Source organism: Polypterus senegalus, chromosome 12 (assembly GCF_016835505.1).
Source record: "Polypterus senegalus isolate Bchr_013 chromosome 12, ASM1683550v1, whole genome shotgun sequence".
Classification (NCBI taxonomy): Eukaryota; Metazoa; Chordata; class Cladistia; order Polypteriformes; family Polypteridae; genus Polypterus; species Polypterus senegalus.
The window spans coordinates 105,809,837-106,053,629 of NC_053165.1; the positions used below are offsets into that span (position 1 = coordinate 105,809,837).

A 243,793-nucleotide genomic window follows, 5' to 3' on the forward strand; every position below is an offset into this window, starting at 1 on the left:
AGTCATGTCACATAAGTGTTAAAAAATTTATTTTTGAGTGGCACTAAAACCAAAATAAGTCTCCTCCTCAGTACCTCTGTAGTTCACTCTCCAGTCTGCCAGGCAGCTCACAGTGCTGACTGCCCTAATATAATAACAAAATTCTATGAAACAGTAATGTAATGATTATCCCTACCCACTATTTCAGTTTTCAGTATCAAGTGATGCAGTGTGTCAGTTTTTAAGCAACATACTGAAGCAGCTACAGAGATCTTTTTTAGCGTGCCAGGAGCAAAGGTGTAGATAGTGGCACACTTTTTGTAATCCAAAAAATCCCAAGGCATGATTCTACCAACCACAAAAGCATTAAATCTATAAACGAGCTAAACTGTCTGCAAAACGGTGATCACAAAGCTGCTTTTATATTGGCTTCTCCAGGTAGTCCCTCCCTCCTCAGGAAGGCCTCGACCACTTAAGGAGTGTGTCTCTCTCAGGTGTGGACCCAGGGGTACTACACTGTTATTTCCATGGCCCACCAGTTGACAAAACACTTGTTTAGGATATAATCATCAAGTCGTTGATGGTAATGAACAGTCAAGGACAATATTTATGGAGTTTTAACACATTTATGAGATGCTTATTCTTTCAGTTAAATCAGTTTTCAGCAGTGCATTCAAAGTCAACAGTCATTTCTTTTTTATGTTTACACACTGTCAGAAGTGGCTGGGGTGGCAACCCGGCCGGGACGCCCAGGAGGACCGGAGGAGGGCTTGCGCCTTCCCCAGACCATCTGGGGGCGACTGCCCTGGTTCCTTTGGGGGCCATGAGTACAGAGCTTTGAAGGGGGACGCCCCCATGCCTTTGGAGCCCTGGACCTCAGCACTTCCGCCACACCAGTAAGTGCTGGGGGGAAGAGGAGCAGGGAGTGTTTCCGGGGATACAGCCAGCACTTCCGCCACACGGGGGCGTGTCGGTGGGAGATTGCCGGGAAGCACCTGGAGCACATCCAGGTGTGAATAAAAAGGGTTGCCTCCCTTCATTCGAGGCTAGAGTCGGGTGGAAGGGGACTGAGCTTGCTGGAGGAGGCAAGGAGGTGGCCTGAAGAGGAGAGAGAAGGCATTGTGTGGCCAGGACTTTGGGGACTTGTGGGGTTTGTGTGGCACTTAAGGACTTGTATATAATAGTGTAAATAAACATGTGTTGGGTGAAATGTACTGTCTGCCTGTCTGTGTCCGAGCCAGCCTCCACAACATCTGTGTCTCATATGCTATGCCAATTTGATAATGAATACATTGGCCTCTTTTCTTATTGCTTTCTTTTCAACTTGCCTTTTAGGAAGGCATTCAAATTAAGATTGTAATTGCTCAAGCAGTATTTTGTTAAAAGTTCAGGTTTAAGGTCATTGTTTAACTTTAAACTATGTCAATTTTTTAAATTCATTTGTGTTGATTCTACACTAAATGATTCAGTGTGCATTTACTTCATAATTTATGTATTAACTTTATAATCACGTTTTAATGATAGATGCGATTACATACATTTATTCAAACCCAATGTATAATATCACCATATTGATTTTAGACTTTGACACCAATGTACAGTTGAGATTTTTAGAAGATTTTAGATTTCAATGAATGAACTTTAAGTCATCTTTCCTAAATTTGCTATTGGTGATGTCCTGTACTATGGAGTTTTGCTGCAATTTCTTCTACACCAGCACCAATAACTGTAGATGCTTCATGTGGTTCATGCTGTATGTAGTTCACCATATTATTCTTTTCATCCATCCATCCATTATCCAACGCTCTATATCCTAACTACAGGGTCATGGGGGTCTGCTGGAGCCAATCCCAGCCAACACAGGGCGCAGGGCAGGAAACAAACCCCGGGCAGGGCGCCAGCCCACCGCAGTATATTTAAAATGTTCAATTAATTGCATCATGTAATCACATTTACTTTTTGATATAAATTAAAGTAAAACACTATTCAGTCATAAAGCCATATAAATAAAATTAACAAAATAATAATAATGGTAATAAATTCTATAATACTGCATTTGCCTTACACCATTAACATACAACTAGTGGTAAACTCAAAAACAAATTATTGAGTGAATAAAGTAAAAACCCACATCTTGCTATCGTTGTTATGATGCATATGAAGTTCTAAATGTAAGGTCAAGGTTTGTTGTTTGATCTACTTTTTATTCCACTTTCTATTGTTTTCCATTTGTTCTCATTTGTTCCAGTTTTTAATTCTCAGTTTCTCTGAGTTAAACTGCTGTTTCTGTACACTAGGCATGTGACAATTTGTGTGTTGCTTCTGCTATAAACCCTCAAAAACTTTGAAACGGTACTAGATTAAAGATTAAAGCATTACATTCAAAGCTGATTGAAGCTACCAGTTTTACAGGATCTGCTGCAGGATGAAATTATTTTTATACTAAGCGTTCCTATTATTCAATTAATTATCTGTTTGAATTCAAAATAATACGGTTTTCCTGTAAAATTGTGTTTCCAAAGACCATCAACAAAAGCCAAGGTCAGTCAATAGGAAAAGCAGGAATTGATCTACGGCAGGAATGTTAACACATGGGCAATTGTATGTAGCACATTCCAAGAGTACGGAGTTCCAGTGAACTAATAACATTAGCTCCAGTACACAAAAAAAAGTACTCAGTTAATCACATAGTACTTCTGATACATCTGATTAACTGAAGGCACTATAACTAGATCTGAAACTATTATTTATGCTTTGGCATTTCTGTGTACAAGTATGTATATACAGCAGGCATACCAATGTTCTATCCTAACAATTGGCAAGAACAAAGGATTCAAACCACAACAAAATAATGCACAAACTGTTTCATCTATTGAAAGCAGAGCTGATATATAGTTTTTATTATTTTTGGCAAAACAGTATAGCTACTCTGGTTACAGTAATGGAGTCAAAAGACATTCAAGAATGCACCTGTTATAGTTAGAGTTTGCTTTTTTACTTTGTCAACACTGCACTAAACTGGAAGATGTGACATTGTAGTGTTGCAGCAATGAGCAAAGCTGACAAAATAAATACTTCAATTCAAGAGCTGTCGGATTCGTGTTGACACACAAATGGCAGAAGTTTAACAAAATCATACTTTTGAATGCTATGCTTTGTGAATGACTAAACATATAAAAGCATGTTGAACAGTTAGTGGTTGAGGTGTTTGACTTTACATGTCCATCAAATCACAATAAACAGTGATTGTTTAACCATAAATTACATAATCTGTCTTCACACCTATTCAAAAAAACAAATGAAAGACTCATGCATCTACTGATGGCATCCTTGATAACTTATTTTTGCTTCATTAGGAGTGTGATTAAAAAATTTTCAGTAAGTTGCTCCATGGGCCTGGGTTTGATTCTCATCATGGTCACTATTTGTTAGAATTTGCATGTCCTCCACATGTCATCATGGCCTCTCTCCAGGAATTGCTGCTTATTCCTATATCCCAAGTCTTGTACATGCATGATACGTTAATCCTCAAATCTACCCTAAAATTAGCATTAGGTTAGTGATTCTACCTCAAGACAGTCTGTTATTGTATGTAGGGTTCATAGCTGCCAACATGTGTTTATCAGCACCCTGGGCACTGATGCCACTGATCATTCTCAATAGTTTTCAGGCACATACATGCAAACAGTATACAAAGATTTCCTCTTTAAAAATATAAATATCATTTACTAAATCTGTCTGTGAACTGGGGCAAACTCCAACTGTAAGTTACTCAGTAGAGTGTATTGACTATCTCCACATGCACCTGACCTTGGTGTGGATGTGGGGAATGTGTGCCTTAATAAACCTTAGAACTATGTGTTCTTGGTAGACAAAGGGCTATTCAAAACTATGACTCACATGAAGGTCTTCCACCAATCTGATTGAACACCTCTCTGAGCACAGATAATATGAGCAGCTCTTGGAGGCATGTTTGAGAGTAATGTTACAAGTAAGTACCTTGGTGGCTTGGGGCAACAGGTGGCTTAATTATGCTCAACCACAAGAAACTTAATGGAGCTGCAATGATAGCCTTCCATTTGCAAAGATGGGGATTAGGTGCAATGGATTCCACCTTACACATTTTTAATGTTAATATATAATTTAAGCCTGTTTAAATGTATACAATCCACATACTATATACTTTTAGTTATTGACTAATCTGATATGAACACACAGTAGTCCTCTCATTAGGTACACCTGCTTTTCCTCCGCCTATTTAAAGTAAGTAGGCTGACAGCAATGGTCAAGAGGTATAAATGGCAACAGTAAATATTCAAGTGACTTTGAAAGTGGCCTGGAAGTGAGGATCAAAAGTGAAACATCCAAGTGGCTTTCTTGCGTGACACTGTCACAGATGTATCAAGGATATCAGGTAATGTGGGAACTTCTGTATTATCACAAGTCCACAGATGATGCCATATTGTTAGCGCTTCATGAGAACTTCTACTCCAGATTATAGATTATAGATTACAGCTTGCATTTAACATTGTTGTACAATCAAAGGGGATAACCAATCTCCAAGCCTTGGCAGTTATTGCCACAGTCTATGAATGGATTTTGGACTTCCTAATTGGTAGACTCTAGCATGAGTGGACTAACAGCATCCTTTCCTCCACTCTGATCCTCAACTCAAGTACCCCATAGGATAGTATGCTGAGTCCCCTACTGTATTCCCTGTTTACCTCTGACTTTGTGGCCAAACACAGCACATTAGCCACTCTCAATGTATTTTATATAAAAAAACAATAATAAATCACTGGACCAAACAAGCAGATGTGAACATGGCTTACTACTTACTATAAACACATTTACAAAACATCAAGCCTTAATTGAGGGAAAGCATGATTCCTTGAAATATACTGAGAGACCTGAATTTTCACCCTAAGACAAATAAAGTTTGTTAAACTCAAGAGAAATAAACATGTGAAGTGTGGTGAAAATGTATCAGCTGATTATCTGATTGTTTGCATTATCGTACCATATTCATAGTGAATGAGGACAGCAGATCTTTTTGGGTATTATAATAGTGCAGACAAGAGAGTCTCAAAGGAAAAACATGTGGCAAATTATGATGCTGCGTCCTTAGTTGGGTGTACAAAGTAATCTAACATCCAGTTTTCAGGTGTCAGACCATTGATCCTTGAGATAATGCAGCAGCTCAGCTGAGTCATGCAACCTGACAATTTTCCAAAAAACACAAGTAACTTTACTATTAAAAAATAAAAACAACAAAAAAATACTTAACAGTTTTTGAAATGGCTTAGCCAAAGCTAAGACCTAAATCCACAAATATCACTAAGCTAAAGCACTTCTACAAGAAGGAATTACATAAAATTGCTCCACAGTTCTGAAAGGGACTAATCAATAACCACAGGAAACATCTGATTTCAGTTATTACTGCTGAAGGTGGTGTAAGTAATTATTGAGTCCAAGGTGGCAATTACCTTTTCACATGGGACACTGGTTATAACATATCTTTCTTAAATAAGTATTACAATTTTAAGCTAAGGTGTTTGTTCTCATTTTGTTCCCTTTAATTAATATTTAATTTTGGTTGGAGATCTATTGCTATTCACTGTGACAAATACAAAATATTGCAAATAACCTGACAGGGCCAAACAGTTTTTCATTGCATTATACATCACAGTACTACATATTGCATATGTCCAAATTTGATGCAAACACCTCAAACAGTCCAAAGATATGCAGGTTGGGTGAACTGGCCCTAGTGTGTGTCAAGTGAAACATAATTATATATTTTCTGCAATACTTCTTCACAAAGTAATTGATCACGGTTAACATAAAGTTTCTGTATTTGGTAAATTGTGATGCTAAGTTAGGCATTTGGTCATAATGCAGTGTCCTCCTGATTTGAATTTTGTACAATTTCAGAAGCTGTTTTTTTGGAATAATTCATTAACAATATTAGTATTGTTCAATTAAATGTACTTACATTGCCTACATGCTTATCCACATCATCAGGTTTTAGATCTTCAAATTCATCTTCACTGTACAATATTTAAGACATAAGGTGCAACAACATTGAACACTCACCACAACTCTGAATGTTCCAGATCATTAGAATGTTAATATGTAACTGGAAAAGTACTACACAGCAGCAGTCCTTACTATCACCAACCTGACACATAATCTTTCTAAATCAGTGGCAGTAACACATCTATTCATTTTCTTAATCCACTTGTCCAGGGAAAGGTCACTGAGCAGCTGGAGCCTACCCCAGCAATCATCAGTCACAAGGCAGGAGAAACACCGGGACAGGGCAATGAAGAATACACACACCCAGAGCAGCACCCGTTTAGTAATAACAATTCATCCAGCCTGCATGTCTTTGGATAGAAACCAGAGCACCTGGACAAAACTCATGTGGATATCGGGGGCACATGAAAACTCCACACAGGGAGAAGCCAGGACATGAACCCTGGTCTCCTTCTTGCATGGCAAGAGTGCTACCATTGTACAACTTGTGCAGTAATATTTTTGACTTATTTTTATAAAACTACATCAATACCACAAATACATCTGTACTCCTACACAACTATCTGGACAAGTGTGATCAGATAGCCAAAAGACAATGTTTGGTTTCAGTCAGTTGTCCCAACCCCAGCTGGGGTTCAAATGTCTCTCTTATATCTATTTTGTATATTTTTATCATTAGCATTGTTAATTATTTAATTTCTATATGTTTACATTATTTTTTTATGTGCCATGTATTTTGTGGGTGGACCCACAAGAGGTAGGGACACTTGCCCATCACTGTCAAGAGACTGTCCCCAGGTTTATAAAGTCCAAAGAAAATGCACAGTCTCTTGCAGTTCATTAAATATTTTAGAAGGGTGATGAGTTCTCCATGCTATTTTGATTTTCTGGCTTTTTGTGATGTTTTCTTTTCTTTTTAGAGTTTGCTTCTTCGATTTTGTATTGGGACTGTTAATGCTATTTGGATCACCTATTTTAAAGGTATTATCTTCTATGTCTTTGGTGTGCATTAGACCCCCTTGTTTTAGAGCGTTTTTATAATAAATCTTTGATTTATACAGATTCTAGGTTGGCTCTGTTTATAACAAGCTGTGGTTAACCCCCCTTGCTTCCTTCACAGTCCTGCTGGATACCATGGGGACTGCAAGGGGACGCTGCAGGGAGGCTCACAGACTTGTATTTGCCCTATAACCTGGATGCACATCCTGGTCACAGGGACAGAGGGAATGATGTACTTCCAGGATGAAAAGAAGAGCTTTTGATCTGACCTGGAAGTCCTAGGAAGTCACATGGACTGAGGGTTCAGCAGCACTTCCAGGTCAAGGACTATAAAGGACTCTGGGGAATCCCAGGCAAACGAGCTGAGTTGGGTGGCAGGGTGGCAACGCGTCTGGGAGAGTGGAGGAATTGTATTATTGATTATTGTGGTGATTTATATAAGTATTGTGGAGAGGAGGGTGCTTTGTGCACGGTTTTGTTCAAATAAATATCTGGTGTCTGACGTATTGTCTGAGGGTTCAAGGGAGTGATAGCGGCCCCCCAATATGTCACAAGGTATATTTTTGAACTGTGTTTGTTAGGCAACCTCTAGTACACAACAGTTAGCCAGAAGGGGGTAGAGGTCAAAACCAGGAAGACAAAAATGTATTGAAAGAACAAAGATGAAAATGTTAAACAAAAATTTAAATCCAAATGCATGCACAGAATACAGTTTTTCTATAGTCTTTCAAAAGGATTTAAGCACCATAAGAGTTTCTTTTAGTAAAATCCAAAATCTTCAATGCCAGGAGGAGTGTGTCATCATCTTAATTAGTCCTCAGAAGGTGACACCATGATACTAAACCTTCAGTTGTAATGTGTTATCAGTGGAGACATGCTGCTATGTACAAAAAAGCTGCCAGACTTGAGAGAACCACAAAATGGTGGCCAAAAATAAATAAATAAAACAACTAATAACATGAAGAAAAATAATCAGAATGTACTCTGAACAGCACAAAAATGACAATAACACATTCTAAAAAGTACCGCATATTCTTTTCTAGTTTTAAATGTACATTGTGTCATTTTTTCCCTTGGTGTTTCAACATTGTGTTTAGTTACATATTAATGTTGCATTATATTTTAAGTTAATGGAATTTTCCCAAAGCCCCAAAGATGTGCTTGTTAAGGTGACTGTTGATTCTAATTTGGCTCTGTGTGAGTGTGGGTATGTGTAATAGTGGGCCCTGCAACACACCATTAAATTGTTCAGGAAAGCTTCCAGAACTGCAAAATGTTGTGTTATGTTATGTTTTTGTAACTAGAACACAACCTGCTTGACTAATATGTGAAAAGGCATATTGGAAAACAAACTAAATTGGATTAAATTAACATTTTTAAGTGTTAAAGTTTATTCCTTGCCAATTCTCTGAACTTCAAATTTCTATGTGGAGATTAGAATAATCAATTAAATCAATCAACCAATCATGGTCGGCTCCTTTCTGCAGCCACATTTTCAATTGCAAAGTACTTTGTTAATTTAAAATAAAGCAAAGACAGTAGCCTAGGCAGATTTCTCAAATTCCAGACACTGATTATTTTGGTTATGCCCATAATGTCAACTTTAAAGACCAACAACTCTAACTATCAACTCCTGAACATGTCTATTAGATGAATATGTAAAATCCATTCCAAAACTTCCATTATGCTCAGAATGGATGCATATAATTTCAAAATAGTATTCATTGTTTAGGAAAATGCATTTAGATTCCTTGTAGCATCTGCAGTTAACGAAATTCCGTTAAGTCATTTTTTCCCATTGGGCTAAAAAATACTGTCAAGAGTTGCAGTTAAAGGGTGTCCTAATATAAACAATAGTACACTTCCAAAACTAATTAAAAAATGAAAACTAATACAAACCTGTCATAAAAACTAAAATGACTACTATTTAAAAAACTGTAATAAAAGCAGCAAAGATTTTTTCTGTCTATGCTTAATCAAAAATTTCTCCAGAACATCAGATTTCAAAGATATTAAATAATACAAATTGTCACACACACTTGGGGCAGAATTTATATTGTTTCATTTCTGACTAATTTACATACAGCTTAAACTTAATAGAACAAACCATACAAAAGTAATTCTAAAGCAGAAATAGTCCACTACATTTCTGCATGACACTCTAATATGGAAGTCTTGTACATTCTTGTGACATTCACCTTCATATGATACGCTGTTCTCAAATAAATCAAATCCCTGGCCTCCTTTCAAATTTTGGTATTCCACAAACTTTCTTCCTTAAATGTGCTTCAATTTGTGCAGAGCATAAAATTGTATTACTTGGATAAACATCAATAATTAGTCTTCTTATACCATTTAGTTTACCGATTATACCATTAAATACAATGCACAAAGTATTATATGCATCCCTTTTCTCTTGTACATTTTTAATTAGACATTCTGTACTCCACAAAATCAAGAATACCAACAGATCATTATACTCAATAGTATTAGATACATTTATCACAGATGGTATACCATATATCATTTCAATACTCCAGCTGCTTTCTGATAAAACATATAAGATGTTACAAATGATCTCTACAATGGGTTACTAGGTTGTTTTCAACACTGGCAATGCGAAGCAGTCATGAGTGATGATATAGCCAACATCTGTCATCTCTCTACCACAAAGGTACCATTTGGAAGTGTCAAATGTAGGGGAATCAAATGAACAGCAGTTCTTCATGGGGCAGTAGTTTATGGCAGAGTACACTCTTCCTCACTTGCACCATACTAATTTTTAGGCCCCATCCAACCAAAAATCATGTAATGGGGCATACCTGTAGAAAGGAAGGGAAGACTCCACACAAGCATAGGAACAATGTGCAGACTGCACAGAGATGTTCTCTACCTAGATATAGTAACATTACTCATTGTGCATTTAGTACATTCTGGAAAAACAATTTTAAACTGGCAGCACCATTTATGGCATAAACGTTACTGCACTATTTTTTTTAAGATGCAGAGCAATATAATGTTTAGTGAGACACATTTTATACAATTGCAGCAGAGACAGTAAGCAGAGAACAATGAGTCACTCAGAGAGTTACGGAAGGGGAATTTGAACAGAAGAAAACCTTTACTTCTTAGTACACTGCCTGTGTGAAAACATAAAAAGTGAATATAGTGTATGTTACTGGTAAATAATGGAGCCAGAAGAAGAAATCATCCAAACATTTGTTTGGATATTCAAGAAAATCAAGCCATAATAGGACCTAAGGAAATGTTTTAGCAAAAATAAGCATGTGTTGAGATACATTATGACAACAGAAGCACTTTAGACACCAAGTGTTGTGAGTGTTGGATCTTTTCGATGAGAGTTAAGTGCCCGATTACTTTAGTATCCCACCTAATCAAATACAGGGTATTGGATGTGCCCGGGCCTGTGGTGCCCTCAGACAGGTAGTCACCAGTATGGCAGAAACAGCAGCCAATCACAGGACTCTCTCATAAACAGGTCAGTTTATAGACAGCAACCAAAGTAACCCTCATGTCTATGAAATGTGGGAAGAAACCTACAGAAAACTCTTCTGGATCAAGAGGTATACCAAGTACAGTTAACTATGCCAGGATATGAGCCCAGGATTTTAAAGATGTTTGGCAGGAGAAGTGAAGCCAAAATAGATTTGAACCCTCAATTATGTTCAGAAAAGAATAACTTGTGATAACACATTAAACACTGCACCTCCTGCTGGTGGAGTGTTGCACCTTCCTCATTCCAGATGATGTCCACATAAAGGACATCATCAAATGTTACTGTGGCTAAATACACCAGTGTTTCAAATGTTTGGGATCACCAGTTTTAATAGAAAGTGCTACTTTTTTCATCAAGGGTATTATTAAATTAATTTCAAAATATAGCTGAGACATTAGTAATGTTGCAAATGGCTATTATTGCTTGAAATGATTGATTAATAAGTTATTATTCATATATGACTGACTGCAAACTCTCATTTTCAGCAGCCATTCCTTCAGTGTCCTAATGGTAAACTCTCTTAGCTCATCATTAATTAACTGTTTTAAATGCTATTTGATTATTACAGAAACCTTTGTAATCGTGTTAGAACCACTGAAACTTGTTATTTTATTTAATACAATATCATTTTCTGAGCCCATTTAATCCTGAGCAGGGGCACGGGGGGCAGGAGCCTAATCTACACATCTTTGGAATGTGGAAGGAAACTCCCACAGACACTGGGAAGACCAGCAAACTCCCACAGGGAGGACCCAGGATGTGATCTCTAGTCTCCTCACAGCAAGGCAGCAGCACTACCACTGCATCATTGTGCCACCCAGTCTGTTTAATGATGCAAGTAATTGTCTTTCTTTGGTTTGCAAGGTATGGGTATTCCTGGAGTTCAGATCTGGGTACAAAAATGGCAAAAATAAAACAGCTTTCTGTAGAAACAACTCAGCCTATTGTTGTTTTGTGAAATGAAGGTTGTTCTATGTGACAGATTGCTAACAAACTGAAGATGTCATACAAAAGTGTTCACTGCTATCTTGATAGAAGAGAGCAAACTGAATCTAACTTGGACAGAAGAAGAAGCGGAAGGCTCACATGCACAACTGCATGAGAAGGTGTGTACACTAGTCTGTAGTCTGGGAAACAGATGGCCGTTCAAGTCCTTGGATAGCCTCGGAATAACCTTCATTTCACAAAACAGTTGATCAAGATGTTTACTGAGACAGCTGTTTTGGAAGTTATTGAACTTAAGGAATGTCAATACCATGACAGGTTTCAGCTTTGCTAACACAATTCTAAAGGTTTCTCTAATAACTAATTAACATTTGCATGAATGTCATTTACAAAAGCCCCAAGAATCACCTTTAGCTTTATCACTCCTGTTAGAAAATGGATGGATGAATGGAGGAATAAAATTACTTAAAGTGATTCCATAATGAGTGCAAATGGCTGTTTACTGCTAGATTGGTTGCAAAAAAAAAACATGTAGCCACTGAGGCATTGCTCACTATGGTCTTAAACACATTCTAACTTGTATCACATGAGATGAATTAAATATATTCCAACAGTGGCATCAAGGATAAAATCCAACTTATTTAAGAGTCAAATACACTTGCGTTTGCTGATTTTAGGACCTCATCTGAATACTTAGCATAATATCCACAATGTTAAAGAAAGGAAATACAATTTTTTGCAAGATTAATACTGGATTCTTGCAACAGAGCATACATTAATAAGCTATCACCAACTCTATCAGATTCTATGTGGTGTTTCAAAAGTCCCCTTCCTAAATAATGAAACTGTTACACAGTAAACGCGGTGTTGCATTGTAAACAAGCACAGCAAAAAACCTGCTAGGACAAATGTGCCTGAGATAGAAGAAAGAAATGGCCTCTAGGACTGCTGCTGTTTCTATAAATAAAAATATTTGTAGCAGAGATACATTTAAGCACTCTTGTTTTATTTCCTGAACCCACAATTTCTAGTTGCAGAGTTGACAGGAGCCAAGGCCAATCCCAGCAGCAATGGGAAGAAGGAACTATTCAATCACAGTATAAAGTATGAGACCCTTTTGAAAATGACTCTTTTATTAACAGCATGAATGGAAAATGAAATGTATTGTTTTAGGCACAAAGGTACATGAAACATAACTGTATATGCCAGAGAGTCTCAAATGCACACCTATCAGGTCCAGGTCGCTGCAAAACTATTTTTGCAAGCAATTTCTTAATCAGTGGCTATTTTATTTAATATTTACTCTGCACTGTACTGGAGTAATTGAGTGTTAGTGGGTTTGTCCTGCAATGAACTGGCCCCATATCCCAGGTTGGTTTTTGTGTTAAACTGTACCTGAAGCTACCACAATAGGTTCCAACAGCATAAAAATGAACCATTCATCAGTTGATCTCCTCTGCCATGTTTAAAGAGGTGAATTCTTTACAAGGACTTTGTCTCCCCAAATAATGTAAGGGCTTTACTAATAAACAGTTGCACAGATTCAGCATGCCATCCTTAAAGGAGTTTGCCCCATTCTTCCTGTCTTTACTAAAGAGTACCAAAGTCTCATTGTGTGATTAGAATATGATGTTAACATGTCTTTTCAACATATATTTGTTTTAAGAGTGCAAGCTAACTTGCTACACTTACACAGTAGTTGTATACTGCTTCTTAATTTGGCTGTCTATCCACGAAACACAAAAATTAAGCAAACTTTATTTTATACAATGTTCTTCGCCATGGTGCCAACATATATTCACAAATATTGGAGTGGCTACAAAAAAGTTAATATTATTCCACTTTGGCTGCATTCAACAGCCTACCATTGACAACACTTACTGATTGATTCATTAGTATAGAATGATTTAACAGCAGAGGACTGCAGTAATCAAAGCAATAAGAGCTCTGACACATTTGAGGAGCCTGGTCTTTGATATGCAGTGGAGTACTGGTTTTGAATACTTATTGAAAAGCATTGTAGGCTACTTTGGAGTTTTTTTAATTTTCAGTTTACAAGAAATATTTTACTATATGCAATAACATAAATTACATTTTTTGAAATTTACATTTGTAGAGCTTAATTTTTCATAAAACAAAACTACAATAAAAACAACAATAATAATAATAATCAACTGGAGTATCATAGAAAACAGACATGGAAAAATAAAACTAAATTATCAACCACTTCAAAATGACTAACATTAGGCTTTGAATGCATTGCCTTACACTGATTTAATTCAGTCAAAAATAAAAAAGTCTCCCAAATATGTTTAAGTTAAGTTTTACAATAAAATCTGGCAAATGTCATCTTTCATTGTCCACTGCCATCTTTGAAGTGAGTGATGAGCCTCCTCTCAATCGCTCCTGGCTTGCTAAAAAGTTCTTTATTGTCAGTTTCTTATTTGAAAAACTCTCGGATATTGTGCATTGGGCAAAACATGGTATTGACTTCTCTGTATAAGCTAGTATGGGAAATAATCACAAGTCAATGTTTAAAGATTATTTTATTTTGATTGTATTATATTAAATGTTGTGATTATATTGGAATAGTCTATCTGTTCGAGGAACTTAAATTACATTTATATGCTTCTGGTTTATGCTGCTGTTCTGGTAAGATTATGATTTTGCTGTCACCGGCATCATACACTATTGGTTAGCCTGACAGACCAAATACAGATCTGTCATTAGAACTCGTAGCAATGTATGAACTCAGACAGATTTATCATGGACTTCTCAACTCAATTTCACCAGCACAACTTTTGTGTAGCACCACTTCAGGATAGGATTGGGAGTCAGTAGACTCAATTTCCCACAGACAGAACACCTGTGCTCTTTGCAGAATACGTCTTTGGAAGAAACTTTGCAAAACATAGTTTAAAACAACTCAACACAAGAAAATCTAGTGTCCCGTAACAGGCATTGTTACTTTAAACAACATGGCCACATCCATGAAAAACAACCACAAAATGGTGTCAATATGAAATCAAAGTTAAAAGAAACAAAACAGTGATATTGAATATTGTAAGTAATAAATGTACTGTAGTATGATAGTAACTGTAAGAGAATAATTTAAAAACATGTTTAGAACAATTAGGCACTGAAGTAACATTCTGACTTATGCCAGAGAAGAGCAAATCCATATCTATCTATACAGTATATATATATATATATATATATACACACATACATACATATATATATATATATATACTAGCCAAATACCCACGCTTCGCAGTGCAGAAGTAGTGTGTTAAAGAAGTTATGAAAAAGAAAAGGAAAACATTTTAAAAATAACGTAACATGACTGTCAATGTAATTGTTTTGTCACTGTTATGAGTGTTGCTGTCATATATATACACACACACACACACACATAAACATATATACATATAAACATTTCTACATATACACATATCTACACATACACATATCTATATATATATATATATACACATATACACATCTACATATATATACACATATCAACATATATAAACACATACATATGCATACATATACTCAGCAAAAAAAGAAACGTCCTCTGGCTTTCAACTGTTTTTACTTTCAGTAAACTTAATGTGTAAATATTTGTATGAACACTAAAAGAGTCAACACCATAAGACATAAACTAAAAATGTTTCACAATGTGTCCCTGAATGAAAGGAGGCTCAAAATCAAAAGCACCAGTCAGTCAGTATCTGGTGTGGCCACCAGCTGCTTGAAGTACTGCAGTGCATCTCCTCCTCATGGATTGGACCAGATTTGTGAGTTCTTGCTGTGAGATGTTACCCCACTATTCCACCAAGGCACCTGCAAGTTTCTGGACATTTCTGGGGGGAATTACCCTAGCCATCGATCCAAATCGATCCCGCTCCATGGTACAGGCCTCGGTGTAGCGCTCATTCCTTCGACGATAAACACGAATCTGTCCATTACCCCTGGTGAGACAAAACCGTGACTCATCAGTGAAGAGCACTTTTGCCACTCCTGTCTGGTCCAGCGAAGGTGGGTTTGTGCCCATAGGCGGCGTTGTTGCTGGTGATGTCTGGTAAGGACCTGCCTTACAACAGGCCTACAAGCCCTCAGTCCAGCCTCTCTCAGCCTATTGCGGACAGTCTGAGCACTGATGGAGGGATTGTGTGTTCCTGGTGTGACTCGGGCAGTTGTTGTGGCCATCCTGTACCTGTCACGCAGGTGTGATATTCGGATGTACCGATCCTGTGCAGGTGTTGTTACACGTGGTCTTCCACTGCGAGGATGATCAGCTGTCCTTCCTGTCTCCCTGTAGCGCTGTCTTAGGCGTCTCACAGTGCGGACATGGCAATTTATTGCCCTAGCCACATCAGCAGTCCTCATGCCTCCCTGCAGCATGCCTAATGCACGTTCACGCAGATGAGCAGGGACCCTGGGCATCTTTCTTTGGGTGTTTTTCACAGTCGGTAGACAAGTCTCTTTAGTGTCCTGCATTTTTAGAACTGTGACCTTAAATGCCTACTTTCTGTAAGCTGTTAAGTTCTTAATGACCATTCCACAGGTGCATGTTAATTAATTGATTATGGTTAATTGAACATGCATGGAAAACATTGTTTAAACACTTTACAATGAAGATCTGTAAAGTTATTTGGATTTTTAAAACATTATTGTTGAAATACACAGTCCTGAAAAAGGGACGTTTCTTTTTTTGCTGAGTACACATACACACACACACATATACATATATACATACATACAGATAAATATACATATATATACACACATACACATACATATATATATATACACATTCATACATACATACACACACACACAGACATATATATATATATATACACACAGACACATATATACATATATATACATATCGACATATATATATATACACATACATACATACATATATATCTACATATATATGTCGTATACTGTATATAGCAAAATCCCAGCGCTTCGCAGCAACGAATTAAATTTAAATTTTTATTAAGAAGAAAAGAAATCCTTTTTAAACTGAGGGAAAATATACCAATAACTATCTGTTAAGGATCTCTTTGTATACCACGTTGTCAGTTCAGCAGTCCGGTTGTAATATGACCAAGCAGTGCACTGAGATTACTTTTGAGAATGCAACGTATAGTTTTGTCCAGGAGGAAAGCAATGTTGCCTCAAATCAATGGCAACCTTTTATAGGGTGTGTCCCTGAGACTTATTAATTGTCATCGCGAAGCAGAGCCTTGCTGGAAATTTGAGGCATTTAATTGAAATGGGAGATCAGAGGGTATAATGGGGATGCGAGGAATACATTCAGAGTGTGGCGCTCTGCTGTTTTTTTGTGTAGCTGCCTTCACACAGCTTCTCCGCCACTTTATAAACAAACGCCATATAAGGCCTTTATTTCTCCTTGCTTCGCGGTTCTGTACTGTTTTATTGTTCGTTTATTACGATTCGTATAGTTATTGTGTAGCTATTCGAGACTTACTTTACTGTTCAGGTACCCATTTCCTTTATTTAATCCGTGGCTTGTACGCTATTTTTTGTTTGTTTATTACGATTATAGATATTTATTGATTCCCTTCTTTAATTAGCTGACTGCCTGCTCATATAAGACGCTCCGCTGTTTTTTTGTGAAGCAGCATTTACACAGCTTCTCTGCTGTTTTATAAACGAACGACATATAAAGCCATCCTTTTTCCTTGCTTTGCCAAGGAAGCTGCCTTTTTATTTAATCCACGGGTTCTCCGCTGTTTTATTGTTCGTTTATTACGATTATTATAGTTCTCTTTATATATCACATTGTCAGTTCAGCATTCTGGTTGTAATATGACAAAGCTGCGCGAGCTCACTCTTGAGAATGCAACGTATAGTTGTCCAGGAGAAAAGCAATCTTGCCTGAAATCAATGGCAACCTTTTGTTGGGTCTGTCCCTGAGACTTCTTACTTCTCATCGCGAAGCAGAGCCTTACTGGAAATTGGAGGCATCTGAATTGAAATGGGAGATCAGAGGGTGTAACGGGGATGCGAGGAATACATTGAGTGTGGAGAAACTTTAGAGACAGCGTGTGTATTAACTTGTGGATTTTTCTGTATTTGGTGGCAGCGTGACAAAGTTGCTTCCGCAAGACCGTTAGCTGTGGAGCTCAGCTCGGAGCATATTGTTTTCCCACCTTGTCAATTGTGTAATGTGTTTTTTGAACAGGTTTGATGCACGGAAGTGATCACTCGTACTGCGTTCAGTCAGTTCACGTGAGCTGCTCTCTTGTGTGATGTTGCGATGTCCACGGCTTTATTTAATGTTATCTAAGACCTGGCACTTAAAAGTTTCTGGCTGCACTCCGGTTGTAATATGACGAAGCTGCGCTAGCTCACTCTTGAGAATGCAACGTATAGTTGTCCAGGAGAAAAGCAATCTTGCCTGAAATCAATGGCATCCTTTTGTAGGGTCTGTCCCTGAGACTTATTACTTGTCATCACACAGCAGAGCCTTACTGGAATTTGGAGGCATCTGAATTGAAATGGGAGATCAGAGGGTATAAAGGGGATGCGAGGAATACATTGAGTGTAGAGAAACTCTAGAGACAGCGGGTGTATTAACTTGTGGATTTTTCTGTATTTGGTGGCAGCGTGACGAAGTTGCTTCCGTAAGACCGCGTTAGCTGTGGAGCTCAACTCGGAGCATATTCTTTTCCTACCTTGTCAATTGTGTAATGCGTTTTTTGAACAGGTTTGATGCATGGAAGTGATCACTCGTACTGCGTTCAGTCAGTTCACGTGAGTTGTTCTCGTGTGATGTTGCGATGTCCACGGCTTTATTTAATGTTAGCTAAGACCCGGCACTTAAAAGTTTCTCGCTACAGCAATTTGAACTCCATTACAAAGTGATCCAAAGCCTTGTTTATACCTCGTGTCTTCTCATTAAACTTGTATCTCACGAATAAAGTATTCGGCGTTTTTCTTCGGTGCTCTTTGGGAGCTCTTCCTTCTTTTCTACGTACTGCGGTCACAGTCAGTTCACGTGATTACGTGGGAGGCGTGATGATGTCACACGCAGCTCTGCCCCCCACGGCCATCGAGCTAACGTCCATTACAGTATATGGAGAAAAATAGGTTCCATTTATGACCATTACGCATAGAATTTCGAAATGAAACCTACCAAACTTTTGTAAGTAAGCTGTAAGGAATGAGCCTGCCACATTTCAGCCTTCTACCTACACGGGAAGTTGGAGAATTAGTGATGAGTGAGTGAGTGAGTGAGTCAGTGAGGGCTTTGCCTTTTATTAGTATAGATATATATATATATTGTGGACGCGGCCCGGACACAGACAGGGGGACATGTTGTTCATCACCACCACACGTTTATTATCTACAATATTTACAAGTTTTTCGTCACTTAGACTCTGTCCCGTGCACCACAAACCCCAACAAACAGTCCTAGCCACACAAATTCCTTTTCTTTGGGCCGTCTCTACACTCCTCTCGTGCCTTGTCCTTCTTCTACCCGACTCCAGCCCTGAATGAAGGGAGACGGCTCCTTTTATCCATATCCCGGATGAGCTCCAGGTGTTCCCGACACTCCCCCGTTGGCCACGCCCCAGCGTGGCGGAAGTGCTGGCTGTTCTCCCGGCAGCTCACCGGGTGTCCTCTTAAATCTTCCCCCCAGCACTTCTGGGTGTGGCGGAAGTGCTGAGTTAACAGGTCCCCAAGGCATTGGGACGCCTCCTGGCGGTGACCACGGGCCCCTATAGGGTGGGGCTTCCATGCCCTCAACCCGTGACCCCCAAAGCAACCAGGGCAGCGGCCCCCACGTGATCCAGAGTGGGCGCAGACCCACATCCAGTCCTTCACGGCATCCCGTCCGGGTCGTTGCCCCTGGCATCCCTGACAGTGCCCCACAGCCAGCGAAGACCACTCGGGAAGAGCGACACGTCCCACGAGGGCAGCATACCCCCGAAGCGGGTCCTACTCCAGGACAGCCGTGGTCTGGTCCTGCTCTCCAAACAGGAATAGGGGCGGAGACGCGGCCTGAGCACCACCACTTGGTGCCCTCCTGTGCCTCGCACAGGTTGCTCCCCCCTCTTACCGGCACCCCCTCGTTCTGCACCCCCCTTTGTTCGGTGCCACTCGCTCCCTTGCAGCCTCCTCCAGCCGTGGTGGCACCCGCACACCAGCGGAGAGATCTTTTGACAGACGGTCCGACTCCTGGGGGCAGGTCCCCGACGAAGTGGGTCCTACTGCTTATCCGGGGTCCGTCCCTGTAACGAAGATAAACACAGGGGCAGAACCGCTGTGCCACGCACTGGCAGCGTTCTCCCCTCCATTCGGCACCCTCTCCGCGGATTCCATGTCCCTCCTGGTGTTGAAACCGCCGGAACCGCCTGCATTCTTTTCCTCTCCCCCGGCCTCAGGGATTCCGTCTGCCCCTGCAGAGGGCGGCCAGCACCCGGACGCGTGCACCCAGCATTCTTTAACTGACTTCTCGAACTTATGCAGCCTGCCCTCTCTCTTGCTTGCTCGCTTTCTTGCTTGCTCTCTCTGTCTCTCTCGTTCTCTCACTGCTCAAGGAATGCACAGGAAGAGACTGAACACGTGCGGAAATCATTGGCGCGTACAAACCGGAAGGGAAACTGGCTTGTTCGTCACCCAAGTGTGTGATCGTGAACAGATGCAAAAGTTTGGCGAACTTTTTGGTCATAACCTGATTTGTACATGTTCAGAGACCTTCGTGAACCGAGGTTCCATTGTATATATATATATATGGGACAAGACAAGACTTTTTGGCCTGGGACAAGACGTGACTTTTTCAGAGAGATACTTTCACAGCCCGTGAGACGAGATTTTGTGCCAAGAGATTTAACCACGCCAGGGGCCAGAAATAAAAGACAAAGAGTCGATGACAAAGTAGAATGTCGTAAAGAATTATAAAATGTTGGCATAATACACATGCAGATTCGGATATGAGATAATGAAAGTACTAATATTCAAAAGTCTCAAAAAAATGATAGCAAAGATCGCATTAGCACAAACAAATGGAAATAATTACTTGTTTAAATAACAGAACAGCAAAAAGAGATTGAATATATTATTCAGATTTAAACTCTGAGACTTGTAGATCGTCTAATTCGTGTTGCTATTAGGGAAAAGTAGTGTTTTTTCCCAATGAACTGGCGTATCCACAAGAGTTAAAAGATTTGTTGTTTGGTTAAAGTGAAATCCACATAAGCGAGTGGCAGAGACATGACATGAGCCAGGGGAGTTGGTGAGCAAAGCGAGCAGGGGAGAAGTCCCCTAGTATATATAAAGTTTGTCCATCTGCTATTAATGCATTTGGTGGCCGTAATGTTGTCCGGCATCCGCAACAGGGCAGGAATGTCCGATGAACAAAGGCAAAGTAGCTGGTGTGGGATAGTTAACCATGTGGCATACGTCACAGCAAGTCTAGAATATCCAACAAAAAAGGCAATAAAAAGCACAAAGAAAAAGGGATGTAAAGGTGGGCATATCTGGTGAAAAGAGGTTCATAAACGCAGCACATGATCGAAAACTGACAGACTTACCACTGTACCATTAAGCCCATTTCAGTAAACAGGCTTTTCGCTATGCTAGTCTGCATGATTATATGGGGTAAGAGTCAAGGAAAGCAAAATGCTACAAGCCGATGTTTATTATGTTTCATGTAATGATTGTGCATTACACTAACTTAATCTGCTCAGTTAGGGTACATTCATGTAATGCTGTTTCACCTCAATGTCACCAACTTCCAGTTGTCCTTTGACAGTGTCACACACGCGTGTCGCAGGACTCCTCCGCTGGCTCAATTCAGGTATGCAATATCCTACTGAGACTAGAGGGAGGGCTACCATTAACTTTGTTCTTCTTCCATCACAGCGCAGAGAAACTGTCCAGTACGGGCACCTAGCCCTGCCCCTTCCATTCAGACAACCATAAAACCTGGGCATCCCAGAAAAAGGAGTCTTTTTGAGAAGACCAGACCTAGCTACAGGACACTTACGTTAATAAAAGAGGATAACCTTTTTGTTGTTTATGAGAAATCCCAGTTTGGGGAGCAGTGCTAAGCCACACATTTTCTTTTAATTTTTTTGTACTTTTAGTTTTGTCTGGAGACGAATAAAAGGGGTGACCTGGTTGACATCCCAAAAATTCGTTAGACCTTAACATATAACAACAAATCTACTGCAAAGATTACGTAAATTCACACATACACACACTCATATTGGAGTGAGGACCTCCCAACAGGCTTGGCTGAGGTATGTAATAACCCACTGAGGTGAGACAGGGTGCTGCCGCTCACACTGTCTTCTCCTTCTTTCCCCACAATGCAGAGAGGCTGCCCAGTGAAGGCATTTTGCCCCGCCCCTTCCAGTCCACCGGTCCAATGCCATAACATCCCGGTCGTCCCAGGAGGAAGTATCACTTTCAGCCAGAGCAACCTGTGAGATAGAGCTCAGCTAAAGCAGATAAAATGGCTAACAATCCTCTTGTTGAATCCCCATAAGTGGGATGCGTGACATCTTTTTAATTCTTTCTTTTGTTTTGCGTCTCCTGATCAGTATAAGGTACGACCCAGTTGGTGACCCAAAATTTCTTGCTGCAATTCTGATCTGTCATTATTGCACCCTGCCACAGGTGGAGAGGCTTGCAGGATCACGGCAGGTACAATGGCAGATCCAGCCAAGCAGCTCATCAATCAAGTGACACAGCTACAGCTTTAACATGCCGAGTTGCTGGATGCTGAAGTGCAGTGAGAGGCCTTCGAGGTACACCAAGGCAATTGGGAGCAAGGGCCTACACAGCTGCTTGTTCCCATGAGGCTGTGAGACGACGTGGAGGCATACCTCCTTATACTCGAGTGCATGATCACCCGACAAGAGAGAGTGGGGACATCTTCTGGCCCCATTCCTAACCGGGGAGGTGCAGGGGCCTACTATAACCTAGAACTAGGGTAGGCAGACTCAGTCCTGGAGGGCCGCAGTGGATGCAGGTTTTCTTTCCAACCCAATTGCTTAATTAGCAACCAATGATTGCCAATCTCAGACCTTATTTAAATTTATGGCATGTTAGTTAGTACAATGTAATATTCTTATATCATAGATTTTTTTTAAACATCCAAATGATTTGAAGCCTAAAACAGATATTTTTCAGTCTGTCACATTTATCTCTTAAGTCTTTTATTAAACCAGATAGTGCATGATGAATCCACACAGGTGTAACTGCATCATTTACATAGAGGCCAGTCATAGTCTGTGCTCAAGCCTAATTGTACCAGTTCAAAACCCGATGGTAGTTGGTGCTCCTTCAATGACTTCTGTCTGCCTCCCGGTTCAATGCCAACTCCAATGCCAAGGGTGAATGACCTCCTAGAACAACTGGGGAATGCTTGGCACCTGTCTTCACTCGGCATGATGAAAAGCTGACTGACAGAATCCCCAGATGGACGTTGTGAAGGAAAAGACAGCGTTTAGCACTCTTACTGGCCACTAGTAGTATTACATCCTACCCTTTGGGATGCACAGGGCTCCAGTGACCATTGTCTGGTGGACTGACTGCTTCAGACCCATAACGCTTATAGTGCTACCTAGATCAATGATATCGTCATCTATTCTAGCACCTGGGAGAAACTTACTACACATCAAGACTGTCCTCCACACATTCTGCAATGCCAGCCTTCTAATCAACCCCCAAAAGTGTTATTGTGGGTATGTGGTGGGTGAGTGATGGATCAAGCCATGGTGGTGCAATGTTACTGCCATTTGACACTGGCCCCAGCTTCAAACCAAGAAGTAGGTACAGGCTTTCCAAGGCTTAGAGAGTTACTACTGCAGGTTCCTGGTCTGCTTCTCCAAATAAGCCACACCTGGCTTGGATTCCATCAACAAAGGCTGCGTTCTGTGACCTGAAAATAGCTCTAATATCTGCTCCGGTTTTGTTATCTCCTGACTTTTCTCTACCTTTTTCCCTCTAGACCAACAGCTCAGTGTTGAGCCAAGTCATTAATGGGGGTGAAACAACCCATCATGGACCTCAGACAGAAACTACTGTACTAGGAAACGAGGTACACAGCAATTGAGCAGGAGGCCCTCATCATCAAATGGGCTGTTACACAGCTCCAATACTATCTGCTGGACCGGGAGTTCACCCTCTTGATAGACCATCCTCCCCAGCAGTGGGTCTGTTGTTGAATCCCAATGAGAGGAACATAGGCTAACAAGCACTATTTTTTTTAATTCTTCCTTTTATTTTGTGAAACCAATAGAAGCGACGACCTAGTTGATGCCCCAAAATGAATTGCTGCAGTCCTGGGCCAAGCATTTAAGCGTAGGAGTAAGTTTTCCTTAGCTACTATGGCTTTGCTCCCACACCTCAAAAACATCCATGTCAGGGTAACCTGCAACTCTAAAATTGGCACTGTATTGGTGAGTGTCTGTGCCCTACAAAGTATTAGCTTCCTGTTCATATTTGGTTGAACTGTACATAATTCTTTTGGGATTAAGTGGATTAGAAATAGTGATGGGAATCTCGATTCACTTTACTGATCATTCTTTCAAATTACCTTTTTAAGTGAATTGATTCATTTGATTCATCAGTAAAAAAACATTCAGGGAGGCCCCTTCATCACAAATATATAATTAAATACAGTAGATCACATACAATAAATTATATATTAAAAATACTAATTTATATCATGTGAAATGATCCTGTTTAAAGGCCTGACAACATAGTTAAAATTCATAAATAAAATAAGATGATACATTTGCAGGTAATGACTAAGTTGAAGCTCAAAAAAAATCACTGAATGATACATGCCTCATGCAGTCAATGAAGCATAAAATGTAAAGTTGAAAGCAAGTAGCTGTTAGAAATGAGAATAATATTTTTATAAAGTTCAATTTTGTGTGACTAATGTGTTGAATGTACAAAGGAATGTAAATGTATTAGTTTTATAACCTGTTTATTTCTTCTCTTAAAACAATTCTAATAATAAATTATACAAAACAATTAATACAGTCTGATATAAATGTGTTGCTACTGTACTGTACGGTAATGATTCAGTTCAAACTTGAAAGAATCATAAGTGAAGTGAATGAGAATCATAAATCAAAGTAAATACTACACAGTATAATATGGATAACAGCACAAGGTTATCCCACTGGGCCTAGCTATGTAATTGTTTAGACCCAATCTGGCCTGTTCATTTCTGATAAATCCTAACACAGAACAAAAATTCCCTTTTCATTTTCTTGCTCAAAATATTTGTTGATACTTAATCTTCAGCCATTTTACACACCAGTAAATGGTTCACTTTTCGGCATAGTCATTCCCAACATTAGCTTAGTCAACATCTTAGTGGAATGACAACCCCAGGTTATACTGTTCTGTACTCCTGAGCTCTATCTTGTTCAGGTTGCTTTGTCTTTTACAAGTAAAGGAGTGACTCACTGTTACTCCATTGAGACTCCTCATCACCATCCTGTAGTGGTGGTACCCAAAATTATTATTTGTAAGCCCTATAAAACACAGAGTCCAAGTTTCTTTTCACTGATACTGGCACTCACCATCTACTAACTGGGAGCATAAACTGCCACCTTGAAATATTCTTGAGCTACCTAAATCAGAGCCCATGTTATATCTTTTCTTAGTTCCTCAATCATTACCTAGGGGTTTTCATTATTGGGACTGGCACCGAGAACTGTTCCTTCACATAAAACCTAGTCCAAGCATCTCCTAAGCTACTGTGAGCTGAGCTGGCAATTTAGGGTTGTCACTATGCCAAACATCACACTTATCTTAGCCTGTTGTTTTTATGGAGTTATAGCTCTGTATATGATAGGTTACTGCCCTCTTCAAGTATCTCATTGTCCGTACTGGTTTCTGAATAGGTTCTGCTCTCATCAATATGAGTCATCTTTCCACACAACCCATACTCAAACAATCCTTTCTCTAATGTCCTATTCATGGCTACTTTACCTGTAAGAAAATGTTCCTGGCTAGATAGCTAGATAGATAAATACAAAAATGTTCCAAAATGATACAAACTCACCTGTGTAATAGAAACACAGTACAGTTCTCATGTGGGTTAAAAGGAAATATATTTTGTCTACAAAAGAAATAATTAGATGTAAAACAATGAACATCTCACACAAAAAAGATGATACTTGTGACTGTTTAGTACCAATTAACATGGAATGTGAAATATACTGTATGTAGGGTGTAAACCACTAGGGCGCATACAGCTGGCCTAACCCAATACATACAGGCAGAGACACGAATTGCCACACAACACATCTTTATTTACAGCTGGGGAAGTATCCCCCTTCCCCCCCGCAAAGTACAGCATAGTCCACACAGCACCACAACACAGTCCGTCTTTCAACTGCCAATTCCCAGTTCTTCCACCTCCACTCCTCCCTTGCAATTTTCTGTCCTTCTTCCTCCTGACTCTGGCTCCTCGAATAGAGTGAGGTGGCTCCTTTTATTCTACTCCTGGGAGTGCTCCAGGTGGCTCGTTAGTATTACCTGGAATCACTCCCAGGTTTGATGGAAGTCCACTATAAGGCTCTGCAGCTCCCCCTGGCAGCCCCCACAGAACCCAACAGTGCTGTACCTAACCCCAAATCCCGGCATACCCTGCGGGAATCCGTGGTGCCACAGCCATCCAGGAGGGCTGCCCTCTAGTGCCTCAGGGGAGGTAGTGCCTCGAAGATGCTCTCTCTCCCCAGGTCCTTCCATCCCACTGGCATCCCAACCAGGTAATGGCCGAAGCCGCCCATCCCAAGTGTTACTGTTTTTTGCTCTTTTCAGTTAGAGGTACTTTTAATAGTTTATTTTGCTTTTTTATATAAAAAGTTCTCCCCAATTCTTCCAATTAGTCTTAATTTGATTTCTTTCAGGAAAAAAGGAGAATATTTTTCACACTGGCAGTATATTGTTTGTTCAGGTTGGGGTAGTGGTGGGGACAGTGGGCAGGATCCACTTTCATTTACAGCACAGGCCAAGAAAATCTCTGTTATCAAGTCAACCAGAAAGTACCGGTCATCTTAAATTAGCTGGCACCTCTCATTCCATCTACAGCATTCATTTCTGAATATTACTTGGACTGACTTTATCTGCTTGGTGCAGACTTTGCCAGACAGTACTCCAGGCTGTGTGAAATGCATTTGTTACCAATATGTTTTACTCGAACTTCAAAGCAGGGTATAGTTCCTTTACTTGATGTGAACAAATGCATTTATTTATATGTCAAGGTTTAAATAAGAAAAGAAAAAACAAGGAGACAGTGAATCAAAAATCTATAAAATTAAAACAGATCTTCCAGGCCTTAATCTAACCACCATTTCATCACTGTGGAAGGATTATAAGATTTAGGTTTGTGCGACAGCTTTAGGTTTCTGAAGTTGATTCTTTAGGCCATTTTGGCATAATAATGCAGAACCTTCCCTGATTCCTTTTTTAAACTGCACATCACATGTTTAGGAATTACAGAGTGTTGTGTAGTGGCTATGCCACTGGAGATAGACATCAAGACTGACGGCTCAGTTCTCATCTCATCAACTGACTCTGTGTGACCCTGAGTGAAGCACTTAACCTGGCCGTGCTACAACTACACCCTGCATGTATCAGACCAGCCACGGGTTATATTTTCCCCACAGACTTCAATTGGGTTGCAGGGACAACAAGATCCATTAGGTGGAGCTTTGACGTGGTATTGCTCATCAAGCAACAGGATAGACCATGGATTGGCAGGGCTTCTGAGGAGACCAGCACAGATCCAAAAACATACTTAGGGGTTCAGGCTTAAAAATGACTCTTTGGGCAGAAGGCCACTGACCTTCAGTTCTAAAGACAATCACACAAGAGTTCAACTGGCAGGAGATATAGAAGACAGATACATTTAAGAAAATGTGTTGGAAGGGAGCAAAGGGAGTATTTAGTTTTGGTCTGAGGTGGTTAAGTGCTGTTGGCACCCCACCTGTTAGAAAAGGCCTATGTGTTAGTCAGGGCCTGGAGGCCAAAGAATTTATTATACTGTCTTTTTACTTTGCTATTTTGAGCTCTTCCTTGTATTATCTCTCCTTGAGTTTATTATTTGTTTAAAATGCCATCTTTTTTTTATGTTATTCATCAGTTTGGAGAGGGTGGTGCAGTGGTAATGCTGCTGCCTTGCAGTAAGGAGACTGGGGCTCATGTCCTTGATCACCCCTGCATGGAATTTGCAAATACTCCCTGTGTCTGCATGGGTTTCTTTTGGGTGCTCAATTGAGTCAACAAACATTCAGATTAGGCGTATTTGTGCTGCCAAATTAGTCCCAGTGTGTGTGAAGTAGGGTTGTCAGAGCTGGAAAAGTAGTGAATAACCCACATTTTAAAATGGTATAATGCCAATGTTTCAGGATTTTAGTTACCAGAAGTAAATGTCAGCTTTCCTCTCAATTATCCCTTCCCCTCTCAGATACTCGCTATCGCAGATGTGAAAAAGATGTCAGTTTCATAGACTTCACAAAACAAAACTACATGCTTGGTTGTGATTAAGATTGCATTGGCAATCAACAGATCAAAAGGGAAGTACTGCAAAGTGTGTAGATTGGGGCAAGATGGACGTTTTTGGAGTTATCCATTATTTGCTTCAGAACCGTTTTGGCACCAGTACTGAGCTCTGAAAGGTAGCATTGATACCAAAGTCAAAGTTTTTGTTCACCATATGCTGGACTGTTAAGGGCCTTACTCAAGGGCCCAACAGAGCAGAGTCCCTTACGGGATTCGAACCGGCAACCTTCTGATAGCCAGTGCAGATCCCTAGCCCCAGAGCCACCACTCCGCCTGTGCAGAGGCACGGTATGCAGCACATATATACTCCTTCTGCCTTAGAGTTCTCCATTTTAATATTTATCATGCATCCATTTTCTAAACATCATTTTTGCTGTTAAAAGGCCATTAGAAGCCTGAACCTTTTAGACAAAAAGCAGACAGAAAATGAAGCATTCACATAAAACACAAATGGTCAAAAAAAGACAAAAGGCCAAAAATCTGTTCAAGTGAACACCCACACTACTGATTATTGGTAGCAGGTTGAGCCCACCATGTTATAATACTTATAACCAACTTTTGTCCTTATACTTCTGACATGGATCAGACTGAGGAATGTTTCTACCAATAATATTTAAAGGCAGAGGATTAATAACAAAACAAACAATAAAAAGCAATCAGTCATTGTCCAACCCACTATATCCTAACTCAGGGTCATGGGGGTCTGCTGGAGCCAATCCCAGCCAACACAGGGTGCAAGGCAGGAACAAACCCCGGGCAGGGCACCAGCCCACCGCAGGGCACACACATACACACCAAGCACACACTAGAGACAATTTAGGATCTCCAATGCACCTAACCTGCATGTCTTTGGACTGTGGGAGGAAACCCACACTGACACGGGCAAGAAGCGAACCCAGGTCTCCTTACTGCTACCACTGCGCCACTGTGCTACCCCAATAAAAGACAAACAAGAACAACTTATATTTAGAAATTTTAGTTAAAAGTAATAATGGAATTTTTAAAAGCCAAAAACAATCAGTGCCAAAAAATAAGTAAGGGAAACATTGGCTTTAGTCAAAGCACTTACAGAAGGTGATGCAATACATTTCACTTGGGCAGCAACATTAGAGGAAGGCCATTGGTTGATGCTATAGACAGTAAGAGAATTGAAACTGAGCAACGGAAAAGCGATGTTAAGCTGAAAACATCTATCTGTTGTCTGAATGTGTCTAATCCAATTTCTCAGCAGAAAAACAACTCAAAAGGTGCAGCCTGTCACTAAGCCTCCAGAAAATGCCCCTGTTGTGGAAAATATCCTGTATTGTTCCATTTTCACATAATGACCACAGACCAGTGGTCCTTCATGTCCTACATCATGAAGAAATTTGAGAGGCTGGTCCTGGACCATAAGAGTCCTCCTGTGAAAGACCACCTGGGCCCACTGCACTTTGCCTATCGGACAAAAACTGAAGTGGAAGATGCAATTATCTGTTTGCTCCACAAGGCTTATTCTCACCTGGACAATTCTGGCAAAACTGGAGGATTATGTTTTTTCATTTCTCCAGTGCCTTCAACACCATTCAGTCATTCCCGCTAAAGAGTAAGCTCAGAGATATTCAGGTGGATGAGCCTTTTGTGTCCTGGATAATGGACTATGTGTCAGGTAGACTGCAGTTTGTGATGCTCGACGACTGTGTCCATGAAATGGATGTGAGCGACATTGGAGCACGATAAGGAACAGTCCTGTCTCCTTTTCTGTTCACCCTATACACCTCAGCCTATAAATAGAATACCAGGTCATGTCACTTGCAGAAATTTTCAAGTGATTCTAAACTATCCATCCATCCATTATCTAACCTGCTATATCCTAACTACAGGGTTACGGGAGTCTGCTGGAGCCAATCCCAGCCAACACAGGGCACAAGGCAGGAAACAAACCCCAGGTAGGGTGCCAGCCCACTGCAGTGATTCTAAACTAATATGGTGTATTTATAAGCGGGATGAGAATTTTGTTTCTTGATGTAGAAAGCATTGTCTGCAACTTGGCATAAAAATCAAGAAACTGGTTATTGACTTTTGCTGCACCAAACAGCCTCTGCACCTGGTCACTTAGTCAGGGGGTGGATGAGGAAGTGGTGCTGCTATACGCACTTGAGGGGTTTCACATTAATGACAGGCTGGACATTGCTAGTAACACAAAGAAGCCTTGTAAGAAAGGAGAGAGCAGACTTTTCTGTTATAGACTGTGTTCTTTCAATCTGCATAGTGACATCCTTTATATCTTCAATAAATCTTTGATAGCCAGTGCTATTTTCCCTACTGTGGTATGCTGGGCCGGTAACATTACTTAAAGAGAGGCCCACTGATTAAGAGGGCAGGCTAAGTTATGGAATGCCCTCCCAAAACCCTGGAGGTAGTAACAAAGGAGAGAATGAAGACAAAACGGATGGCCATTTGGAACAATGCTGCACATCCTTTCTGTGACACACTAACATTGAGTACTTTTGGCAATATGCCTCTACAATACTTCAATGTGACAGCTTCCTTCTCTTTACCCAAGCCAGAAATCTACCTATTTCTCTCTTTCTCTCTATATTTACAGAGAGAGAAAATGCAGAATCCACACAGGCAATTTCCAAATGCCTGGAGCAGTAAGGCAAGGGCATTAACCACAGTGTCACAATGTGACCTGAGCCATGAGACAGCAGTGCTAGCTACTACGCCACCCTGCTACAAACAAGAAAAGATGCGGACAGAACCATAACCACAAACAACAATTGACAAATGGCCACAAACCAACAATAAGTAAAAAGTATATATATATATATATATATATACACACTAGCAAATTGTGCTTGTGAAAATTTCGCAAGAATAAAAGCGTTAATGAAATGATGATGAGGGAAAGAAGAACCTCACATGTTACAGTAAGAAAGGAGATTATTTTAACAAGTAGTGACTTTTGAGAGGACTCAATAATAGAACAGTCACATGATTAGTATGGGATGTTATTATAGTCACAGCATGAATATTTACAATACAAAGTGTAACATGAACAGGTTAACAGAATATATTGGATAAGAAGGGAAATGCAGGGCACATGTAAGTCAGTACGTGTGAAGTGTGGCCATCAGGTAATGTAGTATACCAACATCTATAATAATTGTCGAAAAACGCAATTTGTTGCATAAACGTTATTGTCAGCAAGAATATTTCCCTGTGTGTAACCCGCAATTACCTGTACATTAAACATGGGTTTCGATGTAACTCTGGAAAATGTTGTGTACAACTGGCCATGAGTAAAAACAGGGCCTGGCAAATAAACTCCAACGTTATTAAACATTTGTCGTTGTGACTTGGTGATAGTCATACAATATGGTAAACGAATGGGGAATTGCCTATCCCTGTAGTTTTTCTGTCGTAATGTTTCTTGTTGTCTGGCAGTTTGCCGCTCCTCTTCAGAAAGGTTGTGTGTGTAATTTGTTTTTCATACACTGTCTAGGTGCAAGACTTGCTGCTGCTGATCTTCGGATAATGTCATTCTGTGGTTTGTCATACATTGTCTTTGTTGTTCTAAGACACGCCTTTTCATTTTATCGGGAGGCTTACACTGAAGTGAAGGAAAAAGGAGGTGTAAAATGGTAGTGTCATAATATAGTTTTGGTGAGTAACAAAGTATGCACTGAATAAACAGTCAAATACCACAGTTAATATTTGGTCACATTGAAGATAAGCCTAAGACCAAAACTCTGCCAGGAACATGGATTCCTCACTATTGTTGTGGAAGGATATAGTATTTGTGGCATACTAGCAAAATACCCGCGCTTCGCAGCGGAGAAGTAGTGTGTTAAAGAAGCAATGAAAAGAAAAGGAAACATTTTGAAAATAATGTAACCTGATTGTCAATGTAATTGTTTTGTCACTGTTGTGAGTGATGAGTGTTGCTGTCATATATATATATATATTTACACACACACACATAAACATATATATATACATATCTATACATATACACATATATACATACATATATATCTACATATATACACACACATATATACACACAAATACATATATATATATATACATACATACACACATACATATATAAACATATATATACATATACATACATATCTACATATATACACACACAGCTATTTCGTATCAGTGCAATACGCTGTTTGTTAAAACGGTTGACTCCCGCTCTTACGTGCAATAACAAATCAAATCATTCAGTTGTCTTTGCTCATATGTCATTTTAGAGCTGGACGCCTGGCATCTTTTTTTGGCCACAAGTTCGTTTCTGTTTGGTGTGAGGTTCTGTGTTGTGGAGATTCTCAGGATGGATTGCAGGTGCTCATCAGTGAGGTGACTCCTGTGTGCTGTTTTGTTAGTCTTTATCACTGAGAAGAGCTTCTCACACAGATATGTGGTACCAAACATGCACAAGGTTCGAGCCGCATGTAGACGGACTTTTTTTGTTCTTCAAAGTCACCAAAGCGTCGTGCAAACTCAGTGCGCAATAACTCTAGCTTCGCAATAACTTGCAGCATCATAAGGTAGACTTGATTAACGCGGTAAGTGTTCGGCAAGGCAGCTGAAGCGCTGCATTATGGGATCTGTAGTTTATTGTGTTACCAGCGCTTCATATCCCCGGGCCATTAATAACAATAATAAAGTATATAAAATGATCTCGCGGGCTGGATATAATTACACGCCGGGCCGGATGTGGCCCGCGGCCCTTGAGTTTGACACATATGGACTAAATAGAACTTGAAAAGATATATTTTTTCAAATGTGATCGTGCAATTCAGATAGAGTTGACGCGCACTACAGCCTGCATGCTTCAATGAGTCATCCCCTTGTTCTTACTTTTTTACCGTTCATCTAATGAATACACTGAGTATGGCTTTACCAAAACAATCATTGATGGCGAATAAAGTATCCATTATTCGAGTATGTAGAGCGGGATATATATATATATATATAAAAAAGGGAACATTTTAAAAATAACGTAACATGACTGTCAATATACAGTATTTGTTTTGTGAGTGTTACTGAGTGTTGCTGCCATCAAGGATTTGATTATCATTATTTCTTTCAATCAGGTTCGTATTTGTAGGATGTGTTGTGTTCAACTTACATTCCGTGTTTGTCAATCGTTGTAAAGATGACAGGTTTCATTCATCGATTCGTTTCTTACTGCATCAATAAACAGCTCGTCTTCTTCTTTATCTGAGACCTGACACACTGCATGCACGGGTTTTTTTTACACTGTCTTCCTTTAGCGGGACATTGACTTTTCCAACGTGTGCTTTGTTTTGGATTTATGAATATGCTTGTATGTATCAAACGCTTCATATTTTTTGCTGCCTTTTCAATTGTGTAATTCGGTTTTTGTTCAACGCTCTTTGGAACTGTTGCTTTTATCTGTGCACTCGCCAGTTCACGTGAGCCACTCGGTGTACTTGCATCGAAGGTTCCCAGCTGTGCTGGTGCCATCTCGTGCTATGTCCATAGCTTTATTTAATGTTACCTTAGTCCAGGCACTTAAAACTTTCTCTCGCAGTTTCGCTGAGTTTGTGTCAAACACCACCCTGACCATCTCATCTTCCTCTCCATAAGCACAGTCCTTCACCCGTGAATATTTACCCGTGGCAGTTTGCTATTGGATTGCCGCTGACGGACGGCCTTATATGGGCAGGCACTAAATTACAAACGCCAGCGGCAGCCTGTCTATGAACTTAATTTAAAGTGTAGGTTTACATCGTGCTTTGTTTCCGAAGTAGCAGAACTCATGAATATGGTTGTATATGTCACTCGCTCGCTTCTTATTGTTTCGCTGCCTTCTCAATTATATAATGCATGTTTTCTTGAGCGCTTTTTTGAGGTCTTCCTGGTTTTCTATGTACTGCGTGATTACGTGGGAGGCGTGATGATGTCACACGAAACTCCGCCCCACGGCGTTGAAGCTCATCTCCATTACAGTAAATGGAGAAAAACTGCTTCCAGTTATGACCATTACGCGTAGAATTTCGATATAAAACCTGCCCAACTTTTGTAAGGAAGCTGTAAGGAATGAACCTGCCAAATTTCAGCCTTCCACCCACACGGGAAGTTGGAGAATTAGTGATGAGTCAGTGAGTGAGTGAGTCAGTGAGCTTTGCCTTTTATTAGTATAGATATATTGTGGTGAGCAGCTGGGGGCGATACCCAGCCAGGATGTTTGGAAGGACCGGAAGAGGGATTATGCCTCCTCCAGACCACGAGGGGGCAGCTGCCCAGGTTGGTATGGGAACCATGGGAACAGAGTATGGAAGCTCAATCTTATAGGGGACTGTGGTCACCGCCAGGGGATGTCTGGATGTCTGAAAATCCCTGGACGTCAGCACTACCAGCACATCCGGAGGTGCTGGGGAAAGGATTACCAGGGACACCTGGAGTGCTTCCGGGTACTCAGCCGGCACTTCCACCACACCAGTTCATTGGGAGGCACCTAGAGCACGTCCGGGTGAACATAAAAGGGGCCCTCCCTCCATTCGATTGCTGGAATCGGGTGGAAGAGGACGAAGCCTGGAGGAGAGGAGTGGAGGCGGCCAGGGAGAGAAAAAGGCATTGTAATAAGGCCTGGACTTATCAAGGGAGATTGGTGCAGGGGCACTGGGCTTTGTGCGGGACACTGCCACACAGTGGGTAGTTCCAGTAGATAATATATGCACATCGTTGTGCAATTAAACACCCAGAGGGCCTGTGATGCAAGGGGATCAGTGTTATATACCCAGCGGCCTGTTTTTGTCACTCACTACATAAATTACGCTACACAGAGATGCTCACTATACTTAATCCAGCAGTGATGTTGCAATGTATAATACGTCAATGCTGAGCCATTAAGTCTTTTCATAACCTTCTCATTCTGGTCAGGTAATGGATCTGTTAAATTAAAATACAGGTTTTTTTTAACACATGTAGTGGTGCAAATCTAGCTGAAATAGTGGCATTATACACATGCAAAGCAGATTGGGTAGAGATGTAAAATGTAAAAACTTACAGTACCGAATGTCTGCTATAGCTCTATCATGTCACACTGACTTTGCAATGTACTATGGGGCACTGGGAAAATAAAGGATTGTTTAAGCTGGCCACATGATGAATTTCTAGGAAAATATGTGACAAAAAAGGTCACTGGCAAACACAGCATATTCACTGTGAAAAACGCTTTGGCAAATTACATTGATCAATGCTACACATAAACTAAAGCTTTAAAATGTTAGCAGATATTAAGATATATTTTGCCCCTAAAGCTGAAAGATTGTTACTTTAGCATCAATGGGTAAACTGTTGGTTTTATGGAATACGCATCAGAGTTCCTGTGCTTAAGACCACACCTGCACCGGGACTGTTACAGTTCCTTATGGGTTATGATGGTAAAGTGTCATCTTACTGAGCTGCAAATGTGTTACAAACTATTCTAACATGGACAGTTTTGATTTCTCCCAGTTCAAACTGTCAAACTGATTGCTGAAGACAAATTGATATAGTGTGAAAGAGTGAGAAGCGTAGATATGAAGTTCACCCAAGCACTGTATAGACCTGAAGCTGATGGTGAGCTCTGGCTCACATATTGTACCTCAGATAAAGTAAGTGCATAAAAAGGATGGAATCTTGGGGCACCTCAGTGGGAACAACAGTAATAACAATCACTGAAAGAGAAACTACAAGTACAAATAATATGAGTTACATCCTTAACATTTAAAGGAAAATTCAATCACTTACAAACGACACATACTTTCTAACAAATTGCACTGCAAAATTTGTTTAAATAGTCTCTTGCAGAAATCTTTCCACAGCATAAACTTGGATGCACACGCCAGTACTATCGCTAAATGGGAGTAGCTTGCAGAATCAATCTCCGTAATTGGCTGTATTAGTGCACCCAACTGGATGAATAGCAAATGTTCCTTTGAAGGGACATAAATCTTTTACCACATCAGCAAGCTACCTCCATAGCTTTTGGAGTGTGACCCAAACAATTTGTCTCTGCTTCCTTTTCCAATAGCCCTGTTTTGCAGCTTCTAGGCTTGGCCAACCCACTCGAATTCACAGAAGACACAGGGCCTTCCAGAAATAAAAGAAGTAAAGATCACAAACAACAGGAGTTTACCGGGTTAGCTAGCAGCAAACCCATCAATTTGGGCTACTGGAGAACACTGCACTGGAGTGGAATTGTATTTTTGGCTTATGGCCAAAGAGTTTAATTTCTTTTCAAAGATCTACTACATTCTTTGCTCGCTGCTTTGATTCTCATTACTGTTCTGATGCATGTGTCTTTCTGAGAGATTGTGTAATATTTCAGTTGTTTGATATTGAGCACTTGATGTTCTTGTGGTCCAGAACAGCATTTTAATAGACACATTTGGATAAACTGCAACTAATAATTAACAAAAGTCCAGAATGCTTTCTTTGGCAATGTCAATGTATGTCTGCCTTGTTTAATTCCTACTGAAAGGACAGGCAAATTTTAACTCATGAGAATTGAGGAAAAAATTCCTTATTCATGCAACAGGGAATATTTCAGTAAAATCAGGACCTCGCCCCGCCTGTCTCAAAAAGTTATATAGTATGTCTAGTATGTCTTACTGAGAATCTGAAACCATATGGGTCATGGGGCTTCTAGTTTTTGTTTCAGCTGCTTACTTAATCTGAGGTTAGTCTGTGCTAATATATTGAGTTATGTATAAGCACAACTTTCTGCCTGTAATCTGTACCAACACTGTAGCTTTTACTTCTCTCTGGAGTTCAAACCCATACTTACTGGTGCCACAGTGAAATCATTCACTTTTCTTACCAAATCACCGTTTAACCCAGAAGTGTATTTTTTTTTGCTATTTGTATGAAACTAAAAAAAAAATTCCATGCAGTGCTGTTATATTCAATGCAGTCACAATTGGGGTAGCCATACTGTTAACATTTATATCATGTGTCCTTAAAATAAAGTATCAGACAAAGACATAAAAGTAGATGTTTTAGAGACTGGGGGTACGTATTTAGTCTATCACTTTCTTAGCAATGCAAAATCAAGAACTGTGAAAATGTGTGCCATGGCAGAATAAGGGCAACAAAAATATTTTTCTAAATGATATGTACATATTGTGAGATGTTTTGTTAAGCAACTGGCTAAACCAGCAGTTACAATTATGATTTATGGCTAAGAGATAGATAGATAGATAGATAGATAGATAGATAGATAGATAGATAGATAGATAGATAGATAGATAGATAGATAGATATGTTTTACTGTATAGACATTTTACTTGTGTAAGTGATAAACATGAATGTAGGACATAGGAAGCCATTTGCCCATGCTTACTCACCCGTGTAGCCTGTTATCTATTGAAGCATTGTTTTTGATGTGGCGCCACCAAACCTCAAGTATAAAAATGGCATTCCATGACATTATATGACTGCTTCTTTTGGTTGGGTACAAATAAAACTAGTCTCTTCTTAAAACACAAGCATGTTCCCACACATGATGTGATAGTATGGCAACCTCTGTAGATTAAAACATGAATACTGTATGTGTTACTGAAAATAAAACAATTATATGGTGAAAAATACCAAGAGCAGCACTTTTTCTCAAGAATTCCTTGAACATAGGGAGGACATTCTCTGTTTTCAGTATGCACTTCTTATATAAATATATTTTTATCTTTCATTATCCAATGCCTTTCTTACATACACTTTAAGACAGCTGTATTGTGTCCATTGTTTCATAAGCTTATTTTTAGACTTTTTCTATTCCTGTATTTTTAGTTGAGTACAAGCTGCTGATTTGCTTTTTGTTCTGTTTGTAACACAGATATTAAGGCTTGAATTTGTTTATTTTTATTTTGCTGAAATACAGTTGGAGTGTAGTGTGAGGTTGTCCTCAGGTGCTCTATGACTCGAGAGCAGTGCTAAAGTTCTGTACGTTTGTGAGTGTGCAAACACACTAGTAGTGCAAGGAGCAAGCTGAGGTACTTCAAATATGTAATATATCTCTCATCATATCACAGAAAAGGCTCATTTTTTTAAACCCAATCTAGTTTGCAGGGTGTCAATATTTTAATAAAGAATACATATGACAGTGCCTCCACCAAGTTGTTTTGACCAATATTCTATAAAAAGGCACTGAAAACAACATAACAATTTTATTACCATTTCTACTACTTAACACAAATTACTCAGTACTTCTGACATAAAGAACAACTATTACACTACTGCTACAGACAGAGCTACATATCCCAGTTTAAGTACAGTAAACCTGAACTTCAGGATGTCCTTCATGCTTAGTAAGAAATTCAGAAAGACACACTAGTGTTAAAAATTCGGCCAGGACCAAAATAAGGCTCTACGGTGCCCCTAGGCATCAGTATCTCTTTGCCCCTGTACCCATGCACATGGAGACAAGTCAAGTGCAATGTACTATACACCAAAAACAATTTAATAAGCTGGTGTTAAAGGCAAACTTTCAAAAGACAACATCTGGGACCTGTATCCGTTTTCTTAAATTCCACACAAGGCCCATAGGATTGAGTTGCTATTTGATTCTGTGTAATCAATAATAATTATTAATAATTTTTGTGTTAAACTTCTGCTGTTCTTCCCAATATACACAAAATCTAGAACATGTGTAAACTGCAGCACAAGTTTACATCTCTCTATTATAAAAAAAAAATCCTGGGAGAGAAAGACGGGAGACAAGACGTGATCTTCATGTTAAGATCATGGAAGACACCTAAAAGATCTGCAAGATGAAAGAGAATGGCCACGGAGTGTCTCGCTGGGACCTTAAACATGAGACTTTGTGCCAAGAGATTGACCAAGGACCATCTCGCGGTGACGTAGAACATGAGATTCTTGCAAGACACGCCCTACTTACAACCAATATCAAATAAGACCATGGGCAAAAAAACACTCAGTCGTGTGAGTGTAAGGATTTGAGCACACATAGATCCAGGGCTCTCAGCGCATATAAAGTGTATAAGGACAATATGTTATAAATAAAACGACAACAACTAAGCGAAGAAGAAAGCAGCTCAGAGAGAAGAGACACAAAAGCGTTGGAGAGAAAAATGAGCAAAAAAGAAAAAGAATAATCTTTTTCTGAATAATAAATTCAGAAATTAAGGAAAGTAAATTATCAACCCGGAACAAGTGTAATTGAAAAAAAGCATGTCCAATTGGGCTCAGAATTAAAAGACAGAATAAAAAACAAAGTAGAACTTCATAAAGACGTTCACAAACGTTGGCGCTATACACATGCAGAGCAGGTTAGGGATTATGAAAGCAGTGGAATTCGAAAGGCTAAAAAAAAAAACATTGGCGCGATACACATGTGGGGAAAGTTAAAGAATATGAAAGTAGGAAAATTAGAAAGTATAAAAAAAAGAAAGTAAAGATCACAGTAGCGCAAACAAACGAAAATTATTACTTGAAAAAGGGAATATAATCACCACGGACCAGGTGTCATTGAAAAAAGAGCAGGACAAAGTGCAGTCAGAAATAAAAGACAGAGTAGAAAACAAAGCAAAACGTTATAAAGAGGTTAAAAAACAAGGGGGCCAAACACATGCTGAGCAGGTTAGAGATAATGAAAACTGGAATTCAGTTACAAATTATGAAAGCAGAAAAAAATGACAGTGTCAAAACAAAGAAAGTAAATATCACATTAGCACAAAAAAGATAAATTATTACTCGGAGAAATAACAAAAAAGCAAATAGAGATCGAATATATGGACACAGGTGATATGTCAGAAGTATGTAAATATTGTAAGGCTTTAAAGTTTAAGTCAGAGAATTTCAAAAACATGGTTTACCTCACATGCATTTATTGCTTACTTTGCAAAAAAAATTATTAACTGCTGATGATGTGGATCGATTTGTCTGCTCTAAAATTCCAAACAGAGAAAACTATCCTGAATTATGGTAGGCCTACATTAAACACATGTCTCACTGAACTCAATTAAAAGATTCAGCATATTGGAACTCTAAAGATTCCAAATATTGTTTTTACAGAAGTTCTGAAATAAAAGTGAAACTAATGAAATAGCAACAATTCAAAGAAAAAAAAATCTTAAAAGTGTGTATCCGGAAAACCAAACACGGGGGTTGGTGAGCTCTTTTTGCTCAAAAATTGAAACAAATAAATAAAAAGACCTATGATTATCTCTTTCAATTGTATGTGCTAAAGCAGGGTCATCAAATGTGAATAAAATGTACAAGAAATATGGGTATTCAATAAAAAAGTAAAATTACTACAAGGTTCAATTAAAAAATGCAGTAAACCAACAGAACAAGGCAAAACAGAATACATGTACTTATTAGCTATCTGTTGTGACCACAAGGGAGCACCACTGAGTCTCAAACCTCAGACACAATGCTACTCAACACAATTCTGGGTTCAAATAAAAATTTGTTTTATTTTTTACCAACAGTTTTACACACAAATGTCAACCAAAACACACCAAAATAAGTAAATTCCTCCCTCCTTCCACCTTCAGTTGAGTGTCACCCACTACATCCTGACTCTGAATCAACTGGAGAAGGCTGAACAGCTTCCTTTTATACTGGACCTAGGAGTACTGCTGGGGCCACAATACTGAATGGTGGAAACACTTACAAGTCATGTGGAAGCCCTACGAAACAGGTTATCCTTCTCTCAGCAGCACCTTCCAGCAGCACCTAAAGATCCTGTCAGGTCTGTCCTTCAGGACTAGAATTCCCATGCATCCATGCCGGATGTTAACCTCCCAAACAAATCTGACCAATTTAATATTATCTACCTCCTTACTAACGACAAATCTTGATGGCTGCTGGACTTCATCCTTTCTAAGAAAAAAAAAAACTAGTGATTTTAGAAAAATGTCATAATGTAGACTTTTTATTTTTCTTCTAGTGTGCTCACTAAGCCAGGGGGTTCTAAACTTTTATTTTTTTCCCTTTCATTGAATTTATTAAAAACATATAAAATTCCATACAATCAAGTCAAACTTGACAAAACTAAATTCAATGCAATCCCCACTCATGAGAAAGAAAGGAAGGCCAACAGCTAGATTAAAACTGTCAAGAGTAGTAAAGAGAGAAAGGAGTCTTTCTCCTCAATATAAATGCTTATTCTAAAATGTTATTGATTAGATCCTGCCAGGTTTTAAAAAAGTTTTGAACATATCCTCTTAAAACAGAATTAGATGTTCTCCAATTTCAAATAGTATGTAACATCAGTTACCCACTGGCTTAAAAAAGGTGGGTTAGAATTCTTCTAGTTGAGCAAGGCAAGTCTATGTGCTAGTAGTGAAGTAAAGGCAATTACAGTTTGTTTGTCCTTCTCCACTTTAAGCCCATGTGGGAGTACACCAAACACAGATGTTAATGGATTAGGAGGGATTGTGACACCAAGGCTGTCTGATAAACATTTAAAAAAATTTGTCCAGAATGATGTTAATTTGGTACACCCCAAAACATGTGACCCAGTGAGGCCAGAGCTTGATTGCAACGTTCACAGGTTGGATCTTGCCCTGGAAACATTTTGGACAATTTTAAATGAGATAGATGTGCTTGATAAAAACTTTCAAGTTGAATAATGGAATGCTTTGTGCATATGGAGCTCAAGTGAATTCTGTGCACGGCTACCTTCCACTCCTTTTCTGAAATGTTGAGTAAGAGATCCTTTTCAAACTGTACTCTGGGATTTTTAAAAGGAAGGGACTTAAAAATGGTTTAATATATTATAGAAATGCTGCCTGAGTCTTCAAGACTGATCAATATCTCTTCTGGAGCAGAAATAGGTGGGGGGGTTGAGTAAAATTTGGAAGATTCAGTTTAGGAAGGTTTCTAATTTGGAGATAGTGGAAAAAATGTATTGATGGGAAACTAAATTTAGAGTGCAATTGTTCATAGGATGCAAATAACATTATTTATATACAAATCTCTAAATGATTTAATCCTATACGTTTCCAAACATTAAAAACTGTGTACGTTTGAAAGGGTGGACAAAGGTGGTTATCATGAAGAGTTACCACAGATAACATATTCTGTAACTTGAAGTTCTTCCTACATTGGTTCCATATTCTGAGTGAATGAAGGACAATTGGGTTGTTAGCATATTGACAATACCTTGTATTTACTGGTGTACAAAGCAATGAATATAAGGAAGTACTGCAGGATTTCATTTCTATTGCAGACCAAGATAGTGTGTGTTCATCTACTTGTGTCAGCATCCGGGTTTTATATAGCTTGCATGTTTGCCGCTCAGTAATAAAACTGAAAATTAGGAAGAGCCATGCCACCTTCAGATTTAGGTCACTGTAGGGTCGCCCTTTAGATGTGTCGATATTTAGAATTCCAAATAAATTAGGTTATGATTTAATCTAATTTCTTAAAAAAATATTTGTTAATGTATATGGGGATGTTTTGAAATAGAAACAGAAGCTTAGGGAGGATATTCACCTTGATAGTTTTAATTCTCCCTGTTAAATTAAGATGTTGATGAAAAAGAGCTTTATAATTACTTGTGATGTTTACTCCTAGCTATTTAAACTGATCTGCAACGATAAAAGGAAAGCTGTCCAATTTAATGCTGTTTGTTAGGGAATTCACTGGAAAAAACACTTTGTTGTTCAAAATAATTTGAGTCCAGATATCTTTTGAAATTCTGCTAGTACAATTAGGGTGCAGGCACTGTATTTTATGGGTCTGACATATACAGTACCATATCATTTGCATATAGTGATATTTTCTGTTCAAGTCCTTCTCTGAAAACCCCCTTTACCTCTGATGCATTTTGAAAGTGAACAACCAATGGCTCAATGGCGACTGCAAATAGCAGTGGTGACAAGGGGCGTCCTTGTCTAGTACCGTGTTCTAGTTTGAAATAGTCTGAAATAATGTTGTGAATACAAACTGAATCTTCTGGACTGGTATACAGTAGTTTGATCCATGCAAATATGTTAGGGCCAACCCAAATTATTATAAAGTGGTGAATAGGCAATCCCATTCAACCATATCAAATGATTTATGTGCATCCAAAGATAATAAGATATCTGGAGTGTTGGACTTTATGGGTGAATATATTACATTAAATAGATATTGAAGACTGGAAGCCAAATGTCTACCTTTAATAAATCCAGTTTGGGCTTGTGATATTACTGAAGGGAGCACTTTCTCAATTCTTCTGGCTAGGATTTTGGAGAGCATGTCAACATCATTCAGAAGTGAGATTGGTCTGTAAAATACACATTGTAATAAGTCCTTTTCTTTCTTAGGAAAAATTTATATATATAATTCACTAAGGCAAGACAACCATGGAAAGCACGCCAGAAGGGGTGTGGATTCACTGAGCCGCCGACAAGTAAGACACCTATGGTGCACGCAGGAGGGAGCCACGTCCACCAACTCCAAGACCATTGGATACGACGACAACTTGCAGAGCCAAGCCCACCAACTTGGACGCGACGACACAGAAGAAACGGCATCATTTATATTCGTCTGTCGTAGAGGCCACATGCACCTGCACGTTGACTTTTCATAGAGGCATGTTTCTCGCGGAGGTGAATCGCCATATGCAGCGTGTAAAACGGTTTGCGAGGGGTATCCCATGGGATCTTTAAAACAATCCATTACAACTGAGATTAAAACACAATGAAGTAAGCAGTCTTTAAAAACGGAGTTTTCGGTTACGATGCACGACCCCGTGCACCATAGCAAACTGTTTTACACGCTACATACAGCAATTCGCATCCACGACAAACATGCGTCTTCTTAGATGCTCCTGCAGAAATACGGAAGACGTTTCCCTGCCCACCAACTCTCCTTTTTCACTGGTCCGCGTCTACCCTCACTCTCTAGGCATTCACACTGCCTGCCCATGTGCCCGGATGCAAAAACTCACCAACCACCCAGTTAGCCCCTTTCGTCTGTGCTAGGAGTCCACATGCACGTCTAAGCTACGTTGACTTTTCATTATTCTTTTCGGTTTCGACACCCAACCGCGTCCACCATGAAAAACCATGCGAAAGGAACAACGAAGCCCCGCCCTGAAACTCTACCCCTCCTCCCACGTGCTCAGGAACACACCTCAGACCACTGCCCGCCAAATCAAACAGCTCATCAAACACATACTCCCTTTGGTCTGTGCTGCGGTCCAAACCCAGCTGTGAGCCACGTTGACCAATCTTTTGCCCTCCATGGCTACCGCTTCAAATGTATTTCATGGAAACAACACTTCTTTCAATGTTATAGAATTTCCTGCTTCAGGTAACTGTTTGTTTCTGTCAGTCGTGTTTTTTTGGAGAAATGTCATTGACGAAACTGTTGCTCTCAAGCTTCGTAAGATGGCTGTTAGCTTTGTTTGCCAACATTGGGATAACTTTGGTGACGTGCTGTCCGTTGTTCTTAGTCACATAGGCATTGTTATACAGTCTGCCCAACAATACGCTGATTACATGAATACGTTCGGAGTCTATGGTGACGAGGCAGAAATTGTGGCAATGTCCCAAATCCTTCCAGCTACTATTAGCATTTACTTCCAAGAACGTCCTCATGCCTTTCCTCGAGTTTCCAATCCGGCCCAGCGTCTCTTCATATCCCTGTTCTTTAGCGGACCTTTGGATCATGGGCATTACAAGGTTCTCATGCCTCTCAAATACCCACGTGATAACCTTCTGGTGACATCTTTTGACTCTGTCGGTAAGGGCACACAGGGTGCACACCCACTTGCTTGCCACACTAATGTGATGTCACCTGCCCACTCTCCTCTTCCTGAAAAACATTTAAAGACACCCTCCCCTGAACTCACGCATTCCACACAGGACTTTCAATGCACCTTTTGTTCCAAAAGCTTCAGAGTGCACAGATATCTGAACGCACATTTGAAAAAACACAACACTAACCGAATGATGCAATGTGAACATTGCCAACAATGCTTCGAGACAACTCACGCTCTCAAAAAACACTTACGAACTCATTCCACTCTCACCTTCAATTGCACATTTTGTAACGAGAACTTCACAGGTGAGATGGATCTCCACAACCATATGCAGATCCATTCAACACAAAGATTTGTATGCAAAATTTGCGACAAACACTTTCATGCACGCAGATACCTTACTAACCATCTCAAAACACATTCCCTGATGAATTATTTTCAGTGTCAACACTGCTCCAAAACCTTCACACGCCAGAAATATCTCAAAGCACATTTAAACACCCACTCCACTGAGCAAACGCATTCCAAACAGATCTTTGAATGCACGATTTGTTCAAAAACGTTCCGAGTGCAGAGATTTCTCAACATGCATTTAAAAACACACTCCACTGAAAGAATTATGCAATGTGAACATTGCCAGCAATGCTTCGACACAACTCATTCCAATTCCCTTCAGTGTCAACACAGCACTAAATCGTTCATGCACAAACATCGCATTCACTTTTCTGCAGCTTTTCAAGAAGATACCGCCATTCACATCCAAGAACATAACATTGGCCTTCCTACCGCACTATGTGCTTCTTGCAATGCTCTTCATTGGCCAGCAGAGGTCAACAAATCCGGACATTACACTAGGTGTCTTTGCCACCGCTATCCAAACTCCCTCTTTTATTAGAAGACCTCTTGACTGGCAAGAACCCGCTGTTCCGAAATTACTGTGATCATATCAGGGAATACAACTCTGCTTTAGCTTTCGCGTCAATGGGCGCACACATCGCTCAACCATCTGGACAAGGACCGTACGCTTTCAGAATCCATGGTCAAATTTATCACCAGGTCTCTCCTTTATATAACAATCCTGACACGTCACCACAATATGGTTAGCTATATATCTTCGATTCTGCTGAGGCTACCAGTCACCGTTTGCAAAAGGAATGTAATAGCGCTTTCAGTGACATTTTGTTGCTTCAACTAGATAACATGATACAACAGGTTAATCCCTCCGCAGAGTCTTACATGCAAATGCATGACATTATCACTCACGGTAACCCTGTTACTGCTGTACGAATGGTGTTCATGGAAAATCCTGGTCTGGATATGAGAAGGTATAACGCCCCGTCCTGTCAAACTGATGTTGCTGCTATCTTTGTAGGTGAAGACGGGGAACCTCCTGCACATTTGCATATATCCAAGGGGAGATGCTTGCAAGCGGTATCTCTGTTCTCAATATGAACTGTGACCCCATGGTTTATCCACTGCTATTCCCTTACAGAGATCCAGGCTGGCACATACAATTAACGCATGTTGAGGAAAAGCAAAGCACGAAAAGAACGCGAGTCACACAGCTCCAATAAGAACGCGAGTCACACAGCTCCAATTTTATGCTTTCAGGCGTGCCATGAGATCTTCATTTAGTGTTTGCATTCCAGTGGCAAACTCTTCTAGCAATACATCGTTGACGCATATGTCAGAACAGAAGGAGCGCATCTACATTACCTTCACTCACATCAACAAGATTTGCGTGTAGAGCAATACAGGGGACTTATGGATGCTGTCACTGCGAAAGCACATCACCATGACCTCCACCCTGGACAATTAATCATTCTTCCGATTGCGGTCCACCAGTTTTCAGTCACGGACGATTGTGTGTTGGTTCGTTCCGTGCATTTTTACAATGTTGCTTTTCTTGCTGATTTATTACATTACCGATTTTTCAAATATTAATTTTCTCCCAGAGCTTAAAAATTATTAAAAAACCGGCCTGATTATGCGGCGTATGGTACGCCGCGGGTTGGCTAGTGGTAATTAACACTTGACAAAACGTTTCAGGTAGAATTGTATTGTCTCTAGCTTCTATAAATGTTGCTATTAAAAGGGGTGCTAAGGTAACAATTTTTTATAAAATTCAGCAGGGTAGCCATCAGGACCTGGTGCTATCCCACTCTGAAGTGGGTTTATAGTGTTGAATAATTCTGATAGTACAAGAGGTTTATCCAGTTAATCTACACTGTGAGAATTTAGCTTGGTATCTATAATGTATCAAAAAAAAAACCTTTGATTGTGTCTTGTACTCTTTAAACTGAGAAGAATACTGTATAAGGACGTATAATAGTCTCTAAATGTGTGCATTGTATTTTTTATCCAATGATTCTATCTCTGTCTGTGTTGGTGATTACCGATATTGCACTGCGAACTTCCTGCTTGTGGATTTGATGAACTAAGACCTTATTAGCCCTCTCTCTGTGTTCATAGTAATGATGCCACAATTTAAAAATGAGTTATTGTATTTCTTTTGTTGTCAAAAGGTTGACTTCTGATTGTAAAGCCTATCTTTTCCTAAAAAGTGACTCATTTGGAGACCTGGCATGTTCTTGATCTATTCTGGTAATTTCACTGATTAACTCTGAGGCCTTCTTGGTTTCCGATTTATTTTTGTGGGAGAGATATGAGATAATCTGTCCTTTTAAAAATGCCTTCAGAGTTTCCATGAGTATTCCTGCAGAAACCTCTGAGGATGCATTTGTCTCTAAAAAAAATCAATTGCTTCAATATAAATTCTGTACAGTTCTCGTCAGCTAATAGCAGGGGGTTAAGACGCCAGCTGCAAGATGAGTATGTGGGGCAAAGTGATGTGAGCTCCACGATCAGAGGGGCATGGTCGGAGATAACAATAGTGTTGTATTTGCAAGATTTGATCGTGAGTAAGAAATTGTTATCTATAAAGAAATAATCAATTCTTGAGTAACAATGATGTACTGGTGAGAAGAATGAATATGTTCTTAAGTATGGATTCAGACATCTCCATTGGTCTGATAAGTTATGATCAATTAAAAACTGTGTGCAATGTTAGATCTTACCACTCCTGTAATTGAAGACATATCCAGGTCTGGATTTAAAACACAATTAAAGTCTCCGGCCATTATAATTTTGTGAGTGTTCAAGTTAGGAATGGATGCAAATATGTTTTGGATTAAGACTCTATCATCCAAATTGGGTGCATATATATTTATCAAAATCATTTTACAATTAAATAAATTAAACATCACCATCACATATCGCCCTTCAGGATTAGACACTACGTCTGATATTGCAAATGAAATTGTTCTTGAATTAAGAATAGCTGTAGTGGAATATTTAGCTAGTACAATCTCTTTGCAACCGAAACTGATTCTTGCTCATTAAGTGAGGCTCCTGTAGAAAAACTATCTTGGCATTTAGACCTGTTAGGTGAGAGAATACTTTTTTCCTCTTTAATTTGTGATTAAGACCTTTGACATTCCATCTTACAAAGTTCACTGTTTATTGTCATTTTATAATCTTAAATTAAGTTTGTACATTATCAATATAATAGCTTTAACCATAATTTCCATTATTGCCAGGAGTTATGGCTATGAAGCCTATTGTTGTGTTGTCAATTACAATTGTGGGGATAAAAAGGACAGATCAGAAATAGTCGGCTCTCTTTCTCTCCTACCCCAGATCCCCTGACCCCCCATTTTGCCTCCCCAAGTAAGGCTAGACCACACTTCACGAAGTCCCAGTCCTCTGACATGCCTCGAGACAGACCACTTTCCAATAACAAAACAAACCCCCAAGCAGAGGTGTAGAAGGAATAGAGTAGGGATATCTATTGGCAATACAGTCCAAATACTGTAAGCCTAGAATATAATCTTGAACAGGCTTGAAATTATATACAGGGGGGGCCATTTATATGGATACACCTTAATAAAATGGGAATGGTTGGTGATATTAACTTCCTGTTTGTGGCACATTAGTATATGTGAGGGGGGAAACTTTTCAAGATGGGTGGTGACCATGGTGGCCATTTGGAAGTCGGCCATTTTGGATCCAACTTTTGTTTTTTCAATAGGAAGAGGGTCATGTGACACATCAAACTTATTGGGGATTTCACAAGAAAAACAATGGTGTGCTTGGTTTTAATGTAACTTTATTCTTTCATGAGTTATTTACAAGTTTCTCTTTGTTTACAGCCATTGACATGTCACAGAGGTTAACACGTGAGGAGCGGATAGAAATTGTGTTGATGTCTGGTGAACGCAATAACCGGGTCATTGCAGCAGATTTCAATGCAAGACACCCTACGAGACCACCCATCTCCCATGCTACAGTTAGCAAACTGCTTGCTAAGTTTCGTGAAACTGGTTCAGTGTTGGATTTGCCAAAATGTGGACGCATGAAAACTGTCACTAATGAAGAAACATCAGTGGCTGTCCTAGCTTCATTCAGCAAGAGCCCACAGCGTAGCACTCGCCGCATGTCACTGGAGAGTGGCATTAGTCGAACATCCCTTTGGCGGATATTAGCTACTCACAAATGGCACCCTTACAAACTCCAGCTACTGCAGCATCTCAACGAGGATGACCCAGATTGGTGCACTGAATTTGCAGAATGGGCAAAACAAAAATTGGAACAGGACCCTCAGTTTACGCAGAAGATTTTGTTCAGTGATGAGGCAAACTTTTATGTGAATGGTGAAGTTAACAAACAAAACCACCGCTATTGGTCTGACACTAACCCACATTGGATAGATCCCTCCAAGACTGTTGGAACAAAAAATTGATGGTATGGTGTGGTATATGGGGTACAAAGATAGTGGGGCCATTCTTCATCAATGGAAACCTCAAGGCCACTGGATATGAGAAATTACTACATGATGATGTGTTTCCCTCTTTATGCACTGAAGCTGGCACGTTCCTGAGTTTTTCCAGCAAGATGGTGCACCACCACATTATGGGTGTCAGGTCCAAGCATTCCTAGATGAACAGTTTCCTGGAAAGTGGATTGGTCGTGGGCCAGTTGAATGGCCCCAAGGTCTCCGATCTGACCCCTTAGACTTTTATCTTTGGGGTCATCTGAAGGCAATTGTCTATGCTGTGAAGATACGAGATGTGCAGCACCTGAAACTACGGATACTGGAAGCCTGTGCTAGCATTTCTCCTGCTGTGTTGCTATCAGTGTGTGAAGAGTGGGAGAAGAGGGTTGCATTGACAATCCAACACAATGGGCAGCACATTGAACACATTTTATAAGTGGTCAGAAACTTGTAAATAACTCATGAAAGAATAAAGTTATGTTAAAACCAAGCACACCATTGTTTTTCTTGTGAAATTCCCAATAAGTTTGATGTGTCACATGACCCTCTTCCTATTGAAAAACAAAAGTTGGATTTAAAATGGCCGACTTCCAAATGGCCACCATGGTCACCACCCATCTTGAAAAGTTTCCCCCTCACATATACTAATGTGCCTCAAACAGGAAGTTAATATAACCAACCATTCCCATTTTATTAAGGTGTATCCATATAAATGGCCCACCCTGTATATACAGTATATATATATATATATATATATATATATATATATATATATATATATATATATATATATATATACAGTGGTGTGAAAAACTATTTCCCCCCTTCCTGATTTCTTATTCTTTTGCATGTTTGTCACACAAAATGTTTCTGATAATCAAACACATTTAACCATTAGTCAAATATAACACAAGTAAACACAAATTGCAGTTTTTAAATGATGTTTTTTATTATTTAGGGAGAAAAAAAATCCAAACCTGGCCCTGTGTGAAAAAGTAATTGCCCCTTGTTAAAAATAACCTAACTGTGGTGTATCACACCTGAGTTCAATTTCCGTAGCCACCCCCAGGCCTGATTACTGCCACACATGTTTCAATCAAGAAATCACTTAAATAGGAGCTTCCTGACACAGAGAAGTAGACCAAAAGCACCTCAAAAGCTAGACATCATGCCAAGATCCAAAGAAATTCAGGAACAAATGAGAACAGAAGTAATTGAGATCTATCAGTCTGGTAAAGGTTATAAAGCCATTTCTAAAGCTTTGGGACTCCAGCGAACCACAGTGAGAGCCATTATCCACAAATGGCAAAAACATGGAACAGTAGTGAACCTTCCCAGGAGTGGCCGGCCGACCAAAATTACCCCAAGAGCGCAGAGACGACTCATCCAAGAGGTCACAAAAGACCCAAGGACAATGTCTAAAGAACTGCAGGCCTCACTTGCCTCAATTAAGGTCAGTGTTCACGACTCCACCATAAGAAAGAGACTGGGCAAAAACGGCCTGCATGGCAGATTTCCAAGACGCTGTTAAGCAAAAAGAACATTAGGGCTCGTCTCAATTTTGCTAAGAAACATCTCAATGATTGCCAAGACTTTTGGGAAAATACCTTGTGGACTGATGAGACAAAAGTTGAACTTTTTGGAAGGCAAATGTCCCGTTACATCTGGCGTAAAAGGAACACAGCATTTCAGAAAAAGAACATCATACCAACAATAAAATATGGTGGTGGTAGTGTGATGGTCTGGGTTGTTTTGCTGCTTCATGACCTGGAAGGCTTGCTGTGATAGACGGAACCATGAATTCTACTGTCTACCAAAAAATCCTGAAGGAGTATGTCCGGCCATCTGTTCGTCAACTCAAGCTGAAGCGATCTTGGGTGCTGCAACAGGACAATGACCCAAAACACACCAGCAAATCCACCTCTGAATGGCTGAAGAAAAACAAAATGAAGACTTTGGAGTGGCCTAGTCAAAGTCCTGACCTGAATCCAATTGAGATGCTATGGCATGACCTTAAAAAGGTGGTTCATGCTAGAAAACCCTCAAATAAAGCTGAATTACAACAATTCTGCAAAGATGAGTGGGCCAAAATTCCTCCAGAGTGCTGTAAAAGACTCATTGCAAGTTATCGCAAACACTTGATTGCAGTTATTGCTGCTAAGGGTGGCCCAACCAGTTATTAGGTTCAGGGGGCAATTACTTTTTCACACAGGGCCATGTAGGTTTGGATTTTTTTTTCTCCCTAAATAATAAAAAACATCATTTAAAAACTGCATTTTGTGTTTACTTGTGTTATATTTGACTAATGGTTAAATGCGTTTGATGATCAGAAACATTTTGTGTGACAAACATGCAAAAGAATAAGAAATCAGGAAGGGGGCAAATAGTTTTTCACACCACTGTATATACCCACACACACACATATATGTATATACAGTGGGTACGGAAAGTAGACCCCCTTCAATTTTTCACTCTTTGTTATATTGCAGCCTTTTGCTAAAATCATTTAAATTAATTTTTTTCCTCATTAATGTACACACAGCACCCCATATTGACAGACAAAAAAAAGAATTTTTGAAATTGTTGCAGATTTATTAAAAAAGTAAAGTATTCAGACCCTTTGCTGTGACAACGCAAGTGCTTTCCATTTCTTCTGATCATCCTTGAGATCACCTTCATTTGAGTCCAGCTGTGTTTGATTATACTGATTGGACTTGATTAGGAAAGCCACACGCCTGTCTATATAAGACCTTACAGCTCACAATGCATGTCAGAGCAAATGAGAATCATGACGTCAAAGGAACTGCCTGAATAGCTCAGGGACAGAATTGTGGCAAGGCACAGATCTGGCCAAGGTTACAAAAAAATTTCTGCTGCACTTGAGGTTCCCAAGAGCACAGTGGCCTCCATAATCCTTAAATGGAAGATGTTTGGGACGACCAGAACCCTTCCTAGAGCTGGCCGTCCGGACAAGCTGAGCTACCGGGGGAGAAGAGCCTTGGTGAGAGAGGTAAAGAAGAACCCAAAGATCACTTTGGCTGAGCTCCAGAGATGCAGTCAGGAGATGGGAGAAAGTTGTAGAAAGTCAACCATCACTGCAGCCCTCCACCAGTCAGGACTTTATGGCAGAGTGGCCTGTCGGAAGCCTCTCCTCAGTGCAAGATACATGACAGCCCACATGGAGTTTGCTAAAAGACACCTGAAGGACTCTGAGATGGTGAGAAATAAGATTCTCTGGTCTGATGAGACCAAGATAGAACTTTTGTGTGGAGACAACCAGGCACTGCTCATCACTTGTCCAATACAGTCCCCACAGTGAAGCATGGCGGTGGCAGCATCATGCTGTGGGGGTGTTTTTCAGCTGCAGGGACAGGACGACTGGTTGCAATCGAGGGAAAGATGAATGCGGCCAAGTACAGGGATATCCTGGACAAAAACCTTCTCCAGAGTGCTAAGAACCTCAGACTGGGCCGAAGGTTTACCTTTCAACAAGACAGTGACCCTAAGCACACAGCTAAAATAACGAAGGAGTGGCTTCACAACAACTCTGTGACTGTTCTTGAATGGCCCAGGCACAGCCCTGACTTAAACTCAATTGAGCATCTCTGGAGAGACCTAAAAATGGCTGTCCACCAACGTTTACCATCCAACCTGACAGAACTGGAGAGGATCTGCAAGGAGGAATGGCAGAGGATCCCCAAATCCAGGTGTGAAAAACTTGCATCTTTCCCAAGAATACTCATGGCTGTATTAGCTCAAAAGGGTGCTTCTACTAAATACTGAGAAAAGGGTCTGAATACTTAGGACCATTAGATATTGCAGTTTTTCTTTGTTAATAAATCTGCAACAATTTCAAAAATAATTTTTTTGGCTGTCAATATGGGGTGCTGTGTGTACATTAATGAGGGAAAAAATTAATTTAAATGATTTTAGCAAATGGCTGCAATATAACAAAGAGTGAAAAATTGAAGGGGGTCTGAATACTTTCCATACCCACTGTATATATATACTAGCAAAATACCCGCGCTTCGCAGCGGCAAAGTACTGCCTTAAAATTTTTATTAAGAAGAAAATTAAACCTTTTTAAACTGAGGGATAATATACCAATAATTATTTGTTAAGGATCTCTTTGTATACCACATTGTGAGTTCGGCCCTCCAGTTGTAATATGACCAAGCTGTGCGCTGAGCTTACTCTTGAGCATGAGTTTCATGGTTTGTTTCATTTACGACAGTATTTGTAGGGCTTGTGTTGAAAAGACATTCGGCATCTGTCAAGCGTTGTAAGTATACAACTGGTTTCAAAACATCAAAGTGTCCACTACTGAAATCGTCACCTGTCAATCTAAGATGTTTAAGAGGCATTGGCGGTTGTCAAAAGGTGTAAAATATTTGGCCATTTCGGTATACTTGAAAGCGATAACCGAACAATTCAGTGGCAGCCATCAACTCACATGCAGAACCATAGGTGAAGGGCTTAAGCATTTCACTCTTATAGTGCTCCTGTGTAGTATAATTATCTCCTGTACCGTCATCAGTCCACACCTTGAACCTGTCCCAGTCATTCAATACATAAGACACAATGTTCCTCCGGATATCAAGAGTGAGCCTGATATGGCCTTGCAATATGTAACAAAGAGAATGGAAAAGGTAGGTGCCATCTCCGGGCATGGAAACCACTCGGTAAGTGACAGTTCTTTGATCAATGGTGATTACCTCGATAGACATGATAATGAGGGTACGGTCGGAATGATAAAGGAAATGGGTACCTGAACAATGTAAAGTAAGTCTAAAATACCTACACAATAACTAAAAACAGCAGAGAAGCCGTGGATTAAATAAAAAGGCTGTAGTTATCAGCAGGGAAACGTGAATCCCGTAGCGAAGCAAGGAAGGGAATTTGAGACCGGAGCGACGGACGGCCTTATATAAGCAGGCAGCCAACAACATGGGAGGCGTTGGGATGGGGGACCCAACGCCGCCTCACACGGTGACCGAGCTTCAGGCTAAGGATGTATATATGTACGTAAGTAGGATTCAGTTAGCGTTGGGAACCCGCGTACCAAATTTCTTGAAGTTGGGCCCATAAGTAACAAAGACCGTTGAAAAGTTCCATATAGCAGCATCATACCACCGAAATAAGTACGTACATTGGTTTCGGTTAGCACAGGGAAGCCGCCTACCAAATTTCGTGAAGATGGGGCCATAAATAAGAAAGTTCAACATGGCGGACGTTGTCGACCGTTATGTCCGTTACACGTAGAATTTCGAAATGAAACCTGCTTAACTTTTGTAAGTAATCTGTAAGGAATGAGCCTGCCAAATTTCAGCCTTCTACCTACACGGGAAGTTGGAGAATTAGTGACATTGGAAACTTCAATATGGCGGCCGACAGTGGCATCATACCACTGAAATAAGTACGTACATTGGTTTTGGTTAGCGCAGGGAAGCCACCTACCAAATTCGTGATGATGGGGCCATAAATAAGAAAGTTCAACATGGCGAATGTTGTCAACCGTTATGACCATTACGCGTAAAATTTCGAAATGAAACCTGCTTAACTTTTGTAAGTAAGCTATAAGGAATGAGCCTGCCAAATTTCAGCCTTCTACCTACACAGGAAGTTGGAGAATTAGTGACGTTGGAAAGTTCAATATGGGAGCTGACAGTGGCGTTATACCACTGAAATAAGTACGTACATCGGTTTTGGTTAGCGCAGGGAAACCACCTACCAAATTTCGTGATGATGGGGTCAGCCTTCTACCTATACATGAAATTGGAAAATTAGTGACGTTGGAAAGTTCCATATGGTGGCCGACAGTGGTGTCATACCATCGAAATAAGTACGTACTTCCCGTGTAGGTAGAAGGCTGACATTTGGCAGGCTTATTCCTTACAGCTTACTTACAAAAATTAAGCAGGTTTCATCTCGAAATTCTACACGTAACGGTCATAACGGTCGACAACATCCGGTCTCTACATTCCCTTCCTTGCTTCGCCACGGGATTCACGTCACCCTGCTGATAACTACAGCTTTTTTTATTTAATCCACGGCTTCTTTGCTGTTTTATTGTTCGTTTATTACGATTATAGTTATTGTGTAGGTATTTTAGACTTACTTTACATTGATCAGGTACCCATTTCCATTATCGTTCCAACCATGTTGAACTTTCTTATTTATGGCCCCATCTTCACGAAATTTGGTAGGCGGCTTCCCTGCGCTAACCGAAACCAATGTACATACTTATTTCGGTGGTATGATGCCGCTATATGGAACTTTTCAACGGTCTTTGTTACTTATGGGCCCAACTTCAAGAAATTTGGTACACGGGTTCCCAACGCTAACTGAATCCTACTTACGTACATATATACGTCCATAGCCTGCACCTCGGTCACGTGTGAGGCGGCGTTGGGTCCCCATCCCAACGCCTCCCATGTTGTTGGCTGCCTGCCTATATAAGGCCGTCCGTCGCTCCGGTCTCAAATTCCCTTCCTTGCTTTGCCACGGGATTCACGTCTCCCTGCTGATAACTACAGCCTTTTTATTTAATCCACGGCTTCTCTGCTGTTTTTTAGTTATTGTGTAGGTATTTTAGACTTACTTTACATTGTTCAGGTACCCATTTCCTTTATCATTCCGACCGTACCCTCATTATCATGTCTATTGAGGTAATTACCATTGATCAAAGAACTGTCACTTACCGAGTGGTTTCCATGCCCGGAGATGGCACCTACCTTTTCCATTCTCTTTGTTACATATTGCACGGCCATATCAGGCTCACTCTTGATATCCGGAGGAACATTGTGTCTTATGTATTGAATGACTGGGACAGGTTCAAGGTGTGGACTGATGACGGTACAGGAGATAATTATACTACACAGGAGCACTATAAGAGTGAAATGCTTAAGCCCTTCACCTATGGTTCTGCATGTGAGTTGATGGCTGCCACTGAATTGTTCGGTTGTCGCTTTCAAGTGTACCGAAATGGCCAAATATTTTACACCTTTTGACAACCGCCAATGCCTCTTAAACATCTTAGATTCACAGGTGACGAATTCAGTAGTGGACACTTTGATGTTTATGAATGTTTAAACTCTCAAAAGCTGGATGCGAAGTTATCGATAAAACCGGTTGTATGCTTACAACGCTTGACAGATGCCGAATGTCACTTCAACACAAGTCCTGCAAATACTGTCGTGATTGAAACAAACCATGAAACTCAAACCGATTATGACAGCAGCAATCCAAGCTGTGAGATTTGAGACAAGATTACTTTTCACATGGCCAACTATACGTTGCATGCTCAAGAGTAAGCTCAGCGCACAGCTTGGTCATAATTACAACTGGAGGGCCGATCTGACAATGTGGTATACAAAGAGATCTTTAGCAAATAATTATTGGTATATTTTCCCTCAGTTTAAAAAGGTTTAATTTTCTTCTTCATAAAAATTTTAAGGCAGTACTTCGCTGCTGCGAAGCGTGGGTATTTTGCTAGTAATTACAATAAAAGTCTCATCGCAAATAGGCCAAATTGCAGGTAAAGTTTTCTTTGCCTTGCCAGTGCATGATGTGAATCACAATCGTATTTCAAAAAGTGTCGGAATCAATTTTTTTTATTAAAAATGTAGAACTTGCCTTGAATATCCACTGTTAATTTAGGAGGATACAAGAGGCTGTATCTAAATTCGGCCTTGCATAAGTGCTGTTTAATGCTGAAAAATGTGGCATGTTTAATAGCTGTTGAAAATGCAAATGCAGCTATTTTCAAATATAATCTCTTGTTTTAATCTGAGAAGCAACATTAGATTCGTTTTAGATTGTAATTCATTGAAAAATACAATGAGGCCTCTAGGTTTTGAGGTGTTCAATTCATGTATGTAGTAAGCTGCTGATATCCCGGTGTCTGAATTGATGTTCTCTCCAATTATTTGAGAGAGTAGTTCAGCAATGAATTTCACTGGGTTTGGGCTTTCACAGTTTTCAGAAAGACCTTCAATTCTGATATCATTTCTTCTATATCCATCTTCCAGCACAGTTAGTCTGTCTCCAAGCACTTTGCATTCATATTTAGTAGCCGTTGCTTTTTTTGTCAGCAGTGGAAGCCAGTTGTTTGACTATTTCAATACGAATCATGAAGATTTGCTTAAAGTTTTCAAACTGAGCATCTAGTGCTCTACATTTATTTTCAAAATTTCGTGTATTTTCCTGTTTTTTTTCCTCAGTTTTTTCTAGCACACATTTAAAGGTTGCCTCAGAGCAATTAGTTAAATGTTTCTCCAAGTCTTTAATATCCTGAAACTGCTTCACATTTGTCATGTTTATGTCATTTGTATCTTTTCATAGATCATTTGTGATATTCTTTATACTGCTCTTTATCTCATTTATGTCCTCATTTATGTAGTTATTGTGGTGATCATTGCGGTGAATGTTACCTTCGGCTCAGACTGTTCATTTTGGTCTACTCCGAGGGTGGAATAGCAAGCCCATTCAAGTTGGTGCTGCTGGCCTATGGTGACAGTTGACAGCTTGGAAAGTAAGGCCATTTTCAATTTCAATGAACCTTCTAGAATCGACAAGGTCTCCTGGCAGGACTCACTTCCACTTTCGCTCTCAGCTACAGGAGATGCTATGGCATCAGGTCCCAGAAGATCCGTTTCGCCTATCTGCTCCAGGTCAGTTTCTGCCAGGCTTTATCTTGAACTTGAGGCCTGTTTAGACTTAGATGAAGCTTTAGCTGTCTTTTCCATTTCTTTCTGTGCCTTTTATCTGCCAGTCATATATAAATATACTTGCATATTCGCAACAAAAGCAAGCTGTACACTCTTGAGTGCAAAATACAGTCATATGCTCCAATAGGGCATAACATTGGGATCAACACACTCAGTGGAGTGATCTGGGCTGATGTGTTTCATTAGAAGAACATGAATCTTGTTTCTTCAAGGACCAGAGGTGCAAGTGTACCCTAGTTCTATCATGTATACAATTTGATATGATTATAAAAATGTATCATATGTATCAAATGTATAAATTGCATCATTGTCCTAGCAGTGGTTGATGACACATGTGACCGCATTAAAATGTTGCATTCCATGATGTCAGATGGCAAATATTTGATTATCACTTAAAAGTCACATTGTGCAAACATTGCCTGATGAAGGGTCAGAAGACATGGTGGTAACATCAATAGATTATCCTTCCCCTTCTGAAACCTGAAGCTCATTTCTAGAGGTATACTTATGTCATGGTTTTGCTGGGGCTCCGCTCTTAATTTCTTTTCATTTGTTTATTATGTTACTGTTTGTAAAGTATTTTATTGATTAATAAATGTTTCTTAATTTATTTATGTAATTGTTTTTTCATCGGTTTTTCTGGTCTTTTTATTATTCAGCAATTGTCTTTTCTTTATTTTATCATTTATATATTGAGCCCACAGGGTAGAGGGTTGCTGATGGAGCAGTTGAGTGGGCTGATAAGATAGGCCATTTTAAAGGCCTTCAATGTCTCAGCTAGTGCTGACACACTAGCCCCTGTTTACATTGTTTCATTACCTTTTCTGGATTCTCTTTATTAAGCAATTTATGTTTCATTTTTATTATTTGTTTCTGGATGACCTTGTTTTCATTTTGGTTTTGATCTTTACTTTTCAGTTTTTTGGGTTTTATATTGGTTTCTTGGATGTTTTTGTTAAAAACCTTCAAACAAATTACTGGGCAATGATAATATTGATTATTACTGGGTAATAATCAATATTAGTGTAATATTTTTAAAATTCAAATTTTCATAAAAAATACCAATGAAAAGGAGCATTGAAACTCCCTCATGCCTGTTTGATTAATAATACAGTAATCAAAAATAACCTAATCCATTTGGTTTAAGAGCTTTCTAAATAAAATTGTTAACTTTTTCTGAATGATAAATGCTTCTATTGGTGTGCATTCTGACGCTGTCTAAAGAAGATTAATTCTTTTGGTCTGGAAACAAGTAAGTGACGGTACAGCAAATCTGTGATTGCTTGTTACTGGCTGTGAGACGCGCCCATATTGATTTGCCATGTTTCTGTTTCCCAAATAGTAAACACTGAATCAGTCAATACATGTGTACTGTACTTACAGACTGGACAGAGCATATACTGTCTGTAGATTTAGATGGAGTCTGACAAAAAAAGGGATAAAACAAAAGAGTGTTTGAGATTCCAGTTTTTTCAAGACATTTTCAAGCTCTTTTAAACTAGAAAAATAGCACACGTGAGTGAACAAGCAAAGATTAATGGAAGACAGGGTGAGACAGCAATTTATAATTAGTGGAGTAACTGCTACTCACTCTGTGCAAGTGACTCGCAGTCGCAGTGATTTTAAATAAGTTGTATCTATAGCATTTGACGTGAAAAGCACTTGTAAAATGAAGTAATTTGACAAACACACAAATTACTGTATGATTATGTGCCTTTATCAATAATGCACTGTTAAAAATCCACTAAACATTAATGTGCTGAGGAATGATGACCAATGTAAATAATTTGTGATTTATATGTCAGGAACATCCAAGGGCTTGTGCGGGCCGCATGATTAGCCGATGCAGTACGTAGGTTGAGAACCACTGAAATGAGATGATTTTTGTTAATTTAATTTTCTTAAATCTTGCCGCCAGATGCTGTACAGAAACTGGTTGCCTAGCAAGTTAGCACCCATGTGAGAACTGAGAGCTTTTCTTATATTTTTAATTATTTTTTACTATCCCACCAACAAATTAAGATTAGAAAATGCAGAAATACTTGTGAAATGTGAATATAGTGTTTTGTGTTAAGGGTTATAGTGTGTGTGCCCACAACCCCCCTGCTCTCACAACTTGCCCAATTCTTGCTATAGTTAATACAGCCCTGAATTTAGCACAGAAATTTTATCTCTCGTCTGAGAAACGTGTACCGTTTTTTCCAGACAAACTATGCAAAAGAATTGCTGCAGTTCACATAGGAGGAAGAAGGTTCTAAATTTTCCTGAAACAAACATTTCTGGAGGGAATCTGCAGAAATATAAAGGGAGCATTAGCAACGCCCAACTGTAACTATCATTACAGTTAAAAGATTCAATACGGGATCTGCAGAAATCTGAAGGAACCTGTAGCAATGGCCATCTGTAACAATCATAACAGCTAAAAGATTCAAGAGGGGATCAACAGAAATGTAAAGACTTTTCAAACAGAAAAAAAAGAGACAAAGGAACTGTATACTAGAAAAGATTGTCCTTCCTGTCAAATAATTTTTAAAGGTGGCATGAAAGGAAAAGAAAGACAGATGTAAGAAGACAATGCAACAAAAAGACCACCATATACCAAATGAAATCGCACCTGCAGTAATTGTTTCCTTGACCAAACATTTACACAATCCGGAGAGAAAACCTTTTCATGCCAAAGAATTAATTCAAAATCCTACAAAGGCATTAAAATGTTTCTATACAGACTGGATGAAGGGCTCTCCCATTTAACGATAGAGGAAGTTATTGCACCCTTCTATCAATCTAGTAGGCTAGGAGGCATGTGTTACATCAGTTGAATGGCATCTGAATTCAGCTATTGCCATTTGTGACTAGAACATGAACTTATGGCAGCATACTCTAAAAGCTTTCCAGGCCACCAGCAAACACAGGAGCCAAAAGACTGGCCTCCCTACAGTTTTGTATTATTTTCCCTGTAGATTTCTAGACATAATTAATAAAACAACTGAGGTATACTGTTTAATTTTTTAACATAATACAGTTTTAAACTTCTAATATTTACAGAAATTCCAGATATATGAGTATATGTGTCCTCAATTTTTAATTTCATATTACAATTGGAAAGTGTGCACACATGGAGTCTAATCTCTGCCCAGCCACATTTTTTCATGGCTGTTATTGAGCCAATAAATAATTGTATTACATTGACATATATGACTATGAATGAAGCTTTAACAACGAAATGTGATTTTCTAATCAAATGAAAATGAGAGGCAGTCAGATCTTTGCAATACTTTCTCATTCAAGCACAAACCTGGAGTAATTACACTGGTCTACAAAAAATATTTTTTATTTGCTACTGGGAACTTCAGAGCAGCTCTTTATTAAGTTTTTTACACTGATTTCATATATGAAATCAGAATTAAGCTAGCACGTCAGGTGTTTGAAATACACATCATTGACGTTTTGACACTTTTGAATATCAATGTAATATATCAACACAATATCTGGAGTTTGGACTCTGTCCCACCAAAATTGTTTATTCTGAAAACAAACCAGTTTATGTCGATTTACCTCAATATAAAAGTGAGGTCAGTATGTTCCAAAATGTTGGAGGCACTCACTTTTGTGCTTGTACTGTACATCTGTCTCTCTTTGCAATTACCAACAGTAGTCACCCATCATGCTTGTAGTGAATTTTCCCCATTTTCCATCACCTTTATATCTTGATGAAATCATTTGCCATGCTAATTGCTGACATCGCCCAGATTTGGTGGAAGAAAGTCGAGATGAGAATGTAAAAAATACGTCTTCAGTGACATTCTGGCTCCCATAAGCTAAAACATTTTCAGCAGGTTCTCCACAAGCTCAGTGTTATTCTCTGCTCTGTGACTGCCAAGAAAATTCTGGACAACCTGCATGAATGAGGGTGCTGATTCAGTGGGCTTCAGTTTCCTTTTGAACTCATCGTCAAGCATCAGTCCATGGATTTCAGGGCCAACAAAAACACCTTCCTTAACTTTGGCTTCACTTTTCTCGAGACCAAACTTATTTCTTAAATGCTGAAAAGCATCGCCATTTCTGTCCATCGCCTTGACAAAATTTTCAAAGTAATGATGAATCTAACAAACGAAATGTCCTGAAATCCAATGTTATGTTTAAGAGTAAAACCTGTACCTACTGCACCGTCATGTCTGAGCTGTGTCATTATGCTTTAGAGTGATATAAGACCTGGTAATCAGTAACAAATATTTTTCTCCTGATTAAAAATTAATCATTTTTAAATAAAATTAATAATGACAAGGTAAACAATTCACAGCTGTTAGTAACGTGTGGCAAAATTATTTATCTCAATGACATCCCTAGTGGAATTACCGGTATTTATCAAAATGGTTATCCCCCTTTACTGTACAGTAACCCTAGTTGTCCAAGACCTGGAACATCATAACTAAAAAATGGAACGTGCTGGACAAAAACGGTTTTCAGATCTGGAGTCAGCAAGTGAAACCTGTTAAAGTAAAGGTGAAAGACTCCCAGTAGCAAAAAGCTTGTTAACCAGTGTTATTAGAGGACATGTATCTAAAGCAGATGGAATTGAATCGGGACTGTTAATTTCTTTATCCATTTTTCCATTCAGTTTCATAAATACCTCTTTCCAAGGGATTTTAAAATAAAGACTTCAAACTTTATAATATAATTAAATCAAACAAACTACAAACTATAACTATTGTATTTTAAATTAGTATGTCAATTGTTTCATCTACTATGTGCTGCAAATCCTTCATAGTACAGCATTGTACAACATTCTCAAGCCAGTTCAAGCCAAAACAGGGTCAGTGAGTGCTTAGGCCTGTCCCATAATTATTTATTATTTTGTATTTTGCATCTTGTACAATTATAAGATGTTAATAAAATAGGCATGTTTAATATTTCTATTTCAATAAACTATAATTCAGTGCTTGAATTTTAATATGAATTTTGACTTTTAGCTGTCAGTTTACATTTTTTGCATGATTTCATACAAATGATAATAAACATCCAATATGTATGAGTGATGCTGTGCAGTGCTAACCATTGTGCCTTTTTTGCCAGCCACAATATAATTCAACAAGCTAATGGCGATGTTGGAATGTTTGAGCTTATCTTCTATTTTATGTATCTTTACATATATATAAAATGCTAAGGGTTGTCTTTCTGTCAAGCAAAAACCAAACCTTGATCTTGATCTTAATCAAGAGCTTATGATGTGACATGTGAGAAATGGAGGTGCAGGCTACCATGACCACATAATTGTGTTTTGGGTCCTTCTCATGGCTAGTGGTGGTGTGACCATGCGCCATTGTGAGCTATAATCTTCATACGTTTGCACTCCTTTTCATATCTGTAACCTCATGCAATAAGACAAAGTGCTAAAGCAGTCGGGGAGAAAATGTTTATACTTTTATTAATGCATACATTAACTTAAGGTTTCCAATTGCACCCAAAATATAAGCGAAGTAAAATAAGTGTTGACAAAATAATACAACCTTGTTAATAAGCAGCTTATCTTGCTGGGCGTCTAAGACAGCGCCTTAAGCATAGTAATTAGGCGCCATATAAATATAATGTATTATTAGTATATGTTTGGACTACCAGGTGGCTCTCTGTCTTAGTGGTTTCTAATCTGGTGTGGACTCTTGGTCCAGCATGATCTCAGGAAGGATAGAGAGACAGCATGGCATCTCTGTAGATGGGAAAGCAGTGACACAACATAACCTATTAGTCTTGCATTTAACACTAGAATCCCTAAAGGTTATGAAAAAAACTTGTAATGCTGGGCCACCTTAAATTCTTTCACACCTCCTCATCAGAGTCTTTTGTTTTGCAAATGTGTCAATCATCACCGGCAGAAGGCAGCCTGCTATCTCATCCCCCACTAATAGCCGCAGCTTCTCTCATCAGTTCTCCCAGCTCAAGTCTGTTTGTCTGGGTGTGAGGTGCCTAGAGTGGTATAGGGTAAATAATATATTATTTTTTTGAACACATACATTTCATGTGTGTTCAATGTCTACAACGATGTTTGTAAATGTAGGGTGACAGGAAATGAGTGGCAAGAAATTTTGAACACATAAGTAAAACAGAAACCTTTTTCATTTTCTACTAATAACTGGCAAAATGCTGACGTGAAGTGTATAATGTGTGAAGACTGAAGTCCAAATATCAAATAAACACTTTCACAAAAAACACAGATATAACAAAACAAGTGTGCTTTTTACAAGAATTTAACCAAAGTAAAAGAAATTAGGAAAGGGTATGATACACACACATATACATATATATATGTGTTCTTGGCTAGTGCAGAGGTAGGAACTGTTGTCTCCAAGTTGAGTGGTTGCGGGTTCGATCCCGGGTCCTTCATGTATTAACTGTTTTGAGTAGTGAGTGGGGGCTATTATTATTACTTTTATAGAATAAAAAAATACATTTGATATATTTGAGTCTCTAACAGCCAGTGTAAATGTATGGTAATTGTAAAAGTTAGTGTTTTGTTTTACTATTCACTTTTATTCTCTCAGTCACATTAACGCTTCCAGATCTGACACTGTTAGTTTTTAAATAAAGATGTACTATAACAAAGGTGAACTCAGATGATGATGAGGGTTCTACATCGGAGAAAGAGAACAGAAGCCCTCCCTGCAAGAAACATCCACTCACAATTAAGCGCAACGCAGCTGCACCAGGTGTAAAGACGAAAGATGGCACCATTTGGATGCAGGAAGAGTCTGGTCATCATCCTGCCAGTGAATCTGTCACACGCATGTCCTTAAATGAAACAGCAGGGCCTTCTGGGCTGGCGAAGGTATCATGCAAATTTCTCTTTGTGATTATGTTTTGTAATGGTCTTTATACAAAAAGATCATTTATATGTTACTTCTCTCTATTATAAAAAAAAATCTTGGGACGAGACAAGACTTTTTTTCCTGCAACGAGACACTTTCACGTCACGTGAGATAGTCAAGTCACATCATACTTACAAACTTTGAAAGCAAGTCCCATGAGACAGTGACTTTTGCAAGTCACGCCCTACTTACAACCATTTTCAAACAAGACCACGGTCATCTAATCTCTCAATTTTTGGAATGCTTTTGGCAGACACACTTCCTGTGCTACCAGCTCTTAAAAATTTTAGACGTTCTAGATGACAAGTCAATGACTAAATGAAGAAGAAAGAGCAGCGCATCGAAAAGAGACCCAAAAGCGTTGAAGAGAAAAGAATGCATAGACTTTGTGCCAAGAGATTTAACCACACCCGGGACCGGAAAAAGACAAAGTAGAACACTGTAAAGAATTCAAAAACACTGGCGTGATACACATGCAGAGCAGGTTAGAGATAACTGAAGTAGGAAAATTCGAAAGTCTCAAAAAATGTAAGTAAAGATTGCATTAGCGCAAACAAACAAAAAATATTACTCTGTGAAATAACGGAACAGCGAAAAGAGATCAAATAGTGTTTGAAGATGTTTGGGGGGAGAAGAGAGACAAGGCAGTGAGACAGAAGGACAGCTGCTGTACAGGCTTTTAAACATTCGAAGCACCACGTGAAATGCAGATCACGCGGTAAGGCAGCAGTAGCAAACTAGCAGCTGATCGAGCAAAGAGGAGGTAAAAAAAACTGCATTTGTTTCCCATTGGATCATCGTTTAAGAGGGGTTTCAGAGGAGCAACCGCATCTCCTCATGGTGCATTCAGCCCCGCTTTTCACAACGGTGTGTAGCGCTGGCAGAGAGGGGGGTTGTCAAGTGAAGTGAGCATGGGGTGAAGCCCCCTAGTATATAAAAGCCAGATCAAATGTTATTTACCTATTTACCTTGAATTATTTATTATCTTTCTACAGCGTAAAGTCACAAGTACACTGCAGAACTTCCTGTGTTTGATTGACATGGTCATGCTGAAGGATCATCCTCCAGGTTTACCATTGGTAAGTAATACCACCCCAGGACAAGAGGTGGCACAGTTGCTAACATCTTTCTCTCTTATCTCATCCTTAGCAGAGAGAGGATGCCATCAAAGAACAGGTGCCCAAGAGAATGTTGTCTCAGATCAAACACGTTACGATCAACCCAGAGCGACAACCTGTTTGACTTCTGTCACAAGAAGATGTGGAGGACTGCCGGCTTCTCATTACTGGTCATCACCCCCAGGCCGCCAGGAGGAGCTCTCCAGACAGCAGGATAGTACCCCGAGGTCCAGCAGGGCCTCATGGACTTTGTAGTATTTATACACAGCCCTGTTGGATACCTTGGGGGCCACCAGGAGTCGCTGTGGGGGGGTTTATGGGCTCTTTTGTGCCTTATGACCGGGAGTATGTCACGGTCACGTGACGGGAAGGAATGATGTGCTCCCGGGTTGAAGTAAAGGACTGATTGCCCCGACCCGGAAGGAATAAGGAACTGTGGACTGTCGGGACAGGAACACCTCTGGGTCAGGGGCTATAAAAGGACGATGCCTCAGTCCAGACGCTAAGCTGAACTGGGAGGTAGAGGAGCAAGTGTCTGGGCGAGGAGGAGAGAGATTACTGTGTTTATTGTGATAATTTATGAGTAGTGTGGAAGGTGCTTGGTGCACTGAGGAACAGATAAATAAAAAGTCTGGGACTTTTATCCAGTGTCTTGCGTGGTACCTAAGGGTTCAAGGGAGCACTAGTGCCCCCTACTGCCACAAAGACTAAAAGCTTAATATAAATTCAGACCTTTTTAATGCCATGAAGCAATCTTTTTGTTAAAAGTTACTGGATTAAAATGGGTGATCTGGCTGGCACCACGACACTTTCTAGATGTGATGAGTGTTCTTTCATATCAACCATAACAGTCATTGTCTCATACGTGCAATTAGGAGGCAGCTAAAGGGCCTGAATAATAGTAATTCCATGCCATACCAGGGGGCAGCAAGGTGCACTGACTTATTTTCTTAATCCCTTGCAGACCATCCATGGGAAATCCCGCATTCTGGCGCCTCTGATGACATCACTTCCGGTACCAGCACATTTAATGATGTCACTACCAGTTCCAGGGCCTAATGACATCACTTCCTGTCTCGGTAAATAACGCTGAAATCTTTGACAACCTGCCTCAGCCTTGTTTTGCACTTAGACCTGTAAACAACTCCTAAGAATTACCCATTTGAAGCCACAAAATAATATACAGGTGGCTACCCCAAACCTTTTTTTGATGTCTTTTGCGCGTTCTTGTGACAGCATCTATAACTTTCATTCTGAAGGCCTCAAAGAGCTCTTTTGATCTAGGCATGGAGGCATGGTGACAACTCACAATTCAATAACAAAGACCAATCCAAACTAAATACCTGAGGTTTAAATAAGAGGTCCTCTCTAATGGTGCTCTAATCATTTTTGCTTAATCTTCTAATTTTAGAGGCTTTTATGCATTAAAAACAAAATTTGGCATGACATTTGTATATTAGATCACCTTTATCTATAGAAAATATTTAAACAAAGATCAAATTTTGATACAGCCTCATACTGTATGTGAAAAAAGGGGTGTACTTATTTTTTTCACATGACAGTAAGTTGATTTATCTTAACAACTCACTTAGCCTGACTATCTCAAAAAGAATGTATGATTACTTGTCTGGTACTGTTCATCTAAAATGCTTTGACATAATGTTCAATATGAAAGTTCTTCTATAAATGAAGAACTGATTGACTAAGAGCACTATGATCAGCTTAAATCAAGAAAAGATCTGCCCTCTATGCACAGTTGGCAGCAGATTTTTTTCATAAAATGCTAGAGCAGCTCTCCTGCCTTTTCAAATTTGCATCCTCTTTACAACTATACAGAATTTTGCTCACACAATGCAACATATCAGCTTTACCAAGCAAGATTGGATGTGAGGCATAAAATATTTATGGCATATGACAACACTGTGAGAAAACAAAGCACAGACTTGAGAATGTCACAGAATGCTGACATATCTAGCTTCCAAGCACAACGACTGGAAGCCACAAGGCTGACATGGACCTACCTCTCCAGTGCAAAATGCCAGATAGGAACAGGCAATCCAATGATGGTTAGGTTCAGGCTAAGCCTGGAGGAGAGGGTTAAACCCAATTAAATGTGAAACCTCTAGCTTCATCAAGCCCCCTAAGGCTCCCTGGCAGCTCCTCACATAATCACTCTGCAGGTACGTGTGTAGTCCTGATTTACAACATCACAGCTTTGCAACGACAACATCCGAAGACTGCTCTTTTAATCCAGTGTAAATGAAATGATCGCAGGAAGCAGAACCTCAAAAAATACAGAAAATCAATAGGATCAAAACAAACACATCACCACCTCAAACTCCAGGCGGGCACAAGACACAGCAGACAAACAAAATAATAACCAAAAGATACTCTATCATTCAACTTTGAAAACTTTCATTTTTTTTATATTAAATATGATTTCAGTCATACAGTTTCCATTTGTAAAAAAATAATGCCTCAAGATAATTACTTGCTTTTCTTTTCTTCCATCCAACTCAATGTAAGCACTCTTCTCTCTTTTTAGCTTGCCTTCCATTTGGTTTCTGAACAGCTTAAGACATTATATGGTCACAGGGAACCATAGCTTACCCCAGCATGTCTGGAAAGAAGGCAGGAACCAACCACAAACAGAATGCTATTCCATTATTGGGTACACTAATGCACACATCCCCACTCACTCATAGCAAACTAATATCTTGTCAATTAGTCTAACACTGATGATTTTTGATTACAGTTGAAAATCAACACTTGGAGGAAGCCCACATTGACCTGAGCAGAATATGCAAAAAAATCGAAGGGTAGAAAATCTAACCAGATCACAAAGAACTGTGAGACTGGAGTGCTAACTACTGTGCAGCCCTCTAATAATATGATAAGTGACATCTTCATTAGAGATACTTAAATTCGAACTTAAAAGAATATACATTTTTTTAAACTTCATTTTGTAGAATGGGATATATAAATAAGCAGTATGAGCAATTGCATGCTAAGTAAAATGTGACCACATTATGCACCGATCAGCCACAATATTACAACCATCTGCCTTGTGCCAGCAGTGAAGGTATGGACTTCACAAGACCTCTAAAGGTGTCCTGTGGTATCTGCACCTAGACCTTAGTAAAGAGGCTATAAGCCCTATAAATTGCGAGGTGGGTCCCCCCCTGGATTACAACTGAATTTGGAGGCCATGTTAACACCCTGAACTTATCACATTATCCTGCTGAAAGAGGCCATTGCCATCAGGGAATACCATTGCCATGATGTGTGTATGTGGTCTCCAACAATTCGTAGGTAGGTGGTATGTGTCAAAGTAACATCAACATGAATGCAGAACCCAAGGCTTACCAACAGAACATTGCCCAGGGCATTACGCTGCCTCAGCCATCCTCCCCTCTTCATCCTGTTGCCATCTCTTCCTCAGGTAAATGATGCACATGCACCCAACCGTTCATAAGATCTAAAAGAAAAGGTAATTCATCAGACCAGGACACTTTTTTCTATTGCTCCATGGTCCAAGTCTGATGCTCACATGCCTATTGTAGGTGTTGTCAGCAATGCACTGTGTGTTCTGACACCTTTCTCTCATGGCCTGCATTATGTTTTCATCAATTTGTGATACTGCAGCTTTTCTATTCATGTATCAGTAAGCCTTGGGCACCCATGACACTGTCCCAGGGTTAGTGGTTGTATTTCCTTAAACTGCTTTTGGTAAGCACTAACCATTACATACTAAGAACAACCCACAAAACCTGCCATTTTGGAGATGCTTTGACCCAGTCGTCTAGTCATCAAAACTTGGCCCTTGTTAAAGTCACTCAGATGCTTACGCTTGCACATTTATCCTGCTTCCACAACATCACATTCAAGAAATGACAGTTCACTTGCTTCCCATTATATACCACCCAGTGTAACGAGATAATCAATGTTATTCATGTCACCTGCCAGTGGTTTTAATGTTGTGGCCGATTGCTATATGAAATGCAATTGCTACTCATCTCCAAGAATTCCACAGCTATGGTATGCAGTCTGCTGTCTACACACTACCTTCAGTTTAGTCCTGCGAATACAAACAAAGAAAGTTATGAAGTACCATGAAATAAAAATTCCTTGCTCTGTAAACCTTCAAAGATTTCTGAATGATGTGAATGCAGATATTAGTTAAAGCTTGGCAGATGCCTCCTTAATTGATGTAAGGGTAAGGCAAGCAAATCCCCCCCCACCCCATACATTTTCAGACACCATTAAGCTGATGTACAAACCTATAAATGTGAGGCTTTCTGCAAACGTTTTCCACCATTTAATCCAATAGCAGGGTTACACAAAAGCAAAATGCACGCAAGACAGTTATACAGTACATAGCTATGAAATTACACTGAAAAAAAATGTGATGATTCACACTTAATATTTTCAATCTGAACCAATATAATTCTTTTTAGCTTATTGAACCCACAATTTTTAAGTTGAGGCAAATCATTTAGAGTGATTGGGTGCAATTCACTTGGCTTTTTTACTGAAGTAAATCTATTTTTTGTTGTCCTTCTTTTTTGGCAGTCGGAAAGCCATCAAACTGGATAGTTCGACCGAAAGAATATACAAACAGTCCCTCAAACACAGCACATGAACAACCTAAAATATTAAGTTAAATGAAATAGGATTTTTACGTTTATTCCCTCCACCATAACTTAATTTGGTACAAATAAACTTTTTTACTTTGATTGAGATCTGAAACCAAATATTTCAAGCTGCAACACTAAATGACTAATCTTAAGTTACTTGAAAGAGAAAATTTACATTGAATGAACAACATCAATGTTATACTTTTTTCAGTGTACTAGAACTGGATTCTGGCACTAAACAAACAAGAAAAAAGAAGTACACATTCATTATTACCACCAGAGGGATAATCTTTCCAATACCCATCTTTAAACACAAGAGGTACAAATGTCTCATAGATTAAGAGACATAAGTGTCCTTCCCTAAAGTAAAATCAAGCAGTGAAAAACCTTATTTAAAAAACTGGATCAACAACATTTTTAAAGAGTAATTGTTCCTAAAATGTGTAGACGTGTGTTGAAACTTCAAACATACTTTCATATTTTGCTTGGAATTTTAATTTGCATTTCTCAAAGTAATATTAAACACACTAAATAGCTCATTAACTTAATATTCCATATTATTGTACTGAATGTTGATGATGCACTTCCAAAAAAAATAATCTGTAAATTCACCTAATTAATCTGATCAATCAAATCCAGAGCAATGGAAGGTAAAGCCTATCCCAGTACCACTGGGCACAAATTAGGAATCAGAAGACTTTCTGAGGGCAGCTATTTTTAGGTTTCTCCAGAGATGATTAATTGGGTTCAAGTCTCAATCTTTGCCTGGGCAACTCAAGGACATATCCAGAGTTGATCCTGAGCCATTCCTGTGTTGTCTTTACCTTGTGGTTAGGGTCATTGTCCTGCTGAAAGGTGAACCTTTGGCCAAGAAAGAACTCCAGAGCACACTGGCCCAGGTTTTCATTAAGGACATCTCTGTACTTTGTTCCATTTGGCTTTTCCTAAACCCTGGCTAGTTTCCTAGTTCCTGTCAATGAAAAACAAGCCCACATCATGATGCTGCCACCAACATGCTTCAATGCTGGAACAGAATTGCAAAAGTGATGAGAAATACCTAGTTTCCTCCAGACATGATGCTAAACTCGGTTTCATCAGAGCGGAGAACCTTGTTTCTCACGGTCTCAGAGTTCTTCAGGTGCCTTTTTTGCAAACTCCAAGTGGCTTCCAGGGAGTCTATTACTGAGGAGCAGATTCTGTCTGGCCACTCTGTCATACAGCCAAGATTGGTGGAGTGTTGCAATGGTAGCAGTCCTTCTGGAAGTTTCTCCCATCTCCATAAAGGTTCACTGGATGTCAGCTACTGTAAACATTGGGCTCTTAACCACAGTTCTCTTCCCACAATTGTTCAGCTTGACTGAGCGGCTAGCTCTAGTAAGAGTTGTTGTTGTTCTAAATTACTTACATTTAAGAATTACGGAGGCCTCAATCATCTTGGGAACTGTCAAATCTACAGGAATGTTTTTGTGGCCTTCCTCAGAGCAGGCTCAAACCACCTACTCCTTAACACCAGCAAAACCAAGGAGCTGGTGGTGGATTTTAGGAGGCCCAGGCCCCTCCCAGAACCTGTGATTATCACAGGTGACTGTGTGCAGAGGGTACAGACCTATAAATACCTGGGAGTGCAGCTGGATGATAAATTGGACTGGACTGCCAATACTGATGCTCTGTGCAAGAGAGGACAAATCTGACTATACGTCCTTAGAATGCTGCAGATGTTCTATCAGACGGTTGTGGCAAGCGCTCTCTTCTATGCGGTGGTGTGCTGGGGAGGCAGCATAAAGAAGAGGGACACCTCACACCTGGACAAACTGATGAGGAAGCTAGGCTCTATTGAAGGCATGGAGCTGGACAGTTTGTCATCTGTAACATAGCGACGGGCACTGAGCAGGCTCCTGTCAATCATGAAGAATCCAATGCATTCACTGAACTGGATCATCACTAGACAGAGGAGCAGCTTCAGCAACAGATTGCTGTCACTGTTCTGCTCCACTGACAAACTGGGGATCGTTCCTCCCCCACACTATGCGACTCCTCAACACTACACAAGATTATAGACTGTTATACCTGCCTCACACTCTCCACCTTGCAACTTGCACTGAGCTTTTATTGCTCTTTAAATAATAATGTTTTTATCAGTATGCTGCTGCTGGAGTATGTGAATTTCCCCTTGGGGATTAATAAAGTATCTATCTATCTATCTATCTATCTATCTATCTATCTATCTATCTATCTATCTATCTATCTATCGACACAATCCTGTCTCTAAGCTCTTCAGGCAACTCCTTTACTCTCATGTTTTGATTTTTGCTCAACGGTGGAACCTTCTGTATACAGGTGTGTGCCTTTCCTAATCATGTTCAATCAATCTAACTAACCACAGATGGACTATAAACAAGGTGTAGAACCATCTTAAAGATGATAAATAGAATGGGATGCACCAGAGGCAAATTTCAAGTGTCATAGCAAAGGCATTGAATATTTATGTCAATGTGATATATTTTTGTTTTATTTTGAAAAAAAAATTATCAAAAATTTCTAAAATCATGTTTTTGCTTTGTCATTCTATGTATTTTATTGAGTGTTGTTTGATGTGGAAAAAAATTAATGTAAAAAAATTTAGCATAAGGCTGCAACAGAACAAAATGTGTGTGTGTGTGTATAAGTTGGTATACTGTACATAAATAAAAATCATGCTGGCAACCAATTTACAATAATAACTGCAGTTCAAAGGGAATCAGAAGGGCATTTGTAAGTATGTAACAAATATTTTGATGTTGAACCATAGTAAAGATTTTTTTATACCAGAAACAACTACACTAGACAGTAAAATCAACACAACCTTTAATACTTAATAAAATTACCACACGTGAAAAAGAATAAACTTTGCCTTAAAGTGTATTTATCCTTTCATTTACATATTAGCTCCAACAAACACAAGTGTCTGTGGAAATAGGCAACATTTTGACACAACCAAAGAGCTATACTTTGCATCAAAAATAGAAGCTGAGCCTCCATGAGTGTCTGGATCAAAGAGGCCAGTTGATATAATTAAGAGTTATTCCATAACCGAATATAGAACATTTCAAGGAACATAGGATTACAATTTCATTGCTAGATCTAAATTTACATTCATTCTTAACAAATCTTTCCATAAGCAAAACCAAAGGGCAAAACAAACTCACATCTTAAAAAAATTGTCTTCATTCAATTAATGCAGAAAATATGTTATAGCTAAATTCAAGTATTTTTGACACCTTTTCCCAGTGGCATATGATATTTTTACACAGCAACTGTGTTTGCATTAGGGTAGTTTAGCACACAGTGCTTGGGTGGGTGTATTACAATGAATGGGGATCAAGAACAGAAAGGTACAAACACACTATAGTAGACAGAATCTGTACATGGGCAACTCAATGATAATGTAAACAGAGCTGTTGTGGACTAGATGGCGTGAGTGGCTTGGTATGTCAGACTGCAACTGAAAATCACTGGAAAAGTCATCAAATGTGACATTGCCTTTAGGTATGAAATGATCACAGTCTTAATGACAATATGACAGAAGAAATGAACAGGAGTTAACTTTTTGAAGTTTAAATGTCTATTACAATACTACCTTTTCACAAATGTGGCAAGCTGTCATTTGCATCAGACAATTGCTTTGTTACATTAAAGTGAATATTTAGTAGGTTAAATAAGTCTCCACTAATGGTGGTGTATCATTATGGCGGCAATCTGATTGACAAACAGAACACTTAAACTTACCAAACACATACAATTTGAAGCAGGTAACGGTCTAATCTATTGATTCACACCTTGAGATTGCAAAGATAAAAAGAAGTATATGCAAGGTATTTTCACAAAGATATATTCCATTTATGTGATATTTTTCTGTTACTGTTAGAATCTGAGTGTCCTCTTCCCTGTGCAATTTCCCTTTCACCCCAAGGGTTTTTGGGAGCTAGACAAAACTAATTATTTATGCCAAGGATATATCAGACTGTGAAAGTGATGATGACAAAAGGGTTAGCCACACAACAGTGTTTTAGCTATATGTAACTGTAGTGTGTTCTTGTATGAGGAATGTAACACTAGCAATAAGGCCATTTATGTGCTGTTTTCACAATAAATTATTCATGTTAGTAAACGTCTTATAGATGGAGTACTGTTTGGTCTTCAATAAAAGTAAAGGTCCCATGTTGAATTACCAGTGGAAAAAGGGCATTCTAGTTATTTCACTGTTTTCATATGTCAATGACCACAACTCAGACTGGACTTCCGCTTCACCTTTAAAAAAAAGCACTAAAAGTTGATACACTCTTGCTTGAATGATGCATGTGAACTCTGCAGCTCTCAGAAAAATGTGACAAATAGCTCTTAAAGACACATCTCTTCACAAAGCACTACTCTCTGCTCCTCTACTGGATATGTACCCCTGAACTCACCCTATTAGCTGTCAATCAACTGTCATTTTATTAGAGTACAAATTTTTATCTTGTGTTAGAAGTAACTGCAGAAGTAGGCCTCTTGTGATATACTTTTAAATGCAGTGATCTGCCATTGTTTACTTTGTACCTTCATAATAATCACTGAAATATATTTTACGCATATTGATTTTTACAGCTCTCCTTGGACAAATGCATCTGTGTTTAATAATAATGTTAACCCATTCACTGTACTAAAATGACACATTCAGCTAAAAAACTGAACCTTTGTGAAGGGCGAAGGCTGAGAGCCCGAGTTCAGTGTTTAAAATGTTAGTGGGTTGTGGTGGTTCCAGGAGAGATCAAAACCACTCCGCTCAGGCAATTGTGTTTGATTCATTGTGGGGGACTCAAAGATGATTGTGCTCTATATATCGGGGGGGACTCAAAGATGATTGTGCTTTATATATCGGGGGGACCCTGTCATTCTTTGTGCAGCACTTGGCACCTGCAAAGTTCAATTAGATTGCGTAGACACAGTAAGGAATGATGGACAGCATGTGACACTGTTCTGGCTTCTGGCAGTGCCTAGTAAGAAGTAACTGTGTAAAACACAGTTGGAAAATCACAAGCAATTTGCAGGCTGTTTACTTTTTTATTCATCTTCTCTGTTCAAATTATGTGTTTCTATGCTTTTCTCTTTGAAGACATCAGATTTTATATATGTAGAAATGCACCTCAGCAAAAAAGATAAAACAGCCTTCAGGCACACCTCTCACCATAACCACAGACATTGAGCTGTTCTTCTTTCTGGATGGGAGGCTCTACAGACCAATATACATTAAAAAAAGAAAAGGGCAATCTTTCTCTTCGGGTGGAAGGATTTTCTTTACATAATGGCCATAGTAAACATACCCACAAAAATAGGCAGGCAGTGTGGTGTAGTGGTTTAGGCTTTGGACTTTATGCGCTAAGATTGTGGGTTCAAATCCTGCTATTGACACTGTGTGAACATGAACATCTCACTTGACCTGCCTGTGTTCCAACTGCAAAACCAACAAGAAATGTAACCAATTGGATCATAAAACTTGTAAGTTACCCAGGATAAAGGCATCAGCCAAATAAATAAATGTAAATAAAGAGAGGCTATTCTTGGATATAATGTATAAATAGAAGATGACAATCTCAAAAAACAGAAATATTACATCGTGATGTTAAAAAACACAGCCCTTATCACAGATTTTTGAAATGTTCACTTCTCCTTATATGTAATAAACATTCAAACAGATTTGAGGTTTGGCCATGAATATGATAGATCCATTACACTGAGATCAAATGCCTATGCTATAGGGTGGGGACTTACAACTTTCTCTGTTGAAATACATGAACATTTCAGTTCGCAAAACAATAACAGAATGAGTTTAAGTAATCTCTTTTCGCAAGATATTTTCCATATTCTTATGAGAAACCGAAAGGAGCAACTGAAAGTAAAAGGGTAAAATGGACATCTTTAATTAGATTTAGTTTCATTTTCAATTCCGTTACAATACAGCCTGACCAGAGATTGCATTGGTTTCACAATACATATTCTTAAAACTCTTCTGTCATGATAGACAACTTAAACAAGTATTAAAATGCCTACTACGCATAATATTCAATTAACAGCATTAATGAAACAATGCTGATATGAAGTATTTACACACCATATTTTAATTGTCCCTTCCCATCCAGAATGCATACATTTAAACACCATTTCGACTATTATTGCTATTTCGAGATAAAGTAAATGCTTGATTGACATTAAGATTTTTATTTTGGAAAAGCTTGAATAATTAAGAAATTGATGCAAACCTACAACACAAGGATGAAACTAATGATTATTCCCCAACAGACAAAAATACAATTGGACATATAACATTAGGATGTTATGTTCATGCATGTCTTAAACTTGGGGGATAAGCACTGTTATGAAAAGTTATTGTTGTGGTCCTGACTGGCTTGAGCCATTTGCCAGGTAGACAGGGTGGCCAGGACCTAACAGGTCATTGCAGATCTTAAATTCTGGATTATTTCTGTGTCCAGCTGGCTTTATTAGCATTGAAAACACCACTACGCTAGTGGTTGTGAATGGAATGACTATAACTATATTTATGTCTGAAAACTGTGTCAAAACATGTGGTATTTGCTTCTGTCATCATAAACATATTTGGGGAAATTCAGCATTTAACTACAAATAGAGGATTTTACACACTAGGGGGTCATGAAACATGTATTCATACCAAATTTATTCACTGATATTTTCTGGGTATTAGCTGAAAATAAATATACTACTTAAAATCAAAAATAAGAAAGTATTATTATAACAGGGCCACATGAATTAGTAAATACTGTTCCTATTCAAGATGTTTTCATTTAGAGCATCTGACTTACAAAAACCTCTTTAAACCTACTTTATTAACAATACATTTTTAAATCAGATTTGTTAACATGTTTCTTTGTCAAGGGTTATTACATTTGATATCACAATGTTCATGTTTTCAATCAGCACATGCAGGGAAACATTAGTTGAGTAACAACAATACAACCACAGGAACAAATTGTTTAATCACCACACTTAGAGGATGATCACTCAATTTTTTACTTAGTAACAAATAAACAACAACTGCAACACAAAACAATTCTTGTTTATTAGCTGAACATTCTGGCTTTGTGAAACACACCTCAAACAAATTAAATTGTTTTAATTAATGACATTTTTTTCCAGATCAAGTACAGTAAAAAATTATGGAAACACTCAGTGTTGTGGAAAAAAACATGGAATCACCTTGTAATTTTCATTTCTACAATAAATACTGACACAGACTGAAAAAAGCAAATTAGTCACTAGTTTAGAGAGTGTTTACAGATCTTATGAAGCTGATAAACATGGCTAATTGAAAGGAAACGTGACCCCAACAAAAGATAAAATTCCTTCAAGAAGGAAGTCCAACATGGAGTGTAGCAAAAGATGCTAGCTGTCAGTCAGCTGTGTCTGAAATGTGGTGCAGGTATAAACAAAATGGGAAGGTTACAAAAAGAAAACATATGGGGATACCAAGAAAGATGGCAAAGCCCCTGGACAGAAAACTCAAAGCAATATGCCTTGAAAATAGAAAATACACAACAAAATAAATAAGAAACAAAGGGGCAAAGAAACAGGAGCCAATGTTTGTGAGAGAACTGTAAAAAATCGGCCGCATGAAATGATATTTACATACAGAAAAGCTAAACGAAAACCAGCACCAACACCCAAAGTTACAGTAGGCTAAACAGAAGCAATCATGAAGTGTGGACTATTGGTGGAAAATGATGCATCAGTGATGAATCCCGAATCTGCATTGGCCAATGAGAAGATGTTGAAACTTATGTTTGGTGCCATTTTATTGAAGCATATAAAGAAGACCTCCTGAAGAGAACACAAATTTCCCCACTTATTTATGACTAGCAAAATACCTGCGCTTCGCAGCGGCAAAGTACTGCCTTAAAATTTTTATTAAGAAGAAAAGTAAACCTTTTTAAACTGAGGGAAAATATATCAATAATTATTTGTTAAGGATCTCTTTGTATGCCACGTTGTCAGTTTGGCCCTCTTTGACCAGCTTACTCTTGAGCATGCAACATATAGTTGGGCCATGTGAAAAGCAATCTTGCCTCAAATCTCACAGCTTGCATTGCTGCTGTCATAATCGGTTTGAGTTTCATGGTTTGTTTCAATTACGACAGTATTTGCAGGACTTGTGTTGAAGTGACATTCGGCATCTGTCAAGCGTTGTAAGCATACAACCAGTTTCATCGATAACTTTGCATGCAGCTTTTGAGAGTTGAAACATTCATAAACATCAAAGTGTTCACTACTCAAATTGTCACCTGTGAATCTAAGATGTTTAAGAGGCATTGGTGGTTGTCAAAAGGTGTAAAATATTTTGCCATTTCGGTACACTTGAAAGCGACAACCAAACAATTCAGTGGCAGCCATTAACTCACATGCATAAAGATAGGGGAAGGGCTTAAGCATTTCACTCTTATAGTGCTCCTGTGTAGTATAAGTATCTCCTGTACCATCATCAGTCCACACCTTGAACCTGTCCCAGTCATTCAATACATAAGACACAATGTTCCTCCGGATATCAAGAGTGAGCCTGATATGGTTGTGCAATATGTAACACAGAGAATGGAAAAGGCAGGCGCAATCTCCGGGCAAGGTAACCACTCGGTGGCAGTTCTTTGATCGATTGTGATCACCTCAATAGACATGTTAATGGGGGTACAGTTGGAACGATAAAGGAAAACAATGTAAACTAAGTCTAAAATACCTATACAATAACTATAATTGTAATAAACGAACAATAAAACAGCAGACAAGCCGTGGATTAAATAAAAAGGCTGCAATTATCAGCACGGAGACGTGAATACCATGGCGAAGCAAGGAAGGGAATGAAGAGACTGGAGCGACGGACGGCCTTATATAGGCTGGCAGCCAACAATGTGGGAGGCGTGGGGATGGGGGACCCAACGCCGCCTCACACGGCGACCAAGCTGCAGGCTATGGACGTATATATGTGCGTAAGTAGGATTCAGTTAGAGTTGGGAACCCACGTACCAAATTTCTTGAAGATGGCCCCATAGGTAACTAAGACTGATGGAAAGTTCAATATGGCGGCCGACAGTGGCGTCATACCACCGAAATAAGTACGTACATCGGTTTCGGTAAGCGCAGGGAATCCGCCAACCAAATTTCGTGAAGATGGGGCCATAAATAGGAAAGTTTAACATGGCGGACGTTGTCGACCGTTATGACCGTTTTGCGTAGAATTTCTAAATGAAACCTGCTTAACTTTTGTAAGTAAGCTGTAAGGAATGAGCCTGCCAAGTTTCAGCCTTCTACCTACACGGGAAGTTGGAGAATTAGTGATGAGTGAGTCAGTGAGGGCAACAAAGACCGTTGGAAAGTTCAATATGGCGGCCGACAGTGGCGTCATACCACCGAAATAAGTATGTACATCGGTTTTGGTTAGCGCAGGGAAGCCGCCTACCAAATTTCGTTATGATAGAGTCATAAATAAGAAAGTTTAACATGGCGGACTTTGTTGACCGTTATAATCGTTACGCGTATAATTTCGAAATAAAACCTGCTTAACTTTTGTAAGAAACCTGTAAGGAATGAGCCTGCCAAATTTCAGCCTTCTACCTACACGGGTAGTTGGAGAATTAGTGATGAGTGAGTCAGTCAGTGAGGGCTTTGCGTTTTATTAGTATAGATATGGGGTTGCATGTCAGGTTAAGGACCAGGGAATATAGCAATCATTACCTAAACATTCAATGCACAAGTATACATTGAAATTTTGGACACTTTTCTCATTCCACTGAGAGTTAACAGGTTTCGTGAGGACAAAGTCATTTTTCAGGTTGATAATGCATCTTGCCACAGAGCAAAGACTATCAACGGTTTTCTTCAGAAGAGGCATATCATTTTAATCACATGGCCAGTGAACAGTTTGGATCTCAATCTGATTGAAAATTTAAAGGAGAAATTAAAAACACTGGTCCATGACTAGGCTCCATCCTGCGATGCTGATCTGTCAACTACTATTCGAGAAAGTTGGAACCAGCTTGATTTAGAATATTGATTTTCATTAGTGAAATCCATGGCTCAAAGAAAAATCCAGAGGAGGGGCAACAAAGTACTAATTATGAGTTTGTTTAGTTGATGATTCCATAATTTTTACACAACATTGACTGATTTCATATTTTCTCCTCTACTTGATTATGTAAAACATATGCCATTCATTATAATGATTTAATTTGTTTGTGGTACGTTTCACAAATTCAGAATGTTCAGCTATTAAACAAAAATTGTCTTGGTTATATCTATGATTTGTTTAATTGCTCCAAAGTTAAAAAACAGTGGAGTAATATCCTCTAAGTGTGGTGATTCCATAATTTTTGCTAGTGTTAGCTTTCAAAAGACAGGTAAAAATTTATTGAAGTTTCTAATGTCATAAATGGACGACTATTTACAGTAATTTTCCAAATCATTTTTTACATTTTTTTTTTCTGTGTTTAGGCTGCTTTTGTGAAATCAAACTTCTAAACTGAAGGTCAATCTATTATTTCAAAATTCTTGTAAAATCAGTCTTTGTTGTGTTGTTTCCAAGGTACCACACATAAGAAGTCACATATTTGCTATTATGCTTGCTTGTTGGTTCATCAAGAATTATTTAATCACATAATGTGACTTTCCTTAGCTGTAAAAATGATCTAGTAACTAAACTGCATTACAGTTGCTCTTGTACCATTCGAATATATGCTGTATGTACCTGTACCTGTATCACAAAGCTCTTCCCATGACAGCTGTTATACAAAGCTGTATTTCAGTCAGTCAGTCATTTTCCAACCCGCCACATCCTAACACAGGGTTACGGGGAGCTTTATTTCAATGGCTTCAAAAACCTAATGCATACCACACATTTAGAGTTTGCTAATTCACTTTTAGCAACAAGATATTCTGTTTTCGCAGCCCCTCTACATGCACAGTTCTATAATTCTGTGATGCTACTAATTGACTGGATATTTTGTATCATTAGAGCAGTCTGCCTAGTACATCAAAGCAGCAATGTGAGTGTCACATGAATGTCTGGTCCATGCATAAGTTTTGTAACATTAGCTCATGACAGCAATTTATTTTGCGTCCAGGTTACAGGTACAGAGACAGTGACCTGGCTTGAAATGTGTCTCAGATTTTTATTTGCTAAAGCATGTCTTCCATCTGTCTGTGGAGGTTTTTCTCCCATGTCCGAAAAATGTATGTTAGGTTAACTGATGACTCTAAATTGTCCCTGTATGCAAATAGGAGTGCTCCACATGAGCCTGAAATTAACAAGGGAGTTATGACAGAGGATGAAAATGAAGATCCTGTTTCCTTATTTAGCCTACGTATGCTGTTCTTATTAGCCAAAGATCCAGCTTGCTATCACTGCAACAGCATCAGCAACTCACAACTGTTCAGTAACTTCATCATATTTTTAAAGCTGGTACAAAGTCTGTAATAGTTTTATTTCTGAACTCATATCATGTAGGGTAAACATGTCAACAACGAAAACATTTTATTTACTCTCTACATTTTATTTACTCATGTCAGGATTCGGAAGTTAATCTGCAGGGAGAACTACTGAAAAAAGTGGATAATTTTACATATTTAGGATCAGTGGTAGCCCAAGATGGACAAGTAAATACAGAGGTAACCTATCAAGTGCAGTGTGAAAGGAACAATTGGAAAAAGGTATCAGTGCTGTGTGATCGAAGAATTAAGGCAAAGGTTAAAGGTAAGGTTTTAAACAGTCATAAGACCATTAATACTGTATGGAGGAGAGGCATGGAGAGTGCAGGACAAGATGTTAGATGTCACAGAAATTAGAATGTTGAGATGGATGTGAGGAGTTACACAAAAAGGACAGAATAAGAAATGAGACAATCAGAGGTGCAACAAAAGTGAGAGAGATATCTGAGAAGTACAAGAAAGCAGTTTGAAGTTGTAAGAACTTGTGATGAGGAGAGACAATAAATATGTGTGTGAAAGAGTGATGAATATGGAAGTACAGTGGAACTTCAGTTCACGAACATCTCTGAACATGTACAAATCGGGTTACGACCAAAAAACTTTTGCATCTGTTCACGACCACACACTCGGTTGACGAACAAGCCAGTTTCCCTTCCGGTTCATATGCGCCGATGATTTCTGCACGTGTTCAGTCTCTCCCTGTACTGTACATTGTTCTCTGTGCATCACGCAGAGGGACTCTCCCTCAAAACTGTAACCTTCTCTCAACCCAGCTTCCTCCTGTGGTATAGTGGGCCCACAGCTCCTGTCAAAAAGGCCAGTTTTAACAAATAATCATCGTACTCGTGGCTTAGCGAGGGGGCGTGGTGGTGTGTGGCCAAAGCAGTTCCTGAGGAGTTTGTGATGTGGGCGTTTCTCACCTAAGTGCACAGGTGAGAAGCGGTCCGCATCCGTTATTGTTCCCAGGAGCTGCTGATTGCCACTACTACCACGCCTCTTCATAAATAGAAGCGCAAGTCAGCTAAAGCGAAAAAGAATAGAACATGAAAGAACAGGAGGTTGCAGGAGAAGGCAGGAAGCAGGAGGAGAAAGTCGGTGTGAGAGAGTGAGAGAGACAGAGAAACAGAGAAAGAGAGAACAAACGAAAGAAAACGAGAGAGGGCGGGAGAGCAAGCGAGTGAGAGAGAGAGAGCAAGAGCGAACGAGAAAGAGCAGGGGAGCGAGAGCGAATGAGAGAGAACAAACGAGAGAGCGAGAACGAACGAGCGGGAGAGTGAGAGGTCGGGCGAGAGAGAGAGAGAGAGAGAAGGGAGAGAGAGCGAGTGCAGGCTCGCATGCAGCTGAGAGCGAGCGAGCTGCTGAACAGGGAGCCTGGATGTTTGTCTCAGTGTTACTCAATGTTTTTACATTTAGTTTACTATTGCACTGTGCATTCTATGGTATAATTAACTATTTTTGTGCTTAAAAATCTTTAAAGAAAATATATTTAGATACAGTTTGTACGGTCTGGAACGGATTAATTGTATTTACACATAATCCTATGGAGGAAATTACCTCGGGTCGCGACCAAATTGGGTTGCAACCAGAGTTTTGGAACGAGTTATAGTCGTGACCCGAGGTTCCATTGTACAGAGGAAAAGAAAGCGTGGGAGGCTACAGTGAAAGGTGGATGGATACAGTCAAAGAAGAAGGAAGGAAAAGTTCTTGATGAGGAGGATGTGCAACCACATGACACCACACAGAACAGGGAAAAGATGAAGAGGAAGAAGAAATCTTGAGCATTCTCGCCACCACGGAATTAAGTGTGATGTTACCATTCATTGGCCAGTTACCTCTAATTTTTTTTCTAAGAAGTTTGACTATGCAACAATACGCTTAATGATATTTTCTGGCACATCTGACTGGAGTTATTTTTCAACAGGACAAAGACTGACCACACATGGCTGACATCTCCCCAATCTTTTTCTGAACCTTTTCTTCTCACTGACTGAGTATATATAGGGCATATTAGGATGCCAGCTACAGTCTACTTCACATCCTACATAGCCCAGTACATCCTACACAGCCCAGTGTTTTGTTTGGCTGGATGTGCTTTAGAACATCATTCACCACCTGATGAACTCAAAAATGCAATGAATAGATGACAATCAAATTATTTTACCCAATGCTGACTATCACACATAAACAAAATCTGGAAAAATATTATATTGGTTTGCTCTGATTTTGAAATAATATCTTATGAACATTTCACAAATTCTGGCTTTCATGCATATATACCTAGTGCTTCTATATGCTACTGTTTTTCTGTTACATACATTCTTCATACATTTTCTTACATTCTGTTTCATACAAATATCAGGTAGTCATTGTAACAATAATAACACAGTGAAAGTACACCTCACAAAAGGCACTATAAAGATAAGCAGACATTGACTGATAGAAAATCAATACCAAATTCATGCACCATCACATTTATAGCTTGAAAGCAATCACTCCATATGGCTGTTTCTTCCCTTCCTCCAGTGCTATCTTTTCAGCAGCATTAGCACTAAAATTAATTGAACATTTAAAATAAAGTGAGGCAAAGCAGAATTTTAAATTAAGTGAAGCCTGATTATGTTTCTTTATTACAACACAGTGTGCATAATCCCTACTGGGAATTCTGAGCTGTAGAGCATAGGAAATCATTTAACTTACACCTTCTATCAAATTAAGGCTTTTTACCTAATTAAATGCTTGTGTGAAAATACAGACATGCTTCAGGAACAAAAAAGCAGACACAGCGATCTGCCGGCTCAGAGCCAGCTGCGAAGAGAGGCACAGGGTAATGTCTGGTGCTGGAAATGATTTGCACACTTCTGGCTTGAAAATGTGAAGCACGCCTCTTACTGTGCAGAACCGGTGGGAATTGCAGACTAAATCTCAGCAATTTGCTCGATTACACTACCGACAACATTTCAACGAGGTCCCAAAATAACCCTGTCATCTGAAGCTCTATAATATTCTGAATTTGTCCCCAAGACGCACTGCACCTTACCTTTATTCAATATTTTAGTTCTTTATTAAACACCCTGTTTGACTGTGTATTGCTATAAAGAAGTGAAAAATAGTCTAATTCAGCACTAAGATAACAACATATTAAGTATCTAAGATGCCGAGTGTTCAAGACCCACTCCTTGGGTTTGATGATGTCTTGTTCAGTATGGAATAGGGTGGGTTTATTAATGGTTTCAGGATATTGGACACCACCACACTCGGGCTCCATTATTTTGTGTGCTTGGGGCTACGAAAGGGTTGTATCTGGATTGAAAGGCATAAACCTATTATGGGTGGGAGGTCTCTGTTAAACTCCACATCTAAATTTAACATTACATTTAACTATTTAACATGCCACATATTCCCCTAGTGACAAATAAAGTTCTATCTGTCTAAGTTCATTTGTATTTGCATCATTGAAATGGCACTGTCCTTTCATCCCACACCATGAAAACCCGAAATCAACTGTTGCACAGGGCCACGGCAAAAGCAGATAAACTTGAAGCAGCAAAAGAAGCAGTAAACATATTGGGGCAAATTATGTGACCTTGAATTTAACCAGAACCTTTAGGGTCTTTCCATGTCAAATCAACCAATGGCCCACATAATTCAGACTCAAAAAGGTCTGGAAAAATTTCCAAGTGTACCCATGTTAGTCACGAAACACCATGTAAATATGTTTCGATATAAGATCAAAACTTTCCAAGATACAGCCAGTTTACTGAGGGGAGGGGGGGTGTCGATTTTATCTGGCCTAATTTTTTCATCAAATTTCACAAGTCCAAAGCTCTAGAACTAAACCACCGAGCAGGCTCAGACTTTGCACATTGGTACATTAATTGGTATAGTATGTGACAAAATGAAAACATTTTGTCTAGATGATCCTGCAGGGTCAAAGCAGCACCTTGAAACTGACAAAAGTTTAATTTGAGTTTTTGGCTTATATGTTCAGGCCTCAGAAACACATATTTGTAACCAACACAGACTTTTGATTTTTTTTTCCTTATTCAGATAACTATATAGGCTTTCTGAAAAAGCATTAAACATAAAAGTAACTGCATCAGGGTTAGAACAGCAGACCTCACTATTCCAAAAAATCATTTTGGATTTCATTTTCAGGGCACCCTAACAGTATGTGGGAATGTGCAAATAATTTTTTTTTATATTTTTCATTTATTCTACATTGTCCCTTATTTCTCAAAACACAAACCTTACTTTTCTTATGCAAATCTTTCAAGTTTTCCATCCTAAACATAGGCTAAATGAGCCATGTGTCAAACAGTAAGTTATCAAAGATGTCAAAGTTTTTATCATATTAAATGATGATGTTCTATCTCATGTTGCTGAACAGAGAATGCAGTTCTCCATGGCCAAAGGAGTACCTGGTACTCGAGAAAACCACTGTTACATCCCTATAGAACACTGCAAACTCAAAGTCAGCTGGGTGTCTGTTGAAGACAGTCAATTGGTTGTCTGGATATTCACCACTAAAGCAGCAGCTGAGATCCTGTCCTGTCACGATCACACTCCTGATGGATTATATGCAACCCTTACATTAGACAAGTGTCCTATTGGAGGCTATGCTGGGTGCATGAATGATGAAAAATGTTGGATTGGTATGATTCCTGACAAAAGTAAAGTGGAATCAGTCATCCTGATATGTTTCATGCATCCAAACTGTCCTGCACAGTCTTTCCTTTGGTGACTTAGAGACGATATTTGTTGGGTCCCATTATAGTCTGTCATTGCACTGCTTAGCACTCCTACAATGGTCAGTGGGATGGAAGTATCATTTTGATCTCAAAGACAAAGATGCCCTACACTATGCTCTTCAATTGAAACAGAAAAGAAATAGGTCACATTCCTTCTGCTGCAATACCAAGATGTTAACATTTCATTATAACTTGTATTGTATTTAATCATAAATCAAGGAACTGTTGTTGATGTGTTGTGCTTTATGTGCCTTTGATGATTTATATTTTTCCATTAATCAAATATCCAAGTTACAGATGAAGAACTTGACGATTATTACTGGCAAATGGTGAACCCATGTCTAGACTCCAGGTCTAGAGTGGAAAATAAAAATGAAAGATTTACATAAGAAAAGTAAGATTTGTTTTTGAGAAAGAAGGGACCATGTAGGATACAGGAAAAATAATTGTGAAACTGGTCCTTTCCACAGTGCATTAAGCTGGTTTGAAAATTAGACTCAAAGTGATTTTTCACATTAGATAGGTCTGCTGGTTAAACCCTGATGCAGTTTCTTGTTTGCTTATAACCTTTTGAAAAGCCTTTTCTATGTATCTAAACATGGAAAAAAAATAGCAGGCTGTATCAGTTAGAAGTATGCATTCTGAAAGCCTAAACATGGCAAAGCCAAAGATGCAAAATGTTTTTTCCATTTTTGAAGGTCTGCTCTTTGAAGGTCTGTGATGTCATCTGGACCAAACATTTTCATTTTGTCATGTCCTATACCTATAAAGGTACCAGTATGCAAAAGGTGAGCCTGCTAGGTGGTTTAGTTCTCAAGGTACGGTCTGGTGAAATTGACGAAAATAATAAAGCCATGTCAAATTTGACACCCCACTCCCCTCACAAAACTCACTGTATCTTGGAAAGCATTGATCTGACATCAAAATAATTTTACAAGGTGTCTCCTAGATAACATGGGTACACCTAAGAGTTTTCTGAGACCATAGTGCGTGGGATTTCTGACAAATTGATTGTCTGACATGAAATTACCCTTTATTTTAATTTGCATGAAGAGGTCTGACTTTCATGGCTACACTTGGATCTAAGTGATGCAAGTTTTCATATTTTCCTGTTACAAGATGAGTTGATTTCATACTTTCATATCTCTCTTTTTCACCCATCATCTTCACACCAGAAAACCAACAACTTCAACAAAACTTCATAACTGTAACATGAATTATTCTCAAGCCTGCTAAATGTTATGACCTGTGAACTTTTGAAATGCATTTCTCTTTAGATACATTTTCTTTGAGTTTGTTAAAGTATTTGTTTTTTGCTGTTACATGGAGAATTGAAATCTAATTTCGTCTCATTTCTAGATTGGGTCATTTACACAAACATTTTTATTTTAGCTATATTTTGGTTACTACAATGCCATTGTCATTAGGACACTTCTGATTTATTAGTTTGTTGTCTAGACTCAATAGTCGGATGCTAGGACTTGGAAGCTGAGCAAAAACTAGTCATTCATGCTACAGTATAACATCAAAGACTGGGGATATCCTTAACACAAATACTTTTCATAGAAATCTTCTTACTGCATAGTTTTTGACTTCAAATCTTGCCTGGCGTTTTGGTTTAGTTGCTTGTATTTTCCAGTATCAACCCTTGCAATTTCCATGTTGCCATTGTTTTTCTCCTAGTTCTCTCTAAAAGTAGCACCTTCATGGCCTGCCATGTACCTGTCATCATGGCACTTATGAACTGCATTTTCTTGGTTAATATTAAATCTTTAATAATTTATGTAAATAACATGACTGCTCATAATACTATTTCATCTTGTGACAAAAGGTCATATTTATGTAAGTTTTTTATATAAGTTGAAAGAGAAATAAAAAGGTCACTAAAAGATACCCTGAAATATTTTTACATCAAGGGGAGAAACTGTAGATTATCCTATGCTTTAGTGTGAAAATAGGTCCTCCTGCTAAATTAGCCTCAGGGCCACAATTCAATGCAAAAGAGCATGAACCTTTAATAGCTCCACTACAAATTGGGTAGGATATCAGAATAAGAATAAGAATCAAAATAAGAAAAACAGCATATTAGATGGGGTGTAAGGAATTTGGAAACACTAAATGAGAGTAGTTCCAAATGTTTATCTTTTATGCAGTACTACCAAGTACATGTTTGATAGCACAAGAGATCATTTTGCAAAAGCAAATGTGAAGTTACAGCCTAATTCTAAAGGCCATGCTCAAGTCCTGACAAACATAAAATATTAGTCACAGGCCTTGAACCCCATGACACAGTTCTCATCGACCTTATGGAAAAAGTGACAAGTGCCTGAACAAGAGTCTGAGACCTCGAAATGAACTGTTTTGCCACGAGTTTGATAAAGTCTCAGCCGTCTCAAAGAAAAACTGTGAAAGGACCAGAGAGAACTGAAGGGTGAAAATAAGCCTCTGGGGCTCTTTGTTGGAATGTGTTTTCTTGTGCCCCCATCCTGTCCATTTGTTAAAAAAATAAATAAATAAAACTCTGTTTCTCTGTAGAGAAACTGTGAAGAGTCAAAATGGCTGTGAGCCTGGCACCCTCTGGTCAATAAGCTATTAAAATGTAATTGTTAGGAGGTGGCTGCTGGCTTCAGCGTTTCTTGCTTTTGCTCCCCTTGGATCTGCCGTTTTGAGCCTCCTAGCGTACTGCACACCAGCCACCAGCCAAGTCCCACTGTTTGGTCTTTTTTTTTCGGAAAGCAATAGCTGAGTGTCATCAGAGCCTAGCAAAGTCTTGTTTCGCAGAGATTTAAGGCCGGGATCAATAAGAAACTTAAAAATCAATGCAGTTAGCACCAGGAAATCAATGAAGCCTAATCGCCTTGCCAATCGTGGCAGTCAAAACAATTAGAGAGGGGAGGAATGTTAGCATCCCCTGCTACACGCTTACACACACATACGCTTATGCACATACAGAGTTCACATCAATATTTAGTGTTTAGCGATGGGATCTACCTCTCTGGAGAGCCGGGGAATCCCAAAATGTGCGTGGGAATGTAAGCGTGCGCTATGTACAAGCGCGGGAGAGTTTAACTGAATCTCAGAAACAAAATATAACAGCCCTTTCTCTTCAAATAGGATCAGTTGGTTTATTTTATTTATGTATTTGTTTATATATTATTGTGTTTTATTTGCCTCTTTTGAGACAGAGAACCTCTTTTTTTGGCCAATGCATTTTAGGTTTATTTTCTAAACTGGAAACAAAAAGGAAAGGGTGGTAGACACCAGGGGGTAATGTACCTGCCCTGTTAAATAGTTCTGTCTCTAGGCCTTCAGTTGGAGATACATGCCACTATTTGATGGAAGGACAGAAAGATAAATTTGGACACTAGGCCCATAAACAGTTGTTTTTACATTTATGTGGAAAGAAAGTTGACACCTATTATGCGCTGTGTCTTGATGGCCACTTGAAATTGTGAATTCAGGAGTGAAATAGAAAAAGTGATTAAAAGCAACATTCACTTTCGGGTGGGACGAAGGGGAGGAGATTAGGATTAGTGTTTGTCTAAAATTCCCTACATTTCTTTGTTTTTACATGTTTCATTAATAGGTATTATTGAAACAGAGGGTTTGGAAAATGGATGGCGATATGTATGGATTTGCTTCCAGGTCATCCCACCAGGGCATGTTTTAGTGTGTACTTGTAGCTGACACACATAAACTTTAAAATACTAAGCTACTCCAGGTAATGGTTTCTTATATACAAAAAATTAAAAGCCAAATTAACAGACATTTAGAAAATGCAATGAAACCTCCAATCATGGGTGAGTACAACTTTTGATTCTGGCCAATAGCGCTGCAGTTGCTGCCGGCCTGTGCGGGGTCAAGCGTGGGGTCAGTCAATACAGAGAAACACCTTTTAGTAGAGAAAATCAATGGCGGGGAGTTGATATTTCCTGAGCCGAGGGAGGGAGATTAAGTCTGAATTTCACTGACACCGTCCTAATCAGCCAGTCAATAATTGTGACACAGCAGCTATTAACCTATTGATAAACTATCAAATCTGCCGAGCCAAGCAAGAGAGAGAAAGCCTGCCATTGACAAAAAGAGAAAAGGAAATAAACACAACAACATCCACATGAGTAACACACGTGGCTACTAAGGCACCACAACAAAGCAAAATTAGAAGGTCAGCTCAATGATTTTTGCATGCAAGTCACATTCATGGGCTTCTGAACAGTACGGCAGCTTACTTAAGGCTCTGGAAGCTCCTTGGTGTGATTTAGTCATATGGCTGAGCACCTTCCCATCAAACTCAGTCATCACTGTGCCAACAAGTGCACAGAAATGCACACTTAATTGGGATCAGTTATGATTGGTCATTTAGAAATATGGCACTAAGACGGGAAAGACCACTCAGGTTTTAAAAAGATTACAGCTAAAAAGCACTATGGTTATTGAAAGAGATGTCATTCTCTTCTCTTGAAGGAAAAACTGTGAAAAAAATAACTTGACAACTTCCAAGAAACTGGTGTGATGCCAAGCACTAAGATAAAAATGGAAGGTACTCTCACAATAGGCTGTATAATGAACTACCATAAAACAACATGCTACAGGAGGTATTAGCAGGAATGACACACACATATCTGTACAGTATCACTGCTGTCTACCAACCTTCGCCTAACATGTACTGCTGACGCAGAACTGGAAAAGTACTTACTAGATCACATCCAATGCCCAATGTAAAAGTCACACCCCTATCCATGAATTTGTTAGCCTAAAGTACTTACTGGATCACATCCAATGCCCAATGTAAAAAGTCAGACCCCTATCTATGGATTTGTTAGCCTCATAAAAGTTCCCTAAGCCACTAGAGGACATTGTGGGAGGGACTCCCAAGATGAGAATGACAGCCAGTTTGGTGCTTCCAAGTCATACTCTGTAGTATGGGGAGCCTGCAGAGAAAACTGGTGCCACTAGGGGGAGTTCCTCATGAGGAAGAGCAGGTCTTTGAATGGTAACCCAAATGTACTTATGAATGTTACCTGGAATGCTCCTGGGACTGTAAGCTGAACAGAGCAAAGGGAGAATGGGAAAGTGCACCAGCTACTCCACATGTGTGTCAATATTAGAATACAATCAAGCATGGAGACTGCACAAAAAGGTAAATTAACAGATAAACAACAAAACAGAATTAAACAATTAAAGTTAGGGCAAGCACAAAAACATTTTGGAATTCATTATAAATGTAAAAATCACACTACCATGCTGGTTTGAATGAAGAATAAGGGAAGAAAAAAGTGACCATCTAATTAAATAAGATAATTAGAGGTAAAATGGCCTGTTAGTTATGAAACTGGTTGGAACAAAAACCTGCAGGTACAGGGAATCCTAAGGACTGGGTCTGAGAACTACTATGAGCTACCTAAACATAGAGTTTCACACTGTTTAGGGCCATAAGGTAATGAAAGTCATCATGCAATAGTGATCAGCCAAGCAATGTGCACATGCCCACATACTTCTTTGTTCTTTGTGTTTCAACAAATATGCATTTATATTTTACCAGTTCTGCATTTAGTAATTAGTATAATCTATACTTGTATTTTAACTGAGAATTGTTTGCAAAGCCTGCGGTGGGCTGGTGCCCTACCTGGGGTTTGTTTCCCGCCTTGTGCCCTGTGTTGGCTGGGATTGGCTCCAGCAGACCCTCCATGACCCTGTAGTTAGGATATAGCAGGTTGGATAATGGATGGATGAATGTTTGTAGACTCTGTGCCTGCACTCAATAAAGAGCGCTATACAAAAAAATAAGTTGTATTGTATAGTTGAAGTCCTCTCATTATGGTGTTTTCTTAGAGCATATGGACTACGTCAGCAAGAAGACCACCAAGACTACCAGTAGCCACACAGACACTTCGGTGCTAAGCATGGAAAAAGCAGGCTGGAAGCAACTGCCAGGCCACTAGATGGGAGAATGGCAACTAAAAACAAAAAGATTTCTAGTACTATTCTATACTGAAAGAAAAATGGCTCAGACAAATTCTAAGTGGGGAAAGTGTGGTGAGAGAAGTATTCTTGAACAATTTAGAAAGAAAAGAGGCCAAGACAACAACCAAAAGCAATGCTGTTAAATGGTACAAAAGAAAAAATATACTGTATATATTTGACATCAAGTGACCATTAAGAAAGATACCTGGGGAAAGTTGATATCTTAAACCTGCCTCAAATCAGAAAACTGATGGTAATGATGATCTATAATCTATAACTGCCAGACACAAAACTAAAAAACCTCCGAACACCATCCCAGACGATAATTCTTTATTACTTACTATTATCTAAATGCTAGCAGACACAGGAACAATGACACAAGTGATTTCTTCTATTGGGCCATAAGCAGTGTGACTAAGACATTTTGCAGATTTGTAGGGGACTGATGCAATACCTGTATATAACTGGCCATATTAAAAATATTACATTTGTCCATTGTGCCTATGATATGTTTATCACCTGGACTAAATAAAATGCCCCTATTTACAAAATTAGGCTTCCAACTCTCTAAAAACAATCGAGGTGTTATAATGTTTGGAGAACTGAGATCAAAACTAACAATATTACTCTGGTGATCTATGAGAATACACAGTAGCTTTTGATTAAATGATAATGGACCCTACATTTGGCCTGTGAATGATAGCTATTAGAGTGAAATTTAAACAAAAGTGATTTCACCTTCTTGCGGTGAGCTGGCGCCCTGCCCGGGGTTTGTTTCCTGCCTTGCGCCCTGTGTTGGCTGGGATTGGCTCCAGCAGACCCCCGTGACCCTGTAGTTGGGATATAGCGGGTTGGATAATGTATGGATGGATGGATTTCACCTTCCAAGATTTACAATGCTATGTACATAGTGAATTGTTCCTGAATGTCTATCCACCAGGTCTTCTGCACCTTCCTACGAAATTGCCCAAAATACTAGGACTGGTGAAAAACACACCTTTTAAGATGAGAAAAAATGCACTCTAAATTGGCATAAACATGTTGGGTGACCTAAATCCAAAAGCAGTTATTTTCTTCTATTGATGTGTGGGGCTATGCAGCAACCATCTATGAGTAACAATGCACTCCTTCTCTGACCTACTAATAACAGGCCCTACTCTTTCTTACAAAGGTGGCAATGTCCCTCTTAACCTACATCTATGCATGATGCTTCCATCTTTGTTTGCCTTAATGGTACCTGGTGACCTGCAATTGAATGAAAATTCACCTACATCTAAGTCATCATTGATAAACAATGCATCTTTGTATGGATGTATTAGCATGGTCAGTGACCTGTAACTAAAGGCAACTAAGTGCAATAATGGTTTGTATTTAGCCATTTCCAAATCTCACTATACACATGGGCATCATTTAGCCTTTGATTGATCAGCAGTGCAGTCTACATTGGAGATATTCAGATACTGTGCGACTGATATGGACTTTACTGCTCTACTTGGCTGTGAGGTTATACTATGATTAAAATTAGACTGGCACTGCCCCCTTTCACATTGTGTATAAAAGTCACCCTATTTACAGGCTATTAACTTAGACTTTTATAAAACAGTACAACTGGAGAATTAATAATCTTTTCATTTCACAATATTACCTTTGAAATAAAACAATTCAAACAATGTAGTCTCCATGTGGCAGCTTGCTTTAGAAGAACTGCAGTATAGCTGAGCGTGCCCAGTATGAATACATTCAAAGCTTAAGACGTGACATTCAGCCAGCCATTTTCCAGTTCCCCAGTTGTTACTGTACAGAACTGGTGAACATTCATTAATCTGGCAGGATTGGTTCTGCTGTGATTTGTGGAATATCTGGTTAAAGTCATGACCTGCAATGTGTATAACACTGCAGCTCACTTGATCCTATCCTGCAGTCTTGAGAAGAAAAATACTTTGGCATTTGATGGAGATGTTATAAACTTCAGTGACCTGTAACTAAAAGCAGTTGTCAGACTCCAGTAGGTCATTCACCTACTTGTGTATAAGTGACCACATTTCCCTGTTTCTCATAATTTAGCTGACATAATATTTAGTGAGCCTTAACTTGAAAAGGCCCACATCACTATTCGGTGACAGTTTCTTGAAAGATGTGTCTGAAGAGTATCAAGCTGCTTAGTAACTCACAATGGAATATCCCTGCAGCCCCCTTGCTTCCATGCTGCATGACAATGAAACACAGTTTCTTCCATGAAGCATCCAAACTGTCTGGTATGTTGCTGCAGCACTGCAGAACTAGCCCAGCAAACTATGCCAATAAGAAACCTACATCCATTTGCCACTGCCATTATAAAGCTGACTGAATCACATTAAAACATTGCAAAGACAACTGTCGGTCTGCCTTTTGATTTATGTTATTGTCCTTTCGGGCCTCTGAGTGCAAGTATCTACCGTCAATAAAAAAAAAATTAACTCTTTTTAATAAGGAATGCCCATTCAGTTTCACTCATTTTACAAGGACTCCTCGCTGCCTGCAAGGTTGGAATTTACGGACCAAATCTTACCAAAATCCATTTTTTCAGTTACTAAAAATGATAAAAGACAAGGAGAGGGAGAGAAGAGGAAATGTCATTTCAACCAAGCCGTCGTCCAAGGCAGAATATTTTGTATTTTAAAAAATATATTTTTTCACTAAAATGACAAAAACAGACAATCCCCTCTCCAGTCAATTCTCCAAGATATATAAAAATGAACTGTTAAATTATCTCAAGCATTTTCAATTGCGGCTTTAGGGGGACATGACAGATTAGCAGCAAACACAGTCAGACACTTTACTGGATGCAGGCTCAGCCTCTCACAGACTCTCTTTGCTTCCACCTAATGGAAGCCATGCTGACTGCAGGCTACTGCTAACAGTAATTAAAATTTTTAATTTTAACATTGCTCCTCTGCTGACATACCTATTGTACAGAAGGCAAAGGTTATTTGAATCTCACTGCAGTAAATATTTGTACAATATTTAATAGCTTTCAAAATTATGCAACTAATTATAATTACAATTTCTGCACGCACAATAAAAAGTCAAAGAAACCATTTGTATCTGTGCCTGCAGAGTTAGACCAGATTAGATATTTATACAAGATAATCAAACAAGCTAGATTTCACTAGTTAGTATTAAAAATAAGTTGTTTACAAAGGAATCTCTAACTGCAAACAACACAAACAGAGAATATTATTAAAAACTGAATCTTAATGTGACAAGAAGGAATGTTTCCTTAAAGGATTCATACTAAATATTCAGATCAATATGTACACTTTTATCATTTTATCAGCAATATTCATAAGGAAGGATAAACCTCACACACTCTCCATATAGTATTTGCTTGGGTCCAAAAGATGTGCTTGTTGAATTAATTTTCAATTCCAAATCATCCCTGTTTTAGTATTGATGGACCTTGTGATGGGTTGGTGTCCTGATTCCTGCCTAGGAACCCAATACTGCTGAGATAGGCGTGCCATGACCATGAAATGAATAACACTGGTATGAGAAAATTATATTATGTTAAATACTGCAGCCCCTAGGACAAAGGGTGACATTAAACAGGTTTATCCTATTGCCATGATCAATGTGCTTTATTCTATTACATTAACTGATTATATTTTTTGCATGACTACTAACTTAAGACAAAATGTTGCTGTCAATCCCTCATGAAATATCTCCAGATGAGAGGTAGATATACCAAAGCAAACTGGACATAACAAAGATGAAATGGCCAACACCTGATAATTCATACTAAGACAGGCAGCTGAAGGATGTGGAGGATGTTGTACAGAGAGCAAATATAAGTAATCCATTCAAACAAGCACAAGAATATAAGTAGCAAGCAAAAGTCAAAATACTAATCAACCAAAGGCAAAAACTGAACTTGGACAAAAAATACTTGGTGAGGATCCAAAAGCACATGAATTAACAAGGTCAGAAAAAGTGCAATGAACTTAAAACTGTGTCTTTTGATTAGATGATTGAGTGACATCTAACTAAAAAGGCTGCTTAAATACAATGATACTTCCTGGCTAACAAATGAATAATTGCTGTTACAAGTGGGAGACATGGCTCAGAGTGGGCTTGGACACAAGTGATGGCAACTTTCACTTTAAATCAGATATATATAACTTCAAACTGCCTGGCCTAAATTAATGTTCTTTTTCTTTCTCATTTCAAACTGCATACTTGCACTCAGGCCAAAAGGTTGTCTTGCATCCTAATCAGTCTGCCTCAAGAGTATTTCTTTAAGCACATTCTCACCCAGTCGTTCATTGTTAATGTGTTTATTCATTTACTCCTTCAAAGAATGTCTAAAGTGTTAGAACTAAAGAAATAAAAGACTTGGGAGGCCATTCAGTGCATAGAAGCTCACCTAGTACTCACTAGCCAATCTGCTAGATGATGACAGTGTACTTTACCAAACAGTGCAGTCAAGAGCTCATAATTCTAGGAGTTCACAAACCAGTTTGTCTTCTTCAGCTATTGTTGAATAGCTTGAGAGCAGCAGCTTCCACAGCATGTCTCCACAATGTTAATTCTGTAAAATCTTATAAAAGTTCAAGAGGATGGGGTGCCTTGTAAAAAACATTAGCCTTGACGATTTAACCCTGCCTAAGTCTTTCCACATCTAGTTACAATTCACAAATCTGCTTTGCTGCTTTCATTGCCAGTCACTTCTGCTGGTGTTGGAAAGGAGTATAGCACTAAATGCCAGGATGCATTTACTGCTATTTCAGACATTCGATCCCTTAATTAATATTGGTGTTATCCAAAACAATGAAATACCCCATACAAGAAAGCTTCTTGAGGAAAGTTAACCTTTCAAAGAGCTTAGGATTTATTATTTAACCGTGATGGAGCTTCTACCCAAATTCTGAACTTATCTCCCGTTCCTCCAATAACTGTGTCTTGTAATAGCACAAATAACAAGAGGGGAGAACATTACCAAGCTTTGTCTGGCCAAGACAACATGATGTCAAACACATGGACAGACTAATAATTCATTGTTAATTTGTTTACTCTCTCCTAATCAATATAAGAGCTGTCTCCACTATAAAAATGCTCCTTTTAAAGGGAGTTTCAAAAGGAAGACCAATCCCCTATTGATCCTCCTCTCTTTTAGCGAGGCAAATCTTTTCTTATACCAATCCCTTTACATGCTTTGCCCGTGGCACACAGTGGAGTCTCACAAACTCCTCCACCAGCTAAACTGTACACCTCCCACCAAAATAGTGTTTTGCCAAATCAGTTAATTTCCCTAAATATCCAGTGTATTCAGACATCATTTTTCATTAAATGATGTAAATTATCTGATCGCAAACATCACTTTGGAGTGATACACCTTTCTCAGTCTGGACTAAATATTAACACAGGACTATTTAAAGGATATTTAATATGATCTCTGCTCTTGGGGTAATTAAATGCTGTGGACACTGTGACTCTGCGACTCTGCAGAAATCAGAACACAGCTATCACAAGTTTGGCTTCTTTTTGCCTCCTACGGTCATTCTTCCTTCCCCCTCACCCCGTGTATAATTCATAAAGCCTGACCCCAAGAAACACTGCCTCCCCCCAGCTCTCAACGCTCTGGGTGCTTCTCTCTTCCTCTCTTTCACTTTTAATAGGATTACACCCTGCAGCACTCAGCCAAATTAAACCTGTGTTCTTGCGCTACAAAATAAATTAACAATATAGACATCAAGCTAATTAGCAAAAGTCTGTTCTGTGGGCTTTGTTGGCAATAATGCCCATGTGAATATACTATACACAAAGTGCTTTATTTATTAACAGTGTCATTGTTTAAGAAAAGAAAAAGAAAAACTCCTTATTCCTATACTCATGGCTCAGACATGCTGACCAAGCTGTTAAAAAAATCATAATTCCCTTTCCTGCAATGGAGAAATACACCTGTGAGCTACTGTCTTTCAGAGACAATCTGGACTGCCGGGAGAGCCAGAGGTTAATTCGGCGGACCTCAGGGGGTCGAATTTACTCTCGTGTCTAGCAATGGCAGAAAAAAGCAGTTAGATAATGCCAAAAAAGAAGATGCTGTCCCCATTGCAACAGCTCCACTTCTTGCATTTTGCCAAGACAAATATTGAAAGATGGCAAATGCTCAGGATGAAAAATCAAACCAAGTTGTTTTAGTGAATAAAAAATGAATCTGGGAAGAGAAATCCAAAACATAAGAAACCGGATGCGAGAAATAGGGTAGCAGTTTGCACAATTCCGAGCGTGAAAGCAGGATTTAACTGACATCCCCCACCTGCCCCGCCTGCTCACTCTGCATTGCTGTCACCGCTGGCAGGGGTCACGGCAGAGGTCGCAGTGTGAAATGAGGTTGGCTCTCTGTGATGAAGATGACCTTTGCAACCAGCACTTAAACACAGCCCTGCAACACACTGCTGCTACTGCTGCTGCTGCTCTAAAACCTGTGAGCAGTGAGGCAGTGCAGCCGGTGCAGTAGGAAAACAGACCAGCCGGCCATGCAAAAAAAAATATACTGTATACAAATTCTGGAGTGTCCACTATATTTGCCTTTTTGTGGTTTGCAAAGCCCTATAGTTCTAACCATTTCATCCTCGTTTCATGTCTCCACACTACAGGAAAAAGTGAGCATAATGTCTGCTGTTTAAGGTTGCTGAGAATTTCATCAGCATCAAGATACACTATTAAATAATTCAACCCCACTTGGATGAACTATTCCTATTTTGTTAACTGCACACAGTTTAACAGCCTGAAACAACTTAAACTGATTTGTAACATGTGTCTCCCACCATCATCTTCAAAATAGTTGCAGAATCAGCTTGAAGGAAACTAGCTTTTTGCCTGAAAAAAACTAGTGGACAAGTCTTATAGCAGATGTCAGGAAAACAGGACATTGGCATTGACACACTCAAGAAAATTTGAGTCCATCTTTTTTTTCATTTTTCCCAGCCAGCTCAGTCCTGATTAGGAATATAAGTGGTTCTCTTCGGCTTGCACACTTTTGTGGCTTTTAAGTGTGCACTATAAATTAATCAATAATGGTGTAATGTGAGGGGGTGAATGTAAAACTGGGGCTAAGAGTCAGTTGATGTGTGCTCTTGAAAAGGGGATGTAATATAAAAAAACAGACTTCAGCAAGTGAGAAAATTAGTGAAAAAGAAGCAGAGGAATAGCCGATCTCCAAGAAAATGACAGTCTGCAGAGTCCCTGAAATCTTTCATGTGTTCTGCAATCTGGCTATGCAAGAATATGTGGTCTCTGTCATAATGTGACAACAGACAGTTTCATATATCTCTGTGATGTATTGTCAGGAACTCTAAATAAAAACACTGCCTTTACTTTACTCCATAGATCGAACACAATCACTGCATCTCAGGAAAAACATTTCTTGATTGTTGCAGTAGAAACTTCCATTTTTGCTGTACTAGGAACAGTGCACAAAGACAAAAACAGAGGAGGCAGGGAGTCAAGGTCTAATTCTGACTTCTTGCCTTGGCTTTTCAGAAGCACAAAAATGAAAACTGAACTTAATTACCTTTACTAGAATAGCAAAAGATATAAGATGCTAAATGAAGTAGCAAAGGCAAGATTATCATGAAAACATAACAGGTGAAAGACATAAGAATTCAATAATTACAACTCAGTCTTTATTTTAAAAAACACACCTGGGAAAAGTGGCAAGGACACTGCAGTGGCATCATCCACCCCTCACTGATAAAAGGATTCCAGGAACAAAGTGTGAAGAGGATACCATGTTATCTTTCAAGAAACAAGAAAAAGAATTAGGTTTAAGCAATTGGCTATTGGATGTGCCATCTTAAATGGTAGTGTTTTCAAAATTAAAACAAAGGAGATCTCAGTTTGGGTAATTTTGCTTAATACACTGAACTGTGTGTAGTGTTCTGTGAAAAGTGCAATTGAAAACCTAAGGTGCTAACCTGAAAAAGTGCTTGCACTTCTGCAGACTTCATTAAAAGATTTGAACAAGTAAATGGTTTTAGCGATTGTAGCTCAGCTACTAGTTTTTGTGTGTTCACCGTGAGAAAAAAAGTGCAACATTCAATTATGCATGATAGGACATATTCACAGACACTTTCACTGAGAAATTCAGTAAGAGAGGAAAGCAAGCAAGCTTGTGAATTGTTGCTGGGATATAAAGACATCCCTTCACTTTTACTAGAACATAATCATATCAATCACCATGCTACATAACTGATAGGAGAACCTGGGATGCAGGAATCCACTCATACTATGAAAGGACCAATGTGTCAAAAAGCAGGGACTAGTCAACCTGAACAAGCTGCCACCTCTTTTTGGTGTTATGCTATGAACATCAAGTATTATTGGACATTGATTTAGTTTATATCCACATAACAAGCCTGCATATTACAGAAATATTATTCCTTCCACAATACACTGAATATCAGCATCTTCAAGGCCAAAAGGAAAGACTATTCATATAGTGAAGTGGTCTGTTTCCAAGCAGAAAACCACTAGCTTCTATCAGAACTCTACAAAAATATGTTTTTTTTTTTGTTTCAGTTTTCTTAAATTCTTTATCTCTTAGATTCAATTTTTTTACAGAATCTAGATATTTAAATGACCAGCAGTCCCAAGTTTGATATACATGTAAAGCCTATAATGTTTTATTCCCTTTCATGGTCACTGAAACAGCCCAAAACTACTTAATTCAAGGTGAGGCTCCAGGCCACTAATAACCCAGGGGGCAACTCAACACGGCCAATTAACCTAGCCTGTACTTCTGTGACAGAGGGGGAAAATAGAAGCATCTGGAGAAAATCCACCATGGACTGAATGAATACACAAAGGGACAGTGAACCAACTCCACACAGGCACACACCCAAGGTCCAAATCAATCTCTGCTCCCTGGAGATCTGAGGCTGCGGTGCTAACTGCCATGCCATTCCAATAGCACTGTGCAGAAGAAGAAAAATTAATATCAAATTAAAGAAATTGACTGCATTTTCTATGCTTTTACAAAATGCTTCCGCAAGCAAAACTGCAGCATGACTGAAAATTCTGCTACAGTGCACAGTTGTCGACTGCAGGTAACTGTAACACGATTGATTTATAACAGACTAGCTTTAAACAGGAAGGTTTAATTTTAATTTATTTAACATTCTTAAATCAACATACAAATGTCATATGCAAAATGTTCTGTTCTGAACTCTTGGTTGAAGTCACAGTCTGCATAGCAAACAAGTATTTCATCCCACTGTATGAAATCTGCAATACCAAGGTCCCAAACTATCGGGGCTTATTTCTGCTGCAATACTGTGCAAAGCTATTGATCCAAGAATTCATTTTTAAACAAATGTTCCAATGAATTCTGAAGCACGGCAAGGTCACAAGAGAGAAATGAGGTCACAGCCTGAGTTCCAGTGTGATGGCCATGCACCTGTGCACTTCTGAATTCTCAATATTGCAATACCAACCCCCCACTCTCTGAACTGCAGTGCATCTCTGTATTCGGAGTTCTACTGCTACAAAATAAAGGACGTGCCACCCACTTCTGAGCTATTCTGTGCACTAATGTGAAGAGCACTTTCTCGGTGTGAGATTGACATAATAAGCATCCTCATTCTGTGCTGTACCATTTTAAAATAGTGTGGGGCAACTTCTTAGCCTGAACTAGCTGACTGACAACTGTTTGCCCATCTTCTCAGGGTTTTACTCCTGCTGGAATTTCAGAACACATAATACTGCAAAACTTGCACTCCATTTGTTTTTTCATGAAAAACCACCTATTTCCAGTGCATGCATATTTGATTCCAATACAACTAAGTGTACTTTAATGAGCTCTCCCACTTTTGAGCTTTTGTCCTGAGCTGCTTGACATTATGTAAAACAAGTAATTTAGGTCTCATAAAATGTTAGTGGATACTAAAAGAGTTCACATTAAAATTTACAGATATGTTCAAAATGTTCAATATGCAGTACCCTTCCTTGTTCCTTGTAACTTCTCTTTATGAGTTATCTTTGTTCACATTTTACATAATAATGTGCAGTCAACTCCTCAGCCTAAAATATTCCACCTACTTTTACGTAGTAGGCCTCTTCTGCATGCTTCTCTTCACTACTACACAGTGAATGTCCCTAGTGAGATACAGTATGTTCTTCATACTCTTCACTACATTTCACTTACTGTTGGGCAAATCACCCCCTCAGTTAGGTGTAATATATTGATTACTGCGCAATACAATTCCTCTGATCAAGTTGCTTCAACATTTGTTACAGTATAGCAAACAATTCTCAATTACTTTATGTTGTTCAAAGCGTCCACTGTGAACATTCTGACACAATCTCTTCAGAATACATTGTGGGACACTAAAAGCAAAATCATCATATACTGTAACCTTTCTTATTAACATAAATTACTAATTAATTTGCTTCTGTGTCCAGAGACACACATTTTCTATTCTTTAAGAGAGTTTATTTCTGCCATACAGAAGTGTACTGTACACATGCAAGCGATGTACACTCTAATATGATAAATATACATTTCCATATTCTGTTTGTCTGTTAATGGCAAATACATTCTGACATTTTTCAGGTTAAAATCATATACATGTTGAAGTAATGTAGCTAGTCTCATTAAACATGGCGCTGGAGAGTTGCAATATGTTGCATGTTGATAATTTCAATCAATCAATCAACATTTATTTATATAGCACATATTCATACAAAAAAATGTAGCTCAAAGTGCTTTACAAAATGAATAGAGAAATAGAAGACACAATAAAAGATAAACATAAGTCAACATTAATTAACATAGAATAAGAGTAAGGTCCGATGGCCAGGGTGGACAGAAAAAACAAAAAAAAAAACTCCAAAGGCTGGAGAAAAAAATAAAATCTGTAGGGGTTCCAGACCAAGAGACCGCCCAGTCCCCTCTGGGTCAATAAAGGCCCTATAAATATAAAATGTGTGCACTGTGCCTCCTCAGTGAGAATTAGCCTATTTACTGAGGTGCCCTGCACCTTATCACTCTAGTCCTCCTTATTTTAGCAATGCAAGATACCATACCGTACCAATTATTTTATTCACCACTCCATATTGTTGTGCTAAAACAACTCCAGTGCAGTTGAGTTCACATCCTCACTTACAATTAACACACTTCAAAGTAAACACACTAATTGCTGTACAGTGCACCTTGGCAGACAGAGTTAAACTTCTAACTGTTACGCAGTACAATGCCTGAATACACTACTCCTCAAGCTCAGATAATCTACCAAGAGCACTGCACCTTCTCAGGCAGAGTTAATCTGTTAACTACTGTGAAGTGCACTTCCTAGGTGCAAGGTAATGGGCTAAATGTGATGCTTTGCACCTCCTCAGTTTCTCATTATTATGCATTGCACTACCCTGTGCTTAGAAAAGTTATGAAGTACATGACAATTTTGCAGTCTGTTGTAATGAACTACTGTGTAATGTACCTTCTCATGTTCAGTTAATCCACTAAATGCACCGTATGAAACACTAAATGCATTGCATCTCCTCTGCTTGAGCACAACTATAGTGCAACACAACCTCCTCAGTCCTATAAAATGTTCAAACTGCTTAACATCTCTGTAATTTGAATGAATGTAGTACTACTGTGTGCTATGCGTCTCCTCAGTGCACTTCTACTCATTATTGTGCAAATGCACCTTCCCAGGTTCAGCTAATCTGCCAGCTGCAGTGTATCTGCAGTGCTTTCCCTCTCAGCCTGAGTTAATGCTGTACCTGCTGTGCAGTGGATTTCTGCAGCCATAGTTAAAACCAACACATTTGCAGTGCATATTTATACTCTGAGTTAATGGACTAATCGTTAGACACTGCAAATCACTTCTACTCATTAGCTTACAACGCACCTTACTGAGCTCAGCAGAACTACCAGGTGTCGTGCATTTGCAATATATATGTCTGTTTATACAGTAACTACTTTTAAAGTGTCCCTTCTCTTAGTCTGTGTTAATGCACCAAGTTCTATATAATACATCCACGGGATGCTTTGTGAGTTGATGAACTAACTGCTTTGCGGTCTACCTCTGCAATATTGCTAAATACGGCACTACATCACTGCAGGTTTACTTGATAAACTTAGTAAATGTACAAACTGCTCTACAGCACATCTCTTCAGTTTGAATTAATGCAATAACTTATAAGCACCGATTCTTTATTGTTTCAACTCTTTCTGCACACTTTGGAGCCAGATTCAATGTGGCCAATGCTATGGAGTGCACCTCTGCAAGTAAGGTTAAAATTAATGTTATTTTAATAATGTATGTTCTGTGTGTCTCCTCAGTCTGATATTATGTGCCAAGTGCAATGCAGTGTATCACTGCAGCTTGAGTTAATGTACTAATTGAATGCACTAACTTTTAATTCAGTTTAATTAGGTTTCTTATTGTGCAGTGATCTTCACTGAGTGCCGACTTGGAGTACTCTATAACAAGTTCACAGGTAAAGTATAATGACAACTTTAAAAATCACTGATTACTAAACGCCTGTGCACTGCACCTCTGTAGTCTGAGCGAATATGTTAATTGCTGTATGTTCATTTACGCAGTTTGTGTTGATGTAATAACTTCTGAGGAACCTTTGTTTTTTTATTATGTGTTGTACACATCATGCTTCTGAATTAATGTACTAAATGCCATGGAATGCATCACTGCACTTTGTGCTGATGTTATAGCTTCCGTTAAGTTTATAAATGAGCTATCCAACATGATGGTCCCTTTATTAGTCCAAGTTCATGTGCCATGTGTTATACAGCAACATTTTTAACTAAAACAACAAAAAAACATTTAATTAAAATTATAGAAATAAAAATAAAGGCTGAGCGAAAAAGAAAAACTAAACTGAAATTAAAAGTTCATAATTGAAAATGAACTGAAATAAAATTGAAAAAAAAATTCCAAACAATATTCATGCACAGTTCCATGGCTATTTGTTTTGAGGCAACTTTGGTTTGTGAAACAACGAGAAGCAAAGTTGATCTGAGCTCAAGCCTAGACTCATAGAAGAGCACTACACTTGTCCATTTAGGAAGAAATTAGATCTAGCTAAGTTGACAAAATCTGTAAAAAAAAATCATCAGGTTTTCATTCTTTGCATTGATAAGCGATGGGCAACTAATTTGAAGATGGCATAGAAGAAAAAACTGCTTTGTGTAGTGTATTATTTTGTAAACATAAATATGGGAAAGCATGGAATGCAAAGCATGTTAAACAACATGAACTGTGGAGCTTGTTGTATTACGATACGGAGATGAACTCCGTGTTTAACACTGAGCCCTGCTCATCAGACCTCATTTACAGTAAGCTTTTACATTTTCTTATCCGTTCTCTCTGTCACTAGTGTTTTTGAGGTGGTATATACTTTTGATGTTGATAAAGCATTTTTCTTCTAAATTTCTTATACTATTTTTGTCTTTTTTGACAACTACATTTTTTGTGTCTTCTTTTGATTTTTCCTTTGTACCTCAAGCTGTCAATTTAGATTTTGATTATGAATAAATGGATGGATGGAAAACATTATTTATTAGCATAACTTTGTAAATCCAGAATATGACCCTGCTTTAGACTTTTATACAAATACAGAGTTGTAATTTGCAGTAATTTTTAAATCAAGTTTGAATAATGTTGCTGTATGTAATATGCAACTTAAAAAGGAATGAGGTTAAATGGACTGCACAGTTATTTTTAACTTTCAGTCATAAGCAACCTATAACACATCTATTCAGCTTGATGAATGAGTTAATAAACTGTGTCCATATTGTTTAAAGAAACATGCAGCTTTAAAAAATACATCTTCAAGTGTGTTCTGGAGTGAATAAACATTTCAGATTATTATGGACAGATAATTACAGTGCAGTGTAGTAAATCATGCTCATAGAGTAACGTAAGAAAATGTTTGCTCATGCCAACCTGGTTCTTAATGAGAAGAGATATTGCAGTTGCCTTCCTAAGGTAACTTAAGTGGGCTTTGAAAACAGAAATGTAAGCGGGCTTTGAAATGGTACGGTATGGTACTATAAATGTAAAGTAAAGTACCATACCATACCATATTCAAAGCCTGCTTAATCCTGTGCAGGGGTGTGGGAGGCTGCTGCCAAACCTAGCAAGCATTTGACACAAGGCAAGAACAACCCCTAGAAAGGATGCTAGTCCATTGCAGGGTTAACACAGTCAAACATCACACACTCACTAGGGCTAGTTAAATATCTCCAATTCACATCTGCATTTCTTTGGGCTAGTAGTACTTGATCAAAAATGTAAAATGCCCAGCCAGCACTGCCAAAATAAACAACTTTCTCCTTGACACTGCAACAATGTTAATGTGGCACATTTTATAAAAATGTTCATAAGATAACTCTCTACATGGATGATCGGTGCAAAAACCACTTACTGAGAATTTTGTGAGTATATTTGCATGTTTCTCGTAGCCTCTGATATGCAGTCACTTAATTTTCATCAAATGGTCATTTTAAACTAAAATTGTCTTCTCATAAAGTTAGGCAAGCCACCAAAAACAAAATCTAAAATTGAAATGGTCAAATATTCATAAGCTAAGAAAAAAATAAACTGAAAATGAAATGATGTGAAAGCAGTATTGAAATAAATGTACAGTGCATGTGTGTAGTATGGCTTAATGTGGTTGCGAGTGACATGCATCTTTGTAGTTGACTAAGCTAACGTACTAACTTGTGTGCTTTGGTAGTAGTAGTGTGCATCACCTCTGACATCTTGTACTAAGTGCTACGCTGTGGGCTCTTGCAGCCTGCCATGATTCTCTCTGTCGCCTTCCTACTTTCTTAATAATAAATGAAGCACACCTCGTCCAGTCTCTGGTAATAACACCAGTTGTTATGAAGGTTGTATGGGTAAATCCTCACATAGGTATAATAAACTTAATAAATGCAAACTAAAACTGCACGGATAAAGCAAACGTTGTAAATAGATATGATTCTATTGAACACGGATCCCGGCATTTTATAAGCAGACACAGAATCTGGAACTTAATGACCGGTTTGGCTCGTCAGTGTACCTTCCACTCGCGCGCTCTACCTACACTGCAGCAACTATCCATATTTTCCGTTTTATTGTTACCATATGTGTTTCGTTTTTAAAAATTGTCATCAATCTATGAATAACAATCTTACCGATGAATTTAACACACCAATGCCTCACACGAAATTCACTGAACAGACTATAAAGGTCGGTATTCAGCCAATCCGATCACAAACCGGTAACACACATGTGATTTTGCACACAATGAAGTAACGCCACTTCATTAAATACGCAACAGCACGAACTGCGGTAAGCGCCTTTAAGGCCTAAACTGTACACAGAACAACATATGCCTTATTCACTCAAAATAACCCGGTAAAGTACAATGTAATTAGCCTACCTGTTGGGCGACCCGATACCACTTGCATTATTTGAGAATTAATAGCGACCGTCTACGCTGTTCTTGTGTAATATTCTACATTATTTTGTGCAATTCGGGTAGTTCAGCAGTTTGTAAAAATACATTTCTTGTGGGTCACGATGCAGTGTATGTTTAATGTTTTATAAAATGTTAGATAGACCTGGCCTATTACGCTACATTTAATTAGATTCAAATCACGTAAAACTATTTTTGGACATCTGCAAAGCATATCGGTATTTATGCATGTCAAATTATGCAAATATGGAAATTAGTCACCTAAATTAGTTTTCCAAAAACAAAAAATTAACGGGCACTGTGGGTGGGTTCTGTAAATGAATGAATGAATGGGTGTCATCGCTGGAAATGTAGCTTATCCTGCGGAAATGACTCTATCCTGTAAATGAAACGAACAGATTAAATGCAAAATGCAGCTAAATAGAAGTTATTTTGGAGACCTAAGTGATCAAAGTTTTAAAATGCGCTTGAATAAAACAAAACGTTTTAAAAACGATAGTATACTTTCAAAATAAACTGTGTGTATATGTATAAAATTAAATATATATAATTTAAAAATGGAACAATTAAATCTGGAGTATTTACTTAATCTGAAACAGTTTACAGATTACGTTTTGTTCAAAATACCTTCTGCTTTTTTCTTGATTTACGAATATCTTGTAGCCGCAGATTTGGTTTTGTAGTTTTTTCGGATGCTGACCGAACTGATTACTATTGCTGGAAGCAGCATGGACCACTCCCACCTAGAGTTAGCCAGCTGACCAGTGTCCATTATACAAGTGCAATGGTCTGCACGCCTCTCGTGAAGTCAGCAGAATCGGGCGCCTCAATGAATAAAGCCCTAACCTTGCGAATTAACCGGTTCTAACACCTGCAAAACTCTAAACGTCATCTTAATTCTGGGGTGTAAATACGAGACAATATAATTGATGGAACACTGCTCCTCAGAATGTCAGTTAGAAATGTTTCAATTACAGCCCGGTCACGATCTGTGTGTAGGTTGACCCACATTTTCTTGCCTTTCTCCTAAATTATAAGAATGCACGTACGAAATTGACTTTGTCCAATATGACTGATTGTCAGTGTGGGCGCTAGAGCTTCCTGTGTGGACTGGCGTCCCGTCCGAAATTGTTCCTTTGCGACCCTGAAAATAGTTTCGATTACTGATGCATACATATAACCGAGTGAAGCACAATCCGAAAGACCAATAGGTCATCAAGTGTGATCGTTTTCACAAGACCGGCTTCAAAAACACATTACGCGCTTCGACTTCATTGACAATCCCCGGCTGATGCTCTGTGTGGAGTTGTTACATTCACGTCGTTTTCCTCTTTATAGTCCGGTTTCATCTCCAGCTTCTTGAACGGCAGCTATGATTTACTAAATAGGATGAGCTGATAACCCATCCGAGGAAGGTTCCCAAACTGCACCCTTTGACTCCTGCTTTTTACCATTTGTTGAGTTTTCCCCGAAAACCTGAGAGTAGCTCGCCAGTGAGAGCGACAGCAGGCAGACAGACATCTTATGGGCTCAGCATCTAACATAACCAAAATCGATGACAAGTTTAGCTTTCCTTTATTAACTTTTCAGAATGAAACACATTATTTTACACGTGTTGATGGAAAAAGAAAGGGAAATACACATTTAAAAAATGAACTAAAGAATAACTATTGGGTTTATATTAAATATTTAAAATTATCCGAAGAGACCACTCTTTGAAAAGCTAATATAGGTAAAGCACATTTCGTTTTCTTGCACTTAAAGTCTGCAATTAATCGTATCCAAATGTTTACAGTTACACATATTTGAAATCATCTGCAGAAGATACAGTTTCCTTACTGAAATATAATCGTTTTGCATACGACAATGAAACGAGTAAACAGTGGATACGAGTTACACCGGGTGAAAACATATATTCGATTGTTAGTTAACTTGACCGTAAAATAAGATCATGTTGCTTCTCAAAACGAAACATTAGAATGATTTCCCATTCATCAATGTTTCCCAAACTCTAGTTTGTTGGAAACCGGTCATCATTGGGGCAGCGTATGAGTTGACATTAGAACACTGAAATGAAAGAAAAACAGCCCGAGGGTTGTAGTCGGATGCCCTTCATAACGACCGCTTCTCACTCAGTTCATGATCAAATTAAATTCAATTTAAACGCAACCAGTGTGTAAATTAAACTACATTTGTATATTAGTGATTTCTGGTTTAAAATTAAACAATTATAGCGGTACACCAGAGATCAGTTTTAAAACATTATCAAGCCGTCTTGACTGTCCGATTTAATTCTCTTTCAAAGATAACTCCTGGTCGCTTTAAAATGATTAGAGAAACAGGAAAATCCGTACAGGATTAATAGAAAATAATGTATTGGATGGGTGACTTCTGGTTTGATTAAAATATGGACGGATGGCAAGGGGACGCCGGGTTTAGTGTTGCTGCCTTGCAGAACCTTGGTTAGACTCCGAGGACGTTCTCTCTGTTTCCTTACCTTTACGTCCACATCTTTAAATATGAAAGTTAAGACTAATCAGCAGCAACTCAAAATTGTGCCAATGTGTCTCAAGATATGGACTTGCGTCTCCTCCACGAGGAGATATGTCCAACGATGAACTGCTGTCTCCTCCATGAAATCTTCCCTCTTACAAAAAAACGACAAACTGGTAAAACAGATGTGTGTTCGACAAAATTTTGTCCAAAAAGTAATACGCAGACGGTGTATTATTAACTCGTCATAAATTTAAAAGATTGCATCACTACAGGTGCACTTAATTTAAAGATTCAGTAAAAAAAAAATAGAATAAAAGTTTGTAATGATGTGATTGGGAACAAACTTTTTTTCGAGTGTAAATTATAATTTGTTTTTGTTTAACTCCGACGGCTAGCATTTATGATAACGCACAATTCTGTGATGTTGTGGTCTGCTGGTGTACAAAGTCGTCCTTGAACCTAAACGTCAGTGTCAAATGTCCTACGCTTTCAATTAAACGGGGCCTCATTCAGTCCGATCCAGGCGGGCTACCGGTGTGTCGTCCAGGTGTACTTTCGGATAGATGCGTGTGGGAAGCCAGTGTTTTTATATGGGTTATCAGAGGCTCCAGTGCCTATAAATTAAGTTAAAGTGAACTACCCCTCAGTGACATTGACAATGGCCGTTCATGTTCTTTATCCCAACAGTTCGCCTTGACAAGGTTTACGAGGAAAAACAAACTAATGAATACATCCATCACCCTGAAGATTACACGATGAAAATGCCTTGTCCGAAAATAAATGTATAATACATGGTTGGGTTTATGCGGTTCATTAAATGGCACCATATGTGCAGGTACATTTAGATCTGCATGAGACCAATAAGAAAGCCCAAAAACTGTAAATAGAGGATAGTTAAAATATACCGATTTTGGTAAGCAAGGCGTAATTCAGTAAATGATGCGAAAACCTTAAAAAACAGTAACGTACATCACACCGAAAAATGGGTTCCGTGTCCATCAAAACATCACGTTAAGTCTTTCAATCGAGAAGTTCCGTCCGTCTGTACTGCCGCACTTTTATTACTCAAAAACAAGGCTTTGTCCTGTGGACTCCAGCCCGCAAATCACAACGTCCACATCCTCATTTATTGCATAATTTCCTCACATCTGCCTTCACGAACTGATCACTTTTACATCTGATGAGAGTGTTTGATAAATCATAAATATAAAAAGTAAACATACTAAAAATACATCTAAAAATACTCATTTTAAATAAGCACCATTTTGTCTAACTGCTGTTTGCCATTCATGAGTGGCGCACTGTCATTTTATATTTTTGACGCCTTTCCTGTCAGACCCAGAAAATGGATGGATGCGGACAATCCTTCCTAAATGGATTTTATATTGAAGTCCTCCCTTTTTCTATGTAATACCTAAACAGAAAATTGCTTTAATAAAAGATGATCGCTTCACGAATAATTCAATAAAACCTAAATCTCTCTCGGGTGTTGTCTTTCACGTTGAAAAGCTTTAAATGAATATTCGGGCACAGCACGCCCACGAAAAAAGACGCACTTTCTTCTTGTTCGAGTCCTGTTTAGCTTTTGTTATCATTTTATTTTTCCGGCTCTAATTTAAAGGAAATATTCTCTCGCCACTGGGCTTTAAAATTTAACATAGACAGTAGCCCTTTCGACCACGGTTCTTGCGCCGTCTAAATCTATTGATTTATTTCAATTCAATTCAATGACACTTGTTTTTGCGTGTTTTTATTACTATAGATCAGAGTGACGTAGCCGGCATTCGATTGCCAAGATGTGTCGATGCGTGTTGCCAATATTGATACCCGAAAAATCGTGATAAACTGGCCCCTTCCCTTACTTCACGGATAGAGCCGCGTGCACAAAATACCAAAGGAACGGATTAAGCGGTATGAAAACACTACAAGCCGAAACTAAACATTTTTTTTAGCAAAACAAACGAATGATTCACTAAACTACAGTGCCTTTGAGAAATAAACCTGACATAACGTAACATTCCCAAATCCGTTTCATCCAATTCATGTGCGACATTCGAAACAGGCACAGAAACGCTGCAGTGATTAGCAGCTTTCGTTATCAATAGATTTTGCAGAGGAGGAGGAGGGATGGTGACAGTAGCTGTCACCCCTGACCCCACAGAATCCCCCGGTGGACAGCTGCAAACCCACGGCCGATTCCCAATCTAACCTCTGCACTCGATTAAAAAAAAATCCCAAAACAATGTATATCTATAATAAACACAAAACAATCTGTTCTGATTCGAACTTTTTTTTAAATAAAAACAGAAGTGAAAATATTTTAATATTAAAAGAGAACGTGCACATATATTTTAGCAATAATGCGGCCTCTGTTTAAAATGAAAACAGGGAATTTCAAACAATCGTTTCGCTTGATAGATGGAAAGTGTGTGCGTAGTTACAGTACAATGTTCAGTTCCCAAAGAAGGACACTTTTTTGTGCATATTAAAATATAGCGCCTTGTACTGCAGCAAACCATGACACTTGAATGTCAAAAACATAAAATAAAGGAAGCAGAAAATGTGGAAACAAAGAGTAAATGGAAAGGAAAACGATACGATCATTTGCAGTTTATACATCATTAATGCGAGTCTATGAATATATCTCCAAGTAAAGGGAGCATGTAATACTTTTAAACGCAATATCCAAAAAGAGAATATAATGACATGTGTTCACCACACCTATAAATAAGGCAATTCTGTTACAGAAAATACATATGAAAAATGGCATTTAGCCTGTAATTACTGCTTTAGAATAAATAAAAATGCAACTTGGTGACCATCGGAAGATCGAAAATAAGTCTGTCGGCTGCATGCAGTAGCTGCTGTATGTACACTGTACAATGACCAGAGCAGAGAGTCACTGTATTAAATGAAAAGGACAAAGGAGCACCGAGAAGGTTCTCTTTAGAAGGCGACCTGCTGATAGTCCATAGCGCATGCAATTCCACCAACAACCAAAGACAGCAAAAATAATAACAATAATAGTGCCTTTGTCTATAAATACAATAAAAGCACTGCTGTAATTTCTACACAATACAAAGCGCAGATTTCCTGCCTGACCCAAGTCTGTTCGTTCTGCCTTCAACATTTGGACAACTGAACGACCCTGTATCCCCATCATAATAATCATTTTAATAGTACGCTGCTAAATGAGCTCGCTGGCATTTTAAGGGATGATAGCAGAAAACCGTAGGCACGAAGTGTGACCCCTGAATTGCCTGCTCCATGGGACGCATTTCCCAACTTCAGCAGTTGAACCCTCGAAAGGTTTGTTGCAGTCAACCCAATACGAAGTGGCGTACTGACCAGACAAGATTGCAATCAGACTGGAATTTTGTGAGGGGATTACTTTACGAAACGTTGACACCGAGCCATACTAGCGAACGGGCACACACGTGCTTACTGCTCAGTACATCAAGGAAGGTGTGTAACAGAGGAGAGCGTGTGCGTTTTGAAGCACATGTCCATGTTATGTGGAAGGCTTAGAAGTGCCGCATTTTATAGTAATCCAAAATATTTGTATTTACAGTGTAAGAAAATATATATAAGAGGATGGATGGAATTAATATAAGAACAGTATCTCCACTTTAACAGCTACGTTTAATTTTATTGTTTTTTTTATTTTGCTGTCGTTTTATGCCCATTCATTGGTTTTACCACTAAGACACCAGGGATATTAAAAGTAACAAAAAGTGGAAACTGAGCGGCATCTGTTCGTTTCTTTCGGTGCCTTCTATAGCTCAGCTCTATCACCGGTCTCAGGTAGCCGAGCGAGCGACACGGCTTCAACGGCGCCTCGCTCTCTCTGGCTCCAATAAAACCCCTAATCCACTCCTTCTAATTGATTTTCATAAAATTAATTCCGTTTTTTCATCGATTTGCCATCGTCAGCGTATCAGAGAGAATGAAAAGGAACACACCCTCAGTTGTCGACGGCCAATTATCCGATTAGCGTTTTAAAATATTTTAGCGTCTTCTTCGTGCTGCAAAACACTGCCAAGGAAAGAACCGCACCGCAGTAAGAGACAGCTGTCCGGCAGACGGCATTTTAGGAGTAACAAAAAAGAAAACACGCAAGAAAGAAAATTCGAGTTTCATTGTTTTCGGAAGCCAAATGAACAGGTATGCACTTAACCGCTGAAATGTACGTTGTAAATATATATTCAATTGTCACGAGCGAGACTGACGACTGCATATATGACAGGTCACGTTAGCGTATATAATATTCAAACGTATTATTCTTTCTACTGTTGTTCAATAGGTTAGACGCATTGTGTACCGTTCCGTTACTGCTAAAAACTGGGCATTTTTCTGTAGGTTTGCTGGGTCGCCGGACTGTCGAGCACATCAACGAGAGCATGTCTACCTAATCCGCTAAACACGAGTAAATAGATGCATTTCTTTTTCCAAATCAAATATTCCCGCGGTGTGTCAGCTTTATGCCGAACGCTAAAGTATATCAATCTCCTGTTTCTAGAATGAGAGACTCTTTTTTAAGTAACTAACCCGTTTTCGATAACGAGCCCATAAAGCTCAAATATGTTTTGCTAACATACATGTTATATTCCTTGCTATCGTTCCGGCTTTTTTTTTTCTTTTTTTATTTGATATATAAGACAGAAATCTTCAGCTTGACAGAGCGAGGCACGCGCCCATTCGGTGCCTGCGAAGAGGCAGGAGCTGCAGTTAGCATTTTGCAATCAATAAAGCGCGGGAGAGATTATGCAAAGCGCCGACATTAATATGCAAAGTTTTAAAGATTTTTTTTTCTAAAAGGAAAAAAAAGCTGCACATTACCCGCGCATCCATCGGTGGGCGCCGCGGTCTCAGCCATTGCGCGCGAGCCGATCCGTCTGCGGGTACGCGCACCTCCTGTTCAATTCCTAAGTTTCCAAGGCGACCGCCACTGTTCACAAAGTCGACGCGAGCTGCGTGAAGAGCACGCAGCGCCACTCGGTGTCTATGCTCACTCATTGCATGCACTTGCGAATGGAAGGATAACCAACAGTTTCGAGTACTTCCCCTCCCAACGATCGCAAAAAACCTTTTAAATTCAACAGAACCCGTTCGCTCCATGCGCGAAATTCACAACAAAAGTGTATATTCTTGTCTTACAACAGCAGGATTAGGCCTGCTTTATCCCTTTTTGGACTCTTGAAGCACAAGAAGCCGGCAGGCAAATCGTCGTTCAAACGCTAAAGCAGCAGGTCTTCATCACGTTTTTCTTGACGATGTGAACAAATAATGTTACCCCAAGGAGAAGCATGTAAAGACACTTGTAAAGTACAGCAGAGTCCATCAGCACTTTGATAAAGAAAGGCTTAGGGGTCAAAACAGTTCCAAGGGAAGGTTTCTGCTGAATATCTATTGAACGGTGGTTCAAAATATAAAATATATTAAAAAAAAAAATTATATATATATACCGTCCCTAGAATGCTATTAAAACAAGTTATGACAAGTCGTAAATTATAACAAATACTACTTAAAAGCAAACGATTTGCGTAACATTACTAAAATTTGCCTGGAGCGGTCAGGCAACATCCTCCCGATTTAACTTCAAAAAAGCTGCCCAAAAATATGGTGACGCTACCAAGTATTCGTAATAAACCTGCCCATTTATATTTTCTAAAATATATTCAAAAGAATTCGAACTGTTCTATGCGAACACAACGTTGACATAATGAATTGTTGCTTGGTATCTCGTATTCTGCCTACACCCTGGTAGCTCCAAGTCCATTAGCCAGAGCGTTCATTTACCGTATTACGTTTTGATGTCCAGTTTGGGCCTTGCGATCCGGGCAAATTCAAACTTCAGGGTCACAAATCTTTACTTCGTTACGTTCATATTTGGCGACAGATGGATAAGCATGCAATATTGAGTGGTCTCCAATGCGTAGCAACCAAGCACCCCAAGTTTTAGAACATGGAATCTCTCTTATACTCTGATCTGTATTGGGAAACTCCATTCATTTCAAAGTGTGAACTGATGACAGTTGCTCCAACAAAGAAAAATGTTAGTAGCGTCTAATGATAAGAAAATAATTAAATGGAAAGTACGTTCAAACCCATCGTCCAAATCCCTGACAAACATGGAAACCACTGTTAGTAAAAGTTTTAAATGGAAGTCAAAAACGTAACACAAGAGTGGTTTTCAAAATCAAAATGAAAGCTGCCGCGTTCAGGTTGGCATGTAATGCAGTGGTACAATAAAACCAACAAGCTTCTTTCACTTCTTTTAATGCGTTCTATGAAATGGAGGGAATGATATAAAACTGTTAAGATTTTGACGACTACATAGTTTACAATGCAGAAAAATGCAGACTTGGTTTATTTAATGAATATAGTTTTTATTTTTCATACAAATATATTAAGCCATAATAGTCAAAACAAATTTATCAGAAATGATCTGTACAGAAAACGCTATCATCCAACTTAATAGAAACGCTACTTCAATTTACATTAGGAAAACAAAAAAAAACTGCTCTTCTTAAAACCAGGATATACATATTTTTTCAGTCCTACACCGTTTACACGTCAGACTGAACAAAACAAGAATTTTTTTTTTCTCTCCAATTCTGGAATTAATCTAATCAGAGAAACGCTACAATGAATCAATTCATCTCTGTGGATTAATTTTTTGAGGTCTGGGAACAATCTCCACATGTTCCAACTGCTGCCATACTAAACATATCACATCTAGGTAGGGCACAGTCTTGGCCAATTCAAAAGGTACTTAAGCCAAGCAGGTGACGTGGGAGGTAGAAACCAAACACAGCCTATACAGACAGGATTAAGGGTTTCCACCAAGGGTAATTTGTCATATTCTTTACCCTGCTTGGTTGTGAGGCACAAAATTCAAGTAAGTCAATTCATGTTTCAAAACTATTGGCAGCCTTTAAATACTTGATGTTCAGCAGTACACCTGGCTTCACAGATGCCCATCTACTAAAACTTGATCTACAATTCACTTGCAATGACACAAACTTAATTCCCTTTTAAGTTAAAATCCCAGGTTTCTCATAGACCAATCCACTGCATGTCAACACAGGAACCGATTGGTAGAAGTTTAGAGAACTGAGATGCCTTAGATGTTGCAAAGTTAAACCGAGGTATAGGTCACTTGCCATCCCCATCTGTTCTTACAGATCACGGCAAGTGACTTCTCTAGTTCCTTTTTAAGCAACACAGGGTTACTTCATGGAAGGCCCTGAGAATTACAGCACCACTATTATAAAAAGGTAACATTTTGCAAGTCTGAACAACTTATTCCATCTGCCTTCCATAATAAATGGACCAGGCTCAGTCATTGCTTCCCCTCCTCTCCCAAATCATCGAACACTTAACAGATCAACAAGACTGCAACATGCAACCTTATTAATCATATTACCTTCGTGACAGAGAAACGTTGCACCTTGACAGTACTACAAGGTGAAACCAAGATAGAAAAAAAAAAAAAAACCTGTCCGCACCCCTCTAAAGACTTTACCAGATTTTGAACAGGATGTTTGTGGGAATAACCTGTGTACACCAAAATGAACCAGTACTCTTTAAGATAAATCTTCAAAAGTCAAGGTTAATGGCAGCCACAGGGGAGGGGAAAATGAACAGTAATTCCACAAGGTCCTTATTTTGATAGTTGCAATCAATTGCACTTCCTTCCCTTCAAATCATCTTGAAATTAAAGGTGCAAGCCTGAAATCAGGAAAAAAAAATATTAATTTTCAATTAAATATTAAAAAGTTGGGTTTATGTTAAACATCCGATTAATCATCTGCATTTATAACTTTTGAATTTCTACCAGATATTTTACTTAGAAATTAGTATTTTATATCATATTCAGATAAAATAAGCAGAGATATGGTGAACATGCTAATATAAGGAAAACAGTTGGTCATTTCAAAAGCACAGCAGCTTTAAATACCATATAAACAGATAAGACAAACATAAAATCTTAATACATTTGCTTTACACTGTCCACCTCAGGCAAAAACTATGGTACTTGTGTAGAGCTGGAGTTTTCTAGTTTCAGCATCTAAGTCTGGTTGATTTTCTCTCACATCCCACAAGATACTGTATTTTGGCAAGGCCGACTGGTAATTACAAAATAACCCTGTGTGAGTGGGCCTTATGGTAGACGGCTGCCCTGGCAGGGCTAGTTCTGCCTTGCACCTACTGTTGGGAAAGACTGGCACATCCACAACCCTTAAAAGAAGCAAGTGAGCTATCATTCGCCATACACAAACACATCTAAGAAACATTTTCTTAACCATTCCAATCACAAACATATCCAGTGGTTTAGCAGTTACTTAATCTGCAGCTGGAAAACGTGAACATGTACCTAGCATTAGCACTGTGATGCAGGAGTTTGGAGAATGCTCTGTGATGGTGACTATAAAGACAAAAAGCATCTACCTATAATAGTGAAGCCTACAAAGTCATAAAAACAAAAAATGTAACACTTAGACCTGCATGGCCTTTTCTACTATTTAAAATGAATATCAGTTTCCATCCATAAAACCTCAGGTTTACATACTGGCCAAATAACTACTCTGCAAATTATTCCTTGTACAGATATATCCAGCTGCAGAAATTAAAAGAATAAAGATTTAAAAAATACACATCAACAAAATTTGAGAAAAGTCTACAGTAAATATCCATCTATTCATGCATTTTTCTGAATCCATTTTCTAACATCAAGGTCATGTTAAGCTAAAGCTTATTGGTAAATTCAGACAGAAGGCAAGAATTAATCTGGGGCAGAATACCACTCTACCGTAGGAGGACTAGGATTGTCAAGTGTATCTGAGAGAAAACACCATATTTCTTTAATGTGTGCCTGAACAAAGTGTCTGTGTAAACCAGTACAATCATAATACAAATACAAATTTGATTCATCCAATATACAAAACCTTCGGAATGCAAGAGGAAATCCGGAATAGTAAGACAACTGACAGAACTTGCAGACTTTGGATTGACAACAGTGACAACAGAGTGGGGCTGGGATCTACTCCCAGTCTTGTAGGGCCATGACTCAACAGCATCAATTTACTGGGACTAAAAAATTAAAAAAAAAAAATCAAATGTCACAATGGACTTAACTATCACAAAATGTAGCAGAACAATTATATTTTCTACTGTATTGTTTTACAGAAGCTCAACACTGTGAAATATCTATCAAGAACAAAAAAACAAAATAATGCCCATGCCATTCAGAGTACTAGTTAACCGAACAGAAACAAAATCTTCACTTTAGGTAGATAAAACACATTCTACAATCAAAAGCAATTACTATGCAACATTCACATACTCTGCCCTCTTGTGGAAACCTGAGTCACTGCAGAGGATGGTTTTCTAAAAGCAGGCGTCGACCCTCTTCGTAATCATCCTCGTCAACGTTGACCAATAACCGAATTGCTTCCTGTCCTACTGCTTGTTTTAAAGAGTCTGTAATGAAGACACCTTTCAAAGCTTCAAGTAGAGATCCATTAAGGTAATCATTCCAGAAGGCATCAAGGTAGGAGAGTTCTGAAAATTTGATGTCACAAATGATGGACCCCAGGTCACGGGACTTCAGGATAGTGTTGGATTGGTTGAAGAGCTCAAATTGGCGCTCCAGTGCATGTTGCTTATTAGAAACAACATTTCCATTGAGGATGCTGTCATGCTCACAATACTCTGCACGAACACGGAGCCTTATGTCTGTTTAAAATGAAAATGTGTAATACGGGACCCAAGATCCCAGGGAGGGGTGGGAGAAAAGAAAAAGAAAGGAGGAAATTAGTTAACATACACATATATACGTACATACATATAAGCACACTTTAATATTAAACATAAATCAATGCAAGTAAAGTTAAATACAGTATGAAATCACTGCTTTCCCAAAATGAAAAATGGGGAACATGTTTAATGCTTAAAATAATTTAAGGAATAGGCAGAAAAAAAATGTTTACAAAATTTTTCATTCATTGCCGGGGCTCACGATTATATGACTGAAAGAAATCCAAGCAGTGAGTTCATACATAAAGACCAGTATGACAACATAGCATTCTCTGAGCCCAGATTTGGCCATGTTAGCCTTTATAAAAGTTGAAGAAATATTCACTGCAAAATATATATAAAAAAAACTTACTATATATGAAGTACAACACATATTACTACTTAAGTATACAGAAAGCCATTGGTTGTGCTTGGCTAGTAAATTACAAAAAAGTACTGAATGAGCCCCAAAAACAGAGCCACAGACACTGATATAAAGTAGTCAGCAAGTTATGCGCTCTTTCAAAAAACAATTCACATCATTATCACAGGATGTGCAAAGCACCCAACATGGTCCAAGGCTCTAAATAAAAATCAACCCTTGTGGGCGTTTTAGAGTACTAAATTCAGCACTATGCATGTATGTATGCTGAAAAGTACTGGATATGAGATTTTAATTAGATACAGGAAGTGAAAGATTGTAATTTACACTCACACTATGTCGAGCTTTTCCTCATACTGTTTGTTCAGATTTTGTGGCTTGATGGTACATCTCCTGCGGAATCATTAACTTGTACAGCAGAGCAATAGTCATCTATTATCCCTTCCAATCCCCCCACCCTCCACCCAAACTTAATCGGAGGGTATATATATATATATATATATATATATATATATATATATATATATATATATATATATATATATATATATATATATAAAAAAAAGAAAAAAGTCAGTGCTCTCAGACTCCTGAATCTGTTCAAAGCAGGATTCTAAGACCCAACCAAAAATGCTCCATAGGTAGACATCTTTAAAAGTAGTTCACCGTTTTTAAAAATTACAGCAGCAACTATAGATAAAATATAGAATAAAATTAGCCACTATGAAAGGTTTTGACAAATACCTGGGATATATGTAGGGAGATGAAAATGCAATACCCAAGGAATGCACTTTCTTAAGCAATACTGGGTCAGTAACAGTGGCAGCAACAAGTAACAGTGGCAGCAACAAGTATGAGAAATATCTATCTATGTTACTGCAGTAAGAGCCATCTGAAGTCAAAATGTTTAGGAGCAGTTCAGAAGACAGTTACAATCTTATCTTGTAAACAGCAATAAAAATGTGGAAAATTAAAGGAAAATATTAAGGCCCAGACTGTTATATGGTTTGTTTAAAAAAATATATAAAGTAAGATTCTGACCAGTAAAAAGGATCACACATTTGGATTCCAACTGCTATAACGCTGAATCATAAATGTTGTTGCAAAAAGATGCAAGGCAGCTCCTCAGTAATGACATGTCCAAGGGCTGCAAGGAAGAACATAACAGAAAGCGGACCCAAAAGATCCACCCTAATGCTAACAGCAAAATGATAATTTGTATTTTAAAACTACAAGTTAAAATGTGAATAAATGTTGCCATATTTAAATCAACTTCCAGTCAATCAAAAATAAATATGAAGAACAAATATTTTATTGCTAAAAACAACTCTCTTGAAACAAACTTGTTGTGGATTTTTTTCCATGACTATGTAGGGTTCAAAAACAATTCTCCTCTAAAGAATATAATCAATCAAAAATCAGTAAAAATTATTTCATAGTAACTATTAATTATAGCTGTTGAACCTCTATGAAGTTCATGGATCCCTGTAAAGTCAACTGGTATAGAGAAAGCATCAAAGAGTGCATTTGACAACACAAACGATCACAACAATCAATCCACAACAAGGGGTTTCAGCTCCAGATCAATGAGCATTTCTACTAAATCTGTAAATATTAAACATGACACAAATCTTGTAGCTTGCATCTGAAATTTTAATGAGCGCATGAGAATACAACATCTCTAAAATCAAGTTTTTTATTTAATAAAAAAGTATGTGCATGATTAGCTTTACTCCAAGAGATTATACACCACATTTACTTCTGTCCTGGTGCCAATCCCCCACACCCCCCATGTCTGCTGGTTTTCACTGTAATTAAGTTCTTAAATCACAGAATGTCACATTTTCAGAATTAAAAGTTTAAACAGAGTTTGTAAATTAGCTATAGACCTTTGTGGGTGGAGTATGGGGGTTGTAACACAAGTACAACTTTTGAAATCTAAACATAGGCTCCCTAAAATTGTATTCTGAATGAAAACAGGTCAAAAAAGTAAGTAAATAACTGCATTTCTCACTTTGTAAAAAAAAAACAAACTAGTTTGTCAATAATTTGTACCAAGTCACTGTTAATTCAGCTCTGCCAGAAAAATGAGGTTCTTCTAAAATCACTGGCAAAACTAGTCTTGTGAATGAAATGTATTTACTTTTAACAGACGTCATAGAAAGCATTAAATAATTTTCTCACTTCTTAATATGACATTTTTTCTCAAATGTCAGAAGACTCAAATAAAGCTTTGAAGGTGTTAAAAACTGATCTCTATACAAAATAAGTAGCAGAAACAATTACATTCTTCCAATTATTTTTATAATGATTACAAAATATCTTTAGCCTAAAGGTATAATACAAATAAACACTGCATCTATTAATGTATTATAACAACCAACCATATAGAGCACTAGCAGTGTATGAAATGTGCCTACAGTCAAGTGAAGAACCAGGGTCAAAGACTAAGAAGACTGGTTCAAATGTATACTCCAACTTTATCTTCTTATTAAAAGTATGTACTTCTGAAAGTTGCCAAGTAAGTTTAATGGAAATTGAAGCTTTTTTTTAAACTGGTAACTGTTTACAATATACTAGTGTGTAATTCTGCAATTTTATTTTCAGGCTTAGGAACGTTTATGTAAATTTGAAAGCCTTGGCATCAAAAGGATGGGCCTTCTCTATGCTGATTATTTCAATCATGGAACACAAATGCAACACTACAGACAATTTAATTTTAAATTTGTACAAACATGGCACTGATGTCCAACAGAAAAAAAGTTTTTATTTTTAGTTAAAGCAGTAGTGGACATTGTGGTAACAAACCATTAAAGGATAACTTTGGTATTTCTCCAGTCAAAGTTATCTCTTCACAATCATATATATTAGTTGGCCACAAGAAACTGCACTCTAAAGTGAAGCATATGTTAGAAGCATGTTATGCATTAAAAAAAAAAAAAAAAACAAAACACTACCATCATGCTCTTGCATTATTATGGATGCTGGGGTCCCATTACAAAGAAAAGATATAAAACTTACCAAATGTTAAGAGTTCTGATCCACATAGAGATCGCAAACATTTTGCAAAACAACGGTCTTATTTCAAGACGACAACAAATGCAAATCATTCTTCTAAAGAGAATGGCCGTGTGCTTCACATCGTCATCTACCCCATTATTTGTCCTCTGCAGCAACCCTTTAACACCAGGGATTTGGAATAACTTCAAAGTTATTGCCATTTTTTACTAACATTATTAAATTGTAATGCCCAGATGTGAATTGCTGGGTTTTTTAAGAAACAGACAATAACTGAAAAAGTCACACTTATGACCGCTTCCATTTTGAAAATATACTGCCTGCTACCCTAGACCGATAATGCACAGTATGTTAGTGACAGAGAATATTAAGCGGGTGAGTAGCTTGTAATCAAGTGACAAGAACTAAATAAATGTTACATGTAAACATGCATCCATCCTCCTAACTCACTTGTCCAGGGCAAGTTTGCAGGTCAGCTGTAGCCTATCCCAGAAAGCATCAGATGCAATGCAGGCACAACTGCTGTCCATTCCAAGGGGAACGAACAGACACACGTGCTTGGGCCACTTTAGCAAAACCAATTCACAGAAGTTTAATCAGGCTCAAGTTCAGCACATATGTTTTTAACATAGGCAGAGTGGTACCACAGAGCTGTCATTCCTGCCTCAGAGCACCAGGTTCGATATAGAGGCTGCATGCTTTTTCTATGCATTTAAAGATTCACTGATATCGGTGTCAGTGAATTTACACACTCAAAACATTATCCTCAGCTCTTTTATTACCAGCAAAAAAGGCAATTGGTTTGTGATGCTTCGATATGCTATAAAGTACACTTTATTATTTTATTTTTGTCCATGTGAAATACACACCATAGTAAAGGTCACTTGGCTCAAAAAACTCCAAGGCTTTAATTAAAAAGGCAGTGGAATCAATGCAGTTCAGGTTTATTGTTATGTGTGCAAAGTATAATTAAACACTTATGCGTGGATTTAACTAAACTGTCACTTCTTGTACATGTTGTTTCATGGGTTTTGTAAAATAACACAGAATGCCAAGGGCTGGGGGTGGCTCTGTTTGGTGTTGTAAAATAAATCCATCCCGACAGCCAGTCCGCAAACAAATGAGAAAGAAACATAACATGCCTTAACAGGGAAGGCACATTTTCTTTCAAACGTGGCACATTTTCTCAAATCAAAACCTTTGCTACTTATATTGATTAGCAGATGCATTTTTACATTTTAAGAGATATATATATATATAGTACCCATTGCAGAACACAATAATGGACTTTTTTTTTTTTAAATAATAATAAAATATGCTCCACTTTAGAATGCAATTTTATGTTGCAAATAAATACATTGTAAAGAAACAACTTTAAGTATACCAAACTTAAAAGACTTTAAAAAGTGAATGAAAACCAGAAAACTAGGGGGATAAACCATGGACAGGACTGAATTAAAAGGTTTTACCTAGTTTCCAAAAAAAAAAAAAACAAAAAAAAAAACCTGTGTTTTAGATTTAAACATTTTACAAAGGCGTAACAATGAAACAGACCAGAAATAGTATTTCTTCACATCACTAAATGCAGAATTACACTCGGGAAAGTAGAAGGCTAATTTGAGTAGTTTGAGAAGTTTCATAAATAGAACTTGCAAACTAAGGGGCAGAACTTGGGGCATAATAAAACCCTGATACAATAAACTCAAAGTAATTAAAGAGATGTATTACAATCTTCAACTATATTTAACCCAGAAGTAACCAAGGAAAGAAATGCAGTTCATGTAGATAGAAATTCCTAAGAATTTCTTTGGAAGACCAAGCATTGAGGTTACAACAGTGAGATGCAACAACGCACATTATTCAAAACAATAACCCCCAGTAAGCTGAAGTAGTGTGTTCACCGCACATTATTCAAAACAATAACCTCCAATAAACTGAAGTAGTTTGTGTCATTTGTATGTATCAGGTATAAACCAAGGAATTTTTACAAGGCAAATTACACTGTGAAGAAAACTCTAAAGACACCATTCACAGAATGCAACCTTTTTTTTTTAACTGAAGTTCTAAATCAATTTAGAAAAAAAAAAACAAAAAAAAAACCAGGTAAGAACTAAAATATGGAAGCATTATTTTGTTTTAGAAAGAATTCCACATCAGCTATGGAATACAAAGGCCACAAAATAAGCCTACAGCAACAGTTGCTGCATTACAGAACATGAACGCTGGGCCACATGACATCACATCCAATGACTGTATACCTAGAAAAGCCTAGGCAGCTGCCAAAGGTAGTCAGTCATGCTTTGGCTGGAATCTACATTTTCATGAAATTATAACAGTTTTATAATTACATCTTTTAGGTTGAACATTTTTCTTCCAGGATGAATCTGGTACAAAAACAGCCAACTGGTTATCTTCACTGATTTGTCAAAAGGTCAGTTCTCCAAGAGGTCTTCCAACATTTTTATTAATCCAGTGTTGCATTAACCTGACAGAGACTGCTGAATGCCTTGCATGCTCTTATCAGTAAGGGTAGCTTTTTCACTCTTACTGATCAACAGAGCATCTTAGTGAGCAATACACTCTTTAGTAACTATCATTTCCCCAAATCATTTTCTTTTTAAAATATTGTTTCACTGAGGAGCTGAACTTGATCAGATGGGGGGAAATGGAAAATGCACGTGTTAAATGTAAACCTGAGCAGCACAGCCAACAGCGGGGAAAGAAAACTGGTGTCTTTTTTCCTAAATGAACGTGTTTTCTCACTGAGTAGACGCAATCTTTCTCTTTGTGCTGGTCTTTTAAACTGCAAACAGCAAGGAAAAAAACAAGGTTGGGTTTATAGCACAGATGAAAAAATAACATTGAAATCATGAAAGCTAACTGCTTTAACTATTCAGAATAAAAGGTATCTATCTACAAGCTTGCTTGAAGAATTAACCAAAAAATGCAACAAGACATTTAGCAACTCTGACAGACTTCTGAAGGATGCATGCAAACTATAAACTGGAGACGTTGACATCTCCCTGCAAAAGAAAAAAAAAAGCACTCAAGTTTATTTAAAAAAAAAAAAAAAAATTCCTGGGCATTTCCGTTTAAGAACACTAGCGGTGGAGGATTGTTTTAGCCAGTAAAAATAAGAATTAATTTCTAAAGGGGAATATTAGATGATATGAATTATTTTCTTGGACAGAATATAAATGAAACCAGTTCATCTCTTGTTGCTCAATATTTAAGTCTAACATAGCATGTTTAAATCATTATCTGTCACTGCCAAATAGTTAAATTAAAAAAGGCACGGGAAACAAATTATCCAGTACCACATGGTGTTCTTAAAACAATTCACTGTGAACTTCAAAAATAAGAGTTATAGTAACTGGTTTTAACCAAGGAAGAAATGTACATATATTTTTAAAGGAGATGTACATGCATCCATTGTACTGTAGTCAGCTCAAGAAGCAGGGTAATTGAAACCACTGTGAGCTTTCATACAGCTGCTTCTACTCATCCTAAAAAAGCTCAAAATCTTGTGCATTACAGCATCATAGCATTAAAGTTACATTATTTATTCACATGTCTGTATACATATTATAAAAAAAGGAGGTGGCCTGAGCAGTATTAATTATCAGGTAGGGGGATCCAGGCAGTCCAAATATAACTATGGAATATAGAATTGTAGAGCAAGTAGTCCTTTTGCCTTGCCTATATTCCCTCCTTCGATAAGGTCACAAGAAATTGTTTAGGTTAAAACCACAAAAAAACAAAAAATCCAAATGTTTTCAACTAAAGTTTTGAGAGATAATGTGTGTAACTTCAGTGAATTCTCTCAAGTCCACAGTTTCAAAAGCCAGATCTGCTAAAAACCCATGAATGATATAATCAACTGCATAGGCTTTAAAATAAGCAGAAGTAGCAAGGCCTGGAGGAGTAGTGGAAAATAATGTGAGGAACATTCTGAAGCACAGGTCAAAAAAACGCACCAAACGACTCAAAAGATAGCAATCTGTTCCAGCTACAAATAAATGTTATGCATCCACTGTAAAGGTTGTTTTATTGAGGTGCTTTCACAGGATTTAGAATGTAAGATTACCTTGGTGAATGCTTGTATCAGAGCACATACTTTATTGTTGAGCGCCACTTTGAGTCTGTTTTAGAGATTGTCTCTCTGACCATCAATTTTTCATTGCACACCTGCTGGAATTAAACGTGGGATCAAACAAAAATTGCATCGGAAGAACATTTCAGGCAACATCTTATTTCCCCATCCCCCTCCCCCATTTCCCTGATCATTTAAACAGCCAAACTTGGGCATTTAGAAAAAATACCTTTCCATCTGAAAGTGAAAAGAAATGTGGCACAACTGGCCCTAAATAATTTTACCACATCATTCACTACTTTGAATCAGTGCATATACCTTCTGGAGTGGCATATGGAACAAATCTTATTTCTACAACAATGAGCTTTGGAAATGTAAAGATTACGCTTAAAGTGTTAAAAAATGACACTCATAACTGTGTGATCCTAAACAGGATTACCAGTAACCAACTTTAAAGTATAAGCTACTTCAAAAATAAGTGGCTAATCACACTTCTAAACAAAGAGATTTGGAAAGAATGGCCCAATCTCTCATGCCACTCATAAGCCAGAATGTCAACTATGACAGACAGGTGAACACTATTCAAGTGCTTAAAGGTAAGACATGAAATTTTATTTTTAAGGGGGTGGGAATGTGATTAATTAGAGCCCACAAGAATTTTAATAATACAATATTGATTGTTTTCATTAAGACATTATTAAGAAAACTAATGTTTCATCTGGAAACTACTGAGTACATGATGAGCAAGCAGACAGGAAGTAAAACACTTATTGGATTTTGACTTCCCCATGTTTAAGCAAACGGTTATAAGCTTGAACAGAGATGCAGTTTGTTAGTTCCTTACGTGCTGATCCATGAGAGAGAACCTACCAGAAAAAGCTGGGTAGCAGCAGAGGTAGTTTGCGTGAATGGTAATTGTGAATGAACGAGAGCATTACTGACAGACACTCGCTCTTCTCTAGAATCACTGCCTGCGAACTGTTGAGAAGGCAAAAAATTGTTCTTTATGTAGCAGGCAACAATGCTAATGGAGAAACACAAAAGTACAAATACAATATTTTGAGGGAAAAAAAAAAACCAACAACATGGGAGGGAAAAAAAAATCAAGATATTCTATAAATTTAATGAAGGTTTTCACAAAACAAGAGTCACACACTGGTTTTTTCGAGGATGCATGGTTAAAGCTTTATGTGTGATTTTCTTCTTTTTTTTAAATCAATGTACTGTATTTAATAAGAATCAAACAGGGACTGTATGTTGAAGTAGGAGACAAACTGACTGAAATGGCCACTACTTACAAACTTTGAAAACAGATTAAATTAACACAAGAGCATTCACAGTAAACCTCTACAGGAAAAAAGCACATCAAATGCCCTTTTCTCCTTTAAACGTCCAAATGAGGCAGTAACTTCTAACTGTAAAAGCTAACTTATTTTTTGTAATTCAGTCACAGAACACAAGAATGTGGCTTATTTTAATAAATAAATGATGTGTCCCAGTGGTGTACAATAATGTAGGACATGACAAGTTAGGTCTTTTTTAGTCAATAGAAAGTACTTTCTATCCAATGTGCCACTGTGCAAAATAAAGAAGTAAAAATTCCACTGAATGCTGCCCAGCTGAACAAGTTTCATGCAGTGTAGCAGTGAACAGCAAATAATTTTGAACACAGGTGGTAATTTGATATGTAAATATTTTATACTTTTGCTCACAAAGGACATATGGGCAGATAACTTGGCCTGCTCTTCAAGCAAACTGCTGAAGCTTAGTCAGACAAGCAAGCAGTAACTGATGTGTGTACCAAGCTTTGGGTTTCCATGTAGGCATGTGTACCACATGTTAAATTCCTCAGAAACCAGTATGTTTGTCTCATTTCCAGGGAGTGAAACAGAAAAGCAGTAAAGGAAATGAAATAACAGATTTTCAGATACCTGATATAAAAACATTGTCTTTAGACAGATGACAGCAGCTTTAAAGCATATCTATCAATCTATTTAGTTACTGATATCTAATCTTCCCTTTATATCCAAGTGAGAAAAAAGAAAAAAGGGGTATCATTGGACTCTAACACACCTATTTCTAGCAAATCTACAAGCGACTATTACAGTATCTTGTACATTGTCTTGAATCAGCCTTCACATGTCAAAGACATTATACTCTGATATTAGCTTTAAAAAATTCTTAATTCTGGAGTTAAAAAGGAAAAGCCAGCAATTTTCACTAGCAATCTGAGCAAAAATAATCAGACTAGTACAAATACATTTATGGTGTCAGTCACTGCTGTTCAAGGGGCTTGAGAGATAAGAGATAACAGCTAAAAACAATCCTGAGCCTTTTCTCTGAAATACTAAAACTACTTTAAAGCCAATGCAGAAGGATTTGCCTCGTTAGTGTCACACCATAGTCTACCAACAATAACCAAGTTAAAGAAAGCGGGAGAAAAAGAAAGGCTAAAGTTTCATACCACATGTCACTCTATCCTGGACAGGTGAAGACTGCAGCAAGCTCGATTCGCCTCCTCTTGCTCTAGGTTTATGGAGTTTACCACTTCGACGCTTCTTACCACGCCGAGGTGTGTGACTGGTGGAATGTGACAAATTCGGATCCACACCTATGGACACAATTTAATACATTTACTCTAAATTAGGGTAACCACTGCTTTTTCACATAAATAAAATATTCGGAGCAGAATTCTCATGCCTTTCCATTGTCTGTGGGAAGCTTCCAATTTCTCCCCATGTCAATGGGAAACTCCTGCAGGTACTGTACTATGCTTTTTTCTTCCATATCCCTAAAGTCAGGTGTGGGGGATTAACTGGCAATTCCAAATTAGTCCAGGGACTTTCAATGCCCCCTACCAAGTCTTACTGGAATAAGTCTGATGTCCCCAGAGATCTTTAATTGGATTAATAGAGTTTAATAATGTTATTTCATTCTCTACCTTAGTTGTCAAACAAAAATCACACATTTCTCAGTAAACAGGAGACCTAGAATAAAACCCAAAATGTCCATGGAATAATATTGAATCAACAGAATTAAATAATAGCATGAAAATAAATTCACTGACCTGCTCTCCACTGGCCTTCTCCACTTATAGGCTCTTTGGGGCTTTTATCATGCTTCACTTCAATTCCTTCCTCCTTTGAGTTAGAAGTGGGCATTTCATAACTATATCGCTCAGGAGACACTGAAAGTAAAACATTCACACAATTAACTTTTTAATGCAATTCTTTACACCTTAAATGAATGGGTATAACAAAAATAAACAAGCTATCATGTCCCAAAACTGTATAAAATTATAATTACTACATGAAAAAAGAGTGATGTAATAGCCGTGTTGGAAGGGGGTCTGATCAGGGCACCTCTCAAGTACTATCTTACTCTAAACCAGTTTAGTGACTCAATTCAACCTAAGATGCACATCTCTGTGGTATGGAAAGGAACTTGATTCAAAACAGTCTGTTCTGAACATACACAGATACTTGCATACAAATGATTATTGTGCCAACTGCTGTGGTAAAGAGCTCACTAAGTCAATGCTATAAAATACAACACACCTTTATTTTAAATATTATAACAAGAATTCAACAAATTTTTGTTAACATCCATTGTAACCAACTACACAAACAACTCCATGAATGGTATCTGGAAAGAAGGGAATGTTTAATATTTTGGTGGTGGAGAGATGAAGTCTACTATGAAATCTATTTGGAATAAATAAGTTGTGTCACGTTTGACAATAAAGGACACAAGTAACTACAGAGTTCAGTAAAACCAGACACAGTGGGCAGACTGTAGAGTTCAAGAAAATATGGCCAAGGGCGTGTATATTTCAAGTAAGAAAATTATATGCTGAAGGTAAAGAATGCATTTCATATTAGGGTTAACAAATATATAAAATACGGACAGAAACATGCTCCTGGTACTTGTCAACTTATGCATCTATAAAACATTTGGTTTTGATTTTGTTTCTGTCCAATTTCTACCAAATTCTACGTGGGCATGCTTCTGTCTATTCGGACTAATCACACACAGATAATTGACGCACACATCAAATATTTTCTAAGAGGGATCAAGTTTATCACATTGGATACAACACAACGCCTCTCAGATTATATTCAAGACGACTTCAAAACAAATACTTAAAGGCAATTATTACAGTGTTTGGAGGGGGGTCAAAATGTAACACATTACCAAGGAGATGACAGATTTAAAATGAGCCCGATATTAACATTCACAATAAATCTATAAGTTTCCAATTATTTTCTAAAGATAATACAACCCCCCAGCCCCGCGACCACGTACAGAAACAATCTTATTTAGCTGCCTCCTCCTCACGAGCCTATCTACATCAATCCAATTTCTTACCGTACCGCACATACCTGTCCTTCGTCTTTTTTGGGTGACGAAAGAGATCAAATCATGCCGAGTAAGGATGCGCAACAGCTGTAGTAGATGGTTGAAACTGGACTCATTACACAAGCCTCGCTTCTCAAGTTGCAGGAGCAATTCTACACCGTTCTTTGGTCGGAGTGCATTGAAAGTACACAAGAGTTGATTAGAATTGGTGGTTGTTGTGCGTTGGTACCGCTGCCAAGCTCGCAGGAGACTAGGCGAAGGTCCGTTATCTTCGGGGCCCAAATCATCTTCGGCGGCCCGGTCCACCACCCATGTTGTTGGGTCCAACGGGTGAGAAGCCGGATAAAGCTCTTCCAATAAAAACGATAAGGCCTCAACGTCATTGTCCGTCAGATGAGAGCCGATCACATCAAACATTTCGTGCAGAGACTGCATTCCATAGTAGGTTAAGCACTCGTTTTCCTCCCAAGAATGGGTGATCAGTGGTCTTCGCTGTCCCGACATGCTGCAACAGTCCTAAACTCTCAACAGCGCCGTGCAACGGTAAGATTCAGTGCAGTTTACGACCCTTTAAACAGTAACCACGGGTCAGTTAACATAAAATACCAACACCTTTATTGTGCGCTATCGCTGTAATCATACATAAATAAAAATACACGTGAAGAACTTAACACCGAACACAAGCTCGTTCAGTCCCTGCAAACGAATCAAGCTAACTGCAATTATGAAACAAAACAACCGTTTTTAATGTCGATTAAACACAAGTCGTTTTAACTTAATACAGTATGTCGTTTTCTAAACCAATCGCCCTAACGATTTTCCAGAAATAGCTGGTCGTTTGCAAAAAAGTCTAAAAATTCCGTAACAACACCCTTATAATTTTTTAACTATGACTGAAAGTAGGGTAATTGCTCGTTTCTCGAATGTTCCGAGCAGTGTATGAAAAAAATGTCGAGAAAATGACCCTCACACTAACAGTTTTCGTTCTGTTTACTCAATTTTATACTATATACATATCCGCTCTCTCCAATTCACCCAACTAACTTCATGTAGATAACACTACGGCTCAAAAACAACTCATAAATGTCCTCTCCTCTGCAATATGCCTAAAGTCTATCTGCAATACACCCACCACTGCCTTCTGCCTCTGACTTCACAGGTCTCGGATTATTTGCTTTTCTGGTAATTTCCAACAGCACGAGGGTTGTCATACACGTGACATGAAGACTGTTATGCAAGAAGAGTAAGCTGCACCAATCACAAAGGAGACTCCGCCCATGCGCAGCTGGGGCAAGGTTACGCTGCCGCCATATTAGTAAAGGAAAAGAGAAAAGAATCGAAATCTCAGTACTTAAAATGGTGGATGTGGTGCGTTGCTTTAGAGACGGTAATGCATAGTGTAATTTTATGCTTGACTATATATATAGCAACAAACACCGAGGAAGTAGCGATTTCAGTATATTTATCGGAAAGAAAGATTTTTTAAAATACGATACTGATATTTTAATTTTAACATAAAGTGTAGTATAATATGGTGCGCTTTTGATCGACACATTTTAAATCGGTAGAACTTCTCACTTTTCAGCTGCGACTAAATGTTCTGAATGCGCTTGGTCCATGGCCACGGTGGCTAGTTCTGGTGTTGTAATTCGCAGGAGTTTAATGTTATGCATTATCTACCCGTGTATGTGTCTGTAAAGTTCACACAAGATGTCCACATAAGGTTGGTTGGCTGGCGACTAAGACCCCAAAAAACTAAATTGTAAATTCGGAATATGGTTCCTAAATTTAATGGATTTGATGTAAACGCTTTTGTGTGTGTGTGTGTGTGTGTGTGTATATATATATATATATATATATATATATATATATATATATATATATATATATATAATATATTTTAGTTGTATTACATATTTAGTTCACAAGGAAAAATAAAGTAAAATACATTTCGAGTAAAGGGCTGTTTCTTGTATGTTTGTACATTGTATATTTGTTTAGATTGTAAACGTGCTTAACTTTGTTGGTTTGTGTTTAGCCGTTTATAGTTAAAATTAAAACATGTTATTAAAACATTTTATTAGGTTTTTGGTATATTTGTAAATTTTATTTTCTAACTCACAATATTTTAATCTTTAACTGTGGCAGTGCATGAGTGTGTCCAGTGATTGCCTGGCACCCGTTTCAGGGTTGCTTCCTATCTTGTGTCAACTTCTGCTAGGATATGCTTTATGACCTTTGTAATTAACATAAACAGGTTCAAGCTGTGATTACATCTTTGTGGACAGTCTTTGCAAAAGGAGTTTCCTTAAGATTAGATGGGTATCTTAGTGAAAAGCAATTTTAACTCATGTTGATTATGAAGAATAAAACGTCACTTGATTTTTGAAGTGACACTGCAAATTCTGCGTTTAAAGTTTTTCTTGTGCTTTGTCAGTCTTCCATGAAGCTCAGTTTGTGAAGTACCTCAATAATGGTCTTATACCTGGTTTATCCCAGTTGTGGAAGAATGACATTCTAGTGAAAATGCTACAGTATAAGCTGTCTAAAAATGAACAAAAAATGCAGTTACAGAAATTACTAGATTAGGTCTCTTGTTTATTCTAAGGTTAAATGGTTTAAAATTTGAGAGTGGCATTGTAGTGCAGTGGTAGTGCTGCTTCCTCGCAATTAGGAGACTAGTGTTCATATCCTGAGTCCTTTTGTAGAGCTTGTGTGTTCTCCGTAGGTTTGTGTTTTTTTTTTGTCCCACAGTCCAAAGACATAAAGGTTAGGTGGATTGGCAGTGCTAAATTGGCCTAAGTGAGTGTGTGTATGTTCACCCTTCAGTGAACTGGCACCCCTTCCAGGTTTTATTCCTGACTTGTGCCTTATACTTTCTGGGATAGGCTTTAGCTCCCCTGGGACCCTGCTCAGGATGAAGCAGGTTCAGAAAATAGATGGATGGTTTAAAGATCATTTTCAGTTAATTAAAAAATAATTAAATTCCATTACCCAAGATTAGTTTTTATTTTTTTAATAAAGAAACACACCACCACTCACTATACCTTACACTGTGCATCATTTTTAAGCGTGTTCATGTAAAATGCGAAAGCACCTATTTTTGTCTTCATGTCTGTCTCTCCATATGAAACAGCTCAGCTCACAGTTGACAAATTTTGGTTAAACTTTGGTATACTTATTCTTGAAGCAGTTTTGTTGGGAAAGTCAGTATAACTGAGATATCTTGAACATATCACATTGTATACATTTTTGAAATTTTAAGCATTGCCAAATTTTCTAAATTGTCTTGTCTTAAAAGAGAATCATTCTCTGCAACCTCAAGTGCTGATTCATTTACATGTTCACATTTACCTTGAGAGAGGTTATTTCCATTTGTATATTTTCCTTTGCATGTCCAATGAATTATCCTGATAACAAAAGAAAACCCCTGTACAAGTTACTAAAATCACAATGGGGTTGCATATGTGGTGGGGAATTTATTGTCATATCATCTGGCTCTGTGGGGGCAAATTTCAGCATATTTTAACTCTCCATAGGGCACTTCTTTCAAGAATTTTATGTTTTAGGAAATATGAACTACAATTAGCCTTGACCCTCCACAGCCAATAACTAATAATAGTACATAATTCAATACAATGCTTACAAAAATGAGTTGCAATCTGATTATATTTAAAAGCTATTTGAGCAATTATAAACCTATCAGGGTGTAGTATTTAACTGCATAATATTTTAAAATGCTGTTGAAAAAAACATATTTTATGTACTAACACATTTTCCATTATTGTCACTTTGGACTACAACGTACTGTTACAAAAATAATACATAAAAAAGTGATATTTCTGTCATTGGTTAAGTAAATAAGCAGAGTGTATTATAAGTAATTTGTCGCTGGTTTCTGTTTGTTGTCAGTTTTATAAGTAAGAAGTTTCCCAGTTTTAAAACAGTTAACTTAAGTCCCCAAGTGCCCCTGAATGTTTTGCTATTTGTATCTGCTCTTGTGTTGCAATCTTCCCACATGAATTGCCTTTTTCTGATTTCAGGGTCTTTCTCATACAATCTTTTAATTACGCTTACTATCATATATCCCTCATGTTATTCTTCATTTATAAAGGCCAGGATATCATTTTATATATTTTACTTGTTTCCCATTCTTCTATCCATCATGTTCTCTGCCTAATCCAATTTGGTTACACTCCTATGGTGCCAATTTTGTCTATTTATTTCCTGCATCTTTTTAGATGGCTTCTGGAATGTGCTTAATCAGGTGTACAAATAATTTCACTGACAATAAATTTGAAATTGAATCTTCAACTCTGTTTTACAGATATCTTTTTAAATTAATTTCCTTTTTACCTTATTTATCTTGCTTTTCTAACTACAGTATTACACAGTAGCCACTTTTTTAGATAATCTGTTTAGATCCAGTTTTCCATAATAGACAGTTTTGTATGAAATCTTCAGTTTCTTGGCAACCTCTGGCATGGTACCTGAACTTTAGGAATTCCTGCACTTTGTTTAACAGAATAACAGGTTTCAGCAGTACTAATGCACCCTAATAACCAGTTAGAATTTATATATGAGTAATTAAGGGTAAGTGAAGGGAATTCATCATTAGGGCACTGATGGAATAACTGCTGAAATGAGGCTTTGCAGTCATATGTGAATAATAAATTAAAAATAAGTAATTTCAGGCAGTAATAGCTATTAGCAACACTGGCAATTTCTTGACTGTGTTTTTAAAGCAATTTTAAGTTATGTTTATCAAAAATGGGTTGGAATTAAAGTAATCAACGTAGACCTCAACATTAAGGTTTTGAAGGGCACCGTCTATTGGAATGTATTAAAATGCATTACATTTGTCATTTCAATTGATGGTGCATCACAAACATTTGTAGTAATAAAATAAGAGAGATATCAACCAAATGGACACAAATATTTATCCTTTTATTAAGGTGTGTGCTGGTTAGGTTGAGTGCCAGCTTGAGCCTGACTGTATGACATTGCATGTGGATGTGTGCTTGAGTGGGCCCTGCAATAAACTTGCTTGTTGTCCAGAGTCGTTTCCTGGCTTGTGTTTGCTTTTGCTGCCAAGATGAGCTTTGACCCGGCATTGGATTATACAGGTTTAAGAATATTGTGATGCATTATGTATTTATTCTAGGCGTGTAGGGTAAGATATACAACATGAAGTATAATTATGTGATTATTACGAATTTCTGTTTGCTCATGGTGCACTGCCAATTACATTATACAGTACACATTGACCGACCCGGACATACTGTTAAATGGAAACATTGAGAATTTCTATATAATTTATGTTCATTTAATATTTTGGAGCAGGTAGACAAAACGAGAGTACCGCCCCACTTGTCCTAATAACAGGCCACAGCGCCCAGCCTGCCTGCCGTATGGGCCGGGCCGGCTTGTCACAATGGGGGGCGGTGAAACGCACTAGTATAGAGAGGCGTTTAGCACGTCCGGGTGCGTCACGAAGGCCACGTCTGAAAACAGAAAACACAAGAGCGGGGCTGCCGGTGAGTGATAATTTTTACACTTACTACCCAATGAGAAATTCCAGAAACCTTTAGTACGTTTGCAATCATGCCGCAGGTACTGATGGGGCGGAACAGCGCTAAGCGGCATTACATATATGATAATAAATGGCAATTAGCGACAACAGATTACGGAAAACAATATATGGAAGTAATTCCCCAATGGTTCTAACACACAGGAGAGGGGTACATTAAATCCTTAAGAAAAGAACAAAGGTCCTGCTTTGCTGATCTGGCAAAAAGCGGACAAGATCTTTCTGGAAGACCGACTACCACTGTGGCGCTGCGTGACTCACTCTATAGACAGCCAGTGTTTGTGTCCCTCCCACCCGACTACGAAACGCAATGACCAGCTGTTGCTAAACATGGCAGTTCACAATAAATATACAGTTGCACTTACAGTGCCGTACGTTTTGAAATCATGTTTTCGTTTTATGTGATCACATTCTAAATCCCACTGTATGTTGTTCATTTTTGGAAACATCGACTCGGTATATTCCGTCCGTCAGCGATCTGAAGCATCCCTCCGGCAACAGGGAGTTTCAGGGTGGGTTTTTGTGACTCGTACTCTTCATGTAGTGTATTTGAAACTGTCTGATTTAATTCACATCTTAATGTAGTTTAACTGCCTCCAAGCATACATAATGTCCGCGCGTCGGTCTTAAAATGTTAAGAAAAAGCAAAAGCTATTCATATTAAAGAGTTTTGTATGTTGCTTTTCGTTTGGTCGTTGTCAAAAGAAGTTGGAATAGATACCTGCGTCATAAAGCATCATCAAAGAAGAGCTGCTTCAGGTTTAGTCTTATGTGAAAGGACATCTCTTAATAAAGGAGAAATTAATGATTTTGGCAACGAGCATAGTGAGCCTGACGATATAATATTCAAAGAGAAAAGCAAACATTTTAAAATGTTTCATCAAAACAGACATCATTTAATGTTCATTTACCGGTGTAATATTACACATTTGCAAACCGCATTGAATGTAGGACACGAAGCTGCAGTAGAAAATAAGTGTAGTGTAAATTTCAAGGTCTAAAATATGAAAATAATCAGAATTTAGTAAATGCCCTCATATGAATGATCTGTGAAATATATATATATATATATATATATATATATATATATAAACCTAAAGAGAAAAAAAAAGAAAGGGCAGTACATGGCTATTTTAGCTCCTCCCAAGGGTGCACATTCTTTACAATTTCGTGTTGAAAATGAGTAAAGTATGCTTTTAATCCCAGCCAGCATTTAGTATTTAACCTCAATATATAAAAACATACCTCACAGTTCTAAAATAATGCTAGAGTAAATATTTACTCACAAGATTTACCTTCATTGAAACAATTCTAACTTAAATAATACTGGCCTCTAGGGCCGGACTGGAAAGCTTATTCAGGCCACACAATATACATCACTTTTCTTGTAAATGCATAGAAAGAAAAAACAACAAACACCCTTTTGTCTTGTATTTTTTTCTGAATGAGGAGACAGTAGATTCAGATTTTACACATACATTTCACTCTTAAATATTAGTCTTAAGACAACATCTGAAGTGTGGAACAACATAAATGTAAACACTTCATAAATAAACAAACCATGTGTAATATATCAAAACAAATGTGCGAAAAGCACTGAACCACAAAAAGTAGTTGCCAGTGGTATCCACAGTGCATCGATTATGTTTGCAATTTCACCTGTGAGTCTGAAATCTATACAGCCGCTGTCAGTGTCTGGATTGTAGTGCTGAACAGTCTTCCACAAAGTTTGAAGTGTTGGTCAAAAAAGATCACTTTGAATCTCTTCAGTAGACAAAAGACTCAAAAATGTCTTAGTGCCACAGAATTCTGTCAAGCATTTTTTAAAGAATGCACTTAGTAAACAAAAAACTATCAAACATTTCGTGCAGCATATTCAGTCACTCTCTCATTGTAGCGCTAAGGTTTAACTGTCAGAGCATGAGAGACACACTCTAAAAATATTAAAATAAAGTTAAAACAAGACACGTTCATTAACAAACTTATGAAATAAAGAACAACGGGTACATTTAAAAACACAAATTCCACTCACATATGTGTTTCATTAATAAAAAAATAAAACATTTTGTGTAGCCTATTCAGTCACTCTTGAGGGAAAAGGGAAAAAAAACATTCAAAATACGCCACACTTCATTAAAATTTGAAACAAAAATAAAACAAAGTAAATACATAGTAACAAATACCAAAAACCATACAACATCCAAATATAATTCAAAATATATTATAAACTTTTAAACAATCTTCATATATAACTTTAATCACAAAAGCACCAGACATACGCACCTCTCATCATAGCGCACCTGTTTAACTATTAGAGCACGAGACGCATGCGAAATCAAAACTTGACTTGAACAAAAACAAGAAACTATCCAACCAGAAAAGTAACCCTCCAATGTTAAATATAAAAGGATCTGTGCCCACTACAGACCAATAATGCCTGCTCATTTTCCAGTTATGATAACATGATATAATTTCACTATTAGTTTATTTCACTGGTTGCTCTGAATGCCAGGCCAGGCCAGGCCAGGCAGCAGGCCATCTGGAAAGCTCCCACTGATTGTAAACGTCAGTCCAGCTCTGCTGCCTCTGTCTTTAGAAACATGCTGCCAGATCTGCAAATGACCTCTAGTAGATATTATACTTAAAATATTACAACAGCTTTTCATTATTTTTGTGGACTTTCCTTTGTCATGCTTAGGCTGGTGCAGTATGTCACTGTATAGAGGGTATAAAGGTTAGGGGTCATGTACTGCCTGATTATTGGATAGGCACCTAAAAGTTAGTGATTTGGCAGTGATGACAGATAGGAAAGGTTCATGGCTTCGATCTTTGTTTGTTTTGTGATCTTTCGCCTGTATTTTAATAGTATCTGTGCCTTTACCCTATTAAAGCATTACAGCTTACATTGAAACGTCTGTCTTCCTTATCTACAAAAAAGTACAGTTTAAAAGAATATTCCAGCCAAAAACATATCTGCTGCTTACACTGTGTTGTTTGTAGTGATGCTTAATCTTGCATTTTCCTAGAGAACAGAGATAATAAAGTTCATAACAGAGAGCATCAAATGGGGGCAATGTCATACAACAGCAAACAATATCAAAACATCTATGAAAAAAAAATTCCTAAATTACTTGTCATATAATCCACATGTCGATTTGTTCACACCTGTCTCAAATACACTTATTTTTGTTAAAATATTATTAGGTAAAATACTTCCTGAAAATTCTCTTGGGTACAGATGGGGAAGTGCTACCAAATGAGATTGAGCTTTTAAATTGAACAACCATCCCTTCCCCCTAGCTGCACTTTTGGTTCTGCAGCAGGAACTTTCTCATTTTTTGGAATGAGTTTTGTCTTCAAGTAGTATATAAGGAAACATAGAATTATTCCAAGAGAAGGCATACTGTAGACATTGCCACTGCTGCACAGATTCTCATGCCTGAAAAAAATCTGACAGGCAATATATCATCCTGAAAAAAATTACAATTCTTTATAGATTTTCCTCCACCTCTAATATAGATGATATACTACTATTAGATGTACATTAATCAGCCACAATATACAAGCTACAGTTGCAGTTTCTTGCCCATTGCAAGTACAGTTCTTCAGTAACTAGCATTTTCTTGTTGATAATCTTAACAGGCAGTGAAAGGTAAAAAAAAAAATAATAATTTTAAAGTTCATAGCTCAGAAGGCCTAGAAATAGTTTATATAAACAAGCACCAGAAGAATACAAATCATATGAAAAATGGAACCATCTTTAGAATATACCAAGAGTTTATTAGTACTTAGTGATGTGTAACTTTAAAGTGTTTGTTTCAACTGTAAGTGATAGAGACACACAACATATTATTTGATTTCATAGCTCCCCAGATGGGCTAGAGATTTTGATGAAGCTGGACTTGGTACAGAATCTTGTGTTACTTATGTTACGTTCAATTGTTGTGTAGTGTACTTATTGTAACATAATCTTATATGTCTAATAAAAGGATATGAAGAAAAAGGGACTTGTCCTATAACTCAGCATTCATTCTTTTTTTTTAATTTTATTGTAATAATTCCATACAAATAGATCAATTTTTACAAAAAATAAGATTGAACACAAATCAACCCCCACCCCCTGAGAAAGAGAGCATACATAAATCATACATAAATTGATGAGTTTAATAGGCAGATAAAGATAAATGGAGAAGAGAATCTACTTCCTTAGTGTTGTAAGAGCTTATTCTAAAATATTATTGATTAGATCCTGCCAGGTTTTGAAAAAGTTCTGCACAGATCCTCTAACTGAGAATTTGATTTTTTCCAATTTCAAATAATATAAAACATTAGTTACCAACTGACTTAAAAGAGGAGATTTAGGATTCTTCAAGTTTAGCAAAATAAGTCTGCATGCCAATAGTATAGTGAAAGCAATCTCAGATTTTTGTCCTTCTGCACTTTAAGCCTATCAGAATTCATTCTTATACTGTATCTTAACTAAGTTGATACTATTTTACTGCATATTAAGTTAATTAAATGTCATATTCTTCCTCATATAAGCTAAATACCTTTTTTATTTGTGTATGAATACTAAATCTAAGTGTATATTTTCATAAAAACATAGCAACATAACAACTTAAAGAATAAAGTACAGTGATATTTTGATTAGGTATTATATTTACTAAGTACCTTGTTAGCTTTTGGGTTCTTTGATTTGTTGGTGAGTGTTCTTTTGGGTGGATTTCCTAGCTCACTCCAGCAAGATTTGCTGGCAACATGAATGTTTCCTAAAATTCGTCTTCTCAGTGCAGATTGATAGACTTTAAATTGTTGTGAAATTTCTGTAAAATCCTTTCTAGATTGATGAGTATTTTTAAACCAATTTTTTATATTTGTTTATATATATATATATATATATATATTGTCAGGTATGTTCTGGGGGCCACGGGTTGAGGGCATGAAAGCCCTACCCTGTAGGGGTCCGTGGTCACCGCCAGGAGGCGCCCCAATGCCTTGGGGACCTGTTGCCCCAGCACTTCCGCCACACCAGGAAGTGCTGGGGGGAAGACTTTAGGAGACACCCGGAGAGCTGCCGGGAGGACAGCCAGCACTTCCGCCATGCTGGGGCGTGGCCAAGCGAGGAGGCAGGACGAAGAACAGAGGAGGTGTGGAGGCGGCCCGAAGAAGGCATTTGTGGCCAGGACTGAGTGTGTTGGGGTGTTTTGTGCACTGAACTGGGTCTGTGTGACCAATTTAATAATTGTAAATATTGTAAATAAACGTGTGGTGGTTGAGAAACAACATGTCTGCCCATCTGTGTCCGGGCCAAGTCCACAATATATATATATATACAGTCATGTGAAAACATTAGGACACCCTTTGAAAGCATGTGGTTTTTTGTAACATTTTTAATAAATGGTTATTTCATCTCCGTTTCAACAATACAGAGAGATTAAAGTAATCCAACTAAACAAAGAAAACTGAAGAAAAGTCTTTTCAAGATCTTCTGTAAATGTCATTCTACAAAATGCCTATTCTAACTGAGGAAAAGATAGGACACCCTCACATGTATTCCCTCTTAAATTGGCTCAGATCTCACACAGGTATATCACACCAGGTGCACATAATTAGTAGATCGTTACTCTGCATGTTGAATGAGGCTTGCCCTATTTAAACCTCAGACATTTAGTTTGGTGTGCTCCTGACTGTTGAAGTGAGAGTGAGCACCATGGTGAGAACAAAAGAGCTGTCAGAGGACTTCAGAAAAAAGATTGTAGCAGCCTATGAGTCTGGGAAGGGATTTAAAAGATCTCAAAAGATTTTGAAATCAGCCATTCCACTGTCCGGAAGATAGTCTACAAGTGGAGGGCTTTCAAAACAACTGCCAACATGCCCAGGACTGGTCGCCCCAGCAAGTTCACCCCAAGAGCAGACCGCAAGATGCTAAAAGAGGTCTCCAAAAACCCTAAAGTGTCATCTCGAGAACTACAGCAGGCTCTGGCTACTGTTGATGTAGAAGTACATGCCTCTACAATCAGAAAGAGACTGTACAAGTTTAACTTGCATGGGAGGTGTGCAAGGAGGAAACCTTTGCTTTCCAAGAGAAACATCGAGGCCAGACTGACATTTGCCAGAGATAAAGTTGACAAAGACCAGGACTTCTGGAATAATGTTCTTTGGACAGATGAGTCCAAAATTGAATTATTTGGACACAACAGCAGAGGACATGTTTGGCGTAAACCAAACACAGCATTCCAAGAAAAGAACCTCATACCAACTGTGAAGCATGGAGGTGGAAGTGTCATGGTTTGGGGCTGCTTTGCTGCAGCAGGACCTGGTCAGCTCACCATCATAGAATCCACGATGAATTCTACTGTGTATCAGAAGGTGCTTGAAGAACATGTGAGACCATCAGTTAGAAAATTAAAGCTGAAGCGGAACTGGACCATGCAACATGACAATGACCCAAAACATACTAGTAAATCAACCAAAGATTGGCTGAAAAAGAAGAAATGGAGAGTCCTGGAATGGCCAAGTCAAAGTCCAGATTTGAATCCCATTGAGATGCTGTGGGGTGACTTGAAAAGGGCTGTATGCGTGCAAGAAACCCTCAAACATCTCACAGCTGAAAAAGTTCTGCATTGAGGAGTGGGGTAAAATTTCCTCAGACCGATGTCGAAGACTGGTAGATGGCTACAAGAACCGTCTCACTGCAGTTATTTCAGCCAAAGGAGGTAACACTCGCTATTAGGGGCAAGGGTGTCCTATCTTTTTCCTCAGTTAGAATAGGCATTTTTGTAGAATGACATTTACAGAAGATCTTGAAAAGACTTTTCCTCAGTTTTCTTTGTTTAGTTGGATTACTTTAATCTCTCTGTATTGTTGAAACGGAGATGAAATAACCATTTATTAAAAATGTTACAAAAACCACATGCTTTCAAAGGGTGTCCTAATGTTTTCACATGACTGTATATATATATATATATATATATATATATATATATATATATACACACACACACACAGTGGGTACGGAAAGTATTCAGACCTTCAGTTTTCACTCTGTTATATTGCAGCCATTTGCTAAAATCATTTAATGTACACACAGCACCCCATATTAACAAACAAAAAAAATAATTTTTGAAATTGTTGAATTATTTATTAAAAAAGAAAAACTGAAATATCACATGGTCCTAAGTATTCAGACCCTTTGCTCAGTATTTAGTAGAAGCACCCTTTTGAGCTAATACAGTCATGAGTCTTCTTGGGAAAGATGCAACAAGTTTTTCACACCTGGATTTGGGGATCCTCTGCCATTCCTCCTTGCAGATCCTCTCTAGTTCTGTCAGGTTGGATGATAAACGTTGGTGGACAGCCATATTTAGGTCTCTCCAGAGATGCTCAATTGGGTTTAAGTCAGGGCTCTGGCTGGGCCATTCAAGAACAATCACAGAGTTGTTGTGAAGCCACTCCTTCGATATTTTAGCTGTGTGCTTAGGGTCATTGTCTTGTTGGAAGGTAAACCTTCGGCCCAGTCTGAGGTCCTTCGCACTCTGGAGAAGGTTTTTGTCCAGGATATCCTTGTACTTGGCCGCATTCATCTTTCCCTCGATTGCAACCAGTCGTCCTTTTCCTGCAGCTGAAAAACACCCCCACAGCATGATACTGCCACAGGACAAGTGATGAGCAGTGCCTGGTTGTCTCCACACAAAAGTTCTATCTTGGTCTCATCAGACCAGAGAATCTTATTTCTCACCATCTCAGAGTCCTTCAGGTGTCTTTTAGCAAACTCCATGCGGGCTGTCATGTGTCTTGCACTGAGGAGAGGCTTCCGACAGGCCACTCTGCCATAAAGCCCTGACTGGTGGAGGGCTGCAGTGATGGTTGACTTTCTACAACTTTCTCCCATCTCCTGACTGCATCTCTGGAGCTCAGCCAAAGTGATCTTTGGGTTCTTCTTTACCTCTCTCGCCAAGGCTCTTCTCCCCCGGTAGCTCAGCTTGGCTGGACGGCCAGATCTAGGAAGGGTTCTGGTCGTCCCAAACGTCTTCCATTTAAGAATTATGGAGGCCACTGTGCTCTTGGGAACCTTAAGTGCAGCAGAATTTTTTTTGTAACCTTGGCCAGATCTGTGCCTTGCCACAATTCTGTCTCTGAGCTCCTCAGGCAGTTCCTTTGACCTCATGATTCTCATTTGCTCTGACATGCATTGTGAGCTGTAAGGTCTTATATAGACAGGTGTGTGGCTTTCCTAATCAAGTCCAATCAGTATAATCAAACACAGCTGGACTCAAATGAAGGTGATCTCAAGGATGACCAGAAGAAATGGAAAGCACCTGCGTTAAATATATGAGTGTCACAGCAAAGGGTCTGAATACTTAGGACCATGTGATATTTCAGTTTTTCTTTTTTAATAAATCTGCAACAATTTCAAAAATTCTTTTTTGTCTGTCAATATGGGGTGCTGTGTGTACATTAATGAGGAAAAAATTAATTTAAATGATTTTAGCAAATGGCTGCAATATAACAAAGAGTGAAAAATTGAAGGGGGTCTACTTTCCGTACCCACTGTATATACATATATGTGTGTGTGTGGGTATATACAGTGGTGTGAAAAACTATTTGCCCCCTTCCTGATTTCTTATTCTTTTGCATGTTTGTCACACAAAATGTTTCTGATCATCAAACACATTTAACCATTAGTCAAATATAACACAAGTAAACACAAAATGGCTGCAAAATAACAAAGAGTGAAAAATTGAAGGGGGTCTGAATACTTTCCGTACCCACTGTATATATATGTATATGTGTGTGTGTGTATATGTATATATATATATATATATATATATATATATATCAGAATCCATTACATTCATGATATTACAGCTCTCTGAATAATTAAAATAGTGAGATGTATACGTGATATAATTTTCATTATGATAGTAGTTAAAGCATGTTATTAAACATGGGAACATGCGGTGCGGTGGCGCAGTGATTGTGTGCGACCTTCGATGAAATTATTTATTGCAGCAGTGCTGTCTCTTTCAAATGTGCAGTAATCCCTCCTCGATCGCGGGGGCTTCGTTCCAGAACCCCCTGCGAAAGGTGAAAATCCGCAAAGGAAAAAACATATGTTCATATGGTTATTTTTATATATTTTAGGCCCTTATAAACTCTCCAACACTATTATAAACATTTCCCGCACAGTCATACAGCATAAACCCTTTGTATTCTCTTAGATATTAGGTAAGATTCGTTGAAATTATGTATGTAAACACACTGTTTATATACAGTAAAACCTAAATATTATTTTAAAGATATCGCCTCCAATATCACCCGCAATAAATATGTACAATGCAAGAAAAATTGTGTACAGTAAAATGTGTGTACAGTGACACTAAACGTATGTACATGTAATAAGTACTGTACTTCAACATCATCCAACCTCTGCTCCTTAGGGACAAGCTGACAGAGATGGGAGTAGATTCACACCAGGTGGCATGGATCATGGACTATCCTACAGACAGACCTCAGTATGTGCCTCTCGGGAAATGCAGGTCTGACATTGTGGTCAGCAACACAGGAGCGCCGCAGGGGACTGTACTTTCTCCGGTCCTGTTCCGCCTATATACATCAGACTTCCAATACGATTCAGAGTCCTGCCGCATGAAAAAGTTTGCTGACGACACTGCTATTGTGGGCTGTATCAGGAGTATAGGAAGCTAATCAAGGACTTTGTTAAATGGTGCGAGTCAAACCACTTACACCTGAACACCAGCCAGACCAAGGAACTGGTGGTGGATTTTAGGAGTCCCAGGCCCTTAATGGACCCCGTGATCATCAGAGGAGACTGTGTGCAGAGGGTACAGACCTATAAATACCTGGGAGTGCAGCTGGATGATAAATTGGGTTGGACTGCCAATACTGATGCTCTGTGCAAGAAAGGCCAGATCCGACTATACTTCCTTATAAGGTTGGCATCCTTCAACATCTGCAATAAGATGCTGCAGATGTTCTACCAGACTGTTGTGGCGAGTGCCCCCTTTTATGCGGTGGTGTGCTGGGTGAGCAGCATAAAGAAGAAGGACACCTCACACCTGGACAAACTTGTGAGGAAGGCAGGCTGTATTGTAGGAATGAAGCTGGACAGGTTAACATCTGTGGCAGAGCGACGGATGCTGAGCAGGCTCCGGTCAATCATGGAGAATCCACTGAACAGTGTCATCTCCAGGCAGAGGAGCAGCTTCAGCGACAGATTGCTGTCACTGTCCTGCTCCACTGACAGACTGAGGAGATCATTCCTCCCCCACACTATGCGACTCTTCAATTACACTCAGGGGGGTAAACGCTAACATTATTCAAAGTTATTGTCTGTTTTTACCTGCATTTTTATTACTCGTTAATATTGTTTTTGTACCAGTATGCTGCTGCTGGATTATGTGAATTTCCCCTTGGGATTAGTAAAGTATCTATCTACATAGAAAATTAATTATGGGTACTCACCAACAGCGACACGACGATGAGTTTAATTTTACTGCACAACAAAGGAGAGCGTTACAGGTCTTCTAAAGGAGCCTCTTTAGGCGATTGTGTAGCACTGCCATTGTTCTTCTTCCAGCAGTCTTCAATCTAAATCCCTAAAGCATATTCCATCCGGACTAATGCCTTATTACATCCACTTACAACTCCTTTTGCGCCCTGGTTAAAGGACACTGCGGCCGTAGATCTTATATTCTTTTCCTCCTTTTTAAATAAAAAGAATCATGGACTCATTGACGCCGTAATGGCATCCTGCAGCGGTGTAGCTGTTCCCCTCCTTCAACATATCCAAAACTTTTACCTTTTCGGCAATCGTTAGCATCTTCTGTTGGTGATTGGGCATGGCCCCTGAAGCAGTAGCAGGAGCAGATCGTTTTGGAGCCATAGTGAAGGGCTTGACTATGCACAAAGATAAACACAAAAGAGCACAAAAGTTAACTCTTTACACAGCGAAACACGTTGATGCTGAATGAGTGAGACGAGACTTCCTGTTAAGCAGCGGAATCGAATTTGGCGCTCAGTCGCTGAGCCAGTCAGCACACAAGAACTTAACTCCGTGCTCTGATTGGGTAGCTTCTCAGCCATCCGCCAATAGCATCCCTTGTATGAAATCAACTGGGCAAACCAACTGAGGAAGCATGTACCAGAAGTAAAAAAGACCCCTTGTCCTCAGAAACCTGCGAAGCAGCGAAAAATCTGCGTTATATATTTAGATATGCTTACATATAAAATTCGTGATAGAGTGAAGCCGCGAAAGTCGAAGCACGATATAGTGAGGAATTACTGTACTAACTTCCAATTCCTGTCCTTCCTTTTCTTTCTCCAAATACCCAGCTCTGTAATAGACGTTAAGCCATCTGTAAGCTTAGAACACCGATTCTTCAAAACTTTTAAGGAACATTGAAATATCTTCGTAGTACATGTTTAGTTATTCTATCCTTCACACCAGTCCCAGTGAAGCATACAGTGTGAGGCAGGAACAATCCGTGAATGGAGCGCCAGGTCGCTAGTGTAACGACACCATGTCCTTTAATTATTAACAATATAGATTATTTATTTTATAGTTAAAGTTTTATCTGTATAATAAACATATTTTGCTGCATTTCATCTTAAAAATGATATCGTCATCATATGTAAATACACGATTTATAAAGTGGCTCAGGTTGTGCAATATTATAACTATCGCAAGTTTACAGTGAGGTAATTGTACTTAAAAGTACAAACAGTTCTACGAGGAGCAGTTGATGGAGAGAGAGAGTGCATTTAGAGCTCTTGGGATGAAACTCTTTCTGAACCACGAGGTCTGTACAGTAAAGGTTTTGAAGAGTTTGCCATGTGAGAAGCAGTTCAAATAGGAAGCATGGCTGAAGCAGCATGTGCTTGATGCTGTATACTGATAATTCTCTTTCCGATTAGCTGCTCCAAGTGGTGCAGTGAGAGTAACAACGCTAAAGCAGCAATGGTATTTAGAATAGTTTTACCATTCTGTTGACTATTATATTGTTACAGGTTAATTACAATCACATGTGTTAAACTAATAAACAATATGCGGTTAATTTCAGTGTATTTATAAAGCCGCGCCAAGGATGTGGATCTGAAAAAGAAACATAAACCACACAGGAACAGTAGCATTGCTTTGTTTCTGGATGCCGCCAGTCTGCAAAACCGAGCAGGGAACTTGCGCACGACAGGGTATGAGGTACCATGGAAATGTGCGTGGCTTTATGCCAAGTTTAGGTTTTATGCATCGCGATTTGAACATGGAAATGTTCATACACAACATTTCTGTGCGTATGCACCATTTATACATGAGGCCCCAGATCTCAATCTAATATAGCACCTTTGGTATGTGGTGGAACAGGAGACTTGCATCATGCATGTGCAGCCAACAAATCTGCAGTAACTATATGATGCTATCATGTTAATATGGAGCCAAATCCCTGAGGAATATTTCCATCACCTTGTTGAATCAGTGAATCAAGAATTATGGCATTTCTCAAAGCAAAATTTCTACCTGGTACTAGCATGGTATATCTAATAAAGTGGCCAGTGACTGTATGTATGTGTGTGTGTGCGCGTACATGGATCATTGCCAGCTCCACCTTAAAATAACAATGATTTGACAAAATAATAAGCTGTTAGATTGATAGATACTTTAAGTCTGTAACTTTTCTACTAACATTCCACAGTCTATTGATGATTAACTGCTCTCTGGCTGTCATTTCTTATCTATGCCTATATAAGTTAAAGAATGTCTTTGTCTAGGCAGAGAAGCTTCAGAAGTACAGTAGATCTGTTTATTAAAAGAAGCTGAGCACTTCTGGAATGATTTCAATGTGATTATTTATAAGAAATCCACAGTAGCAACTTTATTTATGGTAGTTTCACCTCAAAGGGAATTCTTTAGTGATGATAAAGAGCAGAGAAGCTAATCATTACTATATTTGTTTTTCATTTCCATAAAAGTCATGTAATTAAAAAGAATGATTAAAGTCATTTACATTTTTTTATGTCTTTCCTAATAGACTTATATTTTATTTGGTTTTATTAATACATTTTTGCAATAGAACTGTACAAATATGACAATGTAATGGTGCTCCTGGTTATCCTCCATAGTATCATGCTGGATATTTGTTTAGTTTCTTCATTGAAAAATTTGATCTTTGACATTTTTTACTAAGATATTTTTTTATGGTCTTCTTTTGTCATGTTTAGAATATAAAGTTCAACATAAGTATTTGTGAAAGTTTTGTTATGTGAGTCCACAGAATCCACAAGGGTGAGGATACTGGTGGTACAGACACTGAATAAGATAATCACATGGTTATTTGTAACCTACAATTCTTAAGTGGTTTAGCTATAGAGAGAAACTAAATCTATAAGCAAGATGTTTGAAATGAATTTGAGAATAAAACAAAGAACAAACTTAAAAGATTGCGTACAAAGCCAATGTCACATTACACGACTTCTAGTTGTGAGGCATGTAAGATTTGTTGACTGCAGATGCTGATTGCGTTGCTGGATAATTACAGTAGAACCTTGGTTCACGACCATAATTCGTTCTAAAACTCTGGTCGTAAACCGATTTGGTCATGAACCAAAGCAATTTCCCCCATAGGATTGTATGTAAATACAATTAATCCGTTCCAGACTATACAAACTGTATGTAAATATATATATTTTTTTAAGTTTTTAAGCACAAATATAGTTAATCAAACAATAGAATGCACAGCTTAATAGTATACTAAATGTAAAAACATTGAATAACACTGAGAAAACCTTGAACAACAGAGAAAACTAACACTGCGCTATAGCGCTACCAACCGCTGGCTTAAAGCACTTTATTTATTGAGTTTTAGGCACAGGGAAAAAAATGAACATTTGAAAAAATCCGTAATTTAATAGACCACCAGGAAAAATAACATTGCAACAATACACGAACTGATCGCTGGAAACAGAAGTGAAAACAAAATCAAGCCCAGTGCATTCTTTAACTGCCTTCCTACCTTAATGCGTCCAGCTCTCTCTCGCGCTGCCTGTGTGTGTGTGTGTCGCGCTCTCTCTTGTGTGTGTCGCGCTCTCTCTTGTGTGTGTCGCGCTCTTTCTCTCGGCTGCCTGTGTGTGTGCGTCTGTCTCTCTCACGCTGCTTGTGTGTGTGTGTGTGTCGCGCTCTCTCTCTCTTGCTCACTGCACAGGAAATGTACAGGGAGAGACTGAGCATATGCAAACCGAAAGGGAAACTGGCTTGTTCGTATACCGAGTGTGTGGACGTGAACCGAGGCAAAAGTTTGGTGAACTTTTTGGTCGTAAACCGAGTTGTATGTGTACCGAGACGTTCGTGAACCAAGGTTCCACTGTACCTGGCCTTCGCAAACTACATCAAATTAGATTGGGCAGCAAACCTACTATGTCCATTATTGGCAGGAAAGTAGAGCAGCTAGAGAATATTCATGTATACACAGAAGAACCTGCAAGCTCCACATATACATTATCTAGTGAATCTGAAGACCTGTCATAATGATATTAATACAAGACAAAGAAGAAAGTAAAAAATTGCTTAACTGAAGAACATGAACACTCATATTTGGTGCACATCCTCTAAATAACACCTTTCTTGGTTTTCAGTTTATACTTTTTTCTTGTACAGTAAATGCACTACTGATACACTTACTGTATGTCCTTCTCTTAGAACAGAAAATCCCTGGAAATACTGTAAGACGAGGATTCTGAAGGAACATTACAATGGAAGGAAAGTCTTTGGACAGCAACCTGGATCTTGGAGGCATTACAGGCCAGTAAGTAGTTCAAACAACATGAAATGTTGCCCATAATCATCCATATCCAGGGACGAGACAAGACTTTTTAGCCTGGTATGAGATGTGACTTTCAGAGAGATTCTTTCAAGTCCTGCAACATGAGACTTTGTGCCAAGAGATTTGACCATGCCCAGGCCGGAAATAAAAGATGACAAGGTAGAATGTCGTAAAGAGCAGGTTAGAGATAATGAAAGTACTAAAATTCGAAAGTCTCAATAAAATGTTAGTAATGATCGCATTAGCACAAACAAACAGAAATTATTACTCGGTGAAATAACGTAAGAGTGAAAAGAGATTGAATATATTGTTTGATTTAAACTTTAAGTCAGAGACTTGTAGGTCGTCAAATTCGTGTTGCCACCAGGGAAAAGTAGTGTTTTTTCACAATGAAGAGGCATATCCGCGAAAATTAATGGATTTGTTGTTTGGTGAAAGTAGAATCCACATAAGCGAGCAGCAGATGCGAAGTGGCTGGCACGTAGCACAGGCAGCAGGGTTGGCAAGTGAAGCCCCCTAGTTTCCTATATAAAACAGTACGAATTTGTGACATGCTCAGATTGGTACCCAGTCCATGTACCCCAATATCTTACAGCTTTTTTACAATTGTATATATTTTTTTAATCCTCATTGTGGCGCCTAGTTCAAGGCATAGCCACAAGGTCCTCCCAGCTTTAGCATAGTCCCAGATGTGTATCAGCATGTTCATGTGACACAAGTTGACAGTTAATTCTCATATTCACAAACATTGTAGGGTCTGCTAGGTCTCTTAAAAAATATTGTGAGTGAGATTCCTACCAGCGCTGTGCTATCCCTTTGTAGCTTGCTCCTTGCTCCTTTCTCCCCTGCTTCTTTCCCTATGTCAGATTGATGCTGGCCGTGTACAGCATATTCCAAGTTGTGTGAAAAATATTACAACAACAACATTTATTTATATAGCACATTTTTATACAAAAAGTAGCTCAAAGTGCTTTACATAATGAAGAAAGGAAAAATAAAAGACAGAATAAGAAATTAAAATAAAACAACATTAGTTAACATAGAAAAGGAGCAAGGTCTGATGGCCAGGATGGACAGAAAAAAAAAAAACTCCAGACGGCTGGAGAAAAAAAAATTAAATCTGCGGGGGTTCCAGGCCACGGGACCGCCCAGTCCCCTCTGGGCATTCTACCTAACATAAATGAAATAGTCCTCTTTGTAGTTAGGGTTCTCACGGAGTCACTTAAGTAATGTGTTTTCAGCAGTTTTTTAAAGTGCTCCACTGTATTAGCCGGGCAAATTCCTATTGGCAGGCTATTCCAGATTTTAGGTGCGTAACAGCAGAAGGCCACCTCACCACTTCTTTTAAGTTTTGTTCTTAGAATTCTAAGGAGACCCTCATTTGAGGATCTGAGGTTACGATTTGAAATATAAGGTGGGGTCAGATTATTTAAGGCTTTATAAACCATAAGCAAAATTTTAAAGTCAATCCTGAATGACACAGGTAACCAGTGTAGTGACATCAAAACTGGAGAGATGTGCTCGGATTTTCTTTTTCTAGTTAGGATTCTAGCAGCTGCATTCTGCACTTGTTGCAAACAGTTTATGTCTTTTTTGGGTAGTCCTGAGAGGAATGCGTTACAGTAATCTAGTCGACTGAAAACAAACGCGGTTATACAAGAGGTCTAACTTTTGCTATGTTTCTTAAGTGAAAAAATGCTGTCTTAGTGATCTGATTAATATGCGATTTAAAATATAGATTACAGTCAACAGTTAGCCCTAAGCTTTTTACCTCCATCTTGATTTTTAATCCTAATGTATCCAGTTTATTTCTAATAGCCTCATTGTATCCATTATTGCCAATCACTAAGATTTAAGTTTTCTCCTTATTTAATTTGAGAAAGTTACTATTCATCCATTCTGAGATACAAGTCAGACATTGTGTTAGTAAATCAAGAGAATCGGGGTCATCAGGTGCTATTGATAAATACAGCTGTGTGTCATCAGTATAGCTGTGGTAACTCACGTTGTGCCCTGAGATAATCTGACCTAACAGAAGCATGTAGATTGAGAATAGCAGCGGACCCAGGATAGAGCCTTGTGGAACACCATATTGGATATCATGTGTCTTTGAGTTGTAATTACCACAACTAACAAAGAATTTTCTCCCTGCCAGGTAGGATTCAAACCAATTTAAGACACTGTCAGAGAGGCCTACTCATTGACTAAGGCGATTTCTAAGAATATTATGATCGATGGTGTCAAATGCAGAACTCAGATCTAAGAGGATGAGAACAGATAAATGGCCTCTCTCTGCATTTACCCGCAAATTATTTACTACTTTAATGAGTGCAGTTTCTGTGCTGTGATTTGTTCTAAAACACGACTGAAATTTATCAAGAATAGCATGTTTATTTAGGCGGTCATTTAACTGCATAATGACTGCCTTCTCCAGAATTTTATTTAAGAAAGGCTGGTTAGAGATGGGTCTAAAAAGAGCCGAGGGGTCGAGATTATGTTTTTTAAGTAGGGGTTTAACTACAGCAGTTTTAAGATAGTCTGGGAAGACCCCCGTATCTAATGACGTATCTTTGAGTTACCTGGGTTTAGCAGACGATCAATCGTCGAGAATAAGACTCTGGGATTACTAGCATTGTTATTTATAATCTTAGAGAAATAGCAGCGCCTCTCAAGACGGACAGTGTTATTGTATTCTGTTATTTTAACTTTTAATATTTCATAGTGAATAGTTAGTTTAGTCTTTCTCCATTTACGCTTAGCTCTACGGCATGTTCTCTTTAAATCCGACACTCTTTGGGTCTTCCATGGTATAACAATGCTAGAAGATTTTTTAACTGTCTTTTCAGGTGCAACTATGTCAACAGCAGCTCTCACTTTAGTATTAAATATTTCCACCTTACTATTTACATTATCCTCGCTATTATAGTTGGCACTATAAACGGACTGATTGCTTAGAATGTTTGTAAGTTTTAAAGCTGCTGACGAGTCAAAGAAGCGTTTTTTAACAATATGCTTCTCATGAGTGTTTTCTATCATTGTTTCTATATTAAAAAGTAGAAGAAAATGGTCTGATAAACCCATATCAATGACCTGCTTTATATCAACTTTTAGTTCTTTAGTAATCACTAAGTCTAACGTATGACCTGCTTTATGTGCAGGCTGATTAATGAGCTGACTCAGATCAAAAGAGTCCAGGAGGCTCATAAATTCTTTTACTTTTTGGTTACACTGATTATCTGTATGAAAATTAAAGTCGCCGACTATTAAGAGTGTGTCATATATAATATTATAATGCCAGTTCTAGTTAGTTTGTTTGTTTTTTACCTAAATGAACTAACTACAGCATCAAGAGTTTTTTCAGATGTTGTCTATTATTTTCTTCATAACACATAGCGATTATGAGTGACATTTTGTTCTGTTGATTATTTTCTAATTGTCTACTGAAGTGAGATGCCAATTTGCACTTTTGAAATAATTAGATTAAATTAGATAAACTTTATTAATCCCAGGGGGAAATTCTAAATTAATGTTCAATAATTTTACTAACAGCATCTATAGAGGATTTGTGAAGGTAAAAATAACACACAAATGCAGTCTAGTGCAAGCCTGTGTGAGTGAGACAGAAATTTACACCTGAGTATTTGTGTTACATTGCTTGTAATAGTGGGGTCTTTGGGGTTTTTTATAAAAAAAAGAGAGAAAATATCAGTCACATTTTTTGAATAGCATTTCCAAGATATAACAACATGTGCACAAATGAAGTAATTAAAAATGTAAAAACTCTACACTCATTTGTGTGATCCATGGCACTTCTAGTTTTAAAAGTATGTGTACAGCTGTGAAGTTTGGTGGCTATTTTTAAATACACAACTTATTTTTTTTATTTCCAGAGCCAGGATATTTTAAGTTCTTGTTCACTGCCTTTCTTTCCTTGTGTGTACCTCTTTGACTCAGAATGGCTTTTCAAGAGGATAATTCTATGAGGCCTATCTGTTGCACAGGTAGCTGGGGTGGTATTTGAAAGTAAAACATATAACAAACTTTAGCACTCACAAAATACAGGGAATAAAAAAACATTTAACAAAACAGTACATAAATATTTTTAGAAGTTACAAAAAACAAAAATACATTAAGCATATAAACTAAATGATAAACGAACAGAACAATATTAAAAGAAATAACCAAACTAATTCAATTTCAAATATTAATGAAAAGGGGCATAAAACCCTAAGACGGGGTTTAAACTCTGGCCAAAATGCAATCAATACTGACATACTGTAGTGAGAAAACCTATGAAGTTTGCAGTTGATATCAAAATTGATGGAATAGAAAACAGCTAGTAGGCAGTGAAAACATTTTAAAAAGAGGAAAATCTTTAAAATTAGATAAACACTTAAAAAAATATAAGCAAGATGAAAGTGTTTCTTGTAGGTAAAAGGAGCATAAATTTTTAATGCAAGAGGGGCTACACTGAACTAGAGGATGGAAACATTGGTAAGGATCTGGGGTTTACATTCATTCTGGTGATGAACAGTCATAGTTAAAAATGCAATAAGATCTCGTAAAATCTGTTGAATGTACATCAAGGAACTTTATGCTGGGACTTTGTAATATACTAATGAAACGTCATCTGGAGTACTATATGCAGCAATGGTAATCATGCTACAAAAGATACATAGCAGAACTACTGTATAAATTATGCAGAGAAGAGAAACTCTTTAGACCTCTGACACTTAAGTGCAAGTTCTACACATATTTACTAAGGGAAATTAAGCTGTTTGATCTTAAATTAATGTCCACATTAATCTAGGTCTTTGATAAAGTTGATTCAGAATAGTCAAATACAAATTAAGGATAAACACTGCTAAAACTAAAGACAGGAAGTAATTCCTCACACAAATGGTTATAGGAATCTGGATCCAAGAACTGAAATCAAATACCTGACGCAGAACCCTTGACTACTTTTAAACTGTATGTGAAATGCAGACACGAATCTGGATAAGCAGGACACTTGTGGAAGCAGTACTTGTAGTGTGCATTAAAAATGTAGGAAGAGTATTTCATCATTGGTTTGTAATACATCAATTATCTTTTACTATCTGGGGAATGGTAATTGAAAGTTAATGTATTGAGGTGAAATGCTTAATATAGCAATAGGTAAATGCTGGTAGGTGTTTCTCTCCATCATTTCTCAACATGTCATTGTGTTCATAGCAATTACTTATGAATGGATACTTTGAAATCAGTTCAATATTTTTTTTGTTCGGCTCCTCGTGACTCACTGGTACAAGAAAACTCCCACATATGATACACCATTCAACTTATCTTGATGTTTACTTATGCAAGATGTTGAGCTTTTTGGGATTCCCCTTATTTTCAGCCCTCTAGACTTGAAAAACCTTTATTTTTAGACCGTTCTGGACCATAGTTTTTGCAGAAAATTACACCCTTATGATAAAAAGTAAATCAATAGATGTCTTTAGGAAAAATGATGAGAAGGACTTGAAGTTGTGCATGTCATAACCAATCTCAGGGATGTGCCCACTAATGGGATGCAAGGGGTCAAATTTACTTCTTTTCACAAAACTTCAAAAATGAGGATCAGTAGTATTAACATGTAAAGTGCTGTTTTATACTGTTTTGAGGTTGCCAGTCACAAATATGATATTTGATTCTTTACCGGTGGTCCTAGCCCTCTACGAGCCACTTCCACAAAGTTAAAAATGACAGATTCAAACATGCATGTGAGTTATCATTTTAGACTATATCAAGGTCAGTGATTAAGAATATGTTATTTTTGATCCTTTAGTATGGATCTAGCCTTTGGGGTCTAGGATGAAAAATAACAGATTTCAATTAAAATCAAGAATGTTTAGACATTAAATGTTTAAACTGAGGCACACTTTTTACTATTTTGAATGTCTGATTTTTCTTTTTTTTTTAGACTTAACATTCCCAAGGTTATTTCAGGAGGTGCAGCTAAGGAATGGTTTGACCGAAGAAGATCAACAATTCGACCATGGTCAAGCTTTGGTGATCAGCGACGTTTCTCAAAACCAAAGAACTTTGGTGAAGTTTGCAAAAGACTGGTTAAGAATCTAGACCACTTTCAGAGCAACTACATTTTTGTCTTCCTTGGCTTAATTGCCTACTGTGTGTAAGTAAAAGGAATGCCTAGGATACTGTATACCTGAAGTTTATTTACTAGCTCGGTACAAAAGGTATAACAACATTCTGTGAAAATAGATTAGATCAGTCTTTTAAGAGTGTGATGTCACATTGAGTGGATTTTTTTCTAGTTTTCTAGTGATTAATGCAATTTAGTTTTGCATTCTCTTCACAAAATTCGATATTTACTCTGGCTTACACTCTTATTTGCCAATATTGTTATTTGTCTCAAAATATACACCAGGACCTCAGTAATTAGCAGTTGATTTGCAATTTTACACTTTAGATAATTAGACTCTAGGCACATTTTAAATTTTTGTGCTGTCTCTATGGGCACCCGTCCTTGATTGGTTCTTGTAATGCGCCAATTACTGCTAGGATTACTTTTGGTGTTCTGTAACCCAGTAATTTGTTTAAAAAGGTTTTGAAATAAAAAGCTGGATGGATTTTTATTTCTGTTATTGCCCTGTTCAGAGTTAGTTTCTCTCTTTTTTACTCATTAATACTAAGATAGGTGTTTGCTTTAAGATGATTGAACAAAGAATGGAAGAATGGATGTTTCAGTGCAGCTGTTCAGATTGCATGATGTCCTTAATCAAGCATACTGTAGCTGATCAATTTTTTCAAAGTGCATTTTCCTTTAGTGTTAAATTTTGGCTATCCAAATTAAAGCTTCACTTCTTTAAATCATAGTAATTGTTTTAATGATGGTGATGCTGGTGAACTCTATTTTGCACCATTTATTCCTCTGCTAATGTTGGCTTTAACTTTGTAGACTATATTAACAGAAATTCACTTTCATTAACACATACTACAAACTGCAAGAAAGTTCATAGGCCAGAGAAATGCTATCATCATCTGAAAAAAAAAATATTCATGATTATATTCACAAGCAAGCTGGTGCCAACCTAATTTAACCTTCTCGAGTTTAACTGCTTTACTAGCATTTGATCAGCTCCTAATTCAGTTGATATATTTCAGATTTCCTTGGTGTGAAATTTTGGTTTCCTTTATACTTATACTTGCTTATGTTAATTTTATTTTGACATTGTCAATTGTAATAACTTCACCAAAGAGGTTCAATTTATCGTAGGTGCTCCTGCTATAAAAAAACACTATGTAAATATAAGAGGTAAACTAGTGTGAACATGGCCTGATGTAATTTGATATAGTCTGAAACAAATCACTTAAAGCTATTAACTCTTTTGTTTTATAGTATCAGTTCACCTATGTTGCTTATTGCACTTGCTGTCTTCTTTGGAGCCCTGTACATCATACATCTAAAAGCCCAAGAGTCCAAACTTATACTTTTTGGTAAGACAACAAATTCTACACTTTTTTTATTGTTTAATATCATTAAACAACATAGTGTTAAATTGTTTCATAATATGACTATAGCTGACTATAGGTGATATATGATGTTACATTACAGGCTTTTTTTAAATAATATAAATATAATATACTATATATATATATATATAACAATACCAAGTATATCCTTGATAACTTTTTCTGTGTTAAACTTTAAATGATTCATGCATCCATTGTTTAAGCATACTCAATCCATTTAAATGTGGTATTGAAGCCTGTCCTGACAGAACTTGGCACAAGCAGGCACCAGTCAAGGAATCTAAAACTAGTCACAATCACATTCTTAGTTACACACTCTTACATTGGACAATTTATGATTGTTATGGAATTTTGATATCCAAAGGCACAAAAACGGTTGTAGGACACCAAAAAACCCACACAAAAGGTTAGAACTGTCCTAATTTCAGGTTTTGTCCAAACTGGATTGCAAGCCGCAACTTGAATACCAGGATTCATACCTGCCTAGGTGGCTGAGATTTCTTTAAAAGTTGAAATTGTAAATGTCCATAAAAATGAGCAGAGGAAAAACCATAAAACTATTCTCATTGGAGTCAAACAGAGATTCTTTAATAATTAAAAAATATTAAAGAAGAATCAAAAGGGATTATCAAAAATCAAGACCATAAAAGGGAACAAAAAATAGGGTTCCCTTAAAGCCAAAACCTAAAAGTAACCAAATCCAAGAAAACACAGTCCCAAAATAGTGCTTTAAGTGAAAGCAGCGGTCAAACAACAAAATCATTATTCAAACCACAGGGATCAAAACAGAGCAATGCCAAAGCAGTTAAGCTTTCTGTAACTGTGGATAAATACTGCTGGGGTCAGTACACCTGTTGCTTAATTAACTGGCCCTGCCTCTTTATGTTCCACATACCAGAGGCAGGGCAGATAGCAAAATATACTAAATATGAGGTTACATGACAACAAAATTAATAAACATATAACAATAGCAGTTATAATATTACATAAGTACAAACATAAACAGAAAACTAAATGCAGCATTAATAACGAGATGAAAACTTATAAAATACCATTTGTTACTACAGTAATTCATTTTTAAATCTATTATTGGAACTTTTTATTTAACATTGTGGTCAAGTATGCACAATTCAGTTTGTAAAATGTTGTTTGTCCATCAAGCCTGCTTCACTCGCTTTTTTGAATTGTGACATAACTGCTGTCTTCCTGTTGCCATGTTAACTGGCTATGTACAAACAGTAGTTCTGAGTCACCTCCAGCTCTGCCATTCTCACATTCTCTTTCAATGCAATTAATAAGCTATGTGTTTCTTCATGCCTGCTGTACTGGTTCAGATAAAGGTTTTTCTTAAAATAAGTAGTACTAGGGTGTTGTATCGTGTTAGCCATTATGAATGTATTGAGAAGTCAAGCAAAATGACACCTTTTATTGGCTAACTAAAAAGATTACAATATGCAAGCTTTCAAAGCTTAAAGCTTGCATATTATAATTTTTTTAGTTAGCCAATAAAAGGTGTCATTTTGCTTGACTTCTCACTTAAAATAAGTGCAACTGTGAAGGCCAATATATTGCCTTTATATCTTCATTACCTTTATATTTGTAATTGTTCTTTTTTAATTGCGCTTTTGTTATGTAAATATAGGCAAAATCGGAGAAGAACATCCATTACAAAAGAGATATAAGTATAGATTACCTCTGTAGATATAAAGATATGGTGACATATGGGAGAGTATGTATATGACTTTTGATACTGTACTTGTATACTTTTTGATACTTGATACTGTATATGTAACCTGACCATTAGGATTGTTCTTAATTTCCTTTTTAAAGGCTTTGTACTATAATTATAATTGTGGGAGTAAGTAAGTGTGAACCAGGGCCATATTGCCATTATGTTAGGCAGCACTGAATATCTACATCATCATGCTGAGACTTGGACTTAACACTGGCAGCAACCTAAGAGTGAATTCTGTAAGTTCAATGACATGTACAGCTTAGTGGAACTATTTATGTAATCGTATTGTGTTAGTTTCCAACATAACAGTGTATCGATTAATAAATGTGATAAAATTCCATATAACACAAAAAGTTCCACAAGAAATTTAGAAGTATAATTTACACCCTAAGCAATGTATTCCAGGGAACAGTCATGAGATTTTTGCTGTAACTGAAAATTATTCATAAGCAAAAGGAATCATTTTTAGCTTGCTCCATATAGTTTTGAACATTATCATTTTTTCATGGGTTACGTTCCACAGCTTTGGATGCTGCCACACCATGTGACTGAAAATACAATTTGAAGACTAGAGTAGTTCTTAATCAACAGAACTGAGTGGAGTCATTCTTTGGTTCACAACACTTCTCAAAAAATTGTGAATATGCGCTCTTTCAAGGCTTTATTAATGCACAAATCCTTGAAGACTTTCAAATGTTAACAATGATCAGCTATACTCCTGTTGACATCTTTCACTTTATTTTTAAAATTAAAGCATTCATTTTTTTCCATGGCCTTATCAATAAGACAGGTTTATTCAGTCTGTACAGGTAAACAATGAAGGACAAAGTTTTTTTTTAAAAAATGGTGTAGTATATTGATTGAAAAGCTTCAGGTTTCAAAAATGGCTTGATGATGAGTCACTGAGTAAGATAGGAAAAGTAACATATCATTAAATTAATCATGGAAATTAAACAATAATAGCGCACAGTACATTTCACAAGGTGCTAAAAGATTATCACATTTATATGGTATGAAAGAGAGAAAGTATTCCAAATTGTAGCTACATCTGGAAAATTATGTTTTAAATAAGTTTTCCCCTGCTTTAAATAGGTTCTTCCGCACCCCAGGAACTTTGTTTTAAGGAACCAACAAGTTTCTATGCAACTGCGCATTGTATGATTTTCATGTATTGCGTTCCTTCTGGAGAGCAGGAACTGTAACCTTTCTGAAAATTATGTGAGTTGCAAAGAAGAGTGATGTGGTGTGAAGTGAGGTGCATTTGGGAGTTCATGGTGCCCCGAACAACCCCCCCAATTGTTTCGATATTGTACATGGCACAGCAGTGAAGAGTGATGTGATGCAAATTGTGGCACGATTTGGAGCTCACAGTGGACAAACCCTTTATTGCTTTGAAGCAATGGTGACTTCACGACTTGGGAAGATTATTGCGTTGATGCCGTACATGGCACAGTGAACCAAGGATCTGTTTCTACATCATTTTAAGATTTGCTGTCACCTTTTCTGTTTACATCACCCTGTGATGGTGTGGGTCAGTTCCATGTGTCCAGGTCCTTCTAGGAGCCTCTCAAACCCATTACTGCCGATAACGTAACAAAGAGATGAGCCAGGCAAATGAGGATGCTCACACAAAGCAAGGGCTAGGTGCAAAGGTGCTAAAGTGCCTTTATTAAAATAAAGTCAAAACCACAAAGCAGCGTCCAAATAAATAGTGCAGTGCAAAAAGTTCTGTAATAAATAACCAATCCCATAAAAAGTGGAGGTTAAAATCACAGTCAAGCAAATATCCCATTAAAACAGGGTTAAAACGCTGCGCAGGAAGCTGCCTTAAAACTCAGTCCCCAGCACAATCCTTTAAAATAGACGTGTCCTCTGCTAACCCCAAAAGGGACCTTGCAGCAGAGGAGACACCCAACCAACAGGCACAGCCATAGCCACCCAATTCCTACTGGTTTGGGTCTCTGCTCTCCCATGGCTCTCAGCAGGGCTCCCAGTCCAGACCTCAACTTGCGAAAGGTTAGGTCCCTGTGGCCATCCATGGCCTGCTGCTTTCCCAAAACTCTGTAGTGAGTCCCACCGGCAGGTAACTCCAGCTCCCTGGTTGCTCAGCTGGAGTAGCCTCCTCCAGTCCCTGAGCATTGGCCGCACACTCCCCATGGGACTCACCTTCCAGCTGCCTGCCTCCTCTGTCTCTCTCTGGCTTACTCGTGCACCGGCTCTCTCTACCTCCTGCCTTCTCTCTTTTCTTCCATTGACCTCCTTTCATTTCTCTTTTGTTTTGTCTTTCTTTTTCATTCTGTTGCATTCAGACTTCTTTGTATTGCCTATTTAAATTTGAGAGGGCCATGATTGCGACTAAATTCTCCATATTGGTAAGCGTTTGTACCATTGGCTGTTGGTATGCAACAATCTTATGCTACTTTGAAATTTTGAAACTGTGGTAAACATTCTCAGAGAATTATGTATATCCAACAACACATTCCAGAACTTATAGTCAGAGTGGATGTCAAACTGCACAACTGAACTTGCTGGATCTCATCACCTTGAGGATGTCGGATTATAATACTGTATAATATTACATATTGTGAAAAACTAAATAACTCCATGTAGACTTTTCATCACAGTTTCAATAAGCTCTTTACATGCCAGCAGCCAATTAATGTGGTTTGTGCCCGACAGTGCCAGTGCTTTTACCAAGGATTTATAGGTATGTCAAGTTCAACAGCAATATCAGCCCCTTTGTTCTCGTTTTATCATTCCATTGTAGTGCACTTCATATTAGACATCAGACAGTAGTGCTTCTGTTCTGTTTGTGCAGTCCAAAACACCCCGTTCCTGCTTTACTCAGGACTGTGTTGCATACATTTTACTTCTGGGTGAGTGCTCATTGATTGTCACCTCTTGCACATGCAAGAACCCACTGCTACAACTTAAAGACAAAGACAATTTTTAAAAAATAACGTAAGATTAATAATAGTTAAATTTTATTGTGCATTTGGAAAAGCATTGTGGTGTAGTGTGTAGCACTGTTGCCTCATGAATCCAGCTCCCTTGGTTCAAAGCCCATGCCCAATTATTGTCCAATTATTACTGTGTTGTCACAAACTCTTTCTGCATTTGAGTAGGATGACCCTCTCGGTTTTCTAAAGATCTACTGTTGAGGTTGATTATCAATTTCAAGCTATCCATGTACAGTATGAGTGTAAATGTGGCTGTATGTGTGTGTGGGCCCAGAAATGGACTGGTACCCTATCTAGGGCTGTTTTCTACCTTATGCCAGGTTTTGCTGCAATTGATAGTCTCTGGCTCCCCGTGACCCCAAATTGGTGGGTTTAAGAATCATAAATTATGTCATGCTACTTTTCTTTCTGTTTTGTGAACATGTAAATAATATCTGTTAAATCAGATGTATAAACATTTATCAGTGGTTAAAATGTATGTGCATGCTTTATTACCAAAAGTCAGAGTATTATGGAAGATACTCTTGCTGCTTTAACTTTTAATTACCAGTAAGTACAAGTCAATATTACCTATAGAAAAGATTATTTTCATATTAGGTTGGCTTACAGGATAATACACATTATCCAAATAGAAAATCATTTAAAATATAAAGTAACAAAAATACTAAATATTCTTAGGAACAGACTTTAATGAAGGGGTTTCTGCATGTTAAATAAAGCCTTCGGTATAATGCAGATTTGTGAAAATAAAAACACGGTTGACAGTTCTTGTCAAAAAGGCAATTCTTACAGACCTTTCTAAGTTAGTCATGCACTTTTTAACAATTATTATAATTCATTTAATTTATAATGCATTTTGTATTATACTCTCCTACAGATAGATAGAACCTTATTTGTTCACGTGGGGAAATTTGGCTTGTACCAAGTTGCATCTAAGAGTCAATAGTAGTAGGCTTCCATATATAGGCTGCATTAACATAAATGTTGTTTCTGAAACAAATCTGGTTACATTTTTAGAAAACATTAATAATGCTGTTTAAGGATCAATATGAAATGTTTGCATTTCTCAATGCTATTCCCTTCCTGACCACAATGTGTCACTGTAACTCAGCTGTTGACTTTTTAACACCAAAGATGTACTGTAACTTTCCTAACCACAAGATGTCATTTTGAGTCATGTTTTGGTGTACTGATCCTGAAGTGACTGCAAAGTGTCCCTTTGACCTTATTTGCAGCATACTATGTCACTGTAGCTTTCAGACTGTAAATGCTGCCTATTATATATGGAGATATTAACACCTCATGATATTGACTGTAATATTTGTGGGGTTTTTTTTTTGTTTTTAAACGCATTATTTTGTATAATAATTTTTTTGAAGTTGATTTTACAAAATAATCTATATATTGCTGGTTATGTGGCTCAGTAATGGAGGAATGATACTTCATGTTCCAAAGTCAACAATTCACTTTTCACCATTGCATCTGTTACCTCTAAAGATAGTCTTTAAACATACCTGTGCTTGAATTGTATGAATATGTATGACAACGATTCCTGCCTCATGTCTGATACTGCTGGGATAGGCTCTAACTTCTCACTAACTTTTTTTATATTGAGTAGGTTAAGGAAATAAATAAATGGTTTAATAATTGATTAATGTAAGTAGTGCCATATTAATGTTTGGTATGAATAATTGATGTCTGTACATTTCAAGTTAAAGTTTTATATTTTATTATGAATTTTCTAGCTCATTAAAGCAAGAAAGCTTTGCCTTTATACAGAAACATTTTTACAGTAGTAAATCATCAAATTTTATAAACATTTGTTTGATGTACAATAAGTTTGGGTGACTTGCATCTGTACCTTGTACATAACCTATACCTTGTTTGATTAAAGTAAGAACTGTACCCCCTGGTGTTGCATTAAATTTAAAATTAATATTAACAGTTTTTAAACAATTAGTACAGTTTATGTTAACGTAAAAGTGTTAGAAGTTTTTTTTTAGATTTTAAGATTGAACAATGAAATGGGATTCTTGAAAGAATGCCATGTCTGACTGTTCACTTTTCATTGTAACTATTCGTGCTAATTAAACTTTCAGTGACATTTTACTTGTCAAATTCTTGTCAAATATTTTACTAGAATGGGATTTACTTTCCTAAGAAAATCCACTTTTAAATATTTAATTAGTTGTACTGTAGAACCTCACTGGTATCTTTGTGATCAGAGATAAATTGGCACAGCGAGGTCTATACTTTAGGTCTACAAGTTCAAACACTAATATTCAAAAGCCGTACAAATATTTTAACTCCTATAAGATTTTTTTTCCTTTTTTGTGAAATTTCACAAATGTCATTTTACTGAATTAATAAAGCAGTTATGATTTCAAATGGGGCAAAGAAAATAATCATTCACTGCATAGAAACCTGGATCCAGTTGTCATTTTATGTTAGTTGCTGTAGAATAATTTCTTAAAGGGTGATGGGAGGAAAAAATCTTCATCTGCAGCAAAGATTTCTTGTAATGTATGAGTAATGGACCAGATCTCATTGAAATTGGAGACATCATTTAAAGTAATGAATGCAACAAATTAATTACAGCCATTAATACTGTGCAATATGATCTACCCTTTCAGTCTTAAATTGATCATTCAAGTGTATAACTTGTTTGTGCTATTTATTAATTAAAATGGTCTCTGTAAGTACATCCAGTAAATATCAGAACAGCAGAATATTTATTTGTGTGACAGAATCCCAAAAAGTTAAAATGTTAATTTGAAATACATAGTTATGTCTATCTCAAAGCAGACAGGTAAATATTAAAAAGTGATACAAGTTTTAGCCACAATGCATCTAAAAAGTAGTAGTGTATTTTTACAATATATAGCAATCTTTGTGAACATTACCCTAAACATTTGAGAAATTATTCTGGGTAGTTGTTATTACAGACAGAAGTAAAAGGGCACATTCAATATCTTATTTCTAAAGTATATGTTATGCAGAGTGCTCTAGGTAGTTACACTGTAACATCAGTCTCTGTGACTGACTCAGGATGTGACCCTGAATAAGTCAATTAACCTACCTGGAAATTCTTTTAAGTCTGTAAGGCATTTTACTTACATAAAGATATCTGGGGTAGTGTTCCATGAAGAAATACTTTACATAACTGTTGCAGGGTAGTAAGAAGTAGTAAGCTTTTAGATTTACTGGTGACAATAAATAAAGGTTGATAGACAGCCACTAGTGAAAAGCAGAAGGAGATAACAAATAGATCAAATACTACCGCACAAAGAAGAAAACATGTTACATGTGAAAAGTAATATTTAAAAAACAGACAGAAAAGATTGGAAACATCATAAGTTTTTACTTTTTGATGGTTGCAATTATTTTTTTGACACATTTCATTTCACAAATTGCAGAGGAAGAGCACAATTATGGAGGAATATTTCGGACAAAATTAAATAAATAAATGCGCAAATAAATAAACGTACTGTGAAATGTGAACATAAATAAATAAATGTGTCATGAAATGAGAGCCTAAATAAATAAATATGTCATGAAATGAGAGCATAAATAAATAAATGTGTCAGAAATATGTTTCGCTTATTTATTAATTTAATTTTGTCCATAACATTCCTCCAAACCATCATGAAATACGACTTGAAATAAAACTGTCACTTTCACTCGTCAAAGTTGAGAGGGTGGGCTCTAACACACCCTTTATTTATTGACTGGTGAAACGATAGCATATGAATTAATTAGAAAAATGCTTACTACTGCCGATGAAATGGATTCTGCCGAAGATATTACGTATTTCAGAGAGAGAATTGAAGATTTATCGGAAGAAATTACAATGCTGGCGGCCCTTTTAGACTCCGATATAGATGAAACTATTTTTGAAAATATCGAAGAACTGGTGGAACAAACTCGACTACACTCCAGTTCAGGTGACGCAGTTCCCTGCTCTGGATGTCCATCGTTTGACATTCCAGCTGAGTCAATAGAACAGAGAGATTGCAGATCTATATGGTGTGTCGGGAAGACGATCACAAGGTGAATGAGCCAGTTTGATATACGGTAAGCTGCAACGGCTGTATTAGTTTAGGTACTTTGACATGGAATGCCCAAACCAGCACCAATTAATATTTAGAACTGAGTATTTGAACCTTGTTTTACGAATATAAAGTCAGGTGCATATTCACAGCTACTTTTTCAAACAACTTTGCCACTGATCAGAGCTCATTTTATAAAATAAAGAGTGATTAATAATTCTGAAATCTTGGTGGTTTACATGAGTTCCTCAGGTTCACATACTTTTATCTGTGGTGGAAATTAACCGTTACAATTGTGGCTAAAAAATTGGCAGTTTCAGCCTACATATTGTTCAGATTGTTAGCTATGCAGACTCTCCAATATTTATTTTTTTTATAGCCTGATAGATGATCTTCAGAATCAGAAGGTCACCTTGAAAGACGCAGGCTAATGCTGTCAGGTTGAGTGTATGATTGTGCTGTTTAGTGCATTTTAAGGCTGATGACATCAGCTTTTTGTAGTTCTGGTAAGGATTTCACTGCTGAAAATCCCTGATCATTAGTTTTTCCAACTACTGTATATACATTTTGGTGCATATGCTGCTTCAGATGAATAAGTAACTGTTTAGATGTTTGGTAAAAAATATAAAACTGATTACAAAGAGAGGAAAAATGGGGAACTCTAGTCAAGTTGAATAGTTTGATGTTTCTGTATTTTCTGTCTCATGAACTGCAATAATAGAGGCTTTGTGGTGCATAATTACTCCAAAATGTTTGAGCAAAATTGCCCAGATTGTGTTCAGCTTGATAAATGATGTGTTGACAATCCCAAGTGGATGGAAAAGTACCATACATTCAATGAAATGTCAGATGATTGTTCAGTCACATTTCTTATCAAAGTCTCATAACTTTGTGTTGTTCACATTTTTTTGTTTTATTCCACAACACTTCATCTGTCAGTTCACTCTTGTTAAATATCTGTTTGCTTCTATATTGCCTATCAGATCACTGTATTGTACTACGCAAAAGGTGATGGCACCCTAAAAAAATCACAATCACAGTAAAGTACATTTAACAGCATTATTCAGCAATTTGAAATTCTGCTCCAGTGAAAACCTGCTGAGGCTGTAGTTTAACAGGATGGCTGTGTAACATAGTATGCCTTAGTCGGGGTACCATTAAATTGAATGATGATAACAGGAGCTACCTGCGGTGGACTACACAATACCTTAAAGGATATCATAAATAGAAATCACATCACGGTCTGTTGTAGCACACACATTTTTACTAAATACTCTTTAGTTTTCAATGCTAATTCACAATTATAATTTTAACTTTTTTTGGAATATTATCATAAATTTTTATTTTCAAAATGTTATTTATATCCAGTTTATGAATGAAAACCTGCATAACCCAAAAAGCCTAAAATGCTAAGTTTGTTGATGCAGACACAAATATACACAGTGACACAACAGACACAAGTTACTAAACAACGTAAAATAATAAACCATAGCAATAAGTGTAAATAAATAAGCAATAGTATACAAATAAATACATAAATAGCAGATATAAACATTCAACATATATAACACAAACTGTGCAAGTAAAACATAGCAATTCGTTAGTATATCCTCCTCTCATGATGTTTGAAGCATATCCTCTTAACCACCTTGGCTAAATGTGTGTACTGTATGCTTAGTACTAGATGTGCGTGTGTGTGTGTAATATATAAGTACAGTATGTATGTGTGTGTGTATATGTATGTGTATATATATAATATATATAGTGTGTGTTAGGTTCTGTTTTCATAGAATAATAAAAAAAGAAACAAGTGTCTAATAAGTTTTAATTTTTATCACAGTAGTTGACTTTTTTAAATCTAAAATAACCTAAATAAAATTTCAAACTTCCCAATGTAAATGAAACTAATATTAAAACTGAAGGTCAGCAGTCTTATTGGTAGTATTATGTGCTGTGTTAAGAACTAAGCTTTATTTTCTGTGGTGCCTTGATGGTTAACACTATTCAAGTAGCACAGCACATTTTAATAAATGTAACTTCTCCTTGAATTGGAAGTGACTCGTTCTTCATCACATAGTGAGTCAGTGGGTAGAATTGGTCTCCAGTCCCCCTCCTTGCCTACTAAGACATACTGCAGGATCTTCAATTACTGCCCGGGAGGGCTGCAGTGCTTGTAGGTTATCATTCCAAAAACTTTCATAATTAGACACCAGTCCTTGCTGAGAATGAAACATAATATTTAATTATACGGCTTTAAGTGAATTAAGTTTTCCTTTTTCTTAATCAGATTGTAGGTTTTCCTTCTCTGAGGACATTCAGGATAATGTTATGGAGACAGGAACAGAGTCTTCTTGGTCTTTCCCTTTTTCTTTCTCTGATTTATTTCTAACCATTTTATTAAAACAGATTCCTTCTGGTACATATTGTACACAGATTTAAATGGAAACACAATAGCTGGAGAACTGCTAGTTTCTTTCTCATTATTAACTTGTGACTGGTTAAGAAAATTACAACCTAAATGCAGCTGTTTAAAATGAAAATAAGCAATTAAGGATTCTGAATTTTAACAGAAAAGTGTGTTGTCTTATTTTCAAATGCATCACACAATGTACTTTTTCATATTAATATTGATGTTTTCAAGTACATTTTGAAATATTATTATAAATGTCACAACTTTGACAGAAACTGTGACATTTTTTTGACAGAATAGGAAATGTCCAAGGTAAATATATAGCACATTGTTACTAAATGATGAACAAGACACAACCAGTGCCGACTAAATTCAGGATTAACAATGGCATTATAAAATCTATGATAAAATGCTAACATAAGCTTTCTCTTGCATAAATCAATCTGTATTCTTACCTGCAAGGCACTTAAAGGTCATGGATAGCCCCTGCCTATCACAGTAGCACAGGGCACAAAGCAGGAACTACCCATGAAATGGGTGCTTGGCTATTGCAAAGCATGCATGAATGTGAGAGCAAAATTGTGATACGCCTAGAAAAACCCATACACACAGACATTAAAATGTCCAGGCTCCACATAGACAGGGATCGGTTGAGATCCCAGCTCTAAACTGCAGAGCTACAAAGCAACAGTGCATATCACTGTAGTACTGTGCCAACCAGAATAAAAAGATATAGTAAACGCCTCTTTTTGACTGGTACAGTATAGGAACTTCTATAAACTCTCTCTGATTAGTTTTAGTCTCTGTCCTGCATTTTACAGGTAACCTGCTAAATGTCCTGACATATATGTTTTAATTATAACCCCTATGCTGGTTAAAAACACTATTGCAAATGGGACTGAAAAATGAGTTTTCTGTAGGTTATATGGTACAGGATTAGATGATTATTAGTGCTATTTTCCCACTGGACAGTGGATCTGAATCCTGGCTCAATTATTGGATTGCTCTTTCTCTACCTGGATATACAGTATTATTTTCTGGGTGTTTTTGTTTCCTCCTGCATTATAAAGATGTGCAAATTAGGTTTATGAGAGACTCAACATGTGTGTGTGCAAGTTTGTCCTCTGTTGAACTAAAACTTACTCCAGGGTTGATTTCAGCCCTTCACTTAGTGATATCAAATTGTATCACTTTAAACATGTTAAGAAAATTAATGGACTGATATTTAGTAAAATATTTCTAAAATTTGCTCTAATCTGTCTCCTATCAGGTCGTGAGGTCACCGCAGCTCACCAGTATGGCCTAGCCGGTGGAGTATCATTCCCTTTTTTCTGGCTTGCAGGTGCAGGCTCCGCTGTCTTCTGGGTCCTTGGTAAGTATTTGTCGGCACCACCTCATAGCACCCAGAAAGCGTAAAGGTGGTTATTACTGAGGAGTTTAACAAGAGAAAGAACATAGCATGGACTGGAATACATATTATCAATGTAATGAAGTGATTTTTACCCATTAGGTTATAATGAAAATGTTTTGTTCAAGTCACCAGATTAACATGTACAGCAATGTCCCAGAGACTTATGACAGAACAAATTAATGAGGTGTTAATTATAATCATATTATCTACTATATGTCAGTAGATGAAACAGTCAACAATATGAACATTTTGTTGTTTTAGTTAAGTCAGTGATACAAGAAAATGACTTTTTATTAATGTAAATAACTAGTAGCCAACACTGGTACAATTTCTTCCCAAGTCTGGAACCAAAAATAATAGTTTAAGCCTGATTGTTGTCAGCATTTTACATGTGTTACAAGCAGCTATTATTTACATCCTGTTAGCACAACAGGGAGCATCCTGAAAATGCAAATCAGTTTTGTGCAAGAGAACAATACCTACAGTATTCTGTCTACTAATGTAAAATAGAAACATCCATCAGTAGCTCTTAAGAGCACTCTCTTGATGAAGGCACGTGGGCTGTATTGCCTCACAGTGTTACATTATGATATGACTAATAATTGCTCAGTAGTGAAAGTGACAGCATGCCAAATAAAAACTCACAGTTCTGAAACTTTAGCTTGCATAATTGCTTTTGGAATTCCTAAATAAGATTTGTGTTTGAGTTATGAAGTCTAGGTATATCATATGGTTGTGTAATTCTCTTGTTGCAATTTAGTGTGCTACCTTAGTGTCATAAACACTTGAGTTTCAGTGAACAAGTGTTGTTAGTCCACTGGATTAAATGCTTTTTCGCAAATCTGTGTAAAAGTGGGCAAATTTAATTTTCAGCATCCTGTTTATGTACACTATATTGCCAAAAGTATTGGGACATCCCTCCACATCATTGAATTCAGGTATTCCTGTCACTTCCGTGGCCACAGGTGTAAAAAAATCAAGCACCTAGGCATGTAGACTGCTTCTACAAACATTTATGAAAGAATTGGTCGCTGTTAGGAGCTCAGTGAATTCAAACATGGTACCGTGATAGGATGCCACCTGTACAATAAGTCCATTCATGAAGTTTCCTCGATACTAAATATTCCACAGTCAACTGTTAGTGGTATTATAACAAAGTGGAAGCAATTGGGAACAACAGCAACTCAGCCACAAAGTGGTAGGCCACGTAAAATCACAGAGCGGGAACAGTGCAAGCTGAGACGCACAGTGTGAAGAAGTCGCCAACTTTCTGCAGAATCAATAGCTACAGACCTCCAAAAACTCAAGAACAGTGCGTCAAGAGCTTCATGGAATGGGTTTCCATGGCTGAGCAGTTGCATCTAAGCATTACATCACCAAGTGCAATATAAAGTGTTGGATGCAGTGGTGTAAAGCACACCGCCACTGGACTCTAGAGCAGTGGAGACGTGTCATCTAGAGTGACGAATCACGCTTCCCTGTCTTGCAATCCAATGGACGAGTCTGGGTTTGGCGGTTGCTAGGAGAATTGTAGTTGCCTGACTGCATTGTGCCAGTTGTAAGTTTGATGGAGGGGGGATTATGGTGTGGGGTTATTTTTCAGGGGTTGGGCTAGACCCCTTAGTTCCAGTGAAAGGAACTGTTAATGCTTCAGCATGCAAAGCCATTTTGAACAATTTAATGCTCCCAACTTTGTGGGAACAGTTTGGGGATAGCCCCTTCCTGTTCCAACATGACTGTGCACCAGTGTACAAAGCAAGCTCTATAAATAAATGGATGAGTGAGGTTGTTGTGGAGGAACTTGACTGGCCTGCACAGAGCCCTGACTTCAAACTGATAGAACACCTTGGGTATAAATTAGAGTGGAAACTGCGAGCCAGGCCTTAATGTCCAATATCAGTGCCTAACCTCACAAATGCTTTCCTGGAAGAATGGTCAAAAATTCCCATAAACACACATTTCTAAACCTTGTGGAAAGCCTTCACAGAAGAGTTGAAGCTGTTATCGCTAGAAGGGTGAGCCAACTCCATATTAAAGCCTATGTATTAAGAATGGGATGTCATTAAAGTTCATGTGTATGTAAAGGCAGGCATCTCAATACTTTTTGCAATATATTGTATATAATTATAACATGTCAAAGTCTACCTAAAACAGCTAAATTGAAATGTATATATATGACGCCTACTTCATGAACTAAATCCATATTATAGTAAAATAAAATGATAGATATGAAAGAAAGGTAAAATTCTTTAATAATCCAGCTTTGCTTGGTTCACTGCACCTGACCTGCATTCTTCAGCTTACAGGTGGTGTTGTTTTATGGAAGCACCCAGTGACTGTTTTGGGTTGAGACAATCTAGAATCTATGTAAGACAAGGACCTTTGGAGACGAAAGTTGGATGGTACTTGTCTTGAAAGCCCAGAGGCCTTCCGGTAGATAGACATCAAGTTAAAGAAGGAGACTTCCTTCATGCAGTATTTGCCGGACAGTCTCCATAATTGACTGAGAAGTGTTGGGCAGTAGAAAAAACCAAACCATCTCATAAGAGAGATTCATTGGTCTCTACTAGGGATATTGTCAAAAGTGGCAGAAGGAGAGTCTTAAGGAATTCCTGAACCAAGAGGTTGTGCTCTTTTCTGATGGGGCAGTGCTGAAAGCTTCTGGCCAATATATTTGTGTGCTTGAAGTCACTGTGGTAGTGGAAAAGACCTGTCCTAGTAAAGAGACATTCTGAAAGATGATGGAAAATGTTGGGGTCTCTTGTTTGATGTGACTCTTCAGTATTGTAGGGAAAGTTAGGACAGTATCTCTGGACTGGTAGTCTGAGGTGATTATCTCTTCTACTCCTCAGGTTTGCTGTAAAAGTCTATACCCTCTCTGGCTGACAACAAAACCACTAATGCAGGACAATCAATGTGAATTCTTTCTTAGCTGTGTAACAGTGGGTCAACTGTTTGCCCAAGTCGTAAGTTTCACTTGTTTTGTCTTCCTGACAAAGGCTTGTGACTGCATACTCCAAGATTTCTGATATCAAGATACAGTATGTCAGTAATCTTAACATTTGATCCTTGTGTTTGTGGAGTGAGACATGTGCCTCTGTCCTTAACATTAGTCTGAATATGCACAAGACATTGCACTAAGAATCACAAATATATCATGTCTGTACTCATGTTTATAGTTTTCATGTAATTTATGTCAAAAGGTTTGGAGAGTATCTCGCTTGAAGGCCAGAGAGCTATATATCTCTTCTGTTTGAGAATGATCATGTTCTCCTGCCCTCATCTGGCTGTGATCTTCAGCGTGCAGTACAGCAGTTCGTGGTCCAGCATGATAATGCCTGGATAAGAAATAACACTTCAAAACTATATTCCATGGTCCTCTCTAGGAAAAGAACTGGAGAACAAGCTGTTAAGTGGCTTTATTGCCTGCTTTGCCCCAACACTGGGAATGCTTATTATGCTTTACAATGTTTCTTTGAAAAGTTCATCCATGCATCCATTTTCAAACCTGGTCAGTCCAGTTCAGGGTCTAACATGGTGGAGTTCATCCAGAAAGCATCAGCTACATGTCAGAAATGAACAAAAATGGGGCATCAGCCCATTGTAGGACAAATTCTCACACATTTGTAGACCCACTTCTATGGGGTTTTATCAGATTCAGCAATTACACCAACATACTGTATGGGAAAACTGGATAACTTCAAGAAAACTGATACAAAGAAGGTGAGAACATGCAAAGGTCATGTAGACAGTAGCTGGGCTGGGTACTGAATGCAAGACTAGAGCTATTAGACAATTCTACAGTGCAAATTATGTTAAGTGTGGACTGACGTAATATTCAAGGCTTCTTCCTTTCTTTTGCCTAATTCTTCAGGGATGTGGTGCTGTAAAGATTATCAGGTTCAATAAATGAGTTTATTGGTTTTACAATAATAGAAGCGTGAACTAAATTATATACTTTTATAAGATTTACATTGTATTTGTTCACTATTTTAGGTTATTGGTGACCAAATGCTCAAAGTTTTGGTTCTCATTTTGTCTTTTTTCTCTTTTAGTTTTAAAATAAGTCCACCATTTTAAAAGTGGAACTCTGTGAAAATGGAAGAAAATGTACTGATATATTCGGGAGAAACCTAACATCTCTTTTAAGCTTCTGTCAGCTTGTATCTAATTTGTATTGGTATTTTAGGCACTTTTTCTTTTATGTTTGCCTGAAGGCAAAATACAAACTGCTTATTGTAAAATAATAATAATACAATTTGTCAGTAGAAGGAAGTTAATTTTTTTTTAAATATATTGTCATACTTGTCTAAAAGATACTGTTTTCAGGTTGGCCACCCTTGGAGGTGAGGAATCAAAGTGCCATAGTGGAGTGTTGATGGTCAAGAAAATGAAGCAGGATTAGGAAAAGGGAAGATTGTTTTATAGTGATAATCATACTTGAGCTGTCTTTCTCTTTTTTGCTGTGCATCATAAAGTAGGTTGAGAAGATAGATTACTGGATAGAGGTAATTAAGCCTACAGTAATGCACAAAAACCATACAGAGAAGGTGTTTTCAGTGCTGCCTACCTTGCCTGTTAGCCTCTGATGTATTTAAAAATATTCTGAGAGGCATGTGCACATTTGGTTTGGGCTTAGTTGACTCTATGTGTATCTAGCAGATAAATGAAATACAAATTACAGCAGAGCATGTTTTCAGTTTTTATTTGTAAGCTAGGCCATAACCTCTCATTTAAAAAATGCAGCATGGGTTCAGTGGAGGAGTTCACATTTATTTTACAGTAAAAAGTGCCTCTTTGTAACATTTGCATTAGGTTAAGGCTCCATCACATCACATTATTTTTCCACCAATTTTTAACTACAGAATTAATTGGCTTAATCTGAAGGAAGTCACGTGGGTGTTTTTGGCCCATCTCCCTGATGTCATGAGTTTGACATACCATGACAGAGTGGGAAGAAATAAAACCTGAGGTACCAGGAAAGCACTCATACATCACCAGCTTTGTCAGGGAGCACTTTATTAACTGTTAGATAAAGGGACAAACTCACAGTACTGGAAATTAATTGCAGAGTTTTCTAATTCGTGATCCTTGTGGTTTCTGGTTGTACAACCTGACATCCTCAGGCAATGAGGTCGCCAGCTGAAGTCATCAAGTTTGCTATCCCCTCTGACTAGAAATCATGTAATTTGACAGCAACTAGGTTGAGGTGATCACTCTTTTTTGCTGTCAGTTGTCTATCAAAAACCCTCTTGTACATTTTTCTAACTTCCAATCTTATATTAGCATAAACATGTAATCAATTAAGTGTACATAATGCTTTTATTTTAGCCATTCTACTAAGTTGAGTTGTGTGGGTGTGGGCATACTCTGTGTAGCTCTGTGCTTATCCAAAATTACCAAAGTTCTGCAGCTTTTAGTTTGCTTCATAGGATGATTCAAGCACCAGTGTGACACATGATGTCATGATCAAATAGTTCCACAGACAAATATCTACCGTTTGAAATGTTTTAGTAAAATTTCAAAGCAAAACAGTTCACACAAAAATGGAGAAAAAAATTGATACAGCAAATAAAAGAAAAGTTTTTGTTTAAGAAAAGTTCTGTTTAAGGCTTGTAAAGCTTGTTTCATTTCACTAAGTTTGGTCATACAGTCATACTTGAGGCATGTTGAACAAATTAATTAAGCACATTAGACACGCATGCCATCTCCTATTTGCAAACACATCTAATAGTAAGACTGTTTCCGTAACTGGATTAATTAACATTCTGTTCTTCAGATATAGCTAAGATAGTTCTATCTCATGTTAACTTATAGGGATGTCAAAGACTATACCATATCCTAGTAACTACGAGAATCTGACATTCTATAGAAAGTGAGCAAACACTGTATGCATTTAATATTACACTCTGATTAAAACAACCTGGGCATCTTGCCAAGTTTTACCTCATACGTCTTTTGGCGATATGCATTTCCTTAAAACTAATGAAATCCTAATTGTCATGTAATGATACAAGTGCAAACACTGCTTTGGATTCTAAGAGCCCTCGAAAATGACATTCTGCCTTCACAGTCAACAACAGATTGAAAAATTAACTCCTTAACACGAGGAGTTAAGGGTCTAGGATTTCACTATTGATTGACTTGGCGGTTAGACAGCAGTCATCTTGTTTAGTTTAAGCTTAAAAAATACAATATGTGAATGTTACTGTAATTGTCATTAATCTAATTCTGTTTATATTGTTTGGATGAGTACAGAGGCTGAACATGTGATTGCGAATTGCTAACCCCATCCCACCATCTCAGTGGCTTCTTTGACTCTGTTGTTTCAAGGAAGGATAGCATGAATGTTGATTGTTATTAATTTCATTATAAACAAACATTTATAAAATTTACACATGATTATTGGAATTAACAAAATTTGCATTTAATATTTATTGGAGATGCAATTCTTGATTAAAATATTTGGAGAATTTGCTTATACTCTAGAAGTTATTTTACATGTAATTTATTTTGTTAGTAAATTGTGCATGGTTGCAGCATTCTAATGTCAAATAATATCTTTTGGCTCATTTTAATACTATAATCAGTGGCATTGCTCTCTTTCTCTGTCTCTCTCTCTTTTCGTTACCCAGGTGCTACAATGGCCATTATTGGCTCTCATGCTGCCTTCCATGAAATTGAGGGAGGAGAGGAGTGTGAACTGACCATGGAGCCTGTGTGACCCTGAACAAGCCTGGACTTTTCATTGCTTCATGAGCTAAACCTTTTCTTTCTTCTTGTGTCCTCAGTTGTTTTTTTATAGTATTGTTTACAGACAAAACCAAGAGTCGGATGGACTTTACACTTTATACCAAACTGTCATGTATTGTTTTTTTTTTTGGTTATAATTTGTAGCATGGCATATGTATTTACAATATACAATATTGTAGCAGAAGAAGGCTGTGTGTAGCCTTCACTGCTGGTGTGCTAACTTCCAGTAAACCATTTTGCTCTTTTTGTAGTTTCCAGCACTTTAATTAGATGAACTGTTGTTACCTTACCAAGGTCACTCCATCAGTCTTCAGTAGGCATTGTTAATTTTTTTTTGTTCTTTAGATGCAGCAATCAGACAAGAAACCTGTAGTTTATATACATGAAACATGTGGAAAGCAGTTCTTCTGCTGTGCCTTGAGATGTAGTATGTTGGCATCTGTCATGTTTAAATGTGTGCAAACCAAGTTTTAACAGGTATCATACTAGAATGGTTTTGGATGTGCCAGGCCAACAGTCTGCTATGCATCAAATGTGGCCTTGAAGTGACTTTGACAGTCATATAATTTAAATTTGGAAGGGGATATTGTACTGTGGTGAACCTGGGAGGGAGGAGAGTGATCGATTCTGTCTAAGTAGAGTGTTCATACAGTACTTATTCTGCAAAGGGGAATTGTTCTGGTTGATTTTAAGCCACAAACAGTATTTTACCAAAGTTCTGGCTTGTAATAATTTGTACATAAAAGGTGTCAGTTTGCAGGAATGTGGATGAATGTAGGAGTTATAGATGCCTACTGAGAAACAGTCAGTGTGTTTATTTTTAGATGCTGAATTGCTGGCCTGTTTGTTTTTTGGGTGACTCATTTTGTTTCCGGCTGTAGGAGGACATTGATATTGTAACAGACTGAGACATCATAAATGACAAGAAATCTCTTATTCTCTTTATGTGCCACATTCGTGTTCTTTTACTGTCAATCATATTTCCTCACTTTTCAAGTTTGCTTTGATATGTAGCAGAGAACAGGAAACCTCATGTCTGACTTGAAGAAAGCCAAATGATGTACTGTGTTTTAGTATATGGATTTTAGGATATTCAGGATAATTGTCTATTTTTGTCTGATATTTCTCAAGTGACTGACTGATCTGTCAACCACCTTCATATAATTTAAGGGTTTTGGATGAAAGATACACACTGAAAGCCTAAAATGTCAAGGAAACAGGCAGAAAAATGAGAAATGCTATTCAAAAATGATTCTTCTAAATGTAAAATATATAAATGCCTAAAATGATCCAAATGTTGAACTACGAATTTTTTTCTCAAAAGGCATTTTTTAAAGGTGGTAGTCCTTTCCTATATCTGTTTTGTCCGAGTTAGGTTGATCTCAGTTTCTTTGAACTGCTGAAGTATGTAGAGCGTTGCATTTGGAATCACTGATTCTGACTGCTGAATAATACATTGCTCATATATGAAAACATGCTGACTCAGTTGGGCATAGTTATTCATCACCAACGATGTCAGTTTGTCTGTTATCTTTGCTGCACTTCCTTTTATTTTTAACATTTTGCTGTATTCTGAGCAGATAATAGTGCAGCAGAACCTTCCTAGTATCAGGTACATAGTACAGGTAAAACTTTATGTCTTAAGTTAAAAACTAAGATAAAGTGTTTTGTGGTAAGACAGAATATGTTAGTCGATTGAGTTTAGCCATTCTGGACAGTTCAATGTAGAAGCAAATATATCCATTTACTAAATTGTCATTTGTACAGTCAAGTTAACAGTTTTTTCTGTTTTATAAAATTTTGAATTGTAATGGTTGTTATCAAACCTATTGCTAAATAAGTCATTAGCTTGTTTTGCAAAAGTCATTTTGTAAGTTTGTTTCCTGTCATATTTCAGAAAGAGTACCTCTCTTGTAACTTGTAATTTTCCACCTGGAAAATCCCATACTGCAATTGTAATTTTGACTGGTATTATTATTGTATAGGGCATAAATTTAAAGTAAATTCAGGTTCCTGTTCTGTTGCTAACATTTTGTCAATCCCATATTTTATTCATTTATAGCCAATGTATGTCAGTAGCTGGAGCAGATACATAAACTGCAATTACTCTAGAGATTGATTTTTGAAGCATATGCACTGCAGTGTAGTTCATGCCAGTATCACTAGTGCCACTGGAAGGTGCACTTGAAAATTATTATATTCAGCTATACTTCAGTAACCGTGGAAGGCACCACTGTATAATACACACTTATATATATATAATATATGTGCACTTTTTATAATTAGATGTATCCACCTGCTATGTTTGATAAAGCAGGATATCAAACCATTTGCAATAGTCTGCTGTTTAATTTGTGAGGTGTTAATGGAAAAAACAGAGAATGGGTAAAATCTTTGGCTTAATTCTTACATTAGTATGTAAAAAGAAAAAAAACTGATGTACGCACATTCATGCCACTTGCTTTATTACACATAATTCAATGCAACCTTTTTCTGTCTGAAATTAGCAAATGTGGTATGTCTGTATGTAAATTGAATATTCACACAATTTGAAAAAGTAGGTCAAGAAAAAAAAAGATTTTCTGCTGCTCTTATTTATTTGCCTTTTGTTAGCTGTCTTCAGGCTAAAGAATTGTTACTTTAAAAGATCAATAAAGCGATTTAAAGAAAAACATTGTCATTGTATGTACTCCATTTGTTCTTCAACATCACAATATACTGAATTATTATATAATAGGTGTTTTAATTTACCTTCTCACAATGTATCAGCCTTATTTTGGTCTAGTAATATACATATTTTATCTTTTAAAATGGGTCTCATGGTGGCACAATGGTAGTGCTGCTGCCTCGCAGTAAGGGAGCCTGGGTTTCTGTTCCGGTTCCTCCCTGAGTGGAGTTTACATGTTCTCCCAATGTCTGTGTGGGTTTCCACCCATACAGTAGGCCAAAGATATGAATGTTAGGTGGATTAGCAATACTAAATTGGCCCAATTGTGTGGTTGGGGTGCGTGTGTGTGTATGTGTGTGTTTAGAAAGTGACTGTCATGTGCACCTGCTAGGCTGCCAGCCGAAATTGCACATAATGATCCTTCTTTATGTTGCCATATTGTTGTGTAGATGTCAGATACCTGCCTCTGGCCTATTTTGTCTTAAAATTTCATTTTGATCCCATCTTTTGCCTGGAAGCTATCTTATTTTTTCCAGTCCTTCCAGACCTCTCTATCTACAGATCTGTGAAATAGCCTCTTATGCACTGACCTAGCTCTTACCACACTTTGGCAGCTTACTGTTCTCCTCACTGTCAGGCAGAGATGTGTTACTATTCTACTATTTAAATTTCCCAATGGGATTAATAAAGTTTTATCTATCTAATCTAATCCAAGACCCCCAGTGTGGGGTTTCCTCCTCTTTTGGCCTGTGCCCCCTGAAATGCCATGTGTTCCTCTTGTGAATAAGGCATTCCTTTAAAGTATCCATATTTACTGGCGGTTGATCTGTTAACTTAGTGGTTCCTGAGTTTGGTCCTGGAGCCATGCATGACTGAAAGTTTTTATTCCAACAAGTTTCATAGTCAGCATGTCATTTTTGCATTTAATTGATTTTGCTGTTTAGTGACCTGCTGTTTTACTTGTGTTGGCATATGTAATCCAAAAAGCCCATCCCTTAGTATTTGCTGTTGTTTGCATCCATTAACTGAGTACAAAAAGTGTTCTACCGTGTAGAAGAAAAATAAACCATACATCCCTTTTTTGGAAAAAAAAAAACAATTTACAGGCATATACTGAATGTTTCTGTAATTTAGATTTGGGAACAACAGTTTACAGGCATATACTGAATCGTGTTTCTGTAATTTAGAAATAGGGTAAGAAATGAGTCTGTAACTCTAGCCATGCCCATTGGCAGTCTGTGAGGCTCAGCTGTCACATTCTATAACAACCCATCAGTGCATGCGTAATGAAGGCCATAGAGTCAATACTTTCAAAAATGAATATTGAAACAATTCTTAAAATGTTACAAATCATTCTTATTGATATTTTGCTGCTTCTGACAAACCTAAATGTCAGGCAGAGACATGTGGAATTAAAACATGAACACTTTCTGACTAAATGCCTTTCCTGTGTGAATGGCTAGGATTTTGCTAGAAGCCATTTGCAATTCACTTTAGCTACAAATTCAGCTTCACATGATTTACTTTGCTAATTACTGCAGATAATCAATCAATGAGATCAGTTAAAATTACAAATGATGCAACAAATGTGAAATTAGTTGCTGTGACAGTGCGGGTAGGTACCACACTCCTTGTACTTTCATGGAGCCTCTTGAACCAACAACTGTTGATAGTCATAACCGAGATGAGCCAGGCAGATCTAGACACATACATACAGCAAGGGGTAGGTGTAAAAAGTGAATACAGTGCTTTTATTATTACAGTAAAAGATAAAAGCACACAGTGCAATGCTCCAAACGTTAATAGTCCTTTGAAAGTGAACTATGGGGGTTTAAATTCAGAAAAAATAAATCCATAAAATCGAGGTTAAAACAGGGCAGGAATCTTCTGTAAAAAAATCTCAGTCCCTAGTGCTTCCCTTTAAAACTGATGTTTTCCCAGCTTACCCTGATTGGGTCTCACAGCACAGAGACACGTCTTCCAGTAAGCACAGCCAACCATCATCTGCAGGCCCATGCCCCTGTGGTCCATGGCTTCCAGCAGGGCTCCCAATCCGAGCTTTAACTCCTGCTGCCTCTTCCTGAACTTACGCAGGAGTGAGCAGCTGGTCACCCCACCTCCTTGATCACTCCCCTGGTGTGGCCACCTTCAGCCCCCAAGCGTTGGCTGCACGCTTCCCTTACCTGAGGGGTTCTCTTCCTGGCTGCCTGCCTTTTTTCTCATTCTCTTTCTCTTTTGCTTACTCCCTCTCTCACAGTGGCTGTCTCAACTTCCCACCTTCATTTTATCCCTTCTTTAACCTCCATCTCCTCTGTTTTTTTCTTCCTTTTTCTCAGATGACCCCTCTCTCGTCCCAGCTCCCCCTTGTATCCCTGCATGGGTGCAGTGCCTCAGTTGCAAACTGTGGAAAGATAATGGAGCAATGAAGACAGAAACCATAGTGTTATGTGCAGATGTACTCTGTCTCCATCACTCCACCAGCCTTCAGCTGCCACGCAAGAACACACATTAATGTGTTACTCAGGTAGTTAATAAAATTAAATTGGGGAAGACAGAACACAAATTATGCACATTTCTCAAAGATTTTTTATCTTCTTTATCGATTTGCCCAATCTGTGCAGTTTTTATAGCTTTCAACAGCCCGATTCCTGGCTGGGTGCCCTACTCACTAACTTTTCTTTTTCTGTTGGCATATGTAAAAAAATTAGTACCAGTTGCTGTGATGCCTTGGCAAGTAAGTAATGGTTGAAAATGGCTGAACCCACCTTCGGTATCAACAAAGCTTCTTCATCCTCTGACTCGCTTAACCCAACATATGGACGTAAGGAGCAGAGGCCTGTTCTACCAGCAATGGATTGCAAGAAAGGACTTGGGATTGGGTAAGACATCAGCCCTGCTCTGGACTGGACACATCTGCTCACATTGGGCCAACTCAGAGTTTTCAGTTATAATAACCTGCATGGCACTGGGATGTGGGTGAAGACAATTTGAAAACAAATGTCACACAAAAAAAGAGAATATGCAAGAGCACTGATAGGCACTGAGCTGCTTTGAAGGCACATTCACTTTGTTTAGGGTCATGGAGGGCCAGTGCCTTTGTGCTGGCAGTATCGAAAGGATGTAACCAACTCTAGATAGGACGCTAGTCCAGCACCCTGCACACCCCCACAACCTCTCGCCCTATGTCTCCTGTTCACTTCATAGGTGAGTGTTTGGGTGGACAACAGCAGCAACACATGGAGATAAAGGAAAAAGTCACATTACATGTGCTGTAAAGCAGATCAAGAGAAAGGGCCAACCAGAGGTGAACATACAAATCCAAAAGGACATCAGATTGTTTTAAGAAAAACTCATCACATGCCCTAAAAGGAGACACTTTCATGGTTCATGATTAAGCTTATTTATAAAGTTTGTAACCACAAAGACAATAATTTTTAAAATGGAGTGCTTTTGGGACCACTGCTGCCCTTTTAAGTTAATGACTTGTGTCAGGTCAGGTTGGGGAGCATGCACTGTGGTATACTGTGTGTTGCCAAACCCACCACATGACGAAACAGCTCAGGATCCCTGTTGGCAACCCCCCATGCAGACACGCGGTCCAGTCCCACCCCATGGAAATGAACATTTGCCGCAGCCAGGCGTTATGTGGGTGTCCCCTTGGCCTGGTCCAGCCACTCAGGTCCTCAACAATGTGGATCCTATGTGGCCGTAAGTGCCATAAATGGCGCTCTCTCACAATGCAGGTAAGGTACCTCATTTGGGACATCATCAGCAACCGCTCATTCAACAAACTGTCAAACCAGTGGCACCCAAGGATTCTCTGAAGACACAGTGCCCAGAGAATCCAGTCTTCGTCTCAGGTCACTGGATAGTGTCCATGTTTCACAACCATATAGCAAAAAAGCAAGTACTAGGACTGTAAAGACTTGGACCTTCATCCTGTTCCAGAGATATCCGGAGTGCCACACACCCTTTGCCAGTGATGTCATGAACACCCCAATACCCCCCCAAGGCTCTTCCCAATCCATCTGCTGCATTCAAGGGAAGAGTCACCAGAGACCATGAATGTCGCTGCCAAGGAGCGTAAACCTCTCGACGAGGTTGACATTCATTTTTGTATGGAATTTTAGTGCACTATGAATTGTACATACAGGATTGACTCCTGCCTTGTACATGGTGCTGGATGGATAGGCTTCATTCCTGCCAACATGACTGAATTAATCCAAGTGAATTTAAAAATGTTTCCTATACTGTACATCAAAGTATTATGTTGAAAAGTTAATCAGTTTGTATAACGGCGAGTTTGGTCCTAGAGGGCTGCAGTGGCGGCAGCTTTATGTTCCAGCCCAATATGTTACTTTGAAGCCAGTTACTGCTGCTGAAGCAATTATCCATTCATCTAATATCCAACCTGCTATATCCTAACTACAGGGTCACGGGGGTCTGCTGGAGCCAATCCCAGCCAACACAGGGCGCAAGGCAGAAAACAAACCCCGAGCAAGGCGCCAGCAACTCTTCACTTAACTCGTTTGTTAAGATTTTGAACCCTTAATTGCTTCTTCAAGTCCTAAACAGCCCCATTTGCTTGTTTTTTCAAATAACAATGACAAAGGATCCAGCATGTCACTATGTAAAGTGGCCCCGTTTATATCTGGTTGGGTCCATTATCTGTTTTAAAAAAATATTTGGAAAGAAATGAAAGAGAAATAAGTGAAGGACTGAGAATTACTACACAGATCATTTGGATGATATCCGTAGAAGAGAAAAAAACCACAATGTGAGAATGACCCAACATGGCATAATTAAAAAGACTAACCAGTGTAAGATTAGAGAACAAGTTCTGATACCTGCAAACCTGCAACAGCTGTGACCCACCAGGTTGGAACTTGGGAACCCCTATTGTATGTTGGCTGGCTGCAGGCGCTTGTCTTTCTCAGAAACATCCACCCATTTTCTGACCCCACTTGTTCTGAGTTAGGGTTGAACATAAAATGAAGGCTGTCACAGCAGCCCTGGATGGAACACACTGGGGGCACTCACACCTCAACTCATGGACACCTAGCCAATTAAAGTCACCATTTCAAACAAACTTACTTAGAGAGAACACACATGGATTGTGACCAAGCCAGGGCTTGAGCCTATGACTCTTGGATTCAGAGGCCATAGCACAAACCACCATGCCACCTTTCTAATTTTTTTATGTCTGTGGGACCAAACCAGTGCCTGTAATCTATGATGAGCTTCAGCATATTGACGGTTGAACACTCACAGTCTGCCCCATCAAAAATTCTTTATTGGTAAGACTGTTCTGACAAGTAGAGAAAGAGAAAAATGTTTTTTTCATTTTTATTTAGTTCAAAATCTGACAAAGTCGTTCCCTAAAACACAGAAAGAGACTGAACTTTGAGAAGTGAAGAAGTCTGAACAAACAGCTGGACAACATCGGTACACTGGTCACACAATGAGAAAAAAGAAAGCAAACAACTGCTGTGAGCAGCCAACGTGAAACAGCCAAGGACACGGGGGGATGACGGTGGCCCCTCTGAAAAGAAACTTGTGTTTGTTTGTATGTGAGAGGTCAATAATGCAATACCATCTACATCTTTGCTATTTTGAATTATTACTTATTAGCTTATACATGGAGGTGGTCGGGGTTGAATTTATATAGGAGAGAGAAATTAAAAGACAGGAGAAGTTGCAGGAGCGCAGGGTGGGCAGAATATCTCACTGTCCATAACCTGCTGGCTGGCTGCGTGACTTTGGAGACCTGCATGCAACAGCTGACTGCCTCTCTCTGCCATGGAGGCAGTGTTTTGAAAGACAAACTGGGCAACTGCCCAGCTCGGATGTGTAACCACAGAAATGGAGAGACTGGTCAAGAGCAGCTCTAAGCAACCTCAGCCAGCTATTACATCACACTGTTATTAACACCATGGCCGACCGTTCTGCTTGAAAATCAATTGGCTAAAACAAGCAAATGAGACCAGCTTGGACATGTGTCCACGGCTAAGTACTTTACAAATGGACACCTGCAAAGGACGGTAAAAACAAGTGTTAAGAATAAACAACTTTTCAATTCTTTTTCAGTAGTTCTGAGGTCTGAGCTCTAGTCCAACAGTCCACCTTAGTACGGGACGAATACGGCAGTAGAGGCTGGAGCTGGGCTGCTATCGGATGCTACTTACTACGCCAACAGGCTAAAATAGTAAGTGACCAGCTCTTTAGCAGTTAGTCTCCAGCCTCTCAGCCGAAGGAACATATGGGGGTGTAGGGGTCAAGCCCTTGTTGGTAAGGGCAAGGGGAGCAGAGACACATGGGGAATGGGCAGTCGTCCTGTCCGCTGTCTTCGGTGTTGAGATGCTCATTGATGTTTTCTTTTGAAAAACAGAGGAGAGACTTGAGATATGGTGGAGAATTGTGGGTGGGGATTACAACTGGTACTCTTCAAACAAGTTTAATAGTATGTCTCTTTTTCAATCCATCCTAGGGAAGAAAATTGAGAAATTGTGTTAGGTAACGATTAACCACAACGTTCCCTCCAGAATGGACGTGTTTCATAGGAGACCTACCTCCTGGGTTCCTGCGGAGGATGAGCTTGCGAATTTCATCATAGACAAAGATGAGGAAACTGTATGGGAAGGCACAGAACCACCAACTGGGTCTGAAAAGAAGGCAACAGGACAGTCATGAAGTAAGGAAAAACTCTGGCTCCAATGGGCAAAGGCCTGATGAAGAAGATATTTACTTTAGAGGGTACATTCTGAGCGCCACATCCATCCCAGGACAGTAGGAGAGGAATGCCGCCAAGGCGGTCTCCTCAAAGAGGCCAAAGATGAGAATCTTGTTACTAATTAAAAGAAAATGGCAGAAGTGAGTTATCAGAGAGAAGCAATTGTGAAAGGGGGCCCACGACTCTGTGTAACAAACACCCCGCACTCACTTCATGCCTTGCTGGAACACAGAGTTCCTGCGGGTCTTGCAAATGATGACGTCAGCCCACTGCACTACCACAATGCTCACAAAGAAAGCAGTGTGACAGGTGAACTCTACAATCTTTCTTTGTTCGTAGGTCTGGAATCGGAAGAAAGGATTTTGTAACACTTCACTGCTGGATATACAGTATCTATTACGCTGCTCAACATTTTCAATTGTTCAGCTTACCCACTGCTGGCCATAGCTGTCCTCCAGATCATTATGACTTCTGTCATCCCATTTGAGTCGAATGCCAACTAAATAGGAAGGCAGAAAACCATTTTCTGCCAAGATGACAAAGTAGCTGAAGAAACCGCCCAAAGCCTGGATCATTCCTAAGAAGGTAAACAAGTGGCTGTTACTCATGAAGGTCAGTCTGTGTCTATCAGTGGTATGAGAACAGGTGTCACGAGTGATAAGTAGTAGAAAGCCACTTAAATGGGCCTTCGGATTGCCACACACGTACCTATCTGGCCATAGGCCATGCTGATTAACCGCTCGTTTACCAGCTTGTCTGTCCGTGGGTTCCTGGGTTGCCTTTTCATGATGTCGCTCTCAGCTGCTTCATAAGCCAAGGAGATAGCAGGGACCTGGAAAGGTAAACATACAAAAATGTGAAGGAGATCTTCAAAACCATTTTGGCCACAAAAAGAGGGAAATATTCACAAGACACAAGAAGGAACAGCATACTGGGGTTTTTGAACCAGATTAATGGAAGTGTTTAACATATTCTTGACAGCATTCACGCTGATTTGACTTGCCAAGTCAGAGTTTCATTGTGGCCTGTACACATAATGGCACTATTAATTTTACTAGTGCTGCTGCTTTGCAAAACATACAGCCATCCAGAGAGCAAAACTCAAAACATCATCTGAGGGCAAAGGCAAAAGAAAGAAGCTTGAGAAATGGACTGGTTTTAAAATAGAGAGGAGCCTTTACTGTCCACATTATGTTACCAGGTTGTTCGAAAATACAGGTGGGCAGTTAGATCACTTTAAAGTGTAAAAGTGACAGAGGTCAGAGAGTTCAGGTGAGCGGCTAGTGCTGGCTTCTGCTCAGCTGTGGGGCTGCTAGATCATCTCTGGGCCCACTTGTTTAATAGCTTCAAAAACATAGAACAAATCCTTAGACATTCTGTCTCCAAAATGAGCGTGGTTTATTACTCTTATCCATGCAACCCACCAAAACACAAGCCCGTACACCGTACATTCCATATACAGTGGAGCCTCGGTTCACGAACATCTTGGTACATGCACAAATCGGTTTACGACCAAAAAATTCGCCAAACCTTTGCCTCGGTTCAAGACCACACACTCGGTATACGATCAAGCCAGTTTCCCTTTCGGTTTGTACATGTTCAGTCTCTCCTTGTGCATTTCCTGTGCAGCGAGTGAGCGAGCAAGAGAGACACACACAGCTGCGTGAGAGAGAGGCATACACACACACACACAGGCGTGTGAGAGAGAGGCACACACACATACAGCTGCGCGAGACAGAGGCATACACACACACACACACACACACACACACACACACACACAGAGACGCGCGAGACAAAGGCGCATACACACACAGGCGTGCGAGAGAGGCGCACACACACACACAGGCATGCGAGACAGAGGCACACACACAGGCGCTCCAGGCTCGGCAAAGAGACACATGCACACACGAAAGAGAGAGAGAGAGAGCGAGCGAGAGAGGGAGCATTGGACGCATAAGGTATAAAAGGCTTGTTTTTGTTTTCAGTTCTTTTTACAGCGATCGGTTCATAGCGTGCATTGTTACAATGTTACTTTTCTTGGTGGTTTATTAAATTACGGATTTTTCAAATGCTCATTTTTTTCCCTGTGCTTAAAACTCATTAAAAAAAAGTGTTTTTAGCGAGCAGTTCCTAGCACTATAGCGCGAACTATTGCAGTGTTAGTTTTCTCAGTTGTTCAAGGTTTTCTTAGTATTATTCAATGTTTTTACATTTAGTTTACTATTACACTGTGCATTCTATGGTATAATTAACTATATTTGTGATTAAAAACTAAAAAAGTATATATTTACATATAGTTCATACAGTCTGGAACGGATTAATTGTATTTACATAAAAAACTATGGTGGAAATTGCTTCGGTTCACATTTTGGAATGAATTATGGTCGTGAACTGAGGTTCCACTGTATGTGCACTCCAACTACAGAGATGCACCTTAAGCCAGTGTCACACTATGCAACTTGTAGTCGTGGGGCAGTGTTGTGCAAGTTCACACCTCACAAGGACTAGCTCAAAGTTCAGTTCATACAGATTCACATTAATAAATTCACGTTCATAGCTCACCATTTCAATTTTGAACTAGTTCATGTTCATTTTGTATTTTTTAAGGAGTGACAATAAATGACCCACAATTTTACTTTTTTCAGTTTTGCATGCCTTATATTAGGCTATTACAGTGTCCTTGAATAAAATACAATAATTATGAAGACTTTTTAATTTAAATACACTTTATTGAGTTATAGCCAGTAACAAACATGTACAACCATATATGCTAATATCCTCCTGGTCAAAAAAGTAATTAAATAGATGCAAGTATAAATATAAATTTCCAACCGTGTGACACAAATGGTGACTGTGGAGCCAGCGTGTAGGTGAACTAGCCTAATAATGTTGCCGTTCAAAATTCGCGTCACATATTGCATGTCCTTCAGGGAAAAATATAAAATGGCCTCACAAAGTACAACGTTTTCTTAAAAGCGAACGTGGAGCTTCACCGCGTGCTCATGTCAGTGGGGGTGCAGCTTAGTATGCTTAGTAGCAAGGTATGCTGTCACTCATAACCTTGACCTGTAATTAGCAGCCATGAAGGACGACAGCCATGTGGCACCTGACCACTCATCTCCTAGGCCACTCCCCTGTTGGGTCCACAGATATATACAAGCGCATCCCGATTGAAGTGGATGTCTTTAGTTTGATGCTCAGGAGAAATGATGAGACAGAGAGATGATGGGCTTCTTTAAGTGCAAAGCTCTTTGTTATTGTTAACAGCATAGGCCAGCAATTTTATTGTATTTTTCCTTGATTTAGTGCAATTTAAGCAGGGTTACCAAGGTGTTACTGCAACACTTAAACCTGTGTCTGACCAGTCTATCCACAATGTACATGTTGAAAATATAATTTTTTTTAATGTGGTGTTCTTTTTTAAAGATAACAAAGTACGGGACTATTAAAGTATTACTATAACCCTTTTAACATAAAAATAAACCCACCTGTTTGCTAAACTCCCGATCTCATCCATTTCCACATTTGCCTTTTTATTGTAGGGTGGTCAACATATATACTCAGCAAAAAAAGAAACGTTCCTTTTTGCAGGACTGTGTATTTCAACAATAATGTTTTAAAAATCCAAATAACTTTACAGATCTTCATTGTAAAGGGTTTAAACAATGTTTTCCATGCATGTTCAATTAACCATAATCAATTAATTAACATGCACCTGTGGAATGGTCGTTAAGACCTTAACAGCTTACAGAAAGTAGGTATTTAAGGTCACAGTTCTAAAAACGCAGGACACTAAAGAGACTTGTCTACCGACTGTGAAAAACACCCAAAGAAAGATGCCCAGGGTCCCTGCTCATCTGCGTGAACGTGCATTAGGCATGCTGCAGGGAGGCATGAGGACTGCTGATGTGGCTAGCTAGGGCAATAAATTGCCATGTCCGCACTGTGAGACGCCTAAGACAGCGCTACAGGGAGACAGGAAGGACAGCTGATCATCCTCGCAGTGGAAGAGCCCGGATCTCAATCGCATTGAGCACGTCTGGGACCTGTTGGATCGCAGGGTGAGGGCTAGGGCCATTCCCCCCAGAAATGTCCAGAACTTGCAGGTGCCTTGGTGGAAGAATTGGGTAACATCTCACAGCAAGAACTGACAAATCTGGTCCAGTCCATGAGGAGGAGATGCACTGCAGTACTTCAAGCAGCTGGTGGCCACACCAGATACTGACTGGTACTTTTGATTTTGAGCCTTCCTTCATTCAGGGACATATTGTGAAACATTTTTAGTTTATGTCTTATGGTGTTGACTCTTAGTGTTCATACAAATATTTACACATTAAGTTTACTGAAAGTAAAAACACTTGAAAGTCAGAGGACATTTCTTTTTTTGCTGAGTATATATATGATGCCACCACGATTCATATGTTTCATTACTGATATGGGAGCAGACTGTAATCAATTATTTGGTGTGCTGTTTTATATTTTTATTATGTCTATATTATGTCTTCATAGAGATTTAAATATGTATTAGAAAAAACATTATTGTATTCTCAAGAAATTTCCAATGCAAATGATCAGTTTACACAAGTCAACCACAAGTAAGGGCTTGTAAAGGCCAAAGACATGTTTTGCACTACAACCCCAAGTAGAATATTGATGGGTAGAAGGTTCAAGGATGTAGGATGTGCATGTCTAGAATTGGCTCAAAGATACACTGCATGCACATGGGAAGGGAGACATCTTTGACACGCCATTTCCAAGGGGACCTCACAAGACCAGTATAGATTCCACCAGCACCTCGGTGTCTCCGTCTCCTCATAGGCCACGCTGGACCAAAGACTGATTAACACAGAAGAAAAAACGCACGATTTTTATTTTTCTAGTGAGAAGCTTGCTTTGTATTATTATCTTACTATCTGGGAATCAGAGTGTGTGTGGCAGGAGGCTGGGAGGCAGACCCAGCCGGGACTCCTGGAAGGATTGGAAGGAGATCTCTACATCCCCCGGACCACAAGGGGCAACCGCCCTGGATAGCAAGGGGACCACGGGGAAGTAGCAAGTAGGCTCAAACCTATGGGGGCCCGTGGCTACCGCCAGTGGGCGCCCCAAGCCTTATAAAGCCCGGGAGATCTCCACTTCCACTACACCTGGGGAGGTGGAGGAAGGACCTACCAGCAACTCCCGGAGTGCTTCCGGGTGCTCATCCTGGTGTGGCGGAAGTGCCGCTAGAAGAACGTCAGCGAGCACCTGGAGCACATCCGGGTGACTATAAAGAGGGCCGGCTTCCTACAGTCAAGGAGCGAGAGTCGGGAGCTGCAGGTGGGTGAAGCTCCAGCGACAGGAGGAAGAAAGGCGACCCATGGACATTTGAGAGGCCCATGTTGAGGGCTGTTTGGTGTGGGAGCACTGTGTGCTGTGCGGGACTGTGTTGGGACTTTGGGTGAAAATAAACATGTGTTTTATAACCCTGCTGGTGTTGGTCTGATGGTGTTCGGGTGACCTCTCACAAGAGAAACAAAAAAGTCAAGTTATCAGTGCAGGCAAGTCTGACTCAGTGTGACGGTGATCAGAACTGGAGCTGCAGACCACAGTGGCATTTCCATGACAGGCTGCCAAGTGTTACTTAATAGAGCAAGAGGCAAAGACTTGGAGATATTCAGGTTAACACAGAAGGTCCTAGTGTGAGGATTGAGTCACCACTGAAACTATTCATGACATAAAATTAATTTCACCACCACTTTTACAACATCAGGCCTGAATTGTACCTTCCTTCATGTCTTCTGGAGTTGATCTGCAAGTATCTCCTGTTAGTGGCTCTGGTAATAATACAGAGACTTTTAAGTCTTTTTTGTCACTGCAGCATTCAGGACATTGGTTCAATGCATTTAACACACACTTCCAGCATCATGTATTAAAGTACTTAGTAATCCAGCGTCATCATGGTTTCTCATTTCTCCTGTTTAACAATTTCTATGACAGCTATGTTGTCCCTGACTTTCAACTGACACTTCAAAGGCACGGATGTTCTTTAACATGTGTTCTCATTTTCTATTATGTACCATTTCTATAACGTTAATTGTTGTGAGGAAGCACTTTATGTGGAAGTCTTGATAAAAAAGCTCAGTTCCTTCACACGCACAGGACATGCACAATGTCATATTAAACATGTTGCAGTATTTCATGTCCTTATTTTTAACATTCTATGCTTTGAAAAACTTTGTAGTTGTAAAATCCATGTGAAATGTAAGCAAAGTCAGCAGCTATAGTGTCACCTCAAAGGAATTAACTAATTGAGCAGCTCTGTTTCTTAATAAACAGTAGTGAGTTTAAGGGGTCAGATGTCATTTGGTTTCTAAATAGTGTCACACACGTGCATATGGGAGGCAGTCGAAGGACTTATGTGATTGTACTTTTACATCTGGCCAGGGGGTGGCAATGTGTACTAACTCTCTGTTGTCCAGACCCTCCAAAGATGATCCAGCATGACATCACTTCCTGTTCCAGTTCTACGAGCACACCCTTCCTGTCTACCCTCTTTAACAGGTGTGCACACACTTTTTTGGCTTGCGAGCTACTTTTAAAATGATCTACCTACTTTAAAATGATATATATTATATATATATATATATATATCATTCGAAGTCTGAATCACAATCTGATTGTATGGGTGGTTACCTACCAGGTTGGTCTGCAAGTCAACAAACATCCGCCACGGGTGCCCTCTCAGTTGCCAGAAGCAGATCATAGAATGTTACATAGTAAATTGTCAAATAATGCGGAGTACGCAACACATGTTTCGCCCTATTTTGGGCTCATCATCATCACTCCACTGCACCCTTCATCAGGGATCGAACCTCAGACGTCAGACAAACACACTTCATTTGTGACATTGTGAGAAAAAAAATCCTCTTCTAATTCCACATCCAGCCCATACCCTCCCCAAAAATTTTTTTTTCAAATCCCTTCTTTAGTCGATATAAATTGGAAGGCTAACTAGATCACAGCCGGAGTTTTGCAGTAGCTCGCGTATTTGATCATGCGTGCGGGATTGACCAGTGTGTCAATCAAGTGGCAAATGCCATAGGTAGGATATAGGATAAACTAACATTTAAAAATACCTTTGCGATCTACTGGTCGATCACGATCAACGCATTGGGAACTCCTGCTCTATAAGAACCTACCTGTTCTTAATGTATAGTCTGTTCAGACTGGACTCAGTCTCTAGTGATAACTCTTTGCTTTATTCACAGAATGTTTTCTGCCCACTATACGGGGTGGCTACCCCAATCCTTTTTCTGCCCATTATCCCTCTTTCACATTGGCCACTCCAAAAAGATATGGACACATTATTTTTGATGTACAAATTTAATAAATTCTACTAACTCTTCTCCCACCTATTAACACCCCCCCCAAACTTTCGTTTGCGATATCCCCAGCCTTACCATGTCTGTGCCCAAGTCAATGCAGAGAATGGTGATAGTTCCCAGAGGTAAGGGGATGTTGGCCATGATGAACAACAGGAATGGTGTGATTTCAGGGATATTACTTGTCAAGGTGTAGGCAATGGACTTTTTCAGGTTGTCAAAGATCAGTCGACCTGGAGAAGAGAATGTGTTTCTTCAGCACTTCTAAGAGACAATCTACTGTACAGTTACTTGTAGCCCAAATATGTTTCTCCATTTGGATGACACTCTCACCTTCTTCTACTCCTGTGACAATTGATGCAAAGTTATCATCTAGAAGGATCATGTCTGCTGCCTGTTTGGATACATCAGAGCCAGCGATACCCATGGCTACTCCAATATCTGCCTTCTTCAGAGCAGGGGAGTCGTTGACTCCATCTCCTGTCACAGCCACAATAGCACCCTTAAAAACAAAGGCACATGGAAAATAATCAAAACAAATATGGAAAAGAAAATTAACAGAGGTTGGATACTGTGCTTTGTTTTTGGCACTTAAGATTCACTAATTACCTACATTAGAAACGAAACGTCAAGCAAAATGACACCTTTTATTGGCTAACTAAAAAGATTACAATATGCAAGCTTTCGAGGCAACTCAGGCCCCTTCCACTACATTCATAATGGTTAACACTGTACAACACCCTAGTACTACTACATTAGAAATGAAAAGCTAGAATTAACATTATATGCTGGGCTTTATCTTATCCCACTTAACTCCCCTCATGGTCAGCTCTTTATTTTTGAGGTCACTCGCTTTATCCTTTGAAACAAGGATTTAACAGATAGACATGCAGCACGAATGAGCCTCCTGTCCCAGACAAATGGAAACCCAATAAGAAGGACCAGCGGGCACAACTTAAATAAACCAGGAGAAAAATCAAAGGTATTATCTTAAAACCCATAACGCTCAGCGAGGCTCAGTTCTCAGAAAAGATGAAAGGACCTCAACAGAACGGCACATTTGTGCTAATGTGAAATTACCGTTCTATGTAAAAACCTATCCTCTTTCAGTTAGCCTCTGTGGATCGCTTCATAAACTGAGGGCTTCACTTCTATCAGATGTCTGTGGAGAATTCAAGACCATTACGTGGAGCTCAGTGCTTTTACCTGTCTCTGGCAGCCTTCCACAATAATGAGTTTCTGCTGTGGTGATGTTCTGGCAAAAACAATCTCGGTGTGGTTTCGGAGCACCTCGTCGATTTGTTCCTGGGTTAAATCTTTCAGATCTGTCCCATGAATCACACAAGCTTTGGCATCTCTAAAAGAATGGAGGTAGAGAAGCAGTTAATACGGATGTTCTTGCGATTGAGCACCAAGCATATCATATGGCAGCCTAAACAAGCAGTACTGTGGAAGAAGGCCTAAACAAATGTTCACAATCTGTGCATCTTGCTCATTTCGGCCCTAAAACAATCACCAGCATGGAACAAGGGCGATATAAATGTTGACAGTCTGTGCTTCTAGTCTGTTTTGGCTGCAAGTACCTAACTGATCCAGGTTTTCTGTGAGGTCTGCTCTTAACAGATGGCAGGTTACTTCCTTCAATAACATAGCCGGGTGCTTCTGCTGCGTTCTCTTGCAATGGTAAATATGGATAACATGTGCTTACCTGTGGAGGATTTCACCTAGATACCCTTCTAAGTGATAGCTCTCAGTGGGACAATTTGCAGATAACTTTGTAACCCAAGCTCAATGAGTTATGATGCCGACCTTCCAATTTATTTTATCAAATAAAATTAAAAAGATGTGTCTAACACATGGATTTTTTGCATAAAGCAAGTCAGAGTTGGCATGTGGGCTGAGGCAGTGACATGATCACCTCAGGCAGCACTTTGGTAAAGGCGCCATTCTCATTTAACAGTTTTTGTACACTTCCGGTTCCTTGTTTATATGCTAACTTTAAAGAAAAACTATGAGAAATATTTTCATTTTACAAGTTTCAAATTGCACAAATCACATAATGTCACCCCACTGGGCACATCATTGATACACAGTGATGTACTGTATGTGCACTTGAAAGCTATCTGTCAGTGCCTGATACTGTTGTCCATTTTCCTGATTCCTGTATATTCTTTTGTAAGTTGCTTTGGATGAAAACGTCTGCTAAGCAAATGAATGTAAATGTATATAATCATTTTGCCACTTTGTATTCACTTCTGGAATGTGATTAAGGTGTCGGCCCCTTGTGTGTTGTTTGTCTCAAGCTTGCCACACGTGTTTAGTTAAGAAGGGTAAGTGTCTTTCAGTTTGCAGGATAGACTTTGAATGTGCCAAGGCAGGGAAAAGCACAGGATGAGCAAAACTGTCAAGTTCCGTTTCACTGAGTAAAAATCGGGCTGTCAAACAGAAGAAATTAAGTATTTGGACATTTTTATTTTTATTGCTGATTTATTGTCCATCCATTATCCAACCCGCTATATCCAAACTACAGGGTCATGGGGGTCTGCTGGAGCCAATCCCAGCCAACACAGGGCACAAGGCAGGAAACAAACCCAGGGCAGGGTGCCAGCCCACCACAGGGTACACACACACACCAAGCACAATTTTGGATCGCCATTGAACCTAACCTGCATGTCTTTGGGAGGAAACCCACACAGACACGGGGAGAACATACAAACTCTAAGCAGGGAGGACCCGGGAAGCGAACCCAGATCTCCTAGCTGCGAGGCAGCAGCGCTACCCACTGCGCCACCATGCCGCCCATAATTTATTGTTCTAAAGTTAATCTTTTTAAAATTAAAAATAAAACCATTTATTTATTACTTAGTTCCTTGTTATGAAAACGCTCTGTATCATGGAATAAGAGTAGTGCAGCCTGTATCATCTGATGTCTAGTGAGGATTGGGGGCATCATAAATGTATCCTGCCTCAGATGGCATTATTAAACACGGTGGCCCTACTGTTAGCAGTAAAATATTGCAGGGTAATATGCACAAAAACACACCAGTGTCTGAGTAGGGCAACACCTCTTGGCCTGAGTGAACTCTAAATCAATAGACCTCTAGCATTTTACAACGCTAATAACTGCGCTAAGTTTCATTTGGATTGAGTAATTCATTGTTGATTTATGATTTTCTTCGAGTCACAGAAACTCATCAGTCCAAAAGTAGCAAAGTCTTGTTCAGGGATGCCTAAAATGTGTAATTCTGTTGAAAAGTCTATAGTTAGTGGCAGATCCAGCTTTGTGGTGCTTGCTCCAGGCCACACCCAAATGAGGGGCCCACGAACATGACAAAAATACAATTCTGGGGGACGCCATGCTCCCCACCTGATACCCCCATCCTGGAAACCATCCTTTACAACCAACCACCACCACCTCCCTCCCCCGTACCACAGTCTACTGAAACAGATGTGTTGGGTTAAGAGTGGGGACCCTCTAATGAGCTTACACCTCCAAAACCGTTATTCCATCACTGTTCACAGTATATTTTTCTCAGTAGAACAAACCTAATGGAGTGATTTTCCTCAAAATCAATCCGGTTCTAGCAATTTGCAATGCCAGTAACTCTGCCAAGTTTAATACAGATTGAGAGACGAGTTTTTGAGTCATCCTAACCACAGGTTCACACCCAGACCAGCAAGCAACACTTCAAAATAAGTGATTCTGTTAAAAACTCAGAAAGTCATCACATCATCCATCCATCCATCTTCTTAACCCACTTGTCCAGAGTTGGGGCGCAGGGCAGCTGGAGCCTATCACAGCAAGCATAGGGTGCAACACAGGAACAATGCCAAGAGAGGGCACCAATCCATCAAAAGGCATTAACAATTTAGCATCGCCAATCCACCAAACCTTGTTGAAGGAAACCCACACAGACAGAGGAAGAACATGTAAACTCCATGCAGGGAACAACTGGGATGCTGACATTCTTTCAATATACATAATATATATAAATATATATATATATATATATATATATATATATATAAAGATTCCTATATTATATTCCTAGTTCTGAATCACAATCTGATTATTCAGGTGGTTACCTACCAAGTAACACTTGTGGTTGGTTGGCGGGTGGGCAAACATCCGCCACATCCTCTCAGTTGCGAGAAGCAGCTCATAGATATGTGGTACCATACCTGCCAAATAATACAATGAGTACCCAACACGTGTTTTGCCCTTATTGGGGCTCGTCAGGTGTACGCACTTTTGCATCCCCTTACAGAGATTGAACATCGGATGATTTAGGAAACCACCTAAATTGTGATTCAGAACTAGGAATGTAATGCTGTACTCCAATCTTCACCCTATCAAAAAAGTGAACCAGCAGCCATGGAGCAATGTCATAAGTATCCCATAAGCAGATAGAAAATTGCGTAACAACTGACGAGCCCCAATAAGGGCAAAACGTGCGTCGTGTACTCTTTGTATTATTTGGCAGATATGGTATCATATTTATAAGACCAACTCAATGCATTTCCTTTGCCTTTATATTTCTAAATAAAAATATAGCTAATCTTTAAACACTTGTTATGCAGGTTGAGCAGCAAATGAACAGTGGCCTCTCATTCATCCATCCATCCACCTTCCTAACCCGCCTATCCAGGAAAGGTGGGCAGAGCAGCTGGAGTCAATCCATGCAAACATCGGGCACAAGGCAGGAACAATCTCCAGATGGACAGTGGGCTCATATTTCTTCAAAAGTGTACAAAGAAAATGGAAAATGGAAAAATGATGTGATGGCAAAAATGATAAATATTTCCATAGGATGTGAATGCAGCCTTAGTGCTTCTCCTTATTTTCTGCCAAGATATGAGTGGTGAATACTAAAAGACAAGCATTGCTTGAACTGGTCACCAGTAACGCCCTTGTTGGCCTGCCTGTCAGCCAGCCAGCATCTACAAATCATGTAACTTTTTAAATTTCTGCTGCGAGTGACAGATGTTGATATTCACAGCATACAGTTTTTAGTGAAGGTACATAAATTCCATTTATTTAAATGAAAATCTTTATGCGTCTGTACAAAAAACTTGTATCGTTTAGCCTTGTGCATTTCCTCAGTATTTTCTGTTGGTTTCATCACATCAGGCCACCTTTTGTATATCTGCTGGTTGCACATACAGAATGTTGCCATTTAACTTTGCCACCACCGAAGGGTGAAGTCATATCCTCACTTTACTCAGTAGACAATGAGGCCCTGTGCTGCCTGAGCTGACAGTGAAGCTGCTTTGCTCCATAAAAGTGCATCCCAGATTTTTGTCTCTGACATTCAGCCAATTGCTCTGACAGCAAAAACCGTACCATTTAGTGTTGTCGACATCGTTAGCTGCTGCATCAGTGGACTCTCCGCTAAGAGCGCTGCTAGGGCTGAGGCTGCTGACTGATGCTATGTACTTCCGCGTGGTCCTGAAAATGTAACTCACTTGAACTTGAAATGGTACTACCGGTATGTCCTCTGGCTCGGGTCTTCCTCTCTTGTGGGTCTTTTGAAGCCAGGCTAATGTTACGAGCAATGTGCAAAGTTCCACATGACTAGCCAACTTGCCACCAACAGAAAGAACAGGACAGAAAAGAAAATACAAGCCAGCTTGCGTTCCCTTTAGCATAACACTCAATACTGAATTATAACAAGGGATATTGCAAGGTACACCATGGCCTACTTTTGCTAGAGAGAGCAGGGGGCCAGCCTGTCTTGATGACCAAGGACAGAACGAACAGTACCAGGTTGTCAAGACGGCATTATTACATAAGAAAATATCTTTGTATGGTGAAGACCTAAATGCTGGAGGGCTGGTACAATGCACTAATGAGTACTTTAAGCTACAAAAGAGTCACGTTATTATTAACTAGATGATGTCAAGATCAGCTACGGGACTCTATGGAATCCTTTATACTATATATGTAAATAATTTTAAAAAATCATACAAACTCACATTTGTCTGAAAACTCACGATAAGAGCTATTTTACAGGAAGTGATGGAGATCTTCAGACTATGACACAGGAAGCTTAATCCTAAATACACCTTTGTCCTTTTACCTACAGAAGCCCTTCACTAATGCCATTTGATGAGACATTTCATTAAAGGGGCAGATCTGATAGTGGCGTCATTATCTGAAAGAGACAGAAATAGTAGCAGACCAACCAGCAGCCACTTTTACACTAAGACCCTGGGACAGTATTGGGGTCAGCTGTTCAAAGATTTCAGTTACTTTTGCTTGTCCTCACTGTTAAGCTCCTAGACTCGTGCAGGCTCAGATACGGAAAGGTGGGGACACATTCTGGAAGTTGTGTAGAAGCTCTGTAACCTCTCTCAACCAGATGGTTTGCAGCTTGTTTGCAAGTTGAGCCCTTTGTGTCTTTGCACTGCCCACATTTGGGGCCTTAATAATTTGGTCATACTGTATATTATTGCTATCTCTATAGTCTTACTAAATTACTCTAGAGATGACCCTGTTCATTTTGGTGTTCAGTAGCTGGCTTGATTTCCAAGAGAAAGCTTTTTAAAATCAACAGACTTGAGTTTTTGGCTTGATCTGTAAAAACATTAAAGCTAGTTGTAGATCTGCGTCACCAAGTCTCTTCTGACCAGTTCACTTTCATTAATGCCAGCATGACTGCTTGCAAATTGCCTACATCCTTTTACATTTTTGTTCATATATTGACCAAGAACATTCCTGGTAATCATACAGAGTGTCTTGAACTCAAAAATGCCAAGTTGGGTGTCATGAGATATCAATTTGAACTTTATGATCACATATGACCCCCACCTACTAATTTACCATTGAATTCCTGGGAGGACTCAAGCATTGATGGGGTCTCCTTTGTGTGGATCAGTGGTTGAAAAGCTGGACAAAATGGTAAGCTACATGTTATGAACAAGGGAAGGCAAAATGAGGTGTACTATACAATGGTGAGACATCACACTGCAGAAGACACAGTCCTTGAAAGGGCATCAGGACAAGGACCTAATTTAGACACAAAATAGATGTTGTTTCGACTGAGGGTATTTAGTGGAAGCATAAACACTGGACAGTTTTAATTAAATGGTTGATGTCTGGCAATGATACAGTCATATGCACTACATGAACTTCTAGAGGTCCTGCTGTGCCACTTGTTGGGTTTATGGTTATATCCTTTTGTTCAACATGAGACCATAACACACCTACAGAGATGGGACAACAGGGGAGGCAGGTTGTGTCATGGAGTGTTTTGATTGGTTAAATTATTTACTGATTTTAGCAATTTTAGTACATGTCCCAATGGCTTAACCTCTATTGAAAAGCCTCTTGCTCGTTTTAACTTCTGCAGAAACGGCACAGTTATTGACCAGCATCAACTGAGGATGGCATATATAAATCAAGCAGGCTAAAAATATTAGGGGGAAAGAAAAACAAACATGGAAAAACGTACCAAGAGAAAGAAAGAACGAGAAAGAGGGATAATTTGGAAGATGCATACATTTTGAGAATATCAGGACAGATGGCATTGGTCCTGCTGAGCAGCGTGAGGGAGCAGGACAGCTGGCAGTTGTGCAGAGCACAATTCAAATCTGCTCTAAGACAGCATAGGAAAATGGCAGAGAGATGTTGCATTAAGGGGTAACAGTGTGTCAGATCCAATCCAGAGCACTGTGGCATCAATGTGGAGAGGAAAGAGCTGGGGGAGATAATGGAGGGCTTCGGCAGGGGAGTTGATGCAGTAATCTTGTTCTGCCGAGTGAAGGGTATGTATGTGGAGGTGGCAGAATGGAGGTGGCAGAATGGGATGGTGACATCTTTGCTGGAGAGATTTGTTCCTCTGTCCTGAGATTGAAAGGGAATACATCAAGGAGGGGTCTTGTTTTAAAAATATGGGTTATGCATTCCTGAAGACATGGATTTTATGGGCCTAATTTTACTGAAGAATTAGTTGTTTAATTATTTATTCTTATGGAAAATAATTAGGGGTTGGCACAAAGGCTTGTGTCCCAGGTCCTCTCTGCATGGAGTTTGCATGTTCTCCCCGTGTCTACGTGGGTTTCCTTCCGGGTGCTCCGGGGTCCTCCCACAATCCAAAGACATGCAAGGTTAGGTAGACTGCTGATGCTAAATTGGCCCGCATTTGTGGTTGGTGTGTGTGTGTGTGTGTTTTCCCTGTGATGGACTCACACCCTGTTCATTATTTGTTCCTGCCTTGCGCTCTTAGCTAGCTAGGATATGCTCCAGCACCCCTCACTCTGGACAAAGCTATTTAGAAAATGGCTGAGTGAATTTATTGGAAAATTTTAATTCTTTTTTTTTTAATAAAAACTGTACACTTTTTGCACAGAAACTTGTATAGGCCTTCTCACTTGCTACTGGTCCATCTCGGTCGTGAACAATAAGAAGTCCCAATAGGAGATGGCGCCCATGGCTTCAAACATCACAAAGGGGCGATTAATCCATCCATCCATTTTCTAACCCGCTGAATCCGAATACAGGGTCACGGGGGTCTGCTGGAGCCAATCCCAGGGCACAAGGCAGGAACCAATCCTGGGCAGGGTGCCAACCCACCACAGGACACACACAAACTAGGGCCAATTTAGAATCGCCAAGCCACCTAACCTGCATGTCTTTGGATTGTGGGAGGAAACCGGAGCACCCGGAGGAAACCCACGCAGACACGGGGAGAACATGCAAACTCCACGCAGGGAGGACCTGGGAAGCGAACCCGGGTCTCCTAACTGCGAGGCAGCAGCGCTACCACTGCACCACCATGCCGCCCTGGCGATTAATATACACAATTAAAAAGAGTAGGGCTGGGCGATAAAACGATAAATGATAATTATCACAAAATAACTTTTCCTTAATAGAAATACAAGACATGGTCGATACAACATCGCTAGAACTCATTCCATCCATGTTTTGACAGGCAACACAAAAGAGAATGAGAATAAATAGCACCAGGCTGAACGAATCATGTGGCTGAAATAGAGTTACAGCCACTTCAGGTTAGGTTAGGTTGACACACACAGAACTTAACGTAGGTGTAAAAGCTGGCAGCAGCACACATGCTAATGCTTGGGCTATTGCAGCCGGTCTCACTAGTATGTCAGGAGTGGGAGTGAGATAAAAGAGAAAATGACAACAGAAAACGTTAATGAAAACCCGAAAAAAATCAGTGTTACCGAAAAAGACACTAAAAGACACAGCCTGAGGCTCAAAAGACAAGATCGTAACATTGAGACCTGCCACAAGGCAGCTTTAAAACCCGAGGCAGTGGACAGATTGCCCTTTCCTGCCTGTATCCCATAGTAGGGAGATGTCTGGTTCAAAACACAGAGCACTGGGAGACAGTACTGCACTCGTGGGGATCTCCTGGGCCTTTCTTTTTTGTGTCTTGGAGCAAAAGCTGACCACAACTAAGTAAAAATGTCAATTTTCGTTATGTTCTCCTTTGTTTAAACTTGAAAACTACATGATTTGAACTTAAGATTTATACATAATGTTTTTTTTTTGTCTATTTATTTGTGCATTTGTTTCCCAACAGTTTGAATCTATACCAAGGAAAGGATACTGTATCGAGGTAAGTTGTTTGAGATTTTATTTTGTATTAATGCCTACTTTATTTATTTGGAACTGACCAAAGAATTTACTTTATGTTCTCCTGTAAAAGATTTTAAGATTCTAGTTTTAGATTTAAGATTTTAGAATTAAGATTTTATTTATTTGGAGTTGATCAACAAATGTGATGTGTTCTGTAAAACTTCTGTGAGACTTTATGTTGTATTTACCTATTATTTGGAATTAACCAAAGAATTTATTTGTGCATTTTGTTTGTGTTCTCATGTAACACTTGAAGCTTCTGACACATCAAATTCAAATTTTAGTTTATTACAGGTATACCTATTTTATTTATTTGAAATACAGTTATATAATGTTCTACAGTACATATGTTATGTTTGACTTCTCACAGAAAATTTTCTTCATATCTCACTTAAGAGTAAAAAGGAACCTTTACGCTTGACAGAAACAGTGATTTGATTTATATCGTGATATTTATCTATCAGCTGATACAAAAAATGATTGTTATAAGATTTCTTTCCATACTGCCCAGTCCTACCTTGGAGACACAAGTAGGTTCTAATGCAAACCACATACAGTGGTGTGAAAAACTATTTGCCCCCTTCCTGATTTCTTATTCTTTTGCATGTTTGTCACACAAAATGTTTCTGATCATCAAACACATTTAACCATTAGTCAAATATAACACAAGTAAACACAAAATGCAGTTTTTAAATGATGGTTTTATTATTTAGGGAGAAAAAAAATCCAAACCTACATGGCCCTGTGTGAAAAAGTAATTGCCCCCTGAACCTAATAACTGGTTGTGCCACCCTTAGCAGCAATAACTGCAATCAAGCGTTTGCGATAACTTGCAATGAGTCTTTTACAGCGCTCTGGAGGAATTTTGGCCCACTCATCTTTGCAGAATTGTTGTAATTCAACTTTATTTGAGGGTTTTCTAGCATGAACCGCCTTTTTAAGGTCATGCCATAGCATCTCAATTGGATTCAAGTCAGGACTTTGACTAGGCCACTCCAAAGTCTTCATTTTGTTTTTCTTCAGCCATTCAGAGGTGGATTTGCTGGTGTGTTTTGGGTCATTGTCCTGTTGCAGCACCCAAGATCGCTTCAGCTTGAGTTGACGAACAGATGGCGGACATTCTCCTTCAGGATTTTTGGTAGACAGTAGAATTCATGGTTCCATCTATCACAGCAAGCCTTCCAGGTCCTGAAGCAGCAAAACAACCCCAGACCATCACACTACCACCACCATATTTTACTGTTGGTATGATGTTCTTTTTCTGAAATGCTGTGTTCCTTTTACGCCAGATGTAACGGACATTTGCCTTCCACAAAGTTCAACTTTTGTCTCATCAGTCCACAAGGTATTCTCCCAAAAGTCTTGGCAATCATTGAGATGTTTCTTAGCAAAATTGAAACGAGCCCGAATGTTCTTTTTGCTTAACAGTGGTTTGCGTCTTGGAAATCTGCCATGCAGGCCGTTTTTGCCCAGTCTCTTTCTTATGGTGGAGTCGTGAACACTGACCTTAATTGAGGCAAGTGAGGCCTGCAGTTCTTTAGACGTTGTCCTGGGGTCTTTTGTGACCTCTCGGATGAGTCGTCTCTGCGCTCTTGGGGTAATTTTGGTTGGCCGGCCACTCCTAGGAAGGTTCACCACTGTTCCAAGTTTTTGCCATTTGTGAATAATGGCTCTCACTGTGGTTCGCTGGAGTCCCAAAGCTTAGAAATGGCTTTATAACCTTTACCAGACTGATAGATCTCAAATACTTCTGTTCTCATTTGTTCCTGAATTTCTTTGGATCTTGGCATGATGTCTAGCTTTTGAGGTGCTTTTGGTCTACTTCTCTGTGTCCGGCAGCTCCTATTTAAGTGATTTCTTGATTGAAACAGGTGTGGCAGTAATCAGGCCTGCGGGTGGCTACGGAAATTGAACTCAGGTGTGATACACCACAGTAAGGTTATTTTTTAACAAGGGGGCAATTACTTTTTCACACAGGGCCATGTAGGTTTGGATTTTTTTTTCTCCCTAAATAATAAAAACCATCATTTAAAAACTGCACTTTGTGTTTACTTGTGTTATATTTGACTAATGGTTAAATGTGTTTGATGATCAGAAACATTTTGTGTGACAAACATGCCAAAAGAATAAGAAATCAGGAAGGGGGCAAATAGTTTTTCACACCACTGTATTTAATGGCATATACAGGGAGTCTGCCATAAAATGAGCCTCTCCTACACTTACCAGGACGGAGTACATACAAGTAGAGTCAGTATAGACCATTCAGCACATGCATTATGCATCAGTTGTGAAGCTAAAACCTGTGACCCCTCGAATGAATGCAGAATCTGGCAGCACACTAATAACAACAGCTCATGTCTGCCGTTCAAACATTCAGACTCTGGCGTTACAGGACTCTAAACCAGTGAGCTTCTCCTTGTCAGCCTTTTCTGCTTGTTCAAGTCAAAGGCCTTATTGCCCACATGCCAATATATACACTTTTCTGTAACTTAATTATTTCAAAGGTATTATTTATTTCACGCATACCACTTTTAGTATTTTGAGATAGTGTCCTATTTTTGCTTTCATATTTCTTGCTTCTTTTAATCCCTTTCTAATTTTAAAGCTTTCCTTTTATGGGTGGCTCAGTGGGCACTGCCAACACCTCACAGCACTAGAAGATTACATAATGTTCTCAGAATCACTTGATTTAATTCAGGGTCACGGAAGGACTGGGCGCAAGCCAGGAATCAGCCTAACACTAAGTTCCAATGCACACATGTATATGGATTTAAATGAACCTAACGCAACTGTCTTTGGGATGTGGGTAGAATACCAGAGGTCACTAAAGAACAACCACACGGACACTGGAGACAAACTCCATACTAACAACATCCGGGCCCAGGACATGCGATTTGTGAGGCGGCAGCACTAACCACTGTGCCACCCAGCTCTAATACAAGCCTTCCAGAACAGATGGGGTCTCCTTGTGTCTGTGTTGCTTTTATTTTTAGTTTTACATACATGCAGGCAGATTGGTGGACAGTAGGGGCGCACTGGAGTGCGTCCTGCGATGGGCAAAAAATAACAGATCTAACCACATGCTTGGACGCACAACAAGTCCACTATCGACAAATTTCACAGTAACTTGGCTAAACCTTAACATAGATGGGACCCTTCAAAGTTTCATTCAAGGATAAAAATGAAAAATGAAAACTTTGAAATTAATCAAAGTCCTCCAGGGATACGACTTGGTGACAGGCTTTTACATTGTGTGACCTCTGCTTTTCTGGCCTCAGGCTGTGCTTGTGAAAGAAACATGGAATAGTCAGATATACGGGGCTGACATCCCAGCAGCTTTCAAGCAGTGCTTTTTAAAGTGGTGGTACAGTGGCTAGTGCTGTTGTTCCATTGATCTAGAGTTCTGCAGTTTGAATCTGCGCCAGGTAGCTGCATGTGTGGAGTTAGCAGTTTCTCTCCTTAGCTGCGTTTCTTCACATCACTTGGATTTCCTCCCACATCCCACAGATGAGTATAGCAGGTATTATGGTTTATGGGTTCTTAAATATAGATATAGGATTAAAAAGTAGTTGAATGTAACACAGAGAAAGTTATTCACAAGAAACTTTGCTGTTACGTTAATAACGTGCTTCGCTTACTGGTCAGCTAAATTCCAACTCATATTCCAATGCTTGTTCCATCTGTTCTCAAGGAAGCATGTGACAATAATTAAAACAAACTAATATAACATAACATATAAGTATACTGTATAAGATAAGAGAGAGGTAAGGTGCATGCGCTGATAGCGCATTGCCGCACCCACCACACGACATACCACCGGGATTGGGTGGAACACTGTGATGCTTTTAACAGTGGCTGGAGTGCCAATCCTGACACCAACCCCCAAGTTTTCCTTGTAAGTTGAAGGACCTGCTTGCAGGTCTGGATGCAGATTAACGTCACATCCAGGATGAAGCAAGTACAAGTTAAGGGGCCTGATCAAGAGCCCAACGGAGTAGAGTCACTTCTGGCATTTATGGGATTTGAACTGGCACCCTTCTAATTGCTGGCACAGACCCCTAGCCTCACTCAATTATCTATCATGACATCTTCCTTCTTTTTTTAAACAATACTCCAGTACTCTGCCTGTTCAGTTTACGCCTCTACACCTCTACAATGTTCATTTCAGTAACAACTCACAACCACATACATTACATTGCATTTTGACTTGTGCTGGCCCAAGTGTCTCAAATACATTTATTAACATTTAACACGTATCTTCTAGTTTTCTTGGTGATCTTCTGTCTGAGAACTTCACTTGATTCTCTGACTGACTCTGGTGTTCAATAGGTTGATGTGGCCTTTCTTCCGTTTCATTGCTGCCTTTTGAATTTTCTGACTGTGATGTTTTATTTAAGATTGTATCTCATCAATTTCTTCTAAGCACCATACCATCTTTTTTTCAATAACATACAGTCTTGGTTGTACTTGTTCCTTCACTATTCCTTGTAAATTCAATGTTTTTGCTTTGCACCCTCTCCAACCATAACCTAGCGTCTGTGGGAGAGAAGCGAAAGCTTTCGATTCGTTAAAAATTTCGATCTTCAGTTCTTGATGGATCTCAACATTTTAAGGTCCTCCGATATCAAAAACATTGATATCTCGACGAAGGGTGTGTGTCTGTGTGTTAAGATTCTTGAGGACAGTCTAGAGCTAGAATGGCTGGACAGAAAAACACCAAACTCAAAATGTAAGCCTGTTACGAGATGATGATGTGCTGATTAGTTTTTGAGCCAAATCATGTAAGAGAAAGAGGCACTCTAGAGGAACCCTCAAATACCGTAATTCTTCAATTAAATTCTGAATTCTTCTAGTAAATTCCTATTGTATTGAATTATTTTATGATCAGAAAGTAGCAAGTATTTACTGAAATGTTATTGAATAGTTCGGGTAACTCGGTTCCTAGGGTGTAAAGCCTACTGACGCTCACATACATATTTTTTGTTGGATTTTCCTTTACTGTGATCTCTTATCCGTTTTCCAGGTCTGGGCTCCTCTGTCATAATATATTTTGTGTTCTCTTTTCTGGTTTTTCTCTCCCTTTTCTCACTTCATCTTCCCTCCCAGACTTTAGCAGGTTCTCTTTCATCGGAAGACCATGATTGTCTTCCCATGATTAACTGTGCTGGGGAAGCTCCATGTCAAAGAGGTGTACAATGATATACTAGTGGGCTCTGATAAAAATCATCTCCATTTAGATTTCTTTGCAAGATGGTTAAATGTTTCTACAAGTCCATCAGACTGGGGAAAGTTTGGATTTGATGTGCTATGTATAAAGTCCCTTTCCTTTGTAGGTTTTGAACACTTGTAAATCACTGACCCTGATATGACACTCAATATCCGCAAACAAAAGCTTTCAAGCATTGTATGATTGCTTCACTCTTTGTGCTATTGAATTCACACATTTCAGAATATACACACGAGTAATCAGTGACCAACTGCTTTCTCACGACACCGAAATAGCAAGACCTAATTTTTTGTTATGGCCTCTCTGGTACAGAATGAGATTTTATTTGCTCTGCAGGATTGCTAGGTCTGAGTTTTAGGTGTACTGAACATCTTTTTACTTCATTAGAACATTAGACAAGACAAGAAAAGGCCATTCAGCCTTACAAAGCTTGCCAGTCCTATCCACTTCGTTCTTCCAAAATAACATCAAGTCGAGTTCTGAAGGTCCCTAAACTCTTACTGTCTGCCACACTACTTGGTCACTTGTTCTAAGTGTCTGTGGTTCTCTGTGTAAAGAAAAACATCTTAATATTTATGTGAAATCTACCCTTAAGTTTCCAACTGAGTTCCCTTGTTCTTGTTAAACTCATTTTAAAGTCACAGTCTTGATCCACTTTATTGATTTCCTTCATAATTTTAAACATCTCATTCGTGTCTCCTCTTAATCTCCTTTTGGTTAAACTGTATAGGCTCAGCTCTTTCAATCTTTCCTCATAACTCATCCCCTGTATCCCTGGACTCAGCCTAGTCGCTCTTCTTGGGACCTTTTTTGTAGCCTGGAGACCAAAAGATGAGGCCTCATCAGTGTGTTATAAAGCTTGAGCAGAACCTCCTGTGACTGGGACTCTACACATCAAGGCGCTTTATAACCTGACATTCTGTTTCCTTCTTAATGGCTTCTGAACGCTGTCTGAAAGTTAAGAACGCAGAGTCCTAAATCCTTCTCCTAAGGCATCTTTACATTTTCAGACCACCCATTGTGTATTCAGACCTATAAAAGTTTTACTTCCTATGTGTAATACGTTACATTTACTGATGTTAAATTTCATCTTTCACAATCTCCTCAAGCCTGTATGCCATCCAAGTCCTTCTCTAACGATTCAAAGGATCTGAGATTATCTTCCAATCCACCTATCTTGGTATCATCTTCAGACTTGACCAGCTTGTTACTTATATTGCCATCCAAATCATTATTATTAAAAATAGTAGCGGCCCTAGCACTGACCCGAGAGTCACCATCCTTCACATCACCAATTTCAGATATGTTCCTTGCACAATAACCCTCTGCTTTCTGGGTTTTTGCCTAAAAATATCTTGGTCCATTGTATGATCTCATATGCCCTTTTCTTGCACATTTCAGTTTTTCTATACCCTTCATGGATTTTTTATAGCATTTTCTTTCTTAATGATGCTGCTGTCACAATTTTACTACCTTGGTAGATAATTCCATCCACAAATGGAAGTTCTGCTCAGCAGCAGTGGCGTAGTATAGTGGGGGCGGCAGGGGTGGCCCGCCCCGGGCAGCACTTTTAGGGGGCGGCAAAGAATTACTGTATATTTTAGTCTTTTAAATTGAAATACCTAAATAAGGGGGCGGCGAAATTTTCCTCTGCCCCGGGTGGCTGACACCCACGCTACGCCACTGCTCGTCAGTTCTAATACTTGCCTACTTGTGGGTTGCAGTCTTGCTTGTTTTTCTGGCCATCCTTGAATGATTACTTCTTTCAGTTTCTGCATTGTTTCATCCCTTCCTGTCTGTTTTGATAACGTGTGTTCTGCTGTCTGACAAAGGAATTGCTGTCCCGCCATATCATCATACAGTATGTTTCTATTGCCTCTGAGATCCTCTCTTCATGTCTATACTTTTCATTTACTGCTCTTGTCTGGGAGTCAGCTGTAAACATCAATCTGCCTGGAATGTATGTTACATGCAGAGTGTTATCTCTCTAGTTTAGTCATCATGCATTGTATACGTAGTGGACGGTCATTAAGGGATTTATTAAACAAAGCAATTAATGGTTTGCGATCTGTTTCAGCCATCACCGCTTGTCCAGAAATAAACTGATAAAAACATTCACAAGCGATCCTCCATTTGTGAATATCTACTGTCTGCTGCAGTAAGTACTGCAGTACTGTAGATGCATTCACTACTGTCTGCCATGTTTCTTTCATGCTTTTGCAGTAGCAAAGCTCCTAATCCATACTGTGAGGCATTAGATGAAGTCTTGACTGGTTTATGAGGATAACAGAACTTTAACACGTGATCTTTCATTAATAGCTCATCGCAGGGACTCTCTTGCTCATGATTCCAAGTTCAAATTCATTCCACATTTTTCTTAGTCAGATGCGCCAATATATTGGACAGATTTGGAATGAATCTGGCAAGTTCATTAAGCATGCCGATGAATCTGTGTTTTCCTGCACTGAGGCCTTTGTATATTTTCAATAGCAGACACTTTATAGATTTATCAGATTTTCCTCCCTCACTGCTCAACGTATCTCTTATGAATGTTATTTCCTTTACCCCTAGCATACATTTTTTTTGGTTTCTCTTTAAATTCGCTGCTCTTGCAGCATCCAGTACATGCTGTTCTTTTGAAGATCCCCATACAAACTGTCGTTCATAGGGATGTCAACTTCATCTAAATGTTCAAAAATCATGCAGATTGTTTTGTGATAAACCACTGGTGCTAATGCTATACCAAAAAGGGGTATTAAATGTGCACAATTTAGACTCATCCAATTATTATCTAGCAGCATCATCAAATTTTCTGAAATATTTTATGCTTGCAAACCATGCCATCATTTCTTTTCTTCTTGAAATGGAAGCTTGAAATGTTCCCCCTTGGGTATCTTGATTCTGGTCTCTCGAATCTAAACACATTCTTAATTTACAGTGTTTCTTTTCTACAATTCAGTAGGTTCCTCAGCTTTCTTAATTATGGTCATGCTCTCCATTCTGTCCAGTTCAGTTTTTGCTTCATGGCAAACAGAACCATTCGGCAGGAGTGTATGACAGGAGTTATGCTTTTGCCTGTGCTTATCTTGTGCTCCTGGTAAGACAGCCAAGTCCTTTAAGTAGCTTACTGTAATCTTACAGCAGAGTTTAATTTTCTGCATTTCCCTCTACATTAACTCTTGTATACATTGGACTTTCAAACAATAATATATCCTTAAAGTGTCTTTAGTGACCCAGCATATATTAATATTGAAATCAAGTCACAAATAACCATAACTGTCCAAACTGTTATGAAAACTCTTCCCTGAATACTTTACTTCATTTTAAACTAATTATTAATACTTAAGTTACTTTTAAATTAAGTACAGCAACTCTTCTGGCCGAGGACATTCTGCATCTAATGGCATCAGACAAATGACTCTGCACTGCCTTTCTCTGTTGTCCATCGTTTGTCTCCCTGCTGCATGCCTCACAGTCTCTCTCTGACTTGTCATCTTCCATCAACAACAGGGACTCTTTCAAGGGCTTCCTATGCTGAAACCCATCAGCGACACTTCTCTCTTATCTCCCTAAACTCATAAATACCAAACAAATGACCAATATTATAGAAATGCAGCTGTAATGACACCTTCTGTGTTTTTTGTCCACCTTTGCTTCTCTATGAATCTGTATCAGGTGATGTGACTTGTGCCGTTTTACTTTGTGCAGCAGCTTGCCTGCCCCCTTTCATCTTCAACTTCCTCCTCTGTGCACTGTCCCTGTACAATTCCTGGCCCCAACATTCATGATCTGATGATTTCGGAAGTGTCACTCTGCATTGCATCTCTGACTTGTAATCTGCTATTGACGACAGAGGCTGTTTCAAGGGCTTGCTGTGCTGATAAGCGCAGTGGCATTTCTTATCTCTTACCTCTGTAAACTCATAAACGCTTACATAAAAAGTAACAAGACAGAAATGCAGCTGTAATTAACATATATAGATACAAAGAAATCTTTAAAAAAGAATGTTTTGTTTGAGTGCTGTTTAAAAACACAGCATTTAAAATGCGCAGGAAAAATTACTGCCCCTTTACCGCATTCAGGGTCACTCTAGCAACTCTATACATTTAGGGCAAATAAATGATCATAATAAAATAATTTTAAACTATTTTGGCATGTTTCTGGAAGTAAACTTTTGAAGAAACTGTATCATATGACCCCATGGAAGCTGTAAGAATGACTTCACGGGTCACTAGTGTCCCAAGGCATGTATACAAGGGTTAATAAATAGTAAGCAGTCTTCCAATCAAGTTCATTTTGACACAAACAGGCAATCAATTCTAAAACGGTCTGACCATCTTTTGGCACTGCAATATATGTGAATATTTTTCAATTTTTTACAGAACCCTAGCTATACGTTGCACATTTACGGGCACTAAATATGCAGTAATCTGTACTTCTGTTTCAGGCAGACATGTTCTGGGCTGGCTGCAGCTTTCTATATTCTTTTTTCAGACACGATATTCACTTGTGCTCCTGAATCTAATTTACTGCAAATGAAAACTGCATTGTTCACTTGAACTGGGAGAATCCATTCTTTCCTTCTGCCTTTTAGTTCAGTTAATGCATTTACATAAAATTCCTCCACATTTAATTGGATAAAGTGCCTTTGAGGATGGCGCATTGCAGTTTTAAATCTGCTTTTATTTTTATACTGAAGTTTCTCCTGCAATGACATGCAAAAAAGTTGGATGCAAAGCAGCCAAGATCTACACAGGAAAGTGTCAGTTTTCAATGCATTGTTTGGGAAGTGGCTCATTGTGGAAAAAGTCAAAACAACCATCTCATGAAAATTACAATTAATAACCAAGCTGCTATTATTTAAAACTAAATAAATAACCCATCTTATATTTTAAATTGCTTTGGGTAAGTGACAAACGACAGCCATTGACTGCTAAAATGTTTGAGTCTGTGCTTCATAATAATAATTTGTGCTAGTGTTTATTCTTCTAGAAACTCCTGACCAGTTAAATTTGCATCATTTTTTTTACTAGAAAATATCGACCTCTGCTCCTCCCAAGAGCATGGTTCCAGTCCCAGTAGTTCTCGAGAACCAGCAGGATGCTGCACTGCACGTGCTTGATCTTCCCATCCTTCCTAGTCGGTTTCTTTAATTTGCTTGAGGCCAGCAGGGGGAGCTAATCCTGTGGTCTGAAAGTGGATCCCAGTGCCCCAGTGCAGTGATGGGTACACTGTACTGTAAAAATGGTGCCGTCCTTCAGATGTGATGTAAAACCATATGGCTCTCTGTGGTCATAAAAGATCCTGAAGAGTAGGATGTATCCTGAAGTCCAGATTTAACTGCCCACCACAGCCCAGTCATTCTGGACCCCTAATCATCCCCAGTCTGTAAATGACTCTCTCTCACTACTTCAGCAGCTAACAATATGTGGTGAGTGTGTTGGCGCAAAAATGGCTGCCGTTTCATCATCCAGGTGGATGCTACACTCACTGAAATGCTTTGAACAGTGAGAAAAGCACTATATAAATGTAAAGAATTATTATTAGATGTTGCTCCTCTTCTTCTTCATCATCACCTTCTTGATGAGTCTGCCTATGCAGTTTTTCTTAAGAAATGCATGAACCCTTTGCACATTTTTTTGCTTCACCAGTGCACATTATGTCATAAGCTTTCACTGAAGACCAAGATGTAGGTTCTAGTCCCAGTGGTTTGTGAATAATCGCATGACAGATGGACACATCCTTTAGCGTTTCTTATATATAGATTATTATCATTCTCTATAATTTTTTGTCGTCCAGGTGGCACATACAGTAGCTTTAAATGTTTCTGCTCTTACTGGGTGGTGCACGAAAAGGCACTAGTGGAATTTAATGGTAGCCTCTCATTGCAGCAATTGGCCAGATGGTATAAACAGCAAATAATTCTGTCATCCAGAATTAAACATAGGAAGCAAGAGACTGGACAACTGGACCATTGATTGTTATAACAAGTAATCCTATTTATACAAAACCTATGGACGAGTTCTCACAGAAAAGGCTCTCATCAAAATCCTTCCTTCATCCATCGATTCATTTTCTATTCTAGTTCAGGGTGTCCAGGAGCCAGGGCCTAATCAAGTAGCCCTGAGAGCATGATGGCTAATAACCTTGCGTAACCATTCTGTCACAGGGTACACACTTGCCAGTTTAGAGTTGCCCACTAACTGATCAAACATAAAAGTCTACATAGCTTTGGGAATTGAGAGTAAAGCCACACAGGGAGAATGGACAAACTCCTCACAATTAAGCTGGAATTCAAAGCTAGCTGCAATAGCACCCCATCTTAGGATATGCTTGTTATATTTTAGTTTATATTGATGTATTTAGATAAATTACATTTCAGGCAGTAGTTGCAAATATATGTCAGTTGAAAAATGATGAACTACCCTTCCTTCTCTCCACCAATCAAGTCATTAAAGTCATGTTTTTCACAGCACAGGGTCTCCCTTATACTGTACATGCTAGGTGGTGCCAACCTGTTGCTGTGAAACAGTTAAGCTGATGTCTCATTGTACAACTTCAAATCTTGCTGTATGTCAAATTTGCTGACTGCGGTTGGTGATCTCGTCAATTTATACAACTGATAATCTCTGGGTTTATCACATTTAGAGACAGCATGCTGACTTTCTAAGCACAGTTGAGCTGCCCTCTTTTGTGACAACCAAAAAATGTACTGCCTGATGCTGCTGGTGTTGTACGAAGGTACAGCGAGTTCAGACACAGTCTCTGATCATTGTTTTACTTTTTAATATCCTGTCGTGGTACATAAGATCAAAGAAGCCTCGCCTCTGTTTGTGAGGTTTAAAAGACAAGCATTCTGTACTCATGTCACTCTATTACTGTTATATGCATTGTACGTCTGGTTTGATTTTGCCACAGCAAGCTGCGGACTTGTTGGAGTGAGTCACCCGCCATGTCACATTATGCGAATGGCTTCAGGGGAGTGTGCCACCGACTGCCTCTGACTTGCCAAGATTATCGCTAGAAAAGTCGTCAAATATGACATGGCTTTTAATGTTGTCATAAAAGTCGCTCTTACGCCCATTATTGCCATTAGAGGTTAGTGAAAAGCCAAGCAAAATGACACCTTTTATTGGGTAACTAAAATGATTACAATGTGCAAGCTTTCGAGGCAATTCAGGCCCCTTCTTCAGGTAAGATATAATACAGAAACTGGAGTTCGCTGTGTTTATATCCACACACTAGGACAAGAAACAACATTGGTAAATCTTTAAATGAAAAATCTTAAATGTAAAAAATGAATAGATTCCTTCAGGCTAAGATTAATTTAACAAGAGAGAGAAGAACAATGTATGGCCAAGATCTTTGGATAATGGCTAACGCGGTACAACACCCTAGTACATCAAAAGGTTAAAAATGGTCAAACTCAGGCAGATGACTTGAGCCTGCTGAGCTTGGACTGTTTGGAAAACTGGTGCAGATGAAAACGTTGAACAATGTGCAGAAAGGCAGGTGGTCCTGGGGTGGGGGTCACTGGATGTCTACTCTTTTTAATTAGAAACTCACAGTAAAACAATACTAGATCGACAGGACCTTACATCACAAGAATTGTGGACAGCTAATTATTGATCACGAGAATCCAACAAGGGTCCGGCTACAGAACTCAGTGGAGTCCAGACTTTGGTAAAGAATTGGTGTGAACACTTTAATGACAGGTGGAAAAGTGGCCAGGGTGAGAAATCAAGTGGAAGTAAGAAATCAGAGGACTCTGGGAAGCTCAGATTGACACATGGAATGAACAAGTGTTTTTCTTGCATTTACTGCTTTGTGTCATCCCCTCAGTGTGTATGGTGGATGCTCACTTTTATTGCATAAATGAGCTTTGCACTTTCTCTCTGAAAGCTGATATAAGGCGCTCCATTATTTTTAGCCAAGCCATACGGTACAATTGTATTTGCTCAGACCTGACGGACCGGATCAACAACTGCAGGAGCTCAGACAAGATTTCATCAGACAAGGTTATACCCCCAAAACAACAGACACTCAAATAAGAAGAGCTACCGCCATACCCAGAGACAATGTTTTGGAATATAAAAGCAAAGACAACAAGAACCACATCCTCCTTGTTGTCACCTACAACCCACATCTTGAAACACTTTGAAAAATTATAAAAGAACTTCAGCCAATGCTAAACAGCGACCAAACACTGAAAAATGTATTTCCTGAACCTCCCCTCCTGGCATACAGACAACCACCAAACCTTCAGCAACTTATTGTCCGAGGCTCCCAAAATGAACCGACAGAAAATGGCACATCTCCCTGCCTACAGAAAAGATGTAAAACGTGTGCCCACATCTACAATACAGACCGTATAGTTATACCACACTGCCGACTTGAACATCACATAAAGGTATCATTTTCCTGCAGATCATCCAATGTTGTCTACCTAATTCTCTGCATGAAATGTCCTGACACTACACTCTATGTGGGAGAAACTGGACAAACACTCCGCCAGAGAATGAATTTACACAGATTCCACATTAAACATGGCGACACAGATGTTCCTGTAGCGGCCCACTTCAACAGCCATGGACACTGTGAGAGGGACTTTAAAGTCACAGTGCTTATGGGCAACTTCAAAACACAGCCAGAGAGAAAAGAATGGGAAGTTAAACTCATGTTAAAATGTACAGTTTTTCTCAGTTGCTTTGGTGCATTTCTCACAACAGATTTAACATTTGCATAACAGCGAGTGCATTTCTCCAAACACTTAGTGCAAATAAACATCATGGATGACCAGCAAAAGCAGGTAACCTCTTCAAAATCCTCAATCCATGCCTCAAAAGCAAGTATTTACATCGCTGAATATGTCAGTGGCATCAAAATGCCAAGTCCATGAATCATCGTCCACGGACATGACAGCCAAAATGTAAAGTCATGTTATCAATATAAAATTGGCACAATCTAAACATTTTCTGATGCACAAAACATCTGAATGACAAGGGCAGGAAACATAAAAATACACAACACCGATTGCAGGAGATCGATTCAAGAAGAATATTTTATTGATTGCACAGGTATATATGGTGACATACCATGCACTGCACTTGGAGTCTAGCAAAAAAATGCATTTCAATACTTTATGCATAACATATGAAATGAAGGAAAAAAAATTACAACATCGAAAACAAAATATACATCCTGAAATGTGTCTTGTATTTTGATGTTGTTTGCCATTGATGATGTTTTGTCAGTGTTTGGAGAAATGCACTCGCTGTTATGCAAATGTTAAGTCTGTTGTGAGAAATGCACCAAAGCAACTGAGACTGATTGATCTAAGATCTCACACCTGCCCCGAATAACGTGTCACCTGAGAGCCATTTAAGGTGGTGCAGGAATCATTAGTATTGTGAATACAAACCAAAAAAAAAGATTTGTAGAAACCCATAAAATACACTTGACAGCCAATGATATCTTGTTGAACTCGTTTGACTGCAATGACTTACACAATGAAAAAATGACAAGTTTGTCTGGAGCGTAAGACTATGCAAAAGAGGGCTACACAATGCATTTTGATCATCATGACATAAGCAACCGCTGATGCATGATATAGCTGAGAATTGCACATAAGCATCTGCCTGAGTGAACTAAAACAATTGCAAAATGACGAAAACACCCAGAAATTGCTGTTATGATGTGCACAACCGACTAAAGGTTGTGGGAATTGAACGAGCAGTTTTGAGAACTGCAATTCTGTTGTGAGAAATGCACCAAAGCAACTGAGAAAAACTGGAATACATTACAACATGGCTTGAATAGAGACAAGAGTTTTATAGCCAGGTATGAGGACTGTTTGCATCTCTCAGAATGACACGGACAACCTGTCAACAGACCCATATTGTCTTGAAAAACTCACCACACACTTCAAAGGATTTTGTTGGACAGTTATCTGATCTAAAGATCTTGACCATACATTGTTCTTCTCTCTCTTGTTAAATTAATCTTAGCCTGAATGAACCTATTCATTTTTTACATTTAAGATTTTTCTTTTAAAGATTTACCAGTGTTATTTTTTGTCCTAGTGTGTGGATATAAACACAGGGAACTTCAGTTTCTGTATTGCATCTTGCCTGAAGAAGGGGCCTGAGTTGCCTCGAAAGCTTGCATATTGTAATCTTTTTAGTTTGCCAATAAAAGGTGTCATTTTGCTTGGCTTTTCTGTGAAAGCTGCTACAAAGAGTCTGTCACAGAGCCAGTGGGAGCCTGCATGGTGGAGACAGAGACCTGGGCAGGCATAACCGGCTCGTATTCCAATTGGATAAAAATGCTTGTTATATTTCAAGTGCCTTGGCAGGGTGTTTGTTCGTCATGAATAAGTTTTGCTTGTGCGCCATGTGGAGTGTATGTAGGCCCCCCTAACTGGCACAATGTTATTTACTGTGTTTACTAAGCTGGTAAGCCTTTCTTTGCATGGATATTTACTGACATTACTAAAAGACGTGCATTTTGTCCTGGTATCAGACAGAACATTATGTACCCATCTGCCTCACTGATTAATCATTCAGTTTTTAGGACATACCTGGGGTTCACCTGGCTGACAGGGATGTTCAGGCGTGCAGCAATGTCCTCAACTGTCTCATTGCCCTCAGAGATGATGCCAACTCCTTTGGCAATAGCCTTGGCTGTGATTGGGTGGTCACCCGTAACCATGATGACTTTGATTCCAGCCGATCGACACTTGCCTACGGCATCTGGTACTGCAGCACGTGGAGGATCAATCATGGACATGAGGCCCACAAAGCACAGGTTGTCAGTCTGGAAGTTGACATCGTCACAGTCAAATGCAAATCCTTTTGGATACTGGTCTTCTGGCAGAAACACATGGCAAAAACCTGAAAAAGAAGGTGGATGGTGACTTGAAGGTCTACATCAGGGTGTCAAATGTCTGCTGGTTTTTGTTACATCCATGTTCTTAATTGGCAACCAATTATTGTTACTACTGCATCATCCTTTTGTCTTAGTTCTAATTACAGTATACAGTATACTCATGTATAAGTTGGGTCTTGAAAACCGAAAAATCAATCATGAAATCAGACCCAGACTTATACTCCCGTTTAAAAATGCATCTTACGTTTTTTGTTTTTTTTACATCTTCTTGCCTCCTCTAATCTCACGTCGGTTTCTCAGACACGGCAAATTTTGTTGCAGCAGCACAGTTACCAGTTTCTTTCGCCACTTCAACAATTTTCAATTTAAAAACCATCTATCTATCTATCTATCTATCTATCTATCTATCTATCTATCTATCTATCTATATACAGTAACTTGTTTTATAAGATTCTCAATTGTCTTATTTTTTTCATTAAGTGGAGGCCAAAGCAAAAATGAGATCTTAAATTCAGCTCCTGAGGACCACCATTTTCACTCCAACCAATCACTTTATTAGAAGTCAATTCTAGATGTCAATGAAACACATGCTTTAATTCTATGGCTTGTTACTGCTCTCTTCTGCCACACCAGACATGTTGAACTGTTGATTTCCAAAGAGCAGTGTCAAAATGTTTTATGGACCAGACCAGATCAATATTTGTCATATCCCTACTTTTTCTTTTTGGCTCATGTGATCAACTTAGCTGGTAACCCGTTGGCTCCCTTTGCACCTCAGTATTATTTAGATGCAATCAAGCGTTCTGAATCTTGAAAAGCCAGCCAAACAGGAGTAACTGATTATAAATTACGTAAGTTCCTGTCACTACAGTAGCCCTCCAGGATTTGAGCTTGACAGCCCCGATTTTGTCCCCCTACTGCTCACCCAGCACTCTCTCTCCAAGACCTCCCAGCTCCAGATATGCATTCTGAAAAGCCTCCTTGAGCTCTTCATCTAATGGCTGTTCCTTGCCCTGCAGCATGATTGTTGAGCAGCGATCAAGTATCCTCTCGGGGGCACCCTTCATCACAAGCAGGTAGCGGTTATCATTTGGATCTTCGGTTTCATGGACAGACAGCTGCAAGAAGGGAAAGACAATAAGGATGATGCCAATAGGATGGCTTCACAACACATTTTGTAAGTAAGTCTGCAGTGAATCATCACTCAATGGAAGTCCATGTGATTTTTCACTTTTTCTGAGCCTGGTGCAGCAGTCCTTCTAAACAAAATTTCTCGTACTTTTTAACCTCAATTTAGCTGAATTTGTAATTTGGTTTTACTAAAACAAGATCTTAAAGATCCCATTCTGGCAATCTGCATACACACTTTTTTTTACTGGCTACAGCTAAATTAAAAATGATGATGTTGTTCATACTAATTAAGAGATTTTACAAATGTAAAAAAACAACTCTTCACCCTAGTAAGCATGAGTTACATTCACTGTAGCTCAATGTCTTGTTTTAAATGCCACAATTTTAGTGATTTAACAATACATCTACTGGTGGTGGTACCTTTACAAGCACAGGCTCTAGTGAATCCATGAAATGAGTAGCTAAGGCCCAATCTACATGATTATGTTTTTATTTAAAGATGCAGATGTTGGTCTTTGACAGTACCCAATCCTTGAAAAAACTTTGAAAAATGTTCTCCAGAGCTGTGCATTTCTGAAAACACTGCAGTGTGGACGGATGAAAACAAAAGTGTTTTGAAAATGCAGACACTAAATCGATTTATACTTACTATGTGGCCCTTCTCTGATTGGCTGCAGCTCATTGCAATGCCTCATCTCCTGATTGGTCACCTTTCATGGAATATAACCACATTCCAATACAGCGGACATAGAGGCGCTGCTTTCCATGGCACTTGTTTGTTTTGTTTGCCTGTATAAATCTAAACTGCATGTTATACAGTTTGAATGCTGAATAAATGGGCAAAAAGCAAATAATTTACCAGTCGCTACAGTTTTGCAATAAATCCCTTCAAGGTAGACAATTCAACTTCCTGTTTGTGGCAATGCGCTCATGCCCAATGTAGGTAAACAGCTATGTCAGAGACATCTTCTGTTGTTTTAATGTGGTTGGAAATACTTCTGTAGACTATGTGGAAACACCAGTGTGGGCGGAGATTGATTTAATTTAAAAATGGTAACATAGTAAGGTGGATCTAACTAACCAATGGGCTTTTGTCTTTGATGACAGAGGACATGCTGATTATTGACAGTGTAGTTATCAAAAGACAACTGGAGTAGAACACTTTCATCCTTTGGAAGAAGTCTTATGTGTACTTTGTTTTGATAAAAGGTGTACTACTATTTTGGGTGGAGAGATATGAGAGACACCATATAAAAAATAGATTTTAGAAGACAGCATATAATAGATAATAAAATAAAATAAGACAGACAGACAGACAGACATATATGAAAGGCACTATATGATAGATAGATAGATAGATAGATAGATAGATAGATAGATAGATAGATAGATAGATAGATAGATAGATAGATAGATAGATAGAAACTATACAAGAGAGAAGGCTGTGAACAACACCATAAAAGATAAAAAGATAATCACACATTCCCCTTTGAGGCTTTTCAATGATGTAAATCTTGTTGACTTTCAAACTCCTAATATTACTTCCACTGCAGATTTATAGATTTTGTTAAGAGTGTGGATATTCATTTCTCATTGGTTCCTAGGAGGATTCTAAGTGCTTAAATGACATTTGCATTCTCTGACAATGCTCCTGCCTCACACAGAACACAATCTTTAACAAATCAAGTCGCCTTAGGTCAAGGCAGAAATAATACTACTAATAATAATGATCATACAATCTAGACAATGCCTTGAAATAACAAAATATGGAACACTGAAAAGCTTTAACCCAAAAATTAAAACATGTGGGATTGTACTCGATTAATGGATAGATCAATGAATTAAAATTTCAAATGAAAAACACAAGCTATTGTGCACACACTGATTCATCCATGTATCTTCAAACCTTATTAACACATTTTAGGTCATGGCGGTGGAGTCAACCCCACAACACTGGGCACAAGGCAGGAGTCAATTCTGAACTGGATGCAAGCGCATCCCACCTATGCGCACTCACATTAAGCCAATTTAGTGTCACCAGTTAATATTACAGTCACATCTTTGAGGAGTTGGTGGAAAACCTAGAATACTCTGAGAAAAACCCACAAAAAACAAAGGGAGAAACTACAACTCTACAGCTCTTCTTAAATTTCATATAATCGTTGAATGTCGGCCACCTTCTTGGACACCTTATAATGTTAAGTTTTTTGTTTCAGTTCTAATGGAAATAGATTAGAATGAAAGAACTTTGAATTAAAAAAAATCAATTGAAATAAAAACTTAACATCAAAAGAGTCCCTAAAAGAAGCAGCCAGGGATGGCCTAATCAAAGGCACTATTTCTCTAAATTATCAGAATTCTAACTGACACTAAAGTGCAAAAGTGCTGCTGCAAACTCCACTTCCATCAAACTGTGTACCATTACCATCTCATTTAACCTGCGCGTGCTAAAGAGGAGAAGCTGGGAGCATGCACTGATTCAGCACTCACCACACGACAAACCACTTCAGGATACCAAATTAGGACCCAAGTACTGCATAGCCGTTGAACGGGTGACACCTCAGCACCACACTAGTTCAAATGGAAATGGAACAATGTGAGGTTTTGTACAGTGGCTGGAGTGCCAGTCCTAAAACATATCCCCCAGTTTTCCCTGTAAGTTGGAGGACCTGTTTGTACGGCTGGATGCAGGTTAACGTCATACCCAGGATGAAGTAATTACAGGTTAAGGGCCTTGCTCAAGGGCCCAATGGAGTGGGATCAATTCTGGCATTTATGGTGCAGAATCCCTCAGGTGAAGGAGCCAATAATCACAATTGCCACTAAAATCAAACACTTCACAAAGCCCACAGTAGAATATTTCACATCACCTGATCATAGCCACATTGATCTCACTGCTTCAAACACACTTTCTAAGAAAAAAGAAGCAGCTAAACTCACTCTCACACATTTCTCCTGGCCTTAATGACTGACCAACTGTTTAATCTCTTCTCTAATGGCAGCTTTTTCACGCCTGTTCTCATCTTTCCTACTTTTACCTGCCCTGGCTGTGTTTCCTTTCTCCCTCCTTTATATGCAGCCTGCTTTTTGGTTTTCAGTTCCACACCTGATAAAGACTATAAGTGTTGTGTCTGTAATCTTCTATTCTTTTTGGTGTGGAAATAAACTGTTAACCAATAATCATAATGATTGTAATGAAGACAATGCCACTGCTTGGCACATTACCTGGTACTTGTTTGTGGAGTTGAATGGAATCTCGGCAACCTTCTTATTCTTATCACGCATGGCCTTCACTGACCCACAAGACAGTTCTATACATTTGAGGAGTGCAGATTCAGATGCATCGCCAGCGACATCACGCTTCAGGATTGGCAAGTTATCCTGTGCTGCTTTAAACACGGCTCGGTTACAGAGAGCTGCAATTTTAGCCAATGCAACCCAAGTCAGGGAGCTCTTGTCAAAGGAGGCACCTGTGGCAAAAATGGAAGAAGAACAACACTTCAAGTTAGCGAAAGTGGAGAAAAAAGTCTTCGGATTTCGAGTGTCACATTATGGAGCATGTCGAGTCAGCATTGATAGGATGGCCATTATAGCAGAACAGGTCGGAATGACAAAGGCGACCTGCGGCATTTAGAACACTTTTTTCTTTAATTTACCTGACTGGTCCTCTGTGGTGTCTGCTTCATGGATTTGGTTGTCAAACCACATGTGTGCTACGGTCATACGATTCTGGGTCAAGGTTCCTGTCTTATCTGAACAGATGGTGGATGTGGAACCCAGTGTCTCCACAGCTTCCAAGTTTTTCACCAAACAGTTCTTTCGGGCCATTCTCTTAGCTGTCAGGGTCAAACACACCTAAGAGGATTGCAAGAAAAGCAATACCGACATGATGATGGATTCCTGTTTCCCGAGTGCCATACAAACTTACAGAATGGCGACCTAGCAAAGCAAACTTCTTACCGTGACTGTAGCCAGCAGACCTTCAGGTACGTTTGCCACAATGATTCCAATCAAGAAGATGACCGCTTCGAGCCAGGAGTAGCCCAGAATGATGGATAGAATGAAAAAGGTCACACCTAAGAAGACAGCTACTCCTGTGATGATGTGGATGAAATGCTCAATTTCCTTGGCAATGGGTGTTTTACCAGTCTCCAGGCCGGAAGTCAGTGTGGCAATACGTCCCATGACTGTCCTGTCACCGGTGGCAACCACAATGCCTCGGGCTGTGCCTGAATAACAGAGTAAGAATGTGAGAGTTGTGTGGATGATGCCCAGAAAAAATATGACTGCCAACTGTGAGCATCCACAATACCATGCAGCCAGACACACACCTTCTACACAGTTGGTGGAGAAAAAGGCAATGTTCCTCGTCTCCAGGGGATTGTCATGAGTACAGTCAGGGGACCGAGTCTGAGGCTCTGATTCACCAGTTAGGGAAGAGTTATCCACCTATCAAAAAAGAGAAGTAGCTAGTCAGTTAGAGTTGATTAAAGGATGGAAAACGGCAGATTATGCAAGATGAACCTCTACCTTGCAGCCGTGTGCTGAGATAATCCTCAAATCTGCTGGCACCCTGTCGCCTCCCTTCACCTCCACCAGATCTCCGGCCACAACATCTTCTGCATTGATTTGCATCTTCTCCCCTTCTCGGATCACCAGTGCTTGCTGTTCAAGACAAGAGCAGCAGCACAAATACATAAGTACAATATGAGAATGTACAATGAGAGGAGAATCCAATCCTGTCTCTCTACATCACCCTACCTGGGGCACCATGTTCTTGAAAGACTCCATGATTTTAGAACTTTTGGCTTCTTGGTAGTAGGAGAAACAACCAGTAATGATGACAACAGCCGCTAACACAATACCCAGGTAAAGCTGTCAAAAATGATAGAAGACCAATGAATATATACCTGATTACATTGGAGCTTTACTCATTTGTTTACTCCATCGCTTCGTTTTACAACCCAGCTTCACCCACTATGCTCACTTACATTGTCCCGAGATGGATCATCCTCTGTCCCAGCCTGGATTCCATATGCCAAGAAGCAAAGGACTGCACCAATCCACAGTAGGATGGAAAAGCCGCCAAACAGCTGTCTGCAGAACTTGACCCACTCTGGAGTGGTGGGAGGTGGGGTCAAGGCATTTGGTCCGTCGCGTGCCAGGTACTCGGCGGCCCGGGCCAGGGTTAGTCCCTAAAACAGAAAATGAGGGGGTAATGTGTCATATTCTTAGGCTCCCCTCAATCCAAACCCCAATAAACTTCACTGAATGTTTTTGGATGCAGTTGTAGGTGGCAGATATACAAAGAACATTGTGTTGTGATTTATAAACTAATGTCCAGGGCATTCATAATACAAGGAATCCAGTAGAAATGAAGCAGTGGCAAGGGAAACACATGCACACGGGACCAAGCAAATGGATATGAGATGTGAGAGGATGACAGGGTTTTTGGAGAACAGAAATGGAGCCAAAGGAGCAAATGCAAACTCCACGAATAAAGTGACAGGCTACACAAGCTATAAGGTAGCAGCACTTTGCCTCCCTTCATACAGTACTGATGTTCAGAAAGCAGCAATGACAACCTTAATGGACATTCCCAAACAGGATGATCAGAAATGCTTGAGGCAAATGTACTGCTTCAAATGGAGACCACTTCAAAGGTGATGGTACCGTTTCTCCAACACATGTATTATGAGGACTTTTATTCAACTGTATTATCAAAAGCTCAACACTCTTATTACATTCTGCAAGCTGGATTAGCTTTTATTGACTACATTGGGACATCTTCTGATAGACTTTATACTGAGGCTCGAGTCAGCTGCCTACCACCGCCATCTGTAATGACCACAGTGTGTGTAAAACAAAAAACAAATGTTGTCCTGTAAAACTGACTTTTAATTGCTGCATTTTCAAGTTGGAGCTAGAAATGAAATCAGAACTGCCATCATGATTTTGATAAAAATGACCGGAAAATGCCCATTAAACTTCTCGGGCACTATTTGTTATAATCAGCGTTTTTGCATTTATTATTTGTGCCTTTCCTGTATTGGTTTAGGAACATCCCAATATATACTGAATTTGCTTTTTTTTTGACCCAACGAATTGGATTCTGGTACCCATTTTGGAATAACCGTTGTTGGTTGGTGCTATACACGCTGTCACTGGCATGAGCATACCAAAGTCAGCTTGTGCACTCCTGGATTTGGATAAAATTGGCGTGCAATTCTTTGCATGTTTACTTTTCTTGGTTAAAGAATTTCTTTTATGGCATTACGACATTTCATTTTTGATTGGTGTTTTAAACATGGCAGAAGATTCTGTTTTAATTTTCAATGACAGTCTTGGCTCAATCTAATGACTACGGCTGATCTCCTGCACCTTTCATTAAAAATCAGATAACCTCTTTCTGAATCAGTACACTACTAAAGGAATTCTTCACCCCAAAGTTTTATTTTTTATTTAAATCTATTTCTTACCCCTTATACCATGTAGTAGAGGCTGAGAAACAATGTTAATCTTATATTTTCATGCTGAAAGAAGAGGAAGCAGTTTCTGATACTACAGAAGTCAAATGAACAGTGCTGCACAGCAGCAAATGATGTCAAACGTGCATGGAAAAAATAAACAAAAAAAAAAAAACTCATGTTACACACTTCATGTGATCCATGTGTCAAATGTTTTTTTTGCTAAAATATTCTAGTTCTACTCTAGTTACTTCCAGAATTATCTCTGCACAAATAAACAGGAAACCCAAAGGCTCACAGCCAGGACAGCCAGGACTTTGGATCAACAAGTAACATGGACAGGCTGGTAGTCAAGTCAAAAACTCAATCCAGCTAAGTCTTTAGGTTTCCTCTTTATTTGCTCACTGAAAATTCCAGAACTATATAACAATATTTTAGCACAAAAGCATTCATTTTGCATGTTTTGAGCAAACAACTGGATAACAGACATGTGAATTATGTGAGATCTTTTTCTATTTTACATAGACATGTTTCCACATCTTTTGCCATCATACAGCACTGGTCACAATTAAGTTATGTTATGTCATAAACTTGTTTCTCCCCATTTTTCATGAAAACATGAGAAAATGGGCAGCATTGTTCATAACGGCACTCAATTTTGTTTTAATACCTTTTCACTACTACCTCTAGGGCAGGGGTTCTCAACGTCGGTCCTGGGGACCCCCTGTTGCTGCAGGTTTTTGTTCTAACAAGCTTCTGTTTTTAATTGAACTCCTGGGCTAATTAAGTGAACTGATATTTCCCAAGCTCTGTGTTTAAGGAACAATATATTAATTAGAAAGCTAAGTTTGCTAAAAAAAAATATATATATATATATTAAAATGTACCAAGCAGTTATATAGGAATAATGTATTTGTTTTTCTTTTTAACAGTATTTTCATCTTGATTTTCATTCTACTTTTCTAGGTGTACTAATTGTTTAATTAATCCATTATTTACTAATTAGTGGGTCTGACTCTACAGTAGCTGCAGCCTTTGATTATTCAGTGTGTTGTTTGCCTGGGTGTCTGCTCTGCTTGTTTTAAGTTGTCATTATTAAGATACAATGAGGGGGAAAAACTGCACAGAGAAAGGGCAAAGTATAATGAAATCAACAAAAGAGAGTTTAGCATTTAAATCTAGAGCAAAAACAGAAATATTTATAAATGTCTTATAAATGTAAAAATCATGCTGCTATGCTTTTCTGAATGTTGAATAAAAGAAAAATAAATACCAGCTACAGGTGCTGGTCATAAAATTAGAATATCATGACAAAGTTGATTTATTTCAGTAATTCCATTCAAAAAGTGAAACTTGTATATTAGATTCATTCATTACACACAGACTGATGTATTTCAAATGTTTATTTCTTTTAATTTTGATGATTATAACTGACAACTAATGAAAGTCCCAAATTCAGTATCTCGGAAAATTAGAATATAAATTAAGACCAATGGGAAAAAAAGGATTTTTAGAAATGTTGGCCAACTGAAAGGTATGAACATGAAAAGTATGAGCATGTACAGCACTCAATATTTAGTTGGGGCTCCTTTGGCCTGAATTACTGCAGCAATGCGGCGTGGCATGGAGTCGATCAGTCTGTGGCACTGCTCAGGTGTTATGAGAGCCCATGTTGCTCTGATAGTGGCCTTCAGCTCTTCTGAATTGTTGGGTCTGGCGTATTGCATCTTCCTCTTCACAATACCCCATAGATTTTCTATGGGGTTAAGGTCAGGCGAGTTTGCTGGCCAATCAAGAACAGGGATACCATGGTCCTTAAACCAGGTACTGGTAGCTTTGGCACTGTGTGCAGGTGCCAGGTCCTGTTGGAAAATGAAATCTGCATCTCCATAAAGTTCGTCAGCAGCAGGAAGGATGAAGTGCTCTACAACTTCCTGGTAGATGGCTGCATTGACCTTGGACCTCAGAAAACACAATGGACCAACACCAGACATGGCACCCTAAACCATCACTGACTGTGGAAACTTTACACTGGACCTCAAGCAACGTGGATTCTGTGCCTCTCCTCTCTTCCTCCAGACTCTGGGACCTTGATTTCCAAAGGAAATGCAAAATTTACTTTCATCAGAGAGCATAACTTTGGACCACTCAGCAGCAGTCCAGTCCTGTTTGTCTTTAGCTCAGGCGAGGCGCTTCTGATGCTGTCTCTTGTTCAAGAGTGGCTTGACACAAGGAATGCAACAGATGAAACCCATGTCTTGCATACGTCTGTGCGTGGTGGTTCTTGAAGCACTGACTCCAGCTGCAGTCCACTCTTTGTGAATCTCCCCCACAGTTTTGAATGGGTTTTGTTTCACAATCCTCTCCAGGGTGTGGTTATCCCTATTGCTTGTACACATTTTTCTACCACATCTTGTCCTTCCCTTCGCCTCTCTATTAATGTGCTTGGACACAGAGCTCTCTGAACAGCCAGCCTCTTTAGCAATGACCTTTTGCGTTTTGCCCTCCTTGTGCAAGGTGTCAATGGTCATCTTTTGGACAACTGTCAAGTCAGCAGTCTTCCCCATGATTGTGTAGCCTACAGAATTCGACTGAGAGACCATTTAAAGGCTTTTGAGTTAATTAGCTGATTAGAGTGTGGCACCAGGTGTCTTCAATATTGAACCTTTTCACAATATTCTAATTTTCCAAGATACTGAATTTGGGACTTTCATTAGTTGTCAGTTATAATCATCAAAATTAAAAGAAATAAATATTTGAAATACATGAGTCTGTGTGTAATGAATGAGTCTAATATACAAGTTTCACTTTTTGAATGGAATTACTGAAATAAATCAACTTTGTCATGATATTCTAATTTTATGACCGGCATCTGTAATTAAATGAGATCAGTGTTATCAGGTGTTGTCACTGATTAGGAATGTGGTTGGAACAAAAACCTGCAGCCACAGGGGGTCCCCAGGGCCGACGTTGAGAACCCCTGCTCTAGGGGATCCAGAGAGCATCCCATAACTGAGCCTGCCTTTTTAATTAGCCTGTTGAAGTGCTGTTACCAGCCCAGCACACCAAAGTGTTAGAAAAACCTGTCATTGTTGTGGACCACCAAGTACTTGTAGGAGTGGACCACTTCTACATCCATTCCCTGAATAGTAAATGGGCACAGAGGCTTTTTGGTGCAGTGAAAGTCAATAACCAGTTCCTCAGTTTTGCTGATATTTAGTTGCAGACAATTTTCTTTGCACCAAGAAGCAAAGTTCTCCACTTGACTCCTCTCCTCGGTCTCACCACCTTATCAATACACCACAAAAGTGCAGAATCATCTGAGAATGTCTGCAAGTGACATGACCTGGTGTTACATGTATAGTCAGAGGTCATCTCCTAACAGGTCTCCTCTCAGGGGTCTTCATATTTTGGTTGATTGTTGCCCTTTTGATCTCCTGCCTATCCTATAGCCTGCTTGTGTCTACTCCTTCAAATGTTCATTCATCTCTCATTTGACTACACTGAATTATAACTGGATCTAAAATGGAATGCAGCTTACAATTAATTGTCAATATGAAAATCAAATAGAAGTTAACTGAAACTTGGGCAGTTGTAAAAATGACTAGCAGGCATGTGTCCTCCAAATCCAGGCCTTTTCCCAGAGTACAACTAACTACAGCTTTCAACATTAGCCCTCCAGAGATGACATACTGTATGCATTCACCCATTACAGTATTCTACCCAATCCTGGATGCGAGCGGTACAAATTGATACCCTAGAAGGGCACACACATGCACAGACCCACCTTTACCATGATATACGTTGATTGGGTTATTACTGTCATGTGCACAGTTTACAGTGAAATTCTTACTTGTGCACCGCTACACATGAGCCTAAAAGGGACTTAATTGAGATGCTGCAGTTGAAATGTTGGAAACCTCAATGGAAATTACATGTAGCCACAAGGATAAAATAATAATTCTGCAAACTAGGATATGAGCCAATTTTATAAGAAATTTGTATAATCAGCATAACTACTGCTTCCAGTGTGTAGTGCCATGCCACAGACTAAAATATGTCAAACAAAACCTGTGGATTCTTTTAAAATAGTGATAGCAATTGAAAATATCATTTATATTTTCTATAATTACTCTTGCTGCCCATTCCCATAAAATACAACGGTTACTCATGATAGTATATCATGACTCAAAGGTAGCAACCCGAGAGCCATTGAACCTCTGATGTAGGGGGTGGCTGCCATGTAAAGGCACTTATCTTTTGTTCATTTGCTCAATATTACTAAAAACACATTAATGTCTGAAGCCAAAATAGTGGTTTGCTGTCATCTTCTCCAGTCATCTTGAATTCCTCTTTTTAAGAAAGGTACACCCTCTCTGCCACATGCACAACGCTCCTAAGAGAGGGCAGGACTTTTAACTTGTGCCCTCCATGTCCTAACACCAACTCAAGATCAACATCCGGTTCCTGGGATCCCTGGTACACCAGTGAAGGGCATTTATTTCTTACCTGGACACAGTCTGTGTTGTGCTTTCTGCAAACCTCTTCAACTGACATCTTGTGCTCAGTCTGCCAAAAACAAAGTGACACATTAGTGTAACGGAAGGTATTTAAGTTGCCGGGCTGGAAGAGAGAAATGGAGAGGTGGAACACTGAAAGTTACTGGAGACCTACAGACACCTGAGTACTTACCAGTGGCACTTCCTTTTTTAAGTCATCAAGGTCTTTGGATTTGGGGAGCCCCTTCTTCTTTGGGGAGTCCTTGTCATCTTTGTCACCTTTTGTGGTTGCCACACGATAGCTGTCTGACCGTCCGTACTAGAACAAAGACAGAAGGAAAAACATCTTTTATCGGTTTCATTTATTATTCCTCTTTTGGATGTTTATCATGAATTAACATGCCTTGCCAGCATAGTCACAGAATAAGTTATCAATTCGGATTCAAGATTCCCCAGAAAATGCACCACTTCCCTTCTCCATGCTAGAGACAGCTCACGTTTAAAAACATGCCTTGTCTGTGGCCTCTAAGGAAACACCATCCATGTCTGCACTGCAGCAGTAATGGTGGGGAAGTCAGTCATGTATGATTACTGCTGCTTCTCTCAGGTGGCTTTTCACTGCTCTCCAGTTATGGCTCAGGTGGTCTGAGAAACCGAACTGCCTACTCAAACACTGCAGGAAATTGTCATACTCGTCACTAGAGGCTGAATCAAGCCGGGATCCAGCAAACTTTCCACAAGAGTTAAAGTGAACAGACAGAGTCTGGCCAGAAGCCTTCCATGAATTTTTCATGCTGATCATTAGATCAAATTCTTCAATATGTATCTATAGGCTTTCTTTTTCCCTTAATTGTGAGTGGAAACTAAACTTGGATGGAAAAGAAACCCAAGACCACAGCCACAGTTTCCTATAAGCCTCTCATCTGTCCTTCTGCATTTGGCCCTGGATGTCTCCTGAGGGAGAAGTACTCTGTCTTGAACATTTGCCAAGTCTGTGGGATACAACTGTGCCTGCGGACATCAAAACCCGTCATCTGTGAAATATTATGATGTGTTTGGGATGAAGCCTCAACAACTCTACCAACAAGAAAGATTCTGTGATAGTCGGACACAGCTCTATATAGCAGACATTAACGTATGTTTCACCTACTTTATAAGCAATCTGCTTGCTGAAAAGCATGAGTTTTACTGGGAGTTGTTGGGCATGGATGCAACCATTCATCCATGGCCATGTCTATGAAGATCAAAATACCGCCGGAAAAGTCTTATTTTGGGATAAAGCTTAATGGACATAGCTGTGAGGCTTAATGCTTCAGGGTGGTTTAAATCACCAGTAGAGACATTTACACCTTCTACCCTGGACCTGTGTTTACAGGGTTAAAGCACATGGGCCTGGCCACTTCTGCAGTGTTTGTGGGTTTAGCCCTATTCCTGTGGGCATTTCTGATTGGCAAATGTCTTTTGTCTATGTGATGTTATTCATTCCAGCCTGCACATGCCTATGACTATTAAACACTCTGCCTTAGGAAGGCTTTCTACCTCAATCCAGTCTTTAAGGGTCAACCTTCCTACTTTGGTCATTTTACTTGTGTTAAAAGTGTTTCAGTTTATGTAGGGATAGCAGTTGTGTCCAATTATGTGGCATCTCTGACAAAGACAGATCTTCAGCGCATGTGGATCAGGCCACCAAGTTTATTAGAGACAAATCTTTGGCCTATTTTGGATGTACCCTTCTACAGTCCCATGAGAGTCTCTAGTCTATATAGAGTGCATCCTTTTTTATTAAGAATTATAGGGCCCAAGTTTGTTTGACACAAGCAGGGCTTTGGTCTAGACACCCTCTGCTAAAGACACATGTTTGATACTCTGCATGTCTCCTACTTCTGTGTGTTTATCACTTTGACCTGGAACAGATTAAATGCGAATAAATGCATGGTCCTTGGATGACAGGGTCAGGTTGCTAAATTGTGGGCATGTACACAGTGAATGTAATATTAACCCTTTCTACCCTTTTGAATCTCAACATACAGTGCATCCGGAAAGTATTCACAGCGCATCACTTTTTCCACATTTTGTTATGTTACAGCCTTATTCCAAAATGGATTAACTTCATTTTTTTCCTCAGAATTCTACACACACCACCCCATAATGACAACGTGAAAAAAGTTTACTTGAGGTTTTTGCAAATTTATTAAAAATAAAAAAATTGAGAAAGCACATGTACATAAGTATTCACAGCCTTTGCCATGAAGCTCAAAATTGAGCTCAGGTGCATCCTGTTTCCCCTGATCATCCTTGAGATGTTTCTGCAGCTTCATTGGAGTCCACCTGTGGTAAATTCAGTTGATTGGACATGATTTGGAAAGGCACACACCTGTCTATAGAAGGTCCCACAGTTGACAGTTCATGTCAGAGCACAAACCAAGCATGAAGTCAAAGGAATTGTCTGTAGACCTCCGAGACAGGATTGTCTCGAGGCACAAATCTGGGGAAGGTTACAGAAAAATTTCTGCTGCTTTGAAGGTCCCAATGAGCACAGTGGCCTTCATCATCCGTAATTGGAAGAAGTTCGAAACCACCAGGATTCTTCCTAGAGCTGGACGGCCATCTAAACTGAGTGATTGGGGGAGAAGGGCCTTAGTCAGGGAGGTGGCCAAGAACCCGATGGTCACTCTGTCAGAGCTCCAGAGGTCCTCTGTGGGGAGAAGAGAACCTTCCAGAAGGACAACCATCTCTGCAGCAATCCACCAATCAGGCCTGTATGGTAGAGTGGACAGATAGAAGCCACTCCTTAGTAAAAGGCACATGGCAGCCCGCCTGGAGTTTGCCAAAAGGCACCTGAAGGAATCTCAGACCATGAGAAACAAAATTCTCTGGTCTAATGACACAAAGATTGAACTCTTTGGTGTGAATGCCAGGCTTCACGTTTGGAGGAAACCAGGCACCGCTCATCACCAGGCCAATACCATCCCTACAGTGAAGCATGGTGGTGACAGCATCATGCTGTGGGGATGTTTATCAGCGGCAGGAACTGGGAGACTAGTCAGGATAAAGGGAAAGATGACTGCAGCAATGTACAGAGACATCCTGGATGAAAACCTGCTCCTGAGCGCTCTTGACCTGAGACTGGGGCGACGGTTCATCTTTCAGCAGGACAACGACCCTAAGCACACAGCCAAGATAACAAAGGAGTGGCTTCAGGACAACTCTGTGAATGTCCTTGAGTGGCCGAGCCAGAGCCCAGACTTGAATCTGATTGAACATCTCTGGAGAGATCTTAAAATGGCTGTGCACCGACGCTTCCCATCCAACCTGATGGTGCTTGAGAGGTGCTGCAAAGAGGAATGGGTGAAACTGGCCAAGGATAGGCGTGCCAAGCTTGTGGCATCATATTCAAAAAGACTTGAGGCTGTAATTGCTGCCGAAGGTGCATCAACAAAGTATTGAGCAAAGGCTGTGAATACTTATGTACATGTGATTTCTCAGTTTTTTTATTTTTAATAAATTTGCAAAAACCTCGAATACACTTTTTTCACGTTGTCATTATAGGGTGTTGTGTGTAGAATTCTGAGGAAAAAAATGAATTTAATCCATTTTGGAATAAGACTGTAACATAACAAAATGTGGAAAAAGTGATGCGCCTGTGAATACTTTCCGGATGCACTGTATCTACCGTGGTTACACAATTCGGTCTCTGTAAGGCTCTAGCCTGTGCAGGATTATAAGACATCACTAGACATTTCCACTGAACCCAAAGCCTCTGGTCTATGTAGGGCTGTCACTCTTTCCTTGGTGATCTATTATGTATAAATACTAAATCCCTTGTCTATACAAGACTGACCCTTCTATCCAGGACATGGGAATGGAAGTAGAAACTCTGACAATGTCCAGTCTCCAGTCTACATGGATTAATCCTTCAACAGTAGACATGTCTGTGGAGATGAAGCGTTTTGTCCTTTACAGGGTTCATCTCTTCTTACTTTGGATATGATTATCTTAGTCAGAAACTCTATCATGAACAAGCTTTCCTTTTACGAAGAGTTAACCATTGTACCATGAACACCTAACCACCCATCCTCTGGTCGCAAGGAAGCTGGAGCCAGGCATAGGGCACAAGGACGGAACAATTCCAGAACAGGGCACCAGCCCATTGCAGGGTAAACTCAAACACACACACGCACATGCACACGCACACACAAACACACTAGGGCCGATTTACCAATGCATATCCACCTAACATGCATGTCTCTGAACTGTGGGAGGGGAGAAAGTTCTACCATGAAGAGGAAAGAGAGGTCAAATACTCAGTGCTGTGTAAATCTGTGATCTGTATAGAGCAACCCGACAACTATATATTTCTGGAGAAAATGATTTAGTCCAAATGGAGTTAATTGTCCAAACGTGGAGATGTCTGTTTGAGATACATTTACAGTTAATCCATCTTTCTCAGATTTGGATATGGCTGTGGGGTTAAGTATTTAGTTTTTAGACAAATAATAATTGGTTAAATCTTTCTGCATGGACATATAAGTAAACAAGCAAGTCTTATGCATATTTGGTGTGAAGCCTTCTAGCCTGGACATATACACTGGAGTTTACCACTATGTTCTGTACAAGCCTCAGGACTATATAGGGTTAAAATCTTCAATTTTCGATATTTCTATGGAAGGCAAGTTTTTAGGTATTCTACTTTGGTTTGTCCTGTGTCACTATGGCTAATGTAATACTCAAAGCTATTTAGGAGAAGGGCACAAGACAGAAGACATAGGGTTTTTGTGTTTTTGATTGGGGAGATCCAAAACAGAAGTCATGACAGGCAAGTAAGTTTCATTGGAAAGCAAACCATAAAACCAAAGGGTGATTCAGACTGAGAATTATTAACCATGCAAGGAATCAAGACACCAATACACCAAACAAGATTCTGAACAAAGCAAAGGGCAAAATCAATTGCAATTTACAATAAATCTGTACTTTGAAAAAGAGGAGACACCAAACAATCTGCTTGGTGACCTTATATTAACATGGCCGCTGTGACATCACACGTCGCGACTGCAAGTATCACAAAATGGTGCCCGTGGTGACGTCACCAAGAAGGTGGCAGAAGGAATAAAAACACTAACCAAATTATTTGAGTTGGGACAGTTATGCTGGTGAAACGCTCAGACACGGTCAACTCTCCAAACCATAAGAAGCAATTAGTTTTATTACATAATCACTCATTTATCAAGGCTACCTTGGACAAGACCATGACAGTTATGGTCACAAGCAAGCCTGCCATCTTTATGGGTTTAACCATAACAGTGGTTTAGAACTTCTCCGGTACAAGTTTCAATTCTATGTAGGTTAACTCTTCCAACCTGGGGTCAGTTAGGGGTTATATCTTCAATCCTCACCTTGCCAAGTGGTACCATACTTTACCCTATGGATTTGTTTAGCATAATGTTAGAATAATCAATCAAACCAGAAGTAATAATCCCTCTGAAATCTGGAATTAGAAGAGTTGCGTTAGGTAAGCCCCTGACGGTTTGGTTTGTGCTGAATATGCTCTTTACTCAACAGCACGCGGTTTCCCACAGATGCTGTGCCCTCGACCCACTTGTTCAGTACGTACCAGCGATCTGGCAGTGAGCCAGTGCTGCAGCAGCTGCAGAGAATAGTGAGCCAGCACTCAGACACAATCCTGCGGGCAAGAAACGGGTGGGGAGGGTAGTGCAGGTCTTTAGCACAAATGACAGGTACCACAAGGTCAAACCCTGTAACTAACTGTCATCTTCACAAAGCTAGAGAGACCCAGCTGAGAGAGATCCACGAATTCATCACGAGGACTGACACAAAGCGAGACACGTGCCGCTCTCACTGCAGCATGACAGCGAGTGATCAGATGAAGGAGCAGAGGGGCCAGCAAGGACAGGGAGCACTCAGGAACATGACTACAGGGAGAAAAAAAATAATTACATGAGGAGTTAGACAGACAAAAGACTTGGGGGAGCAACGCAAAGTGTGCAGTATGTTGATGGAGAACAAAAAGACTTGGACATCAAAATTACCCTGGTGTAAAACATGCACATGTGTCTATGAGCTTCAGACAGAAAGTCGACTACAGTGTAAAAGACACAGAACAAAGGACAATTTGCAAGATCTCAATTTTCTGCTGAGATGCATTGATTAATTTATAAAGCAAAGCATAACAATGAAACTGCAGATGAGTCAGAAACAGTGAGCAAGACAAAGTGCTTGGATGAGCAATATGGAATTTGACTGCCTATAGGTGAAATTCATCCCTTGACTACAGTCATTCAAGTGCTTATAGCGCCACCTTGTACCTAACCTGAAAATTACACCTCAAAAACTGGAAATAATGCCTCATTTCCTCACAGGCCTTCAATTGGTTTTTCAACTAAGGTGACTAGTCCGTGGGTCGAACTACTTGTGGATCTTCTCCTCTCAGAGGTAGGATATGATCTTCATTCTCTACTACAGAACATGTATATTCCAGCATGTTGTGGAAGGGACATGGTGGATATGAGCTGTAAAGACTTACTCAAGGTCACACAACAAGTGATGGGGTTGAGGGTGCAGGGTGCATGGCCTATTACATTTTATATATAATGCAAACAAAAAAAAAAAAAAATCACTGCATTACAGCGGACACCCACTGAAATGTTCAGCCCAGGACCAAAATCTCTGCTGCCTGCAGCATCCTCTCAGGGTCTGCATGAACCTGTGGAAGACAAAATCGACCCCCTCCCCACCCCCACCCCCACCTAAACCCACACACATTGCATGTGTCTCACCCAGCTTGTCAGATTAAAGGCTGCCCTTTATCTCTGAGCCATCACCTTGGATTGTCAAGGCTGCTAATTACAGGCCAAAAGCCTACAAACGTGATGTGCCTTTGCCTGAATAGGAAATGGAAAATTAACAATCCCTATATTCACAAACATGTTGGTTATCCCATAAGGGAATAAAGCATTCAACTGACATTCTCAGATTTAGGAGTTAATCACCTTCAGGGGGTGGGTACCCTAAAAACTTTGTAAGATGAAGGGCACAAAGAATAATCAGCATGTGTTTTGTATCCAATTGGTTCACAATTCAACAATCCACATACTGTCTTTGTTGGTGCCAGGTATGGGCACAGCCCGGTTTATTCCATTTTCCATCAGACCATCAGCAGACGCCCCCAAATCCCCCGACCAGTTTTACGTAACCGATGCGGCGCCCCCTGTGGGTCGATTATTCTTTGCTACCTGCTGTCATCCAACCCTCAATTTTATTCCCAGCCCCCAAGGATGCTTTCATTTATTCCATTAACCCCAAAAGAAGAGGTCACTCCTTCATCCCCATCTCCACCCCCGCAGCTGGACAGACGTGCCGCAGTCTGCTCGCCTCGGACCCGCAGTAGCGCATCCCTTCTACCTCTGTCCTTCAGCATCATCCGCAGCGCCACGCACTACACCACACCGCAGCGCAGCGCAGCGCGCCGGCCACCGCCTTCTCTGCCGCAGTCGCATCGCTTCTGTCTGGCGCTGCATAGTCAGTCGCCTTCACTGAAAGAAATCCGGTGCCTACCCCCATTGTGATGCGGTGATCGGTCCTTGCTGCAGTGGGATCACGAAGCTCGCTGGATGCTTATGGCGCAGGATTTTTGGAGATGATGACAGGCTATTGCCCGGGGGTGTTACCCCGGTCCGGTGGTGGGCGTCTGCCGGATAAGCCGCGACTCGTCTTTCAGCGCCTAAGCACCTGCCACGCGACGTCTTTCTCACTGAGAAGCGGCTGAATGAGCGGTCGACCCCCCCGCGAACCTATTCTTATATGAGTGATGCTTATCCACGCCCCCCGGCGGCAGCAATCGCCCAATGAACACACGACGGAGACACTCCCACTTTACTGCAGATTCAAGTGATGGGGAAATGAGGACCAGGGAGAGAGACAGAGTAGGAGAGGGAAAGGGAGAGATAGAGAGAGAGAGAGAACATGGTGTTCTGATAGGCAGAAAGAAGGCTCCGCTATCAGCGTTTATGTCAAATCTTCCAGAGTCACAAAGTTCATTTTTATCTAATGAAGCTCTATAAGGAAAAAGGCAAGATTTAAAAATGACACCTCCAGCCTTGGTTAGAAGCCCAGAGTTGTCAAGCTTGCATGAGTGACACTTAGGGCAGGTGAACACTAGCCTGCTGGAATTGCCTTCACCAGGTTAGCCAATCACCTGCCAGCAAAGCGTGGCTAACTCAGCCAATAGATGCCTCCAAGGGGCATATGACTGCGCATTGACTGAAATGAAGCCTGCAAGCTGGAAAACGTTTGTCTGCTAATGCTGTGGGCATCTGTGGAAATCTTGTATTCCAAAAGTCCCCCAGCATCATGAGGAGTTAACTGCTAAAGGAGACCTGTGTTTTATTCAGAGAACTTAATGAGCCAGGTACAGGAGACATAGCAGCACTTTTGTCTAACTAAACTGCAGCTCAGCTACTGTGGTGTGTGGTCAGGATCATCAAAGACTTCTCACAGTTTTAGAAGAAGCAGCAGACCCCATTTTATGTGTGCTGACAGGGTTGAGGAATGTGTAGTGGGATTTCTAACCAACCTTTTACAGTCAAACTAAAATGGTTGACTGCCCTGGCAGTTCACATTAAATTAGATCACTGCTGGCACATGTCTGGCCTACAATATAACCTGCAGGGATAAAGGTGGGTTTTAGAAAATTGGCTGAATAAATGGATGCAAGGATGGATAAATGTCAGATCATGTTTAGTCTGCTCTTTTTGATGCCACTTACATTTTGGATAGCATGTGCCAGGCCTTCAAAAATGCGATGGTGAAACTTTCTTATTAGTCATACACACCCAAATCAATCGCCTCCTGGGTATTAAATTTACCATCATGTGTTTTTCATCTAATGAGTCCCTGGAGGATACAGAAAAAAAAAGAAAGAACACATAAGGTTAGTTCAATGGACATGCCAGACTGGTGCGCTTAACTTTTCCTAAACGCCTGGAAAAGAAAACCTAAACAAACGTGGAGTTTTAGCAAGGCAAGACCTTTTCATCCTGTCAGAATTCACGCAATGCAGTGCATCACATTCAAACAAAAGCTTTGGTTTTATAATCATTTCCTTACAATTC

General features: G+C 38.8%; 3 protein-coding genes across 6 annotated transcripts; 1 reads left to right on the forward strand and 2 right to left on the reverse strand.

The window, feature by feature from the left end:
- Nucleotides 1–117,540: 117,540 nt before the first annotated feature.
- On the reverse strand, nt 117,541–133,951 carry dedd1 (death effector domain-containing 1). Its single transcript, XM_039773134.1, has 5 exons — nt 132,849–133,951; nt 131,534–131,653; nt 130,931–131,077; nt 120,522–120,913; nt 117,541–118,906 (listed from the first exon to the last, which is right to left on the reverse strand). Exons 1-4 carry the CDS (start codon nt 133,327–133,329, stop codon nt 120,546–120,548), a joined length of 1,116 nt encoding a protein of 371 aa, XP_039629068.1. The 5' UTR covers nt 133,330–133,951; the 3' UTR covers nt 117,541–118,906; nt 120,522–120,545.
- Nucleotides 133,952–134,133: 182 nt separating this feature from the next.
- On the forward strand, nt 134,134–182,759 carry rabac1 (Rab acceptor 1 (prenylated)). 4 transcript variants are annotated; one of them, XM_039773137.1, is made up of 6 exons: nt 134,134–134,212; nt 153,126–153,231; nt 159,194–159,406; nt 160,634–160,731; nt 173,192–173,293; nt 179,968–182,759. In XM_039773137.1, exons 2-6 carry the CDS (start codon nt 153,179–153,181, stop codon nt 180,054–180,056), a joined length of 555 nt encoding a protein of 184 aa, XP_039629071.1. In that variant the 5' UTR covers nt 134,134–134,212; nt 153,126–153,178; the 3' UTR covers nt 180,057–182,759. The 4 variants fall into 4 exon arrangements, with proteins under 4 accessions (XP_039629071.1, XP_039629073.1, XP_039629069.1 ...); XM_039773139.1 differs by having other exon boundaries at nt 134,165–134,212; nt 153,131–153,231; XM_039773135.1 differs by lacking the exon at nt 134,134–134,212 and adding an exon at nt 138,256–138,362.
- Nucleotides 182,760–188,028: 5,269 nt separating this feature from the next.
- Nucleotides 188,029–242,449, reverse strand: atp1a3b (ATPase Na+/K+ transporting subunit alpha 3b). Its single transcript, XM_039773140.1, has 21 exons — nt 242,238–242,449; nt 234,859–234,984; nt 234,676–234,735; nt 228,691–228,894; nt 228,461–228,574; nt 228,230–228,364; nt 228,031–228,148; nt 227,660–227,928; nt 227,356–227,554; nt 226,925–227,169; nt 223,494–223,686; nt 222,261–222,573; nt 198,054–198,204; nt 197,181–197,349; nt 196,926–197,080; nt 190,192–190,315; nt 189,915–190,060; nt 189,694–189,824; nt 189,499–189,600; nt 189,323–189,414; nt 188,029–189,236 (listed from the first exon to the last, which is right to left on the reverse strand). The coding sequence occupies exons 1-21, from the start codon at nt 242,241–242,243 to the stop codon at nt 189,208–189,210; spliced, it is 3,081 nt and encodes a 1,026-aa protein (XP_039629074.1). The 5' UTR covers nt 242,244–242,449; the 3' UTR covers nt 188,029–189,207.
- Nucleotides 242,450–243,793: the final 1,344 nt, after the last annotated feature.

Bases quoted from the DNA above. Each gene is read 5' to 3' on its own strand.
- dedd1 (XM_039773134.1), bottom strand. From the start codon at position 133,329: ATGTCGGGACAGCGAAGACCACTGATCACCCATTCTTGGGAGGAAAAC. The intron at 131,654-132,848 runs GTATGTGCGGTA...TTTTACTTTCAG, and splicing joins CCAAAAAAGACGAAGGACAG to TGTCTCCTGAGCGATATAGT. The intron at 131,078-131,533 runs GTCAGTGAATTT...TTGTGTCCATAG, and splicing joins AGAAGGCCAGTGGAGAGCAG to GTGTGGATCCGAATTTGTCA.
- rabac1 (XM_039773137.1), top strand. From the start codon at position 153,179: ATGGAAGGAAAGTCTTTGGACAGCAACCTGGATCTTGGAGGCATTACA. The intron at 159,407-160,633 runs GTAAGTAAAAGG...TTTGTTTTATAG, and splicing joins GGCTTAATTGCCTACTGTGT to TATCAGTTCACCTATGTTGC. The intron at 160,732-173,191 runs GTAAGACAACAA...GTCTCCTATCAG, and splicing joins GTCCAAACTTATACTTTTTG to GTCGTGAGGTCACCGCAGCT.
- atp1a3b (XM_039773140.1), bottom strand. The intron at 228,575-228,690 runs GTAAGTGAGCAT...CATTTTTGACAG, and splicing joins ATGATCCATCTCGGGACAAT to CTTTACCTGGGTATTGTGTT. The intron at 228,365-228,460 runs GTAGGGTGATGT...TGTCTTGAACAG, and splicing joins TCAAGAACATGGTGCCCCAG to CAAGCACTGGTGATCCGAGA.